At 35.8% G+C, this 246,248-nt stretch overlaps 1 protein-coding gene across 2 annotated transcripts; it reads left to right on the forward strand.

Moving 5' to 3' along the window:
- The first annotated feature begins 9,799 nt into the window (after positions 1-9,799).
- On the forward strand, positions 9,800-225,362 carry TNKS (tankyrase). Of its 2 annotated transcripts, XM_087418475.1 has the most exons (28): positions 9,800-10,497; positions 39,427-39,651; positions 76,235-76,309; positions 76,801-76,896; positions 126,759-126,795; positions 127,538-127,613; positions 148,220-148,314; positions 149,806-149,872; positions 150,170-150,356; positions 154,898-155,019; positions 156,475-156,566; positions 156,659-156,737; positions 170,575-170,746; positions 178,991-179,070; positions 182,291-182,436; positions 184,643-184,808; positions 186,266-186,485; positions 187,274-187,383; positions 194,789-194,977; positions 197,112-197,349; positions 198,187-198,269; positions 205,278-205,398; positions 206,603-206,700; positions 208,666-208,740; positions 209,659-209,764; positions 210,351-210,537; positions 213,551-213,707; positions 219,639-225,362. In XM_087418475.1, the coding sequence occupies exons 1-28, from the start codon at positions 9,825-9,827 to the stop codon at positions 219,723-219,725; spliced, it is 4,059 nt and encodes a 1,352-aa protein (XP_087274601.1). In that variant the 5' UTR covers positions 9,800-9,824; the 3' UTR covers positions 219,726-225,362. The 2 variants fall into 2 exon arrangements, with proteins under 2 accessions (XP_087274601.1, XP_004428869.1); XM_004428812.3 differs by lacking the exon at positions 76,235-76,309 and having other exon boundaries at positions 9,801-10,497.
- The last annotated feature ends 20,886 nt before the right edge of the window (positions 225,363-246,248 follow it).

Consider the following 246,248-nt stretch of genomic DNA (forward strand, 5'->3'; position numbering starts at 1 on the left):
GGAAACGAATACACTCTGCTTAGGGCTTTGAAGTCAGCTTTTGCTATGAATTGTGATTGTGGAAAGTGAGGAGGACATTTTTGTGACTCCCCAGAATCCATTCCATCTTCCCCCATTAAACTTTAGCCATATAATTTGGGGAGTTGATCCCTGGAGTGAGTCATGATTAGCTCAAGCCCAACTCCCTTAGAGTTAGTTGATTCAGGAATACAAGCCCAAGTCAATCAGTGCATGGAATTAGCCTGGCAAGAGGAATTAATTTAGAAGTGGGCAAGTGACCCAACTTGGGCCAATGAGATGCAGGGAGAAACAAAGAAAGTCTTTTCCTGCTTTCTATTTCACTGAGAAAGTAGAAGCAATCAAGACTCTTTCTCAATCTCCCACCATCATATATAACCATTTATTGCATCTGTGCCCATATACTCTGCCTTTGTCCTTGATACTAAGGATGGACAGTCAGTGACTGTCCTCCAGATCTCACCCCTCTTACCTACCTAAGGACTCATTGCCCCAGCTTTTCTCCCCTCTATATTCTGCATCATGAATTTCCTCCCTCTACTAGTTTCTTCTAATCAGCATTAAAATATGCTTTTATTTTCCCCATCTTAAAAACTCTTCTCTCTTAAGTAACTGTTAATATGTATAAGGTTTTTTTGGGGGGGGTGCTTGAAATTTCTAAAATTGATCATGGCGATGGTTACACAACTCTGAATATACTAAAAACCATTGGCATGTATACTTTAAATGGGTGGATTGTATGTATGTGAAATGTATCTCAATAGAGCTATTATTAAAAAAGAGGCTGTTGGCAAATATGATGTTCTAGATGTTTGAAATTGGGTAGACTAAGTCACAATGATATTTCAACTACTTTAATGGAAAATCTGAAAACATTTGCAAACTTACTCTATAAAAAATAATATAAATAGTATCTATTCATTAATAAAAATATGATAAAGTAGAAAACAAAAAGAGAAAATAAAAGAACATGCATTAAAAACGCCCTCTCTTGACATCTCTCCTCTCTCCAGTTGCTACTTTATTCCTCTCTTTCCCTTTGCACCAAAGTTTATTTAAATAAATTGTCTCTACTATTTTTTTCAATCCTTCTTTTCTCACACTCCATTGAACCTACTTCATTCAAGCTATCACCTCACCACTTTGATAAAACTGCTCTTCAAGGTCACCAGTAACCTCCACGTTGATAAATCCAAGGGCAGGTCTCAGTCCTGATCTCATTTTTCCTGTCAGTCGTATTTGACAGTTTACCACTTCCCTGTTATCCTTGTTTTTGGTCAACTACTGCTACAATAGTGCTATGTAAAAAATCACCCCAAACTCAGTAGCTTAAAACATTTGTTTTTGCCTATTCACCTATGGGTCACATGAAGGGTCTTCTGATCTAGGCTGGGCTCAACTAGGGAGGCTCCAAGCAGCAGGATGGGTTCAAGTCTGCTCCACAAGTACTCCAATCTTTCTTGGACCAGTGTCTCAACTAGGTCATGTTTCTTTCATATTGGGCAAGTGGAAACACAGGGTGCCTCTAAGGTCTGGAATCAGAACTGGCACTGGCACTTCCACCAACATTCTATTGGCTAAAGAAAATCATGCCTTTGAGCCCAAAATCAAAGGGCCAGTAAATATGCTCTACCTTAAGGGAGAGCACTTGCAAAGTCATATGGCAAAGAGCATGGATACAGGGATGGGTGAAGACTGGGCTCTATGATTTAATCTACTATGCTGCTCCTTGAATCACTTTCTTCATTGCTTTCCAGAATACTACATTCTACCAGTTTTACTCCATTGGCTGCTCCTTCTTAGCTGTGGAATTATAATGTCTCACAGCTCAGGCCTTGGACTTCTTCTCTAGCTATAGTGATTCATTTGGTGATCTCATCTAGTTTTATGGTTTTAAAAATTGTCTATATGCTGATGACTCCCCAATTTATATCTTCACTCTGACCTCTCCTGAACTGCAGACTCACATACCCAACTGCCTACACTTGAACGTCTAACAGTAACTTCAAACTTAACATGTCCAAAACCAAACACCTGACCTCCCTAAACTGTCCCCCATGTAATAAATGCCAACTCTTTCCTTGCAGATGCTCAGGTAAATCCTTGGAGTCCTTCTTACTTCTTCTCTTTTTCTTCTCACCGCCATCTCTTATATTTTAATAGCCTCTTCCTCCCTAGAATCTGTTTTCAACACAGCAGCTAGAGTAAGCTTTTAAAAACGTAGGACAAAGCCATTCTTCTGCCCAAAACCCTTCAATGGCCCCCAACTCCCCTACCATACAGCTCTACTCTGACTTTAAGGCCCTGTACAATCTGATCATGTTATTTGACCCCATTTCTTCTCACCTCTTCATTCACTCTGCTTCAACTGCATGAACTTTCATGTGTTCCTTGAATATGCCAACTATCTCCTGCCCCAGGGCCTTCGTATTTGTTGTTCCTGCTCCCTGGAACATTCTTCCCTCAGATATACCCATGCTTGCTCCTTCACCTCATTCAGATCTTTGTTCACATGTTACCTTTGCGGTGAGACCTTGCCTAACCATCACATTTTAAATTACAGCCCTTATCTCCATTGCCCTGTTTTTCCCAGCTCTTATTTTTTCCATAACATTATTTATCACCATCTGACCGATCAGATTTTACCTACTTGTTTATTGTCTATTTCTCCTAGGTGGATATATAAGTTTCATGAGAGCAAGAATTTTTGTTTTGTTCACTAGTGTATCCTCAGAAAGTAGAATTGTGTCTGGCACTTGATATACACTCAATAAATATTTGATGAATGATGAGTTGGATGGATAGATGACATTAAAGAATTTGGTTAACCTGCATAGTAATATATAATCTGCTTCATTTGTTGTGGTTGAGCTTAATGATTACTAAAACTGACCTGATACAACTTAAATGTCTCAATAAAAAGTGACTACCCAACAAGTGTTAGTAGCATCATGGGTATGGGTGGAATCACCCACGAAGTACACACACATGGAGAAAAGAAGAGGGCAAGGATTCCCTTGTTCTTCCTTCACCCACTTGTCTGGCTGCTTTCTATGCCTCCTTAAACCACCACCATTTCTTAGAAGCCATTTCCAGTAAAAACATTGGGACTCCAGGGAGTTACTTCACCTGTGAAGAGAATTAGTATCTCTGCAGATCAGGGCAAATGTGAAGCTCCAGAGACCTGGGTCTCACTGTGAGCACAGGCATTAATTCCACTCCTGGCATTCAAGCAAAGGTGCTGGAGTTATTATAGAAGGCAGTATAGAGTAGGTGTTAAAACTGCACACACCAGAGCCAAAACACTATGGCTCAAATTGTGGCGTCACACTTAATAATCATGTGACTTTGGGCAAGTAACCTAACTTTTCAGTTATTCAGTTTTATCATCTGTACAATGCATTTAATAACAGTACCTACCTCATAGTTATTGGGAAGCTTAAATGAATTAATGTAGATAAGGCACTTAAGACATATATATAGTACTATATATCATATATAAGTACCGTATAAGTGATAGTGCTATTTGATATTTGTACTATATATATGATACATAGTAAGCACCATATATATTTGATAGTGCTATAGTAAGTACCATATAGTGATACTGCTATTTGAAGCTAGTTTCTTACTGTTTGAGACACGGAGCCATCTGCTCCTTGAATGCTTACCCAGAGGTGGGCTACACACTGCTTTGTGTTCCCAGAGTACCCTATATGCACTGCCCTTGGAGCACTCAAAACATTGTGTTGACATTATCTGTTTATGAGTCCTTCTCCCCTACCAGACCATAAACACTCAACATCTAGTGCCAGGTCTAATTCATTTTGTAATCTCTGCCTGGTATGGCACCTGCCACATGGAAAACACTCCTGTGCCTATAGGGGCCAGGTTCTTAACTAGATGTAAATTAACAAAGGGAATGGTGGAGAATAATTGCCTTCTGGCAATACCAAGTGGCAGCAACTAGGCAACTTCAGCTTATTGTCATGTGGAAAAATAGGCTGAGGGCTTCATATCATCTGATTTTCCAAAGAAGCCCTCTATTAGTTTTCTATTGCTGCTGTAATAAATTATCACAAATTTCAGTAGTAGCTTAAAACAACACAAATGTATTTCACAGTTCTGCAGGTCATAAATCTGGCACGGGTCTTAATGGGCTTAAATTAGGATGTTGGCAGGGCTGCATTCTTTCCTGGCAGCTCTAAGGGAGAATTTGTTTCCTTACCTTTTTCACCTTCTGGAGGCTGCCCACATTCCTTGGCTTGTGCTTCCATTCCTTTATCTTCAAAGCCAGCTATGGCTGGTTGAATTCTTCTCACATTGCATCCCCACAACCTCCTTTTCTGCCTCCTTTTTGCACTTTTAGGTATAGTACTCTTGTGATAACATTAGGCACTCAGTAATCCAGGAAAATCTCCCTATTTTAAGGTCAGCTGATTAGCAACCTTAATTCTATCTGCAACCTTAAATCCACTTCGTCATGTAAGCTAACATAGTCACAGATTCCATGGATTAGGACATGGATACCTTTGGGATGCCATTAGTCAGCCTACCACAAGGCCCAAATATGGACAGGAAAATGAATTTTGGATTGCTCTATTATGTTTTCTCTGACATGGGGCCTTTCATTTGTTGGTTTGCTTTTTTTCTCTCATGTTGTTGGCCCTTCTCACATGCTTGGTGATTTATGATGGCGGGCTCTTCTTCTGTGGGAGATTTTTTCTGCAAACACCCTGGATCTCAGGGGCCCCAGGAACTATGGCTGTGTTGATTTCTCTTGAGGTAGTCTTAGAGCTGTGGTGGTCTCCCACATAACAGCAACAGTGGTTTCTCAGCACTGTGGGGCAGAGTCTTTTGAGGGAGAAACCTGCATACTTCCAGGCTGAGGCGCCCTCCTTTGCAGACTCTCCACCTCCCCCACACCATGACAACAGCAGGAAGAGACTATTCATGTTTCCCCAAAACACGAGGCTCTTTCAGTTTCCAAGCTCGTTAGACCTTCTTTTAAGACACTGTAAAGCAAAAGAAGCAGATGCGAGAGGTCAAATATCAACATTATTGGGTAAAAAGAAACCTGCTTGTTATTGGGTAGGCAAAATTAGTCTTGTTTCCCAGGTAATCTTTGTCCATCCCAGACCAGAGGCCTTCCCAGTTCTTGATAATAAGAACGGCTGACATCTACGTAGCATTCATCACGTGCCAGAAGCTGTTCGAAGCACTTGGCGTATATTAACTCATTTATTTCTCACAACTCTTGATATCCCCACCTTGTAGAGGGGTTTACAGAGAGGTTAAATGACTTCTCCTGGATTACTCAATGTTTTATTCTGAGCAACAACATCAAAACGAAGACAAGATATAAAGGAGCAGGCAATACCAAGAGAAATTGCACACAAACACCACTTAAACAGCTTTCACTCATTTATTTCCTTCAACAGGCCAACCAACAACCGCAAGCAAGCGAGAGGAGATAGCAGGTGGAAGGCAGTGCCACACGTTTGGGAATCGATTAGTGTCTCTGACTGCCTCGGCTGCCACTTATTCCCAGCCAGTAGGTCTGGTGGTCTCTGCTCGCACAGGTCTTAGCTCCAATCTGCACCAAGAGTAGGAGTTGCCTCACGGTCAGTATGTGGTAGTCCGCAACCCCTCAGACAGTCGCAGGGGTCAACGTTCATCGCGGCTCGGCGGGCTGGCCCTATGTTCTGATGGGGGAGGCTGAGCACCCTGGGCCTGCCTCACAATCTATTGGTTTGCAGTTACATCAGCCCTAATCTGATTGGCTACACCCACAGTTACATAAGCCAGTACATCATTACAGATGCACTGTTGGCTAGTTACACCATTCCTTGTCAATACATTCCAGAACTTTCAGAACTTTTCTAACTTGTTTATGACTTTGGGGGAGTAGCAGGTGTTTATCTCTTGTGAGTGAGGAAGCTATATGCTCATCCTTAATGGAGTATATATGTATGATTTCAATTAATTTTGGAAAAACTACTTAAGAAAAGGGATGTTTTTGGTGGGAAAGCTTGTTTACCATTTTTTTAAGTTCAGCAAATAAGTTTTTATTTATCCCTGTTACAATGTAGGATGTGGCATCCTTGAATCACACACAGCAAGTTAGTGACAAAGCTAGGATTCATATCCAAGCAGTCTAAATGCAGAACCCACATTCCTTATATTGCCTCTCTTCCTGGAGCTAACATTTCATGTTGAACTGACTACTCCCAAGCGTACAGACCTTACCAGAAAAATATCCAAGTTATCAGAGGGCAGACTATGGATATCTCGGGAACAGCATACAGAGGACTCTGCTACGTAAGAGATATTTTAAAGCAACTGAAAATTTCAATGGGGGAATGCTAATAAACTAATATATAGGAGAGTTTTAAATTACTGTAATTTTCCTGCCTTGTAGTAAGTTGTTTTGCTTTTTCTTTTAATAAAACTTTTTCCGATGCAACGCGGTTAGCATGATTGCAGCTGTTGGAATTGTTGCCCAGCTATGGTTTCTAACAAAAGAGTCTCCTGAGTTTCTGGATGGAACTTCAGCTAAAATTTCTCTTAGCTTAATAATACCTTCATAGCGAAATCGGGCCCTTGGCACCAAGGGCATTTCTGACATAAGAATAACTTATCCTCTAAGGTCAAAGTGAAGAGACGGCACTGCCTCAGCCAAACTATAGCTCTAGCCTTGTGCTTTTGAAGAATAAGTGGATTTAGTAGACCCAAGATACTACCAGTGAACTTGGATCTGGGGCAGATCAAAGAGAAGTATACGGATAGAATAACCACACCAAGTCTAATTGAAATATGGAGACCACACAAGTTTGTGATTGCGTAACTTACAAAGTGTGTCCATATGATTGCCACGGGGGAAAAAACAAACACAACACAGTCCAGATGGTGAGCGCTCTTTGAGTTGGTGGCTCTTTCTTTTGTGTCAACAATACGGCTTAAGAGAGTGCTGTGTCCTCACGTTTTTTACCACATGGACATGGGTTTTTTTGAAAACATTTTTGGAAGTGATAAGATGCTACACAACTATGATCCTCAGCAACAATTCTTGGGGATAGTCAGGGCCAGTATAGAACCTTGAATTTTCAGATGAGGCAACAATTAAACCTGATCTTTCTTTGCTTAAGATTCCTGTTACACGTAAAATGGTGAATATTTATTCCCAGTCACTATCTTTGTCATAAAGGAATTTATGAGGAGATAGCTATCAATAGTGGCTATCAGTTCCCATTAACATTTTATGTATGCCACATAAGAGAATGAAACTAACACTCAAGGAGTGCTTACAAAACACCTAGGTCTTTGTTTTTTTTTTAAACAATATACTTTATTTATTTATTTTTTTGTGAGGAAGATCGTCCCTGAGCTAACAACCATGCCAATCCTCCTCTTTTTGCTGGGGAAGACTGCTCCTGGGCTAACACCTGTGCCTATCTTCCTCCACTTTATATGGGATGCTGTCACAGCATGGCCTGACAAGCGGCGCCTCTGTGCGCGCCTGGGATCCGAAATGGGGTGCCAGCAGCGGAGCGTGTGCACTTAACTGCTATGCCACGGGCTGGCCCCACCTAGGTCTTTTAATCCTCACAACAATGCTACAATAAAAGCAGAATTTTAGAATAACAGAGCTGAAGCTTATCCACCAAGATTAGCCAACTAGTAATTATCAGAGATGTATTCAAGCCCATGTTGTTTGACTCCAAGCTTTGCTCTTTTCACAAGGGTATAGTGCATCCTTCATGGAATTGTGTCTAGCTGTGAAAGATTAGGTAATGGTATCTGCCCTTTCATGTTTAGAGTTCAACATTTTTAATCCATGTAAACCTAAACCTCATAAATACTTAATGTTAAGTACTTTTACTACTTTCCACTGGAGGGGAAAAAAGTAATTTCTAATTGATCGAATGCATTTTCAGACATACTGTACCAGTAGAGTAGTTTAAGGCAATTCAGCCTTTTTACCTCTATCCAGCAGAAATTTTCAGTACAAATTTATTTTGTACTGATAAACAAACACAATAGATGCATTTTGAATTAGGGTGAATATTACTACTTCTTCTTGTGATTTATGAGTAACTGGTCATCAGGGGACCAGGTGAGATCATTCCTTATGCCTCCCCATTAAGGGAGAAGGCTGTAGTCAAGACCGCACAAGGTGAGTTATGGACACCTAATGTATCTTGTTGATTTACCCCCACTCCTCAATGCTATCCTGTGCTGTGCATTAATTTAAGATTCAAAACCAGGAGAATGTGTGTTGTAGACAGATTTTAGTTGCACTGATGGAGTTTTCCTATCCAGCCACAGATCTGTTAATTTCTGAATTAACAATGACACAAATTTATAAAACAGGTGGATAATGTTAGAGTTATAATCTGTAACCCCACATTAGGTGACAATAAATGTCACTCATAATATTAACTATGTTCCTGACCTTGTATTTAGAGGGTAGTCCTAAATAAACTGATTTATTTAGAGGGGAATATTAACATCACACTAATTATATTTAATAATGAACATGTGAAACCACAGTTTATCACCTGGTTCAATATTCTACAATGCTAACTTTTTACTTGGCCCATCTAAATCTTGTATTTTTCTTAAGACACAGAATCTCTGTCTCTGTCCACTCTATTGGAATAGTGCTGTTTGTCTAAACTGCCACATTGCCTAGTTTACTTTATTTAACAGCAGGCAGGAAATGGAGACCTCACTGAGATCATACCATGCACTGATACATCTCTTTTGATGGCAGACAAAAAAAGTAGATATAGGCAGAGGGAAGAGAGAAAAAGTAGTCGTTGAAGAATGGCATCTAAAGGTAAGTGATGAATAGCTGTCAGGTTTTTATTGTAGTTTGGGAGGGGACAGAAGAGGGGTGAGAGGAATGGAGGAGAAGAGAGGTTCAGCTAAAAATAATTCAAAAGAAAGAAACATTCTACTTATTTGAGTCAAGCTTAAGGGGAGAAATAAAAGTACAGAGATAATAGAATAGAATAAAACATAATTTTAATAGTTAATTATTGAACTATTAATTCGATTTTGCAGAGGGGAACTTGATACACAGAGTGGTTAAATAGCTTGCTCCAATTTACACAGCTAGTATATGGCAGAGCTTGAATTCCAATCCTGGCAATCTGAACCACTATTTTAAAATGGAGTATTAACAAAGTACATAGAGTCAAAAAATTTACAGACTGGGGACATAGAGACCAAGGAAATAACCGGGGGCGGGGGGGGGGGAGGGAGACTGCATTTAAAAAAACCAATGGGCTAAATATAGGGTTAGAGCGCTTTGTATACATTAGATTATTTAATTCCGCTAACAATTCTATGAGGTAGGTACTATTCCATTTTTCAGACGAGGACACTTGATAGATGATAAAGGATATCTCTTCCTGCCCTGAGTTACATCTCAGTAGCTGGCTCTGGAGCAAGATAAGGAAGACTGAAGGAGACTTGGCAACAGAACAGAGCAGGGCAAGGTAAGCAAGCTGAAAGCGAGAAATGCAGGAAAATTTCCCATTTAGGCAGAGGCTAGTTCCAGGTTTCAAATTTCCCCAGCCGGCCCGCCAAGGCGTCACAGAGCCCGCCCCTAAGTCACAAAGCCACGCCCCCTTCTCTGGCCGTTCTGTGAGGTCCCAAGGCTTCCCTCCTTCTCTTTGACCCCGCCCACTCCGCCTAGCATCATTTCCTGTGCGCTGGGTGCTGATTGGTCCCGCCGTCGGAAGTGAGGGCGGGCGGTGGGGCCGTTGCCGCAGTGACAGTGCTGGGGGAGTCCGAAGATGGCGGCGTCGCGTCGCTCTCAGCATCATCACCACCATCATCAACAACAGCTCCAGCCCGCCCCAGGGGCTTCGGCGCCGCCGCCGCCACCTCCCCCGCCCCTCAGCCCCGGCCTGGCCCCGGGGACCACCCCAGCCTCCCCCACGGCGGGTGGCCTGGCCCCCTTCTCCTCCCCGCGGCACGGCCTAGCGCTGCCGGAGGGGGATGGCAGTCGGGATCCGCCCGACAGGCCCCGATCCCCGGACCCGGTTGACAGTACCAGCTGTTGCAGTACCACTAGCACAATCTGTGCCGTCGCCGCCGCTCCCGTGGTCCCGGCGGTTTCTGCTTCATCTGCCGTCGGGGTCGCTCCCAACTCAGCCGGCGGTGGTAGTAACAATTCACCGTCGTCCTCTTCTTCCCCGACTTCTTCCTCCTCTTCCTCTCCATCCTCCCCTGGATCCAGCTTGGCGGAGAGCCCTGAGGCGGCCGGAGTTAGCACCACAGCAACCTTGGGGCCTGGGACAGCGGGACCTGGGCCAGGGGTCCCAGCAGTGAGCGGGGCCCTACGGGAACTGTTGGAGGCCTGTCGCAATGGGGACGTGTCCCGGGTAAAGAGGCTGGTGGACGCGGCAAACGTGAATGCTAAGGACATGGCCGGCCGGAAGTCTTCTCCCCTGCACTTCGCTGCAGGTCAGAGACTTTTGAATTGTTTGTTAAGGGTTTTGGTGTTGGGGACGGGGGTCGGGGTAGGGAAAGAAAGCAAGTTGTTATGATGGAACAAAATGGGGGCGTGGTTATGGCTCTTCAACACCTCACCGGAAAATTAGAGGTTCCTTTCTTTAGATAGTGCCTGGGTGATGGGGGCGTGGTGGGGGCATGTGTGAATCCATTCTTTTTAGTGTTTGTACAGCGTTGCTTGTTCTCATTCCCAAACTCCTTTAGTGGTAATCTCTGGGTATTGGTATACTTAAACTTTTTCAGTTCCGCGTCTGTAGGAATAAAGTTAGGTTTGAGCAGTCTTAGAGTAGTTTCGTAGTTTGTTTGCTAGTTTATTTCATTTTTGCAAGAAAAATATGTCCCATGAGGACAGTCGAGACCAAAAGAAGTTTAATGTAACTCAGCAAGTGTTTAAGGATCTATCGTATATCGTAGTCTTAGTAAGCCAATAGAAGACATAAATGAAGTTGTGAAACTTTTCCCCTTTCTCAAGGATTTTTCACTCTAATTGGGTAGATCAAAATATGCTTATATGAAACAACTGGAGAAGAATATTTGGATGCATTATGTGATGGTAAAAGAAATACAGGTTTGGAAGTTCTGGGCGCTGCTGTTTGTTGTCTAACAGGCAATCTCAGTTGCCTCGGTTTTCTCATGGGCAACAATGATATACTAAGGTTGTGTGATGATTTAGTGAGAAGCGTCTGGCACTTAAGTTCTTCAGAAAAAATGCTAATTCCTAAACCCTGGACCACACACTTTTGTCTTTTTCTTTTTTGAATAAGTAGTTGACCAGTTTCTTTTAAAAACATCTAATATATTTTTATAAAATACAGAGAAATATAAAACAAAAACAGAGGACCATAATCTCACTGCCCAGATATCTAGTATTGATATTTTAAAAAATAAAAGTAATAATGTTATATACATTAGAAATGTGTGTTATATATACATTATAAAGTTTGTATAGGACAGAAATATACAAAATGAAAAAGCCCCCCCAACCCGCACAAATCAAAGATAACACGCCAAAGATACCTTCTGTAAATTTTGTTGCTATGTTTCTAATATATATATCGCTTCTTCAATTTGTTCTGTTAATAGTAAAACATATATTAAGAATTTATTATCTGTATTATTTATTTTTACCACAACTTGGAAGATATTATTATTCTCATTTTACAGATGCCAAAGTGAAGCACATACATATGTTCAGGTTCACAGAGCAAGTAGTGGAACCTGAATTTGAACTCAGTTTGATTTTAGAGCTTGTGAAATCAAGCTTAAACTGTTCTAATCTATACCTGGGTTAAGGTCACTTTTCATTTTTGTGAGTAATTGTGATGGAGGGTTTCTACTTTCGCAGTGTTTTGGGGGAAGACGTAATTGGGGCCATATACTCCAAGAGGAGCGTTCACACATTTTTTATTGCAGCCCAAACTTGGAAATATATTTTACATTGTCACACACTCACACAAACTTAATCAAAAGTTTTAGGAGACCATGCTTTCCCTTACTACATGTGTTGTATTGCGATATCTTATATCCTAGTCCATTGTGCTTTTTACAAATGCTGTTTGTGATCCATTAATGGGTCATCAGCAATATGAGAAACACTTACAGGAAATCATTATTAGATCACTGGATCTGTACTTGATACCTAGACACTATTATTAGGAAAGTGGTGAATTGAATCATAAACAGGCTTACATCTAAGTAGATATTTGCTCAAGGGTATTGCTTATTTTAGATGAAATAGCATGTTTTTCTTTAGGCCAAATGAAAAGCCTAAGTCTGATATTAGAAATCAACCGACGTTGTTTACTTTTGCATACTTTATTCCAAATTTGACTGTTTTAACACATTGTTTCACAAATCTCGTCATTCCTCACCATACTGCATTATTAGTGATCACTAACAGATGATAGATAGTTATATTTAGTTGAGTAATAATGTACTTATTTAGGATTAGTCACACATAAAATCGTGCTTGTCTCCCAAGTCACGCCACAATAGTTTTTATTCTGCTTTAGAGTTTTATGTGTACCCAGATAAGCTAGAAGACACACAGTGAAACAGTCCTGTAATTATGTTGTAGTTATGAGAACCTAACCTTGAACTGGCTTTTTTAGAGAAAAAATTCTTTTTAGTTCAATTGTGGAAAACAGACAACAGTAAAACTCTCTCCATGGTCTAAAAACATAACACCCTGTAGTCAATTTACTATACTTGCATGTTTGTGTACATAGCATTAAAGCTTTGTTAAATCTAGTCTTCTCCATCATGAGTAGGGCTGAGTAATTAAAAGTAATTCTCAGTTGTTGACTGTTAGTTGGTTGAGATGCTAGTCATTGAATTGTCATGAAATAGCTGTTTTAAAGATAAGAAATTGGTACAATCCCTTGGATGGAAAAGTTTAAAAATTGTGGTTCATTTGTTCCACAGATATTTGATTACTTATCATAGGTCGGGTGTTAAATACTGACACAATTATGCAGTGGCAGATAGTCCTTACCCTTATGGCGGTCACAGTCTGGTGGGGAAGGTGAAACAAGAACAACAACATTAACAAAAACTCACTAATCCAAGAGAGATAGGAAAAGTACATTATACTGTCTGTTGGAGCAGAATAGGGACTCGTGTCCTGGTATCAGAACATTGAAGGAAGTCTTTCTAGATCAAGAGATTTTTTAAGCAAGATTTTAAAAGATGAATCCAAGCTAGGCAAACAAAGACTAGAGGGAAGAATGTTAATTAATACCTTTATTTCCATTTAAAAATGAGTTTACAGTTCTATAGAATGAAATGAAACCATTTTTAAAATCTCAGAAGTGGTATGAAGTAATATTTAAATCCTTATGACTTTTTTTAATATTACCATAAGAGTAACTATAATTCTTTCTAGCGGCAGAATTAAGAATCCTTTCTATCCCATTTTGGACTGTGGTAATTATTTATTTAGTATGGCTTAGAGACAATATTAATAATGGAATCATCCTCCCTACAATTAGAAACATAATCTTCAGTTTCCATTGTTGATACAGGTTCTCAAAATAGTATTTCTAAAGCCTTCTTAAGACGGCCATATCAAAATGATTCAGTCTTTCATTGTTGTCTAAAGTTTAAATAAGACTTTCTCTTCTACAGATAAGATCATTGACCCTGGTTTTCTTTTGTTCAAAGGACAAAGCTTTATAAATAGTATCAGTTTAGCGTGATATTATCTCAGTTCAGTGCCTAGTAGTGACATATTTTTGTTAAACAATCAGTCTATTCTGATGGTCTCTTTTTTAAAGAAAACTTCAGATGAGGTCTTTTTAAAAAAAGACTTTTAACAAAGCATTGAATTCTGAAATTTCATAGTATTTACTTTAAATTGAAGAAATTTTGAAATAGGCTTCCTGGTAGTTAATTAACGTATAACTTGGATTAGGATATATAATATGAGGTACGTCAGTACCAAAACCAGCAAAATATATATGGCAGTTTTATGCTTTCTTTTGATTTGATGGTGTCTACAACAGCACACATTTAACCATATGGAGGTTGCGTGACTCATTCCTGTCTCTTCTGATTTTTCAACTTGACCGTGCTTGTGTTTTTTTTTTCCTTATCACTGTGCAAATGTAATTCCTAGTAAAAAACACTGTGTCCTCTAAGCTGTTGCCCATCAGTGGGTAAGAAAATGAGTTAGAATGCTTCAGGCCTGGAGTGGGAATCTTTTTGTACTTTGCATTGTCTGGCAAGGTCCTTGAAAATGCTTTTAAGCAAACGTCCTGCCCCAGGGTTTAAGAAGGATCTAATTTGGTAATAAGAGAAAAGGAACTAGTTTCATAAAGATCTTCCCAGAGTTAAAGTTGTTGGCTACAAACTGGATTGTCTTTTACTTAGTGTTTTCTTAAAACTTTATGCTTTGCTTAAGGTACCACTTTAAAAAAAAGTTCACATAGGACTTTTAGTTAGAAAGATATGCAAAAGTGTCTCTTTTGCCTTAATATCACTCTTTGGAGGCAAACGATTTAAAGAACAAATTAGCTATTTGTAAAATGTTATGTAAAAGTATCTCTAATAATTGGTAACAAGCAAACTCTTCAGCAATAGAGGAATGTTTACCTAAATTAAAATACTTCATGATTTCTGTTAATATCTATCTGCTTATATTTTCCTTTATCCATCAATCTGTCTTTTTTCTGATGCATGTCAATGTAACTTGCAGCCATCTGTGCAGCTTTCCCTAAATACACTAATATGCATATCATTATCTAGAGTTCAGTATTTGTATAAAGATTGTCTTTTAATGTAAAATCTGCACAAATCTTATGTGTACATTCACTGAGATTTGACAAATGCAAGCACTTGTGTAACTCAAACCCTTATAGAAAGTCATCATAACCTCAGAAAGTTCCCTCATGCCCCCCCCATTCCCGTCCTCCCCTCCCCCAGAGACAAACACTGTTCTAACCCCCACTGCCCACCCCCGCCCCATAGATTGAGTTGCCTGTTTTAGAAGTTCATATACATGGAATCATACAGTGTTTACTCTTTTTCTGTAAGACTTCTTTTGCTCAGCATGTTTTTGATGATGTAGCATGTATCAGTAGTTTTTTTACTGCTGAATAGTATTTTATTATATGAATATGCTACAGTTAGTTTATCTCTTCTCCTGTTGTCAGACCCTTAGGCTGTTTGCAGTTTTTGGCTATTATGAATACAGCTATTATGAACATTCTTGTAAAATTCTTTTTGCAAACATAGATTTTTTTTCTCTTGGTCCAATCTCTAGTATTAGAATTGCTGGGCCATAGGGTAGGTAAATGTTCACTTTTATGAGAAACTGCCAGACCTTTTCCCAAAGTGGATATGCCATTTTACATTCCCATCAACAACGACTGAGAGTTCCAGTTCCATATCTTGGCCAGCTTTTGATATTCTCAGATGTTTTAATTTTAACCATTCTGGTGGGAATGTGTGGTAGTTCATTGTGGTTTTATTTTGCATTTCTCTGAAGTCTAATGTTCAAGACTTTTTCATGTGTTTGCCATTTATGTATCTTTTATGAAGTTTTGCCCCCTTTTTTTTTAATTGGGCAAAGTTTCCATTTATTGGACTTATGTTTATTGAGTTTTAGGAGTACTCTATATTCTGCAAGCTAATCCTTTGTTGGATAAATGTTGTGCTGATTCATTTACTTAATAGGGTCCTTCAAACAGAAGTTTTAAATTTAAATTTATTTTATTTATGTATTTATTTTATGGTATTGCTTTCTGTGACCTATGACCTGGATAAGAAGTTTTACCTATTCCCAAGTCACAAAGATATATGTTTCTTACTGAAAGCTTTATAGTTTTAGCTTTTACATTTAGGTTTGTTATCAATATTATGTTCACTTTTGTGTTATCTGTGAGCTTGGGTTGAAGTTTATTTTTTTTCATATGACTATCCAGTTTTTCTAGTACCATTTGTGGAAAGACCTTCCTTTCTCTATTGGATTGTTTCTTCGATGTTGTCACAAATCAGATGTTTGTATAAGTGAGGGTCTATATCCAGACTTTTCGTTGTGTCTCATTGATCTGTTTGTCTGTTTTTATGCCAGTATCACATTGGCCTGGTTACCTTAGCTTTGTAGTTAGTCTTGAAGTTGATAGTGGACTACTCCGCTTGGCTCGTCTGTTTCCGGATTGCTTTGTATCTACTAGGTGTGTTGCATTTTCATTGAAATTTTAGAATCAGATTGTCAGTTTCTACAACAGCATGCTGAGATTGTGATTGTGATTATGCTGAATCTGTAGGTCACTTTGGGGAAAATTGACATCTTAACAATATTGAGTCTTCCAATCCATGAATGTTATTTAGGTCTTCTTTATTTTTTCTCAGCAATTTTTGTAATTTTTAGTGTAGGAGTCTTTCATGACGTTTATTATTCCTAAAATTTTTTTTAATGTATATTGATGCTATTGTAATGGGTATTGAAAATTTTTATTCTTTGCTGTTAATGTGATCAATTTGTATATTAACCTTGTATCCTGTGACCGAGAACTCAATTATTATTTCTAGTACCTCTTCTGTAGATTCTTTAGGATTTTCATTCAAGAATCATATTGTCTGCAAATAGAGACAATTATGTCTTGTTATTTCTTTTTCATGACAATGTTGAACAAAAGTGGCAAGGTAGACATCTTTGCCTTGTTCCAGCTCTTAGGGGGAAAATGTTCAGTATTTCACCATTAAGAAAGATGTTAGCTGTCTTTTATCAGATTGAGGAAGTTCTCTTTTAATATTTATTTATTTATTTATTTTGTGTGTGTGTGTGTGAGTGAGTGAGTGTGTGAGAGGAAGATCAGCCCTGAGCTAACATACCATGCCAATCCTCCTCTTTTTGCTGAGGAAGACTGGCCCTGAGCTAACATCCGTGCCCATCTTCCTCCACTTTATATGGGATGCCGCCACAGCATTGCCGGACAAGCGGTGTGTTGGTGCACGCCCCGGATCCGAACCCCGAACCCCAGGCCACCAGGAGCCGAGTGCGTGCACTTAACTGCTACACCACCCCGAGGAAGTTCTTTTAATCCTAGTTTGTTGAGTGGTTTTATTATGAAAGGGTGTTGAATTTTATCAAATGGCTTTTCTGCATATATTGAGATGATCATGTGGGCTTTCTCCTTTATTCATTTAATATATTGTATTACACTGATTTTCAAAATGTTAAATCAACCTTGCATTCTTGGGGTAAACCCTACTTGGTCATATATTGCAAGATTTTATTTGCTAATATTCTGTAAAAGATTTTTGCATCTAAGTTTATGAGAAATATTGGTCTGTAATTTTCTTTTGTTATTTCTTTGTCAGGTTTTGGCATTAGAATTATGCTGCCCCCATAAAGTGTGTTTGGGAGTGTTAATTTCTCTATTTTCTGAATGAGTTTTTGGAGAATTAGCATCAATTTTCTTTAAATACATGATAGAATACCTCAATGAAACCAACTAGACCTGTAGTTTTCTTTGTGGGAAGATTTTTGTTAATGAATTTAATTTTTTTAATAGATATAAGGCTAAGAGATTTTTCTGTTTTATTATCTGTCAGTTTTGGTCAGTTACATCTTTCAAGGAATTTGTTCATTTTATCTGTGTTGTCAAATTTGTTTGCATAAAGTTGTTTATAGTACTGTTTTATTATTGTTATATTGTCTGTAAGAGCTGTTGAGGTAAACTCTATTATTTTCATACTGGTACTTTGTATTTTCTTTTGATTAGTCTAGCGAGGGAGTTTATCAATTCTGTTGATCTTTTCAGAGCACCAACTCTTGGCTTTGTTAATTTTCTCTAGTGTTTGTTTTTCATTTCACTGATTTCTGTTCTTATCTTCATTATTTCCTTCACTCTACGTATTTTGAGTTTACTATATTTGTTATTTATTGCTGTGTATGAAACTACCCCAAAACTTAGCAGCTTAAAATAACAAACAGTTATTATTTCACAGTTTCTGTGGGTCAAGATTCCAGGTGTGGGTTAGTAATCTGGGCATGGCTTACCTGTGTTCTCTGCCTCAGGGTCTTTCATTTGGTTGCAATCCAGATGTGGGCTGGGCTATAGTCTCATCTGAAGGCTTGATTGAGAGAGGATTTGCTTCCAAACTTGCTCATGTAGTTGTTAGCAGGATTTAGTTCCTCACAGGTTGTTGGACTGAGGTCTCCCTCAGTTCCATAGGGCAGCTCGCAGCATGACAGTTGACTACTATCAGAGCCAACAAGTGTGAGAGCAAGAGAGGGCAAGCAGGTGGAAGCCAGAGTCTTTTAAAAATCTAATTTTGGAAGGGTTGTCTTATTAACTTTTGTTGGGTTCTGTTTGTTGGAAGGAAGTCAGTAGGCTCAGCCCCTACTCAAGGGGAGAGGATTACACAAGGGCATGTATACTAGGAGATTGGGATCACTGGGAGCCATCTTAGAAGCGGCCTTCCACATTTACTTTGTTTCTCATTTTCTAGCTTCTTAAGGTGAAAACTGAGGTCATTAGTTTTAGACTTTTCTTATATAAGAATTTAAAAGTATAAATTTCCTTCTAATCATTGCTTTAGCTGCATCCCACAAATGTTAAGGTGATGAATATTCATTATTATTCACTTTGAAATATTTTCTAATTTCCTATGTGATTTTTTTCCTTGACCTATGGATTATTTAGCAATGTGGTGTTTAATTTCTAAATTCTTAGAGTATGCTAGATCTTATTGTTGATTACTAATTTAATTTTATTGTGGTCAGAGGACATACTCTATATGATTTCAGTCCTTTTAAATTTACTGAGACTTGTTTTTTGGCCCAGCATTTACTCTATTTGGGAATGCTGTTGAAAAGAATATGTATTCTGTAGTTGTTGGTTGTAGTGTTCTATAATATCAGTAAAATCAAGGTAGTTGATAGTATTGTTCAGATCTCTTATATCTTTTTTATATCATATCTCTTATATTTTATGTTTTCATGTATATATATTTCTTATTGCTTATATCCATTTACTTTTAACCTATCTGTGTCTTTATATTTAAAATATATCTATTATAAACATTATATATTTGGGAGTTACTTTTTTAGCCATTCTGACAATCTGTCTCTTTTAATCTACCCAATTAACTAACATTGATACTGCCAATTCTAATTCCACTTCAGGGCTTTTACTTCACCTTTTTAATATTACATTTGTACATCATTTCTTCTATACCTAGATTTCTGGTTCTCAAGGACCTAGGGGATTATAGAATCAGCATATCTCATAATTACTCATTTGCTTTATCCTATAGTATGCAAAATAGTCTCAGAATAATAATACAGACACCAACATGATTACTGAAAACAGCTAAAATATATTTTGCATATGCTGTCCTTATTTTTGCTCCATTATTCTTGCTCCATTGTCAGAGGATGTAGCTGTTACATACTTTATCTTATAAATTTCATTTAGTTTTAGTTCTACAAGTATGTGTGTGATAGAGAGTTCCCAAAGGTGGCTACCATATATTCCTTTCCTCCATGTACGTTATACTACACCTCTTATCAAAAGGTGGAGCCTCTTTCCCTCCCCTTGTATTTGAATTGGTCTTGTGATTTGCTCGGATGAATGGAATGTGGCAAAAGTTATGCTATGTAATGTCTGAGCCTTCAGAGATCTGAAATTTTCATTTTCATGCCCTGGGAACTCCCCCTCTTGGAATCCAGCCACCATGGTTTGAGAAAGACTGTGGAGCGAGAAGTAAGGCTGCTTAACAGCCCCTAGTGAAGCTCTCAGCCAGTACCCACTGCCAGCTGAGTGAGTGAACCAGCCACGTTGGATATTCCAGCCCCATTGAGCCTCCAGGTGACTGAACTTAGTTAATGCACAGTATCACCAGAAATAATAGGTGGTTGTTATTTTAAGCCACCAAATTTTGGGATAGTTTGTTATATGGCAATAGATACCCGAAATCATTATTTATAGCTACAGCTCTATATCTATTTCTGTTGTAAATGCTCACCACTATTCTTTATATTGATGTCTCTAGTTCTAATTTTGGTGGTCCCTCACTTGTTCTCTAGAGTTTACTCAGGATGATGTCCTGGAAACACTATTCCCTGAAAATTTTTTAATGTCAATAACAGTTGCTGCCTTATTCTTGGAAGTCAGTTGGCTAGATCTTGGTAAAATCTTTGGTTCTCATTTTCTTTCTCGAGTATTTAAAAAGTTATTCCATTTTCTTTTGATAAAAACTGTTAATGTTGAAAGCCTGATGGAAATTTATTTTCTTTCCCTTGGTCTCTTTTCTTGAATGTCAGAAGGATTTTTTTCCTCTTTCATTAAAGTCGAGGTATTCTACTAGAGTATATCTTGACATTAGCCCCTCTAAGTTGATTTTCTCAGGTATGTGATAAGCCTTTTTCTTTACATAGTTTCAGATCTTTTATTTTAGAAAAGTTTTCCTGAATTATAGTTTTTAGTATTTATTCTTTTTCCTTGCTTTTATGTATATTGGAACTTTGTCTTCTAAAGTTGTCACTTGCTCTTTTTTGTGTGTGTGGTAAAATATACATAACATAAAACTTACAATTTTAACCATTTTTAAGTGTACAGTTCAAAGGCATTAAATACATTCACAATGTTGTACAGCTATCACCACTGTCCATTTCCAAAACTTTTTCAACATCCTAAATAGAAACTCTGTACCCATTTAAACAATAACTACCCGTTTCCACCTCCCCCCAGGCCCTTATAACTGTCACTTACTCTTGAATCCTTTTTAAAAAATATATATTCATTTCTTTTTGTTTTTTAAAAAATTCCTCCTTTTATCTTCCATTTCTCTTAAGGCAGGAGTTGGGAAGCTTTTTCTATGAATGGCCAGATGGTAAATATTTTAGGCTTTGTGCGCTATATGGTCTCTTTTTCAACTCAGCTCCGCTTTTGTGCCATAAAGTATCCATAGACAATACATAAATTAATGGGTATGGTTGTGTTCCAATAAAACTTTATTTGTAAAAACAGGTGGCCAGATTTGGTGCATGGGTTGTGGTTTGCTGATCCCTGATATAGGGCATTATCTGTGGTATTTTTTTCACTTTTGTTTTCCTTGTTATTTAATCTTTACTTCTGAAATGATTTTTTAAAATTTTGAATTATTTCCTGCATTCTGTCATCTTATTTCTAATTCAGATATATGCTGTTCTTTCATATCTTGCATCATTTTTGTATTGTCTTTTAGCTAGTATTGAAATGGTAGATCATAATTTTGTCTGTTTTGTGGGCATTTTCTTCTGTATGTATTGTCTATAAGAACTTTGTATGGGATTTGACCTCAAATGTTTTTCCATTGCTCATTTTTACAGAAATTAATTGCTAAATAATTTCAAGGATAAAAATAGAGGTCTGAGATGTCCAGGGTAACTCCCTTTGTTCTTTCTTGACATTTGTTGGACATGCAACTCTGATCTAGAATAGATCAAGTCTCTCAGTAAGGTTTGCACGATCATCTCTTACAGCAGTAGCATTTAAATTATGAAACATCACTATTTTATATAGCCTGCATGCCACTTTCTAGGGAGCCTTAACCAGAGACATTCTGCTAAGGGCATTTTGTAGATAAGGTGTCTTCCTCATAGTCTGTTTACATGAAGTGTTTTTGGCCAGAAGTTTAGTCTAGTCACCTGTTTTTTCTCTCCCCTGGGGCAACCTCTTTCTTCTCAAGAATTGAAAAGATCACAGGCTAGGTGTTCCTTCCTTCCAGACCTGAAGTGATTCTTTGGCAATTAAAAGGCCAAGGAAACATATCTGGGGGATAGAAGGCATATCGTCAAGGCCCAAGTTGTGAGCATAAATATGTTAAAAACATGCGATCTTAAGCTTAGAGCCCAGGAGAAAAAAAGTAATCAAGGAATGTAAATAATGCTAAGAAAATGTATTTTATTGTAATGTTAGGTTTTGGAAAGGAATAAACATCATCATGAGTCTTGTGGTGAAATGTGGGTGAAAATATTAGAGTAGCTTATTCTTAAATATATTTAATAGCCTACTTTTGCTTCATGGACAAAGAAATCTTTTGGGTGGTTGACTGTAAAATATCCAGTAGGTACAGTTGAAGAGACAAGTACCTCTTAAATTCTTATTTTTCCCTTATGTCAGGATCCTTGAAGTTACTTTGGCCTGTTTATTCTTCTGACACAAATGCCCAGAAAGGTGGGATGTAAACTTGATGCTGGGGGAATGAATACCTTGTATCATCAATGTGGATTCATAATAAGAATTGAGTAGAGTGGGGTTTTTTTTGGGGGGATTTCTACTAAAGCCAAGGTGCTCAGGATAACTTTGAGGGTCCTATTCTAACTATCATTTGATTATGAGTAATTGAGGAAAGTTAGGAGTGTTTTGTTTTTGTGTACTCACTGGTTTTCCTTTTTTTTCGGGGGGCGGGGAGGGCGGGGAAGTTTAGCCCTGAGCTAGCATCTGTTGCCAATCCTCCTCTTTTTGCTGAGGAAGATTGGGCCTGGGCTAATATCTGTGCCCATCTTTCTCTACTTTATATGTGGGATGCCTGCCACAGCATGGCTTGATAAGGGTGCGTAGGTCTGTGCCCAGGGTCTGAACCTGTGCACCCTGGATTGCCAAAGCGGAGCGCGCGAACTTAACTGCTATGCCAGTGGGCTGGCTGGCCCCTGGTTTTCCTTTTAAGGCTTCATCAGATGTCCAAGATTGCTTTTCCCTGCAGTGAGTTGCTGAGCTCCTTTGTCAAGTGAAACTTGTTTTGCCTGTTTGTTCAGGTATCTATGTATAGAATTAAAGCAGTGTGAGCTTAACCTTTTTTTTTTTTTGAGGCGTTTTTTTTTGGAATGTGTCAGCTCCCTCTTCCATTTAAACTAGTGAATTTTCTTTTTTTTTAATTGTAGAAAAAGGGGAAATAAAGTGATGTGAAGTTTCCTCTCCCTTTTGCCTTTTCGGTGTAACACAAACTAAACTAATGGTTGGTGGCAGCTGTTTGTTGGTTTAGTTTTTTGGACTTGCAACTTTTTTCTTCTGTGGTAGATTAAAAAAAAATAGAGAAGAGGCATTTGGTAGAGGGCAGATGATTTTTATTAACTACAAACTGAAAAAAAGTTGTTTTGAATTTACTGATTGACCTAAAATCCTTAAAGCTAAAGCTAAAGTATCATCAGGTATAGTTTAAAAATAACCTAAAGCTCCTGATGCTCAGATAATGCCCAGTTATAATGCTTTTGAAAAGCTGGGATACGTTTGTGTGGAACTAGACACTGAAAAGATCAGATGCCTTAATTCTGATTTATTCACCACCCGTGGAAACCATTTTGGCATTCTCATCCATCTTATTAATAAGATGTGCAGTTCTCCATTTCCAAAAGCTCAGGTTGTTCTCATGTTGACTGCGGAAATTTCGTTTTTTAGAAAGGAATGACACGGAATTACAGCTTAATGAATATATTTTAGCTATTTTGTTCTAATATCTTGAGAAGAGATGCCAAGCTATGCTTTTCATCTTTGCAGGAAAATGTTCTCATTTGGGAAAAACACCTTCTGGATTATTTAAAAATCTTATCGCAAGCTATCAAAAACTTGGTTGCCCCCTCCCCCCAAAAAATCCACAAATATTTAACAGTAGGAAAGTGTAACTGTTACCCTGTTGGAATTTTATGAAAGCAGATAAATTTGAGGTATGTAATAAGAGAAGTTCAGTATTTAATTCAGTGAATTGTTCATAGTCTACGCTCTATAAATATTTGAGCGAGTGAACTTTGTAAGTTAACACTTCTGATTTCTGATCTCCTGACTTTCTTAAATGTGTAAATAATAATCCATATATATTAGTTTAGTCCTTTGTCATCAAAGTGCTTTCACTGCTCTGTTGGCATACATATGAATGAACTTAGTTTTGATATTGTTACTAAATAGTATAAAAACTAATAAAAATAGCAGCTGCTGCCTTTGAGCGGTTTCTGTGCTTTCCTTATGTAATTTTATTTAATTCTTACAGCAACCATACGAGGTAGGTTTTAACTCTGTTTTACAGATGAAGAAACTGAGACTCACAGGGTAATGTCTTATCCAAAGTCACGTAGCTGTCAAGTGATGGAGCCTGATTTAAACCTGTATCAGGCTGTCCTAAAATCATTTGGCCCATGCTATTCAAGTAGAAAGTTGATAGCAATGAGAAATAAACTCTTCTGAGTCATTTTAGAATTTGATGATGGTTATTGCTTTCTCAAATTTGTTTTCTGAAAACAGAAGTAATTGTACAAATTTTGGAAAGTACGATAAAAAGTCGTCTATCGTCTTGCTGCCCAAGGGCAGCCAATATAGTCATTTTGGCATATTTTCCCCCAGTTCTTTTTCTAGGGATTTAAAATAAAGCGAAACTTCTTATAGTTGCTTTCTTAAAACATTGTGACTAGGATTTGATTAAGACCATGTTTCTAGTAAGTGGGGTATTGGAAATTTGCAGTTATTAGGATTTTGGACTCTCTGATCTTTTGATCAGTTGCTTGATAAACATAAAAAAGTGTGATTGGAAGTAATCTTTGAAGAACCTCATAGTTAAATGGAAGAAGGATATTTTACCAACTCCTTTCTTTAAAAGACAACTTAAAATTATTAGAAAACCTTGAAGATAAATTACTATATGTTTTGATTCATAGAAGCATATGTTTTGATTCATAAAAGCAGTTAAGAAAAAAACCCTTCTTGAATAGTAAATAAAACGTAAAACAGTAAATAAAACAATTTGAAAGTACTTAATGTCCCTGAGCTGACACTTAAAAATGGTTAAGATGGTAAATTTTGTTATAGGTATTTTACCACAATTAAAAATTTTTAAATGGGGGTATCTGTTATAGTGGGCATTTTGATCTCTCTGTTTTCCTAGACAGAACTGATTTCTTAATATTACCAACGTGTGAAATATGGAAAATAGCATATTCAACAAAGTGAATCTTAGTGATATGTTTAGGATGCCCTTTCATTTCTTCCATTAATTCACATTTCTGAGAGTAAATGTGGTCCTTCTTTGACAGTATGAAACTAAGTATTAATGAAGTGTTTATGGAAATTCAAAAGAACTTCATGCCGCTTGCTTAATTAACAGTCACTGGGACTGTTCTGTAGTGTGTTTTTCCTCTTTGGTCTGTTTCTCAGGAATCTGGCATGAGCCCTGAGATTTTATAGTAGTTCAGTAACAACGCAATAAATATAAGAGCTATAAGGAGCAGGATGATGAGAATGGCATTATTTCCTGCCCTTGAGGAAGTTTATCGTCAAAATGCGGTGATTTTCAAACTTTTTGGTCTTAGGACTCTTTTACACTCTTAACAATAGTTGAAAGAGCTTTTGTTTATGGGATTATGTCTATGAAGATTTATTATATTAGGAATTAAAACTGAGAAATCAAAAAAAATAATAAACTGTATTATGTTAGAGTAGATCACACTTTTAATGAAAAGTAACTGTTTTCCAAAACAAAGATTATTGAGAAGAGAGGTATTAATTTACACTTTGCAAGTCACTTTAATGTCTAACTTAATAGAAGGCAGATCTGCTTCTGCATGCCAGTTGTTGTGCTTTATTATTTGAAGTATGTGAACAAAATCCTGCTTTAAACAGATATGTAGTTAGAAAAGGAAGGAATATTTTAATAGCATTTTCAGATAATCTTAGATTTTTTTTTTCTTTAATACTACATCCAAAGTTGATAAATAACAGTTTCCTAAAGGTTAGTTGCAATGTGGAATCTGAAGCCATATCAATACATTTTTCATAATCTGTTATGTTAAAGTCCACTGGTATGTCTTGCACGAATGGATCTTATCCTATACATGTTTTGGTCATTTGAAAAATATTAGTTCACTGAGCTATGCAGATCTTCCAAATGTTGATGTGTTTCACTTCATAGTAAATAATAAGCACATTTGTTAATGTCACCACCAATCTCATCAGAAAAGTATTTTAAGTGTTGGGAAACTGTTAAGCCCATGGTGGCAGATGTAAGTTTTACAAAATTTTCATTTTTACCTGAAAGCTCAAATTTTTTCATTGGGAACAAATACTGTTTGTTTTCCTTAAAATGACAGGCTCACTTTGGTCATTCTTGAGAATATGTCTGCCGAATACACAGGTCAAACTGAGCTCCTACAGTTGCGTAAGTGTTATTCCTCAAGACCGCCATACTTTGGTGTGTAGCAGAAGTGCTTGATGTGTATTTTTCATTTTGTCACAAGAATATTAAGAAGATGTGTACTCAAGGATTGAAATTTCAAAAAATTAATAACATTTACTCTTTCAAGAAGGACATTCTAAAGTGAAACTGGCAGTCTTTTTTTTTTTTTTTTTTTAACTCTGAGGGCCTGGTGATGAAGAATACAATGACTAATGATATAGTTTGGTGCTACTATCTTGGTTTATGCCAAGATTTCACCATTGCTTTTGCATCATCAAGAGCACCATGAGTACATTTTCCAAATGACATACACATGATATTATAAAATCATGCACTGATATTGTCTTGATAGTGCAAAAAGCCACAATCATCTTGGTATTCTTTTGTAAATAGTTTTTACTTCTCAGACCCCCAGAAAGAGTCTCAGGGACCACACTTTGAAAGCTGCTGAGCTAATGTAAGTGGTTCTTAATTTTGTTAACACTCTTTTGAGAATCTGGTGAAAAGTATGGACATTCTCCCCAGAAAGATACACTTAAACACCAAATTTTACTTGTAATTTTGAGAGGATTACAAACTTCCAGAAACACTGGAGCTATGGTTCTCAAACTTTCACACTTTGCACCAGAGTCACCTGGAGGGCTTGTTGAAACAGATTGCTAGGCCACACTCCCCAAATTTCATTTCAGTTGGTCTGAAGTGGAGTCTGAGAATTTGCATTTTTAACAAGTCCCGGTAGTGCTGATACCCATGCTCACTTTGAGAGCAAAGATTCTTAACCCTAGACCAGTTAAATCAAATCGCAGGAGTAGGGGCAGGGCTTTGTTTTTTTTTCCAGCTCCTCTGGTGATTCTCATATGCAGGCAGGGTTGAGAATCATTGCTTGAGGACACATGGAACCCAGGTTAAAACTCCAAGTCTAGTGAGATTAAGAACATGTAATATTTGTACAACCTTTTATGATTTAGGAAGTATTTTGACAATTGTTACTCACTTACTGCTTATGAGTCTGTAAGAGAGTTATTATCTTTGAGGAGAATCTGACTTGATAGTCATGAGATTGTAGAGTTATAGGAGCTCTGGGCTTTAAGTATATGAAATGAACGAAAAGGGTAACTGCTGAAAGTTAAGACAGTGCTATACATATATTCCTAGAGAGTTTTAGGTTACTAAACTTGCTTTACTAAAAGGTTCTACTAATTTATTTTCCTACCACACTGTTGACAACACCAGTCATTATCATACTCTTTTTTTTTTTTTTTTGAAATATACACACAGAAGTGTGCACAAGTCATAAGTGTGTAATGAGGTGAATTTTCACAAAGTGAATATGCCTGGGTAAGTAGCACCCAGATCAAGAGTCAGATCATTATCAGTGATCCAGAACCCTGGTCTTGTGTCCTTTGAGTCACTACCCCTCTACCACTCACAGATTAGTTTTGTCTGTTTTTGAGCTTGATATAAATGGTATTAAATAGTATATACTAATTTGTATGAGATTCATCCATCTTGTATAGTTTTAGATTGTTCATTTTTGTTGTTATATAGAATTCCATTGTGTGAATATACCACTTCTTATCCATTCTGCTGTTGATGAACATTCGCGTAGTTTCCGTATGCTGGCTATTATGAATAGTGCCCCATGAGCATTTTTGTACATGTGTCCAAATATAATCATTTAAAACATATTTCTTAGCTTTTTGATTTTAAAAATCCAGTATTCATGTTTTAATATGCATTTCTTTGATTATATCTAGATTAACTGATATTAGTTTTTAAAATAATTGATATTTCTCTTTTTGTGAATTATCTTTTTTCCCTATACCTTTTTTCTTTTGCCTTTTGATGTTTAGCAGAAATTTTGAATTATGCCACATTGGTAGGGAATAGTTATAGTCTTCCTACTGACATATATAATTTAAGTTCTGTTATATTGGTTTTGAAGGGTGGTCCTGCTTCTCTTTGTGATTTTTGTGGTAGAAAATTAGTTGATTCCATGTTGTTGTCTCTTTCAGCATCTTTATTACATCTCTTTGTTTGAACCTTTCTGACTTAACTGCTTAGTCTTTAGTTCTTAGCTCAAAATAGTACTTTATTAGGGAAGCTTTGCTATTCTAGGCTCAGTTAAGTTTGTTTGCTGTGTACTGTTTGTAACCCACACGTTGTAATTGTTTGTTAGAATGTTTATTGTTCAGTATTCCTTGACACAGCAATAGATTTTTCCTGAGTTAATTCATGATACATAGATACACAGACACACACACACAAACTACTGTATTGCTTTTTCATTGTGCTGAAGTATTCTTACAAGAATACTTTCAACTAGGATCTTTTTTGTTCAGCTTTGAGATTTTACATATCTGAGATTATTTTAATTTTACTCTTACGTGTAAATAAAAGTTAGTTAGATATGGAATTAAGCATCCAAATGCGTTTTGTTAAAATTGAGAAAGTTGGCTTTATTCTAAAATCAACTGATTCCTATTTTTAGATGATCTGTTTTCTTTCTGAGGCATTTAGAAATTTCATAGCCTTTAATATTGCTAGACTTCACTATAATGTGTCTGTTCTGTTTGGCTCTTCATGAACTCTTATTAATCTGAAATTTTACATTTTTCTTTAATTATGAGAAGTCCTGTCGTTATTTCTATGTATGTTTCCTCTCTTCCCATTCTCTTGTCTCTTCTCTCATTCTCTCCTTCCGTTAATGCCTTTCGGATGCTTTTTGAGAGAGTTCTTCAACCTGATTTTCTCAGGAATTTATTCTTTGTTTCTATTATTATGCAATCAATTCATTGTATTTTTTTATTTCTCCTGTTATATTTTTCACAATATTTCCAGTTAGTTTTACTTGATAGATTTTTGTTCTCATGTTTTCAGTATTCTCCGTTTTTTCTCTCGCAACATTTAATTTGCCAATTTTAAATGTCTTTTTTGGGTCTATTAATTCTGCTTTCATTTTGCTGTTCTTGCATGGTGCTTGCACTTCTCAGGCATCTCATTATTTTCCATGTGAGCTTATATTCCCTTGGAACTAACAACTATTTGGGCCAATGTTGCGTTTATATGGGAGGATGGGTTCTGATGGAGGTCGGGTTTAGGGATAGTGAAAGCCTCTGTTCTAGATTTTGGTCCTCCAAGTGGTTTGAGGCAAACAGGGACATGCCTCATCCCGTTGGTGATTTGGGCTCAACTACACCCTGGTGCTCAGGATTTCTCCAACCCTTCTCTTTTCTAAGTGCTGTCACCTTCATTGTAAATGCCTAATTGGCAGTCCACCTGTACTTTGCTTCTAATCCCAGCCAAGTTCCAATATCTTATTGTGACGTTACCTCTCTTTTTTTGGGTAGAACCGCACTGGAGATACTGCTTTTGTATTCCACAATAGCATAGGGGACAGTGTGACAATGTTGAGGAGTGAAAAGGACACAATTAGAACACTTTCTTCTGGCCTATCCTTTGTCCAGGATACCTGATCTTCTGCTCTTAAGCTGTTTCTTCTCACAATGGCACCCAACCATTTTTTTTCCTTCCTCAAGGAGGAATGATTACTTACAGTGTTTTGTTCAGTTTTTTTTAGCTGGAATCTGGGATTTGTCTCTTACCCTTTTGCTTCTGGTGATTTCCTGATGGGGAAGGCACACGTGCTTGAGTGTACTTGCTAATTGACTACTTCTTTTCTTTTATCTAAGCATAAATGTTTTCCTTTCTAAATCTGGTTCTATAAAATGGAAAAATTAATCAGTCAGAGTCTGCCTTTGACAAATGAAAAACATATGCAACTTCATTGACTCTATAGGAGCCATTTTGTAGTTTGTTTTCTAAACTGTTATTTTAGAAACAACAGCGAATAATCTCCCTGTTGCTTAACAGTGACTTCTGATCTAATGAAGTGTAAAATAGTTCTTTATTTAAAGGCTAATATAGTTAAAATGGAAATTAGAAGAGAATGCAATAATGACTTTGAATATTAAATAGAAAATGTTTGTTTCTGTGTCATAGAACATTTATTATAAAGTAAGCAGAAATTTATTACTGATCATCTATGGTTCTGTGTATATTGGACTGCATAAAATTAACCCAGTAATGGCACAAGGCTATGGCACAAGACTTTTCTCAACCCCCAGATTAGGGAATACCACTGTGGCATGTAATTTCCTCCATAAGATGCAGTAAAACTGAAAACTTGAAGACTTCAGAAGGTAGGCCGGTACAAGAAAGTTAGTAGAATTAGAAAATCACGTGGAGATGAATCTTCTCCTCTAGGTACCCCTCTCTAATTTTGAGGTGGCCTCCTGCACATCAGCCAAGATACGAGTGTGATTCAGATTTTTAATTTAGCAAAATTATAAATTACCGTGATTAATGGATGCTCATAGATGTGTGGAATCCCAGTGTTAAATTGTTGAATGATGGGTCTGTTGGCCAGGACAGAAAAGTTACTTTAAAAACCTTACAGCTGTTGTATAAATGTTTCATAGCTGAATGTTGTTTCTTTGAAAGTAATTTTATTGTCATTGTTAAGAGTTTTTGTTTTGTTTTTTATTTGAATGGAAGTGGATTGATAAGAAAGTAAGTAGGTCATTCTAGTATTTTAGATTCTAGTTTTTCCTAATGTTTTTAGAGAGATTAATGAACAAGTTACATCTGTCACCGAGTACCTTTTTATCTTTCCCACCTTACCTTCTGTGATTTCCTTTATGACTTAGATAAAATATATGTAAGAGTTCTTGAGTTATTTTCCTAGGTTATCCCAAACTTATTTTACTGTTACTTTGAGTATCTTTTGGGTATAATCTTTTTATACTTAAGAAAAATCAATTAAAAATAAATAAACATGGGAGATGTAATATAAATTTTCTCATTGGATATATAAGTGTTAGATCAATGGATTTAGCAGTTCAAATGATGTACAGTGGTTGTGGCTTTGCTGACAGTCCAATTAGGGCGAAAAATGTCTTTAAGCTGTGACTTTTCTACCATAAATAAAACTATCACTTTAAAATACTGCAAACACCCTAGGATTTTTTCGTTTTATTAAATTTGAGAAGTCATAGCTGTGAGTTGTAAGATTTAATATTGGCCAAGGTTATTCTTTTGAAGCTGTAATTTTAGGCAGTTTAAAACGCTGAACATAAGTGAAACAGTTTTCTGTCTCTAAACTCAGACCTGGTGAATAGATACTAATGACCTTAGATTTGATATTGAAACATTTTTGAATGGGCTTAATTGAAACTCTAATATTAGAATAGGGAAAATTGTTAAATATATTGGGGTTAGGTTATGTGTTATGAATTTAGGTTTCCCTCACAGTACCAGCACAATGATTTCTACATAGTATATTTAAAAATTTCTTTGAATATGTGAAATAATGTAATTGTTTCTCACACACTGTTTAGGGGAAAGAATGCTGAAATTTACAAAAATAGGTTCATATTTAGTTTAGTAGCTGGAGAAGAACAATTCATCAGGATGAACTTTTTATTGCCCCTTGCTTGCCCTGACCCTTCTCAAATGGTACCTCCATAAACTGAGTTGCTTAAGCTAGAAACCTGGGAGCCAGTCATTCTGGCTTTAAAACCTAACCTAGTTTTCTCTTTTTTGACCCATCTACACTGCCACTATCCTATTCCAAACCACTACCAATTCTTGCCTAGACTATGGCAAAATTTTCTTAATCTGTCCCTCTGATTTTGCTCTTGACCCTCTCCAATCTCTTTTTACATAGTGAACTGATAATCCTTTTAAGACTTGAATGGAATCAAGTTATTTTCCTTATAAGTGGTTTCCCACATACTTATAATAAAATCCAAACTTCTTACGCATGACTTACAAGGCTAGGGCAGATACTTTTGGCTGTCCACCCAAAATTCAATTTCTCGTTAATCTTCACTAACAGATCTTAGATTTTGTTCAAGGCAGCAGTGTGCCCAGCTATCAGAACTTGATTTTCCAGACTTTTTGGGTAGCTAGACAGATGACACATTTTTGGCTAGTGAGACATGAATGAAGTCTTTGGTAAGGCTTTCTTAATAATAAAAAGGCTAAGATAAAGTCTTTTTCTCCCTTTGCCCTCTCTCCCTTCTTGTGTGGGAACCTGAACATCAGGCTTAGATGTACAGCACTCCTTTGTGACCATGAGGTAACAAACAAGTGAAAAACAGCTTGCACATGCTAAGGATTCCAAAGTGCAAAGATGAAAAGAGCTGTTAATACAAGTGTTAAACTGCTGTATGAGCCTGAATTGCCTAGGACTAGACAAGTTGTGTGAGATGTGAATCTCTGCATTTTCTTTAAGCCTTCACTAGATATTCTGTCATTTGCAGCTGAATGTGTTTCTGATATAAAGGCCTTCAATGATCTAGCCCTTGCCTATCTTTCTGACTTCATCTTACCATTCCTACTGCTGACTGTGCTCTAGCCACGTTAGTTAGCAGACAGATCTTGGCTGACAAAGTTCTGCTCAAATCCAAACTCCTTACTTAGGACTCAAAGACTCCATGTGATCTGGTTTTACTGACCTCTCCAAATGTACCACTGCCCTCTCCGTCCCAAAAGCAACAAAAACCTTAAAATATCCAATAATCCTTGACAAATATGTATAAGATATTAATGGAGAAAAACACAAAAATAGAAGACTATAAGAGACCTGAATTGAAGGAGAGATAGCATATATATGGATTAGAACACTCAATATTGTAAACTTGTCAACTTTCCAGAATTAATTCTAATCCGTGAGCTTTTAAAAAGTTTCTAACAGGTTTCTTCATGGAACTTGAAGATATGCATATTAAACATCAAAAAGCGATCATAGCCCAGATAATTTTTTAGGAGGAACAGAGTAGATTGACACTGCCCTTCTCGATATCTAGACTTATTTTAAAGTTAAACTATTAAACAAACTGACCAAAGAGAGAAGATATGGAAAAAATAAAATTAGATCTCTAACTCATACCATGCTTACAGGTAGATTAAAGATCTAAATGTGAAAAGCAAAATTATAAAAGTAGTCTAGAACAAATTGTAGGAACAGTGTAGGAATAGGAAAGATATCTTGAAGATGCTGTAGGAAGCCCAAACCATGTAGGGAAAGATTGATAAATTTTACTGTGTTAAAGTTTAGAACTTGTATGAAATCAAACTCACTATAAACAGAGTTTAAAGACAAGCCATAAATGGAGAGAATATATGTATAATGCATGTAACCAACAGAAGATTGGTATTCAGAATATATAAAGAACTCCTACAAAACAATAAGAAAAAAACAAACAAAAAATTGGGCCAAGACAATGAACAGATAGCTGACAGATGAAACTTGAATGGTCAGTAAACATTTGAACAGATGTTTGTATCAATTTGCATGGGTTCAGCTCTAAGTATTCTGGAACTCAATTAACAGAAGCTTAAAGCCTAAGGAGATTTATGTCCTGCTTGACAAGTCTAGAGGTAGGAAATTCAAGAGTTGGTTTAGTACTCTATGAGCACAGGAGGGTTCTATGCCAGTATTTTCATAATTCTCTTGACCTTCCCATCATGGTATCAGCGGCTGCCAATGTCACAACCTTATATGAGAATTTTCTAAAAAGGAGAGAGGAGAAAGGGGCCTTCTTCCTCCAGATACCTTCTCTTAGTGGAGAGAAAAATCTTTCCAGAAGCTTCTAGATTTTCCCTTCTGTCTCATGGCCAGTCACCGACAGAGAGAAATGAAATCACCTTTCTGGCTTAGAGTAATCAGGATTCACTCCGTGGACTGGGGAAAGGATTACCTTCTCTTAACATACTACTTTCTGTCCAATTGCTGAGCAAAATTGAGTTTCTGTTTGCCGGCAAGAAGAGGGAATAATTGCCACAATTATCAGCCTCTCACTAGTATAGGTTGAACCATATTATATTGACAGTATAATATGAATATATATAATATATTCTAATAACATGGAATTTTAAATATTTAATGTATAAATATATTAATATGACATATATGGAAATATATAAATATAAATAATATATATAAATATATAAACTCCTGTTTAAAAACACACGTATATGAAAAGTATAAAAATATGTATGGATATAACAAACATTGAGTTTATATAATAGTATCTCTGGGGAAGAAAGGAGATGACTGGGATTGAGAGAGATTTCAATTATATTTATATGTTTAATTTTCTAAAGAAAAATGCAGGTATCTGAGCCAAAAATGTAAATTAAATGCTACATTTTTATTTTTTCCCTCTCTGCTAGTAAAGCTTATAAATTATGTTAATGTACACAGGATGGGGAAATGAGTGTTCTCAGGCATTTTGGTTGAAAATGAAAATTGAAGAATGAATCAGAGGACAGTTTGGCAACATTTGAAATTTTAAATGTGTATCCTTTGACCTAGTACTTCTACTTGGAGGAATTTATCTTAAATAAAGAACTAGACAGATTTACAAAGATATATGTATAAGGAAATTTATTTTAACTTTTCTTAATGGCAAAAATCTCCTTTTTATAGTGGTGAAACCAACCAACTAAATACATTATGATATATCTGTGTAATGGAATGCTAAGTATCCATGAGAAAATGATATATAAATTTTAAATTTTTACCTGAAAAAATATCTGTGATATTTGAAAAGTAAAAAGGCAGAAAAAAGATACGTTTAAAAAAACACACACACATACATTTGCAAAGAAAGAAATCTGGAAGTTTAGTCATCAAAATGTTCATGGTGGTTATCTCTGGTTGGTGACATTATGGATGATTTTCCTTCATGAAAACTCAGTGGTTTATTTATATATTTTATAATATTTCTGATATTTTCATAGTCAGAAAAACCTTTAAATCTGTTTTCCTTTGTAAATTAAAAAAAAAAAAGCTACTTACTTACTATTTTGGTGTAATTACCATGAAGTAAGTAAACATATATATTCATGTAGTCAACAGATATTTTATTGGGGCCATACTGTGTATCAGGCACTGTTCTGGGTGTTGGAGATACCAGCAGCTCATAAGACAGTCAGGGTACCTCCTTCCACGGAACATCTTGAATGGGGAGAGACATCAAAGGCAAGTAAACAAATGCATGACCAGGCACTTTCAGGTAGTAAGTACAGAAGGAAAGTAAAACTGAGTGATAGTGAAAACAGTGATGGAAGAGTATGTGTACGTGTGTGGATGGCTTTAAATTGAGTGCTCAGTCAAAGTCTCTCTGAGTCGCTTATCATTGGGCTGAGAATTCGATGACAGAAGGAGCTAGGCGTGTGAAGATCTGCGTCCGAGGTCTCAGGCAGAGCACACAGCAAGTGCCAAGTCCCCTAGGCTGAACAGGTTTGTCATATTCAGGGAACAGAAAGTGGAAGACAGGGTAAGACTCAAGGAGACAAAAGAGGTGGGAGGGGCCAGCTCACATAAAGCCTTGTAGGTCATAAGGAGTTTCTAGTAATATTTTATTATATGTGTTATGGGAACCCATTGCAGGATTTTAAGCGGGGAAGCTACTAAATCTGATCTATGCCTTGAAAAGATCACTCTGCCTACTGTGTTAAGCGTGAATTGTAGGGCAGCAGATGTGACAGCAGAGAGACCAGTTAGAAGGTTATATACTGAAGTCTAGACAAGACATTATGGAACTTCAAACCATAATCAGAGCCGGTAGCACTGGCATGTAGACAGATTTGAGATGTGTATTTGAAGTTCATGAATATCAGAACCAAGGGAAAGAATTCCTCAACAACAAAATGAGGATAATGGTATCTCTCACAGGGTGTTATCACAGGGAGTAAATGCATGTCAAGCATTTGGCATACTTGACACATATAAGAGCTTACTAAATGTTTGCTACTTACCATTATTACTGTTATTTTTATTGTCAAGAATAGGGCCTGTATCTTGAGCAAAAAGAATTTTTCTGTTAAAGTTAAATTATACATCTTGTATAACTCTCAGATTGGAAGTCTATTACTGCATACTGTGTGTTGGTAAAAATCAGAGTATATACACTCTCTTAATTTTTAGTGACCTTTGCTGGATCAGACAGAGACGGTTCGTAGGTTTTCCTTTTGTACTTAATAATACTGAGTCGTAAATATATGTATAAGTAGCAACACTATTCCTTTAAAAAATTGTGACTTAGCTATTTTTTTTAACGTGCTAGCTTGATGGAATGGGACACTGAAAATCTTGTCTGCAATGTGGGTCTGTAATGCTTTTACCTAGGGACTATTTCCCTAAGAGTCAGTTAGTGATAAGTTACTTTAAATTCTATGTAGTTCTTTGAACTGACCTTAATTATTATTTTTATTTTGGTCTTCAGACACAAATAAGCAAATCAATTATAGAGATAATTATGATTACAAACTTTGTTTTGAAACAAAGCCCTTATGTAACCATGAGATAATGAATTCTCTTTATGTGTGAAAAATAATGCATAAGCTATTTAACGTTGTTACAATGGTGAATGACCAATTATGGTTTGTACTCAATAGAACAAGTAGAGTGTATGTTTTGAGTAAACTAACTTTTCTAAATTCCAGTAGTTTAAATAGGGGACTAATTCGTTGTGGATAAGAAAACCTCTGATTTAATAGTACATTTTAATTCAAAATCATATTAGAAGAGATGATTTCATAATTGCCACATAAAATGTGTCTTTACTGATTTTCACTGTTCACTCTTACCTCCTTTTATAAATGTGTACACACGTAAATATATTTTGTGCAAAATTGTGTTTTTATACGATAATTAAGAAAAGAGATACACAAAAAGAAGAAAAATTCCATAATCTTACTGCTTAGTGATTTAGTCTCTTTTTCTACCTATCTATATTTCAAATATATATATTTTTCTCCTGTATTTTGTTTTATATACTTTTAATCTAAAAGATTGATTAATCTAAAAAACACCTTTCCATGTTGTTAAATTTTCTGTACTATCCTGTTTTCTCTTGTATATATGACTTATACCTTTTTTGGTGATTTTTTAAATTGTGAAATATACAAATTCTAAAATATTAAAGTTTTGTTTAAAAATAAATTTTACCATTTTAGCCATTTTCAAGTGTATAATTCAATGGCATTGAGTTCATTCGCAATGTTCTGTAGCATCCTTTTAATGTAGGATGATGTTATATTATATGAAAAACCATCATTTATTTAACAGACCCTTTCTTGTTGGACATCTAAATTATTTCCATGATTTTCTATAAATAATGTTATGTAAACATTCTTGATGCAAAATCTTTGTTCATATATGAATACTTTTTTAATGATAAAGTTTGAAACGTGATATTGTTGAGTCAGAGGGTATATTTGTTTAAGCCTATTGATGATAATGCTACATGGTTTCTAAAATGTAGTACCAGTTTATACTCACATTATCGGCATGTGAGCACAATTCCGTTTCATCACATTCTCACTTATACAGAGCATTTTTGTTTTATTTTATTTTATATTTTAGATGTAAAATTTTAAAAGTAAACACATTCTTTGCTATTTTGCTTCAAAGTTATAATGAATATTTTTTAAAATGCCAATTGATAAGTTAAAAACTATGTTATTTTACCTTTGTTTATTAGTGAAGAAAGAAAATTAGTTCTCAAACATTGTTAATGCATTGATCAGGGAAATGTGATTTTGCACTAACGCTTTCCTCAAATGACTTAAAGAAGTCTTCTTGGGTAAAGAAAGCACCTATGGCCCAGTGAAAGAGGAGGGTTGTGATAGGGGAAGAAGGACATTGAAATTAGAGAATTAAGCAGAACCTGACATCCACAAAGTTCTGCAAACAGCATAAATGGTGATAGTTACATTAGCATGTCCTCTATACTTTTGGTGTTCCAGTTGCTAATACAAAATTGACCTCTTTTCACCCAAAATTTTTAATTTGAGGGATATTTTCTATGGAAACCTAATTCTGACTTTGTAATATATATCTGTGGAAACATGTCTTTTACTTTGGAGACTTCTTAGAGCCTACTTGCCTGAAATGAATGGATTTCTATAGATAGTGTGGAGGACATATGTTGAAATAAATCTTTTTTTTTTTTTTTTCTGTTTTCCACAAAGTTCTCATTTATTAGTTTATATATGCATAAGATAGAGGAAGATATGACTCTCTTACTGCTTTTTAGTTTTATTTAAGATAGCATTTTCTAATAACATTACACGGTAAGTAATGGCATGGAGGTAGTGATATCTAGCCAGTAAGACCTAATAAAATTTAAAGTAAGAAAGAAAGAATCATTAATAAAAGTATTAGCTGATAAAGAGAAAAATGCTAATATTTGCAGTTTCCCTTTTATTTTTTTAAACCCATTGCAATGTAGCTTGTAATTTCATCACTGTACTACAGTTACTTAAAAATTGTCAGTGGCTGGTTTTTCCCTTCTTCATTGATTTCACTAAATCTTCATCATGCTGGACTTTGCATAATGTTGTTACCCTTTGACTTCCATAATGTTGTGCTTTCTTGGTATTTCTTACCTTTCTCAATGTTTACCTAGTCCTTACACCGCTTCAGATCCTTTCTGGCTCCTTTTTCCTCCTTTTTCTGTCTGAAAATTGTGACACTTCTTACCAGTGTTCTGGTTCAGTGTTTCCAAATGCCAATATTCTCACTTGTTTGTCATATTGTTTCCTCAAACTCAATAAGTCCCAAGCTTGAATTGTTTCACTTAACTACCCATTTCATTTAGTTTGGCCACCAGTCCCAAGAGAGATATTTTGGCACTATCTTTAGTTCTTCCTTTTCAAATATTTTGTAACCAAACTGTCACCACATATTTCTGGTATCCAGACATTCCTCTCCAATTTCCCTAGTGTAATGTTGAGTGTTGTGATTTGTCTTAGATTTGGTTGTCAGCAGTATTTAAATAACCTTCATCTCTTAAAATATAGAGATGGATTTTATACATATAATTTTGTCTTGTGAAGCATAAAGGGAAAGTGAATGCCTTGGACTAGAGTCTTGTCTCATTCATTTTGTACTTCTAGCACAGTTGCCCGGCACATAATAGATGTTGAAGAAACGTTTTTTGAATGAACTGCCCAAAGACTAAAGGAAGAGCTTAGTTCTAAGTTATGTGAGATAAGAGAATCCATTTGAATGGCAGCCAATTTTTTTTTTACCCTTTTTGCTATAGAACAGTGCTTCAATTGTTTATATTTGTTGATATTGTTAAAGGAATTCTAATGATTCTTTACAAAATTGATTTAATGTATAAGATATCTTCCTTCTTTTTTTTTTAGGTTTTGGAAGGAAGGATGTCGTAGAACACTTACTGCAGATGGGTGCTAATGTCCATGCTCGTGATGATGGGGGTCTCATCCCACTTCATAACGCCTGTTCTTTTGGCCATGCTGAGGTTGTGAGTCTGCTACTGTGCCAAGGAGCCGATCCAAATGCCAGGGATAACTGGAACTATACCCCTCTGCATGAAGCTGCTATTAAAGGGAAAATTGATGTATGTATTGGTAAGTACTATTTGATGATGTCTAAATTATAAGATCAACGTGATCGGTATAAAATTTTAAATGAAGGTTTACTGTTCTCTCTTGCTTTATATTGCAATGGAGATAGTGTTCCCTCAGAATAAGGAAAGAAGGCTTTATTACTTCTTATTCTTAGAAGCAGTTCTTTTCCATCAAAAGGGAAGTAGAGAGATGGTAATCTAAAGTTGGTTAAGAATGAGATTTACAAAATTAACTCTCCAAATGCAAATCAAATGCCAGCTGGCATGGAACTAAATTTTGATGGATTACTGTTATCAAATTTAGTTAATTTACAGTCTCTTTAAAAGACTGCAGATTTTCCATCCTAGCCTCAATGAGAGCCATTATAAAGTACAAGTTATTGTTGAATTGGATTACGTATTTGGATGCTTTAGGTTGATTCAAGAAAAGTCATGTAATACTAAGGCAAAGCCTTTTTCTTTATGTTGCAAAAATTGAACACCAATACTTTTGTTAGGACTGGAAAGCTTTGAGTGAGTGGTTCAAAGCTAATTTCAAAATGTGCCATAGTCTAGAGAAAAAACAATTTTGAACAAAGTTGAACTTTTCAACCACTTTAAGTATTGAGATTATATGAAATTGTATTCATTCAGCATTTCTTTCTCTTTTATATATCTCTATATATTTTTTAAATTTTGCTTTATTATAGAAAATCTTTCATTTTGAAATCTAAAACAAGCTTCTAGAGGACAAGCATAGTTTTTCTTGAGTGTATCATCTATTTCTTGATACTCAAGGTAGTGGATGTTTGTTTAGCCCATGGCAGGTTGATTTGTCTTCCTGGATGACATCCATTTCAGTTTAAACAGTTACCTTTATGATAAAACTCAAATATATGTCATTTTTAAAGATGTAGTGGTGGTGCTGTTGAGATTTTCTCCCTCTTCATAGCCATCTATTCTAGCCTCCAATATGTTTTTCAGTTTTCCTCAAATTATTGCAATGCCTGCCCTATAACTTCTTTATCACATTCTCTGTCATTATCCTTTGTCACTTCAACATCCATTGACATGACCTTTGGGTATCCTGTCCATTTTGATCTTTGACATCTTCCATTTTTGGTTGATTCTCCCATTTCCTCCTAAGTCTCACTAAACCATCCTGGGCTAAGTTATTACATAAAACTACCCTGAAAAGCTTGCACTGGTAATATAGTCTCTGACCACCAAACCTCTTAAGTTACTTGTGAGAAATTACTATGTGATAACTATTATTGAATTTGATATGTATTCTTACCTAATATTCTAGACTTTCAGCGTCCCTACCTTCATCCCTTCTTGCTTCACCTTTTTTCATATCCATTGGATTTTTCTGTCATTAGTCATAGAATTTTATACAGTTGTCACCTTCTTGAAATATTGTCCTTTCTAGGCTTCAGTCTTCTGTATTCCTACCTATATCTCTCTGAATTTTTTATTCTATCAGTGCTTTTAATATCTTATTGAAGTTAATATTCCTCTCCTCTTCCTCCTAATCCCCCTCCCAAAAGTACATAATGAAAATGCTGCTTTTATCTAGGTTCTGTTGAAGTAAAGGACTGGATGTAGGACTTGAATTTTTCAAGAATGGATCCCCACAGTCCTCCTGTCCTGCAGTCCTCAGTAGGCTTTGGCACATATTGCTTTCCTTCTTTTTAAGTTCTTGTGCCTTATAAAAGTTGAGGGAAGGAGAAGGACACCTTTGAAACTATAATCAAAATATAATTGAGGATACAGCTGCTATTAAAGTATGTAACATAGTTATAATGGGAAACAAGATTGGTTGTAGACCCTTCTGTACACTTAATTAGCTTTCAGGAGCCTATTAGGAGATTTATTCTCAGGTATACTGAAACCTCTGATAGCTTATATATCATCTTTCTGAATTTGAGTATAGTTATGGAATTCTGAAATGTTTTTGTTAGGCAGATTTCCACTTTGGGACAACTGGGTGAAAGAATTGGCAGCCTTATTTTTTTTCCCCCTTTTGCTTGAATCTGATGATTTTGAGAGATTAGTGTACACACTTAGTTTTTATTTTTTTATATTTTTTATTTTTTTGTGAGGAAGATTGGCCCTGAGCTAACATCTGCCAATCCTCCTCTTTTTGCTGAGGAAAACTGGCCCTGGACTAACATCCATGCCCATCTTCCTCTACTTGATATGGGACGCCGCCACAGCCTGGCTTGACAAGCAGTGCATCGGTGCACGCCCAGGATCTGAACCGGCGAACCCTGGCCCGCCGCAGCGGATGGCGCACACTTAACCGCTTGCGCCACCGGGCTGGCCCTCCACACTTAATTTTTAAAATATTTTTGCCTAGATGATGAAATGCTGGCCTGATTATTTTCAGATTAATCATATCTCTATATGTGAGATAGAATAGTGAATACATGTGATATTTATAAAGGTCGGGCCAAGCCACATTACTACTGGCTTAAGGGAGGCAGCAGGGCAGATTGCTGCAAAGTGCATGCTCTGGGCTTATATCTGGAGCTGCCCCTCCCCCCTCCGGTTACCAGCTGTACGTGAGATCAGGGGCTACTTACTTAACCTCCTTTTTTCATTATATGTGAAATGGAAATACTATCCATACGGCACAGGGTTCTTGGGAAGATTAGCATGATAATACGTTTAAAGTACTTAGAGTACCTGGTATGATTAACATTAAATAAATATTGATTGCTATTATTAATTACTTTTGTTATTATTATTGCTAAGATCTCAACCTGAATTATGACTACTATGTGATGTAGACTCCCTGGTTTCTCCTATTTGCCCTTTATTGACATTTTTTTAAAACGCCAATTTAAAAGTCTAACCCATGTGTTTCTTTTATAGATGTTATTTAGCTATTTAGCATCAAGAAAAGAACAAAATACCAGCCTGAGATTATTAAAAAAATAAACTTTAAATGCTTGTATAATTAGACCAACTACTTAAGACAGAGGTCATGGAGTCCATTATAGTAATGTTGATGATATAATTTTTATATTATTAAACTAAATTTTATATTATTAACTAAACAAATCTAGTTTACTTTAGAAATCAACACTTTTTCTGCCTTTAGAACTTACTCATTTCTCCCTACTCCCAGATCTAAGGTCTCCAAAAAATTAAAATAAATGATGTCATCTTTTCTGAATTTATGTCATATGATTTTGAGACTATCTAAGTGTTAGTGCTTTGAAATTCCATTTTAAAAGCAAATTTAGACTCATCTTTTACAAAGGCAACTGATATAAGATCTGGGAGTCATAATGGACATTTGCCATATTTTTTGTTCTTTTCCTTTTTAAATTTTGTCTGACTAGTATCCAACTCCTTTTCTGATCTTGGAGATTTAAAACTATGGTTATTATGGGGAGGAACACTGAAGCATGTGGAGTCAGACTTTCCTTCTTTTTACCCCTTGGTTTGGTCAGTCAGACCCCCCCCCGCCCCCCCGCCTCCTCTGTAATGTAGAATTTTGAGATTTTGAGTACAAAGTCTTAGAGATACTAAAGAATCGCTCATAGCAGCAGTTTTTTGCTGCATTGTTGGCAGTGGCCCAGCCTAATGTTCTTACTAAAAGACAAGTTGTATGTCCTTCTACTTGCTCTATAGTTTTCTAAGATTGGTCCTCCACTTTCCTGTCATTTCACTTTAAGGTAGGCACAATTGATTTCTGTTATTTCCAAATGAATATAACTGATACAGAGATCTTGAGAAGGTAGCTAAGTGGAAGTTCTTGTATGAGGCCTCTAAACTTATAAAGAAATCTCTTGAATCTTCTATATAATTCCCACTGCCTTTCCTCTATCCACATGTATACCACACTCCCTTCTTTCCTTATACTCTGTGATTCTCAAGGGAGAAGGGGACAGAGCATGTTACCTTTGGAGACGACTTCTGCGTTCCTCAGCAAACAATTCCAAAGATAATAGAGGTACATGGTCTTGTATCAGTGAGTGGGGTTCTCACTGTTTGGAATACCCCAACAACTAGACCTGAGGCCCAGCAAGCCAAATGAAAAATAACAACCTTTCTCAGCCAAAGTGGGGAAGACTGAATGAACAATCAGAATATATATCCAGCGGTCAGATAAACACCTGAATGAAAAAATAACAATAAAAAGATCCCTCAGGGAAATTAAAGTGTAGTATGGAAGAAACTTCCTGGGACCAAAAAAAATGTAATTTTTTTCTAAAGTAAAAAATTCAGTAGATGAATTAAAGAAAGACCATATTAGTAGCCTGGAAGAGCATATGTGAGAATTATCCCCTAATACAGAACAAAATGGTAACATGTGGAAATCATGAAGAAAAAGGTAAATAAATCCAGTTAAGTCAACTTATTTTAAAACCTTACATGTGATAGGAGTTCTAGAAGGAAAACAAAGAAAAAAATAACTGATGGAAGAGTTAAGTAATAATTAAACAAATGATAAATAGAGAAAAACCCAAGTATTGAGATTGAAAAGGCTCATGGAGTTCCATGGTGTATTGAAGAGAAAATACACACTGAGGAATGTATATATAAATACTGAAGTTGTCCAGTCAGAAAGAATACGTTGCCCCCAAAGGGAAAAAAAAAAATTAGACAAAGGATTTTCCATTTACAACATTGAAAGCTTGAAGACAGTGGAATACCTTCTAAAGACTACTGGAAGAAAAGGGTTAGTCTGTAATTCCCTAGATAAAGACCAGCTCTTTAGCTTTTTGGGAGTAAGAAAGGTTGAATAGAGCAAGTGGCATTATTTGAGAGAAACAAAGCTCCTGCCACTTGCTTTCTTTTTCTTTCTCTATACTTTCAAATAATTCTTGGCTTCATTTGTCTTATGAGCAGAGACTAAAGGGATCCTTACTGTATATCTTACTTGGGAGCCCACAATTCAAACTGCTACTTAAAATCTAACAATCAGAACTTTAAAAAAAATAGCTTCATTTTCCAGCCTTAATGGCCTATGTTATACTGGTTGGAGTCAGAGAGACCTGGGTCTTTGAACAAGTTACTTATTCTCTTCCAGTTATTAAAATGAGGGTAATAACTGTACTTCATGTAGTCGTTCAGAGGATTAAATGAGAGAATGCAAGTAGAGCACCTTAGTGTAATATCTGTGTTATAGATATTATGCAAGAGAAAATAGAGATCTCATGATATTTTTCTAAAAAAAGTCTTTAAGCAAATTGGCTTATTAGGAGAGATTAAGCCAACTATATATAGTATCATTTAATACCATAATTAAAACAGTTGGCTATCAAAATGAACTAATAAAAACTATTAGTTATACTTCTCATTTTTCCCATCCCAATTTAGAACTTCAGTTAATTATTAAATATGTAGTAAGATTTCTGCTATTTTTTTCATTATTTATCATTTAGGTATTCTTTGTTATAAAATTATGTTTTATCTCTTCTTCCCCTTTCTTTGCCATAGGAGTGAAGGGCGTGCCTTAGCTGTGATCATTCTTCTAGATACAACTTAAGTTCATTCAATCAAATGTAGTACAGTCATGTATAGCTTAACGACGGAGACACGTTCTGAGAAGTGTGTCCTTAGGCAATTTCATTGTTGTGTGAATATCAGAGAGCGTAACAGAAACCTAGACGGTATAGCCTACTACACACTGAGGCTATATGGTACTAGTCTTATGGGACCACCAGGTATATATGGTCTGTCATTGACCAAAATGTCGTTACGTAGTACATGACTGTATATTAACCTAGATAATATCCTGGTTCAGACAAAAAGTTAAAGCAGACATTTTTACAATATACAATTTATATAATTTGTATATAAACACACACACATATATATACAGGTCTGTGTGTGTGTGTGTGTGTGTGTGTGAAATTAGGTGGTAGATAACCCAATTGAATGACTTGTTAAATTGTGGGCTGATAAAAATGAACAAAGGAGTTATCAGCAGTATGGAGTTATCAGCAATAAGGAAGAGTTTGCTTTTGTAGTTAGAGGAATTGAGGACCATTGTGGTCTGCTGCGAGGAGCAGTGAAATAGGAATCAGGGGACCTGATGACTACTGTTGAATCTCCCATTAGCAAGCACTTTGATTTGTGACAGATTATGGGGCAGATTACTCTCTGTGCCCTAGTTACTTTATTTATCAAATGGAAATAATGGAACTGTTCCATTTATTTTTACCTTGTAGGAGTTTTATAGAGACAATATGAGATGCTAGAGTGTCATATAAATATAATGTGTTATAGTTGTGCTTTTAAAACTTCTTGTGATTATAAGAAGTGACATGCTGTATGTGATAGGCAAAATAATAGCACAAAGATATCCGCATCTTAGTTCCTGGAATTTGGGACTATTTTATTTTACATAGCAAACAGGAATTAAGGTTACAGATGGAATTAATGGTTGCCTGTCAACTAACCCTGAGATGAGGAGGTTATCCTAGATTATTTTGGTAGGCCTCAAGTATCACAAGCTTCCTTAAAAGTGAAAGACGGAGGCAGAGAGGGTCAGCATGATGCACTGTAAGAAGGATTCAACCAGCCATTGCTGGCTTTGAAGATGGAGAAATGGGGCCATGAGCCAGGGAATGCAGGGGCCTCTAGAAGATCGAAAAGACAAGAAAATGGATTCTCTCTGAGAGTCTCCAGTAAGGAATGCAGCCTTATTAACACCTTGATTTTAGCCCGATGAGACAGGTGTTAAACTTCGAACCTCCAGAACTGTAAAATAATAAATATGTCTTGTTGTTTTAAACCACTGAGTTCGTGGTAATATGTTATAGCAATAATAGAAAGCACTATAGAACATCTTACATCAGTTTTTCAAAATTTATTTAGATTTGGCATCTTCTGAAAAGAGTAGTAGAATGTTTCTGGATAAAATTAAAACTGCTTTCTTGATAATGCTTAATGTTTCAGCTGCTTAGGATAAGTAACTATTTGTGCTGGTAAATAGAGAAGAGTAATACTTGTATGTATTCTTAAACTAATTATAAGATAAATTAATAAATATGTAGTAGACTTGTGTTTGTACTTAAATTATTGTTTTGAAGTATTTGAGATGTATGTTAAATGATATGACTGACACAAACTTTAAAACCAAAGAGATTTTGTATTAAATGAGGTGTGAAGAGTCCTTGTCCTTATACAGCTGTTTAGACTGAACATTTTCTTTGTAATTTTCATCATCAAGTGCTAAAAATTTGAAAAACAATATATAACTTGGCAACCAAATTGTTTCTTATATTTAAAAATGGAAACTTTATTGTCTTCAGTGTAAGGCATGATTAAATATTTAGTTTGAACTGAAGACTAACTAAAGTCTCAAGATTTCATTCTTGTCTGCCTCTAAATCACTGTTACCTAGGGCAGATCTTTAATATCTGTACTTCTGGTAAATCTGTTTGTAAAATGAGTAAAGGTAGTCATTATAAAGGTTTACTATACAAAGTGCTTTGAGAACAGTGAAACTCTAATGAGCAGTTTGATATGTAGTTTATTCGGTGACCAAGAAAATAAAGGGAAGGTGATGCTGAAGTCCCGTAGCTTCATTTCAAACGAGACTAGGAAGATGTGAGGGAATAGGTTAATGGGGGTGGGAAAAATGACAGTGTTCAGTGGTTCTTGATATTGTTGTCATAGAGAATTAAGTGCATGGCAAACTCTATTGGTATGGGGATCAGAATTTGTCCCATTAATGTTTGTTGACAGCTTTATTTACTTTGTATAGTTAGCTTTAGCTTTCCTTGAGAAAAGGAAATTTAGTAGGGAAATTCCTTGGTAAGAATAAAGCCCATAACTCTTAAATGTTAACTCTGGAAGGAAATATTTATTTGCTAAATTGCTGGTCAGATGGCCAACCAAGTGACGCTGGCTCTATCTGTCTGAGTTTACCCTCCCTTTTGAGTTATTTTATTTTATTTATTAGTTCTTGAGTGTCAGTTGTAAATTAAGGTTTTGTTGCAGAGAACCCATTTCCTACAATAAAAATACTAAAATCCATCATACAACTAAAAATATAGGTATGCCTTTATAAACATTAGAATATAAAACCAAACTCTTAATCTAAAGCTATATTACAGATATTCCTTTGGGTCATTTTTCTGCATGAGCAGAATTGAATGAGGCCTTTCTAGTTGTGAGTGCAGTGAAATTTGTATCTAAACTACTTTGTTTTCCTGGTGAGTCTCCCACAGGCAAATGTAGGTATTCTTTACTGCCTCAAGAACTTTAAGTTCAAAGTTAATTGTCTTTCTTGAATATTTTTATTGATGATTGTGATTCTGATGTTATGCTGATAGATTCTCTTCTTGAAATATCAAACCATTTTTTTTTCCCCATTGAAAACTTTTACTGATTGATGTCTTACTTTATCGATTAAAAATTGCACAGGAACATGTCTTTGCTGATGTGTGCTTTGGAGACGTGGATTTGTTTCATCCAATTGTGGATTCAGAAGGCTTTACACCTCATAAATCTGTACATTGTACCTTATCTCCATCTCCCTTAATTGCAGTAGAGTTGGTCACCATTAGTTGATTGTGGTGGGACTTATTACGGGGCATAAATGTGTTTGATATTTGGGTGGGAGGTGAAGTTAAGCTTTTAAAAAGCTCCTAGCCTAATATGAGCTCACGATGGCTAGCATGCTCTAGGAAGTCATCAATGGTATACTGTAGAACCCAAAGACTAAAATAGAAATTACAAAATATTTATTAAATTAAATAGAAAATACATTTTCTCATCCATTTCTTATACTGCTGCATCTACAAATCTTTGCATAATGAGTTGATAAAACTTTTACATCGGTGCCTCAGGAAATCTTCCTCTTATTGTGTTGTCTTTGCTAGATTATTGTATTTCCCCAGTAAATCACAGATCTTAAAACATCATATTGCTTTTTATATTTGAGTCTTTTAAACTCTACGTAATAAAAAGCATGTATTATATATTTATAGCTTTTTATTTTGAAATAATTAGAGATTCACAGGAAGTCACAAAAATAGTACAAGAAGATTCCATGTATCCTTCACCCAGTTTTCCCCATTGGTTACATCTTATGGAATTATAGTATGTATCCAAAACAGGAAACCATATTGGTACAGCGTGTGTATAGTTCTGTGCCATTTTATCACGTGTGGAGATTCATGTGACTACCACTGCAATCAAGATACAGAACTATTACATTATCACAAAGATCCTTCTCATTCTACAAGAAATCTATATCAATGGAATCATACAGTATGTGATTCTTGTGAGATTAGCTTTTTTTCATTCTGTATAATGCCTTCCAGATCTTTTTTTTTTTTAATTGCTGATTAGTATTTCATAGTGTTGAGGTACCATAGTTTAGCCATTCACCGATTGAAGAACGTTTTCGTTGTTCTTAGTTTTTGGCTGTTACAAATAAAGCTTCTTTGAATATTTGTGTACAAGTTTTTATGTGGATATGAGTTTTCATTTCTCTGGGATAAATGCTCAGTGATTGCTGGGTCATATGGTAAGTGTGTGTTTAGTTTTTTAAAGAAACTGCCATACTGTTTTCCAGAGTGTTATATCATTTTCCATTCCTAACAGCAATGTGTGAGAGATGTAGTTTCTCAGCATCCTTGCCAGCATTTGGTATTGTCACTACCTTTTATTTTAGCTGTTCTAATAGGTGTATAGTGATAGCTCAGCATGATTTTAATTTGCACTTCCCTAATGGCTAGTGATGTTGCATGTCTTTTATTTGCCATCTGTATATCCTCTTTGGTAAAATATCTCTTCATATCTTTTGCCCCTTTTCTTGAAATGGAGTATGATGCTGTATTATCTGGGATGCATTCAGTTGCAAATAAGAGAATACCTCACTAATAATCACTTAAACAACAAAAATTCATTAACTCATATGATAGAAAGTCTTATAAGGTCATAGGATTGACTCAGGAGTTTCAGCAGTGACTAGAAGGTACACCAACGTGTTAGCTTTTCCTTCTTGGTTTCAAGGTGGTTGCAGTAGCTCCAAGAATCATATTCTCATATCAGTATCCAAAGCAGGAAAGGAGGTAAAAGAAGGGGCCTTTCTTCTTAGGACCATTTTTTAAGGGGAAAAATCTTTCCCAGAAGACTTCCTCTTAAGAGCCCGTTTTTCAGAAGTAAGGTACATGTTCACCCCTAGATTAATCACTGGCAAACAGAAATGAGATTATCAGAATTAGGCTCAATCATGATTTATCCCCTAGGTCTGGGCACCTTGCTTCCCGAATAAAATTGGATTCTCTTAAGTAGAAAGAAGAGGGAATAAGTGAGTGGATGATCAACTATGTTTGTACAGAAGAATAAGACAAATAAGGTGTAAGGCTCAGGAAGATAATGCCATAATGCCATATTGAAGTGCTGTGAGGCCATAGAGAAGGGGAAGAGCGTGTTTGAGGGAACCAAGAGGACTTCATGGAGAACATGAAAATTGAGATGAGCCTTGAAGGATGGAGAGTTATTTTTATAAATTTGAGTGGGGAGAGTAGAATAAAGGTTAGGAGGAATGAAAAGATATCTTTGTTAATACCAGAGTATATAGTCCAATTTAACTGAAAAGTAAAGTCTTATGGTGAATTGTGACAAGATAATACTGGAAAGATAAATTAGTTCTATATAGTAGAGCCTCTTGTTACCAGCCTGGATAGTTTGATTTCAGGTCTTTAGTGAACCATTAAAGATTTTGGAATAGATCTAATGGTGATGCATAATCTAAGTAGAAAATAACTGAACCGAACCTCTCATCATTCTCACAAATGTGTTATGCCCTTAGATAACCTGAAAATTCCACTTTTACTTGCAGGACATCTACCATTTTCTTCATCTGAGTATTTCTACCTGTTTTTCAAGAGCCAAATCAAATAGCACATTCTCGGGGGACCTTTCCTGTACTTTAACCTTCAACATTGAACATTTTCTGAGCACCTACAATGCATTAATTGCTAAAGTAGATATTGACCTTTGTTTTTTGTTAAATTATTAACCATCTATATATTTAATTCTAATATTACAAATATGTATAGCTTACAATCTGCTATAGTGACTCATTCAATCTTCATAATGATCCTGAGAGGTATTATTGTCAACCTTTTACACCTTAAGAAACTGAAATACCATTTTAAATTATAAATCATCTGTTTACATGTATATCTCAGTAAACTGAATTTTTTGTTGAGATGTGTCTATTTTTGTTAAGGAAGATTCACCCTGAGCTAACATCTGTTGCCAGTCTTCCTCTTTTTGCTTGAGGAAGATTCACCCTGAGCTAGCATCTGTTGCCAGTCTTCCTCTTTTTGCTTGAGGAAGATTCGCCCTGAGCTAACATCTGTGCCAGTCTTCCTCTATTTTGTATGTGGGTCGCCGCCATAGCATGGCCGCCATCAAGTGGTGTAGATCTGTGCCTGGGAACCAAAACCGGGCCACTGAAGCAGAGTGCACCAAACTTAACCACTAGGCCATGCGGATTAGAGACGTGTCTCTTTTTGAAGTCTTTAGCTACATGTGCAGAGCCTTGCACATCATAGTAGGTATTTGGTAATGTATGTTGAATGAGTGATTGAGTAATGTGGATATGAACTGTGGGGCAGCAGTAGGTATGAACAGCCATGACGTGATCTTTGTGTCCTATGGTTTCCTGTGTAGTATCTCTTTTCCTTATTCAAGTCAGAAGACTTAGATTTTGACCACTGAATGTTTTTCTGTTGTGATAACAAGCTGAATATTTTGTTTCCATGAAGGATTAGGTAGCAAGCATTTTAAGTGTCTATTTCTATTTGTTCCTATTTGTTGTTTTCAAATGTTGACTCATTTACCAGTATTTATGTGCCTGTTTTATTCCAGGCACTTTCCAGGCATTTAGATTTCTACATTGGTGAATAAAACAGGATTTAAAAATGTTTGTAACATCAAAATAGATGGTGATATATTTGGCGTAAAAAAATAATGATTTGAAGATCTAATGTAAACTAGTTAAGAGTATTTTAAGTAATAAAATTGATGTGAATGCTCACACAGATTCCTCTGATCTCAAGTGGGAAAATGTTCTATGTTACATTATTGGAAATCAAACAATTGAATTTTCCATAATCTTTATAATTTATCTGAAATGATTTAACTTTATTATTTAAATGTCATTAATCTAATAATAAATCATATGGTTAAAACCTTCTGATTAAATATAGCTACTGAACTCATAGAATTACCTTCATGCTCTTATCGAATCCTGTTGATATGATAAAAAATTCTGTAGCCGGTGATTTTGATATATGGAAGCCATGAAAGCTGTATTAAAGGAACAGCAATCCACTTTGTGTTGAATAGATTTGATTGGAAAAGTAGGAAGCTGGAAGCAGGATAGAAATTCTGGATCATAGGTGGCAGTAGGATCAGCTAGACTAGGAGGGTCTGGTATCATTTACAGATTAGAAGACCCTTGTAAAGGATCAGATAATATATGAAGTTATAATAAATACTGCATGTAAAATTGTCAGACTGCATGTCAAATGGTTGAGTCAGAAACTCAGCCTTTCAGGAAAACCAAGAATTGAGACATGAAGATTCAAGCCAGCTCTAGGACTTCAGCAGCAGAGATTGGTGCACCTTCTCGCTAGAATCCTCCCTCAGTGTTGAGGTGCCTTGGCTTCAAGTCCACTCCGGATTTCGAGCCTGAGATATAAAGAATCCAATACCTCAGCTTGAGTGGGATGTTGACTCCTAATCAATCATCTTTGGTATCAGATAAGTTTCCTAGTATGGGAGGCCCCCTTGGGGCCTCACCACTACAAATAGGTGCCATTCCCAGAGAGCTATCTATAACCAAATGGTGAAGCGCACGGGGGGGTGAGTGAGGGAGAGGAGGAAGTAAAGATGAGTTTGGTTTTGAATTTGGATCCCTTAAAAGATTGAGTAATGATTAACATTCTTTGAGCCATCTCATTATGCCTTTAAAGGATAACCTTAATACTGTTTCTGGAAAAAAAGTATTCTTATTACTTCTGTTCAGCAGCTGTCTATAAACTTCTGATTTTGTTGTGTGCACGTGTGCTGCCACCCAATGTATCTCTTCTCACACACATGCTCCATTGACCATTGGACTTTGTTTACAAAATATAGGTTAAAATTACTGAGAATTTCAAGCTGGTGACAGAAGAGCATTAAATCAACTGCACAGATTATATGCCGTGATCAGATCACACCATTCTCCTCTTTAAAATGCTCTAAAGAATTCTCATTACACTTAAATAATATCTAAACTCCTTATTGGGGCCCTATTTGATCTGGCTCAGGCTCCTGCCTACATCATGGACTTCATCCCTATCATTCTCTCCTTTTCTCGCCACGTTCCAGCTACACTGGCCTTCTTTTTGTCTCTGGAAATGTGCCAGCTTCTTCCTTTATCAGGGTCTGTGCACTTGTTCTTTTTTGCCTGGAACACTTTTTTTCCAGATTTTTGCTCTTAATGTTACTTCTTTGTACTCTTGCTCTGACAGTGCTGTCATAATTTCTTGCCCTGCCCTTCTTGTCTGGTTTCTCTAACCATGTCTTACTTTACTAACCATGTTTCATTTCACTTCATAGTACTTTTTACCTGAAATTATATATTTGTTTAATCATGTATTTATTTGCTTGCTTGTCATCTTTCTGTGTACTCTTCCCCACTCTGTGCCTGAGTATAAACACAGGGACCTTGTCTGCCTTATTTTACACTGTATCCCCAGTGTAATATACCTCATGCCTACTCTCTGCCAGAACATCTTTGTGGTTTTAATTTGCATTTCTCTGATGAGTAATGTTATTGGACATCTTTTCATGTGCTTTTTGGCCATTTGTATATATTTTGGGGGGAAATGTCTATTCATATCTTTTGTCCGTTTTTAATTGGGTTGTCTTTCTGTTATTGAGTTGTAAGAGTTTTTTATATATTCTAGCTAGATACAAGTTCCTTATATTTTGCAAATAGTCTATGTTGTCTTTTCACTTTCTTGATAATGTCCTTTGAAGCAAAAAAGTTTTTAATTTTGATGATTAGATTAATTGTTAGCATTAAAAAGTCTGCTTTTTCTTTTGTTGTTTATGCTTTGGTGTCATGTCGAAGAATCCATTACCAAATCCCAAGTTATAAAGATTTAATCCTATGTTTTCTTCTAGGAGTTTTATAGTTTTAGCTTTTACATTTAGGTCCATTTGGAGTTAATATTTGTTTATGATGTGAGGTAAAGCGTCTGACTTCATTCTTTTGCAAGTGGGTATCCAGTTTTCCCATCTAGTTGCTCATAATTTTTTTTTTTTTTTTGTGAGGAAGATCAGCCCTGAGCTGACATCCCCGCCAATCCTCCTCTTTTTGCCAAGGAAGACTGGCCCTGAGCTAACATCCATGCGCCTCTTCCTCCACTTCATGTGGGACACCGCCACAGCATGGCCTGACAAGCAGTGTATTGTTGTGCGCGCGGGATCCGAACCCGGGCTACTAGCAGCTGAGCGTGCGTACTTAACCACTACGCCACGGGGCCGGCTCCTATCTAGTTGCTCATAATATTTTTTATAATCCCTTTTGTTTCTGTAAGCTTGGTAATAATATACCCTTTTCTTTCATATGTGATGCTAGTTATTTGAATTGTCTTCCCTTTTTTTCTGTGTCCATTTAGCTAAAAATTTGTCAGTTTATGTTATTGTGTGCATCTAGAGTTCCTTCCTTTTTCTTGTTGTTTGGTGTTCCATTGTATGGATGTAACACAGTTGGTGGATGTTTGGGTTGTTTCCAGTTTGTGGCTGTCACGAGGAAGGCTGCTGTGAACATTGGTGTATAGGTCTTGGTGTGGACATACTATTTTATTTCTCTTGAGTGAGTGCCTAGGAGTGGGATTGTTGGGTAGAATGATAAGTGTATGTTGAACTTTATAAGAAGCTGCATCTCCCTAATAGCTGAATGTTTTGAGTATATTTTTATGTACTTATTGATCATTTATGTATATTGTTTTGTGAGGTATCTGTTCAGATCTTCTGACCATTTTTTTAATATTATTATTGAGTTGTGAGAATTCTTTTTGTTATATGGATATGAGTTTTTGTTGGATGTGTGTATTGTGAATGTTTTCTCCCAACCTTCGCTTTGTCTTTTATTTTCTTAATGGTGTCTTTAGGCAAGCAGAGATTTTTAATTTTGGCAAAGTCCAATTTGTCCATTAAAATAGGAAGAATATTTGATGTCTCCCCAGCATTGGAATAATAAGGTAAGATTTCTGTTAGACAATTATTCTTAGGTAAAAACAGTTTCTAATGAAATAAAGTTATAGTTTAAATTATATTGCAGAAATGAAGGAAAGCAGTTTTTGGTTTGAGTCTCTGCTTAAAGTGCTTTATAACAACTTGTTTGGAATATATTTTTAAAAATTAATTGAAAGAATAAGCTACTCCATAACGAAAAGTTGAATATATTATATGGCTCATTTTTAAGATTTAAAAGTCAGGTAGACATTGTTAAATTAGAAAATAATTATCTAAAATATGCATGGTTATTTCTGAGGTAACATTATTTACCCCTATTATTTGCAAGTATATTTCTAGAATTTAGCAAAACAGTAAGCTTTTTAAAAGCTTGCTGCCTAAAATGTTTCTATAAAGGAAGACTCATTAATTCCTAATACTTAAATGTTTTTTTGGTTTGTGCTTTCCCAAGATTAAGACACATAGATGTTCTTTGAATTGTTTTTTCACGTCATTGGCTTTGGTAGAATTCTCAGAGCTTTCCATATTCCCACAATATTGAGACAGGAAATATGAGCAGTTTAATTATCAAAGACTGGTCTTTATAGTTCTGGTCTAGTCTATATCTCCAGTTGTTGTTGGCATCTAGAAGTAGAGTAGTCCTCTGTCCACTGAATATATTTACTTTTTTTTTTTTTTCCAACAAAATGTGAGTGGGAGCAAAATATATATCTTCTGAGCAGAAGTGTTAAGAATCAGAGCCTAGTTTACCATATTTTATTTTTCCCTACCTTGGTTATTTAGGGATCACATTTTAACATAGAGTCCTCTTCAGCCTGGGCCTGTGAGTGAGGGAACTTCCCTGCTGTCAGTTTCTCAACTTGTAGTGCAAGCAAGAAATAAACATATTTTACTAAGCCTATGAAATGCTGGAGCACTTTGTTACTGCAACATAACCTAGACTACCTTGACTGTAACACTCTATGAAATTGAGTTCATAAATAAAAATAAATAATAAAGAAATGATTATTTAAGAAGAATAACTTGTCTGTTTGGTTGCCATTAAGGAGAAAAATATCTTGGAGCTGATCTTCAAGTGAACCGTGGTCATAAACACAGTTTACAATACCTTCGTACTTGATAATTAGTGTATACAGTTGGTACTTGCATAGTGATGAATTAAATTAAAATTTCTGCGTCAAAATGTATTTACTTTCTAATGTAGCTATAGGGCCAGGTGACAGTCTCTTACACTGAATCAGGTAAGGTGTGAACTTGAGCATGCTCCAAATCAGTTAGTGCTTTGTTACAGTTCCTATAGTATTTTGCTTAAATCTCACTTGGTTCTTCTTGCCTGATAGATTGTTAGTTTTCTGTGGTAGGGAACTAATGATAATCTTCTTGTTCACTCTTGTATTCTTGTTGCCTATCAGTGGTATCTAATTAATATACTCAAGAAATGTGTATGGAATGGTAAAGCAATTCACAAGAAGATGGTTTTGTTCTATCTGGCTTTTTTGCGTTAGTCTGTGTTACTGTGGGTACGGAAGCTGAGTAATTTTCTACTTCTTGATTAGGTGATATTTTGAGGTTCTTTTATTTTAAAGTAATGTGAGTTTGCAGTATGTCCGACACCTCCATATTCCTATACAAATATAAAACACATTTTATAGTCAGATATAAATTATATTTAGATTATCTGCCATTTGTCCAATCATTGCTATTCTTCCATTAGGATGGGTTGTTGAATATTGATTGTAATCATGCTTTGACTTCTGGTTATAGTGGATTTTCTGTGAAGAATGGGCAGTTAAACATTTATTGTTGTTCCTTATAGATTAAACCCTTGAGGTGCTCCTGTCAGGAGCTGAGGAATTGAGGTAGGGAGGGGGGACAAAGAAAAAAGTGATAGTGGTAAATTTACCAAAAATTGTTGTGAATGGATGATCCATAATAAAGTGTTTTCCCTTGAGGCAGCTCAAAGTACTTTGCCAAAAAATTTCACTGATACTTGTATCCCATGCACGAGGCAGATGATTCAGATTACTTACCATTTTATCAGTGAAGAAAGGAGAGAGTTGTTACTTTGCCACGGTCTGTAGAGCTGATGATATAAAGTTGTTATAATAGAACTGTTTTCTTGATTGAGAACTGAGAGTTCTTTCCTCCTAGTGGAATTTATTTAAAAATACATTTTAAGCATAAAAAATTAATTTTATTTTTTAAGTCTGCCAATGAATTCTTCTTTATTCTTAGTTTAGTTTTTTAGATCATCTAATACTTAGCAAATTGAAAGTGGTAAATAATCTTTACCTAGCTTTACAAAAAATCGAAAAACAAAAAAACCCCAAAAAACAAAATCTTAAGATAACCTACCAAAATTTAAGCCAAGTTTTTATTGTTATAACTCACTCCTAAAGTAATATCCCTCTCATAATTTCCTTGTAACTCCATTTTATATATCTGCTATCTAGAAAGATATATTTACTTTGCTTGTACAAACTCTATTTTAGTTTAAATTACCTGATCACTTCCATGGTTGCCTGTCCTTGGATGTAGTTAAAAGTCCTGGAACTTGGAGAGGCTTGACATTGGGAGCCGGGGAGCAGAGGGTGGGATCATGGTTGGAATGCTTCTGGTACCTTCTTTTCTCCTGTTATTTTAAATATAGTATATTGAAGATTAACACTTTTCTGGTTTTGTCTTAATAGTATCATTAGAAGTAGGAGATCTTCATTGAAGAAAAATTAGAAAATATTCTGATAACAACTGTCACACCTTGTTTTCTGTTTATTTAGACCTATGCTGTCCCATATTGTAGCCATTAAATGAAAATTAGTTAAAATCTTAAAAATTAAAAATTTAGTTCTCAATTGAACTAGTCACATTTCAAGTGCTTAATAACCATATCTGGCTGTTGGTTATCATATTAGAGAGTGCAGATATAGGAATTTCCATTATTGCAGAAAGTTCTGTTAGACAAGGCTGTTAGACTCAGTGTACCTGTTTGCAGAGTTCTTTTTAAATAAAAATGGGATCATTCAATACATACTGTTTTGTTTTCTCATTTTTTCACTTCTTGTTGTGAATATATTTCATTATCGGTAAATATTTCCAATCTCATTTTTAAAGGCTGTCAAGAATTGTATAGAAATAACCATTATTTTTTTAATCAGTCACCTATTTTAGGCCATTTAGATGATTTCTGATTTTTCACTATTGGTTTTTTTTGTGTGTGTGTGAGGACGACTAGCCCTGAGCTAATATCCGATGCCAATTCTCCCCTTTTTTCTTGAGGAAGATTGGCCCTGGGTTAACATCCGTGCCTGTCTTCCTCTACTTTATAGGGACGCCGCCACAGCATGGCTGGACAAGCAGTGTGTCAGTGCACGTCCGAACCTGCGAACCCTGGGCCATCACAGCAGAGCGCGTGCACTTAACCGCTGCACCACCGGGCTGGCCCCCACTATTGCTTTTTAAACAGTACTATAGGGAATGTCCTTTTCATTAAATGTATGTATAAAATTTAATTACTTTAGGATAAATTCTGGAAAGCCACAGCTTCTTAATAGAACCAAAGAACTTGTAGCTGCTGGAGAACTCCTCTAGGGCTCTTGATTTTGTCTTTCATATTATCTATTCATGTCATCTGTAAATAAGCTAGGTTAGGAAAAGTCATTTCCCACACCTCATTTACTCTGTGCAAAATATTCACTGAAAATTCAGTGACGCCTTGGGAATTTGATTCACTTGCTTTTGTTTCATTATTGTCTCTCTTTTCTTTTCCTGCCAGAATACCTCCCTTTGGCATTTTTAACATCAGTTTTCCATATAAAAACTAAATTGGGATTTTTAAAACAAATCTCAGTATAGCATTTTCATAAAAATTAAAAGTTGGCAAAATTCCATACTTTTATCCTTAAAAAGGAGAAGAGCCAAGAATGATGGTAATTTTTCCCTTCTGAAATAATCCCTGCTGACACTGAGCACTGTTATCTTGATGATTTGCTAACTTATGTTCAACTGCTTTCAAGAAGGTTAGGGTGTGTATGCATTTACCTGATAAATTTGGGACTACTTTAGTAGGCATTCTGGATAATAGTGGTAAATACATATATATTGGGTTTTATATTTGTTCATTGCATTATATTTAAATTTCCAGAAAAGCACTAGTATGAATGCCTTCATTCTCCTAAGGCTTTAAGAAAAGATTAGAGGGAAAAGGTCAAAAAACAAGAACAAAAGGGGCCGGCCCAGTGGCACAAGCAGTTAAGTGTGCGCAGTCCACTGTGGTGGCCTGGGGTTCGCAGGTTCGGATCCCAGGTGCACACCGATGCACTGCTTGTCGAGCCATGCTGTGGCGGCGTCCCATATAAAGTATAGGAAGATGGGCACAGATGTTAGCTCAGGGCCAATCTTCCTCAGCAAAACAAAACAAAACAAAACAAAACAAAAAAAACCCCGAAGAGGATTGGCATCAGATGTTAGCTCAGGGCTGGTCTTCCTCACCAAAACAAAACAAAACAAAACAAAAAACTTCATACATTTTTTAAACTGATGCAAGACTTTGCTTATTGTTGAAGTCTGTCTATTAAAGGAGTTAATTATACATTGGCATTTACTTCTAGACTAACCATGATGGTTCAAAACAATCTGTGGATTTCAGTGAGATGCATGGCTTAAGTTTGGTGTTATATGAAAATGATATTTGAGGCAAATGGCTCATGTAGCCAGTCAGTTCTCGTTTTACCTGGTTATCATGTTATCTGAAACTGGGTGCATTTAGAACTGTGTCCTCGCTTTTTACAGTTCCATGGTAACTCAGATTTCAGAGGCAGGTTCAGATTGGAGATAAAGGTTTATGGAGTCCTTCTCACTCTTCCTTCTCAGCTGACCAAACTATAAAGTTGATAAGTATAATAATTGCAGTTTCAGGCTTAAAAAAATATGTTATATACTCTTGCTTTAGTTCTTGAATTATTAGGAATCTGTTAATTCTCTTTTTAAAATGGGTAGGTGTTAGACTTTTCATCTGTAAACAGAATCCAGGATTAAGATTGTAAACCTCACTATGAGTTGTTTCATATTCTGCCCTCAGATATGACAGTATAAATAAGACATTAATAAATCTCACTGTGTCCAAATGTATGTTTGTTTATTTTGTGTCAAACCTGAACATTTCTAAATTTGCTGTGATATAAATAGTCATGGTTAGAGATAGAGGGAATATATTTTATTTTGCCTGTTTGAGGCACAGTTTTGAGCGTTGGTCTTTTGAAAGACTGTGTTTGAGCATGAGGATTGAGGGCCCAGAAGCAGGAAATATTCTAGTGGGTCTCCTAAAATGGAACCCTAGGTGTCATGGGTGTTATTTCAGAGTCATGGTTTCATGCTTTCCCACTGGGGGATTGTTTGATGAGGTTAGGAAGAGGACATTGGTCATAGGAGGAGTAAAAAAGGTGTTTAGAACAAATGTGTGGATGTGCAGAATTCACAAAGAGGGAAGAAAGCTTGAGTTATAATTCTGGGGTGATCTTGGCTTGTACCTATGTAGATAAATTAAATGCTTGGCTTTAGAATTAGGTGTGAATTCCACTTTACCACTTAAAAACTGTGATCTTGCACAAATAATTGAATTGCTTTGAGTGTCAATTTCTCATTTATAAAATGGATATCATACCTACTGCATCAGATTGTTATGGGAAGTGACATGAAATAATAAAGCACGTAGAGCCTCAGTAAATGCTTGTTTTCTTCCACACTCTTTTCCCTTGAGTGGCAACAGTAAGGTGTTCTTATAGGTCATTTTTATATTCTGACACTTAGTGAAAGCTTTGACTGACCAGTTGGCAGTTACCATATGTTGCTCTTTGTTGCTATCAATGTGGATTAGTGTTATGTCCTTTGTTTCATATCCTTTGTAATTTTGTAAACTTGAATTATGATTTGATAAGACATGAAATCAATTTTTTTAAATGCAATTTAGATCTTTTAACCTAGTCAGTGGAGACACTGCAAGTAGGATGATGGAAAATTATTAATGTAACTTAAACATTTTCCTACAGGTATTTCAATAGCAAGAGTATAAAGTTCTAGTGATTTGCTGTGACTGAGTATAAAGTGTATGAAATCTCGACAAAAGTGAAGAGTTGTGAACAATGATTAATATTTTTTTAAGGCAAATTAATTATGAGTGAATAGGTCTTCAGGCTGCCAGAGGGCATCATCGTAGTTGCTGTTTCTGAAAATTGTAACCCACTAGGAATGAGAGAAGGGGAAAAGTCAGAGGAGGAATTACATTAAAAGAAAAAGGCATTCTTCTCAACATTGGGGAAAGGAGCTGAGGTGGGGTGTGAAAAATGTGATTGAATACTGTCAATAATAATTAATACCATAATTTATCAAATCCAATAGAAAAACAAAACTAAGTTTAAAAAAAATTATTTGGTGTATTTCCCAAAGTATGAAAACTTCTGAAGGGCTATATTCTTTGTCTCCTTCAGATTGAAAGAACAACAGTATATTGAAGTTTCATTGTGTTGAATCAGTTCTCAGAGGTATAAGAAAATAATAGTAGTGATATAATTTCTTTCTTTCTTTCTTTTTTGTGAGGAAGATCAGCCCTGAGCTAACATCCATGCCAATCCTCCTCTTTTTGCTGAGGAAGATTGGCCCTGGGCTAACATCTGTGCCCATCTTCCTCCACTTTATGTGGGACTCCGCCACAGCATGGCCTGACAAGCAGTGCGTTGCGGTGCGCCCGGGATCTCAACCCCAAGCTGCCAGCAGCGGAGCGCGAGCACTTAACCACTACGCCACGAGACCGGCCCCACGATATGATTTCTTAAGAAACTAAAGTTCAAAGCAAAATCAGAATACTGTGGTACAGGTTCAATCCTGTGTTACTTGTGGAAAATGTTTTTATATGTGTAACTTTAAACTTTGTTATCTAGTAGCGCTAAAACTGATTTTAATTGGTCTTAATGTTTTATGCTAATAGAGAGTCCGCCTGGAATACTAGTAAGTCCCTGGGGCCTTGAGAGAGGGGAGGCAGGGTTAACAATTTAGGGCAAGATTCAGAAAGGCAGGTGAAGGGTCTGCCCTTATCTCCCAGAGACAGATTGGGAAGCACATGTGGTCACTGTCGCTTAGGACTATAAAAACTCTGTAAGAGGTCCTGTATAAACTTAGGTAGTCAGACTGTAAAGATATCTGCTTTATTCCTTATGAGTGTTTCATTTAGCTAAGTCTAGTCAAGTTTTTAGAAGAAATAATCTCCCTCCAAATAAAGGGAAACATATAACAATAATTGACTTGGCACAAATGAATTCATTGTTCCTAGGGCTGTTAACCAGTTTGTCTTTATTTCAGTCTGACAGACATTTTTTAGAACTCTCCACGGACATGCTTCTCTTTTTGAAAAGCGGATAGAAAGATCTTGATTGAAGGGAGAGGCTGTTTATTGAGTCCCTATTATGTGCCAAGAACCAAGCTAGGTTTGTATGTATTGTCTCATTTAATTATAACAGCACTCCTCGAGGGGTAGGGATTGTTTTATGAAAGAGGATACTGAGATAGAGGTGAAGTCTGGCCTAAGGTCAGACAATTGCTAAGTACAGAGCAGTGTTCTAAAACACAGGTTTGTCTGAATCATGGACAGTACTTTCTTTCAGACTTGATTCTCTGGGGTTTCCAGGTAGAAAGAGATATGCTTTTTAATAATCATTCTTAAGTTTATTCCAGTGCCTGCTTTATCTTATCATAAGTTGTGGTTTGTGTAAGTAGATAATGCCGATTTCACATGTGCATTATGGCCTGGCTTAACTTTTTATTGCAAAAAAGGATATAATTGATCTTGGATATAAAATCTGCTATGTATACATACATCTACATCTAAATTACTCCAGATGTAATGGACCTTTTTAAAAGTTCTTGATTTTCTGTATTTATAGGAAAACTTGGACAATAGGAGCAAAACTTAATGGGGGATTCTTTTATTATTAAAAAATTTAATGCCACAGTTTGATCATAAAGAACTACTCTTCTATGTAAATTCAGTAAAATTTTATTTACTTAGATAAATTTTTTGAGCGAGTAATTAAATTTTTTCCTATGTCTTTTCTTAAAAAAATTCTTATTATGTACATGCTTTTTGATGCTGGGCACTGTTCTAAGAGCTTCTCAAATATTTATTTGTTTTGTCCTCCTAGTAACCCTGTGAGGTAGACGTTGTTATTATCTCCTGATTGACAGGTGAGGAAATGGAAGCACGGAGAGGTGAAGTAGCTTCCTGGGGACCCAGAACTAGGAGGTGGCAGAACTGGGATTCCAGCCCATGTAGTCCGGTTCCAGAGGACCGGCTCTTGACCACAGCTGCATTCTTAACCTTAACTGTGGTGTGTTGCCATTACTAAGTAAAGCAGATTTAGTAGAGAATTTGAGTTTTTGAACTTTTAAAAAAAGTGAGGTACGTGGAAAAAAGTTATAAATGGGTATCTAGTGAGGCACGTAAAGGCAGGTAGTTCATTGAGGTGGAATTAAGTAATGCATCATAGGTATGCTAGTCCCAGATGTTCAGAATTCTGCATTTTTGGTGACTTTTGTATGAAATGCAAAGACTAAAAAAGATATGATTAAAAACCTGGAGTTTTGCACGATACAAAACTACTTCTTGACTATTTTACTTAAGACATTTCTACAGTCTCAGCATTTATCACAGATTTTGAATTAATGGATTTATTTTATCTTGGTCTTATTTACCTAATGCTGTCATCATATTTAATGTTATTCACTTGACAGGAAGAACTATCCAATTTTTATTTCTCCATTGGTTACAAATTAATTACTTTAAACAGCAGCTTTAAGAGAAGTATCATTTTGGTAAACATACTTAAACAGCATGCATGAAGATAATTTTTGTCTGAGGAGAAATATCTTTCTCATTTCTCTTTCATTATAAAAATAATACATATTTGTAATAAACATTAAAGCAATGTGGTGTGTAAAATAGAAAGTGGAAGTCCCAATTATTTCACTCTCTCAGAGATGTACTTTTTGTAAACTTACTCATTTACGGTGTATAAATATATGTACTTAATATTTTAAATTTAGGATCTATTATTTCGGTAAATACCCATTGAGGTACTTGCCCAAGTACTCATCTCCAGAACCAACACCTCTTTCCCCATCACCATTGTTTTTATTGCCTCTTCTTGCTTCTGTGGCCAAACTTTTGTGATCCAGAACGAGGTATTGACACAAGCTGGACCAAATTCTCTTTAGTGAGAGTTTGGAATTAAGATCCAGATATTACAGCTCTCTGTATTATCTGAATCTGAGGGGGTTGCCGGTAGTGCTGGGAGATAGGGATAGATAGCAGCCAGGTAAATTTTTGGACATGTTTCTGCCTTTGCTTTTTTTTTTTTTTTTTTTAATTGATGTTTTAATGGTTTCTAACATTGTGAAATTTTGGGTTGTACATTTTTGTTTGTCCATCACCATATATATGACTCCCTTCACCCCTTGTGCCCACCCCCCACCCCCGCTGCCCCTGGTAACCACAGTCCAGTTTTCTCTGTCCATGTGTTGGTTTATATTCCACATATGAGTGAGATCATACAGTGTTTGTCTTTCTCTTTCTTCTGCCTTTGCTTTTGATGAGATACCTCTTTTCTTTAATAAATTTTCCTAAGTTAGCTAAAGTAGTTTTTCTCCCTTGTAATTAAAAAAACCCTTTAGTTGATAAAGTCAGTACTCCAAGGTATATTCATAGATCACAGCATCTTAAATTTAGAAGGATCCTTAGAGATCATTTTTATTATTTACTATTTACTCTTACTTACTATTACTTTTTTAAACTTATTTTCTAGTTACTATTTTACTTTATTGATTTACTATTGGCTTATTTCCTATTATGTTTTTAAACCACAGAAATCTTTCTTCAAATGAAATCTAATACAGTAACCCAGTATGTAAAAGTGTTCAGAGAGAGAGGAGAAGCATGGAAGACCTAAAGAGCAGTGGTTTCAACCAGGAGCAGTTTTGCCCATTGAGGGGATATTTAGCAATGTCTAGAGACATTTTTGGTTGTCACAGTGTGGGGGAGGTGCTATTGCCATCTAGCGGGTAGAGGTCAGGGGTACTGTTAAACATCCTAGAGTGCACAGGACAGCTACCCACTGTTAAGTACACACAGCAAGACAAGTTAAGGCCAAAGCTGGGGCCTGACTAATTTGACTGGTAAAAATGGAACAAGCCACTTTTAGATTTAAATAGTTTATTACTTACATAGCCAGTGAAAAGAAGGGTAAGTCAAAGGTGCTAGGCCTCTGTGGTCCTTGCACCACACACCAACAATGATGACACTGAAAGAAAAAGGGGGCCAGATGACTGCCGCACGATCCCTATTGTGGGATACCCTATTACCGAAGAGCTGGTAGATGAGGAGAGGAAGAAAGCCCCGTACTCATCAGAAGAGGGAAGTGACGAGACACTGTCTCGTGACAGCCTCCAGGGGAAGCAGAGAGGTGAGTGCAAGATGGCCTCAGAGTAGCTCCTCGCTTATTCTCAGAGATCACAAGGCCTTGACCAAGACTCAGATGAACCTCAGTTCAAGTCTTTGCATAGCAAATGAGGATACTTGCAGTCTCCAAGGCACCATGGTAGAGCCATTTCATTACCCTACACCTGCAACAAAATTATCTGGTCCAAAATGTTAATAGTTGCAAGGTTGACAAACTCTGCTCTAGAGTAGTTCTGTTCAGTAGCAATATAACGCCAGACACAAATGTAATTTAAAATTTTCTAATAGCTACATTAAAAAGAAACATGATATTAATTTAATAATATGTTTTACTTAACCCAGCGTATCCAAGATATTATTATTTCAACACATGAGTATGAAAAATTGTTAATGAAATTTTTCACATTTTTTCAACCAAGTTTCTGAAATCTGGTATGTATTTTATACTTAAAGTACCTCTCAATTCAAATAAAATTTTCATCAGTAATACTTAATCTGTATTTAGATTTAGTGTAATTTACAGTTGAAAAAGTAGATTCACATATCAAAAGTGTTCCAAACGTATTAAACATTTGCCAATAACTGAATTGTGTATCGGTTTTAAAATTTAAATAAATTAAAATTATATGTAATTAATAATTCAGATCATCAGTCTCACTAGCCACATTTCAAGGACTTAATACCCACATATGGCTAGTGGCTACTGTATTGGATATGTAGCTCTAGAATAGTGGGAGAGCACTAATCATCTTAATTTATGGCTAACGAGACCAAGCTAAGACCACACAACCATTACTTCAAAGCTTTTCTCCTGAAACCCAGCTCACTCAGTTTTCTGTTCATTATACTAGAATACCTGTTCTTAAATTTCCATTTTAGAAGAGCTTTATAAGTGGGTCACATTAGACCAATGCATTATATTATGAGGTTCTCAGGGGTTTCTCCAAAGGGTATTAATTAAGGTGAAAGAAGCCTACTTCGCTCAGTGAATGTCCCTCCTCATTCAGTGAAAAGACACCACTGAGCATCAAAGAAGTGTCTGGCTAATGTTCTTGAGAGAAACTTACTTATTGACATGAGTATATTGAGAGAGAACAGAATTGATCATTCTTTCTGAGTCCCAAAGTTAACTTGGTATACAGAGCCAGTGTTTATCTCCCATGAATGTAGGAATTTGAAGAATTAAATGTTTAGTTAATTTGGGGTGGAAACTCTGCTATGAAAAAGATGGATCTTAATAATTGAAGAGAATTCTAAAAAGAAATGTGAAGAGGAAATAAAATATTTTAAAAGAGCAAAATTTTGCAAATGAAAATAAATATTAAATTTATATCAAAGAGTTTTCTTTGATTTGACTAATCGGACCTTATATATCTTGGTTGAGGAATAGTGTTGTAGAAAAACTTTGAATGTATCTACTGTTACCATTTATTTAAGGAGAGTTTTTAAGGTGTATCATAATTCAATTGATGTTAACTAAATTAGCTATTCCCAAGAATAGGAATATGGTGTTTTTACAGTTGCAAAATGATTACTTTTTGCAAATACACATGGAAACAGTTATAATTAAATCATTGATTAACATATGCTATATAGTATAACATATACTATGGTTAGGGGAGGCTCACAAATTATTTATCTCCAGTGTATTTTGTATACCATTACTCTATTACTTGCTATCTCTTGAGTTATCAGCCATTTTTTTTTTATAGTAGTTGTTCCTAATTTATGTGTAATATTTTTTTCTGTGTCATTGAGTTTATCCTGTTGGGGCTTCTTGAACCTGTAGATTGGTGTCTTTGATTAGTTCTGGGAAAATCTTAGGCATTATCTCTTCAAATATGTATGTGTTTTCTTTTTCTTTTAAGACTGATTACAACATGTTAGACTTTCTCATTCCATCCTTTGTCCATGATTATCTCTCCGTGGAGCATTCTTGGAAATATCTATTGACATATTTTCCAGTTCAATAATTTTCTCTTTAAGTGTTTCTAATCTGCAGTTAAACTCCTCTATTAAATTTTTAAAAAACCAACTTTATTGAATTATAACATAAAATGAGTTTGAGATAATGAAATAAAATGAATCCATTTTAAGTGTGCATATTGATGAAATTTGACAAATGTGTACACCTGTGTAACTACCACCACAATCAGTTTATTAGAACACTTTCATCATCACTTGGAAAAGTTCTCTGGTGCCCATTTGTAGTCAGTTTTCTCTTCCCCTCCACCATCCCAAGGCAGCAATTGATCTTTTTTCTACCACTACAGATTAGTTATTTGTTCCGGAAGTATGTTCTTTGCTGTCTGGCTTCTTTTGCTCAGCATAATGTTTCAGAGATTTTTATCCCTCTTGTATGAGTCAGTAGTTCATTTCTTTTTATTGTTGAGTGGTATTTTGTTGTATGGATATACTACAATTTGCTTGTCATTTCACCTGTTGATGGATGTTGAGACTGTTCCCAATTTTTTACTATTATAAATAAATGTATAGCTATTCATGTATAAGTCTTTTGTGTGGACACATTTATTTTTTTTCCTCTCGGATGAAATACCTAAAAGTAGAATTGGTAGGTCATATAGTAGTAGTGTGTATTTTCCTTTGTAAGAAACTGCCAAACTGATTTCCACCGTTTTATATGCCCACCAGCAATGTATGAGAGTTCCAGTTTAGTACATCCTCATTAATACTTGGTATTGCCTATCTTTTAAATTTGCATTTCCCTGTTGACTAATGATATTGAGCATCTTTTCATGTATTAGCAATTTGTATATCTTTTGTGAAGTGTCATAGTCTTTTGCCTAATTTTCAAATTCTGTTTGTCTTTTTAATATTGATTTGTAGGAGTTCATTATATAATCTGGGTCTGAGTTCTTTATCATACATATTTATTGCAAATGTTTTGTTCTAGGCTGTGGCTTGCCTTTTCATATTCTTAATGGTGTCTTTTGAAAAGCAGAATATCTTCATTTTGATGAAGAACAGTTTATCAATAATTTCTTTTATGGTTTAGGCTCTTTTTGTCCTAAGAAATCTTTCCTATCTTAAGGTCATGAAGATTTTTTTCCATGTTTTGTTACACAGTTTTATTGTTTTAACTTTCATATTTGAGTTTATGGCTTATTTGGAGTTAATTTGTTTGTATAGTATGAGGTAAGAGTCAAGTTTTACATTTTTGTTTTTTCTTTTTCTTTTCTATGTAGATAACCAGTTGTGTCAGCATGATTTGTCAAAAAGACTCTTTTTTCCCCATTAAATTACCTTGCTTCCTTTATAGAAAAAATTGGCCATACATATGTTGGTCTTTTTTCTGTTCCATTGATCTAAATATCTATTCTTGTTCCAATAATACACTGTCATAATTACTATAGCTTTATAATATATCTTGAAATTATAAAGTGTGATTCCTTCAACTTTTCAGGTCTAGAATTTCCCACTTGGTTCTTAGAGTATCCCTCTTTCCATTTATTTCTTAGGCCGTATTTTCCTTTAGTTCTTTGAATTTGTTTGTAATAGTTGCTTTAAAGTCTGTCTGCTAAGTCCAACATCTGGGCCATCTTGGATATGATTTCTTTTGACTGTTTTTTGTTGTTGTTCTTGACTGTGGATCACATTTTCCTTTCTCTTTATATGTCTAATAAGTTTTGATTCAATATTAGACATTGTAGAGACTGTGCAGTGTTAATTTCACTTTTCTTTCTTTGAAAAATTTTTATTCTTTTTTTATCAGAGAGTTCAATTGCTGGCAAATCATCTTGAACTTCTGGAGGTTTGGTTTTATGCTTTGTTAGTGTATATCTGTGGAAAGCCTAAGGTGTTTCCCAAATTTTTTTAACATAGTAGGACTCAATCTCCAGACTCTGTCTCCTCTGCAGGTCTTGTTGAGATGGGGTTTTAGAGTTTATTAGGGTGTGTCTAGACTAGGGCTTATTCTAAGGCAGAAGTTTTCAAATATTTTGATCTCTTTGCATTTTTCAAACTCATTGAGCATTCTAAAGAGCTTTTGTTTATGTGGGTCATATATAACATTAGAAATCAAAACTACAACTTTAAAAAGTTACTAATTTATTTAGCAAATAGATATTCACTATATGTTAGTAGAAATAACATTTTTATGAAAAGTAACTACATTTTCCAAAACAAAAAAAGTTAGAATATTTGGCATTGTTTTATATTAATGCAAATATCTTTACTACCTGGCTTAATCCAAGTCAGCTGGATCCTCATCAGCTTCTGTGTGCAATCTGTTCTGATGAAGAAGATCCAAATTTATAGTTGGAAGAGTATTTAATAACCTTTTCGAATAATTATGGATATTCTTTTTTGATATCCCATCCAAACTTGACAAGTGGTAGTTTCTTAATGGTTAATTGCAATATGGACCTGAAACCGTATCAGAAAACTGTTTGTACTCTGTAACATCACAATCTGTTGGTCTGTCTTTCCCTTCGAAAGGATCTTGTACCCAAGCATGATTTTGTAACAGATTCCATTGGTCATTTTGAAAATATTGGTTCCCTGAGTTCTGGCTCATGTAGGCAAATAAAAAATTTTACAAAATTCTGATTTCTGCTTGAAAGCTTAAATCTTATCATTGACAATTAAAAAAAAAATGTCTGCTGGTCTGCAAGACTGAATAACCATAGTATTTCTCTCAGTTTGTCTTTTAATTAAAAATGATGTTTCAGGACAAAAAATGGGTAGTTTAGCTTGCAACTCCAGTAATCACACAAATCCTTTACCTTGAGACAACCATTGTTACTTTGATATATAGCAGAAGTCCTTTATGCATTCTTTCCAATTCTTCACAGAGAATATTAACAAGATGTGTATCCAAGGGTCAGGATTTAATAAAATTAATAATTTTTACTGTGTCATCAAGGACATTCTAAAATAAAACTGCCTTTTTTTTTTTAACTGCAAATGCATAGTAGTGAAGAATGCAGTGATCACTAGTATAGTTTGATACTACTGCCTTAGTTTGTCTAAGTTACCAGCAGTTTTATCCTCCATTGTTTTGCACCATCAGTACAAATGTTAATACAGCAAAGCAAGGAAATTATGTCGTAATGTTGTTATGACAATAGTTTTCACATTGTAGACCCCAACTCTGTGCTCCAGGGTGTGGTACTTATTCATAACTAAGATGGCCTTTCTGTTTTCTTAGATCTGCACCAAGTGTGTTAATGAGGTGTTTTTAGGATCTCTTTACTCTCTTAAGGCCAAAATTTCAATTTCCCTTAGTACTACTCTCCCCCCTAGCACTTTTTGATCTCTACTAACTCTATTATGCTCTCAACCCATAGCGGCTACTACATGTTAAGTGTCAAGTGGTCTTGTCTTATGTGTATACAGCCCAGCCTACAGTCATATTATCACAGGACACCCCTACACAAACATCTGGGGCCTGCTCTCTGCACAGATCCCTTCTCTCTACCTTCCCACCCTACAGATTCCAGCCAGTTCATGTGCCCTGAATTCAGATTTCTGTCTTCTCAGCTCAGCATGACTACCATGTTCTGCTCTGATGCCAGTTGTATGTATATGATTGGCAAATTGTCTTAGGCAGAGAGTTGAATGATTATGGTACCCATCTTTTAAGTTTCCTTTCTTTCAAGGATCACAGTTTAGCACTGCTGTTGACCACTGCCATCAATTAGTTGCTTCTATATTTTGCCTAGTTTTATAGCTGTTTACGTCAGGGAAGGAGGGCGAGCTAGTCTGATACCAGCTACTCCATCATGGCTGGAAACCAAAGCCCTCACTTTTAATTTTAGTTATTACATTTTTATTTCTTGTTGTTCTTTTTGGCTCTTTTACAAATTTGCCTTATCACTTTTTATAGTTTCCTATAAAACTTAGATCTTTCAGCTTGTCTTTTATTTCATTAAACACAATAAGCATAGTTCTTTTTATAAAATATGTCTGGTAATTCTGGTATCTGAAGTTTTTATGGCTCTGTTTTTGTGTTGTCTGTTGCTGCTAGTTGTCCCTTCTGCATTTTAGATTACCTGTGTGCCTGGTTATCTTGGCCCAAACTTTCCAACCAGAGCTTTGATTCTGTACTAGGGCTAGTTCACATCCACTTTATCCTCATCCTGTGGGAACAGCCCTTATCGTGTGGGGAGAGTCTTTGTTAAAATCCTTATTTTGGGGAGGTTCCTAGGCATTGATTGCTCTTCCCTTTGCCCCATGAAACGTTGAAAGGATACATTTTTCTGGATCAGTAATTGCTTTCAGAACAAAGGCAGCTTCCATATATGTTTACTGTCTGGATTCCTTTTGCTCCTCAGTTTGGGGCTGGTAATTCTTTAACTGTCTCATTAGCTCTTAGATGATTTTAAGAAGTTATGTTTTTGTTTTTGTTTTAAGTCTAGTTCTGTTCATTGTTTATAGCCTAAGTGTTGGTCCAAATAAACTAGTCTGCCAATACTGAAAACAGGAAATTGGGTCATTTAAATTCTACTTCAAATTCAGTAAAGCCATACGGCTATATAGGATAGTACTGGTTACTTGAATTTTCATGTTTACTGTGAGTGGTAAAACAACTCTTGATGATTTTGTAAAAATAGAATATGTCAGGTTACTTTTATGCTGTAGTAAATAAAGTGTATCTTGAATGAAAAGATAAATGGCTTTTCAAAAATATGTGCAGTATATAAATATGTACAGTATTATAGTGATATAATATTATGCCATTATATAGTATTATACCATTATAAAATTGTACATATTTCTATAGAAGAGGTGGTCTGAATATGTATTAACCAGGGTATATCACAGGATATATCATATATATCAATTAAAAAAAATAATTTGCCTCTTAAAACCCGTGTGTGTTGGTGAGAGTCCTATACATTGAAGATTGTAACTAGTTATAATTTGGTCCCTTGATATTTTGTTCTAAAGTTAAAAATTTTATTTGCTAAAATATCTATTGAACTTGGTCCTTTATGTGATTCAGTTTTTGAAATTCAGTCAAATGAATATCTCTGTGCTCTTAAAGAGTAAGATGACTATGAATACTTGGAAAACATTTTAAACATAACCTCTTTTAAAATTGAGTGTCTGTTCATTGTGAGGAACAGTTTTCGACCCTTAATGTAGCTCTAAAATTCACATAAGAAACAGAATTTACAGTATTTTAATAGGGGGATATCTGCCATTTAAAGTGAAAACTATGCTAAAACACTTTTTGATAATTTACCTAAGAGACTTGCTACATTTTTAGCTTGGAAAATTCACATTGTTTCTGTCTTTTTAAATCGGTTAATAATGCCTGTAGTTAAATACAGTTTGTCGTAATAGCACTTTGTATTTTTCTAGGAATTTGACAGGGTGAGGCTTTGCATACCTGTAGAAATATTTTTATTTGCAAGAATTAAAATGATGTGAGTGCTTAAATTTAATGGTTTTGAGGAATTAAATGAAACAGTTTCAGTCTCTACTGCATTGGTCACAGGCTAAAGGCATGCTTTCTGAATCTGGCTCACTGTAGCTGAATGCGTCCACCAGAAATAGGAAAATCACATGTCCTTCTTGCCATAAGCTCTTTTGAGAATGACATTTTGAATATTTTGATCCTACCTTAGTTTTAACTATGTTATTATGCCAGCTATTATGTTTTCTGCATCCTTCCCACCTCAAAAGGAGATGAATGGATTTTAGATACATCAGTAGAACAACTGGAGACAGCCAAATCATTTGGGATTTGAGGTTTGATAAAGCCCTAATTGGTTAAAGATGGTGCAAGGAGATTTTGTATAGCCACAGTATGCAGTACGTGGTCTTGATTTATGTACTGAGGATTTTAATTTTCTTTCAAACCTTTGTATATTGTTTGTATATTTTGGGAACTTGTGCTTCAGCTATTTGTGCTACTTTCAAAGAAGAATCTGTTTTATGTTAGTGTGCTGTCAATGTATATTGATTTTACAAGATGAATTTGTAATTGTATTATGTATTAGTAGTCACTTTTTTTATTCTCTTTGGTAGTTTAGAACTTTGAAAGCAAATTTTGAAGCATCCAGAATTGAGAGTCCTTTGTGCTGCCACTTCAATTACAGACTGGCATTCTTGAAAGCCATTGTTGTTACCTTTGCCTCATGTACGTGCTGTTCTTCTGGTTTTAGAAGATACCTTGAAGCAACTCTTTTTTTTTTTTTTTTTTCTTTAAGATTTTAGATCGTAATGCTTCAGGTCTTTGGCTATAACTCTAAAAGCATGATCAGGGATTAGAGGCCGATCCTAGATGTCTAGAAATCATCTGTCTCATCCAGCTCCTTCACTTCATAGACCTGGGCACTGAGGCCCAGGGAATCTTACATGTGTTCTGGCTCAGTGCTTCTCAAACTGTCCACGGTAGGGGACTAGTTTTTTTCCTCCCCAATACACAGCAAGCCAATAATTTTGTAAACAGTAATAAAAATGAAGTACTGGAAAAAGTAATTTTAAAATGACATGTACAGTTCTAAATGCTTCCTCTTAATTTCTATGCTAATCTCAATGTAGATAGACTACAGAGAATTCTGGGACTGAAACAGTCTGTAGACCACATTTTCTGTATCACTGCCCACAGCCAGAGTTGGCAAACGATGGCTCATGGGCTACATCCAGCTCACCCCTTGTGTTTTGTATGTCCTGCAAGCTAAGAATTGTTTTTACATTGTTAAATGATTTTTTAAAATCACAATAATAATATTTTATGACACATGAAAATTATACAAAATTCATATTTAATATCCTTAAATAAAATTTTATTGGTACACAGCCACACTCATTCTTTTAAGTATTGTTATGGCTGCTCTTCCCCTGTAATGGTGAGGTTGAGGCAGGGTGAAGAGTTGAGACAGAGACCGTATGGTCTACAAAGCCTAGTATATTTACTCTCTGAAGATCTGGCTCTAAAACAAAGCATTGAATTAGTAGTTAGTGGTGGAGCTGAGAGTACAGATAGGGTCTACATTTTAAAATGTGCTTTAAATATTATCATTAGCTGATATGTGTTATCATCCTCTATGCTTAGTACTTTTGCATGCCACTTTTTGTTCTTATTTAATCCTCCCACCACTGCACTGTTAAAAAAGTTAGATAAGTTGAGATCCCTTCTGGTCTAGTTATAGATACCTTTATTGCTCCTAAAACTCTACTGAGTTTTGTTTTTAACTCATATCTGGTGAATTAAAAATGGTTGAATATTTTCTAATGTGAATTTTGTTATCAGCATCTGGTTAGGAAAATTCAGCTGCTTCTTCCCTGTTTCTATATCGCTCTGCAGTGATGTTTCTGTGTGTTCAGGTCCAGTGAAAGAGACAGATATGACTCAAAAATGTTTGGAAAACAGGTATTTCTAATAAAAGGATTATTCCTTTTAAAGTCACTTAAAACAAAGCAAAACTGCAACTAAACTGTAATAGCAGATTTCTATTGCGAAATAGCAAAGATATAATAAGTGCAATACTAGTTACAACAAAAAAGATTGAGGTTTTAGGTGACTTTTGGCGGAACGATAAGGCTTTCAATGTTTCGCCTGTACCACTCATTAAGCTGCATAATAAAAGCACCCATGATATTCTTGTCAAGCCTTGTTAAATTAACATATTGCTTTACTTCTTGTTTAAAGCATGTTCTGAAGTTCTTGAAGTATGCAATAAAAAACTCTGCTTTTCATGGTAGCTGTTATTTCTTTGTTTTCCTATCCTTTGCGTGTGATCACTCAGCAGCTAAATAAAGATATAGCGATAGCTGTCAGCTTTACATTTGATACATGAGTCTGCTTCATGATAAAGACTCTTGACAAGTCAAACCTTCATGTTGGGATTTCTTCCTCAAATGAAAAAAAATGTTGATGTGAAAGCTTATTCATTATGGTGAAAGAGGAACTACAGTTTGTTATTGTGGTATTTGCTATTTTATTCTATTTAATCTTGAGTCAGTTTATAAACATTTGGAAAATGATTATGTTCATTGCTTACATTCAAGAATGAAGTAGTATAGAAAGTCTTGGCAAAATCTCACTGCATCTTCTCAAGCCGTGGCTAGTTTTTCTTATCCCAAGTCTGAAAGTGCCCAGGATTTAATGCAAGACATGCTGATGCACACTGTCCCAGCAGCTGCGACCTAATTCTAGATAAGGCTATTCCTTTGTACATTGTAACAAAGCCATTGACTAGATGGCTTGTGCCTTAAAGAAAGAGAAAGAGCTTTATAACCAGCAGGACTGATTCCTTAGTAATATATGAGGATTGCCTTCCAAATATTCCAAAAGAATATGTGTACTTTAGCATGAAACTGTTAATAAATGGAACTTTGGAGCTCGTCAACAGTAGTAGTTCAGGTTTTTTTTAGAAATTATGTAACATGTCTTTAACCACTTATTTGAATTTAATATTTCTGCTTTGTTTTAAATTTATGCTATAGTGTAGTGGTAAATGGTAACAACTCCTATTCTTTCTAGGAGTACACAAAATCTTAACTATTTGAAGTGTTAGAGTAACTTGTAATTGAACTAGTTTGTAACTAATTGAACTTGTAATTGGACTAGTTTTTAATATATTTATTAGTTTAACCGTTGGTTGGGCAGTGTTACAACATCCATCCTCCCTCTCTCCCCATACACACACATACCAGATGTAGTTGAGAAATATTTTGGATTAATAAATTATTATATCTGGATTTTACTAAAACAGTGGTTCTCTCTTGGGGGAACCTGTATATCTAAGAATTCTCTATAGCTGCTTTCTACCCAATATAGCATGTGCAGCATTTGTTCCTTAGCATATATTATAGTGATTGAATTTCTGTTTCTCAAAGTTTTTGATGGAAAGAATTATTGTAGAAGGCACATTTTTTTTTGCAGCTCGACTGCAGGAGACCAGAGTTGCATGCATTACTATGTCTGTTAAACTTCTTGGAAGCAAGCCAGCATGTTATGGTGAGTTTCATGTGTAAGTGGTGAGCCCTTAAAAGGCTTGCACAGTATTACAACTATTCTGAAGAGAGGAAGTGTTAGGAAGCGTTAGGAAATTCAGCAGTACAGCAGCAGCAGCAACAAGCAGCCACAGTGGTGGTAAAGATAGGGCAGGTTCACAGTGAGCGGATTTCACAGGGTGAGGCCGTGAGCACACAGCCTCCCCTCCTGCTGCCTGAGGGAGGCAAACCCAAACTGTCTATTGCGAGATTTTTCTAGTTTCATGTTTATGATGTTCAGTCATGTGATAATACTGTACCATAAGTTGCCAACTTCGCTTTACTCTAGACAGGATCCTTTGCCGCAGTGCTTTTTTTTCCTTTCTTTTTTTTTTTCTTGAAAGAGAAAAAATTGTGCAATGTATGTTTATGCCTACACCATGCCGAGGCGACACTTACTAGTAAATAATCTTTGTATCCCTGAGGTAAGATACTGTTTCTGCTTTCCCTGCACAGTGCTGCTGCAGCACGGAGCTGATCCAAACATTCGGAACACTGACGGGAAATCAGCCCTGGACCTGGCCGATCCCTCAGCCAAAGCTGTCCTCACAGGTAAGGAAACGGAGAGAGAGCTACCGAATTATTGCAGCTGTGGAACTACTAGCTTGATTTTATAAGAGCTTCATGCATTGAATTTTATTTTTTCTACTGATTAAGCTCAACAGATATGTATGCCATTATCTCTACTTTATTATTGATTTCGATATATTAACTGTCTCATTAATTGCTATGCTGTCATAAGCATAAGCAATAAGATTGTTTATTGGAATTTCTGAATTATAGCATTAAATGATGACATACATTATTCACTCGTACTTTGGTTATTTTTTGTGGTTTAGAACATGATTTTCCTATACCTCATCCTCTCAGCTGATTCTTTTGGAGACCTTCGCTATTGAGCAAGCAAGGGTATTTGAATTACTTCATAAAAGTAGTTTTGATCGGAAAGACAACCTGCTGCCTTATTACTTAGCTCAGTAGTTAACTCAAATACCATGCTGCTCCTCCCTTGCCACTCAGTTTATGTTTTTATCATATCGTCTCACTTTTACTATGATAGCTAGGTAGTTTTTAACTGAGGCAATGTATTACCTTTTTACTTCAGATAATGAAAATTTTTGGTTTAAGTATTGGTTTTATTAAGGCACATGTCAAGAAGCGGCAAAGAGGAATTGCTAGAATAGAAAGGATCTGTCATAACAATATAGAAAACACTGCTATAAGTGGTATGATATTGAGCAACTGTTTTCATTGATCTTCATTTGCAAAATGCTGCATTGGATCTATTTTTGTTTTTATTCTGAGCGTCTGAGTTCTGCTGCGTTTGCCTTCTTTTACTTAACTGACCTTTGTTACATGGAGCCTCTCTGTCACTGCGGTGCTAACAGTATTGTTTTAGGTTGTATGAAAGTAAATGACTTCTAGCTTCCTTTTAAATTTGCCCATATTTGAAGAAAATAAATCTTCTCTTCACTTTTAAGTTTAGAGTCCAGGCTGTGCATTTTTAACAAAGACTCTGAGGTGAATGGAAAATGTTTATATACAGAAAGCTTTGAAAATATGTGGAATTTTGCTCAATTACCCTGCATAGAAAGACAACTTCCCACTGTGTTAAAATTGATATAATCTCTGCTAAATCACAATAATATGATTTTTCTCAATTAATGAAAGGTTAGGTGATTTGATTGCTGAATCAGGATAACATGCACCACAGAAATAAAGCTATTTTAGACCAGAGTAGCTAAGAAGAAATTTAAATATAATTATAAAATTTTAAATAATGAAATTAAAATATATAGCCTTAGGCCTGTTGCTTAGGTTCTGCAGCCTTCCGGTCTCGTGTTTTAACAAAGCCCTGGGCAACAATAGCAGCCTTGGAGTGTTATCGTTCGTAGTAGTAGAGGTATATTATAAATGCTGACCAAGACTGTCTCTGTAACTAAGTGTCCTCCCTCTGACCTTTCCTTCTCTCCAACCCTCAGTGTCTGCCTTGTCCATTTGCTAGATTCATTTAGTGCAATACTGCTTTTAGATATACTTTCATTTTTTAAAAAAGCAAAGTTTAAATATAAATTATTAACAACAAGAAGCTATCTCCTAATTTGAAATGAATTTCAGGGGAGATTATATTGGCTGTTGATAGTTGGGCAAAGAGCTTTGGCATAATAACTGCTAGAGACTGAAGATTCCTGGAGGACAGATAACGTATCTATAAACTTGATTTGAAAAGCATCTAGCACTGTGCTTTGCTGAGATAGGAAGATATTAATTCTTCTTGGTCATAATACTGAGTTCATTAATTGTTCTCTTCAGGAATATTTACTGTTTGGAAATGACATACAAGTTTTCAGATATGATTTAAAAGAAAAACATTTTAGTAATAGTAGTTAATTTTGTGGAAAATTTAAGCTAGTAATATTTACACGTTCATGTTATATAATGCAATGAGTTAAGACTTAAATGAAATATGTTCCAAAATGTTTTTCTGCCCATGCAGTTTCTCTTGTAAGCAATTCTTTCCAGTGGAAGTATTATTTCCAAAGCTAAATTAAAAAGATTAAGCATTGATGAAAAGGGAATCTTTTGAAAGGAATGCCTTAATTTAGAATTACTAGAGTATTTTCTGGGTGATGTGTCATTCTTTATTTTTATGCCAGAAACAGTTGTAGTACCATTACTTAATAGTCAAGTTTCTGTTCTTAATTTTTTTTCCTTTTTGGGAATTTAGTTACCAAAGATGACTTTCTAATATCTTTTATGTTACGTCTTGTGCATTAGCCAAAACTGTGTACAGGTATGTATGTATACTCCTTAAAGGAAATTAACAAAGTGAAAATTTCTTTTTACGGGATATTTTAAAAGATGTAAATGAGTAATAACCTCTTCTGCATAAAGAATGCATGGATTTTTACAAAGCTATATAAAACAACATACCCTTAGTTTTACAGTTAAGGGACCACAGCATATAACCATTTGCTTTGGATAGTGCACTTAGGTATTTTGAAGAGAATAATTAATTGGAGAGACTCATCAAACTCTGCTGCTGAGTTATTGAGTTTAGTGAATGATATGCTTAGAAGAAATCTTGAGCGTTATTTGTTGTTGTTGTTGTTAATGACTCTGAAGTTCTGGGCAGTCAACTGAAGGAGGTGGTTTTGTTTGTTTTTTGTTTTTTTGGGAGACAAGGATATGAAAAGTCTAAAACAGCCTATGTAAATTTGATTGAGCAACTTTGGTGTGTTAGAATTATGGATTTTAAGAATTTATTTATTTTGGCCTTTTTTTCCCTAGTTATAAAAAAATACATTCATTGTGGAAATTAAGGAAAATAGGGGAAAGTAGGAAAAAGAAAAAAATCATTCGTAATTCTACCACCTGGAGAGAACATTTTGGTATAGTTTATTTATAACCTTTTTTTGTGAGCACACACCCCACACTCTTCTTTCTATAGTCAAATCAGCCTTATACATATTGCTTAATATTACATGAATATTACCAGAAGGCATTAAATATTCTTCTGCAACATGAATTTATAATGACTTTATAATACCCTTCTATAGATATACTTTAGTTTTTTGAGCTAATCCTCTAGTGTTTGCCATTTAGGTAGGTTGTTTTCAACCTTTATTCTTCCTTGGGAATTTAGAGTCATTTTATCAATTCCATTGGAATTTTGTTTCTTTACCATATTCAGTCTTAGCATCCACAAACATGTTATATCTCTCCATTCCTTACTGAAATATGTGAGGATTTGGAGAATGAGGAGCTTTCCTTTTAAGGGGCTGCAGTGCATGAGGTATTATTTTGGGAGAGCCATATTTAAGTTAAAGGTGGTTGACAAAGGGAATGGTCATTGAAGAGGGTAAGGATGTAGGGGTGTTTGTTAATCATGTAAAGGGGATTCTGTGGGGTATAGTGGGAAGTTGGGTCAGGAGAAGAGGTGACAGCAGGTTGAGACTGAGAGTTTGGAAGAGGATAAATGACCAAATGAGTGTTTATCATGCAGAACCATGGATGAGGAGGATATAAAGTGGATGAGTTTACCTGGTCACAAGGTTACCAAGATCCTTGGTTCCAGCAGTTTCCTAGTAGATTTAGGGCTAAGGGAGTAGGAAAGAAGGATATATTTGCACCGAGGTGTCTCAAGAATAAGCTTTAATCTGGATTCATTACACTTCTGAGGAAATGCTAATCTGTGATTGATGGGCTGGCTCCCAGTCTTTCCAGAATCAGCTGTGGCTCAGGCTAGAGGCAATGTTGAGTGGTCTGGTACGTGCTTGCTGAGCCTGATGTGTTAAAGCAACAAAGTATATCTGTAATCCTACCTCTTTTTTCTACTCCACTGCTTCCTACTGCTTGTTACATAAAACCAAAACCTTCAGCGTGATCAATGAGGACTTAAATGATCTAGACCCTGCATACATAGGTTTGACTGCTAGGCTTTGCTCTAGCCAAACTTTAGGATTCCTTTTTTTCCTCACACTTTGCATCCAACCTGTCAGTAATTCAGGTCTACCATACTTTCAAATCCCCAATCCAACCATTTCTTACCAACTTCACCGCTCCAGCCCTAGTTCACACCTTCGTCATCTTTCTTTCATGACAGCAATAGCCTCATAATGGGCTTCTCTGCCTCCACTTATACTCCACTCAGTTCTCACGGTAGCTGGAGTGGTCTTTCCAAAGCGTAAATCAGCCCTATGATTAGAAAATTCTTTAATATATTTTCATTACCCCTGAATAAAATCCAAACTCTTTAACCATAGCCTACCATGATCTGGCCCCTGCATTGCGTGTCTCTGATCTTGTCTTCTACTGTGTTCTCCCTTGATCTCTGCTTCAGCCACAGCTGGATGCTTGCTGTTCCTCAAACAGATCAAGCCCTTCTCTGTGTCTGAACTAACACATACTATTTACTGAAATTGGAACACTACCCCAGAACTTCACATGGTTCATCAGTCAAATCTCAACTCAAATGTTTACTCCTCAGAGAAGCCTTCTGGTCCTCAGTCCCATTAGCTTACTTTATTTTCCTGATGGATTTATTGATATCTTTTATCAATAAAATTATCAAAAATAATTGCATTTTTTTTTGTTGTTATTTGTTTGCCCCAGTAGAATGAGAGCTTTGCAAGGATTTGGACTCTTGTCTGTCTTGCTTACTTCATTGTGCCCAGGACTTAGACAAGAACATAAAACGATTAAATAAACAAATAGGTCTATGGTCTGATTACTGGTAACTGAGGGCAGCATATTTTTCAGGTCCTACAAAAATACTCATTAACCATTAATTATTTGACATCTCATGCCATATTGTAATAATAGTCTTATTAAATTTTCTACTTCCTAAAAATTGTTTTGAATTGCTTATGGTCATGTGCACCTCTTAAAACATAGTACATTTAAATAAATTTTTAAATTGATGTGATGGGTGAGGTGTGTACTGAGCCTTTTATTAACAGATTTCTTAGATAGCTCCTTTGAGAACATTCCAATTCTGGAAAGATGAAACTTCCTGCAGCTGTGACATTAGACTTCCACATGTCAAACCAGGGCCTAATTTTTACTCTTTTCTTTTGGTCATTGCTCTATTAATGCGCTGTTCTGCACATTAGCTGTACTACAGTGTAGCATATTGCATATCACGTGTAGCATATTTTTACTATCAGCCTACATGATTAAAGACAGATTTCTCATGTCTTTAATTTGAACTTGAGGAATTATTTTTATCAGTTATTAGAAAGTCTGATAGTACAATATGCCTCTTAGAAAATAAACCATAAGAGGAAATACCTTACTTTTTTAAAAAAGGCTATATGTTTATATACCTCAGTTTTATTAGGGGAAAATTATTGTTATATTAAGATGGATTCCTGATTTAAAAAGAATTTTCTTTAGTTTTAAAGCAAGAAAGTTAAAACTTGTCATTGAAATAAAAGTGTGACTACTCAATTTTAAAGATATGTTGAAAATGTTAATCCCTTAACTGATTGTTAAGAAAATTTTATTAATGGTTTGATCTGTCTGTAATTTTGAATGTGAGGAGAAAAATTTAAGGTTTTTGTTATTAAAAGTGATTTAAACACTTTTTTTGAAACCTTATGTGAAAATAATTTGGGAGAGGAATATAAAACTAGTACCTTTTTTAAAAGACCATATCTAACATGGGTCACATTGATTTAAAATTTAAAGTGTAATTTGCACGTTTAACAAACAGGTCAAAGATTTACCTGAAAGCAGTTATTTTTTTTAGCACCTATTTAATTTGTTTAGGAGTTTTTATTGAATTGTTTTTTAGATTACTTGCAGTAAACCAAACTTTTTATTAGGAGTTAGCTTTATGTAAAATACATAATAATAATAAATTAGTAAGAAAGTAGTAATAATAATAAATAATAAAAAATAACATAATAAAAATAATAATAAAGTAATACTAATAATAGCTCTTAACTCCTGAGTGTTTATACAAGCCACGCAGTGTTCTAAGGGCATTGAATCCTCACAACACCAGGAGATACATATTATCGTTGTGCCTATTTTTACAGATTCAGAGGTTAAGTTACTTTTGAAAGGTTCACATAGTCATTAAGGGAAATCATTGAGCTTTGAATTCATGCAGTTTGGCTCCAGAGTCAGTGCTCTTATATATGCAGAATCAGATTTTTTACCTACTCATTCTTTAGAAGGATGTGGTGGAAAACATGTTTGAAAAATTGGACTGACTCATAAACTCAGAGTTTAAAATCCAACCTGTTAATATAATATTTCTCTACTTTCTTAGCTTAAAGGTTGTTCTTTTCAAAAAAAAAAAAAAAAAAAGAAAATTTACCTGATTAATATTACCTGCAAGAGGGCCGGCCCCATGGCTTAGCGGTTAAGTGCACACGCTCCGCTACTGGCGGCCCGGGTTCGGATCCCGGGCGTGCACCGTCGCACGGCTTCTCCGGCCATGCTGAGGACGCGTCCCACATACGGCAACTAGAAGGCTGTGCAAATATGACATACAACTATCTAGTGGGACTTTGGGGGAAAAAAAAAAAAGAGGAGGATTGGCAATAGATGTTAGCTCAGAGCCGGTCTTCCTCAGCAAAAAGAGGAGAATTAGCATGGATGTTAGCTCAGGGCTGATCTTCCTCACAAACAAACAAACAAACAAACAAACAAACAAATAAATAAATAAATAAATAAATAAAACTGTTTTAAAAAAATATTACCTGCAAGATTTATCGTTATATTATTATAATCAAATGAATTAATTGGGTAATATATTGATTTTTCCAACTAGATAAATGCTATTCTTGTCTTTGTTCTCTAGTCCATAGGCTTGAATAACATTCATTTGAACCATTAAAAAAAAACATATTTAGAATCTATGAGGAAAGATGTAATATTCAAAATGTTTGAACTTTTCATAGATAAGAGGCAGCTCAAATAATGTAAGTAAGCAAGCCTTATATGAGTTACAGGCAGTTACATATATAAGTGAAGTGGGAGGGAATAGAAACTTTTTCTATTTAGGTAACCCAGCACTCTAGTATTTCAAGCTCTTCCCATCAACTTTTTTGTGTAATTAAAGCCAACAGGCTTACATCATTAAAACTAGAATTATCTTTCAACTCATCAGAAATGACATATTTGTGAAGCATGATAACTTGGTAGTGTATACCCTGAGAGCAGCTGTCATTTCCCCCAGTAAACTATAGCAACCTTATAGCGTTGCCATTGCAATTTGTGTTAGAGCTTCACCTACAGCCAAATTGTTACTTTAAATGGTTCTTTTAAAATTTCTTATAATAAAGTAATTACTATTAACATTTACTTTTTTAAAATAGCATGTGCAACATTAGAATTTATTAATGCTTTGATAGTATAAGGGTTAATCGCTCTATTCTTTGAAATTTTTGTTAAACTTTTATTTTGCCTAATTGTAGATTCACATGCAGTTATAAGAAATAATACAGAGAGGTCTCCTGTACCCTCTGTATTGTTTTCCCTTAGTGGTAACATCTTGCAAAACTATAGTATGGTATCAAAACCAGGATGTTGACATTGATACAGTCAAGATACAAAACATTCCCATCAGGAGAGATATTGTTCTATAGTTTTCCCTGCTTGTAATACCTTTATCTGTTTTGGTATTAAGGTAATGCTGGCTTCATAGAATGAGTTAGGAAGTGTTCCATCTGCTTTTATTTTCTGGAGGAGATCGTTTTCTGGAAGAGATTATTTCTTCTTTAAATGTTGGGTAGAATTCACCAGTGAAGCCATCTGGGCCTGGTACTTTCTTTTTTGGAAGATTATTATTGATTCAATTTCTTTAATAGATATAGGGCTAATATGGTTATATATTTCTCCTTGTGTGAGTTTTGGTAGTTTGTATCTTTCAAGGAATTGGTCAATTTCATCTAAGTTGACAGATTTCTGTGTATAGAGTTGTTTGTAGTTTTTACAGCTTTTGATGTCTGCAGGATTTGTAGTGATATCCCGTTTCATCGGTATAATCGGTAACTTGTGTTTTCTCTTCTTTGTTATCATTGTTGCCTAGAAGTTTGTCAATTTTATTGATCTTTTCAAAGAATCAAGTCTTTATTTCATTGATTTTTTTTCCTCTCTTTTCTGTTTTCAATTTCATTATTTTCTGTTCATATGTTTATTATTTCCTTCTGCTTACTTTGGGCTTATATCACTCTTTTTCTAGGTTCTTGAGGTGGTAGCTTAGAAGATTGATTTGAGATTTTTCTTCTTTTCTGATGTATTCATTTAGTGCTATAAATTTCCCTCTTAGTACTACTTAGTAACTACAGTTAGTATCCCACAAATTTTGATATCTTCTATTTTTATTTTCATTCATTTCAATGTATCCTTTTTTAATTCTCTGAGACTTCCTCTTTAACCCATGAATTATTTAGTAAACGTATGTTGTTTAGATTCTAAATGTTTGTAGATTTTCCTGTTGCCTTTCTGATACTTCTTTCTAGTTTGATTCCTTTGTGGTAGGACAACACTCTATGCTTTCAGTTCTTTTCGTTTTTAAATTTTCGTTTTATGGCCCAGAAGGTGATCTATTTTGGTATATGTCCGATGGGCACGTGAAAAGAATGTGTTTTTGGCTGTTGTTGGATGGAGTGTTCTATAAATGTCTTTTAGATCCTCTTGGTTGATGGTGTTGAGTTCTTCCATGTCTTTGCTGATTTTCCCAACATAGCCTTGACTGATATTGTGGGAGGGGAGGAGGAGTGGTCTTGTTGCCATAGGGCTGTAGTGCAAGTCTGTGACAGTCCATGGTCTCCACTGACACTGTAGTGAGGAGGGGCTCATTATTACCTGGAAGAGAGGAAAGACCTGGATCCCAGTGAGCCTGCATCTCTAGGCTCATCGCTAGGCCTTTGCTTCAAGAGTGGGGGTGGGACCACAGGTTTTTTATTTTTGTTTTTGGGGTTTTCTTGGTAGTTTTTGGCTGGAATAGACTTGATATTGTCTAAAGCTTTTCTCTCTTACTAGGCTGTCCTATTCCTGGTCCTTTGGCTAGAGAGAGCAGGCTTTTTTTTTTTTTGTCTGCACCTATTGATGTTTCTGGGTTTCCAGTTTCTTCAGCTCTTAAGGGTGTATATATGGGGCAAAAAGGACCTGAGAACTCACCACGATATTGTTTCATGGGTACTAAGATCCATAACTGGTCTGTCTTCTGTCTACCTCTGAGAGTGTTGTGATGTTTCTTTTATATATAATGCTCAAGTTTTTTAGGTGTACTTAGTGGGAAGAATAGGGAAAAGTACATCTACTCCATTTTCCTAGAAGTAGAAGTCTTGAAATTATTTTTAATCAGTCATTACTATCTGGAACCAGTCATTACTCATATGGATACTCTGAGGTTTTAAGCATCGAGTATAACTGCATAAACAGTAGGAATTTTTGTGGCATACCTGTTTTTCTAAATCTACCTGCTGATCAGAAACCTAGATTTAAGCAACTGTGAGTTATGAGGAAGAGTATTGGACCCTCAGTACTATTCACACAGTACTGCAGAGAACACAGTTGTTTAATGCTTTAGCTTTTTTAACTGGAAAAAAAAGCAAAATTATGATTTTAGTATTTACAGTTGAAATAATTGTGACTAAAAGTAAAAGTTATAAACAACCTGCTGCTTTATCAGTTGGTAACTGGTAGAGAAGCCCATAGTCCCCTCTTCCATGATCTTCTTTCTCTGCTGTACATTAATTCCATTTACTCTTTGGCTCAGCCCTAGGGTTGGAATAGCCCAGCAGCCAGTATTTTCCTAATTTGTCTAATTTAGAAGAATTATTTTTCTGAAGCTTTAAAAAAACAATAAACATATGGCATGAGGTTTTTATTATTTAAAAAATGAGGTGTCATTAAGTGGTGGTTTAAAGGGAATAATAGGTAATTATTTAGGATCAAAGAGGCCCCATAATTAACTTAGTGCTGGAGAATTTACTGGTGGAATTTCTACAGACTGCCATCTTTTCCTGCTGTACGCCAGCTCTGTCAGTGTCCCTGTCTTATGTTACTCATTCATAAGGCTGAGGAAATGATGAGGAGCAGGATATGATTCAAAAGATAACATTGATCTCAAGCAAAAGCCTTCTTTGACCAGATACCTACTTCTATGCCTGGCGTTTTCCAAGCAGTACTGTCCTTATACATTTCACATCTTTCCATTTGCTGTTTAAGCTGATGTCAGTGAGGAACATGTGCTAGCTGGGAGGAAGAGGCTAACTAGATGTGTATACCCATTTGCTTAGGGAGCAATTTAGCGAAGCTTTGGAATTAGGAGGGCTGTTGATGGCCCTAGGGGTCACAGTGCTTTTCTCAACCCTTTTTATGCTATACAGAAGAGCAGCAGGTTTATGGCTAGACTGCAAGCCTGCAGCATTGGCTCTACAGCACAGTTACAAGAATTTTGGAATCAAGAATATCTGCATTAGAATCCCATTTCTACTGCTTACTAGTTGTGTAAACTTGGGAAAGTTACTTTGCCTTTCTAAGCCTCAGTTTCCTACATTTTCTCATTTAGAGAGTGGAAATGATAATACTTAGTTCTGGGGTTGTATATGGAATAAATTTATTTGAAAGCACTTAGTGCATGATACATAGGAAACACCCAATAAATTGTATCTTATTAATAGTGAGCTTGTTTTTTGCTTCATTTGACTTTCAGTATCATCAACTCAGTTTTTCAGAGGCTTGTCAACAGTTTGTAATTTTCCTTCTTATTTTATCCTTATCTTTAGGTTAGTGCTTCTCCAAGTGTTATCGCTGGATCAACAACATTGACAACTTGGGAACTTGTTAGAAATGCACCTTTTCAGGCCCTATCCCAAACTTACTGTATCAGAAATCCTGGGGTGGGACCCTACAATCTGTGTTTTACAATAAGTCCTCTGGGTGGTTCTGGTGCAAGCTCAAATTTGAGAACTTTGGGTTATCCACCAGTTCGTCTCTAAAGGACGGGAAAGGAAAGTTCCAATAACCAAGTTTGCTGTTTGATAGTACCTTTGATGAGAATCATGAAAGTGTGTTGAAACATTCTGAAATGTTTAGAAGTTATCTATGATTTTAACTGATCCATCATACCCGGGATAATTGGAGATCACCATTCTTAAATACAAAGTAGTTCTATGGTTCAAAAAAAATGTTGAAAGACGTTTTAGATATCATCAAGGAGACTTTTGAAAACATAACAGAACAAAACAGTATCTTGTTCTAGACACCAATGACTCCTTATTGGCGGTCACTGTACCTGAAAGTATAAAATTTCCTAGACTGTGCAATCACAGTAATAGAACAGAATGAGGAGGCAGAGGGGAGAGTCACTCACTTTACATATAGGTCATTCTGTGTGATGGGAATAAGTGATGAACAAAACTGTCAAAATTCTGTGCTTCTTATGAAGCTTACATTCTAGTGAGGGAAATATGTTAGAGGAGACATTAGAAAGGAGAATGAGCACGATATGTGTGAAGGTATGTTAATAATGAGTCTTTTGAGTTTATAAAGTAGAAGGGAGATTGATCAAAACATAAATTCATAAATAGTGTTCATATTCTTATATATAGTCATATATTAAAATGTAAGAAGTTTAAATACAAATAAAAAGTTCTCTTTACTTACCAGAAAATAAACTTGTAGGTTTGTGTAGAACATAGAACTAGAAGGAAGGGCCGGCTCCGTGGCTTAGTGGTTAGGTGCATGCGCTCTGATGCTGGCGGCCCGGGTTCGGATCCCGGGCACGCCCCAAGGCACCACTTCTCCGTCCAACCCGAGGCCGAGTCCCACGTACAGCAACTAGAAGGATGTGAACCTACGACATACAACTATCTACTGGGGCTTTGGGGGGAAAAAATGAATAAATAAAATCTTTAAAAAAAAAAAAAAAAGAACTAGAAGGAAGTATAAATTGATTCAAAAAGAATTTGAACAAATATAGGAGAAAGCCATAAATGATCAAGCCATAAATAACAGTATACAACAAGAGGTTGATATGTGAAAATTGAGGATAAAAGTTTATATTGTCGTGAGTTATCTTATATGATGTTGATGAGGACATTAAGTATAGATTATGGGCTGGAAATACTCAGAGAAGGTTCATAGATAAAAGAGTGCTCAATTTTTTTTTTTTTTTTTTTTTTAGTGAGGAAGATTGGCCTTGAGCTAACATCTGTTGCCAGTCTTCTTTTTTTCTTGAGGAAGATGGTCCCTGAGCTAACATCTCTGCCAGTCTTCCTCTACTTTGTATGTGGGATGCCGCCACAGCATGGCTTGATGAGTGGTGTGTAGGTCCATGCCCAGGATCCGGACCCATGAACCCTGGGCTGCTGAAGCAGAGTGCACGAACTTAACCATTACACCACTGGGCCGGCTCCTGAGTTCACAATCTTGAAGTAGAAGATTAGAATTGAAACGTAAAGTTTCCAGAAATTTTGAAGTGGAGGATTTTTCAAATTTTACTTTTGGGCAAGGTGAATGAATACTTGTGGTATAAGGTGTGAATGGAAATACATGAAATAACAGCTTCTATGGCATTTATGGTTCTGAGGTCAGTTTTATTTTATAAATAAATTGTCAGATAGTTCATAAAATTATCTTTTTTAATGCCCAGATATGTGAAGGCATTAGGAAACCTGAGAAAAATTAGGAGGGAGGGGTAGAATTCTTTTTCTCTAAAATTTGTTGATTTTTTCCCTCCCATCCCCAGGTCTTCACATGTCTAATTTAGATTAATGGAGAAAAGAGGGTAAGTTACTCTATTTTGTAGAACAGAAAACATTTGATTGTAGGGACAGCCAAGGGTCCATATCATGAGTCATTGAATCCTAAGTTTGGATAGGGAAGATGAGACCAGTGAACCTCTTATATTTGTTTCCATGAGGAGCTATTTTTTGTTTCTAAATGAGAGATTTGCTTTGGAGTGTTCTATGTCAGAAAAATGAATTAGACATACATGCATTAAATATGTTAATATAATGAAAGATGGGAAGTAAGGAAACTGCTTTGGAGAAAATTGTAGCAATTCAGGCTTGAGGTGATGAGGGTGAGGGCATGGATTACTGGACTATAGAGTGAGGAAGAAGAGATGAGTCCAAAACACATGAAAAGCATCGATTTAACATAACAACAGTATGTGTATATTTAACTCTTATATTTATTTAGGGTGTTTGAAATTGACTAGCTTGTTAGTCAAATATTTGTGAGCTGGAATAATATGTTTACAAAGATCTTTACAATTGGTAACAAGAGATGCCAGTTGCAATCTTGTCTGACCCTTATTAGCTTTGTGGCCTTTTGTAAGTCATTTTGCTTCTATTTTCCCTCCTATAAAGTGAGAATGGGAGATGATCTGTTAGCTTAAAATTCTTTGACTTCTGATTATAAGTTATATGATGACCCATTAATCACAATGGCATCAGAAAAACTTATGTAAACACGATTTACCTGACTCGCTACTGTGTAAACACAATTTATCTGACTTGCTACTATATTTCTGGCAAAATCTACATTTTTGTTTACATAATTGGATAATAAATTGATTCTAGGTCATTTTATGTATTTGGAATATGTTGGTTAGTTCTTTTCAGGCTATTTTAAAGCAGATTCAGCTGAAGGGCAGGGAGTTCTGGTGGGAACTAAGATACTCTGTATAGTAGGTTTGATTCTGAGATTCCTTAGAAACTAACCTCCTAAAAACAATAGCTTGTAGGCTATTTTATGCTTGTTGACTTTTGTCTTAAAAGAATTTCATTAATGTGTGTGTAGTTTTTTAAAAATCATTTTCAGCCTTTTCCAAGGGATAAAGAACAATTGTATTATTGGTAGGAATTACTAGAATGAGTGACAAAAAAGGCAAATAGTCAATTTATATGCTAACCTCTTTTATGGCTTTGAAATCTCTAAATAACAATTGTTTCACTTACTTTTTTGGATCCTATTAATTACTGAAATTGAAGCATTATTTTACCTAACATCGTTACATTATTTCAACTCCCACATGGCTGACCACTTACCACTCTTAACTTTTCAGTTCCTGGAACTGCTTATGTCTACTGATTTTTCTTCCATCCTGCCTTCCCACTTATACCGTGGTCAGACTCTTCACCTTGCCTTCTAATAACTGACATCCAAAATCTTGATTTTTAAGTATTCCAGAATCTGACCCTCACCTCTTATCCTTCTATCTTGCCAACTCTATTATTTTGTAAATTCTTGAATTTCATTGAGACCTCCAGTCGATAGACTCTATGATTTTTTTCAATATATCACCCCCTCTTGTCTTTACCTCCTCAGTAGCTGGCTTAGATTACATTGCCCACCATTGTCTTCCCTCCCTCACGAACATTGTTAAGCATTTACTGGCTCTCCTGCCAGTGTACTCACTTAGCAGCCCTGCAGTATTTATTAAATCCAGCGATCTGCCTTTTTGATACCTCCACTCAAGAAGTAAATGTGGCTGGAAATAAGAAAAAAAATATATATATAGAGAGAGAGTTGTCTGATTTAACTTTACAATCATAACCATAAATCTCAAATGGACTCCTATTCTTGTTTCCCCCATTTCTCTCCTCAAATTTTTTAGTACCCTTTCCACCTTTTCCTCTCAGCTTATTTGTTTTCTCATATTTCATTGAAAAAAATAGATGCCATCAAACAGGAACTTATTGCTTTCACCAGTTCCACCAACCTACCTACATTATTAGCTCATATACTCTGCCTTCCATCTTATTACAATGAAAGAAGCATACTGCTTCTATTTAAGGCCAGCCCTCTTCTACTTTTACTCTGAATCTCATTCCATCTCACCTACTCAAAGGCCTGGCTTCTGCAGTTGTGCTCTCCCTGTTGGCTTATATCCAAATGCATACATATGGATTCTAGTAGCTCCCATGTTTAAAAATGAAAACACATTTTTTCTCTTGATTCCCATATCACTCTCTAGCCACCCATTTTTCTGCTTCCCTGTAGAGCATAACAAGTTGTCCATAATTGCTCTCTACTTTCTTTTTATTCTGAACTAAATTCACCGGGCCCAGTTTTAGCCCCTAACCACTGTACTGAAATTTTTTTTTTCTCGCTAAGTTTATCAGTAAACTCCATCTTGTATATCCAGTGGTCACTTCCTTGTGCAGCCTCTCAGCAGCATTCAGTATAATTTATTACAACTTCCTTTTTGAAACAGTCAGTATTCTAATGGCTTCCAGCATACCAAACCTTCCTGCTTTTTTAATTTTTTTTCATTTCACTGATGGATTCTTCTCCTGCTGATTCTTTCTCCTGTACTCCATATCTAAATATTGGAAGAGCCTAGGTTTAATCCTAGGATTTTTACTCCCTCTCTGACTTCCTGGGTGATCTTATCTAGTCCATTCACTTTAAATAGCATCTATATGCTCAAGACTTCTGTATCAAACCCCCTAACCCCTAAATTTATGGCTCTAGTGCTGACCTCTCCTTTGAGTTCTAGAAATATATATCCTACTGCCTACTTGACATTTCCAACTTAGTTGTCTAATAGACATCTCAAACTTAACATGCCAACACAGAATGTTTTATCTCCCTATCCAACCCCATTGCCACGCCCACCAAGCTTTTAACCACATTCTTTCCCCATCTTAAGAGACAGCACCACAATCGACCCAGTTGTTCAGGCCAAAAACCTTCAAATAAGACATGATTCTTCTCTTGTCCTCATACCCTGTATTCCATTCATCTCCCAGTTCTGTTAGTTTTACCTCCAAAATCTATTTCAAATCTCTTTCTCTCAGTCTTTGCTACTGCCGTCAAGAATTCTAGTTTAGACCAGGGCTAACCAAAGTGTGGTCGGTAGGCTGGTTCCAGTGAGCTGTTTGTGTCTGGCCTGCAGTGAGGTAAGGGACTGGCACCAGAATATAAATCAACTACATCACTAAGTACACCTTTAGTTTAGCTAACTTTTTTTTGAATAGCAAGTCTTCCTTGATGAAAAAGCATTGCCATGATTTATATTCTGATGCAAGCTCCTGATCTTGTTGCAGACTAGCTACTTTGAGTAGTACTAGTCTAGACCACTGCTGACAGCCTCTTGACTGCTCCATTTCAGCCTTCCTTTAGTCCATTGTCTACATAGCAGCCAGCAGATTTTAAAAAAATATTAACTGGAGGCTGACCCGGTGACGTAGCTGTTAAGTTCACGTGCTCTGCTTTTGGTGGTCCGGGGTTCACCGGTTTGTATCCTGGGCTCGGAGCTACGTACTGCTCATCAAGCCATGCTGAGGCGGCGTCCCACATAGAAGAGCTAGCAAGACGTACAACTAGGATACACAAGTATGCACTGGGGCTTTGGGGGAAAAAAGTTAACTGGTTTCTTTCATTCATTTCCTTAAAAATCATTCTACTTAGAATAAATTTCAAACTTTTTATCTGACCCTATCTACTTGTCTGACTGCATTGTTCAGTTTCCCTGTTGCTCCTTATGTTCCTGCCACACCTAACCTCCTCTCTACTGCTCATAGACTTCAAGTTGATTTCTGTCTGGATTTCTTTCTCTACCTTCACAGGAACTCCCAACCCGTGAATTCCAGTACTGGCTTCTTGAGAAGTAAGACTTTCTCTTTCTTGTCATTGTTTATTGTCTCAGCATTCTATAAATAATCATTAAATGATCCTTCAGTTGATAGACGCTTCATAAACTATAACTGTTGTATTATAACAGTATAACATGGTAGAATCAGAACAGCATTCTAGAAGTATAAAATGCACAAGAAACGATACATTAGGCAGGCAAACTGCAATTGATAATAAGAAAATCTAGAAAGGGACCTTTGATAAATCATTCAATCTGGTCCTTTGTTTGTTTGTTAAATCTGTGTTGGTTTGTTGATCCCAGAATTTGCAAATGCCACTTCCAGCTGCTCCAAAATAAACTAACAAACTTACTCTTAATTAGTTAGATCATTTAAAAGAAGAATCCTCATCACATTAATGTGAAAAAAAAAAAAAGAAACACCTTTTGTGTATAAATTCCTGCTATATAAAATTTCCTGTCACAGACAATGCAATGTCTGGCCCATACTAGAACCTCAATAATAATAGCTTTTGTTACTGAAGAGAAATTATAAATAATCAGTTGTGTAATAATACAAAATCATAACCCCCAATGAATGAGATAACCTATCAGGAAGGAGATTCTAAAACTTTTCTATTCAATTGGTGTTTATTGCTTGCCAAAATGTTCTAGATACACCCGCAGAATTTTTTTAATATTTCATAATTTTATCCAGAAATTCTTTATTGTATCCAATGTAAAGCCTCCTTTTGCCATATTGTTTTTCTCTTTGATGAAACAGTATATATACAACCTCATGAGCTTTTCTAAATCTCTGTGCAGTTATATAAAACCATTATTAATTTGATCTTTTAGGGAAGACAACTTTTGATTCTGTAGATACTCATGAGGCTATTATTATAAGCTAGATATTCTTCACTAAGTGTTGGAAACCTTATATCTATCAGTGTGTTGATTTCAGATATTTCATTTTAACAGTTAGCTAGTTTATAAAGCAGTTTCCGTAACCTTATTAATACCTACAATTTTTACATAGCAAGAATCCTCTTGTGCTTCTGAAGGGTGTCAAAAGGGATGCTCCGTGACAGAACTTCCCCCACTCCCAGTGGTGACATTGTCACAGTCAAGAGCCGTTTTAGGGTGTTTAGGATAGACAAATGATTGAGAACCATCTAAGACTCAGAACAAGCCTAGCGCAGTGTAATATGATTTTTGTGGGTATATTTTCATTTATTTGCTTAGAGATCATACAATGTACTGATGAGAAAGAAACCATTGGTAATTATTTTATAAAATTAGGTTGTTATCTGGTGTAGTGGAAGAAAATTTACTAAAAAATAACTTAATTTGGGGTTATCATTTGAATAAACCACTTTATCTTTTTTTTGCATACTTAATTAGATATCACAATCAAAAGATAAATCTGTCTTCTGCTTGGAAATATCTCTTATTCCAATCTATAAAATTTTAAGTTTTATATTTGTAAGCCTGTTCTTATTTAACTTTTTCTTTTTTCTCTTTTTGATTTTTTGTCTTACTTCAGTTACAAAACACTTTTCCAAAATAGTGCTAAAAGAAAATCTACCATGGTTGGTTGATTTTTTTTTTAATTTTCTTCAAGAAAAAGGTGACAAATTTTTAAGAATTTTCAACATGAATCTAGATATAGAATGCAGATATAGCTCTCATGAAATGGCAATGGTGCATGCTTCAACGGTTGATTCATTTATAAATCTTATAAAAAGGGAAGAGCAACATTGGCTTATATGTTCCAAAAGTAATCAAATTCTGCGTTAAAGTCTTTGGAAAAGCTTTGGCTAGGTCATTAGTGGCCGTTATATGTTTTATTATTGTTTATATCCCCAGAGAACTTAATGATATTAATAGCTGAAACTTGTAATTAGACCTTTGATAAGTAGAAAGATGACAGATTTCATATACTAAAATATAATGGAATTTTTACGGATTGTACAGTTTAATGCAAATTCAATTGCCATTTTTGCCTCAAAATTGCATTCTAAAGCATTAGATAATGCAGTGTAACTATTGAATTGTGTGATTCATGTGTCATTGCTAATGTCAAGCTTTCCTACTGGTATGTCCCCAACATTTATTATTATTTTTTAAAATATTTCCAACTTACAGAAAAACTAAAAGAATAGTAGAATGAATACTTATGTGCTTCCCGTAGATTCACCAATTGTTAACATTTTCCAGGTTTGTTTTATATCTTTTTCTCTCTGTCTGTATTTTTTTCTTTTTCTTCTCTGAACCATTTGAGAGTTACTTGCAGACATTATGGTACTTCAAGCCTAAATACTTCAGCATGTATCTGCTAAGAACCAGAATACAATATTCTCAATTATGAGAAATTCTGTTTTATAAAAATATTTCTTGTCCTGTGACCTTTCCCATCAGTACCAGATAACTCCATTTCTTTAAACAGCTTTTGAGCTCCTTGAACTCTTTCATGAACACTTAGAGATTGGTATATCATTTCACCTCTACCTAGTTGTCACTCCTTTTGTACAGATGCTGTTAGTATCTACTGAAACATTTGCCCTTTTTTCTTTGCATCTTTTGCTTTTGGTTTAATGATGTTACTGCTATCTGTGTTTGTGTTGTTCCTTACAGAGATATTTGGATGCAGGTAGTAATTATGGAACATGGTGCATTACCACTTACATTAGGTGCTTAAGAAATGGATGATAAAACTGTTTTAAAAATCAAATTAAGACTTTTTAATCTTCCTTCAAAAAATATATTACTGACCTTCTCAAAGAAATTTAATACATTGGTGATCCAGACTGGATTTTCCAACAATTTATGATTTTCAACTATAAAAATAAATAAGCAAAAAGTTATCCTTTCTGTATAATTGCAAAATATTAGAGCCTTCCTAAATGCCCAAATATAGGAGAGTGGCTGAATAATTTGTGGTACATAAACATAAGAGAATATTTCATGTCTATAAAATAGTGAAGTTCTCTATGAACTGATAAGTATAATGCCTCAAGATATATTGTTTAGTGAACGAAGTATGAAAGAGTATTTCTAGTGTGCTACCCTTTTTGTAAGAAATAAGAGGTGGTAGCTAGTCTCCAAGAAGGTCCTCAATCACCCTGCCTATATGTATTTACACCTTTGTGTAGTCCTCTCCCACATGGTGTCCAGGTTATTCTGTGTGACTAATAGCAAGTGGCAGAGCTGATAGTATGTCACTTTCAAGATGGCCGTAAAAGACTATGGTTTTCGTCCTGCGCTTTGTCCTTCTCATTCTTTTGGATCACTTGATCTGGAGAAAGCAAGCTGCCATGTTGTGGGCTACCCTGTGGAGAAGCCCATATGGGGAGGTACTGAATTCTCTGACCAACAGCCTATGAGAAACTGAGGCCTGCCAAAACCACAAGGAATACTTGGAAGCAGATTCTCCAGTCTCAGTTAAGCCTTGAGATATTATGGCCCCAGCCTATATCTTGGCTGCAACTTTGTTAGAGATGTTAAATCAGAATCATCCAGCTAACCACTCCCCGATTCCTGAGTGAAACAATATGAGATAATATTTGTTCTTAAGCTGCCAAGTCTTGAGGTCATTTGTTAGACAGAAATAAATAAATAATACACAAGGGAAGTTTTTTAAAAAGACTTCACTGCTTATTTAAAATTTTTCTTTTTTTTTTTTTTTACAATGAAACACGGGGGGATAAACCAGAAAACATTGAAATTGGTTACCTACAAGGGTGTGGGGACTCCAGTGGGAAAGGGGGAGGTAAGAGATTTCCTAGAGTATACCTTTTTGGTATAATTTTAATTTCTGGAAGTGTGTTGATGTTTTACATATTTAAAAAATAAAATTAAATCAAGGATGGGAGGGAAAACTCTAAAATTTGTATGCAGACAGAAACAAATGAACATCTGTATTTCAAATAAATAGCCACACTGAAGGAAATAAAGAACTAATCCAAGTAATTTTTGAACACACTACTTTGACTTTATACCCTGAGTCTAGAAGAGGAAAGAGGGGTAATTTCAAACAAACTTTGAATTTTTTTCATTAAGTTGTTTTGCAGTGATGTGGTATGGTAATTCTGAAACTATTTTGTGTATACTGTAAGAGTGATTTAATGTGTTGGGAGCCAAGCCTCTTACTATAGAATAAGAACTATACAAATGTGGAATGGGGGGAAAGCAAAGGAGAACTTCGTAGAGTTGGATTGAAGTTGTAGGTATCAGAATCATGGGGGGAAAAAAAATCACCTAAGTATGCTGCTGAAAGGCCTAGAAGCAGTGTCACCCCTACTAGCAATGGAGCACACCTATTTCCCATATCTTCGTTTCTACATGCTATTCCCCTACATGCTATTAAAAGAGCTCTTTTAAAAAAATGACTGATTTCAGAGCTAGGGCAGGGAAGATATAAGATGACCCTGGAATATGTTATTGTGCTAGAAAGTAAGGAAGTGCTCAAAAAAATAATGGCGGCATGTCAGAGGGACACAGGAGCCATCTTGAAGGGCCTCCCACTGATCAAATCTGGGACAATTTGACCATCAAAATAAATAAGAATAGTAATGGATTATAACCCATTAGATAAAATAGGAAATGGTATGTTTATACAGTGATAATAAATGAGTGAATGAATGAATGGGGAGAGGTTCTTTCTTATTGTTAGAATGCCCATTGGTAAATGTGGAGGGACTCTTGGAGTTGGAAAATCACCATTGCGACCATCACAGTGAAGACTGGTTAGGACAGGCATCATTAGTGCATGCTAAATCTCAAGGACCAGATTTGATGAGGAGCAAGTATATTTGCATGGTTCTCAGCATGTCTGTCCATAGATTGATTATTATTTGGGAAAAACAGTAACTATACAGTAGAGAAATCTGACAATACCTTTATTGCTGAAACAACGTTAACGTCATCATCAGTGAGAGTCAGATAACCCTTGCGTGCTGGCAGATGTAATACGTGAGAAGGATACAACATCTCTTAAGTTGTGTTCTAGCCAGGGGTGCATAACTAAATCTCATGGGGAACTATTAGACAAATAGAAATTTAGGCACTTCCTACAGAATAATTGACCTGTACTTTTCAAAAATGTCAGTGTCTTGAAAGACAAAGGCTGAAGAATTATTCCAAATTAAAAGAGATTAAAGAGACATAACAAAATGCAAAATACATAATCCTGGGCTGGTGGGGAAAAATATTATAAAGGATGTTATTGAAACAATAACAAAATTGGAATATTTATTCTATGTTAGATAAAAGTATTATACCAATGTTAAATGTCCTGAATTTAATTACCGTACTGTGCTTTCATAAAAAAATATCTTTGGGGGCTGGCCCCGTGGCTTAGCGGTTAAGTGCGTGCCCTCTGCTACTGGCAGCTCGGGTTCAGATCCCGGTCGCGCACCGACGCACCACTTATCCGGCCATGCTGAGGCGGCGTCCCACATACAGCAGCTAGAAGGATGTGCAACTGTGACACACAACTATCTACTGGGGCTTTGGGGAAAAAAAAGGGAAAAAAAAAAAAGGTGGAGGATTGGCAGTAGATGTTAGCTCAGGGCCGGTCTTCCTCAGCAAAAAAAGAGGAGGATTGGCATGGATGTTAGCTCGGGGCTGATCTTCCTCACACACACACACAAAAATCTTTGTTGTTAGGAATTACATTGAAGTGTAATAAAAGGCAAAGAGACATGACGTATTCCAACTTTCTGAAATGGTCAGAAAAATTATTTATTATTTGTGCATATATATATATGCCTAGAGATATAGAGAGGAAAGAGAGAGGATATAAAGCACATGGGAAAATATTAAAAATCGGTGAGCATGGACAAAGAGTTTATAGGAGTCCTCTGTACTGATTTTATAATTTTTCTCTATTTTTGAAATTAATTTCAGACAAAAAGTTTTTAAAAGTTAGCACTGTGGGCAAAAAAAGTGACAGAGTTTGATCAATAAATTATATGGTCACTCTATCCTATTTTTTCTACTTTTCAACCTCAGATAGTCGCTCATTTTGAATTACTAGTGTTGAGGAAAAACTCAGTCTTTTTTTTGTTTTTCTTTACATTTTACTTCTAACTGCATTGATGTTCTTTTCTATTTATTATTGCCTCAAAATGAAATGCTTGTTTGTTTTCTGTGAATAAAGGTGCAAGTTGCCTTGCCATGCTTTAGATAGAACACTATGGTGGACATTGTTATCATCGTTCTCTCTCCTTGTTTTCTACTTGTTCTGAAGAAAACTCTTAGGCATTAAATTTGTTGAGATTGTTTTGAAACAAATCATATCTGTACCCTTTTGTCTTTTCTTTTCCTCAGGAACACGACAGACTCAATGTTCCTATTTGGGTGAGAATACATTCACTTCATTAGTGGGCACAGGGTGGGTACTCACAGGGTGGGTACTAACTAGTCCTGGGAACCTATTTAACCAAATTAGCCTCCTTAGCTTTGTGCATCTGACTGTGATAGGTAGGTAAGCAGTGTCTTCTTTTCTCAGGGAAAGGATTAAGCTTACTCAGAGTGTCAGTAATTTAGAGTATCTTAAAATTGTCCATTTGATCTTCAGCCTCTGACAGTTTTAGAATTCTAGACTTTTTTGATGTGGACATTGAAAGTCATTTGAATTGACAGCTTAACTGGGCCTGGAGAGGAATACAGTGAATCATACGCTCAAGTCTTTTTGAATGAAAGTGGAAAGTGTATAATTATCTGAAATGACTATGAGTAGTGTTTTATATATGGGAATGTCTTTTGAAAGAAGTAGTTTTTTAGGAGATTAGTTAGAGAGGAAATCAGTGCTAGATAGGGAAGTCTTTATAAATAGGCAGTCCATTGGTTTGTGGATTATCAGAATGTCATCATTTCCAGTTTGTATCATATTTCTTTTCTTTCTGAAGAGGAGTAACATTCTGTGTATCAGTTTTTATTTATGTTCTTTCCCTCTGGTTTTTTCTTTGTGGGAAAAAATTCATTGCTCTTTATAATTCTAGTTATATGTATTTGGCTTCAGTGTTTGGAAATAGGTCCCAGGTGAGTGAAAAAGAATCTTTTTTCTCTATTGATGTTCTAATCTTTCCATATGTTGTTTTTCTGTTATTCTATTACCCTCCATTGCCCTGAAAGTGAATGATATATTGCTTATGACAGGACATAACTTCCAAGAAGTTATTAGAATGCCAGTGGCAATAACAGACAGACATGGGAGAGTATCCTTTTCTCCAGAAGAGCAACAAATTTTGTGAACTTGTTTGCAAAATCAGTCTTCTTTCATTTTTAAAATCTAGTACGGGAAAATAAAATAACTGCTTACCTATACTCTTTGTAAAACAAAAACAAAAACATGCATGTAGAAATATTAATGATTTATAGACAAGAAGGATAGCCAAGAATACAGAAGGGAAAGAATCTTAAATAAGAATGGAAGCAATATTTTAAGTGCTTTATACTTAGTACCATCATACCAAAAGTTTGTGATTTTACTCATTTCTTTCTCTTAAGGATACGTTTTTATACATACCCTTCTTGATATTTTAATTAGGGAACATTTGACAGCTTAAAGGACTAGGGCTTCATAGAAAGTTCTTGGATCCCTTTGTATTTCCCTGTGTTTACGTTAATCGTGGCTCTCATGTCACTGTTACTCTCCCTATTATTTAAGTACACTTTGGGCCAAATGTCATGCTTAATTAAATGTTTTGGGTGATACTTTGAGTTATGGCAGGTTTTGGTCGTAAAGATCTTCTTATCTCCTAGAGAAGGAAATAGCCATAATTATATAGCCACATCCATGTATTTATATATATACACACACACACATACATTTTACATGATTTTTTTTTTTCAGAACAAAGGAGATATTATTGAATGGTAGTTTATATATTTTATTTCTGAAAGAAAAGAGAATGGAAAAGATTATTCCAAATATTTTTTATTTTAGATCCTTATATGATACTTTTCAGAGAAAAATCGTTAGACAAAAGTTGAGATGATATTTTTAAACATAATTTAACCAAAGAATGAAGGTAAAGATAGTCTCCCCTAAGAAATGTTTGAAAATGTGAAGTAGAAAATTCTTTTAAATATGTTAAAAACTGTAAGAGCAGAAAGGAGAATGGCATATTTTTTTTGGAATAGAAAAAAAATAGGAAGATGATGTACAGAAAGTTCTGCAAGAGAAATGAATGTACGTACATTGTAAAATTGGTGCCCAGATCACAGAGCTAAAGAACACTTAAAGGAATGAATGATTGCAGAACTTCCTATAAACTTAATTAATTAAAAAGAGATGGAAATGGGCTGGGGATGTCCTGAAAATTGTACTCATAGAGAACAAAGTGAATGAAGTCCTTAGGAAGCTACATAGATTGCAGAAAGACTTAAATTTACAAGATAGCTGCCTTCCAACAGAGTTTTCTCTCGAAACAAATGGTTGTCTTGCTCACTTCTATTATTAAATTAACTTTCTTCCCATGAACCTGAGTTGAAAAATATTGCTAGACTTTATTATTACACTTTGTTAATAAGTTTGCCATTGTCCAGTAGTGTGGTATAATGAAGTCTGAATGTTCTCAGTGTTCTTATTTGAAGCAAATCTGGAGTGCTGCCTCATAGATTCTTTAAGGTTAAAATTCAGGAGTACTAGTTCATTTTTAAAAATAGACCTATGTTGGGGCCAGCCTGGTGGCTCAAGCGGTTAAGTGCGTGCGCTCCGCTGCGGCGGCCCGGGGTTCGCCGGTTCAGATCCTGGGCGCGCACCGACGCACCGCTTGGCAAGCCATGCTGTGGCAGTGTCCCATATAAAGTGGAGGAAGATGGGCATGGATGTTAGCCCAGGGCCAGTCTTCCTCAGCAAAAAAAGAGGAGGATTGGCAGATGTTAGCACAGGGCTGATCTTCCTCACACACACACACAAAAAGACCTAGGTTTAATTGATCTGAAAACCAATTAAGCTGTCTAGTAACCCATCTTTACAAACTGTAAATTGTTTAAACATATGAAAACAGCTTATGAGCAGTTTTTTTTTAATTGATGTTTTAATAGTTTTTAACATTGTGAAATTTTGGGTTGTACATTTTTGTTTGTCCATCACCATATGTACGTCTCCCTTCACCCCTTGTGCCCACCCCCACTCCCATTGCCCCCGGTAACCACAATACAGTTTTCTCTGGCCATGTGTTGGTTTATATTCCACATATGAGTGAGATCATACAGTGTTTGTCTTTCTCTTTCTGGCATACTTCACTTAACATAATACCCTCCAGGCCCATCCGTGTTGGTGCAAATGGGACGATTTTGTCTTTTTTTATGGCTGAGTAGTATTCCATTGTATATATACACCACATCTTCTTGATCCACTTGGCTTATGAGCAGTTTTTATTGGTAGGATGGAAGAGCAGCTTTCTTTTGATTTTGACTTATCATTTCTCTGTGGGCTAAAAAAATGAAATTTATTTTTTAATTGAAATGAAGTATATATGATCACTTTAAAATATATGACACAGCTGATTTTTTTTCTTTCCACTGTATTATCTTATTCATCTAATCCCTTATTTGTTTGGCTGTCTGGATTTTCCTAAGTATTTTTCATTGAAAGGCCTTATCTCTTTTCATCATGTAGGAGAGTATAACATGTGTATATACTGTTTTATGTGTTTAATGCAGTTCAATAACTTTTGTATTTTTCTCTGATTTAATTAAATGAATTTACTTAACTACTGAGGCTATTCTTCAGAAACTACGGTGAGTTCTTAGTATCATAGTTAGGAGATTTTGGTTTCTGTTGTGAGTGTATTTCAGTGAGGAGGTGAGTTGAAGAGTGTGCAGAAGCAAAGGGACTTCTTGGAGTACTTACAGGCCCTAAACTTAGAATCTCTCATTCATTTTTCCTTAAGACACTCCTTTCTACATATGTCTTCCAGTACATTGTATAAAGCTCGATGTCCCAACACAATCAGGAAAGTTCAAGAGCCACAGGAGATGTGCTTTTATTTACTTAACAAAGGATAATTGCAGAAAAACGTCATGGACCTCTGTAAATCTTTCCCAGTGTATCTGAACTCTTTAGCTGCAAAGTACTTATCCAGGGAATATATCAAAAGTTTTCTCTGGTAATTTAGACATTCTTACATCTTGATCATGCCAAGATTAGGTTTATCTTTAAATGCAAGGCTGTCCTATTTGAGTTATTTATTGGAGAATTGGTCACCGCTGAGCATTTTTCGTTAGACTGTAATATTGGAAGGTAAATAAATCACTATCAGATTGGATCCATTATATTCAAGTATCCGTCTTTGGTTATATGGATGGCAATGATCGAGAATTAAATTTGGCATGGTAAGAGTGCTCCAAAGACAGGTTCATCATTTTTTTAAAGATTTTATTTATTCAGTTTTTCCCCCCAAAGCCCCAGTAGATAGTTGTACGTCATAGGTTCACATCCTTCTAGTTGCTGTACGTGGGACTCGGCCTTGCGTTGGACGGAGAAGTGGTGCCTCGGGGCGCTCCCGGGATCCGAACCCGGGCCGCCAGCATCAGAGCGCGCGCACTTAACCGCTAAGCCACGGGGCCGGCCCCATCATTTTTTTAATTTGTAAATTTGTGCTCAGCTAATCAATAGAAATATTAATATACAAATAATTTTTTCATTATCACTTAAATGTTCCTTTTGAGAAGTAAAATAGCACCTTATATCCTAGGAGCTGTTGTGACACAGCTAGGCCACCAACAAAAGCAAAGTCATTGTGAATTCACAGCATACCAAACATCCTCCTCACCTGGCAGATATGATTGACAGTTGCTTTTTTAACCCAGTCATAGAATTGACAGCATTTTCTAATAGCACCCAATCTTGAACAGACCTCTGCTTCCTTAGACCCTCCCCACAAGTCTCCCAAGCAAAGCTCAAATGCTATAGTAGATTCTCTGTAACACCCTCTTATAGAGATGCTCCACTGTTCCCCATTGTGTGTGTTCTCCCTCACACTAACAAGCAACAACCCACCTTGTTCAATTGTAGGTATGTTCCTGGTGGTCTTTGACCAGAGGGCATTGACACTTTCCTTAAAGCTATGTCTTGAGACAAATTATTTCCCCAACATTTAAGAGTTGGATGCTTTGTTAACTTTTTGTATATGTAGTTTCTCAAGTCAGCATGTGTCAGACATTTTGATGGTTAAGTATATAAGGATAAATAAAGTACTATCTCTGCCCTCTAAGAAATTTCAAACTGAGCAATTGATATATTTTCATATAATAACAACAGTGAGCCTGATTTATTTATAAATCTCTTTCCTTACCTGATGGCCAGTTGTGATGATATATTATGTGCCTTTCCTAAAAGAACTTCCGGAATTACTGTTAGTTCTGTCATCTGCCCCTGGATATATCTGTCTCCACAAGACCTTTTTTGTAAGATGTGAAAGTTTCTCAGTTCAGTCTATGTCGTGAAAACTATAGATCTTCATCTCACACAAAGCAGAGAGTGCATCTTAAAGTGTTTCTTAGTTTCACTCTTGAGCAGATAGCCTCAAAAAGTCTTATATTCCAAGACATATCATTGGACCCCTGAGATTTAAAATTTGTACATTTCCAAATAGCTACAGATAATTCTGTGCAAGCTTGATATAGAAGTATTTGACTTCAATCTTTTAAGGTTATTAAGATGAGAAAACATTAGGCTTTCAAGAATCTGAAAATAGCTTGCTGAAATTTTGTGCTGACTTGCTCTTAGGTAGTCTTTGTCACCATTCCTCCGTAATTATTTGCAGAAGCCATTATACAAATGGCTAGTTCTATCAATTAAACCATATTTACTCAAAATGAATGCACAGTATTCTTTGTTTTTTGGTTTTTTTGGTCAGGAAGATTGGCCATGACTAACATCTGTTGCCAATCTTCCTCTTTTTGCTGAGGAAGATTGGCCCTAAGCTAACATCCATGCCCATCTTCCTCTATTTTGTATATGGGACGCTGCCACAGCATGGCTTGACAGGTGGTGCATAGGTCCGCGCCTGGGATCCGAACCTGCGAACCCTGGGCTGCCGAAGCGGAACATATGACCTTAACCACTACGCCACCAGGCCAGCCCCAGGAAGAATCATTTCTAGTATTTGAACGCTGCTGTGGCTTTCTCTAAAAATGTGTGGTTGTTATTACATAATCACAAATTAGAAATGTGAATTTATTTGAAACAGTTATCTACATTTGTCACACTAAGATTTCCACAAACATAATTTAAATTTTGTTTGTGTCTATATGCTATTTCGGCTGGGGACAAATAATTTGATATGGTAGCAGATGGACCAGAATAATGTCATCCTTCATAAACTTGACCAGCCATGAAGTATCTAGCTGTAATTTGTTAGACTCTTCTTTTGTGTATAAAATGAATCTTATAATGTTGTCCTTGAAATAATACTTAGTTTAGTTTAGAATATTGAACACCATTTTTTTCTTTTTTTTTTTTTAGCTCTAATTTCTCATCAGTTCTTTTCTGGAGATATTTTAATTCTCTATTTAAAATGAATAATAGTACCTTTAGTAAAAATATGTTAACTCTTTCTAGCATATAAACCTTGGTTTATACCTGCAAAGAAAATATTATTAAATAACTGTACATACTTTAGTATCTCATAAAAATTCATGTAAATTCAAATTGAAAGAGAGAATTCATTATTTTACCTCTTTTGGAGAACTACTACCATAATAGCCTTACTAAAAGTATATAAGTACTGTACTTCTTTATAGCCTGTTGTCATAAAGTAATTGATTATACTATACTCCCATAAGAGAAAGAAAAGATTAATATTTTGTCTAATTTATTTTTATATAAATTTTAAGTCAACAAAGGAAAACACAGATCAAGTAAAAATCAGAATCTACTTTATTGTACATAATTTGAGAAATCATTCATATATGTTTGCTTTTTACCCATATTTTGAAGTCATTTATAGAATCTTGGGAAATCAGTTTTTATTAAAAATGTATTCATTAGACATAGTCTTGAGAAGAAATATAAAAGAAAGTTGAGGTGACACTACTTCACACCCATTAGGATGGCTATAAAAAAACAAACAACAGAAAAGAACAAATACTGGCGAAGGTATAGAGAAATTGGAACCCTTGTGCACTGTTGATGGGAATGTAAAATGATGCAACTGCTATGGAAAACAGTATGGAGGTTCCTCAAAAATAAAAGTAGAGTTACTGTATGGTCCAGCAGTTCAACTTCTGGGTCTATATTCAAAAGAATTGAAGGCAGAGACTCAAAGAGATATCTGTACAGTCCTGTTCATAGTAGCATTATTCGCAATAGATAAATGGTGGAAGCAACTTGTGTCCATCGAGAGATGAATGGATAAGCAAAATGTGGTACATATGTAAATAGAATTTATGGTTCATACACAAAATGGAATTTTATTCAGCCTTATAAAGGCCCCTAATTATAATTAGTCTACTATTCTCCTGGAGAAAGAGGAGAGGAAAGTAACAAGTTCTTTACATAACATACATGGCCATAGGTTTGATTAGTTTATTGATTGCTATTAAAATTTTTTTCTTCCCATAGTAATTCAAATATCTCTCTCCTCAAAACTATTTGCCTTGCTTTCAGAAGTAAGAGATATGTCCTAAAAAGCTAGCGAGTTATATAGCAAGCCAAACCTTTTTTACTGGAAAGTACATTTATATGTATATGGTTATAATAATTTTTGACCGAATTAAAAGGATAATATTTTCATTCATCAATTTCTAATTGCCACATCAAAGTTTGTATTTATTTATCCTGGTTTATCTATAATGCAGTTTTCTAAATCTATATCCTAATCCTATCCTGTTGGTTTTTTCAGGAATTTCCTATGCAACTTTGTGATACTTTCATTCTTAGTTCTAAGCCTAGATAAAGTAGACTCCTCTGTTGTTGCGATGGAGCTGCCCCTAGATGAGACATTCTTTTTAAGAAACGTATGCAACTCCAGGGATGGGAAAGTGAGATAGGTATTCCTCTTTTTCTAATAAAATGCATTTGAGCGTTTCTGGAGATGTAGGAATGAATATAAAGTATGGTTCCTGACTTCAGGGAGCTCAAGTTAGGCAAGGAAGACAGACCCACAAATGATTTTTCATACAATATAGAAAGTGGTATGGAGCACAGAGGAAGGGGCAATTGATTCTCTGCAGAAATTACTAAAGCCAAGGATCAGCATTTACTACACCTGAGTTGTTTGCTATTAACTTTTGAGGCTTCATGTTTTCTGTCTAACATTTTTGTATATTTTTCCATGTGGAATATTTTGTTTTTCCATACTTTTGCTCAACGATGTCAAAAGAATTTAGCCTAGATTAAAATCAAATGATCTTATTCAATTTCACTCTCCAGTTACTTCTGGGTCATCCAAAAGCTTGGCACGAAATAGATACAGTAAACAAACTAAGCAAAAGGAAAAAAAAAATTCAATTCTTCTATAGCTTGTTCTCAGCAACAACAGTATCATTCTACCAAATAGATAGGACTTTCTTCTGTATCCGTCAGAAAGCATCAAGTGATCAGAATCATTATGCAAAACGTGAACACAGGAAATTACCATCTAGAATAAGGGTAAACGTGTGCTTGCCAGTGTGCGTGCGCTAGTTTGCTTTGGTTTTTTTTTAGTTAGAGCTTATATAATGTTGGAACCTTTTGCTGAAGGTGGTAATAGATAGTAACTTATTTAACTTGAGTTCTAAACGTGCCCTTTCTTTAATTTTCTTAAGATATTACTTAATATCCTGCTACTAAAGAAGCAAGAAGAGAGGAAAAGGAAATAGATATCTTCAATCTGCAAATCATAGATTTCTGTGCTTTAATGTTTACTATATACTGGAGGTATGTACACCCACACACACACACACATGCATGCACGCACGCACATAATCAGTGACTGCTAGCAGAACTGATCCTGAAGCCAGGTTGGTGATGTCGTTAAGAAAGCAACAGTAACTCGGAAGAAAGGATCGTTGGTCACGTCTAAGCTGTGGTATGGCCTTTAGAGAAACGTTGTTTTATGTGGCCTTGTCCATGTCCTGTTGAAAACAGTCATTATCAGCAGAGCTGACTTGCACTTCCTCAATATGTAACAGAGTATTAATCCTAGATTAATTTTATTTTTAATTTATCTCAAACCCCATGCTTTAAAATACTACTTATGTGCATATTAACCTGCAGTCAAATTTCATAAGGATTACTACATTGCAGGGTTGGTACATTTCCATGGTAGATAGATAAAAATAAGCCAAAATTGATATGCATTTCAGGAAATCATTATATGCAATTTAAAGTAAATCTAAAGTTAAAAATTAACAAAAACAAAACCTGAAATATAGTAACAAATTCATATTTTTCATTATGACTTATTATTATTGATCTGTGGATATGCCTGAAGCTGCTAGAAGTCATTAGGTTACCACCTAGGATATTAAGAAATATCAAATATCTGTATGATAGGAGCTTATTACCAATACATACATCTTTCTTTTGGAATGAGGTTCTCTCTCTAATGAGGAAGTAGAGATTTACTCTTTGTAACAGGGTCTATCACTCTCAATAAGGTTCTGTCTCTTTTGGTGTGGAGGAGAAGGGAAAGTTCATCTCCATGGTTTTTCTTATCATCTTCCTCTGAATAGCTTTCACTTTTTCTTGGAAATTATTTAAAACCCTCTATTTTTTCCATTCTTTTATTAATGTGGTATATCAGTTTTTATAGCTTTCTTTTAATATTGTGATTACAACTTTCTCAGGACCCAGCAAAATTTTTAAGACAGTAAGATAAAATGCCTCCCCCGCTTTTCATTATATAAAAGCCATTTTATTATAGAGAAAGTTAGTGGCGTATGGAGAAATCTGTTTTCTCAGGTTCCTTAAGTGTTAGTTCTTTTTAATCAAAATTCTTTCACTGATGTTAATGAAAAAGAGGTCTATCTCCCTGGTGATTTACAGGGAGAAATAATAAACAATTGTTAATAAATCAAGTGCTTTAAAATTTGAAAAGCATTCTTCTTCCTATCATCATCATCATTATTATCTCGTGTTGGAGGTTTACTGTGAGTCATGCATTGTTGGGTGGTTATTTATATTATCCTTGATCCTCTGAGCAACCTATAAGGTAAACATTATCTTTCTTTTTTTACAATGAGAAACATGAAGCTTAGAGAAAGGTTAAATGATTTGGTGAAACTCACATGGCTAGAAAGTAGCAGACCCAGGATTCATTCAAAATGTCTGGCACGAAAGGTGGTATGACTTACCAGTGATTCCCAAGCCAGGCCCAGGCCACGCGCCTGCCATGGACATGTGCACAGACCACCCCCACCTTTATGATGAAAGGCATAAAATTAGAGGAGGAAGAAAGATTAAAGACAGCAGTAATATACCATCCTGACTCCAATTAGAGCTTTTTAGCTTCTCTTTTTATTATAAGTCTATTCAGTCTTTTTTGTGTGCTCAATAAGCGTGTGTAGCCCTGGAAGAGGATCATTATTAACCCATCTTATCTAACTTCAAAGATTACTCTAAAAATCCCAGACACAAATGTTTTTGCCAGAAAGGCTTTGTTCTTGGGTCAAAGAAGAAGAAGAAGAAAAAATATATATATATGTTATGTCCTTATATATATATATCTCCTTTCTGGAAAATTATTTCTGAGTGAGGTACTTATATAACGTGCATTTTAAAGGGCCTTGTGTATTACATAAAAATAAATGTGAACATCATTTTAAAAAAACAGTATGAAGCAAATAAACTTGAATTAAGTCATATCAGTATTAAATTATTTGGAATCTACCTAAGGCCATGTTTTTAAAAAGTAAGTTGGAGACTTCAGCCACTTAAGATTGGTTTGAATTTGCCTGTTTTTTTGTTTCTTTTTTTGTCTTTTTCTTTTTTAGTGAGGAAGATTGACCCTGAGCTAACATCTGTGCCCATCTTGCTCTATTTTGTATGTGGGATGCTGCCACAGCATGGCTTGATAGGTGGTGCATAGGTCTGCACCCGGGATCCAAACCTGCAAACCCCAGGCTGCTGAAGCAGAGCTCTTGAACCCAACCACTATGCCACGGGGCTGGCCCCCTGTTTTGTTTTTTGTTTTTTAGGGTGAAGTGAGAGGAAGTTAAAGGGAAGAGAACAAAGCACATTGTGAACCCTCATGAATCAAATTACTATTGTTTAACTGACAAAGTTTGTTGGTTAAGGGTACTAACCACATAGAGGCGAAGATTGACATCAGGGTCTGCTGGATCCAGGGACTCAAACTGTGTCATGTATCTGACTGTCACTGCCCACCTCCTTTCTGCCCCCTTCTCTGCTCCTTTACCCTCACTCCTGTACCTTTCTCCTCACTCCCTCCTGCTCTCTTTCTGTTATTTCTCTTTCCCCTCTCTGTTCTTTCTGTCCCCAGTTCCCACTGCCCACTGGCTGCAGCCTGTCTCCATTTTGTGTCTGTTTTTTATTTTCTTAGCTCTTCATATTTGAGGAACACGGCCCTTGGCAGCTCCAAGGTGACAACCCTATAGCCCTTATTATTTTTCTATTGTAGAAAGAGGGCTCTTTCCCCGTTGTGTAGTGAAAAGTCTCAAGGAAGAACTCTGAGCTGCTATACCTGGAGCAGTCACTGCTCTGTGGCTGGAGTGTGATGACTGGCCAGGGTGGAGCAGGGCTCTGTGAGTGGGAACTCCACCAGAATCACAGAATCATCGTAAAGGAGGAGCTAGTCCCCAAAACAAGGGAGAGAGCACTTGCCAGAAGGATGTAACAGGCATTTGGGTAGACAAAAATAACATGTCTATTGTGCTTTTCTATTTGGATTTATATTTTTCCCTAGTTTGTTCCTAACCTAGTACTAATAGCTAAAGATGGAATATTCCTTATGTAAAACATGCTTTTACAAAAACTTTAAATTTTAATTCCTTTGCAGTTGAAAAGAGGTATGAATGTGGTTACTCAGAATTTCACCAGAATCTTTATTTCAGAATACATAAACATGTTTTTATTGATAAAGAATGTTTTTTATATCATTGTGAACTTAACCAAAAAGTATAGTAGCTATTTTCTTTATATGTTCACTATATTTTTTTTAATCGAAGTATAATTGACATGCAATATCCTGTTAGTTTCAGATGTACATCTTAGAGATTCAATATTTATATACATTATAGAATGATTACCACAATAAGTCTAGTTACCATCTGTCACCTTACAAAGTTATTACAATTTATTGACTCTGTCTCTATGCTGCACATTACATCCCCATGACTTATTTATTTTATTACTGAAGTTTATACATATTACTCCCCTTCACCTGTTTCACCTGCCCCTAGCTCCTCCCCCTTCTGGTGACCACCAGTTTGTTTCCTGTATCTGTGAATCTATTTCTGTTTTGTTTTGTTTGTTTGTTTTGTTTTTCGGATTTCACATATAAGTGAAATCATATGATATTTGTCTTTCTCTGTCTGACTGTATATTTTTTAAACAGCTTAGTCTCCAAAAAACGGTCATGCCAGGTAGAATTCTATTTGTTGCTTTATAGTCTATAACCATAGGCGTTAAATTTCACGTGCCTTATTGGAGAAAATTCTTTATTCCTGGCGGCTTCTAGGGAATACCTTAGAAAGTATAATCTACTTTCCATTTACAGAGGAGCGGTATTTGAGAGACACAATTTGGTGTGGTTAAAAATCCTCTATCTGCCATAGACTAGCTGTGATAGGCACAATAATGGCCCCCCAGAGTTGCCCACATACTAATCCCGGGAACCTGTGAATGTTACCTTACAGGGTAGAAGGGACTTTGCAGATGTGGTTAAGTTAAGGATCTTAAGATGGAGAGATAATTTTAAGTTATCAGGGTAGGCCCAATATACTCACAAGAGTCCTTATAGAAAGGATGAAAGAGGGTCAGTCAGAGAAAAGAGATGTGATGTGGAAGCAGAGGTCATAGTGATGCCTGGCCACAGGCCAAAGAGTGTGGGCACCCTTTAGAAGCTAGAAGAAAAAACAAGGGCATGGATTGTCTCCTAGAGCTTCCAAAAGAAATGCAGCCCTGCTGGTCTATTTTAGACTTCTGACCTCCAGAATAAGAGAATAAATTTGTGTTTTAAACCAGTTTCTAGTAATTTGTTACAACAACAAAAGGAAACGAATACGTTAGCTATGTGACCTTCTACTGCTCAGTTTCCTCATCTGTAAAATGGAGGTAACAATAGAATCAAAGCATTATTTGAAGATTAAATGAGTTGATTCAAGGAAAGTGCCTGTCAAATAATAATATTTTTCATACAATTTTGTATGTGAACTGAACTTAGAGACTAATGGATGGACCTGATGAAGAGCAGACTGTAAAGAATGCATGCATGGGTCCTTAAGTCCAAATTTATTATAATTAACAAGTATACAGCTGTAACATAAACGTCACACATACAATCGTGGATCTGGACGGGATCTTAGATTTAGAGGTTAGCTGATCTCATCCATTACCCATAAGGATTCTGTACTGTATTCCTATGTGTGGCATTTCTATTCTGTGTCCCTGTGAGCTCTCTGCCATAATTAGTCCATTGTTGAATAACTTAAATGGTTAGAAATATTTCTCCCATTTATTAAGCCAAATACAGTAACTTCTTTTTGGAACTACATTGTATATGGCTAAACATTTTTCTTTTTTAGAGCCTCCTCTGAAATACTGAGAGTAGAGTCAGGACCCTTCCTATAACTACCGCCTCTACCACTTCAGTCTTTTGTACTGAAGGCTAAATAGCCCCCTCCTTTTAAAAAAGTTTTTTATTCTGCTGTTACAACCTAACTTTCCATTTGCTTTTTTGTAAATTTGTCACATTAATTTATTGATCTTCCTATCAAACCAGCTTCAGAGTAGTTTCATCTGGGCTAATCTTGAGTCAGTTTTTAGTCTTTCTTCACATATATTTGAGCAGTTCACTTTTTGTTTTTTTTACTCTAATAGCAGGACATTATATTTATCCGCATTCTTCATGTTCTTCTTGTAAGGCTCACCATCATTCTATATCCTGAGCCTAGATTCCTCAAGACCAGATTTTGTTATTTCCCGTTATCTAGATAGCCAGCTTTTCCTTTTTTTTCAAATTTCCATTTCTTTTAAGTTAGTCAGCAAGAAGAAATGATGAATTTACCAAGTCCTTTGGTCCCTTGCCCAGGACTTCAGAGTCACTAGACATAGTCTGTATTTCTTTTGGTTAAGTTGTTCATCTCTACAAGATTCAGTAAAAGTGATTAATGGTGTGTTTGACACATTATCTAAGCATACCTTCAGTCACTTCTTGGCATATACAGTTGAGTGACGTAGCCTTATAAAAAGCTTATGCTGCCTCTCTGAGTCATCATTAACCAGCACTGGTCTCTCTCTCTGAAAACTGTAGCATGTTGCAAGGATTCTTCAGTCCTTAATGCCTGTGAATTTTCATCATCATTGCGTGCATCTTTAAAAGCGCTAGATTACCTACTAAGAAAAGCCTCATTTTTGCCTTGTTTTGGTCATTAATGCTCAGTACTTCTTATGTCTTACTCACCTCTGAGTCTCCACCCTTCTCAGAGTCTACCTCACCAACTTTATTATTGGATTCTTTCCCCTCCCTTACCTTATTCCTACCACTACTTTTACTGCTCTCCTCCTTCTCCTAGTTGTCTCTTCTCCCCACCCCCCACTTCCCTTTTCTTCTCTCTCCCTCCCGTCACTCCACTTCTACCAAATAAATGCCCAGAAGTCATGCTCTGAATCTCAGAAGTTCCTTATACGTAGAAAGCCCTTCTTACCTCACTCAGAGAGGATTTGCTCCAACTTTACTGGGAGTGTGTACTAGGTTTTATAAGCTTCGCGCACATGGTAGTTTTAGATGTGCACTCTCCAGTACAGTAGCCACTAGCCACAGGTGGCTATTGAACACATGCAATGGGCCTAGTGCCATATTTGAAATGATAATATTTTAGATATATTGAGTTAAATAAAATGTGTTATTAAAATTAGTCTTATGTTTCTTTACTTTTTTTTAACGTGGCTACTAGAAAATTTAAAATTATGTGTGTACCTAGCATTATATTTCTACTGGACAGTATTTTTAGACACTGTAAATTAAAAGGAAATACATAAAGAGATTCATTAACACAAAAGAAAATAGAAAAATAAATTATACATTAAAAAATAATAACATGCATAGAGCAGTCTGGAGCCATTTTGGATAGGCACACTATCCCTGCATATCTCAACAGGCCCAGATAGCATTGCTATAGTATTGCAGTTTGGTGGAAATTCATAATTGGCCCTGATTTGTCAAGAAAAGTTAAATTATGTTTGGAATAATCCATTTTTGAATGCGAAAAAGTGTGTAATGTATTTCAGAAAGAAATTCCATCAAAAGCAGAGAAATTAAAATGCTAAATTAGCAGTGATGTTGGAAACTTGGCTATCTGGAGTAAGATTTAGTCCTTGAGTGTTCCAAGAGAGTTGATTTTTATGGTAGCAACTTTTTAATAAGGCTAAGTCATAATTTTTGTATGAGGGTAGTTTATAAATTCATGGGAGGGAAATAAGTCCATCAAAGAGTAGAAATACCAAAATATTCAAAAACACTATTTTTACCTTCAGAAATTGTTCTTAATATTTGATGTGAAGTATTATATTTATATCAAAATCATTATTTCAAAAAGAATTCATTGTTGGGCGCCAGCCTGGTGGCGTAGTGGTTAAGTTTGTGTACTCTGCTTTGGCGGCCCGGGGTTCGCAGGTTTGGAACCCCGGGCGCGGACTGATGCACTGCTTGTCAAGCCGTGCTGTGGCAGCATCCCATATAAAGTAGAGGAAGATGGGTACGGATGTTAGCCCAGGGCCAATCCTCCTCAGCAAAAAGAGGAGGATTGGCGGTGGATGTTAGCTCAGGGCTCATCTTCCTCACAAAAAATAAAAAATAATAAAAAAAGAATTCATTGTTGTTTTTTTCAACCAGTATACAAATTTGATCTCTTCATTCAAGAAACTTTCATATGTAGTATGTGCAATCTCTGACTTTAGTCATCTCTGTTTAGAAATGGTGGTAAACACTTCTTACAGACAAATTCTATGATAAAGTTATGGATAATGCAAAAACTAAAACCTAACCCTGGAAAAACAAACTAATATTATCATCAGTGTCTGAACATCATCGCAAGGTTGTATGCATGAAGTGATGTATATCACAGGTTAATCTAAGCAGCTTTTTTAAAAAATAAGAGGAACAAGTTCTGAATAATCATTTACCAAAAAGATAATATCAAGCACTGAAAATTACATAAATCTAATTTATGCCCTCTAAGAAATAATAACTAGGCAGACAAATTTATATCAGCACATGCAAAAGACAAGGAGTGGTGACTCAAATTTTATTATTATTAATATAAGATTGTCTTATACACGTTTCTGATAGAAATGCTGCTATCCTGTTTTGCTAGGTATTTAAAATAAGAAGGAACTAGACAATAAAACTGATACTAGGGGATGGGGTTAAATGTATTCCAGATAAGAAAATTAAAATGTACAGTTGACATGTGGCTTCAAGCCGTCTCTACATAGAACAATGTATACCAATAAGATAAATTTAAGATTATCTGAAATTGAACATTTCCTACCCTATTTCTGCTGTTTGCTGCTTCAGATAAAAATGTTTTCTTGACTTACATTTAGATAGACTTGAAACAATGTCCCAAAGCAAAATACTACAGAATCATTTTTCAAAAAAAATGCAAATATGTTCTCTTCATTTCCTCAACTTTTAAGTCTTTCCTCCATATTTTTCTGAAATAATAAACATCTTCATATATCTCCTTCTCAGCTGAACAAAATAAGGAAAGTAGATAAAAGTATAAGAAGAAAGTTAAAACCCAAAGCAATCATGATAACACAATAGCCCATTGTATTAACTTTATAATAAGAAAATGGTTAAATTAATTAAGTGAATGTTCAACTGTATTGGATTTTTTTTTTTAAGCTAATATTATGCCCAGGAAAGAAACAAACTGGCTTTCCAGACATTATATCTCAATAGCTCTCTTTATCGGCTTTTAGATACAATATTTTCCAAAACTACTTCTCTTGGAGAACCTTTTCTTTAATGTCTGAAATGCCTCCTAGCTAAACTGTGAACCCTCAATGTCTGTCTTGAAATTGGCTGTACGAGAATCAAAGACTGTTCAATTTTAACAACTAATCTAGTAATTAAACTAGCTATGTTATTTGAATAGATTATTCTAACTTAATGGGTGTTTCTTAGTATATGAAGTTTGAATCTGTGGTAATATTTCCGTTAAGTACAAGCTGAATCAAAAAAGTGTTGCTACTCTGATTATGTTCAGAAAGATTATTGGACAGAGTATTAATCTAAGATCAAGATGTAAGTATTTTAAATTTCTCCATTTAATTTATAGCTATGTAACATGATATATCCCTAGTCACACATAAAGCTAACACATCAAATTACAAGCTCGGCTACATTGTGATCTTTCAGTGCCTTCTCTCTACTTGACATTCTTTCCATCCTTCTTGCTACCATTTATGTACTTTTTCCTCACACCATTCTCCTACAGTAGCCCTGTAACTGATCCCCAGTGTCTCCAGGTCTTAACTTATTGAGTTACCAGGTTAAGTTCAGCTTTAATTAACTTACTCTCCTGCTCAAAAAAAAGAGAAAGGAATGACTGCCTGTTCCTGTACCTTAAAAATAATGTTCAACTCTACAACCTAGCATTCAAGATCCTTTTAAATATAGACCAACTTTATTTTTAAAAATTATTATTTAATGTCCCCTATTTTACTTCACCTTCCCGACGTACTGTAAATTTGACATCAGTCACTTTTCCTGAAATACACCTTGCATTTTCCTGAACGTCTTTGCTCGTGTGGATAATTATCCAACCTCCAATCCATCTCCACATGTTAAAATCCTGTCCAAGAATGTATGGCCAAGCTTATATATGACTGACTTCGTGAAATCACTTTGTATCATTCCAATTAAAAATACTATCAAAGGGCAGAAATTCCAGTCCTAGCTTTGCCACTACATAGTTTTAAAATTTTAGACAAGTTATTTACCTATTCTGAGTCTTAACTAAATCATGTATGAAGTAAGAATATCAAACTAGTTTAACTTGCCAAGTCTGTTCTAAGATTATGTTTAGACTCAATAGTGTAAGTCAGAAGTTTTTTGTGTTTTTTGTTTTTAACAGAGGTTTTTAATTTGTGATAACTTCAGAATCCAATAAGTCTGTAAAAACTCTAAAACTGTAGGCAAAAATTTGAGTTTATGCTCACGCAAAGTATTTCCTCCCTAGGGAGAGGGTCTAAAGCTGCTTTCATTAGCTCCTTAAAACTGGTTCATGATCCAAAAAAGGTTAGGAACTATCATTTCCCTGATCTAAATCTTTTATTTACAGAGGCAAGCACAGTGTCTCTGTCTCTCTCTCAGCCTCAATGGTAAACAACTAAAAGCTTTAAGAACATAGTGCTTAGCTCTGTTATCTCCTGAAAGTGGTCCTCAACCACTTTTCCTCACCACACCTGACAAATAATATTCACATGGGTCGTATACTCCCATCAGCAACAGTTGTATACTGCAGCCTGCTAAATGAATAAGATATTCTGTGGGATTGGTGCCATTCCTGGTATATTAGCTCCAATTCCATCACTTTTTCTCCTAATGATTCAAGATTCAGTACATGGTACAGTAGTAGTAGCTGTGTTACGCTTGGCATATTGTAGATAGTGGATATATATTGTTAAATGAATATATAAATGATGTTATTCAAAGGAGAACTAATAAATGAATGGCGTTTTTTTAAAAAAGAGTGAGGGTTTGAATGAGAAAGATTATGCCTAAGATAATACCATTAATCAGACTTCATTAAAGTTAATTAACTCTAACTCTGAATAAGAGATTTAGTGATACTTTTGGGAAAATATAAGAAAAAAATAAGCTAAGCATTTGCAGCTGAATAAGTAAATCACAATTCCTGCTTCTTGGGAAGACCAAAATTGCAAGCAAGTCACTACGTAATTCAGAGACTTTGTAAACCAAGGACAGTCATATACAATAATGACAATGAAGACAAAATAGTTCTTACATCATTCAAAAAGTAGTCACTTGTACTTCTGTGTTAGCCTTCATTTCCTTAGTTCCTTATACGTATTATAAGAAGCAGAGGTCTGACCCCCAAATAGGGGTCGCATAAAACTCCAGGCCCTCAGTAGGCTGATGCCTTGAGGGGCCACGCACCCTGATAAGAGCAAGGACTGCAGGAAAGTAATTTTCTTTTCACAGATAACAGCCTGGTTCTTATAAATCAAAGTATGCTTTGTTCATATATTCTCATAGCCCTGAGATTGCAGGTACTGCATACAAAACAGTTCCTTGAATGAAGAGATCAAATTTGTATATTCTCTTTGTTTAAAAAAAATACAAAAGACAGAACAAGTGAGAACTGAAGAACCAAAAGGTGTGCAAATTAGTTCAGGTTAGGTGAATTGCCCCCACAAGAGGCAAGGTTGGGATTTCTAGCTATGAGGTTGTGGCAGTACTGTCATATTTCTCATTAGTCAACTTTTTCTTTTTGTTCTTATTCCTTTCTATAGGTGACATTTCCATATTCCAGAATTAAGAATTTTTCAAATTTTAGAAAAGATATGATTTGGCATTTTCTTATAAAGTTAGACCTACACTTACTGTACAACCCAGCACCCCCACTCCTAGGTATTGCCCAAGGGAAATGAAGACATACGTCCATACAAAATCCTGCTTGAATATTTTTAGTAGCTTTATTCATAATCACCAAGAGCTGGAAACAACCCAAATGTTGCAAATTCAAGTGTGTTCGTGTAATGGAGTACTACTTAGCAATCAAAAGGAACAAATACTGATATGTCCAATGATGTGAATGAATCTCAAAAACATTTATACCAAGTAAAAGAAGCCATACTCAAAAATTTACATATTCTGCGGTCCTATTTATATGACATTCTATAAAAAATAAAACTATAGGGCCAGAAATCTGGTCAGTGGTTGCCATGGAATGGAGTTGGGATAGGAGATTGATTATAGAGGGGCCTGAGGAAATTTTTTGGGTGATGGAAATGTTTTATATCTTGAGACAGTGACCACACTACTGTATAAGTGTCAAAATTCGCAGACCCATACATCTGAAAAGCTTGAATTTTACTGTATGTAAATTATACTTCAGTAAGTAAATAAATAAAATAAGACAAAGTACATCTACTGTATCTTATAAAACATTCTAGTGGAGTCTTGGGCTGTACCCTATAATCAAACATTAATATTTTTGCAGTGAAATATATGATTGCTGTGTACACTAAGTGGGTCAAGTTTTGCTGCCAAATGAGTTTTTAGAGCTTTTCGGATTTGCAAATAAGGAATTGTGGGTTGATGACTATAGAAAAAGGACCACTGGTATAGAACAAAGAATATAAAACTATTGGCCAAATTGTTTTGGATCAAATATGGATATTACTTTTCCAGACCACTTTTTTGGGAACAAACATGTGATAGTAAAAAATCAGTGTCCCCCTTTTCCCAGCCCGGATCAGCCGTTAGCACAGACAGTTGGTGTCTTAAGTAATAGTGGGCATTCCAGGCACCCAGACTCAATACATGGCATCACAATCTGCCATGCATAGCGTGAGAGCTCCCTCCCTCCCTCCTTCTTTCCTTCTCTCCCTCCTCAACATAATGTAGAAGGACATTTTCTTTGAAAGGGTGGACACACTGTGCGGAATGACTCATTGGTTAACAACGTCCTATAGGAACACCTCTCTTGGCTTTTAATATCTAGCTTGAGAGAATCTATACATCTTATAATACAACCTCTTTTTTGGCCAGTGTGTATTTATATTTATGTCCCAAATTTTAATACTTACATTTTTAACAAAGAAAATTTTCAGGGAAAAGTCTTAGTTATATTCCAAATACAATTGACAGATTGTCAGAAACAGGTATAAATTATTTGAAATCCTGCTAGGTGTCTATAAATAGGATGTATATCTTAGATGTTGCTGGGGCTAAGTGAGGTCATATTACTGCATACAGAGAAACTGATTAACAGTTTCTGGTTAACAATCATATTACTAATTGATTGCATTATACATTTTTTGGAGAGCCTTTGTTATGTTTGAATGTTTTATTGTGTTTTTGGAATGTTTTAGAACATTGGTTTAGGTTTTTCTTTTGACATGTAATGAATTATAATTTTTTATTGTTTAAATACTGTGATAGAGGATAATATAGTTGTATTTGGGGGTCTGTTATCTTTGCAAATTGATTTTCAGCTGCTCTACAGGGAGTGGGACATCTCCATTTTCCTAAAGAATTGGAAAATTCTTCTCAAATAATAATCCTCTTGGTCTCTGTCTAGTTCCATACTTAGGTGAACTTTTTTTCTTTAAAAAGAAATCTTATCAACAAAATAGAAATATCTATAATTAAAGACCAGAATTATACAAAGATACCACTTCCTTCTGAAATAGCTATTTTCGTTCAGCTTCTAGTTAGAGTATTACCAAAAATGTAGAATTACTAACTAAGTACATAATACAGCTTGGGTAAAATTGCTTTACTGCTTACTCTATAATTCCCAGGTACTAGTTTTTATAGTAGTTTAGTAGAGATTTGTTTTCCCCAGGTAATTTTATGTTTTTCTTTAAAGTCTATTTAGAGCAACATTAAAACTGTCTCAGAAAAAGATCTAAGTAGTATTGAGAATCAAATATAGGATGAGAATTTTAGAGCTGAAACTTCAGAGATCATTTAACCCTTCACTGTCATTTTCCAGATGACAATAAAATGGAGGCTTCCTGGAAGATAAAAGTGACTTTCCTGAGGTCACATGAGTAAATCAGTGGCAGAGCTAGAACTCACTCCAGATCTTGCATCGTATAGTCCAGTGTTTTCCCCTCTGTTTCATGCTGATGAACAAGTTATTTGATATTCAGTAAGGGAAAAAAAGAAGAGTTTTGGCAGTGACAATTTTAAGAGTAAGAATAATATGGAAAGTAGTTTATTAGAGTAAAAGATAACTTCTTAAATAGACCTCATAAACACTCTGGAGTAGCATAGTCCAAAAAAAGTTGCAACTATTCTGTCTAGCGTTCTCTGCACTGTCCAGTATGGTAGGTACTAGCGACATGTGCCTGTTGAGTACTTGAAGTATGGTTAGAGCAACTGAGAAACAGAATTTTTATTTTTTTATAAATTTAATTCATTTAAAAGTAAGTAGCCAAGTGGGGGTGCTGGGTACTGTATTGGACAGCACAACTTAGAGATTTTGATGATATTATAACACTGGTGATGTTTAATGTTAGCTGATGTTGGCTAATTAAAAAGATCAAAGTTGTAGGAGGCAATAGAGGGGAAGTTCATTTTCTACCAGGAAAATAACTCTGTTCAAGCCCAGAACTTGAGAGCCCCAAATTATTCCATGTTTAGAATGGGTGTACAGTTAAACACTGTGACCATGATTTAACTAACGGTGTGGACTTTGAAGCCAGTGTCAGAATGTAGTGGGAAGATTGATAGAATCCAGAAGTAGGAAGAAGGCGTTGAGAACTCTGATAATTTTGTAATTTTTCTCCAATTGTCCTGAAAATATTCATGAAAGATTTCAAAGAGAAAAAATAATTCAAGCATTACTGGGGTCATTGTTTATATGTAGTAGAATATCAGTCTGTCTGAAAATTGCTTTTGATGGAAGACCTAGCTTTAACTTCTTGAGATTAGATTATTTCCTGGTGCTTTAGTGAAATTCCATAACTGCATAGCTGGTTCTGAATTTTCAAGTCTATTTCCCATATAGGCTGTCAGTTTTGCTATAAGAATCAGTACATCTCTTATATTAGCTGGAACCTTGATGTGAAAATATCTATATGAGAATTATCAATTCATAGTACTGCTTAGCACTCAGCAACCTTTGGGTCCCTAAACCCAATAACTGAGATTCTTGATTGAAGTCTTTACAAAGCTCTTCCCTTGAGCCTAGTGCATAAGAAATTAAAACATACTATGGGAAATGCAAAATGCATTATCATTTGAATAGACCAGAATGAATTTTCTTCATTCCTATTCCCTTGGTCCAAAATGTTAAAACAAACCAAAAGGTAAACCCTGTATATGTATACTTTTTTTTTGCCCTTGTTTACAAGCTCATATGAAAGTTCAAATGCTTTAAAATGGAAATATTTGGTTTACGTTTTATAAATATGTTTAACCTGTTTAAAGCTAGTTATTGTTATTGTTTTTAAAATTGTTTTATTGCTATTATTGTATTGTTACTCTTTTCTTTTGTTTACGTCACTTCTTCCAAAGCTCAGATTTGGTTTAGCTTGTTCAGGGCCTGACAGGTAGTGAATAATACTCAGTGAAACCTTAGACAGTTCATTTAACTGCCTTGGCGTCAGTTTCATTAACTATAAATGAATATGTTGTGGATGATCCCTTAGAAGAGCTATTCTGAAATTGGGGTGAGGTGACAGGAGAAAGGTGACTTTCAAATTACATCGCCCCTCATTGCATATAACAAGAAATGTTACTGATAGGCATATATTCTTCATAGTTTCAAAGTAGAGAAAAGAAAGGTTATGGTTCTTTTTTAGTTTCTTATTGCCTTAAGAATTTGTGATTCCGTATTCATCGTCTTTCCATGCTTAACAAAACCAAATGACTCATTTCTGCAAAACTAAGTCTATTTTGATCTTGTCAGTTGCTGAAGAAAGGGGCAAAAGTCCCTCAAAATGTTAAAATGGAGATGTCGGTAATCATGACTTCTATTTAGTGATTTAGTTTTTTCATTTTTATTCAAAAAGCAATTTTGCCTTTACGCTAAGTGAAAGAGAAGTTTCTACCTACCTCAGAGAAATACAAAGGGGAATTTTATTTTTAACCTTGTTTCTGATAACATACCTGTTTAACACATTAACTCATATCCCCCATTCCCGTGTGTGTGTGTGTGTGTGTGTGTATTTATATTTACATATATCCTATCATTAGTTTAATTAGTTTACTAATTAAAAAAAAATCAGACTTTGGGAAGTAAACTTTGTGGCTTGCTTATTTTTTTTATCCCACTTATTTTATTCTAATCAAAGAAAAATATTTTAAGCCATCTATTTTCTCCATTCCTGGCTGCTATTATCTTGACTATAATTGCCTAGTTTCCTTTCTGGCTGATCTATTGCTAGCCTTTATCTGGTTGTTATTAAAGAATATAAATGTGCCATAGAGCACCATAGTCTCAGCCAGAGTATTTTCAGATTCTCAGCTAAAATGAAACAGAACTGGTGGTTTGGCTGTTAAGTAGGTAGCTCAGATTTGTTGTCAGAGTGTGTGAGATACTCTAAATTCATTATGTTAGTTGTTCCCGCGATGTAGCATTTGAAAAATAGCTTTGACTGTTTATAGATTGTGGTCCTTGGGCACCAGATAGTGGATGTTGGAATGTATTGCAGAAAAGCTGATTCAAGTACTGTGGTCTCTAACAGTAAGAGTGGAAAGTCATTTGTAATACTTGTGTCTGACTCTGTTGGGTGTGCTTATGTGTTCCCTTTTGAAAGCTTTGGTTTATTATCAGCTTATTCAGGAGGGAATAACATTTTTGCAAAGATGTGCCTTTTGGAGAAAACATCAATAAGGTGTACTTGACGAGATGTTTATGTAGGAAGACAGATTTGAACTCTGAAGATCCCAAATCCTTTGCAGGTTTATTACCTAGCTTATTGGAGTCATGTTTCACTATGACTTAGATTTCAATAGTAGCAACCTTCAGTTCCCAACTTTAATGTCTTTTTTACTGTATATCAGGGAATTTATACTTACTCCAAAATATAAACTGTCAGAATTCATTGTCTACTCCCCCTGCCCGCCCTTCACATACTTTGGGCCACTTTCCTCCCAAACAGAAGTTTGCTGGAGTAGAATATGGAAATATTTTTTATAATCACAAAACTTACAGATCTTTATCCTTTGCACTCCCCTTGTTAAAGTATTTCATTATTTCCTCATTGTTTTCAAAATAAAGTTCAAACTTCTTAGAGAGCCATTCATGATCTTTCTGTTTATTCTCTGCCTCATCCTTACCCATTTCCCTACAAATGTGCTTTGTGTCAGGTTTACACAGCTACCCTTTCCCTTCTCATTTCTTTTACTTTGGTTGTTTCCCTCTCCCCACCCTTCTTCACCTTAGGATCACCTGTTCTTCCAAACTGCACAAGTTTCCCCTCTTCCAGGAAACTTTCCTTGAACCACAATTACCCTGCCTCTTCTTAATCACCATTTAGATTAGCCTTTAAACTCTTTGTAGCATTTCATAAAATTCTTTTCATACTCTACTGTAATCATTTGTTTACATGTCTGTCTCATTTAATAGACTAATATTCCTTGAGTTCAGAGATAATGTCTTTTTTGGTTTTGAATCTGGCATGTAGGTCTTCCAAATAAATGTTTATTGACTGACTGACTGACTTTTATAGGTAATTCCACACTTTGGTTTACTTTGCTCTTGATTCTTAAGGGATTTGAGCATATGGGTTATGCCCTTTTCCTCACAAGGAGCTTTTTAAATTGACTCACTAACTTCTATATTGCCACCTAAAATGTTTAATAAAGGTAAATCTTTGGCTTTGGGAAGGCAAGAACCTTAGTGGCCAGGGGATATAATAATATGAACCTTAAATTGTCAATCGGTTAAAGAATCTGGAATACAATGTATGGAAAATTGGAAAGACCAACTCTTAATGATCATGAATCATGCATTGTAGTTTATCCATGTATATTGTTGAACCTGTGACTTTATTGGTATGTAAAATTCTGTTAGGAGAGAATAGATATATAACAACTTTTCCTTATTTGAAAATAACTGTTTACAGTTTCTAGATTTTAATGTTATCTTAATCCAAGAAGCAAGCCAAAGTTTAATCTAAAAAAATATTTGCTAACGATGGGTTATAGAATTTTTAACATGTGCTTGGTGGTGCTGAGGTGTCTTTATAGTATTTGCATCAATATTCTGCATTCTGTAGCAAAACAGAAACAAAATGCAAAGAAATCCATATTTGCAAATGATAAGATTTTTAAAAATAATTTAAGCTTCTTTCTTAGAATTACAACATTTTCATTTAATCTAAACTTGTATTTCTTCTTCTATGTATATTTAATATTTGCTTTCACATAATTATTTGCTTAGACATTTTGTGTAATTATTTCTTTAACGGTATAGCAAACTGAGTCATCATATTATAGCTGAATCATAGTCCTGGCTGTTCTTTTTAGTTATGTGAATGAACAAATGCTATATTATTAAAATTCCTTGTCCTTCAGTTAAGCTTGCAAAAGAAACTTGTTTGTTAGATCTTGAATACCCTAAGAAATTTGTATTGAAGGTTTTAAATTATGTGCCTATTTTCAGTCTGTGATATATTAAAAAACAGAATGGAGGAAAATTATCCACATCAGAATGGAGAAAAATTATCCACAGCTTAACTATTGGAGATCTGCTCATTCTCGGAGACCCCAGCCTCCTTTTTAAAAATATTTTTAAGATTTATTATTTGTTAAAATTTGGTATTGGATTTGTATAGAGTGTAAAGATTGCAGCACATTAGAATGTTATTGTCATTTAAGAATGTAGTCACTGTTTTGGTTTTTGGAGCGCTGCCTTCAAGAGGTTCATAGCATTTTGTACGTAGTTCACGTATTTCTAGTCTACAGACCTACCCTATCGAGGCAAAGGCTTCATGATCCTGCTTTTTTTTCTACTGCTATAAAGCTCGGCAGTGGTAATTAATGTTTTTTTTTTTTTTTTAAACTTTCCCTGTCATTACAAATAAAACTGAGTTTTTTTGAAGAATAGTAATTTGTACCTTTAAGGAGCCACATTATTTTGCTTTTGTCTCAGAATGTATTATGCTTCACAAGTATACTGTGACAGCCTGAATAGAAAAGGGGGGAGGGGGCATTGTCTTCAGCTGGCATGCTGTTATCAGAGGGAATGTGTTTCTGGACACGAGATTTAGCATTCATTGGTTGTCTGAAGAAAGCTGTTTCATCTGAGGATTGGACAAGAAGCTGCGTCAATTTGCTGCCCGTCTCCAAGGCACTGGTGATGCTGCCTTCACAAGCTGGCTAACGTCACGGCTCCATCACCCAGCGGGGTGTGGACTCTCTTTTTCTGTTCTTCTCTATTTAATTCTCTGTTTGCTGCCTACTGCATTTCTTAATCTGTCTTCTGCCAAATGCTAACAGCATGATATTTTGCAATCATCTAGGTGAATACAAGAAAGACGAACTCCTAGAAGCTGCTAGGTAAGTGATTCCATTCATTTTAAGTGAATATAATGCATGTAAGGGAGAGAAGGGGGAGGGCAGGTGGAAGACTGTAAAAATTATAACATGTTATTGTCTTGCTTGGATTTTATGCGATGATGCGGATAAGACCTTATACTAAATCTTTGTATACTTTATGTTGCATGACTAGTGTGTTAAATGAGACGGTCTTTCAATACAGTGATGATTATAAGGTTAATTTTATTTGGAACATTTCTTAAGATACCTGCAAACCTTAGTTGCCCAGCTTTTTGAATGATATTCTTGGAGTGTTAAATACTTATATCTTCATTTTTCTCTGAAAATTTTTCTAGCAAAGCTTGAATGGGGGGCATAAAGTAAATGTTAAAATTCTCATCCATTTTCTTTTGTTCTTGGTCATTTATAATTTAATTGATTAGCTTTTTAGAGCATTTTCTATGTATTTTTGACTCCAGTGTTTATCACTTATCAGAATAAAGTTTGTTTGTAATTAAGAAGGTGACTTTATGCAGATAAAGAAAACAAAAGTGTAGAAAGCTATATTATCTAAGATGTACCACTGTATGGTGATTACAGGAATTAATTAGGAATATATTAATTGAATATAGCAAAAGAGATTCAGAACCATATAAAAGAAATCAAAGCAAACTCATATTATTTTCCACTCATGAAAAATATCTATAAATATTCATAAGAAGCTCTATAATTTTATAGGAATTGACTTACTACCTTTTTATAGGAGTGGTAATGAAGAAAAACTAATGGCTTTACTGACTCCTCTAAATGTGAATTGCCATGCAAGTGATGGGAGAAAGGTGAGTTATTTAAAATATAATATCCCCTTTCTGGAATTTCTTTTTGCTTTACATTTAAAATTTTTGAAATTGGCATATATATGTATATATATACACACACATATATATGGCTGTATTTTTACTGGCATCTTTTCACTGTAAAATGAAATGCTGCTGTATCTGTTATTGGTTGTTGTGACATATTCATAGAGCTGGTGAAGCATGAATCTTAAGCCTTTTCTTTTAAATGTCAGACGCTGAAAGTTGTTTGTTAAATGAAACTGCGGCTTTGTCGGTGATTAAAATTATAACATATATTATTTTCTGTGAATGATAATGGAAATTGGAAATATTTGTTTACATCCTGTTTACTCATCTTAGTTGGGATATTTGCATTTTTGATTTCTTATTTGGCAGAGGAAGATTTGTTTGTTACATACCATCACTTTTTCCATTTAATCTGAGAAAATGATGCTAGTGATCTATGTAACAGCCCTCCTTTTTTGTTTATTATTTTTTTATTGGCTAAGTTTTTATCGTATATTGAAAGAAAGTAGATTAAAGCAGAGAGAAATATTCTGCGTTAATATACAATTGTCATAAATGTAAGGTAAAATATAAAATATACAGCTGGCATCTTCATTATCTGCTTTGTATTCTTGCTGAATATAGACTGAAATGTAATTCTTTACAGCCCTTGGTAACTGACTGCAAAGTTTTGCAGGGATTACCTAATAGGTATTGAAAAATGAAGCATTCTGTTCTGTAGTCTTTTTAAAAATGACAGGTAATTTTTTAATGTTCAAGAATGGCTTTTATATTTTAAAAACCTAAAATATTTTTAAAGTTACACCACAAATATTGAAGAAAATCATCTTGTGCCTAATATTTAAAGAATTAATTCCTTTGAAATTATTTATAGTGAAAGTATGCTATGGAAAATATCAGGATAGGTGGTATGTACCCCTTAGAAATAATAAACTATTTTGCTTTTAAAAAATTATTTTTCTATGACAGTGATAATTTTATAGATCAAAATTATTCCATTTTCCTTGGCTACCTTCACACTTCTTTCCCATTTTAATGAAACCCATATAATAGTGGCGAGGAATTGAATCCTTCAGAGTATATGTTGTTATTGTAGATGGCTCGTATATTATTGCACATGGCCTGGTGAGTGTTCAGTTTCGCTGGATAATTTAGGGAGAGACTTCTACTTTCATGGAAGGTTAAATTATGTATATATTAAGCTATAAACTAGCGAAGATTTACTCAGTACTATTAATGACTTTTGGGAGATATGTTTAGATGTGCTCACTTTTCCTTCAATTTTGATATTCTTTTGGGGATTTTAACATTCTTTAGTTACATTGAGCTCCAGATTTTGTTTGGATCCTCGCAGTAGATAAAGTGACTTTTATCGCTGGGCAGAACAGGGCCTTCTTATCTATGGTAAATGCAGCTATATCTTTGGACAGAGCTCTTGTACATCCCAGCCTACTTCAGTTTTCCATAGCCATTGTAATATTACAGAATTTATATAAGATTACTCTAGCAGGAGTTGATTTTCATCCCAGCCTTTCTCCCATCCTTACCCTTATACCTTTACAGCCCCATTTCTAGCTCAGTAAATCATAATAATTAAGGAGCATGAGCACTGATAATTAACAAATTACCCCTTCTCCCTGCCTCACCCCTACACAAGTGTATAGAACTCCTTTATTTTTCCTTCTCCCCAAAGGAGGATATATTTCCCTCATTCCTTTAGCTGGAACCAGTGTATTTCTCATCTAGATTCCTCTGGCTCCTTTTCTGTATTACTCTATGGCATTTACCACAAAGTTTTTGAATTGTAGTTGTTCATACATGTGTTTTTCTTCTACTCATCTGTTAGCGCTCTTTTGTGTTTTGCACATGAGCAAGCCTGGCACTTTGCATGTAGCAGAAGCTTAAGATACGAATATACTCCCTAAGAAACATAATTTTATTCTCTGGGTGAAAAAATCATCTGTAGTCTTTGCCATTTGGAAAATTAACTCAAAAGTTTGTGAATGGGGAATTTTATGTATTCTGTTATTATATATTATTACTAGTATTATTTTATTTTATTTATTTTTGAGTAATTATACCATGAGGGAGAATTATATATTTTAATGTGTAGAACATTTTTAAGAACAGGTCTCAGATATTAATTATACTGAAGGATTCATAACATAATTTAAGTAATGCAGTAATTTTCCAAACTGTGCTACTATACTTTTTCAGATTATCAGTCTTCTCAAATTAGATAGAAAAGGAAAATTAGACTTCAGCATTTATTAGGTTTCAGTACTATGCATATAACATAAAAAGTCATTCAGAATTGTCCATTGGTATGCAAAATGCAAATAAGATTCATAATTAACATTGAATAATGTTCATATTTAGATATTACCCTTGTTTATGGCACAGAGTAATCTTATTGAATGTACCAGTTGCAGTAAAGCCACGAAACAGTAAATATTCTGGGTGCTAATGGAGATTGGGATAAAATCCCTTAGTTATGATAGTATCTTTTGTTTTCTTGCTGTTGATGTCAAGAAAATGTGTAAGCAAATCTAGCTGCTAAATTACAGATCTGTCTTCTATATTTAGTATTTTTTTCAAGCTATTTGCATGTCTTTATTTAGAATTAGGAAGTCAAATTTTATATTAACAATAGGATAGAGGTACTTTACTTATGTAGTAAGTTAGGTACGTAGTTTTATTTCTTGGATTTGCATTTTAAAACACAGTGCTGAATCAAATTCATTTTTAGATGGTTTCTAAAGACTATATTAATGCTTAACTGAGTCCTTGCCTGTCTCTGGTTTTACTATGATTCCTGGTTTGTAAATTTAAAAAGCCCATGGAAATGTCAATTTTGTAATGTTTTTAGAAAAGAAATGCTCCTTATACATTAACTAGTAGGTGGAGAATTTGCCTAGATATATATGGGGCTTTTAGACTTCAGCATTCCTTTTTAATGTAATACGTGGGATTATACAATGACAGTGTAAATTTTAAATAGTCTCTTAATTCTGTACTATGACTTCATGATTATCTAATTAGGTAATATGTGAGTGGTTAATATTTTTATTTCCCACAGACGTTTGTTTTTTTAACCTGTAGAATTCTGAAAATAGTCAAGTATCAATAAGGTTTTAAGTAATATATATTGTCGTATTATACATTTATTTTACATATAAATCAAAGTGGCATCTTGGCTACTCTGGAAATTTCCAGTTGTTGTTTTCCCTAAAAGGCAAAGGCAGAAAATCTTTTTGTGATGTTTTGTTCTAAAATGCTGCTTTCGTGCACTTGTATACACGTTCTAATGATGGCCACTTTAGAAACATAGGGGCATGGATATAATTTATTCTTCTTCTGTCTCCTGCCCATTATTATTAGGCAGAACATTCGATAATTCCTTATTTTGAATTGTATTGAAGTGCAACCAGATCCTTAAAACAGATTGTTCCCTTTCTAGAATTCTTTATTCCTATATTTTCAAATTTAGATTTTTTGCCCTTTAATCTCCCTTTACAGTGTTTTCTATTAAGACTAGATGTTTTATTAGCAATTATCCAAATATTCTGGCCTTGTTTGATATATAAATTTAAGATGGTGGTGGTCTCTTGTTTTTCAGTATTAATTTTCATAAAGATACCTTTTTATAATAAATGAAAATAAAATTTGAATATATCTCAAATTATTCCAACACTCAATCCTCTTGAGTTTTTTTTGGTTCCTCTTGTGTTATTTCCCTTTCCTGGCTGCCTTTATCTCCTTCCAGAATAAATGTCCTAAATTTGTCCCCTTCTCATTACAAGGAATAGGTTGGAGTTGGGTATTACTGTACATATTCCTAAATAGGAATAATGTGTATTTTTCCATACATGTACTTTGTCTACTATTGCTATGATTGTATGTCACCAAATATTGAAATATTTGGTTGGTACTTTATTTTTATAAAGTATTCAGTGTAATTTCTGGTGTTTCGGGTTTCTTTCTGCTCCTTTCATTCATTCAACCAACACTCAATACTTACCATGTATAGGTCACTGTGCTAAGTGTCATGGGAGATAAATATGTGTTTAATGATATTGGTTCACAAGGAGCTCGGAAATTGATAGAATGTGTAAGACATTATCTAGTACATTGAAACTAATGCTCTAAAAAATGCATGATTCCTTTTGCTGCAATACAGTTATAAAGTGTAGATTTAAGGTGAGATTTTTTTTTTCTGGCCCTTTTATTTTTAAAGCATTAGTATTTAGCCATGAATACTCTTCTATAAGAAACCACAAATGTAGATGAATAGGCAGTTGGGAGAGCATGATTAAAATTCAGGAAGATTAACTGAAGAGTTTCTTTAAATGTCAAATTTCTACTGTGTAAATATTTGCTTCCATAAAATAGTTAATAATGAATAAGACTGGAAACAGGGAAAAGTAAAGTGTTTAAACTATTTTTTAATAGAGATCAATCAGAAATAAAGTAGAATTTGGGGCCGGCCCGGTGGTGCAAGCGGTTGGGTGTGCGTGCTCCGCTGCGGCGGCCCGGGGTTCACCGGTTCGGATCTCAGGCACACACTGACGCACCGCTTGTCAGGCCATGCTGTGGCAGCGTCCCATATAAAGTGGAGGAAGATGGGCACAGATGTTAGCCCAGGGCCAGTCTTCCTCAGCAAAAAAAAGAGGAGGATTGGCAGATGTTAGCTCAGGGCTGATCTTCCTCACACAAAAAAAGATATAAAGTAGAATTTAGTACCATCCCTTGAAGATACCATAAAAAACTGTGATTTGGTTGAAAGAGCAAATAGGCTCTGAAGTCAGACAGGTTGGGTTCTCTTCTCTGCTCTTCCGCTTTCTCAGTGTGTGGCTCCGGCTCTGTAGTTTTCAATGTATTCGTTTGTAAAAGGAGATAATCGTACCCGTTTCACAAGGCATTGGAGAGGATTAAGTGAAATAATGTGATAAATGTATACTCTTTGTAGCACATAGTAGAATCTCAGTAAATTAGATCCCTACCCCTTCAATACGTTTTTTGAAGTTTTTGAACATGTTTAGAAGGGATCCGTACATACGTTTGAGTACTCCAACATTCCCCACCTCTCCACTTAAATTGTCTTTATTATCCAAGCTCAGTCCCAGGTGGCATTTGGATAAAGTGTAGGTTACCAGGTAATCTACAAAGCATATAATTGAATTAATTCTTTCAGAGCTTGGTCTTTGCCCCCTCCCTACCCAACATTACATTTAATAAATAAATTTGTTTATATTAGTGGCTTATAAATTCAGAATGTGTTCTTGAGATATATGTCCATTTTTAAGAACATATTTATAACAAATTGGCTGAAAATAATGCCACAGTAGTCATTTGAATTCCATAAAGCGTATCCAGTGAAGCACGAAGAATATATAAGATTAGTGCAATTTCTTTTGTATTTATATTTAAATTTTAGAGTTATATACATTTGTCATATTGTAATATAGAATTTCTCAATATTCTTGGTTAACTGCTCCCTCCCTCAATGTAAGTCTTCGTTAAGTACCATGTTTGACCAGGATTTTTAACAATCCTTTTGTGGTAGATTGTTACTTTGAAGACCCCTCAATGAACCATGCCTCCGTTGTTTTTTTTTTTGGTGAGAAAGATTAGCCCTGAGCTAACCTCCGTTGTGAATCCTTCTCTTTTTCCTGAGGAAGAGTGGCCCTGAGCTAACATCTGTGCCCATCTTCCTCTGTTTTACATGTGGGACACCTGCCACAGCATGGCTTAATAAGCAGCGCGTAGGTTCACGCCCAGGATCTGAACCCGTGAACCTCAGGCCGCCAAAGCGGAGCACGCAAACTTAACCACCATGCCACCAGGCTGACCCCATGCCTCTCATTTTTTATGCCCCTGTCTAGTCCCTTCCCATAATGACTCTGTGGTAAGCCTGGGATTGCTTGAATGAATAAAATAAAGCAGAAGTGATGCTATGCCATTTCCACTAGTAGCCCCTGCATTAGCCTGGCAGCTGTCAGTTTCTTGCTTTTGGAATGCACCCTCTTGGAACCAAGCTGCCGTGCCATGAGGCAGCCCAAGCAGCCGTGTGGAGAGGTCCATGTAGAGAACTGAGGCTTTTAGCCAAAGACCCACCTGATCTCAATTAAGCCTCTCAATGACTCTGACCATCCAGGCATCTCAGAAGTTCTAGCCTTAGCTGAGCTCCCAGTCCATCCTCTACGTAACATCAGCCATCCTAGCAGCCTGGCTCATGCACATAGAGCAGAAGAACCACTCAGGTAACTCACCATTTTGGGGATGGTTTGTTATGTAGCAATAGATAACTGAAGTACCCCTACTATAGGAAAATATAATTTAATGCTTATTATCGGGCAAGAAAGATTGCATCTTTTCTCAGATGGATTACTGAAAATGGTTCTTTCATAGCTGCTTGGAAGAATAAGTGAAGGTTTTAAAATAAATCCCCAGATATATTTATTTCTTTAGATATATTTAAATATTTTGAGTTTACATCTTACAATTTAAGATTTTTTTCTCTCAGAATGCAAAAAATAATTTCATGTGCATCTTTTGGGGTCATGGTATTGTGGGAGAAAGCAGGAACTTGAAGCTAGAAGACCAAGTTTTAAGTTAAAATTATTACTAGCTGTGTGATCATAGCGTTTTATGATATCTCTGAATTCTCCATTATTTAGCCTAAAAAATGAAGGGTTTGGGCCACATGAGCTCTAAAATACCTTTCAACTCTAACATTTTAAGATTGTCATGTATTTTGTTATTTTTCATCAGAGTTAGTAGCAATTACCAGTAATACAGAATTGGATTTAGTATCTGTATGGAAAGTGTTAGCAGCATCTGAGGACACATGCCTGGCTCCCTGTCGTCTTTAGTGGCCCTTATCATCCTCTTCTGTTCTTGCCAAATCTTAGTAGATAAAAGGTCACATCATTTTTTAATTTCCAACTTTTATGGATCCTAGTTCAGATGTTACTTGGGATTACAAGAAGGTCAAAATGCAGTAAGTCTGCATTAGGGAACTCTTCAAGTACTTTAGTTTTAATTATATATCTAATCAAATCACTTCTTTAAAGTACATCTTGCTGATGTGTGTCTTACTGTAATGCAGAAATCCCTTAGAGCAAGTTTTCTTGCCTGCTTACATTGGGATATATTGTGTAAAATCTTTATGCTCGTGTATATTCATTTTGTGACAATAAAGGCTTGCAAATGTCTTTTTTATTTTTCATTCGGGAATCGCTTCTACTAAAACAGTCTCTATTTTGTCAAGCATGACATTTCTACTGGTGAGAGTAATTAGTACCCATGCCAACTGTGCTCTGTTTCTCTCTTTGAGAAAAGAATTTTTAGTGCAAAGGGACCTGTGGTAAAAAGCAGGTGGTAAAACTTAGGAGCTCATTTTAGCTCCGCTTAGCCACCCTCCTCCTAACTTTGGTTTCTCCTACACTTGTATCCAAAAGGCACAGGCATCCTGCAGTTTTCAACCTTAGACTAGTTGAGGGATAGAAAGGAGTGAGTACTAAATCATTTTGCTATGAGTATGGTTCATTATTAAACTTTGATTCAGAAGCCAAATTTTGAAAGTGACGCTTCAGTATATCCTTTTAAAGTGGTAAGAATCTAAGTTTAAAGTGCTTTTTCTGTCTCTACTAGTAATCCAAACTTTATAGGGCAGGGTACTGTACAGCTGCAGCAATAGCCTGAACAACATCCATCTGACAGAGCGGCGAGGGAATAGGGTTAGTGGGAAACCTACAGAATAGCTTCAGTGGTATTGCTGACGTCCTAGTTCTTCAGTTGAGTGGGATGGTGGATGGTGGTATTTACATATTTTTATGTATCAATTATTACACAATAAAGATATTTTGAAATAGCCCTGTAATGATTGTGATTTGATTATGATCTCTTTGGCTTAAACTGTTCAGTTAATATAAGTTGACAGTAGAGTATTCACAAAAAGTTCTTAAATCCTGAGTGAACTTTAGTGTGTAAAAAGGCTTGCTCAGGTACAGAAAAAAATTTGACTTCAGAAACTTTTCTTACCTGATGAGAAGCTACAAAAAGTGAAGAGTTAATGATGGATTTAAGAACTTTGAAATTATGTGTAGCTTTGAATTAGCATTGTTAGAAATAATTGTTTGGCCACAATATGAAAGCAATATAAACCATTAATTTCTTAATTCATCACATACGCTTGGGCTGCCATACCATAGACTGGATGGCCTAAACAACGGAAATTTATCTATCACCATTCTGGAGGCTGGGAAGTCCAAGGTTAAGGTGCTAGCAAGATCAGTTTCTGATGAGGGGCTCCCTTCCTGAGAGAGAAAGCGAGCTCTTGGGTGTCTCTTCTCTCTAAGGGCACTTATCCCGTCATGAAGGCCCCAGCCTCATAACCTCATCTAACCCTAACTACCTCCTAAAGGTCTTGTCTCCAAATACCATCACATTGAGAGTTAGGGCTTCAACATATAAATTTGGAGGTGGGGGGGCACACAAACATTCAGTCTATAGCATCTGGGTTTTTTTGTATCTCAACTTTTTAAAAAATTTTTTTAAAGAAGTATAATTGCTCAGGAAGCTTACTTCCCTCCCCTACCATGCATATTCATCTATTCACTCACTTGCTCAATTAAATTAGAATTATAAAAGGGAATTGCTAAAAGTATCAAGAATCTTCATAATATTCTTTTTAAAAGATGATTGTTTTCAGTGACTAATAAGAAAACATGTTTCTCTACTAAGAATGGCATCAGTAGTAAGACTTTAAAAACACTATAAGTATCATGCATAATTATTTGAAATTGCATGTTTGGGTAGCCAAATTAGTACATTTGGAAATAGACTAACTCAAAATGTAAAGTGTTCCCTGTTTTCCTTTTGTAAAGATGCTTTATTTATTTTTTCTTTGGTGAGGAAGATTTGCCCTGAGCTGACATCTCTTGCCAATCTTCCTCTTTTTCGCTTGAGGAAGATTTGCACTGAGCTAACATCTTTGCTAGTCTTCTTCTATTTTGTCTGTGGATTGCTGCCGCCTCATGGCTGACGAGTGGTGTATGTCCATGCCCAGGAACCGAACCCACGAACCTGGGCCACTGAAGTGGGGTGCACCGAACTTAAGCACTGGACCATGAGGCCGGCCCCAAGATGCTTTAGTTTTTTAGTAGTAACATGATAATACCCTTCTCTGAATACCCTAAAAATACCCATTAGGTAATCTAGTTTCAGAGAGAGTCCGTACCTGTCAGAATTGGGGAAGGGGGCTCTGGGCAGGGAACAGAGCTAGAGGTCTCTGCTCCTGGCTCCCTTTGGCTGCTGAATTCACATACACAAACTCAGAAACAACACAGACTTTATCACTAAAGGGACTTTGAGGTGACGTCATATCTCCCAAGTCCTAGAGCTCTTAACTACATTAAAATCAGCTAATGGAATTCTCATTCTCCCACTTCACACAGTTAAAATCACCATCTAACCATCTAAGGGGGAATGATTTCATCATAAATAATCTTTAAATGCCAATCAGTGTAACTTGTTTCCTGTTTCAAGAACAAGTCATCTGTCTGTTGAACATTAGTTAGAATCTTTGATGTTTAGATTTGAAAACCTAAGATTGTAAATATTAATTATAAAAAGGAATTCATGTGAGGTTTGGGTAGTGTGAAAACTTTTCTCCTTAAAAGTATAAAACATCAGGTTACTATCAGACCAAGAAACCTGGTTTCCATAAAGTCTGCCAGCTGTTTCTTGTTGAACAATGCAAAATTAATGTTGCACCTTCTGAGAGTGCTAAGCATTCTTTTTTTTTTTTTTCATACAAACTCGATGAGAGGATGCTAGAAACTCATTTTCATGCATACATTTCAATTCTTCTGCTGATTCTGAAGCTGGAAAAGAGAAACACAAATTTCTGGCTATTGAAGAATCCCCTTGGAGTTTCCACAATGATAATGTTAAGTTAAAATTGAATTAAGTTGGCATTCGGAGCTTTAGTCTTACAAAGATTACTCTGTGGATTTCCTGTTCTTTCTTGTCTGTTCATTTCCTTTCCCCTATCCTTCTCTTACTGATACATACCACTTAAAATAAAGATAGTCCTTTATAGTCTCACTTTAAAAATAAATTTTTACTATAAGGCAGTTGAGGTGCAGACACTTTGTTTTGTAAGATATTTTATAAATTCTACAAATTTTTAAATGCCTTAGATTTCTTCCTAAAGATGACTACATATGTTACCTTGGAAGAACACCCTCTCTGAGGCTATAAAATATCAATCATTATTCTGCCTCTGTTCATGTAGTCTCTCTAGAATTCATAGAATCTCATTCAGAAGAGGACTTAAATGGCAACTAGTCCAGCCTCCCAGTGCAATGTTGGAACCTTCACTCTGATAACTCTGACATGTTGTCACCTGGCTCTGCTTGAATACATTTTTAAAAAATGAGAGCTCACCGGTTGGACCAGACCATATCTGGATTTAGTGCTGAATTTAAGGTTTCACGCTTTAAGGAGGGATATTGACCAGCCAGAGGGTGACCAGGCAGGTACTCAGGAAGTTATTCTGGAGGAAGCAATTGAGGCAACTGGAGGGGTTTAGTTCAAGAAGAGACCTAATGACTATTAGAGATATGTAGAAAAATCCTGTACTGGGAAAGAGGCAGATAAATTATCTTCTCCAATTTCAATATTCTGTTATTCTTCCTTGACCTCCAATACTTACTGTTTTAGACAACTTCTGTTGTTAAGAAGTCTACATTTTTGGAGCGCTCATCCAATGGTGTAGTCACACTCTCACTCTTGATAGGTTTGATATGTGGTGCCCTGTGCATCAGAATGCTGAGGTAGTCAGAACTGCCAAAGCAATCCCTGCTTACCTCGAGTAACTCTCCCTGCCATTCAGCCAACCTAGTCCATTTCTGAACATTCTATCCAGAACCTGAGGGCCCAGCCAAAGGAAAAGAAGGAAGGCAGAATGCGAGTTCTGAAGTCAGATTATCTGGATTTGATCTCTGACTCTGCTGTTAACTTGCTGTATTGATCCCCTTGTTCCTCAGTTTCCTCAATTGTTATATGGAGGTAATAATAGTTTCTAGCTCTGGTAGTTGTTGTATACTTTGACATTCTACTTTGACAAACAAGTTAACACATGTCATACACTTTGAACAGTGCTTGGTATATGGAAAGTACTCGGTAGATTTTAGCTATTATTTTAAATAAAATACTTTGTATTTTCAAAATGTGTTTATATCTTCTGTTTCATTTCACCTGAAAATAACTCTGTGAGGAAGCCAGTACTATTGTCACCTAACTCCCCCCATTACAGAGATTGTGACTTAAAAACGTTAATGTGTTAAACACTCTTAGGTTATAGGAGTAGTATCATCTCTATTAATCAAAAGTAATAGCCCTGACATAGTCCACTGTTATGAGACCATATCTGTGATAGGAGTCCACTGTTATGAGACCATATCTGTGATAGGTGTGTTTAGCTGTGGGCACTGGGTTTTAGAGAACCATTGACCAGGAGGCCCAGGACCAGAGGAAAAGACTCATAATGGGAAAGAAAACATTATTATAAGAGGATCTAAAAATGTGTAATCTGTAGAAGAGACAAGGTAAAGGAGACATAGTTTTTGAGAACAGTGTGAATAAAATATTTTTTTTTAATTTATTTCTACTTTGGTTCATCAATTTTCATTCTCCAGATAGTTTCTCTTTTAAATTCTCTTTATAGTAGAAATTGAGAAGTTTCAAGGAGACTGTCTAATCTTCATTATGGTACTACTGAAAATATCCCATCAAAAGACGGGTGTCAGTGATGAGATATATTTATTTCCGTGGATTCTTGCCCATATTGATTCTCCAGCTTTTAATTTGTTTTGATTCTGATTTAAGTATTACTGTCTCAAAGAACTTCTTAACTATACCTAGCAAGCAGATTAATCATGTCACTGTGCCTGAAATAAATTTAATGATCTCTGATTATGTGGTTATTATATTTCGTTGGGAATTTTTTATCAATGGCTGATAGAGTATTTTGTTTGTAGAAGGGAAACAAACACTGATCTAGCTTAACCAAATGATAAGTTTGAATGAGATGTGTTTTAAGATATAGCAGAGAGCCGGCCCCGTGGTGTTGCAGTTAAGTGTGTGCGCTCCGCTGCGGCGGCCCGGGGTTCGGATCCTGGAGTGTACTGATGCACCACTCATCAAGCCATGCTGTGGCAGCGTCCCACATAAAGTGGAGGAAGATGGGCACGGATGTTAGCCCAGGGCGAGTCTTCCTCAGCAAAAAGAGGAGGCTTGGCAGATGCTAGCTCAGGGCTGATCTTCCTCACAAAAAAAAAAAAGAGAGAGAGATATAGCAGAGATGCAACAACGTAAATGTCCATTTATGGGCGATGAGTAAATAATTATGGTATAGCTACATAATAGAAATACTATACAAAGAATAAGATAGACCTAGATATACTAATATTTTAATAGAAAAACAAATTGCAGAAGAATGTAATATGATCCATTTGTGTGACAAAAAGAACTCAAGAGAAAAACAAACACATTCATATACATAGAAAAATATCTCAAATGATACTTATGCTAATATAAACAGTGGTTACCTTTGGGAAAGGGGTTTGTTGGACTGGAGGGAGAAATAGAACATTGTACTTTATATTGTTTTAGAGTGAATATATTATTTTTACAATTTAAAAGAGAATTCTATTAGGGAGGGAATGGTAAGTAAATGTTAAGTAATTGATAATTGAGACCAGTTAAAACTGAGAAAATACATATATATAGTACCTCATTTTTGAAATCAGATTTGAAAAAGCATGTTTTTATATGTCCAAAAAAGTAGAAATGAGTATTGGAATTTTTAAGTGTAATGACTTTGTGTTTATGTATATTTTATAAAAAGATGGCAGGAAGTTAAGAGTATTACAAAGATGATATCTAGGATTCATGAGTTGAGAGAGGTAGTACTTGCAAAACTGATCGTACATTGAACAATCTTATCACTAAAAGTAGAATATTCAGACATAATATGTCACCTCGTGATACTATGTGAAGTCGTATCTATGCAATATTCTTGCCAAAAAAGTTTCATTTGAAGGAGAAAAACTAACTTCCAATTTAGATGAAATACAGAAGATATAGGCACAAGTTAAATAATCACACAATAAAGGGAACAACTAACAAGGTTTCTTCAACAAGTCAGTCTTGTGAAAAAAGAGAAAAAGGAAGGATGAAGACTGTTGTAGATGTAGGGAGACTTAATTAAAGGCACAATAACCAAATGTATGGATCCTGACGCCCAGCAAACCAACTTTAAAAAGTTTTTGAGACAATCGGGAAATTTGAATATTGACATGGATGTTAGATGATACCAAAGATTTACCACTGTTTTGTTAGATGTAATAATAACAGTGGGGTTTTGAAAGAAAATGCCCATAATTATTAGAGGCACCTACAGAAGTATGTAGGGGTGAAATGTTACAGTGTCTTGAATTTTGCTTCAGAATACTTCAGTGGAGAAAATAAAATATAAAAGAGCAGAAGCCAGTGTAACAAAGTCTTAATAATTAATGATTGTTGAATCTGGGTGATGAGTACCTGAGTGCTGAAAAGAACATAGTTTTATCTTATGAAACCATTTTGTAATTGTAACTGTAGAGCAAGAGTCTGGAGGAAGAATTTGAATAGTATGTTATGTTGTTGAGCTTGTATGGAACTGAGCAAGACTACACTTAAGTCTTTTGAAGAAATTAATTGTTAGATGGAAAGAGAAGTATCTTTTGTTATCTCTTGAGCCAACTCTTAATAGGATTCTTTTCCAAATTTGGTAAAGTAATAAGTCCTGCCTTATTTGGAATGCATATGTGCGCTTACCCATGGGCGCCCGTGTGCACAAATACGCGCGCGCACACACACACACACACACACAATTTTCTGACTTGACAGTTCCAGAAACCAAGAAACTCATTCAGCATTAAGTCTGGCTAGAGTAGGGTGACCAGCTATCCCAGTTTGCCTGAGATGAGTGGGTTTCCTGGGACCAGGAAAGTCCTGGGCAAACCAGGATAAGTTGGTCACCCTAGTCTGGAAAATCCCAGAGGATTTGATCTAGGTCAAACTGGGCTTTCATCTTAAAGAACACCAAAATACACCGTACATCATGAGGTCAGACAGCTCTCTGATGACCATGGCTTCACAGGTGTGGTTATGTTCTTTCCTAGGGAGTGCATCCAACATCACACAGGCCTGTGTTGAAATGTAGGTGTAAATCTTTCACACAAATTTAAACTCAAATTCACTGAACTGGATTATTCATGTCCTCTCTTTCCTTTTGGTAATGTACATCAAAAGCTGACAATAACTTTCATTTTTTTAATTCCCTACTATATAAGCAGTACTATGTTAAGCCTTCAAAACATAAAATTAAGATATGTTCTCCATTCTCAGAGATCTCACAGTGGATTAGAGGAGACAGACACCTAAATAAATAACTAAATTATTTTGTGACAAGTGTTACAGTAAAAGATTGTGGCAAATAGTTTTAGGACCAGTCTTTGGCAATCTTTTTTTGTATTTTTATTGCAAAACAATTGTCCAAAGACAGAACAAGAGGAAAGGAGATAATTATTTGGAGTATTAGTATTTTGGAATCTCATTTTAAAATCTTGTTTAAGGAATCCCCCAAACTTTGTACTTTATAAAAATAGCATAATAATAATAGTCTTAATAAATTCTATAATATTTTATGCTTCTTAAATGGAAAGTTTTATAAACGTTGGCCTATTCTGCCTATATGACAATTGGTAACTTCAGAAGCTTTCTCAGCACTATCAGATCAAGAAACCCTCTCCCCTGTACCCAGCAGTCATTTGTGAACAATGTCTGTTTTCTGTTAAAATGTAAATACTAAAATTCCCTTGGGATTAAATATGGGATTAAATTTAAATCTTGAGATGTAGTTATCATGGTTTCTTTGCTTAGTGGGGAAAAAAAGATCTAGAAATTAAATTTTGATATTCAAGGCACGTAATAATATATAGTTCTTCCAAACCTGATGCATTGTATATCCATAAGATTTTTATTTTTTGATATTTAATCCTCAGCAATATTTTTTCTTCCATTGTTGTTTGGATTTGTTAAGAAGTCATGTGTGAAATTAAATTTAAGCGGGAAAATATTTTGTTACTGGTAGGCCTTTAATTTTTTCAGAAGATATTTCACTTATTAGTACAGTCTAATTCCTAGTGGTTTCAGCTAATTAATTATTATGGCAGTTGAGCTATGTGGAGTGAACCAAGGGGAGCAGGGTAAAAGATGAGGTCAGAAAGTTGGAGGGTAGTATTCAGAGAGATTGCTTATGGCCTTCTAGATCATTATAAAGACTAGCTTTTACTTAGAATGAGATAAAGAGCCATTGGAAGATTTTAAGCAGAGGACTGGTATATCTAACATATTTTAATAGGATCACTCTGCTGCTATGTTGCCTAGCCTCTAAGGGGATTATGCTGGAAGCAAGAAGGATGAATAGAAGGCTGTTGCAAGTAACCAGCTGAAAGAGGATGGTGGCTTAGACCAGGGTCGTGACAGTAGGTGTGGGGAGAAGTAAGGGATTCTGGAGATATAGCCAATAGAAATAGTCTGATGCAGTGAGCATAGTGTATGAGAGAAAGATGGCAATCAAGAAAGACTTTCAAAGTGTTTGACTTGAGTTGCCATTAACAGCGATTGGAAATTCTGCAGAGTAGGTTTTGGGAGGAAAACTAGAAGCTCTGGACGTGATAAGCATGAGATGTCTCCTCTATATCCATATGGTGATGTCAAGTAGGAAGTTAGATTATGAGAGTCTGGAGATTAACAAAGAGGACTGAGCTGGAGATATAATTGAGGAGTTGTCAGTGTATGAATGTTATTTAAAGCCACAAGACTGCATGAGATCACCAAAAGAATGAGTATAGGTAATGAAGAAAAGAGGTCTAAGGACACAGTCCTGGGGTATTCCAATGTCAAGAAAATGAGGAGCAACCAGAAAAGAAGACTGAAGAGTGACCAGTGAGGTAGGTATCTAGGTATCCTGGATACCAAGGGGTAAACATTGCAAGGAGGGGAACTGGCCCGGTGGTGCAGGCGGTTAAGTGCGTGCGCTCCGCTGTGGCGGCCCAGGGTTCGCCAGTTCAGATCCCTGGCGTGCACTGACGCACAGCTTGTCAAGCCATGCTGTGGCAGCGTTCCATATAAAGTGGAGGAGGATGGGCATGGATGTTAGCCCAGGGCCAGTCTTCCTCAGCAAAAAAAAAAAAAGAAAGAAAAAAAGAAAAAGAGGAGGATTGGCAGATGTTAGCACAGGGCTGATCTCCTCACAAAAAAAAAAAAAAACAAAAAAACATTTCGAAGAGGAAGAACTTATTGATTATGTCAGATAATAGGTAAAGTAAGATGAGGACTGATAATGACCAATAAGAAATAACTTCTAAGTGTGTAAGATACTTAATAAGGTAATAATAAGTAATAACCACCATTTGTTGAGCTTTTTCTGTGATACTGTGTTAGGTGCTTTATAGAGTTATCTTTAATCCATAAAATAGCCTTGTATGGTAGGAATTACAGTTCTCATTTTAACAGATATTAGAAGCCAAGGCTCAGAGACATTAAGAAAATAGTCCAAAGCCACATATCTTTTAAATTTTGCAAAGCAAGAATACAAACCCAAAACTTAAAAGCCTTTACTCATTTCCTTATATTATGCTGCCTGGACTTAATGTTGAGTCTACAGTTTTATAACATGGTTGTCAATTGTCACTATTTTAGCTAGGCATGTATGTGTAGGATAAGGAGGATCCTACATGTATGTGTAGGATAAGTTAAAGCCACCTTAAATGCTTTATATTACGCTGCAAATCTATGTCATAAAAGGCAAAGATAGATAGGTAGATAATGTTTGTTTTCTCTTTTTGCCAAGAAGAAAATTTTTAATTACGGGATTTCTTTAAGTAATGATTCTTTTTTCTGTATATTTTACAATATGAAAATGCTAGTAATAACATTTCTCTTACAGCAGAATAATATGTAGACAGATTTTTAGATACAGTTTTTGTGTTTGCAGTTGTTTCATGCTTTATCATTCTACTTGTTTGACTTTTTAAATATTCCCAACAAAACAGTCTGTTTTAAGAATAAATCTGAGGTGTACAAACGGGCAGTGATTTCTGTCCTGTGTATAATGATGTCGTAAATGTTTGATTCTTGTGTTTACTAGTTTACAACCACCACGAAATTATCAAGTAACGTGTGAGTATTTTACAAATGGATCTGCTTTATTTTTTCAAAACCCAAATTACACTCTGTTAATTATCCTAGCATTTAGAAAACTACTTTTATCATTGCTTTGCGGCTTGGCAATTGAGGTGTAAAGTTGGCATGATGTGGTAACCATTCGCTAAATTTAGTTCTAGGCCACATGATTTTAATTGCTTTGCATCAGAAGATAGCATTTGGTATATAATGTTCAGTTGTAAATTTTTTTCTAAAGGAAAAACTTCTGGGCTCTTAATAGTGTAAGGTTGTTCAAATCATCTTCTGTTCTCAATTTGCCCACTTCTTCTTTTTGCTTTCTACCATTTTCTCAAATTTATTGCATACATTTTGCAAATTTTTATGTGCCTTCTAGTGATACTATTTAGTTTGCATAATTAGTCTCCACATTAAAATGACTATTTGGAAAGTGTCATCCAGATTGTTCTGCACTCACTCTCCCTGTGAATTCATCCAGTTTCATAGCTCAGCTACCTGTGCTTAGAGGCTGCTGCATTTGCTAAGTGACGCCGTCATTCTCTCTCTCCTGGATTACCCCTTCAGTCTTCTTTTTTTTGTGTGAGGAGGATCAGCCCTGAGCTAACCTCCATGCTAATCCTCCTCTTTTTGCTGAGGAAGACCGGCTCTGAGCTAACATATATTGCCAATCCTCCTCCTTTTTTTTCCCCAAAGCCCCAGTAGATAGTTGTATGTCATAGTTGCACATCCTTCTAGTTGCTGTACGTGGGATGCGGCCTCAGCATGGCCAGAGAAGCGGTGCGTCAGTGCGCACCCAGGATCCGAACCCCGGGCTGCCAGTAGCGAAGCGCGCGCACTTAACCGCTAAGCCACGGGGCCGGCCCAGCCCTGCAGTCTTCTATTCAGGTCTTCCTGTCATCAGGTTTGCTCTCCCTCTCCAATTTACTCTCTGTAGAATAACTAGTAATCTTTCCAAAACTCCAGTCTTAAGTAATTTTCTTCTTAAAGTCCTTCAGGGGTTCCTCAGTGTTCTTAGATTCTCCCCCAATCTCACACACTACACTTAGCCACTGAATTTTTTGTTCTTCAAATATACCATGTCCACTGGGTGTTGATATGTGCTCTGGTCCCGCTTAACAAAGCTTAAAAGCAAACTTTGAAAGCAACCCAGTACCTGTATAACTGGAGCTGTCCCCGAAGGAGAGAATGGTGGGAGAGAGGGCAGAAAAAATATTTGAAGAAATAATAGCTGCAAGTTTTCCAGATTTGGTGAAAACTATAAACCACAGATCCAAGAAGCTCAGCAAGCCCCAAGCACACACACAAAAATTGAAAACTGTACCAAGGTACATCCCAATCAAATTGCTTAGAGCCAGTGATAAAGAAAGAATATTCAAGTATCCATAGGAAAAACCACATGTACAAAGGAACAAAGATAAGGATGTTGGCAGATTTCTAGCCTGAAACAATGCAAGCCAGAAGACAGTGAAGCAATATTTTTAAAATATTAAAGGAAGGGGGAAAAACGTCCTGAAAATAACTTGATATTCCCTGGAGGTGTTATTTGCAATAACATTTGACATGTATCTGAAAGCAGAAACTTGGATGGACATGTTGTTTGATGATACAAAAATGTTAATCATCTATTTTTATATGGCATTTTACATTTTAAAAGTGTTTGTCTGTGGGAGAAAGCTTTATTTTCATGCTTTTTTGTGTGTGTGTGAGGAATATCAGCCTTGAGCTAACATCCATGCCAATCCTCCTCTTTTTTGCTGAGGAAGACCGGCCCTGAGCTAACATCTATTGCCAATCCTCCTCCTTTTTTTGTTTACCTTTTTCTCCCCAAAGCCCCAGTAGATAGTTGTATGTCATAGTTGCACATCCTTCTAGTTGCTGTACGTGGGACGCGGCCTCAGCATGGCCGGACAAGCAGTGCAGCGGTGCACGCCCGGGATCCGAACCTGGGCCACCAGTAGCGGAGCGTGTGCAGTTAACCGCTAAGCCATGGGGCCGGCCCCCTATTTTCATGCATTTTTGAGATAGCTAGGATAGGTGATTTTATCTATTTTACACATGAAGAAGCTGAAATGGTAGTATGACTTTCACAGAGTTCCATAAAATCCAGGAACGTAGTCAAGTTTCCTGACTTCCTATGCAGGACTCTCTTCTGATCTACTTTGTCTCCTCATTATTAGCTGTGTGTTGCTCGAAAATATTTCCTAAACTTGAAGAGTGTCAGAATATATAAAATATATAGAGTGCCTTGAAAGCAGTAATAGATAATATAGTATTTAGTAATTCTTTTGTATCTTGACATTTGGAGTATATAAAGAAAATAAATTGAAAATCTTATTAAATCCCAAGGCCCAAATAGAAGACGGGAAAAATGAGTGCATTAAAGTTTATTAGACCCTGTATGAAAACTGTTACAATATTTAACTTTAAGTAAATGAGCAAAGGTAGAAAAATTACTATGGTTGCAGAGAAGCTTTTAATTAAAATAATGTTATTTCTGATTTTTAAAAAAGATGAGAAGTTTGATTATTTTAATTACCATATTAAATTTGATCAGAGAACCTTTTAATAACTTGGCTCAAATTAAAATGTGGCAGAAATTAGTTGGGAAGAAACTGTGTTTCCCTCTTGTATTTATACTGCATATGTAGTACATAAAATAGAAGAATTAACTACTATCTTGGCATATTTCATTGCATCCAATGTAGGAAATTAGTTCTGAGCCATTGCTGGCCGTGGAGTGGAAGGAATACAGTCCGTTGTCCTTTTTATTTCCACTAAAGTTTCTTCAAATATTCTTTAGGGATGCTTTTCAACTTCCTATTAAAGAGGAATTTTAAGAGCTAGCTCCTTAGATAAGGCTTTATGATAGAATTGGGATTAAGGGTTAGAACTTGAAAGATGGACAGGACTTAAATAGGATAAGGAAGAATGTTTTCACTTATGAGGAATACGAGCCCTGACACGTCTCCTCAGAACAGTAGAGTGGTTCATTATGGAAAGAAATAAGAAATAATGTAGACTAGGTAGGGTAGGGCTTGATAACTGAAGGCCTTGAAAAACAAGGAGGAGAAATAGACGGCGGATGTGCTGAAGTTAGAATTTACTCCTGAGGTGAGTGAATTTCCTCTCATCCGATTATGAATTTTGGCACTTCAACTCAGTATTTTCTGTGTATGTTAACATTCATTGTGTTTAAATCTAAATAAATACAGATGAAATGGCAAAGCAAGAATTACTTACCTGAAGAGGGGGATGTGTTTCCCCTTCTTTTCTAGTCTACTCCTTTACATCTGGCAGCAGGCTACAACCGAGTTCGGATAGTTCAGCTTCTTCTCCAGCATGGTGCTGATGTTCATGCAAAAGACAAAGGGTAGGTGTATCATTTTATTTCCTGTAATGGTTTCACTCATGGATTATTATGCTTTGTTTTCAACATCTGATCCAGTAAAGTTTTTGAGCACTAGACAAAGTCATATATCCCATATTTTTACAGCTTGTATAGCATTTTAATAATGTTCACAACTTTGATTTGATTTGATATTCATGTTCCTACTTATGGAGGATACTTCTCATAATAATTTCCTAAATTAGTTTAATTTTATTGCATTTCTCTTATTTGAAGTTAAAATTTCTTTCTCTCAATTGCAATTCTTATTTTTCAACTCTTCAGTTGCATTTCAGAAAGACAAAAAAATTGAAAATTCCGATAATCCAGTAACATAGCTATCATATTCATCAGGTGTGAAAGGATCGTCTCTTATTAGTAAACCAAAATCATAAGTATACAGTATTCTAATTTTTTTTTTTTTTTCCTGATGGAATCTTGGACATCTATACTGAGAAAAGCTAAAAGGTCCTTATGAAGGTTGATATGGGAAGGTTGATATGGTGGCTGGGAACCGAGAAAGGAGTTATGTCATTTATTTTATGAATAGCTGAATTTTTGAAAACTTTGTACCAGTTTCCTATCTAGTCTCCAGGGACATATGAATCGGGTCTGCTTTCCTATGTGATGGGCTAACATTTCTCATCCCACCTTAAGATCTAAAAGATAATTGACCTTACTACCCAGGTAAAATAGATTCATATTATACTCTTGTGATTGGCAGCATGAAGAAGAGAAGCCCTGGAGGAGGGTTTCTTTCATTTTGCCCCGCTCCATGTCAGAAAACATAGAAACGAAGAAAGAACTTTGTACTTGAGACAATTATCAGGAGAGGAATCCATCATTTCAAATCTGTTCTTTTCAATGCTCTCTTTGTCTCTTGCCTGCACCAGGTTTTGTGCCATATGTGAATGGTGTCCCAGTAGCATAGGGGCACAAGTGCCTGATGCTCTTGTACATCTCTCTTTCCTTGTGCAAGTCTGAAAGCAGATGGGGGTTCAATAGGGGAGTCATCAAGAGAAGTACACCAAAAAAAACGGGGGTCTTTGACTCATGTAGAATGATACTTGGGTGTGCAAGTTGTAATAGTTTGGATATTTAATTCTTATGCCGGAAATTACCATGAAAGTGAAATAAAATGGTAAGAATATTTCAGTTCACTATCAATTGACATGTATTTTCTGTAAATGGTAAAGCGTACACTTGTTAATAGTATGTGTTCTTCCTTTCACCTAAATGCTTTTCTAATTGGTGTTTTTGTCGTTATATTTAAGGATTATATACACAAAACACAAGATAAATATAAAAGGTTGAACATTAGTTATGCTTTGTATCCTTTTATTAAATACTTTAAAATATTTTTTATTATAATTGTACTGGGATTTGTTAGATTTTTGTTTCTTAACACTTCTTGGCATATAAATGACTATAGGTTGTTTGAAATTTCAGTATTTTAATTTGCCTTTTTTCATTTAGTGGTCTTGTACCTCTTCATAATGCATGTTCATATGGACATTATGAAGTCACAGAACTGCTACTAAAGGTAAGAGAAATTAAAAATATAGACTATCATTTGCTTTTTTTTTCACTTGTCATGAGGTTTCATGGGTTTTTTGGCCAATAAAATTTTTAAGAGAATAAAATCATTTTTAAAAATATTACTGTTGCCTTAAAAATTTTAAAAATCAACTTATTCTGAGCTATTTTTAACAGCTGAAATTAAAACACTTAGTGACATTTCAAAGAGTTATAACTGAACTTTACAGTGAAATAAATATCTTTTGAGTTTTATTTGATGCAACAAAATGATTACTAACCTAAAACTTTTTTTCCAATTCAGCATGGAGCTTGTGTTAATGCTATGGATCTCTGGCAGTTTACTCCACTCCATGAGGCTGCTTCCAAGAATCGTGTAGAAGTCTGCTCTTTGTTACTTAGCCATGGTGCCGATCCTACATTAGTCAATTGCCATGGCAAAAGTGCTGTGGATATGGCTCCAACTCCTGAGCTCCGGGAGAGACTGACTTGTATGTATTTATATCCTAAAATCAATATTGCTTGTTATAGATTGGAATATCTCATTTTTGTTTAGTTATTAGGGCTGCCATTTTGTCTAACTTAGATAATATCCAGTTTATACATGTAGACTAGTTTATAATCCTTATTTCTGATCATGTACTTTTCTTCATGAATTCCACAGAAATCTTATATATATATATACACTATATATATTTTGTGTTTGTTCAAGCCTAATTCTAATTATGTATTAAGGCTCCTTTTTTTTAAAGCTAATGAGGATAAGTCAATGGTAGCCATTTATTGAATACCTGCTATGTGCCAGGCACTGGAAATATAGCAGTGTACAAACCAGAAAAAAATCTCTGAGCTCACAGAGATTTATTCTTGTGCTATTGGTAATAATAGATGATATCTGACATTATTGAGTACCTACTGTTTCCCAACCCCTGCAAGGTTGCACAATCATGTTTTTATTTCTTATGTGTTATAGCCCAAGTGCACTCACTTGCCCAAATTATGATTTGGTGGAAGTAATCTTCTCAGATGCGGATACCTATTACCTATAGATATGTATGCATGTTTTTTAAATAAACTTTTTATTTTAGATTTACAGAAAGGTTACAAAAGTAGTACAGAGATTTCTCATATACGCCATTCCCAGTTTCCCCTATTATTAATATCTTACATTAATATGGTACATTTGTCACAATTAATGAACCACTATTGATACATTATTAACTGAATACTCTAGTTCAGATTTCCTTAGTTTATACCTGAAGCCATACTCTATTCAGATTGCCTTAGTTTATACCTCAAGTCCTCTTTCTGTCCCAGGATCTCATTCAGGATACCACATTACATTTAGTTGTCATATCAAATGTTGAGAGATATTTAATTCTACATGTGGGCATTTCAGGTTTAAATTAAACTAGGTGTCACCTACCTAATTTTTTTTTTTTTTTTGTGAGGAAGATCAGCCCTGCGCTAACATCCATGCTAATCCTCCTCTTTTTGCTGAGGAAGACCGGCTCTGAGCTAACATCTATTGCCGCTCCTCCTCCTTTTTTTCCCCCAAAGCCCCAGTAGATAGTTGTATATCATAGTTGCACCTCCTTCTAGTTGCTGGATGTGGGATGTGGCCTCAGCATGGCCGGAGAAGCGGTGCGTCAGTGCACGCCCAGGATACGAACCCGGGCTGCCAGTAGCGGAGCGTGCGCACTTAACCGCTAAGCCACGGGGCCGGCCCCCTAATTTTTAACTGATCCTATTTTTTGAATCTTTACACCCAGGATTCTAAGAATCAGATAACTGAATTTAAATGCCTAAGAAAATCTTTAAATGATAACTTTAGAAAAAGGCATAATTAAAGTAATGTTAATATCATTTAAGTTTAAACAGATTTTAAACTAGTTTATGTTAAAACAGGAAGAGTTTCTTGCAATTTTGATCTTGTTTAAGTGGAAATTTAAACTTATTTTGGTGCTGGAACAGATGACTTCTACTAGGTAACAGGCCAGCACAAACCGGTTATAACTGGGCACATGTCTTAGCAATGAATCCAGTGAAGTGCGTTTATTCTCTCTCCCACTCATATGACTCTTGCCATGGGTTATCTTGCATTATGTAGTTCACTTCTCTATGTGTATGTTCTGTCTTCCCAGTGAAATTTAAATTCTTAGGAAGACCTTTGATTTTATTATTCTGTCTTCTTAGCACCTGCACAATGCCTTGTTACCTGATAAACGTGTTGCTGGTATTTGTTTGGGCCTATATATCTACCTCTCCCCAACCTAGCCCCGTTGATTTGTGCATACTATGTGCTCAGCATGTTTACTGAATTGAATTTAAGTTAACTCAAAACTTATTTTTTTATCTTTTTCTAATTTCCTTCTTTTATAGTTTTATACTCTGGGCTCAGCTTTGTCCCCATGTCACCACTCGACTTTATTTTCCTTATAGTTGTTTTGCAAAGTATGCATATCATTGAGTTTTTAACTTGTATTTCACTGGTCTGATTCCAGTGTAACATTTAACCTAAATTTGTATAGTTTTGTAAAGGAAGACGTTCACTGATTAGAGTACTTTTCAACCTTCTCAGTGTCTCCTTTATTTTATTAAATAATATTCCACCAAGGAGTTATCTGAAGAAAAGGATTTAACAGCGTTGTCACTTCTCTAACTGCAGTTTCGTCGTCATGTCCACTGCTTGACTCTCAGTGTTCCCAGTTACAGAATTCTTCTTAAGAAAGTTATGCAGGAAACAAAGGAAATATTTTGATCATACCTAGGGTTATAACATTTTCATCAGACACATTTTTTCCTGCTCTTTCTTGTCTTTATTTTATTTGTTTTCCTGAAGCCGAATGAACAAGGTCTTTTGGGTACTGCATGTATTGGAGCTGAAAATACTGAAAGTAGCTTTCATTCTTGTTTCAAAATGCATTTAGAAAGGGAAACTTTAAAATGTTAAATGTTTTCAGGGTAAGTTTGAGGAATTTACAATATTGCAACCTTCTTTTTAACTACTTAACTTCTTTGAAGTTTTGAAAACAAACCTTTATGTAACCTTCTCATTTAGAAGGATGATTATTTAGCTGATAGATTTCCTATCCTCTGGGTTGTTTTTTTAATCTTGAATATTTGCCAATAAAATATTTTAAATTTGAAAGTCAATTTGGACAGAAATCTTTACTTTTTTTTTTTTTACTTTTTTTCTAAAGAGCAAAAGTAAATAATATTTTACTTCTTGTTGAGAAAATATCATGCTGTTTAATTGCATTATTGCATCATAATTTCTTAATTTCCATAGTACTACAGTCTTATTGTTTATGTTTTTCATAAATTTGCCCATTTAATTTTCTTCTGAGCCACCTTTCCTGAACTTAAAGGAGTAATTGAAAAGGTAGAATTGCTTTTATCATTTTGATAGTCATAAAACATTTGTCATCAGAGAAAAAGCCAGTATGATTTGAATTCTGTTTAGATTTCTCTAGGCTGATGACCCAAGCAAAACCGTACTTTTTGCTTGAAATCAGTTCTCAATACATCACCTTCTTTTGCAGTTATCAGAATCCTGCTCCTCACATATGGCAGTTTCTAATTCTTTCACTTCTTTTATCCCTAATTTTATCATTAAAATTAAAATCTATAATTTTGTTATTTGAAAATACTGGTTTACTTTCATTTCATTTGATCTTGATTTGGAGTTTCTGAAGTTTCAAAGTCCTAAACTTTTGAATTTAGCAATGATAAAGTACCGCTAAACAAGAGGTTACATAAAAATGTTTTTTTCCCCTGAAGCTGCCATGACTTATTTTATAAATCTTCAGCATTCGTGTAACAAATACTTACTGAGTACCTACTATATGCCAAGCACTGCGCTAGATGAAGGGACTGCCATAGCAAGTAAGACAGTGTGACATGTCCTGTGATATAAGGCTAAATGCAAATGCCATGGACTTCGTAACAAGGAATTCTAACCCAATAATGGGGAACGGCAGGAAGGCTTATCCAGTGTATCTAAATGGAGACCTTGAACACTAGTAGTTATTAAGGCATGTGTATATGTGCACATATGTGTCTATTTGTGTCTCTTTCTGTCTTTTGAGGGAGAGAGGAGGGTGAGATGGGACCCTCAGAGGAGAGGAGAGAAGGAGAAGGGAAAGAATTCAGTAGTAGGCAGATACAAAGGCATGAACGTGAGAGGGCCTGGAATTGTTACATAATATATTAGGTCACACATCATTTGCATCTGTTTCAGAACAATTTTCAACTTTTTATTAATTAGTCATATAAAAATACAAACTAAATTTGTAACATAGAAACTAAGATTATATGTTTTTAATAAATGAGTGTTGGATTCTTATTTATACAATTAATTTAGAAATGCCTTTTTAAAAACTCACTTATACAAGTAATAAATAAAATATTGTTTTTTGCAAAATATTCAAACTCTGGCACTTCTCCCATAATTCAGTTCTTCCCTCCTCTGTGTCAAGATATAATCACTATTAGTATTTTGGTGAATATTTCTCTAAATGTCTTTTTTATACCATTACTTATATTTAGTTGTGATGGCAATAGTAGTAGTAACAATACAAAAAAATTGAGTCAACCTGTCCTTCCTCTTTTGCTGCTTGAATTTTCATTTAGTAACATATACTTTCATGTCAGTATATATAGATCTATCTTTTTTGTTTAAGAGCTATAAAGTATTCCATTGTATAAGTGTTCACAGATTATTTACCTGGTTTCCATTTGGTGGACATTTAGGTTGCTTGTTTTAAAACTTTGCTGGAATGAGTATGTCTGTATGTGTGTCTCTATGAACTCTTAGGAGTATAAAACATTCTTATTTCAGAGCATACGTATTTCAAAATTTTTTATTAACCTACACCCTCATCTTTTACGCCTTTATTATCGTATTGTCGTGTTGCTGCTGTTGCTAAAATAGAGGAATATTTAAAATTAATAATTTTCTTTATAATCATTGCTAATGATTATTAAATATTTTAAATCTTTTTTATGTCAACCATTCTTTCATTAACAGATGAGTTTAAAGGTCACTCTTTACTACAAGCAGCCAGAGAAGCAGACCTAGCCAAAGTTAAAAAAACACTTGCTTTGGAAATCATTAATTTCAAACAACCGCAGTCACATGAAACTGCACTGGTAAGATTTTATTTTTAATCCATTCCTTGGGTTTGTAACAGTAGTATAAGCACAAAATATGATTTTCATTTCAGAACCCTTAAAGTAACTTCAGTGTCTGAAGTGCTGGGAATTTGCATTTTAATCGTTGTGGTGACTTTTAAATTTAGTTCAGGAGATGATTGCTTTCATGGGTGAGAGAATAATCATTTGCTCAACATTGATTTGAGAATTATTTTTACCTTTGTCTTTACCCAACCGTATTATAACAAATCTTCTTTTGTGGGCAGTGCTTTTGTAAAATACAATATGTGATTTTTCTCTATAGAATCTTCTTTTTCTTCTGGTTGCTAGATAAATACTATATTTGTTTTCTGTAGAAGGTTAAAGTATTTTCAAAGATCATCGTTTGCATCATCTTTTTGAGCAATTGTATTCAAAGAATACATTTGTTACATTATTACAATCATTATAGAAAAATTATAGAAAAATGGTAAGATTATGATTTTTTTATTCCAGACTATACAAATTGTTTTAAAAACTATTCGTGTTTTTTCTTCTAATGTACTTTTAGAAAGATTAGTTTATTTTCCTTGTCATTGACCACATTGAGTTTCAGGTGTAGGGCTGGTTAGATTACTCCTGAATTCAGAGTATAAGCGTATGTGGTACTTCTGTCTTCAGTTAACACTCTCACATATATCTGGCACAAAAAGGTCAAACTGTAGTCAATACCTGCTGAAAACATTAAAAGAGTCACCAAATCGAAATGGGCCAACTGTCTGTACACCTAAATATATGGCTCTCAAACTGGCGTTCAGATACATTCACGCTGCACAGCAGTAACTTAAAGCCCCAGAGTAAACCTGACCTCCTTTTTTGGATTGTTCATTTTGTTCATTAGTAAGTAGTTTTTTACTTTTTAAATTTTAATATTAATATAAAATACAGTTGAATACAAAAGTTGTATAAATATAGAGTAAAACGTACAATTTCTGAGAATCCTTCTCCCTCTAAGCTCTTTCAAGTCTGTCACCTTCTTGCCTGTTCCTGGGCACGCAGGCTTATTCTCCTGTAGTGCTAGGCATACCTCTGGGGAAGAGTTTGAGAATTATTGATTTGTGTAGCTGGCAGCCTAATGAAGGATTGAGTAATTCAGTTAGAGATTTTTATAGCTTTGGAGAGGCAGTATTCTGATGCCTTCAAATAAATAAATATACTGGATAATTATTTATTGGCTCAAGGAAAAGAAATGAAGTCTGTCTTAATGCTTTACCAAGGGCATAATTTCACCTCGGATTAAAGGTTTATGTTTGGTATTTCCAGTGTATTTAGGAGAGATTTTGATCATCTCCATAATGTAAAATATATAAATATGTTTTGAGATAACAGTGTTCTAAATAGTCAGCAGATGGTATTCAGAAATCTACTTTTAAATAGAAGTTTATTTTATTAACAGTTTTGCTTACTTTACAGCACTGTGCTGTGGCCTCACTGCATCCCAAACGAAAACAAGTGACAGAATTGTTACTTAGAAAAGGAGCAAATGTTAATGAAAAAAATAAAGAGTAAGTGTAATTGCTGAAGGAGTTGTTCAGTTCTTAAAGGGAAAATGCAATAAAAGTTAGAAAATTATCTTTTCCTTTTCTCCTCTCTGTAGTTTCATGACTCCCCTGCATGTTGCAGCTGAAAGAGCTCACAATGATGTCATGGAAGTTCTGCATAAGCACGGAGCAAAGGTAAGACTCGCACCTGCAGTAAGTGCCAGACTTGGTGTTGAGTAGCTGGCTGCTCTTAAGACTGTTACTTATCTCCCTTATTTTCCTGAAGAAATTAATTTTATAAGGGACTGTTACTATGTATTTGAATTCATCAGTTCTCCTTTAAAGCTGATTTAAATCTTGTTACTAATAAAAATGATTGCCTATGTACCCGACTGTCATTCTTCTATAAAGCAATAAAATGTAGCTACAGTCTTATTATTTGAAATACATTTCAACTTTACATTGCTTTATGTTTGTCCTGGAATTGATATATTTTGATAGTCAACATCAATGGTGGTTTATCAGAAAATAATTTATGTAAGAGAGAGTCAAAATGTCACTACTTATTTTAAAGAACATTTGTATCCCTTCAAACTGATAATGATAATTTTCTCAAATAACTTTAACACTAAAGAAATACGAAATTTTTAATCATTTTTATTGGCATTATCTGAGTGGCATTATCTGAAACTCCATGAATTGCTTGAGGGAGGAAGGAAGCAAACTGGTTGTTTTTTAGAGGTGACAAATACTGGCAAATTTTTAAATCCTCAAGAGTGTATCTTTTAAACTAGTAGTCTCAAAGTAGGGTGCAGACACTATGAAACATACACGATCTGCCATTGAGTGCAGGAAAAATTATTAGAATTTTAACTTATTAAAATAGTAATTTTGGGGCCAGCCCAGTGGCATAGTGGTTAAGTTCGAATGCTCTGTTTCGCAGCCCGGGGTTTGTGGGTTAGGATCCTGGGCGTGGACCTGCACAGTGCTCATCAAGCCATGCTGTGGCGGTGTCCCACATACAAAATAGAGGAAGATTGGCACAGACGTTAGCTCAAGGACAATCTTCCTCAAGCAAAAAGAGGATTGGCAACAGGTGTTAGCTCAGGGCCAATCTTCCTCACCCAAAAAAAAAAAGTAATTTATTTAAGAATAAAGAAATTAAGATCAACTGTGTATTAATATTTAATACACAGATTGATGCTGACACCCTCATTGGGTCCATGTGTCAGACTGTCTGAGTCATGTCAGAGCCCAAGGTGGTTCCTAAGGAAGAATGGAAGTCTGAGCATGGAGGCGTTGACAGCGACAAACTCACTCATTTGTTCACTTTGAGCATGTTTTGACATATTGCACTTTACATGTGTCCAAATGAGTAGATTTATGGATATTATCCTGAATGGTAGAACCATGATAAATAACATTGTTGACAATCAGAGGGAATGACCGTGACAATCTTATAAAAGAGGTTGTCTATTACATGAATGAGTGTTTTCAGGAATTGTCTTATTTAGTTCTGCCTTTTTTTTTTAATGAAAATAAAAAAGTTCAAAATTTGCTGATAGTTCTATAATGACAAATGACTATTACTTGTATATAGGTACTTTTTTAAAAAAAGAAACATAATCATACCCTTAAAGGTAAAGGTTACGTATTTTAGAGTGAATGAGAAAGTAACTGCATTTTTAAAGAAACTTTAAAAAATGAAGAGGACATTTTGAGAGTGTATTTTTAGAAGATGTCCACTGTTTTGTGATTTTGTTGCCAAAAAATGATGTAAATACATCACCCAGCTGTCATATCTGCATAATGAAAACACTTGAAAACAGAATTTTCTAACCTATTTTAAAAGTCACTCTTAATTTGTGTTTAAGTGGTTTTGGAACCTATTAAAAAAGTTTTAATGCAACACTTCCTCATAAGTTTGCAAGAACATCAAGAAAGATGCAATTTTACTAGCCGAGTTTCAATTAAAACCTTAGCATAGGGCCGGCCCCGTGGCTTAGCTGTTAAGGGCATGCGCTCCGCTGCTGGCGACCGGGGTTCGGATCCCAGGCGCGCACTGAAGCACCACTTCTCCGGCCATGCTGAGGCCGCGTCCCACATACAGCAACTAGAAGGATGTGCAGTTATGACATCTACTGGGGCTTTGGGGGAAAAAATAAATAAATAAATAAAATTATATATTAAAAAAAAAAACCTTAGCATAATTAGTAAATTACATTCAAAATAAGCATTGTGATTTAGTGTAGGCATTGCTAACAATGCACTTTTTCCAGTGGCTGTACATATCTGTGTGAAATCTTTTTAGCTAATACGGCCAATGGGACGAACTATTGAAAATGAACTGAGAATCAGACCTTCAAATCTACATGATAATTTTTTATAAGATTTTTACAAGTTTTTTTAATTGAGCCAAAAGATATTTTGTACCATTAGTAATTAAAATGTTTTAAAAATTTTAATTGTTTATTTCTTTCCCATCCTTTGTAACTTCTCTTTATGTATAAGTTTTATATATATTTATTATGTATTAGTATAGCACTGCTTGGTTATAATTTAAAAATGAATACATATATATAGAGAAGATTCTCAAAACATTTTTTTACTCATAAGGTGCATGATCCAAAAATTTGAATATTCCTGCTTTAAAAGGATAATAGGTATTTTTAATTAAAAAATCAGAATGAGCTAGAATGAAAGGTAACAGAGTTCTGCAGATTTATTGCCTATTTTGCGGGTACAACTACTGCATTCTTATATGAATAATGTCTTATTGCTCGGTCAAGCAGAAAATACAAAGCTAAGTGGGCTTTCTGCTATACTAAGAGCATTGTATGTTTATCATTGACCTATTTTTAAAAATATCTTATGGCATTTATAATGTTCTTGAAAAACCATGAATAATGCTCTTCAGTTTGGGAAAATATCTATTTGTTGTCTCCCATGAGTCATTTTATTTCATGAAGTTTAATGAAAAGTAACATTATTTTATAACCTCTATATCTTAGTCAACATTACTCTAGGTCTGTGGTTCTCAATCTTTTTCTGCCCATATATTCACAATACATTCTCATCAATAATGTCTCAATTCATCAGTGAGGCATGTATAATTTTAAACACCCTGCCAGTGATGTAGAGTGACTTTTAGACTAGTGTATCCTCTCTAGTCTTTCCACTACAGTTCAACTGAATTGAGAACTCCTGTTATAAGGCACTTTAAAAGAGAAAAAAAATCGATTTAATCAGGATTGCCAACCAATAGATACCAATTGCCATCCTCCCATTCACTCACTTCCTGGTTCCAAGACAGCCTGCTGTCCCTCAGGATTGTTTATCTGGTGACTAATGCATTAGTGAAAACTCACTGTATAAACTCCACTTAGCTACTGTTGGGCCCAGTGTTCGCTTGCTTACTGTTTTCTCTGGGGAGCTCATGGTTTTCATTTGATTTCCGGAGAACTCATGGTTTTCCTTTTTTTTTAAATTTTTTTATTTTTATTTTTTTTAATTTTTTGTTTATTGCAGTAACATTGGTTTATAACATTGTAAAAATTTCAGGTCTACATCATTGTACTTCTATTTCTGCATAGATTACATCATGTTCACCACCCAAATACTAATTACAACCCATCACCACACACATGTGCCGCATTATCCCTTTCGCCCTCCTCCCTCCCCCCTTCCCCTCTGGTAACCAGCAATCCAGTCTCTGTCCCCATGTGTTTGTTTATTGGAGAACTCATGGTTTTCCTTTGATTCTAAAAGCACCGCTGAACAAGCAGCACACCCTTGAATTAGGATTCAGCCGTCTTACACTGCTTCCACATCCTGCTGCCTTCCCCTCCTCCTGATGAGTCCAGTTCTCAAGCCAAGACTGTTAAATCACAAAAGGCAGAGAATTTGGTCAGAAGATCTAATACCATTAACTAATTTGTCTCACTTAGACAAATGGAACTTAGTAATATTTATATAAGCTAGAACATTCTTTTGCTCAAAGCTTAGTGATAAATGCAAAGTTCAGGTTTATTGTGCATGTTAAACTAAACATGTTGTGTATATAACATAGACAGGCATACTTTTCAGTTTAGAATCCTCCACTTTCTAAGTTTGTTACCTTGGACTTAATTTTCCTGAACCTCAGTGATATGTGGATATTAATACCTCCCCTACAAGTTTTTGAGGTTTTTTTGGTAAAAATTAAATGAGCTTATGTATATAAGTATGTAGTATGGTACCTGGCACACAAACAATACTTCGATTACTAGTATAAGACTTGTATTTTTTTCTATATTTGTCTTTTCAAACTTATATAGTAGATATTTCCCTTAATCTAAATTTTTATATGACTTATATCTAATCCCTTTATAATTTGTTTTGATCCACTAACTCAACAAATATTGAGATGCAAAATGATCAAGACTATGTGCTGGATACTGTGGGAAATACCAATTTGGCAGTTAATGCAATTACCAAACTTGAAGCTAATCCTGAACCGATTTAGCGGCATTAGTAATAAAGAAGGAAGAGAAAGAAATAAAGCCACTTATGAAGGAATAATTGTATTACTTGGAAATGAGTCGGGTGTTAGAATGGACTTAGAAAATGATGGTACAATTAATGGAAGTAAGAAAGTTAGAGAGAAATACTATTTTCCTATGCCTTGATAATGATTTTATAGTTGGAGTTGATATAATAGAGGGACATTTAGATAAAACTAGTGGTTGGAAATATAGCACTAGGGTATTAAAGAGAGTTTAGAATTAGAAAGATCTATTGGGAAGCCATTGACATAGCGATCCTACATTGTAGGAGTGAATAGAGTTGCTGGTAGAGAAAGTATGGAGACATGAGTTAAGAGTTAAGGAAAGAACTTTTGAGAATTACCCTTGTTCATAGAGCAGTAATGGGAAGAGGAAACTAAAAGGTCTGTCACAGTGTCTACTAAGTGCAATAGGAATATGAAGAAGGAACAGGAGATCAGTACTGAAGAGAGAAATAAAGGTAGACAATGCCATTTAATTTGGCAATTTTCATATAAGGGCTTTGGAAGCTTTTGAAGGAGGTGTTTCAGGGATATAGAGGTAGAGAATTGCATTAGTTAGGGTCTTGGCAATGAACAATACGCTCAAAATGAGTAACCTGAGGAAAGTTTAACAAAGGAATTATATACAATGGTGAGGGTAGGGTTTAAAGCAATCAACAAGGGATGAGGTAGTACTAACAGCAAGTGGAGAGATATCATCCCTGGGCCTGAAGGGACAAGGAAAGGGAGAGTTCACTGGAACTGGGAGAGGGTGGCTGTATGGAGAAGGCCGCTTGACAGCACCAGTGGCCTTTGATAGAGGGTATGTCTTACCCCTTCCTCACTCTCCTACTTCCCATCAGTCTCCTGCCAGTGCCTCCCACTGGCCAAATCCAACAAAAAATTCAAGACACCAAAGAGCCCATTGATGTGATCCATACAAGTGATTTTCCTAGGGCACAGAGCAGGATGGAGGATGGATATGGATCTGGAGGGGCAAGCAGGCAATATTCAGCAAAAGGGTAGAAAACAAATGGCTAGTGAGGAAAGGAGTGTTATAAGGGAATTAACCAACTCATTTGAGAAATCCACTTTTATAGAAGTAAACGCCTATGTCTTAAAAAAATTAATTTCTCTACCAACCCCCTGCTTTACAAGATTACTATAAAGCCTAAATGGGAGACACATGAGGATTTTATCCTTCATGTGACAATTCTTTTCTTTATTATTGTTAGTCTACCCTGGCATTCTACATTCTGTTACACTGCTTTGTCTACTATCATTATTAAGGAGAACATAAGCCCCAGTTGCATATGGTATTATTAACACCTAAAAACAAAAAGTTTAACTCAGAAGTGCTTTTTTTCATACATAAAAGCAGTACTATTTTGTCATTAGTGAGCATCTGTTCAATGTGTGGAACACACAGAAATTTCTTTTGATAGTTCATATGTCTTAATTTGATAGATTTATTTATATTGTGTGTAGTAAGAAATTGTGTCAATAGTAATTGGCATTAAATGGGCTTATTTCTCACATTGAGAAGTGATCGAGAGTCTTGCTCACTTTGGGGAAATGTGTTAGCTCATTACAAGGATTTTGTTAGTGGTATTCTAGAAGTGGATTGCTAAGCAGATTCTATTAGCCCAAAGGTATTAAGGTACTTTTAAAGCTCTACATCCAGAGTATCTTTTATAGTTCAAATAATATCTGAGATTTGATCATATCAAATAAAGCCCAAAAGATGCCAGTGTCTGAGAGACATTTTAGTTACCAAAAACAGATCAACTGAAACTAGATTAAGCACAAATGGAAATCTGTTTTATATTTATATAAATGTGTGCTTATTACTTTTGTGAGATAACCATATGGTTATCCCGCAGAAATAATCTGCAGGAATTGTGGCTGAGATTCACAAGACTAGAACAAGGAGTTTGGGTACTGTTGGGTGCCTTGGCTGCCATTCTCTGTCTGTTTCTCTTTCTGAGGTTGCGTGGGTTTCTTTTCTCTATCCATCTTTGTTCATCTGCTTCATTCTTTTTATAGATTGTATTTTTCTGTTTTACTTCTCTATGGCCTAAATATGGTCTTTGCAGCCCCTACTTTATGTCTTTGGCTTAGAAATATACCTCCTGCAGCTACCAACTCTTCTAAGTCTCGGGGACGAGAAAGGGAGAATATGAATGAGACTTCAGTTTGTTCAGCGTGGTAATTGGATGGGCATCCTCTAGTCTAACCAGCTAGGCTCAGGGAGTTTTTCTTAGACAGTTAGGGCATGTGAAAGGTAAGTACCCCTTTAATAAAGCAAAGAAAATATATACCATTACAATATTTATATGTACCTCTTTTCAGAGAACTTGATTGTTTCTTTTTAAATTCCACATGAATTTTGAAGGTTGACAAATAATAATACCCTCAAGTTCAGTTAATCTAGTTTCATGTCTCTCAACATTAATCTAGTTTCATGTCTCTCAAATTACATTAAAATTTAACATCTTAGACAAATTCTATACTCTAGTGGGTTCACAACACAGTAAAGGAATAAAAACCTTTTAAAGTAAAATATTGATTACTATATCAGAATTCTAGTTAAGAATTAAATCTGTGGTCATTTTATCTATTTCATTCCTCACAGGAGAGGCATTAACTATGTACATCCCACCGTGGATAACAATGACCTGTAAATATCTGTTAAAAACTTTAGAATCAAATTAAATTAAACTTTTATTATAGATAAAGTTATTTTCAATAGTAAACAATTCTTTCAACACTGACATTTACTTTTTTTTTTTTTTTTTCAAATTTCTGAGGAAAGAAGAATGCATGGTTTTTCGTTAGAGAATATTTTAATAGTCTCTAAGGTTTGTTCAGTATACAGCATAATATGTTGAAAACAGTATTGTTTATCACCAGAATTTACTAATTTGTTGTCCTTGTGAGCCATTCATTTGCCAACCATTTTGAACACCCATTTGGACAAGGCATTGTACTTAATACTGTGGGGTATATATGAAGTTTGAATTTAATCAAGATTCTTCTCTTATGGGACTTAAAATCTAATAGTAGTCTTGTCTAACACAGTCTACTTGAATATCTGTTATACAAGTTGGAAAGTGATATATATATGAGAAGTACAGATAGATTGCTATTCAGAGGGGAGAACAATTACTTCCATTGGTGGTGGCAGACTCGGGGAGAGATTGGAGAAATTTCATGAAGAAAATAGAATTTCAGCTAGGAATGTCCAGAAATTAGATATATAAAAATAGGCAAAATACAAAGAATATATTTTAAATAATGACTCAATCAGGAAAGCAAAGGAGTTCGTTAGTCAGAAGTTATGATTAATAATTCGGTACATGTGTGTGGTGATGGATTGTAATTAGTATTTTGGTGGTGAACATGATGTAATCTATGCAGAAATAGAAGTACAATGATGTACACCTGAAAGTTATACAATGTTATAAACCAATATTACTGCAATAAACAAAAAATTAAAAAAAAAAAAAGAAGTTATGATTAGTCAGTCCAGTCAGTACAGAAAAGGGGAATAATGAAAATCTGAAAAGATAACTTGGAACAAGACCTTGGCAGTCTCAATTGGAGAGGTGTGATTTTGTTCTTGTAATGCTTGGAGAGCCATTGGAAACTTTTGACTAGATAGGTGGCATGAACAGAATCCTGCTTCAGGAAGATAGATAACTTCCTAGGAAACTGCTGTCTCTTAGAAAACCAATTCCAGAAATGTAGACTCAATATATATGTATAATAACTGGTATAATCATTTAGCAGTATTGAACAAAATTAGCTTTTTAAGATTTTTGTAAAGGGGGATGATATCGAGGTAATGTTTCTTACCTTCAAGCTAAAAAGGTTACAATATACCTGCCACCTGTTCCCTAGGTTATAGTATCTGTCCACCAGGATGCAGACCTGTTTCAGATCCCTATCTTTTGTCCCTCTATTGTAGATTTATTAATGCCTGTTAATTTTTTTTTTTATTATTTGCTTTCACTTTCAAAGTGTCTTGATTTGGGCAAAAAAAAATACATTGTCACTTTAGCTAAAGGAGTACAGAGACTGTTTTCAACTCTCAGGTTACTTGAAATCCGGTTTAGTTTGAGACATACACATGTTCACAGTTAAAGTAAAATTGTAACGTGAGTTAATAAATGCCTAAGTACAGAAATGTCACAGAACATTTCATGATTAATAACCAAATGAGTATATGGACAATGATAGCTTTAAGTTTAGGACAAAGATGAATGCAGCCTCTTGGTTAGTTGTTTGAGACTAGGCTGTTCACACTGATTAGAATTTTGAAAGATTCTCCTCAGCCATTTCCTTATAGTATGCTTGCTGGTTTCCAGAACTATAGTGGCATGTTTGAGTGATAATTTGTCCTATCTATTTCAGGCCAAATGCCATTGTGGTTTTATATCATTTTATCCAATTATCCTCTTAGGAAAATGATTATTACTACTCAGATAGAAATAGACAAAGATACATACCTCAGGTTATGTCTAGATACAACAAAAACGGGGAATATGTTTTGTCTTTAAAACTGCCAGACATCTGTTATTCTTCTCACACCTTCTAAATATATATCTCAAACCAGTCCTAACTGTTTAATTACCACAGTTGAAGTGTAACATGTTAAATATTGCATTTTTCTTATTTGAGGCAGTTTGTGTACTTTAGTGAAAATAGTCTCTTTAGTGCTGAATGGTAAGCATCTTTGATGACATCCTCTGTCACGTCCTTATGGTGGAGACTGTGATAGAGGAACGTAGAGAGAACTGGGTCTAAAAAAGACTTGATCAGGAAAATTGATCTAACACTCAAATTTTTGTAGTATGTATGTTGGTGATTCCAAATAATATATATTAATAATTAAAGTTGTATCTCTTTAAAATATGAAGACTAAATTAATGCTGATGTATATAAAATAAATCCGTCAAATGTGTTTTTTACGTTGAAAACACAAAACTTATGGACAGTAGCACATATATATATATGTATATATATATATAGCTATTAATTTGAAAGCTCTTAAAAGAAGAACTTGTGAGTGGCAATCTCATTTATTTTATTAGCTCAACTTGAATGACCATTTAGACAATTATATGTATAATACTAGACTTTTTATTTTTTGGTTTGTTTTTTTAAGAGTTTGATTCTTATATATAAAGAATATTTTAAATGTTGTTGAGCCTTAATGTTTTGCCTGAGTGAGGAATTATCAATATGTGAGTCAAAACTATAAAAGCCAGGAGGACAAAAAACAGTGTTGTCTCAGAGATCTGCCAGCTCATGAACTGTATTCTGTACTTCAGTTGGCCCTATTTTTCCCTGCTTCTAGTATTGATTTTGTAGATAATATGCACAGGTTATTTAATCTCCTATATTTCTCCAACAATAGAGTAGATTACTGTCATTTCCCATTTATGTAACTTATAGAATGGTAGAGATTAGAGTAATAAATCCAAACTTAGGAGAACCTCCTTTAAACAATTGGAGTTCCTTGTAATTTTCTGGGATCACAGTGAAATAAAATTACGCTAGCTCCAAAATATCACCCTTCCTCACTGTGAAACTGAATTAGAGCAGCAGTGCAAATCCTGCCAGCTGACCCATTACAAAACCAGGGTATGGGGATTGGTCTGTAGTCATATGAAATAGTTACTGCTGCCCTCTGAAAACAAATTCGTCACTTACTTTGGAAAGCATGCAGATTTTGCACATTTGTACCTTGAACCACTTCAGAATATACGGAGGAAGAAAATTAGGTTGACTACTTTTTAGAGAGCCCTGATTGTATCCCATGACTGATAAAAGAAAAACATTAAGGATGTTGATAAAGTTAGATGCAAGAGGAAGTTAAGACCTTAATTTTTTTTTTCAATTTTGAATCAATTTAAAGATCTGTAGTGACTCAAACAGATAGTTGATTTCCCATCCAGTAATCATTTTTCCCTTTCTTCCTTGCTTCATAACAAGGGTCAGCAAACACTTTCTTAAAAGTCCAGATAGTAAATATTTTAGGTTTTGTGGACCAAGAGACAAAATTGAGGATTTTATGTAGGTACTTATATAGCCATTTAAATGTAATCAAAAAATGTGAAAACCGCTCTTAGCTTGCAGGCTGTACAAAACAATCAGCTGGTTGGAATTGACCCACAGATCGTAGCTTGCCAACTCCTTATATAGGACGTGGTATTGTTCAGGTATGGGAGCTTCAGGGGAGGCTGCGTCTGAAACAGTTCTAGTAATCTCATTCTCTTTTGCTAGTGACTGATGTAGGCATAGATTCAGGAAACATTCCTGGTTCCAGCCATAAAAAGAAGTCTACAGGGAAAAGGTTTCTTCTCTTTTAAAATAGACGTATGAAACTTCTTTTTTGGCCTGGGACAAGATTATATGGAATTGATGCATGAAGCTGCCCTAGTCAGCTTTTGACCTTAGAGAGACAAGCCTGGAGTCCTAAGATTGGGGAATCTGAGAAATTTAGGATATTTGCCCCTAGTGAGGAATATTCCTTCCTCACAAAAACCCTTGTACAATGTCTAATATTTTCCCTATCATCCATTGTTTTCTTTCCAAGTGGGTTGTATACAAAGTATTACCAAATATTTCTAGTTTTATTGTGCTGATTTCCATGGAATGAATGCTTCTATTACATTACTCACTGATATTTTCTATGGCCTCTTGTAGTCTTCAGCTTTGTTATCTGATAAAGCACTCCATAGATGTTATTTTGTTGCTGTGATACTATTTAGAGTTTGAGGGAAGAATTATAGTGTTCTTTCATAATAAAAAATATATACATTTACTAAGGCAAAGAATTTTGTGTTACATTGGTCTGTCTTGTACTTTAAGAGAGTTTGGCTTTCTGAAATACCAGAATGTACTACCAATGGGAATGAGTAAATGCCTATATATATATAGGTATGAGGACATAAAGCTTCAGTATATGGTCAAGTTGTATTTTTCTAGGCTTATCAATCAGTCCTCATCAAATGATTGGAGTTTTTTTCAATTAGACATAAAATTTTCTTTTATAAATTAATTCGAATAGCCATTTATACATTATTCTAATTTTTATTCCTTCAGAAGACATTTATGAAGCTCCAGCTATGTCCTAGATATTGTTTTTTCTTGGTGGGGGGTGGGGTAGAGGGAAGAGTTGCATTTAAGATTAAGTCATAGTCATTGCTCTTAAATAGCTTACAATTTACAAATAGTATCTAGCACAGAGCCTAATATTATAAGCACTTAGTAAATATTAGTTGCATCCCTTCCTTATGAGACTTCTTAGGAGGCAAACAACTTTGTTCTAATTTTGACAGGTATATACGAGGGGAAGGAGTGGGAAGCAGAGAGAATAGCACAGTGCAGAAATGGGAATGCAGAATGTACAGTGGAGTTGCACTCAGGACCACCTCTTCCAGAACAGAGAGGAGGAGAGAACAAGAAATACTCATTTAAATGCTTTTAGTGAGTGGTGATTTTTGCTCAGTAGTATTGCACTCCCTGAGTGTGTGCACCACAGTGAGTGAGAGATGGGACAAGTGAATCTGCTGTTTTCTATATTATGCTCAGTTCCACCATGCGTATTTATAGAGAGAACTTCTTCTTACACATGGTGTGTTTTTAATGTTTAAAGATACTGTATGTACTTTATCTGCTGTTCAGTTGATCAGTGCAGACACCTAAAACTGGCTGATGTTGGATTTACTGAGAAACTTTACATCTGTCTACTGTTGCATTGCTAAGGTGTTTTCAAGGATGATCTTGACTTTAGAAACTGACACTTTCATGATATGGGGCTCCAGTGTAATATAATTAAGCTGGAGCAAACAGGCCTATCAGATTGTGATGAAAAAATATAGTAGAAAGGAAGGTAGTATAAAAGTAAACTATGGATGGTCTTAAATGACATCCTGAGGGACTCAAGTTTACTTAAATGCCTTTAAGAGTCACTATGTTTGAGCTGAGGAATAACTTGGTAAGATCTGTATTTTAGAGTAGTATTCTCAAACCACGTTCCCATGATTTAACAAGTGGGGATTTCCATCACTATAATTGAATGGTTTCTTACCCAATTTTCAGAAAAATGTTAATAATTAGAATGTTCTCAATTTTTGGTTTTTCTCTTGTGGTGAAGAAGTAACAAAGAAATATTCATAGAAAAATTCAAGAAGTTTATAGTTTGGCAGCTTGTATTTTCCATCAGTACATGCTAATGGCTGTGCTTTTCTGTTTTCTGTATATAAAGAGTCATTTTTCTGATAGCAAATGTGTTATAATTAAATATGTAGGTATTTTGTGGTGAATTCCGTGAAACACCATTAAGAGTTTAGATGAACTCTTGCCTGAACAAGTGTGACAGCCTTACTCATAATGATGAAAGACTGGAGACAGGGAGATCAATTGTCTTAAATACTTCCTTTTCTTAATCTTGTATTTGCTGGGTGTGCACAAATGTTTTAAATAACCAACCAGCATATATTTGAGAATTTACTATGTATCATTAATAGGAACTTTCTAGAGGACACAGAAAACCTATAAGATGCAGTCCATAGTCTCAATAACCTTAGTTTTACTTGGTAAACAAAAACTATCCCAATGTTATAATTTATAAGATAGTGCTAAATTGACGTAGGTGTTCAGAAAGGAAGTAATTATTGAGACTTCAGATAATCAAGAAAGACTTCTTAGAAGAGGTGAGACTTTCATGGATCTCATAATCCAGAAGGGCTTCTCTGAAAGAAGCAACATGTACAATGAACATGGACTTTGATCTGAATGGAGTAGAGGATAGTTACTGGGCATCCTGGAAAACAGGTTAGGACCAGTTAGGTTTGATCAAATTATGAACATGATCCCCAAGTTTAACATTGTCTTTGTCTTAAAGCTAGCTAAATTATTCTTCTTCCTCTCTAACTCTTCAAAGTTTTCAAAATGAAACATTTGAATCTTCAAGTCATTTTTTTGGTTATATGTGTTTGTAATTCAATTAGGACATTTTATTATAATTATTTACTAAAATTAGAAAAGAAATCTAATTAACTACTTTGACTATCTTTGCTTACATATTCTGTTGTCTTTATATTCTGAGAACGAATTTGATAAAACTCATTCATCTGAAAGTATTTAATGTGCATCTTTGATGTAGCAGGCAGTGGATATCAGACAAGAGCCCCAGCCCTCAGAGACCTTACATTCTAGTTGTCAAGGGAGGGGCAGAGAGTGGAGGATGGACAGGAAGACAGTCGTTCAGGAAAGGGATAGGCATGTTGTAATTTCAATAAAGTAGTCAGAGAAAGGTAACTAACTAGATGATATTTCTTCAGAACCAGTAAGCAAAAGTTTAATAATGAATACTCTGTAGCATTTTTCAAAAAAATTGACAATTGATTTTTCTTATAAGAATTTATTTGCTAGAGTATAAAAGGGAACAAAAATGGATGCTCAATTCCATGTGCCCACCTAATGATTTTTCAGATGAATGCACTGGACACTCTTGGTCAGACTGCTTTGCATAGAGCTGCCCTAGCGGGTCACCTGCAGACCTGCCGCCTCCTGCTTAGTTACGGCTCTGATCCCTCCATCATCTCCTTACAAGGTTTTACCGCAGCGCAGATGGGAAATGAAGCAGTGCAGCAGATTCTGAGTGGTGAGTTGAAATAGATAAACATTGTATTCTATTGTTTCTCCTCCATGTCCACTGATGAACACAGACAAACTTTACACCACTTGTTTTAGGTACCTCTTTGGAATGTTTTTTGCCTGAATATTTTCCTGCCTTTCCTTGCTTGCAGTTTAGCCTGTAGCCCTGCTCATCAACCTTTTTTGGTGGGATGAGGTAGGTATCATGAGAAGGAGGCAAATACTCTCTTTAATTTTTTCAGTTTTAAATTGAAAACTTTACTCATGGGTGTTATGATCAAAGGTTACTTAAACTCTATTAAGCAGTGTGGAATTGACAGTAGCTCTAAAATCTATCAAATAGAGAAAATTACAAATATTCATATGGTAATGATCTTTAATTATTGTTACAAGTGTGATATTCTGACCTTCTTTTTGTAATTCTTGACTTCATTGCACTGTTATGAAATTATCTTGTCTTTTCCTGGTTTAAATATAATTATAAAATCTTGCTGAGTGTTACAGTGCCCACCTAGTACGGTGTTAGATACTTTAACTATTTAGTTTATTGAGGGAGATCAAACATAAAACTGATATGAAAATAGGCAGTGGTTTCTGAAGGCCCAAACTTAGGGGAAATAACAGTCCACCTACTTAAAAATGGTGAAATAGATACAAAAGAAATTTAATATAATTGACTCTTCTTTCTCTTTCCTTTAATTCTGTCTGTGAATTATATCCATAAACCGGAATGACATAGACTGGAAGAATAAAATGAAGAAGGCTACAGACTAGGAATCAGAAGTCCTAGTCTTTTTTCCTACCTGTAGTCCAGTAGTTCTTTACTCCATCAGGCACAGGCCTGCCCCCACTCCTTTTTTTTTTTTTTTTTCTTTTGGTGAGGAAGATTGGCCCTGAGCTAACACCTGTTGCCAATCTTCCTCTGAGCTAACATCTGTGCCTGTCTTCCTCTAGTTTGTATGTGGGTCGCTGCCACAGCATGGCTTGATGAGGGGTGTAGGTCTGCACCCAGGGTCTGAACCCACAAACCCAGACCACCAAAGCAGAGTGTGCCGAACTTAACCACTACGCCACAGGGCTGGCCCCTGGGCCCCCTTTTTATAATGAATATTTTATAACATCCACTTTACTATCCAGAAATGAAATTCATAGATAATATGACCTAACTATACAGATACCTTCCAAAACAATCTGTATTAAATTCCCTAACTGTAACATAAAGGGAAAATGACAGTAAGTTACAATAAAGTAATTTTTAATTATTATGGTAGTTAGGGCATGACTACACTAGAAGACAAAAATTGACCCCACCAGTTTCTGAAGGGCCCCTGAAAAGTACAGCCCAGTAGAGAATCACGACTATACGCTGAAATAGGGTACCTTACCAGACTTATGAAGGTCACGATAGGCGTTGTTGGAGCTGAATCAGAGCTAGCCAGCCTCATACAAGTAACTGTGCCACATTGCGAAAGCTGTTGATGAGGATTTGTTTTCCCCATGCTAGTTCATTCTTAGATAGTGATCATTCTACTTCAATCTTAGATGGTGATCTTTAGACAGATCTGTCTAGGGCATCTTCACTTCAAAACAAATGAGATCTATCTAAAGGAATGAAATTTCCTATTATAGGATTAGAAGCTTGAACTATGAAAAACATGACTTCATTTAACTTCCTGTTTCTACAGCGCAATAGGACATTTGCTTAAAGAAGATAATCACTGACTAGGAAATATGTCTGCCTCTTAGTAAATTCTAGTAAGTTCTGAAAGGTGTGATTTTTGTTAAAAAACATTCTAAATTTTCGTCTTATACTTTTTACTAAGAACCATTTAGTACCGAATTTTAAGTTAGTGTCTATAAGTTGTAACCATAAATCAGGCAAACATATAGCTATTACATCAAAATTTCTAATAATACTTTGCGTAATTTTTAGAGATAATTGACAAAACGAAGAGGAAAGGGTTGAATAAATTAAGCAGATTAAATCCATTAATGCTTTTAAAATTGCCTTCTAAATGAATACAGTTAGAATATATGACTTCTGGTAAAAGATAAAATTATTGCATCACAAATGGAATATTTTTCTTCAGTTATTTTAATAATTCTTAAAAATTGATTTGTAAGATAAAGCATGGTGTAGGTAATTAAATGCTTAATTTAGTACACGCCAGAACTTTTTAGTTTGACTCTTCATCTTTATTGATCTGGATAGATAATACAAATAATAGAATTACATGGTAAAGTCTTGCCCTTAGAAAGGTTTTTAAAAATGGGAATTGTTGGGCCGGCCCTGTGGCTTAGCGGTTAAGTGTGCGCGGTCCACTACTGGTGGCCCGGGTTCAGATCCCGGGCGCGCACCGACGCACCGCTTCTCCGGCCAAGCTGAGGCCGCGTCCCACGTACAGCAACTAGAAGGATGTGCAGCTATGACATACAACTATCTACTGGGGCTTTGGGGGAAAAATAAATAAATAAAATTATAAAAAAAAAAATGGGAGTTGTTTCTTGTTTGGAAGAGGATATAATTTTTTGAACTAAAATTTTCACGAGAAACTTGTGTGTCTATAATCTGTGGACCATGTACTAGCTGATCTTTTCAATTATACCTGCATTTACTAATCCAATTCCAGGTTATCTCTGTAATGACTCCTGAATGAATGCATCAAGCATATAGGCTGTATAGTAAGTTGTTGGGGGTTCTGTCCTGGGTAAAATTTTAAATTTTATTTTATTTTATTTTATTTATTTATTTTTGTGTGAGGAAGATCAGCCCTGAGCTAACATCTGCCAATCCTCCTCTTTTTGCTGAGGAAGACTGGCCCTGGGCTAGCATACATGCCCATCTTCCTCCACTTTATATGGGACGCCGCCACAGCATGGCTTGCCAAGCAGTGCGTTGGTGCGCACCTGGGATCGGAACCGGCAAACCCCGGGCCGCCGCAGCGGAGTGCACGCACTTAACCGCTTGCGCCACCAGGCCGGCCCCCATGTCCTGGGTAACGTTTTAAAGATTCATTTAAACGTACCTGTTAATACCGCATTTGTGGTCCACTTTTAGAAACCTGTACTTTCAGCTCCCAAGTCTGTAGTTGCCAACAGTTTACATTAATAAAATTTTAATTATGAACTGCTGGCAATATTTATGTCAAAATTAATATCAGAGTAAAGAAAATAAGATAAGCAGCTTTTTGTAAACTAGCGTTTTAAAACATCGTTTCAAAAGATTTGACTTTTTTCTCTAGACTTGTTTTCTCTATACCTGCTCTGTCTAATATGATAGCACTAGCTACATGTGGCTAAATTTAAATTAATTAAAATTACATAAAATTTTAAAATCTGTTCATTAGTTGTACTAGCCACATTTCAAGTACTCAATAGCACAGATGGCTAGTGATTACTGTATTAGACAGCATAGATAAAGAATATTTCCAGCATCACAGACAGTTCTTTTGAACAGCATTTTTAGGCTAGATCTTGACCTGACTTCTGATTGTATATTCTGGTATAGTTACTGCATTACTTTACCTAATCATTTACAGAGGTAAAGATTTGGGGACTTATGATAGCTAAATTAAACATTGAAATCCCCACTTACATTTGTACATTGAAATAAGCCACTAAGACCTATTGCCAGTCCTGCAGTCTATTACTAACTAAACAGCCAGTCTACAGGAGAGTTTTTTAAAAATAGCAAACTGCCTTCCAGCCTTTGAAACTTTGGGTTTTTTGTGTTTTTTTTTTTTAATGCTGGTAAGCCAGAATAGAGTTGGAGAAAAAATTAGAAGTCCCTCTCCAGCCTTTGACCTTGGTGAAATGTTTAATTTCATACTCCGCAAAAGCTGGTGTGCTTATGAAGGATTTTACCAATATAGTACTTTGCATATCAGCTACTCTTCTTTTGCCTATGTTCCCTTTTTAACTTCATTTTTATATCACTTTTTTAAATTGTGCATCTCTTTTTATAAAGTTCCCGGGCTGTATATATATCCTTTCAGCTAATACTTTGTTCCCATTGTTTCTAAAAATGAATCTGTTCTAAGCCTGTTCAGAATTTATAATGGATGCAGAGCTCTATGATGTGTATAGTAATTAATCAATATCTTTAAATAACTTCTTTACTTTCTGCTCTTTGACTAGGACTAAGAATTTCTCATAGTTCTCAGAGGCATTCTTATATTTGCATAAAAATTTTTGCTTAGTTGTAAAATTATACCCTTTGCAAGTCAGTCTGCACCAAGACAGGCGTGCCAATTCAAACAGTTCTTAAAATTAAAAAATTCAACCATATTAATTGTATCCCTCAAATGCTAGAATCTGAAAATATCTAAAGTTCGAACTCTGTATACATAAACAATTGTCATTTTATTTTGTTGAAATAACTAAAAATATTACCTTTAGATATTCAAAGGAGGCTCCAGTGAGTTTCACGAACTGCCAAAACCACTGTCATAGAGACAGAATATACACCGACTCTCTGACCTGTAAATGCAGTAATGTCCCGCGCAGTTAGTATGGAGGCGAATGAGACATGAAAGAACAGAATGAGGGCAGCCGAAGAAAGAGCTATGGTTTGACATAAACATTGACCCCACATAAAATAGCGTGGAAGTCAATTCAGCAGACACTTCCTGCACGTTCTTTATGCGAAAAAATGAGCAAGACCTGATTCCTTTTCTCAACAATTCCACAAACTAACAAATGTAATAAACTTTTTATTTTTATTTATTTTTTTGTTGAGGAAGATTGTCACTGAGCTAATATCCGTGCCCATCTTCCTCTGTTTGTATGTGGGACACTGCCACAGCATCGCTTGATGAGTGGTGTGTAGGTCCGAGCCTGGGATCTGAACCTGCAAACCCTGGGCCGCTGAAGCAGAGCACACAGTCTTAACTGCTACGTCACCAGGCTGGCCCTAAATTCCCTTTTTAAAAAAGGATAATTGTTGATATTTCAGAAATGTACTTCATTATATGAAGTACTCATTTTTCCCTCCCTTTAATCTTAGCATTTTATCTGCTAAGTATTATTATTATGACTAAATAAATACAGTTTATCTTCCATTGAAGAGTTTTCATAACTTCTGCCACTCTCCTGAACAAAGCATTTGAGACTAGAAAGGGCCAAGATATTTCTTTTGAAATCTACAACTTGTTTATAGCGTCACTTGATCTTCCCATTTGGACAGTGGACTCAAGAAAGTTGTCTCTAATCATAAGATAATGCAACCTTAAATCTAAAAGAGAATTTAAGGGAAACCACCACTCACTTTATAGGTGCAAAAACTAAGCTAGTAAGTGATTTGTCCATCGTCACTGTTAATAGAGCCCAGTGTAAATCCAGGTCTCCTGGACTTCAGTCCTTTTGTGTCGTATGAGCTTGTGTACACATGTGCATTTTAAAAGCCACACTTAATGTCCATGAACATACTTGGAGTGATACCTTATACATTGTTTTCTTTAAAAACCTTTTTGTATGGGCCAATGTGTAATGAATTTTTGGTTTGTTTATATTGGATTAATCAAAATACCTCATTTGCTAGCCTCATACTTCTAGAAGTAACAGCCTGATTTAATTATATTCTGTTTAGCATTTGTATCACACCTCCAAATTATATAGACATTTTAAATTGCATTTCCCTGAAGCCATTCAATAAATGTAAATTAAACAAATTTCTGTATTTAATAGGCCTTTTTTTTTAATTGATGTTTTAATAGTTTATAACATTGTGAAATTTTGGGTTGTACATTTTTGTTTGTCCATCACCATATATATGTCTCCCTTCACCCCTTGTGCCCACCCCTCACCCCCATTGCCCCTGGTAACCACAATATAGTTTTTTCTGTCCGTGTGTTGGTTTACATTCCACATATGAGTGAGATCATACAGTGTTTGTCTTTCTCTTTCTGGCTTATTTCACTTAATAATACCCTCCATGCCCATCCATGTCGTTGCAAATGGGATGAGTTTGTCTTTTTTATGGCTGAATAGTATTCCATTGTATATATATATACCACATCTTCTTGATCCAGTCATCAGTCGAGGGACACTTACTCGTGCTTCCACTTCTTGGCTATAGTGAATAATGCTGCAATGAACAGGGGGGTGCATAAGCCTCTTTGGATTGTTGATTTCAGGTTCATTGGATAGATTCCCAGTAGTGGGATAGCTGGATCATAGGGTATTTCTATTTTTAATTCTTTGAGGAATCTCCATACCATTTTCCATAGAGGCTGCACTAGTTTGCATTCCCACCAGTTGTGTATGAGGGTTCCTGTTTCTCCACACAACTTCTCCAACATTTGTTGTTTTTTGTCTTGGTGATTATAGCCATTCTAATGGGCGTGAGGTGATATCTTAGTGTTGTTTTGATTTGCATTTCCCTGATGATTAGTGATGTTGAGCATCTTTTCATGTGCCTATTGGCCATCTGTATATCTTCTTTGGAGAAGTGTCTGTTCATTTCCTCTGCCCATTTTTTGATTGGGTTGTTTGTTTTTTTTGTTGTTCAGTTGTGTGAGTTCTTTATATATTGTGGAGATTAACCCCGTGTCAGATATATGTTTTGCAAATATTTTCTTCCAGCTGGTGGGTTGTCTCTTCATCTTGATTCTGGTTTCATTTGTCTTGTAGAAGCTCTTTAATCTGATAAAGTCCCACTTGCTTATTTTTCTTTAGTTTCCCTAGTCTGGGTAGGCATGTCATCCGAAAAGATTCCTTTATGACCAATGTCAAATAGTGTGTTGCCTATATTTTCTTCTATGAGTTTTATAGTTTCAGGTCTCACCTTCAGGTCTTTGATCCATTTTGAGTTAATTTTTGTGAATGGTGGTAGCAGCTGGTCCACTTTAATTCTTTTGCATGTGGCTGTCCAGTTTTCCCAACACCATTTATTGAAGAGACTTTCCTTTCTCCGTTGTATGTTCTTAGCTCCTTTGTCGAAAATTAGCTGTCCGTATATGTGTGGTTTTATTTCTGGGCTTTCAGTTCTATTCCATTGATCTGTGTGTCTGTTTTTGTACCAGTACCATGCTGTTTTGATTACTATTGCTTTGTAGTATGTTTTGAAGTCAGGTATTGTGATGCCTCCAGCTTTGTTCTCTTTTCTTAGGATTGCTTTAGCTATTCGGGGTCTTTTGTTGCCCCATATGAATTTTAGTATTTTTTATCTATTTCCGTGAAGAATGTCATTGGGATTCTGATTGGGATTGCATTGAATCTGTAGATTGCTTTAGGTAATATAGATATTTTAACTATGTTTATTCTTCCAATCCATGTGCATGGGATGTCTTTCCATTTCTTTATGTCATCATGGATTTCTTTCAATAATGTCTTGTAGTTTTCATTGTATAGGTCTTTCACCTCCTTGGTAAGATTTATTCCTAGATATTTTATTCTTTTTGATGCAATTGTAAATGGTATTATCTTTTTGAGCTCTCTTTCTCTTAGTTCATTATTAGCATACAGAAATGCAACTGATTTTTGTAGATTGATTTTGTACCCTGCGACTTTGCTGTAGTTGTTGATTATTTCTAATAGTTTTCCAATGGATTCTTGAGGGTTTTCTATATATAAAATCACGTCATCTGCAAATAGTGAGAGTTTCACTCTTAGTTGCCTATTTGGATTCCTTTTATTCCTTTTTCTTGCCTAATTGCTCTGGCCAAAACCTCCAGTACTATGTTGAATAAGAGTGGCGAGAGTGGTCAGCTCTGCCTCGTTCCTTAATAGGCCTTTTTTGTACACTGATTATATTTTCTAAGATCACTGATTTCAGGAGTAGTACTTCTGTTTCCTATTGAGGAAACTGAGACCAAAAAGAAAGGCTAAATGTTAAGTACTGCAAGTTGAGTGACTTCTCTAGGTTTATATAACAAAATCTATGGCAGAGCTTTGCAACAGTTTGTCAGGCCAATGTATCATAAAGATGTTCGTGAGCTCATGGTTCTGTTTCTTCATTTCCCTTTTTGCCAAGTTTTCACCAGACAATCTGAAGGATAGAATAGTAGGGATGGAGAAGGATTTGTCTGTCTTAGGACTTATTTAAATTTGGTTTAGGATGAGACGGACATAGATTGAAGGAAGAAACTACTTATTTCTCATCTGAAAAAGATTGGGGAAAAAAACCTATATTAGATCTCAGAAATGTCTGACACCTTAATCTGTCTCTTTCCATTCACCAAATAATTTTCCCTCCCTAACTACTCTGTGATTCGTTAAAAACTAACCGTAATCTTTCCTTTCTTTTATGCAGAAAGTACACCTATACGCACTTCCGATGTTGACTATCGACTCTTAGAGGCATCCAAAGCTGGAGACTTGGAAACTGTGAAGGTAAGTCAGTGCTTTTAATGTCTTGGGTAGCACTGTTGAGCCTTTGCTAACCAATTCGTTTTATGGTGTAAGTGAAACTACTCAAATCCAAACAATAAAAGGGATGAGCAGAGTAGATCCACAAACAAGAGCGATCTTTAACCACAAAGGATTTCCTAGCACATGCCTTATATCCATTAAACAACTTTTTAGTCGCTTGTCTTCTGGTCACATGAAAGCTCTTCTATTTCCACTTATATTAATTAAAGTGTTATTTTTGGCAACATTCATAAATTTTTAAGCTAGTTCAAGCCCAGGTAATAGTACAATAAAGTTTGAAACAGTATTTCTTGAACTTTCCCAAGAGATTCTCACATTTGCTCTAGGAAAGCATTCTTATGATTCTGCAACCATTTGGAATTATTTATATGCAGAAGATGGATTTTCTTTTCTATGTAACACAGCTTGCCAAGAAAATTTTATCAACCTTTATTTGTGGTAAAAAAAAAAAACAATGGTTATAGATTTAATTTTTTTCAAATATAAAATTATATTCTAATATTGAATATGCTTTCTAAAAACACACACATTTCCCATCTGTAATCATTCATGTAGGGATGAAGATAGCAAAAAGGGATATGATTTTTGTTTTTGTTGAGGGGTTGGTCTTGTGGTTTTGTTTTTATTTCTTCTTTTTAAGAAGGCTAATTGCAAAATTGGTATTGAAAGTCTCACCACGTTATTTTTTACAAACTAAACTGTATCACTTCTTATTAAGCGAACTTCTTTTTGTGATTTTTAGTACTCTTGATGATGTATACTGGTTAAAAATGACAGTGAACACTTTCTAAGCTCTGTTGCCTAGAAATTTTATTTTTGTTTCAGTATGTGGCTACTTCCAACCTCTCTTCCATCTTACGATAACATCTAAGTTATTTAAAGACAAATAGTAAATTTCAGTTGTAATAGCCACTGGGGAGAAATTTTAAAGTGCTCTTAGATCTAAAATTATATATTTTTTTCTTAAAAATACTTTTATCATTTGAAATGTATCCTAATAAAAGAAAATCTTTAAATAAAAGAAAATCTTTAAATATAAAAGTGATTAGGACTCCTTTTCTATATCACAGCATGATAATCTCAGCACTAGAATTAGTGCATGTGCCTATCATAATTAATAGTTTATTTTTTTAATGGATAGTTTTTAATTCCATTTGTTTTGTATGTAATAGGCAGATATACTATAGCTTTCAGATTTCCTAAACAATCCATTCACAAAAAAGGCCAAATATATTTTTATGAATTTAATGGAAGTGGCAGAAAAAAAAGCACAAAATAAGTGAGAATTAAGCCTGATAAATTTCTTTCCCTAGAGACTTCAGTAAGTCTTAGAAATTAAGTATTAGAAGAAAAGCCTGTTTGCTGAGTAAAGCATTTGAAATTATGAAAAGCAAGTGGGAAGGACATAAACTTGCTTTGGCACTCAAAAAGAAAGTGAAGTAGAATAGAGAATAAAGAACTTTCAAATATTCAAAAGCAAATATTTAATAAACAAAATGGGCTTTTATTTTTTAACCTGGCAAAATGAGTTGTTTCATTCCCTATCTCATCACTATTTTGCCCAAAAGAAAAAAAAGTTAATTTAGAACGTAAGAACCAGAAGAAACAGCAGCAGCAGCAGGAAGCAGCTTCAATCATGTAAGACACCCCAGAAGGTGTTTCCTACCAATTTGTGCAGCCATTTTTTTTAGTTTATTAATGCATTCATTTTTACTTAATTTTGTTTTTTGATTCTATAATTTATGTTTTACTGTGGCCACAGACTCACTTGTCATGAAAACATAAGATATTTGACCTGGCCAGATGACAATGACTCTTCAGAGTTTTAAGAGCCTAGTGCTTTTCCACATAGAGTTGATGAGATTGTAGACTCTCCCTCACTGTCCAGCCTTCCTTCTGTCATGTAAAAATTGTACCACCTGAAAAGTCCTGTTTTTACCCAAGCAGTGTGAAAGCCCCTACTCAGTTTATCGGTAGAGACTGGTATGTTCTAGGTTCTTAGTTTTTATGTAATAATAGCTCATTGCAGTGGCAGGAGCGGGAGCAAGATTGTCAAATGCCTAGCAAGCCCTTGCCTTCGTTCCTTGTAGCCTAGAAAATGTCACTGTTTTCTCTGCTTTTTTGACTTTTATTCTTTTTATTACCTTTCTCCTCATCACTTCCCTGAATTTGGGTAATTAAGAAAGTAAGAAAAAAGATCAAGAGATTAAAAATTGGAAAACGGGCATGTGAGTCTTTATTCTACCCCTTGCCAACTGCATGAAAAAGGATAAGTCACTTAACCTCTCTGAGCCTTGGTTTTTTTATCTGTAAAGTGAAGATAATGATGAACTTCGCAGATAATTATTCTGTCACTGAAAGAACATAAAATTCTTTGAAATTGTAAATTGTTTAAATATTGTTACTGTGATTCATCTATCACCCTGATGATGCAGTACAGCCTGTCTGTCCTTACTTTGCTCACTACTGCTTTGTAAGTAAATAGAATGGAGCTTGTGCTGAAATGATAGCATTCAAAAGGAGAAAAGAAGACAGAGAAGAGATTTGGAGGGCATAGCTGAAGGAGGTGGAAATAAAGGCCAAAATCTAGAATGTGATTAGAATCGGTTTGATTTGTAGAGTTAGACAAACATCCCCCGAAGATCAAGTAAAGCGTTGTTGACTGCATAGCTTTGCTGTGGTGGATCAAAGGGCCAAGTGGGTGGCCCAGACAGAATTAATATAATTTTTCCAGAGCCCTTTTGCTTGCCAGAGGAGGAGACAAGAACTCTGGGTAATTCTACGGTCACCCCCGGTTGGTCTTATTTGAGCATAGAATGGCTAAGCCGACATGGTGTGATGAGTAGTCTCAGGGGGAAAAGCCTTATAAAGATGAAAAAGGAAAGCATCATTTGCCTTGGAAATGCTTGCTTTATTATGGATTTTTCTTTTTGATTAGGATTTTGGCCAGGAAACATTGAAAAAGATTAAATTGCTCTGTAAACAGTAAGAATATTTGTAGACACTATAAAGCCAAGCATAGTGCTGATTTTTAAACATTACTTGTATTATCTAATCTTTAGAAATAAATGTTCATTAGAAAATTACAGTTTATCCAAGATACCTGCTGTATTTTGGAGCAAAATCTATGAATAAATATTAATGTTCTTTTTATGTTTGTCTTTGTGTATGTGCCATAAAGCAACTTTGCAGCCCTCAAAATGTGAATTGCAGAGATCTAGAGGGCCGTCATTCTACACCCTTACACTTCGCGGCAGGCTATAATCGTGTGTCTGTTGTGGAGTACCTTCTACACCATGGTGCCGATGTCCATGCCAAAGACAAAGGGTATGTGCTAGAATTTAGCTGTTTGGGATTCATTCACCTGTGACTTAAAAAACTTTTTAAAATATGTTTGAAGTCTTAGAATTTTTTTTCTATTAAAAAAGTAATACATGATTTTTAGAGTTTAAAGTGTAAATTAAAACATTATAGTAATGTACAGTATAGAAAGTGAAAATTTCCTATCACCCCACCTCCTAGAGATTACAACATTAAATTTTATTGTAATCCTCCAGATTTTTAAAATGAATATACGTAGGATGGTGCTATTCCATACAGTCTACTTTGCAATTTGCTTTTTTCACCCAGGAGTATATCTTGAATGTCTTTCTATATCAGTACTTGATAGTCCATCTCATTTTAATGCTTGTATAAGTATTTTATTGCATTGTATGAATGTGTCTATATAGTTTGTAATTTATTGTTCATCCCTTTTTTTTACTATTAAAAATGTATAATCTCATCCAAAAAGAAGCCATCCATCCCAAAGTGATCAGTATTAATAGAAACATAATTTTATTTTTACTAATTCAGATATTCTGTATTTTTATATTAGTTTACTAAATTAATTTATCTAGACAGAGTTTAAGGCATCATGGAAGCTATTTAGAAATGCAAGAAGGAAGTTTTAACTGAAATGAGCTTCCATATTCTGAGTTAATTTCATGTCATCTCAAAATGTAAATAAGCAAGCACCTTTCTGTGCAATTATATACCAGAGTACTGTAGAATTAAACTGTACAACTTAGACTTCAATTAACCATTATGGATTTATTTATCTTGTAAAAGAGACACATCAGACATGAATTTTCAATAATAATATCACTAGTACTTTCAAAATATTGTAGTGCTTTGGGGGCCGACCCGGTGTTGTAGTGGTTAAGTCCGCGCACTCTGCTTCTGTGGCCCGTGGTTCACGAGTTCGGATCCCGGGCACAGACCTGCACACCACTCGTCAAGCCATGCAGTGTCCCACATACGATATGGAGGAAGATTGGCACAGATGTTAGCTCAGGGACAATCTTCCTCAAGCAAAAGAGGAGGTTTGGCCACAGGTGTTAGCTCAAGGCCAATCTTCCTTACCAAAAAAAAAAAAGTATTGTAGAGCTTTGGAGAGTAACCAACATTGGTTTCTATTGCCCATTTTAGCACTTAGTATTTTTGGTCTCAAAACATTAAAAAAAACAAAAAGGCACTGATTTCTCTAAATAAAAAGACACTTAATACCTTGTTTTTGCCATGTCTTAAGTATAACTTAAACTTATCCTTTTGATGAACCCTTTTTTATGAGGACATTTTTGTCCTTTTTGAATGCCAGCTGCCTTCTCATCAGAACTTAGAGTCATCTCGAATAGTTTGCTCATAAATTGGGGCAGCTAGATTTTCTCATCTGACTAGAGTTGATGGTTGACAGCATTATTTTTCTTACTGAATACTGAAGTTTCTGTATCACTTGGATTTTGAGTTTTCGTTGCTTGGCACCTAAATATTTAAACCTATAAACATAAACCACTACTGAATTATTAGGAATTAAAAAACAAAAACCAAAACAAAAGATAGAACTTGCCTAAATGAATAAGTTAAATTGCACTGTATATAAGTAAGCATACAATTTTCATTAGGAAAAACCAAATGAAAGAAAATCTGAGAGATGATAAAACCAGATTATTGATTAGTTATTTCTGAAATCACTTTGTACTGTTGCTCTTTTCTTTTGTTTGTTTGTTTTGAGGAAGATTGGCCCTGCGCTAACATCTATTGACAATCTCCCTCTTTTATTTTTTGCTCCCCAGAGCCCCAGCACATAGTTGTGTATCATAGTTGTAGAGTTGTAGCTCTTCTATGTGGGGCACCACCTCAGCATGGCTTGATGAGTGGTGCGTAGGTCCGTGCCCAGGGTCCGAACTGGCAAAGCCCGGGCCTCCGAAGCAGAACGGGCAAACTTAACCACTACCTGCCAGCCCCTGTACTGTTGCTCTTTATATTGCCAGGATGAAACCTGATTTAAAGATATTGTGATGGAAGCTTTTTCTATGGATATATCGATATGTATTTTAAGGCTAAGGATTGCTGTGAAAATTATATCTATCACCAAGAAACTAGAGAAACTCCTTATATTGAAAGGGACATTTTTGAAATTATTCATCCTTATAAGTATCATTTTAATGCAAAGATTTGTTATATGTCTTTAAAATAATTTTCTTTTGTTTAGTGGCTTGGTACCCCTTCATAATGCTTGTTCATATGGACACTATGAGGTAGCTGAGCTTTTAGTAAGACATGGGGCTTCTGTCAATGTGGCGGACTTATGGAAATTTACCCCCCTACATGAAGCAGCAGCTAAAGGAAAATATGAAATCTGCAAGCTCCTTTTAAAAGTATGTAATTTTAAAAATTATAAAGTAATTATATTTATTTTTTGGTTAGTACGTAAAATTACATCGAAGTAAATTATTTTATTAAGTATGAAAAGTGCTATAGAGACTGCTTCCATTTTCTATTTTAGAGGGATGTTTAAGTGTGATATGATACTTACATAGCTTTGAGTAGTGTTTGAAGTACCCTTCTGAACTGATTTGATTAAGTTCAGTTCATCATGATTCATCAAGGTGGGTTTTGGAAAGAGTTGAATTAGTTTGCATTGCTCTTCTAATACTTAGAGTATTAGTATCAGAAAATGTTTGTATAAAGAGAAAAGGTTTTTCAATCAAGTTTGATTTTTTTTCTTACTGGCTATTTTATTATTGTTAACAAACTCATTCCTCTTTATGAAACATTATTTAAACACATATACTTTATTTTAATATCAGATTTTTGTTAAAATGTAAGATAACTTATAAACAAAGTTATTCATATAAATTTTGGAGATATATATGAAATAGTAGAAACTAATAGTTATATGAAACTAACTTAAAAATTTTGTCTTCTTTTTAAATTAAAGGATGTGAAAAATGGCCAGACGTGTGTTTATATAGTTTTCTCTCTCTCTTTTTTTTTAACTAGAGAAAAACTTGTCCTGGTTCAATATAAATAAAATTCTTCTCCCACCACTTTTATGGTACCAAATATGTTCTTGTGAGTCTTGGGAATAACACTGTGTTTGATAATTGTTCTATTGTCACTGGTTGGTAAGGAATAACTTTTAGGTCACTGTGAATTCATTGTCTAGCTTGGTTTGTTCCAAATTTCTCCAGTGGGCCAACAGTCTATGTCAGGTTCATAGTAAAGATTCTTGACTGTTTATCTACTTTATTTCATAGGTATAGGTGATTAAACTTATAAAATCAAATTAATTCTATGTTTATACCTAATTTCATGATAGATGTTGACTTACGATGAAAATATTTAAAAATTACTAAACTTTCTTCTCATTGTTTGCATTTAGAATTAAGTACTTTTTCCACCTGTGTGTCTTCCTCTTCTCACTTTTTTCTCATGATATATACTTAATATCTTTATCTAATTGGAATCTGGTCAAATTAACATTCAGGCCATTCTTAAGAGGAAAAGAGGTTTCCAAAGACCACTTGGAGTTTGAGAAAGTATATGATATGAAAAGTAAAAGGCACTCAACACCCTCCCCACTTCACCATCACCATTAATCCTGAGGCTTGGGGCTTTAGTTGAGAAGTGGTTGGGAAGCTGATCCAGTATATTGCTAAGTTGGGAATTTGGAAAATAAAACAAGATATTGCCTCTATTTTTCAAAATGCATGTAGAAGAGATATCTTTCCTTGGATGAGTGAGGGTGAAGTTAAAAATAAGCAAACAAACAAACTTGAAGAAAGATACTACCGAAAATACAAATCACGTTTGGGTTTTTTTTTTTTTGTAGCATGGAGCAGATCCAACTAAAAAGAACCGAGATGGAAATACACCTTTAGATTTGGTGAAGGAAGGAGACACAGATATTCAGGACTTACTGAGAGGAGATGCTGCCTTGTTGGATGCAGCCAAGAAGGGCTGTCTGGCAAGAGTGCAGAAGCTCTGCACCCCAGAGAATATCAACTGCAGAGACACCCAGGGCAGAAACTCAACCCCTCTGCACCTGGCAGGTAAGCGTCACCAGCACTTCCATGTCTCATCGTCCTTTCTTGGCTACGTAATACAGTCTACCAGAAGATGAAAGAAACGCTGAGCATAAAGAGTACTACTCAGGGCCGGCCCCATGGCTTAGTGGTTAAGTGCGCGGGGTCCGCTGCTGGCGGCCCGGGTTCGGATCCTGGGCGCACACCGACGCACCACTTCTCCGGCCATGCTGAGGCCGCGTCCCACATATAGCAACTAGAAGGATGTGCAACTATGACATACAACTATCTACTGGGCTTTGGGGGAATAAATAAATAAATAAATAAAATTATAAAAAAAAAAAAAATAAAGAGTACTACTCAGTAAAATGCCTTTTTTTTTTTTTTTTTTGTGAGGAAGATCAGCCCTGAGCTAACATCTGATGCCAATACTCCTCTTTTTGCTGAGGAAGACTGGCCCTGGGCTAACATCCATGCCCATCTTTCTCCATTTTATATGGGATGCCACCACCACATGGCTTGACAAGCAGTGCGTCGGTGCGCGCCCAGGATCCGAACTGGCAAACTCCGGGCTGGGCCGCCGCAGCGGAGCACACACACTTAACTGCTTACGCCACTGGGCCAGCCCCAGTAAAATGCTTTTGATTGACATAATTTTATATAATTTATTATTGTAAAACCTCTTAATTATGTGATAATACTATTAGCTTTTAAAATGAAAAGTATTAAAATCATAACGTTTTTTGGTCCTTTTTATTTATATACATATTTTTTTTCTTTTAAGCTGACGTGTTTGCCTTTTTTCACTCTAATAGCAGGCTACAATAACCTGGAAGTAGCTGAATATCTTCTAGAGCATGGAGCAGATGTTAATGCCCAAGACAAAGGTGGTTTAATTCCTCTTCATAATGCAGCATCCTATGGGGTGAGCATGCTAAAGTTCAAGTCTAGAAAACTTCACTGATATTTACTACTTTATTAAATGCATACTGTGCATGAAGTAAGCAGATATCTAACCAATAGCATAATTTAGCACAATTTCAATCTTACTATTCAGAATGTTTTTAGCCTTCCCAGTTAAGCTTAACTGTCTTTTGGCCAAGGACCATGCTTTTTATAGCTTTTTGGTCTCTTCACATTATCCAGCACAATAAGAGGTGTGTAATGACTGCTCAGTTAATATTTATTGATACAGATCATAAATCTTAACTCTACCTCAAAGAGATTTTAGAAACTATAAAAGCCAGGAGGCTCCTTTATAAGCATGGAAATTATGTTGCTTATATTTATCATCATCATCTTGAAAATATTCAAGTAAATGATTTAGCGATTAGTATATATGGTTTCATAGAGTTTGAATGACTAGCGGAAATCCCCCAGTGAAAGTCCAGAGTCATTCTTTGAGATCACTGTAACGGCAGTCATGAGCTGAAAGAGGAAGAGGGATGTATTGCAGTGCCTTGATGACATTTGTTGGGACTGAGCAAGGCCCGCTTCAGACCTGATGAATCACACAGGAATAAGAGAATGCTCCTGTGCTTGTCTGTTCATCTGCTTAATCCCTATTTGACTGTAAAAATCCACAGATTCCAGATTGTACCTACCAGGGGTTCTCACAGTTGGTTTCACTTGATGAGGACAGTTTCTGGATTTGCAAAAGCCTGACAAACTCTAAGTAAAAACTAATCACTGTGATTTCCATATTCTCTTACTCTCGTCTCCCTTGCCCTTCATAATGAGAGTATCCTCATCTTCTCATGCCCCCTCTACAAAGGCCAGTATTTCACGGAGATGACAATCTGAGTGGGAATACTTTTAAGGAAAGCAAACAATCCAGTTTTGAATTGAACAAACAGGAAAGAAAATTATATTTCCAAATGTGATAATAAATTAATTGAAAGTTTTCAGATTTAATAAATATTTTATTAGTACTGAAATCCTCTTGAAACTGTAGTAAAGTTACCTTTCCAAAGATGATTAATCTTTTTTTTAAATTGTTAGAATTTTCTTTTAACCTTCCTTCATGTAAGATTCTCAATTTCACTGTATAATGTATATTTCTGCTGAAGATCAGGCATGGTAAATGTTTACTGCTAACATACTACATGTACATTTATGTATAATCCTTTTACCTTTGAGTTCTAACTATAAATATGTATCATTTGGAGAATTAATCTCCAATTCAGCAGTTCTTAGCATGATCCTTCTCTCTACTAATCCCTTTGCTAAGCTTCAGTTAAGAATGTATCAGTTAAGAGTTTATAAAGCTGTTGGAATCAGTAGAACTTAAATCAGAGTCTTTGAACTTCTGTATAAACCTACTAATGAGTAGCGATAGGTATGGACAATAGCATTATAGTTCTTGATCTGATCTAATAGAACTTATACTATCAACTGTGTAGACGGCATGGATGTATGTGTTTTTCAGTATTTCCCATATGTGGTGGGTGTAGAAAAGTTCTATCCCATCAGTCTTCCTTTCACAGTCTTCACAGTTGTCACAGAGGGTAAAGAAAGTAAAACTTAATTTATAAAGTAAGTATTTTACCTTTTAATTCCCATTCTTCTGATGGGAAAGGTGTTGAGATGTTACTTATTATACGTGTGTGTCATTTGGTGACCACTGTGAGAGAAATAAAATTTATAGTGGTTCTCTTTTGTGGCTAATAGTAATGTAGTGTGCAGGTCGACCTCATCTTATTTCACGCTCCCTTGAGGCTCTCTTGCCGTTAGCTGAAGGGAGGTGTAATGCATCAGTCTCCTGAGCAGAGGCCCATGGTTCCATTGTCATAAGCTTGTTTCACCATTATCCACAACTCCTGCTCTCCTCTTCTAACTCCAAGTGAGAAAAATGATGAACATTTTTTTATCCTATCATTGTTTGTTATCCTGTTTGTTATCACATCCCTACTAAGCTCTTTGTGAATGAAGGTAACTTACTGAGGTGAAAATGAGCAGATAATTCTCCAGGCTGTGTAGAGGGCATTTGATGATAGAGGTTTTGATCAACCTGGCTCATCCCATCCTTCTATTCAGTGCTAATGAGCCAGATAATAATGGGTTTGTAGCACATCTTTTTACCTCATTATGTGGGTGGATTTTTTGAGTGACTCAGAAAATCCTTCTTGTATTAAACTTGTAAATTCAAAAGTCAAATATCTGTGAGTTAATGACTATGTACTGTTATTCACTAAAACCTTTACTTTGGTGGTTTCTTGACTTTTTTTTGTTGCCGTGTTTTGGTCATGTGCAACCTGTACTCCCCCAGTAACATCTCTCATGACACACGGTGACTCTCAGTTGGCAATAGGTAAGGTCATCCTCTCCATTGAGAATCTCTGCTCTACAAAATAATTTTATCTAATGCAGTTCATATACCATATAATGTATTGTCAGTAGCCATATGAAATTAGTATTTATCTCAGTCTCAGTTAGTAGACTTGAAATAAGGACCAATGTTAAACACCATATAAAAATCTTAAGAGCTACTTTCTCTTCCTTTAGCTAAAGGGTAGATATATTTTTATTATGTCTAGATATATAAATCTGTGTATCTTTCAAAAATCCCTTTTTATTTATGTTACACATAAGCCTTGATTAGATATTTTAATGAAATTATAGGGCTCTGGTCTACATTTCTCTGTTAGAGTGGCAAAACACTGGTTATATTGTATTCATCCCAATGATGCTTGAACTGGCCTGGCAGCGTGGTGTCTGTGATGCACTGCCCTGAAATAATAGTTCTGAGGAGGAGATTTTTGTGGCACTTCTTGTGGTATAGAGACTTCTATATTAAAAACAATGCTATTTGTAGAGTAGTTTTAAGAATAGTGTTACCCGGGCCAGCCCAGTGGCGTAGCAGTTAAGTTCATGCACTCCGCTTCGGAGGCCTGGGGTTCACGGGTTCGGATCCTGGGCGCGGACCTACGCACCGCTCATCAAGCCATGCTGAGTCAGATCCCACATAGAGCAACTAGAAGGATGTACAACTATGACAAACAACTATCTACTGGGGCTTTGGGGAGAAAAAAAGAAAAAAGGAGGAAGATTGGCAACAGATGTTAGCTCAGGGCCAATCTTCCTCAAAAATAAATAAATAAATAGATAGATACGTACATAACATTAAAAAAAAAGAGAGACTAATGTTACCCAATGATCTCTACTTAAATGACTTCTCGCTAATATCATACATTCTGCCATTTTTAACTTATCAGGAAATGTCTTTTGTATTTTCTTCTAGCAAGACGCTGCAGGCATCTATGGTATAATGGAAAGATCTGAACTTGGGATCCAAGCGTCTGAGATCTAGCCCTTACTCTTCTACTCAATAACTCAGTAGTCTTCAGCAAGTGCCTTTGTCTTTCTAATCGTCAATTTTCTCATTAGTGAAACTTGGATGCTGAGACCTTCTTTACAGGGTTATTGTGATAATTAGATGAGACCATGCATGTGGAAAGTGCATTCTCTACCCTAAGGCACTATAAAAATCCAAGGTCATACTGTTATCATGAGATAACTCACTCCCCACAGCCCACATCCTGGGCCAGTCAGAATAAGGCTGTGTGTCACTCTTACATCTCACAGCCTTAGGAATAATCTGTATGTTTGACCAGCTCGGTATCAGTATTAAATAGACACAGATGAATTGACTTCAGTAGTAGATGACTGGTAGCCTGGGGATAAAATAATCATGAGAGATATCTGTGAAATTACATAAAGTTACATAAGCAGTTATTTATTGGTAATTATCCTTTGATGCGTATTTTACCTTTTTTTCTCTAGAGAGCTCAGTCTGCCGTTTGTGTGTCTTTGAGCCTTTTTTATCTAGAAAGAACTTGCCACCTCAGTTTTTCCAAATGGAGAAACAACTCATAGTTTAAGAAGTTCAAATAAAAGTTACAGACTTCATGAGAGTTTATATTAATGGTAATGTGCCTTGTCCTATAGTGTTTTTATATTATAATGTCTTACATTATTTTTGAATATACCTTTACACAAGACAGTTCATTTTTCTGCTAGTCAGTAAATGTAAGCTGTTGATATTTATTTACCAGAAAGCATGTAATTTTCTGTTATCTCATAAGAGTAAATGGGTTTGCTGAGTTTTCTCTCTCAACTTTTTCATTTTTCAGTGTTTTCTCTAAAATGTGTAATTATTGGGGGGATTTCATGACATCATTGTAATAAAGCCTCTGTAGAATTAAATAAAATGACTCTAACCAGAGCCTAAGCACATTTCTCTTCTTCCTAATTCCCACCTTTCTTAAATTAAACAAGGGCCCTCGCAGTCTTTTTGTGTTGTATTTGTCATTTAAAGTGTTTAGTGCTGCAGCTGGATTCTGAAACCGTGTTAAACTGACTGTTTCTCCTGGAAACATTCCAACAGAGTTCCACTCCTTTCTAGACCCTCCAGTTCAATATTTTGCTTATATATTATATAGAACTGAGCTGTAGCTTATTTATAACATTGTCAGCCTTAAAATTTCAGTTACTATTTTTGCCCCAGTGGTGTAGCTATTTAAAAGACTTAAGCATTGTGTTTTCAGTCTACTTGGGTAGTAATGCACTTCTTCCTGTTTATTACTCTTTCAAATGTTTGTCGGCAAATTTAACAAGTATGTGATTGGTTTCTCCAAGCATAAATTATAATTATAATTCAATATAAAGAAAGTTTAATAATACATACCATATATACAATTCATTTACACACACACACACACATAATTTTCCTCGGACTATCTAATTTTGGAAGCTTTTGCAAATTAGTCTACAGAATTATATTATTCTACCAATACACATAAGAGTAGCATAAAATTAATCATCAGAAACACAATTTAAATAGCCTATAACCTTACTGGAGAGAAGCTTGAAATTATTCCATGCTTTTGGGTTAACTGAACAAAAATCGCTATCCTTTTCAACATGTATCCTTTGAATAAGGGAGATAAATTACTGAGTTTTGTTTTGTTTTAAGTGATTTTGATAGTACCACAGATAGTACCTATTTTTATCTTTTGTGTTAGGATCAACTTCATAATGATGGTATATCATTCATAATCCCAAAAAGATCACAAAAAATAGTCTGTTCTGGGGCTGGCCCCATGGCTTGGCAGTTAAGTGCGCGCGCTCCACTGCTGATGGCCCGGGTTCGGATCCCCGGGCGCGCACCGACGCACCGCTTCTCCGGCCATGCTGAGGCCACGTCCCACATACAGCAACTAGAAGGATGTGCAGCTATGACATACAACTATCTACTGGGGCTTTGGGGGGAAGAAATAAATAAATAAAATCTTTAAAAAAAAAAAAAAATAGCCTGTTCTCAGAAGCCCTAGTCTGATTTTACTTTTTTTTTTTTGTCTGTATATTGTCAGAACAAATGTGGAAGCTTTCTTAGAATTTGTCAGATTTGTATTTTTCTAATAACTTTTCTTCTCTTTGTTCTCTGAAATGACTTTTCTTAAAATTAATAAATATTTGTATTATATTAAAAAAATCTTTAATACTACCTCAGAAAAAGTGCCTGTTCTTTTTGAAATGAATGTCTTCAAGAAAGCAAAGACTTTCTTAAGGAAGATGTGAAGAAACATGCCCTAAATCCCATCTTGGGATATTTCTGTCTGTATCTTCCCCATCTCTTCCCATTTCATGAAAGTCAGTTTCAGATAACTCAACATATTGCAGTTGAGCAAAAACATAAGTTAGAAAGCTGGTCTCAACAGATAATGTGCTTCTGAGTTAACTGTCAAAAGTAATCAAATTATACCAGGAAATGTACCCGTAAGGGATACAATGTGCCAGTCGCACAAAATTATAGAATATTGGAGTTGAAATGGATTTCAGAAATACTTCAGTGATAACCAAACTAACATCCCTAAATGTGTTTATAAAAATAAAGTTATTTTTAATATTCTCAAAAGCTTAATCATTCAATCAATATTATCTTTGCATAATCGACTGTCTTAAGCTTATTTTATAAGGGCTTCTGGGAAGAAGCTGAAACCTTTTGTTATATAGAACTTATTCTTTGAGAGCAACTGCTCTCCTTGAAGCTTTCTCCTGCATTGTCTTTCATAGTCCTGCCCCTTTATCCTTCTTCTTCAGTTCTTATTGTCCCTTCTTTCTCCTCTGAGGACTCTTCTTCCACTCTCCTTTCCCAAAATATTGTTGTTCTTAAGGCTTTATCCCCCTTGTAATTATCTTTCTGTATTCTTTTGCTTAGTGAGCTCGTTTATGAAGTAGCTGCAACTATCAACTCAGTATTCCCTTTTGTAAACCCCTAGAGTCCCTACTCCCGGGCCAGCAATTAGTAGGTATTCAGCAAATGTTTGGTTGGTGAGTGAGTGAATGAGAGAGAGTAAGCGAATAAATAAATGATACCCTCTTACCTGTGCTCCAACCTTTTGTGTTTTTTACAGAACCTCATTCCTTTGGTATTTTACCTCAAAAGCTACATACCCCAAATACCCCAAGTGACCCTTATTTTTCTTATGGTTTCATTCCTACTTAAACTTTTGCTCCTCACTTTCTGTTAATGGTTTCACTTTTGTTTTTTAATCTTCTAGACCAGATTTTTTGAAAAGGTAGTCATCTTTGACTTTTCATCCTCTTTCTTCCTCTGTAGTCAATTTGTCTTTCTAAAACCCAATATTTTTTTTTCCTTCAAAATTTCTCAAATTTAGCCCTTCTTTTCTATTCTTCTCTACACAGTTCAGGATCTCAACCTCATGCCCAGTTATTAGTTATGTGTCTGCTGCTGACATTTCGTCCACCTCCTAAGTCATTTTGGACATGACAGACTAATTTTTGTACAATATTGTTTTGTTGTGTTACGTTACTGTCCCAAAGGCTATAGAAGACATTGAGAATCTTTGAGGTGGGTGTTTCAATACATCAGATTGCAATGGGTTAGAAGAGACATGGGAAGATAAGAGAAGCAGTGGTATAGAATGCTTGTTTGAAAGTTTGGCAGACAGATTAGACCATTAATAGGAGACTTGGAGTCAGGTAATAGTTTCATTTTATGTGTTTGTTTTTAAGTTAGACCTGAATATATTAGAAAGCTGAATACAAAATTTTAAAAGTGCCTGTGAAGAATTACAGGGTAAAGAATAATTGTGGAGTTGAGATTTTGGAGGCAGCAGGAAAAGATGGAGTCCAAAATACAGGTAGAGGGGTAGGATAACTATTCTTTTTTAGTAGAAGAAGCTTCTATTAAGGATAAGGATACAGATATAGAGGTAATGAAATGTTAAATAAAAACAAGTGTACTTGATGGAGCTTGACCAGATGATCTCATTCGTAACTCTTCACATCCTTTTGTTTTTCTTCAGCATGTGGACATAGCAGCATTGTTGATAAAATACAACACATGTGTAAATGCAACAGATAAGTGGGCATTTACTCCTCTTCATGAAGCAGCCCAGAAAGGAAGGACACAGTTATGTGCCCTACTCCTAGCACATGGTGCAGATCCAACTATGAAGAACCAAGAAGGTCAGACACCTTTAGATCTGGCAACAGTAAGTTCTCATTTCAAGATATTCATTATTGCTTTTTGTACTTTCAGAGATGATGTTAAATCCAAAACTTAGCAAGTTTACCTTTAGCAGTGCATATTTCACTTAGAATAAGAACAAATTTCCTTGCTTCTGCAATTTTTTAAGTTCTTGTTTTTTATATAATGTAAAACTGTTAAGGCAAACTAAGCAGTCAGTTAACTTAATTTTTTTTTTGCTGTATTTAACTTGGAGGGAAAACAGGAATCATAAAAAAACATATCTAGATTGTATCCTCAAAGAATTACATTTAATAAAATATCTTACACATTCAACATTATTTGGCATATTATTCTAGAGCAGCTGCATGATGAGGATAATTTACCTGAGGCTATGAGATAGTCAAAGAAAACTTAACTTCTTGTCAGTATATTATTGTCTTGAAGATGGAAAAGTAAATTATACTGTGGAAATATTTTCAAAACAAAGTATTAAATTTTAGTGGTTAACTATTAACTACAAAATTAAACAACAGCATCATCTTCCCTGAACTTCCTGAAAATCAGGGAGTTACTATATGGTCACAATTATTTATAATTTTTTAAACCAGAAATACTTTCCCAAGCCACATTCTGTTTCATGTATCAATTGCTAAGTAGCAAATGATTTCAAAACACTTAGTAACTTAACCAAAACCGAGGGAGTGGCTTGTACGGTTGTTTATTATTTCTCACAGTTCTGTGGGTTGACTGGGCTCAGCGAGGCACTGGGTTGACTGGGCTCAGCGAGGCACTGGGTTGACTGGGCTCAGCGAGGCACTGGGTTGACTGGGCTCAGCGAGGCACTGGGTTGACTGGGCTCAGCGAGGCACTGGGTTGACTGGGCTCAGCGAGGCACTGGGTTGACTGGGCTCAGCGAGGCACTGGGTTGACTGGGCTCAGCGAGGCACTGGGTTGACTGGGCTCAGCGAGGCACTGGGTTGACTGGGCTCAGCGAGGCACTGGGTTGACTGGGCTCAGCGAGGCACTGGGTTGACTGGGCTCAGCGAGGCACTGGTGCTGTTCGTGCAGCTACGTGCAGCTGGGAGCTCAGCTGAGGCTGCAACGTCTAGGATGGCCCTGCATCCTCCAGGGCCTCTCTCACATAGCGTCCCATCACTCAGTATCCAGCTCAAACTTCCTCACAGCCTGGAGGATGGCTTCTAAGAGAGAAAAAGTGAAGCTGCCAATCCTTTCAAAGCCTGGCTCAAAAGCCTCAGAACATCACTTCCTCTGCATTCATGGGACAACCCAGATTCCAGGGAAGGAAAATAGATACCACCTCTAGGTGGGAGGAGTGGCTTGCCTATACACAGAGGAGGGAATTAATGGCTGGCTATCTTTGGAGCCTATCTCCCACATCCTCTAATGGCAGTTATGCCTAACAGACTGTAGAGTTCATGAATAAGCTAGCCAAATTAAAGTGCTGTCCCTTTAAAATTTCACCAGATTTTAATTGTACATTAAATTATTAAGTGCACACTAAATAACTGAACAGAAATTATTGTAGTTGTTTAAGCATAAACAAAACATGGTAAATATGGAAACTCCTTCTAAGGAAGAGATTGACCGTCAACACTCTGAAATGTGCTTTTTTTTAAAATGAAAGATGAAATATTTTACTTTTTTAGCTCTATTCAAATCTTTATTAACTTACATGTTCTTTAAATACATGTGTAATCAGTATGAACACTTGTGTGCACACTTTTCACTTAGTGTTAAGAAAGCATTTCCAGGAATCAACATAGTCCACATTCTTAGATTTTTTTTTCAGTTAACTCTTTTTTTGTGTGTGGCAAGAACACCCAAGATATATTCTCAGAAAATTTCCAGTACATAACACAGTATTATTAACTAGAGTCACCAAACTGTACCTTAGATCTTCAAAAGATGAAATATTTTTTAAAAATTATGTAGTTTCTCCAGTTCTGTCTACTGAAGCTACTGGGACCCTTTGGAGCTGTAGATTGGAGAAGGAAAGAAGAAGGAAGGATCAAAAACCAATAGGGAGAAATGAGGCATTCATTAAAGAAAAAGTTCACAAAGCATTTGGTCCTTAGTGAAAAACTTACCATTTTAAAATGTAATATTTTTGTGTTTTTTTGTATTATTGTTTTTAGGCTGATGATATCAGAGCTTTGCTGATAGATGCCATGCCCCCAGAGGCCTTACCTACCTGTTTTAAACCTCAGGCTACTGTAGTGAGTGCCTCTCTGATCTCACCAGCATCCACCCCCTCCTGCCTGTCCGCTGCCAGCAGCATAGATAACCTCACCGGCCCCTTAGCAGAACTGGCAGTGGGAGGAACGTCCAACACAGGGGATGGTGCAGCGGGCACGGAAAGGAAGGAAGGAGAAGGCAAGTATACCCTGGGAATGCTTGGTTTTTGTCTTTTGTTTTTTTAAATTAACAGATTGAGTTTTTTCTGTTGGTAATTATTGAACATCCTGTCTGTAAGTTTTCATATACATAACAGGTTATAAGAAATATATCTTCATAGAATAAGTTCTTTGGTATGTACATTGTTCTTACTTATGTATATTCCACTACATCTATTTCCAACCATGGTATCTTATTGAACTACTGATTGAGTCTTATTACTGAAATATATCAGAAAAAAACTGAGAGATTATATAAAGAGTGAAAACTAAACAATAGCTGGTAAATTTGGATTTTTAAATTCACCATTAACTGTTTTACTAAAACATTAGATTATGCTCTGTAATATTAAAATTAATATAAAGGGGCCGACCCAGTGGCGCAAGCGGTTAAGTGTGCGTGCTCTGCTGCGGCAGCCCGGGGTTCACCGGTTTGGATCCCAGGTGTGCACTGACGCACCCCTTGGCAAACCATCCTCTGGCGGCGTCCCATATAAAGTAGAGGAAGATGGGCACGGATGTTAGCCCAGGGCCAGTCTTCCTCAGCAAAAAAAGAGGAGGATTGGCAGATGTTAGCACAGGACTGATCGTCCTCACAAAAATAAATAAATAAATAAACTCTGCTTTAACTTCTCAAACAAATTCAGAGATAACGTGAAGAGTCTGAATGACATTTCTGTATTCTGGATTATTGTATGCTATGTAAAATCATCTGCACAGCCAAGGGTGTCAGAGAGCTATGGCTTTAAATGAATACTAGAACTCCCTTTAGATTGATAAAATTCTTTCTGAAAACTTTAATATATGTATGTTTTAGTTGCGGGTCTTGACATGAATATCAGCCAGTTCCTAAAAAGCCTTGGTCTTGAACACCTTCGGGACATCTTTGAAACAGAACAGGTAAGCTCTCTTATATATAGTTGAGTCTTTTTAATTACATATTGGGTTGTTAATTGCTACTTGTTTCTTTTTTGCTTCTTAACTGCTGTTTTAAAACTCACAACAAATTTCTAAAGAAGCCAAGGAGCCCAGTATTTTGTATTTTTCCCCAAAATTGCCTAACAGATGATGGGAGTCTTTAACTGTTATTTTGTTATATCTTTATAAGCAGTCTGGCTCTATATAATTTATTACATGTCAGAATTTAGGCCATGAAACCACCTCAAAAGAATATTTTCAAAATCTTCTTTCATTATTTTGTTTCCAAAAAGTACTGACACTTAACTCATCTCATTTTATTACTGCTGTGACTAGACTCCACTTAAAACCAATGAGAAATTTTATATTAACTATTTAGCAAAATTTTTACAAAGCAATTGTCCATTAAATTGGAAAGCAAAGTAATTCTTGGACAAGTGTACCTTTTTAAAATTGCCCCTTTATGAAGTTTCTGTTGTCCAGTTGGAGTCTAAAATAATGTTGAACCAAAACTTGGCCATATGTTCATAGACCTGTCCTGTTTTCCGATGCATCTTAAATGTCTGTGAAGGTCTTAGTATGAAGTCATCATTAGGGTGTTTATGAACTAAGATTCTTCTGTTTGTCATTATGTTTTTATACAGGATAATGAGTTTTTAACTTATTGCTGTATGCTTTTATTACCATGGTCAGTGTTAAATATTGAATAATAATAATGAGTTTAAATTGACTTATTGATATACATAGAATCTTAGAATGGGAAAAGTCTTTGAGATCATTAAGCCATTCTCCCAGATGTAGGCATCACCCTTTTAGCATCCACGTGGAAAGATAACTTGTTACAATTAGGGCCAGTATAATAAAAGGCTTATAATTTAAAGTGTGCCCAAATCTGCCCAAATGTATAATCCGTTGATCTTATGTTTACATTTACCCTGTTTTGCACAGAAATCTAATCTCTAATCTACATATATATTCATTTCATAGAGCTATCATAACAAATTACTATAAACTTGGTGGCTTAAACAGAAATTTATTCCCACACAGTTCTGGAGGCCTGAAGTTCAAAATCAAAGTGTCAACAGGGCTGCACTCCCTACAGAGGCTCTAGGGGAGAATCTGTTCTGTGCCTCTGCTAGCTTTTAGACTCCTTTGGCTTGTGGCCACATCACTCCAATCTCTGCTTCCATCTTCACCTTGCCTTCTCTGTGTCTGTCTTCTCTTCCGTGTGTCTTTTATAAGGACATTTGCATTGAATTTAAGGACTACCCGTATAGTCCAAGATGATCCTCTCATCTCAAGATCCTTAACTTAATTAGATCTACAAAGATGTCAAAAACAGTTTCCAAATAAGGTCCTTCACAAGTTCTGGGGATTAGAGCACGGACAAATCTTTTTGAGGACCACCGTTCAGCTTACTACAACATAATACAGCCTTTCATAAAATTCTAAGATCTTGTCAACTTATCATGGACTTACCCTTCCAACCACCCACTCCTACAAAATTTTTCCTATTTTAGAATAAATATGCCTTCTTTTGCAATTATTTATATAGATATAGTTTCCAAATTCTTCACTGGTCTCTCTGTCCCATTCTGGTTTCTTTGTAGGTTTATAGTCAATTTGGAGTTCATTAAAAACCCCAGGTCTTTTTCATATCAGTTATACTATTAAGATTTTCTAATGTCTTTTCTTGTTTGTTTTTTTCCTGAGAAAAATTCGCCCTAACATCTGTTGCCAATCTTCCTCTTTTTGCTTGAAGAAGAGTCACCCTGTATTAACAACTGTGCCAATCTTCCTCTATTTTGTATGTGAGTCACCGCCACAGCATGGCTGCCAACAAGTGGCGTAGGTTCGTGCCTGGGAACTAAACCTGGGCCACTGAAGCAGAGTGCGCCAAACTTAACCACTAGGCCATGGGGCCAGCCCCTTCTGGGTTTTTTTTTTGTTTTAGCTAAATTTCTTTATATTATTTATTGTAGTTCATCTTTAATGCTTTTAATGATCAAAACAGTGGAGTAGAAATAGCACTGGACTAAAAGAAGACCTTGATTCTTATTATTTCCTCCTTCTTGTTAGCTGTATAACGTTGGTTAAGGCATTTAAGCTATATCACTTCCCTTCCCTGTAAAATATAAGAATACCTTCAAATGTCCAGATAGTTAAAGTTCCCAGTCATACTGTGCTTCTATGTCAGTTTTTAAAATATGCTTTAATGAAGCATCGGATATGTCTTCCGTCTGGTGGTGAGGACTTTATAGACTGCTGTAAGCATTTCCTTTCCTTTATGCTTCACCTACCATTGATTCACCCTCTGGTTTAGAGATTTCTTATGAGAATATCCTCAACACTGAGAATCTTTTTGCCTTCTTCCCTGCCTGAAGGTATTAAAGCTGTTTTAAAAGCATTATCCTCTGCTATAGCCATATTCCAGCCATATCCCTTCTTCCTAAATCATATCCACAATAACTGAAATTTCACACATCTTTGCTTAATAAACCAAAGACTCTAATTCAACCAAACAACTCCAATTGACTGTTGAAAGTTTTTCAAAGGACTTCAGTTTCTACTCTTCCAGACAGTTTACATCATAATTTTATTTTTTTCTTTTTTATCTTACATATTCTCTTTTTCAGTAACTGATTTCCTGTGGCATGGTTCTCTCATTTTATTGATTTTAATAGTTTAGGCTTACGGCCCGGTCTTTTTGACAGCTTATCCTGGTTTCATCGGTTTCATTATTATCTTTTTCACTGCAGTTTTGTTCTGAGTAAATGGTTCCATTGATTTTCTTTTTGCCAGAATAGTTTCTGTTATCCCTTTTTTTGATCAATATGTTGACTATTCCATTTAATGTATATTACCTAGCACAGTTCCTTTCCTCTAGACAAATGATATTACCTTCCTTTTATTGAACTGTGTTTGACTGTCTTCTGGCCCAGTTGTCAAGCAATCAAATTAATTTTTATTCTGACTACAAGTGTTACCTGACTAGCCTTCAATTATAAAGTAATAAATTCTGTAACCCTTTCCATAACTTGCCCATAGAATTTTCTCCTATTAACATTCTATATCAGGCTAGTAATATGTGATGGTCAAGATATTTGTGTAGTGAGGGTTCATGCATTGTATTCATTTAGTTCATGTCTATTTAGCTTAAGCCAGAGAGTCATTCTGTTTCCTAAGATACTTTTGACACATTATATCTTATTGTGTCTGTTTTTACTCATGGATGCTTCTCTCCCAGTGGAGTGGGGAATATGGTCCCAGGAAAACTTCCTTCAAAGCATCAGAGCCTCACACCTTATCTTCGCAGTTATTCTGTCAGCAGTCTCTTAACTAACTTGACTTGTTTGACATATATACTTTGCTAAGTTCTGTATTAAATAAAATATACCTGTGTTCTTTATAGCTAATTAAATATAGTACCAGTGTCACTTTGGCCCTTTATAATTTAGCTTTCTGACTAGAACACTTTTCTGTGGGAAAGACTGATTTGATTTACATTGCAGTTCTTGGAACATAAAAGCTGTGACGTGGAAGACCCCTTGTGAGCATATGTATGGTCAGCCTACGTATTTTCATGAAAAGTGACCATATAAATTTTTATTTCAAATTCTTAAAGACAAAGGCATGGACTCAAGTAAATTCATTGTGAATGTGATTATAAAGTTAGTTCTAATAACTGTTACTGTAGCCTGCAACCTTTTAAGCCCAAGTAAAAGAAAGGCTTTTTTCATTAAAACTCTGATTTTTCTCTCACCACTCCAGATGAAATGAACAAATCTTAGAAACAAGAGGCAGCCCTTCTCGAAGTGACATTCGCTTTGTATGCAAGATAATTTAGCTGATACATGGATAATCTTTACAGATTCTATATCTTTACAGATTAACTATCTATTATAATATTTATTTTAAAAATTATAGTTTGATTTTAATGTGTGCTAGATATAAATAACTAGCCCAAGAAACTTGTGATTTCCTGGATAAAACGAAGTTAAGATTTTTTTTTTAAAGTGAGTCAATTTAAAGATAATTTTCAGAAAAATATTTTCTAGCAGTGTAAAAAAGCCCTGAATCTTGGAGCAACATGTCTAAAATCCAAATAACCTGCTCTACTTCCAGGTATTTCATTTTTTATTGATACAATAAACTCTTATTTACCCATCTTCAGAATTTTGGAATAATCTTTACTCCCATTCCTTTTTTTTTTTTTCTTTTCCCCTGCCCCTTAACCATTTCTATTTACCAGCCTCTGTATCTCTCCCTTCAAAATTGCTCTCTGATTCATCTCTTCTACCCCACTTGATCTTCATCTTGTTCACAGTCAGTTTCACTTCCAAATCTGCCCTTCATAATGCCACCATTCTCCTCCTAAAATACAACTTTGATTGTATTACTCTGCTGAAAAGGCTTCCTAGGACCTGTTGGAGGCTATCTTAACTTGATATGTAAAGTCTGTTAAGAGCTGCTCTTTGCCTGCTGCTCTGTTCATCTCTTCTTTTATTTCTCTATATACATTATACTCTAACCATTTTGAACTTCAGTACTTAGTCTCTCAAATGTTCTCTATTCTCTTACTTAATTTTCCTTTTGCACATGCTATTCCCTTTGTCTTAAACATCTACTTCTTCCTCTGCCTGATTAACTCCTGCTTCTTAGCTGAATTATTACCTTCTTCTAAGAACCTTTCTTGACCCCCTTCCTGTCTTTCCTTCCTTCCCTAGCCCTGCTTACAGCCTCAACCAAGTAGATAACCTTCCTAAGAGTTCCCATAGAGATTCCCCCCAAATTTACCAACCTTTACCATATTTTTGTGTTTACTTTTTATCTCCTTAGAAGAGGAAGTAGCATGAACTTTGGTGGTAGTACTCTGTTCATTTCCTGGCCGCACTCTTTTACTACCACTTTAGACCAGTTATTTAACTTTCTGAGCTATAGTGGGTTGTTTTAGAATTAAATGAAACGTTTAATTAGTTCCTTTTTTGGAAATATCTAGTATATAGAAGATACTCATTAAACATATTATGTATGAATGAATGAACAAATTCTTTAAATTCTTTAGCTTATCATTTAAGGTTTTCCACTAGCCACTGCCTGATAAATATGGGGACAAATTGGGCACCATGTAACTCAGAGCAACTAAATGTTTAGTCATTTTAGCTTTCTAGTCATCCTTTTAAGAAACATAAGCAAGGGAAAAACAGATATGGCAATACATCTCAGCTCTTCTGTGTACTGTTTTTATGACCCTCTGAACCTCAGTTTCATCATAGGATATTAATAGTACTTCATGGGTCATTGTGAGGATTAAATGAGGTATTCATTTTTATGATTGGGGCTAGTATAGTGAACAAATATATTAAACGTTCTCCATTTCTTCTCTAAAACCTTGTAGAGAATACTGTGTTTTCCTGGGCTGGTTTCTGCTTCTTCCAGATATACACTGTATGTGTCAATTCAGAAAAGCTTAAGGATTTTTGAATTGAAGCTACCACATAGATATGAGATCCTATTTTTATGTCAGTCTTATTTAAACTGAAGTGTAGAATATTTAGAAGGAAAAAAATGGCATATCAATAATGTAGTAAACCCTGTAGGTGGTTTCCAAATTATATTAAAATCACATTTGCTAAAAATGTAAAGGCTCTTATTATTTTGTGAACTATTCTGTCTCAAAGATGTATATTTCAGAACTGTTGCTTTTTAAAGCTCTGCTGAAAACTTCCTTTGAGTGATTGGAAGTGAATTGCCTATTTTGTGCAATGGAGCAATTATTTCTTAAATGGCCACTTAGGAGCAATATAGTAAATTATTTCCAAAGAACAAGTGATGTATGCTTGTTGCATTGAGAAGATCGGACTTAATATATAATATTTCATTCTCACAATAAAAATCAGCAGCTCCAGACCTAATTTGTTAGTTTTTTTAAATGTGCAAGTCTAAAGGTAGAGAAGCTATGGATAGATAAAAATATCTCATTTGAGTGAGAAAAGGATGTCTATAAAAGAATTTATCAGTTTTCCAAGGAAAGAGAAAATCAAAGGCTAATCTTGAAGTAAATAGTATTTGGATTGGCACAGGGCCAGCTTCCTTTGAGCTGAAAAATTGCACGTTCAGCCTTCAAGAAATGTGGCCACCCAAGATTTCACCCTGTGCATTCAGAACACTGCCACTGGGTGGTGATAGAGTCACAGTTTCTTTTAGTCAACAAAGGAATTAGGTAATTTTGAGTCATGGTGACTCAATCATCTCCATCTACAGGGACGAATAACCAAAAATTAAAAACCACTGTTTTATACAAAAATAGAATATATGTTAGGCTTTAGGGATTGAAATCTGATAATTTATAAGAGAACTTAAAAACCACCTACTCATTCTTCTCCAAATTGGAGTTCTTGATACAGCTTCTATATAAAATGATCTGTAATATAGCTAAATACTTGTGACATACATCTCATTACTTTCTAAGGCAGCCTTTTCCATGCTTGACTATTTCTCAGCACTAGGAAATTCTTCCTTTATATAAATGCTGCTTACCTACAACCGGTTACTGCTTTTGCTACATTCTGTTTCACTGTGCTAAAACACCTGGCCCTTTCCCTTACCATTCATCTCTGCTACCTCCTGGATCCTCGGATCTGGTATTTCCCCATTTTCAGGCTACTGGTTTTTCCCTCTTATATCTTGAGGCAAGCAAAAGGTGGTAGAATTAAATAATCAAAAGGAAATATAGGAATGATCATTTTACGTTTCCATAACATTTTTTCTCCCATTTTAATTCTCCGTCTACTAAAAGCAAGTTAAAGAGTATTTCAAGTGAGCAAAAAGCTGATAAGATTATCAAGACAACTTTAAGAAGATTGTAAGTTCATGCATATAAAGGAAACAAAAATTTGAATGAGTATTACAGCATTAAAGACATGAAAGAGTTTTTGTTGTCTGAGGAACTGTTAAAGATTTAGCAATTAATTTGGTATCCTTTTTCAGATTACACTAGATGTGTTGGCTGATATGGGTCATGAAGAGTTGAAAGAAATAGGCATTAACGCATATGGACACCGCCACAAATTAATCAAAGGAGTGGAAAGACTCTTAGGTGGGCAACAAGGTAAGCTATTCAGAGAAAAATAAATTTCAGAAATTAGTGGTACAAGGTAAGTGTCAGGGCTGGCATTTGAACTCAGGTGGTCTGACCCCAGAGGTCACGTGCTCCACTGGAGCAGCACCTCCTGCCTTCCCCATCTCAGTTATTGACATCAATCTCCCTCAGCTGCTCCAGCTAGAAATCTGAGTCATTCTTCCCTCTCTCCCCATACTTTATACCTAAATATCTCTGTTATCTATACTTCTGGCCTTTCCCACTGCTGTCACCTATTCCAGGTCACCATCCTCTCTGTCCTGGACTGTCACAACCACCTTCCAGCTTATCTCTGACCTTCATCTTTGCCTCCCTCCAGTACCTTCCCTACACTCTAACCAGAAGACTTTTCAAAATGACTATATGATCATATCATTCCATTGCTTAAAACCCTCCAGTAGAATCCTGTTGCTTTTATGATAAAATCAGACATTCCTAACATGGCTCTTCATAATCTGACTTTTCTCTCTTACCTCATCTTGAATCTTTCTCTCTCCCACACAACAGTCAGCTCAGTCTTTTTCTGTTGTACTTTGCTGTTACAAGCCTCCTGTCTTTCTCTGTGTGCCTCTTTGTTTATCAATTCTCTGTTAGAAGTGCTTTCACTAGGGGGGAGAAGGGAAACTACTTGAATTAGTCAGTTAGTCTGCAGGGCTAATAAAATCGCAAGAGGAATGTGAAACTAAACGTTAGGAGGTTTTGAGCTTGAGTCTTGCTTATTTATCTGTATTAAATTAGCAAGGATAATGAAATTAACAAGAATAATGTATTTTAAACTTATCGTAAGTGACCATTTCAAGCCATCTCAGAGTTTTTAGAGGATAATTCTTGTTTTTAGAGCTGACTACATTGTAATTACAGCGTGTGTTTCTCTTTCGTATCAGACATAGCTTCATGTATGTTCATGATAGAGTTCAGTTCAACAAATAATTGTTGAGCCCTGCTATGTGTACAAGGAACTCTGTAAGAACAAATAAAATTGATCCCTAAACACATCTCCGTTACTTCTCTTGTCTTTGGATGTACTTGTTTAATATAACCTTATATATTATGTTCAAATTACAAATAGTTTAGACTTGTTGCGAAATATCAATTATTTATGACAAAGTTTTTCCTAAAGTAGAACCTGAATAGTGTGGACTTTTTTTAATATGTTAATTGTTCTTTCTTACAGGCACCAATCCTTATTTGACTTTTCACTGTGTTAATCAGGGAACTATTTTGCTGGACCTTGCTCCAGAAGATAAGGAATATCAGTCAGTAGAAGAAGAGGTAATGTACATCAAAATTTTTAGTTATCTTTTCCTGAAATCTGTGGTTCAACCTATTTTTCCAGAAGAGGTAAGCTTGTCTCACATTGACTTATGGTAACTTGCCTGTCTATTACTCTATCCCTTACTCATGTGGTGGAACATTGCCAAAATTAAAATTTTGGACTGTGGATTAGAACTATGCCATATTGCTTCCAATGGGTGGGCCAGATCTGTCTTTTTATTCTGGAGACTTTATTGAAACTCATGCAAATAAGGACCCTATTAGAACTGTTTTCTTTTTTTTTTTTTTTATAATTTTTTTTTTATTTACTTATTTATTTTCTCCCAAAGCCCCAGTAGATAGTTGTATGTCATAGCTGCACATCCTTCTAGTTGCTGTATGTGGGACGCGGCCTCAGCATGGCCGGAGAAGCGACGCCTCGGTGCGTGCCCAGGATCCGAACCCGGGACGCCAGCAGCGGAGTGCGCGCACTTAACCGCTAAGCCACTGGGCTGGCCCAGAACTGTTTTCTTATATTGTTAAAATGCTACCTAAGAATGATGTGGAGTGAGAATCTTGCCTCATCGATAGCAAATATCTTCTCATCTTTATTTTTATGCAAAGTTATAAAATGTGATTATAAAATAATATGCCTAATTTTCAGATATGTTTATGAAATCTGCCTCATAACACGAGTCACCTTTCGTTTGTCCAGTCACATTATTTGAAAGCACCATAGTAAGGCTATTGTGTGAAGCTCCTGGTAGATGGATGCCTTAGAGATTCCCTCTTTATGATGGCTTATGCCTCACATCTTATGCATAAGAAACAAAGTGCCTAATGACGTCATCATAATAAATAAGCTGCCTAACTAATTCCATTATTGTGCAAAGAAAGGCATGCCTACATTTTTGTTTGTTTTCTACTTTTTAATTAGTGCTCATATTATTCCCTTTCCGCAAACTGAGGACCATTACCTCAAAGTAGTATTTCAGCTCATACTTAGCCAGTTTATCAGGAAAGCATCGTGTCTTCTAGTGTCTTAATACCTAATCATTCTCCTGATAGTTAGTAAATTCTGATAGTAATGTCAGAAATGTGTGAATAACTTAACAAATGGAGTGGTGAGATAATTAACTCTTTGAGTCAATTTTGTGAGAAACTTAGGTCTTTAAAACATTTTACTTTTCCATAATAATTCTTTTAATTTGCAGAGTGGAGGAAGGATGGGTAGTGTTCAGAAGAAAGTTATTTTACTTAGTTTCACGTTATATTTAACTTCCCCTAGTCTGTGAAGATATACTTTGAGATCCCAAATTAAAGAGATGGAATATTTCACCTAGGGAACAAAAATTTTTGGTTTTTAAAAATTCTTGTTCGAGCCAGCCCCGGTGGCCTAGTGGTTAAGTTCAGCATGCTCCGCTTTGGCAGCCTCAATTCAGTTCCTGGGCACAGACCTACGCCACTCATCAGTGGCCATGCTGTGGCGGCGACCCATGTACAAAATAGAGGAAGACTGGCAATAGATGTTAGCTCAGGGTGAATCTTGCTTAGCAAAAAGAAAAAAAATCTTTATTTTTAACATTTGCTCAATGGGGTATTAATTGAATGTGAGGAGTTTTACTTTGACTTAATCACAATGTTGCTTCTCATGCTCAATAACATAAAATAGTAACGTGGATGACTTAATGTAATATTTTATGTTTCCCCACTGTGTTACTTTCAAAGCTTTTATTAGAAAATAAAAAGAAAATGGCGAAGTTTATATTTATGTCTGTGACTATTTTCTCACCAGAAATGCTTAGCCACTAAACTTGTTGACCAATTTATAGTGAACTCCTATTTATTTATAAGCGCTGAGTCTTAGGCTCATCAGCGAAACGATATAATAGAATTGAAGTGTTGAGAATAACAGAAGGAAAGTCTTTAGAATTATACACTGGCATATTTTCAGAAAGTTAGTTATTTTATTTTATTCTATAGATGCAAAGTACAATTCGAGAACACAGAGATGGTGGTAATGCTGGCGGCATCTTCAACAGATACAATGTCATTCGAGTAAGTTTTTAGAATTTTAGGGTGAAACTTGGGTTACAAGGCTTGCCTGAAAATCAAATACAGACAATGAAAATTTTTTTTGAAAGTCATATTTTTAAACTGTCAAAGATAATCAGTCACCAGTCGCCCTGCAGTCAGGTGTCATCCTCCTCATTCCAATATAATCTAACCCCTCAAGACCATACTTCCCTAGAAATAGAGACACCCAGGAAACACCAAAGCTACAAGCAGAAGGCTAGATCAGCTGGTACTGGTGATGCAAACATGGTGATGAGAGTCCCAACTCATCCACAAATTCAGACCATAGCTGACAGTAATTTCTGTTATCACCATTTTAAAGTAGCATTAAAGGCCTGGATTTCCAATCTAATTGAGTCAGTAATATATCAGAATGTATATCTCTCTCTTAATCTTAGTATCTTAATTTATAATATGGGATAGATGACTGCTATATGCTTTTTTCAAAGGTGTACCATGAAGATGAATAAAATCTGTTGAGAACTGGCTTAACCCTTTGGGTTAATAGACCTGTGGAAGTCACACCAGTACACATCAAAATTACCCGGGGAGTTGAAGAATACAGATTTATAGACCCCTATATCCTAAAATTCAATAAGTCTGAGGAGGAGTCAAGGAATAACCTTTTTTCTTTAACTCCTCAGGTGATTTTGAGGTATAGCCAGGTCTAAAGCAGAATAACAAACAAAAACCATAACTGAAAATTAGGTCACTAAAAACCAGAGTATCTACTGAATTACAGTGACCTGGCGACTTCATCATTTTTAAATAATGTTTTAAGCAAACAAAACAAAAGGGAAAAATTGAAACTTTGTAAGGAAAACATACTTTTCGTTTTAAATCAAACTGCCAATTAACATGCATTTCACTAATTTGCTTCTTTCTTCTTCATCCTTAAAGATTCAAAAAGTTGTCAACAAGAAGTTGAGAGAGCGGTTCTGTCACAGACAAAAGGAAGTGTCTGAGGAGAACCATAACCATCACAATGAGCGCATGTTATTTCATGGTAAGTATCATGACAGTAATTATAGTCATCTCTGGGCTTTTGCAAATTCCAATCAAGTGAAAAGCCTATGTTATTGACTATATTAGTGTTGTATTAAAAATGGTTTGTTTTGATTTTCTTTTTTAATTACATGTTGGTGACAGCTTTCTAGTGCATTAATGTTAGTACAGGCTTTCCATGGCATATACAGTGAAATTGATTCATCCAGAATTGTTTCAAAACTTAAATTGCAAGTTGAGCCATCTAGATAGTGCAATATTTCTATTGTTTTAGTTTATCAGATTATCTATTTTTGCTTAAAGTAAGATTGACTAAAATAATCTGTATTTTCAAAGCCACATTGTACTTTGCTATCTAAAATCTTACACCGTCTACAAAATCTGTATATCCTTGCTTGGCGAACCCTATGGGTCTCTGATAAGATTCTAGTATATGATAATAATTATATATAATAGACCATCTTACAAAATAAACTTTTCATTTATGCATTATTAATTACTTAATCTGCCAAGTATAAATAGTATGCAGGTAATTGAGATTGTAGAAAAGTGTTCAAAAACTAATCTTTCTATCTTTCTATTTTTAGGTTCTCCTTTCATTAATGCCATTATTCATAAAGGGTTTGATGAGCGACATGCTTACATAGGAGGAATGTTTGGTGCCGGGATTTATTTTGCTGAAAACTCCTCTAAAAGCAACCAGTATGTTTATGGAATTGGAGGAGGAACAGGCTGCCCCACGCACAAAGATCGGTCATGTTATATATGTCACAGGTGAGCACCTTGCCTTTCGTGTAATGGTTGCTATCCTCAGGTCGTGAACCAAATTAGTTTCTCAGGCTCTGTAGAAGCCACAAGTTATCCTCAGTCTTACTCTTCTTTTTTCTTTGTGAGGAAGATCAGCCCTGAGCTAATATCTGATACCAATCCTCCTCTTTTTGCTGAGGAAGATTGGCCCTGCGCTAACATCCATGCCCATCTTCCTCTACTTTATATATGGGATGCTGCCACAGCATGGCTCGACAAGCAGTACATCAGAGCGTGCCCGGGATCCAAACCGGTGAACCCTGGGCCACCGCAGTGGAGCGCACACTTAAGTGCTTGTGCCAGCAGGCCAGCCCCACTCAGTCTTACTCTTAATGAATCAGACAGGTTTGGGGGTTGGGTAGGAATAGCTGATCAGCCTCTGCTCTAATAGGAGCAGTGATACCAGTAGTGGCAAAAACCTGACATATGTCAACCAGACACAGGTTTCAATGAAATGCCCTCCATCTGGGCTTTCTCCCTGAGCTTTACTTTCCTTGCTTCAGAATCAGAACAAGAAAAGGTTGAGAATTATTTCTGTAGAACAAAGAACCTCTACCTCTTGTCACATTTGAACTAAGACACACAACTTCTATAAACAAGTAAAATCTTTAAATGTGTTTTTGATGTTGCTAGTGACATTTTAAGACAGGGTATATGATTGGCCTTGAAAAGTCCAACTTCAGAATATTAACTTTAGAATTAATACTAAACAGATGAATATTAGCTTTTTAAATAGGATTTTAAAACTCAGAAAATGGAAAGAATAATAGTATACTCTCTCTGTCAGTCAAAAAAAAAATTCCCTTCCCTGCCAAGAGAAAAAATACAAAGGAATTGTACTTTACAAAGATTGCAGTTTATTACATTTCTCTTTAAATTAGCCAGATGTGTTATTTTTGCAAAGTCGGGTTAATGAGATCTTGTAATTCAGTTAAAACCTCAAAAAGACCATATAAGCTTTAAATTCATTGTAGTTGTTGACCTTAAAACTTATCTTTCTCAGTTACATTATGAAAAAAATTATAGCCATCAGTATTTCTAAGATGAATGCCATATGTCCAAAAGAAAATTTCTTTCCATTACGGCTGCTGTGGTTAGTAACACACAAAAATTATCCCAAGAATATGTAACATGCAAAAGTTTCTCTCTGTTGCTTCAAACCTAACTCCTCTGGAGACAAAATGAACATAAATAAGCAATCACAGTGAACCTAGATGAGGAGTGACAATCACTCATTAAAATTAGACACACACGTTTATGTCTTAGCCAGGATTTCCTAGAAAACAGAGCCTGAAGCTAAAGCTTATATTCTAGCACTTTCTTGGTAAATGCAGTCCCAGAGAAGCAGGAATGAGGGCACAAAAAAAAGTGAGGTGGAGAAGGAGGCAGAGCAAAGACAGTGAGGTGCATCAAGGAGCTGGCCAGTTTCATGACAAGTGCAGTTGGTTGCTCACTCCTTGAGACATCTTCAGAGAGGCTGTTTGAACTACTATATCTCAGATCAATACATCATGGGAGAACAGAGATGAATTTATCTGCTGGCTCCTGTCTTGCACTGGTCAGCACTTGCCCCACAGGGCATTGGTAACTCCACATTTTGGGCTGCTGCATCTGCAGAATGCACCACAATGCACAAGGCAAGCCAGTGGGCAGGCATGAGTTGGTATTCTCCCCCTGCCCGTTTGCAGCCTGCAGCCTCATGGGCTGGCTGGGCAGGTTCTGCATCTTCTGCCTCCACAGCAACAGGGAAGCCCTGGGGCAGGAGGCAGAAGGCAGGAGGCGAGGCCTTTCAGGTCAAGCTTTGTGTGACATATGGACTGGGAGTAGGCATGGCAGTGGGCCCAGCCGGTTGAGTGGGCAGAGCGCTTTGACACCGTAGTGTTGCCACAATGTGGGAATGGAGCTCAAAAAGCCTCCCTCTAATGTAGATCAAAACCCTTTCCTCTGGGACCTACAAGAGAATTCAGTTGATACCAAGCTAGCATCCCAGAGGGTCATCAATAGCGTCACACTAAAAAAGCCAGCCCGGGTAGGACCCAATTGTACTGGGTATGGCACAATTTTTAATTGACTCAAAATAATGTCTCTGATTAGTCATAATGCAAAGATCGTACTTCATTACCAAAAACAAACTATTCGAATAATACTATTTACATTTAACAATGTGACCAATCTTACTGATTAGTTAAAATGTTTGTTGTTTATAAGGGTCGGCAAACTTTTTCTTTAAAGGGTCACATAATAAATATTTTAGGCTTTGCAGGTCCTGTGATCTCTGTGACAGTGACAACTGTGCCCTTGTAGTGCAAAAGCAGCCACAGACAATATGTAAATGAACGTGTGGCTCTGTTCCAATAAAATTTTATTTACGAAAACAGGTGACAGAGTAGATTTGGCCCCTGGGCCATAGTTTCCCAACTCCTAGTTTATTAACACACTTTCTTCGCAATCAACCTTTCTTCTTCTCTAGAATTTTTAACATCTGCCCCAATTCATATTTCACCCAGGTAGTATAATTTCCAGCCATACATTAAGCTAAGTATTTTTGTATATGATCCACTTTTGTTGTGATATATCTCATCCTAGTTTTTACTTCTTCATAATGAGTAAACCCAATCTTAATTTCAGATGCTGCTGCCATCGCTTGTTTTCTTCGCTTTCCTCCTATCAGTCTATACAGACCTCAGTTTTCGCTGGTATTTCTTTTTCCACTAGTCAAAACTTGCCAGGTGTTTTCTGTGATGGATTCCTAAACCACACCAAAACTACTTTAAACTTGAAGCGTAACTATTGAGCCAGCTAACTGTTTATAGTAAATTAGTATATCAAATCCCATTCCATTCCTACTCATAAATTTGAAAGTGACATTTAAACTGGCTTGCTTATGTTAAATATTTTTTTAAAAATCAGTAAACCTAACAGTTATATCATTCTAAGATTTAAAACTTCCTTCAAAGCATTGCTTTCCTTTTTTCTTTAGACAAATGCTTTTCTGTAGAGTGACCCTTGGAAAATCCTTTCTGCAATTCAGCACCATGAAAATGGCTCATGCCCCTCCAGGACATCACTCAGTTATTGGGAGACCAAGTGTGAATGGACTAGCATATGCTGAATATGTCATCTACAGAGGAGAACAGGTATACTCATCAAATTACTCATCAAATAAGCATAACAAAGTTACTAAACATGTCAATATAGAATATGGAGACCACATAAGAGTTATAGAAAACCATTTAATGAAATATCCACCACATAGCATTATTGCTTCAGGTCAAAATAAAGATATCGAAATTCTTTGACATCAACTTTGCACACAGAACCCATAAGTCCCCTGTTGGCCAAGTAACACAGTATGAACAAGAGGGCTGTTGGGAAATAAAGGCATGAGATCTCATGCTGTTCTTGAGGCCTGCTGTTCTGAATTAATGCTTTGTATCCTTCATGCCCCAATGTGGCAGTGGAGAACTAAGAGCAGCTGCCGTTTAATGGATCTTCTTCATGGATATAGTTGCCACCGGCTGGTCACATGAGTTGAATCTCTATACTTTTGATCATGCTACTTACAGAGAACGATAGCTTTCTGAGTCATAAAGCTACAGTACATGAAATTCTGCCAATCACTTGAGGCTCCAAAATAAAGTTGTCAACAAGCAGGAAAACTTTCTATCATTTTCAACTTGGTCCTTAACTCTCACAATACTGCTAAATGCCTACCAATTTGTCTAAAAATAAAAATGCATTTGTCTGAACTTAATTGAATTTCAAATGGATACCTTAACTACACTGATGGAGGGGAAAAAAATGAGAAAGAAGAAATTAACTACATACAAGTAACATATGAAAACAATATTTTATTTTATGACATCAGTCTTGGGCCAGGTGGGTTGTGGAGTAGGGGGAAGAATTGCAAACAAATCCTAAACTGCATTTGGTAGATATGTTGAGTGTGGTAGTATGGGCAAAGCAGTGAAACTCTTTTAGGTGTGTTATAGGATTGAGCAAATGAGTAAATGTGTTGATTTTGGGAGCTGTGGCTCTCACTGTGGAAGAAGGGACATACAAATATGGAATGGGGGATGGTAGGAATGACTCTGTAGGGGTGGACTGAAATTGGAGGTAATGATATGAACTCAGGATTTCTAATATATGTGTGTATATGTGTACACGTGTATATGTAAACATCAGTATATGTGTAAGAGTATATGTAAGCTTGTGTATGTATTTGAGTATATATGCACATATATTTCTTAGCACTGTCTGCTGAAAGTAAAGAAACCCCAATAGCAATGAGCATACCTAGAGCCCAGATTTTGGTCTCTAATACCATTCCCCACTAAAAGGATCCTGGGCTCTTTAAGAAAACAGTTAATTCCAGGTCTGGAGCAGATTAGGAGCAGGATGAGCCTGGAACATCTTGTTATGCCAGAAAGTAATGAAGTGCTCAAAAAAAATGATGGGGGCATGTCACAAGGACACAGAGCCGGCTTGAATGGTATCCCACTGGCCAAATCTGGGACAATGTGAACACCAAAATAAGCACAGTAATAAGTATTAAACCATTGGAAAAAGTAGAAATTTGTGATTCTATACTGATAACAAATAGATAAAGACATAAATGAAGAAGAAAGGAAGGCTTTTACTTGCAGTAGAGAGCCAAGAGCAGATGGGTACATGTAAAGGGAGTGCTGGATTTGGAAAATCATCATCTTACAACCATTGTGGTAAAGATCAGATCAGGCAAGAATCATGAATGGATGCTAAATTTAGGGGATAATTTTGATAAGGAGAAAGATATTTGCATGGTATTCTTATTAGTTACAAAAAAGAAAAAAATCACAGTAATTATACATTGGAGAAAGAAGGCAAATACCTTGACCAGATGATCAAAATTAACATTATCAATGAGGGACAAGTAAACATAGTGTGTCTCCAGATGTGATATTTTCAGAAGGGCAGAACATCATCTATGCAGTATTCCAGCTAGAAATACATAACCTCAGTCTAATCAAAATGAGGAATGTGCTGTTAATAAAAAATGTGGGAAGACTGGATTCTTCAACATGTCAATGTTATAAAAGACAGAGAAAGGCTTTGAAAACGTTCCAGATTAAATGAAACCCAAGAGGCAGGACAACTAACTTGAGGTTCTGCCCCAAATTGGATCTGGTACTGGAAGAGAAGGGGCATTATTAGATCAGCTGACAAAATTGGAATATGAATGGTAGGTAGATAAAAGTATTATATCAGTATAAAATTTTAAAGTTGATTCTCTGCTTATGTAAGAATATCACTATTCTTAGGAAATAAATACTGGCATATTTAGGGATAAAGACCCATGATGATGTCTATAACTTTCAAATGATTCAGGAAAAAAAAAGTGTGTATTTGTCTGTCTCCCTAGTGTATGTAGAGGTAGGGGTAAAGCACACATGATAAAGCAAATAGAATAAATAAAACCTTAACAATAGGTGGATGTAAAGGGTATACAAGTGTTTGGGTACCATTTAATTTTTGCAACTTAGTGACAATCAGATCATACACACACACACAAAACTATAAGGATGTTCATCACTGTCTTGATTATTGTAATGAGAAATTTAAACAACCTAAATATTCAACAAAAAGAGAATGATTAAATAAGTGTTAGTATAGTTACATGCTTGTGATTAAAAAGATGCATTTACATGATACATGTTAAACAAAACATAAGAGGAGTTATCTCTGGGTACTGAGATTATAGATGATTTCAATTTTCTTTATCATATAGTTTTCAAGATTTTGTAAGTTGCCTTTGGTAATATAATTTCTTTCATATTTGGGTGGAAAAAAATAATAAAGGGTATTTCAAAAATAATAATGGGTTTACATTTCTAAAATTTACTGATCATTCAACAATTTCCCGAGCACTTTGGCTTGATAACTTGTTTAGAGTCTCTTTCTAAAAGAATTTTAGAGAATGATATGGTCCAAATCTTATTTGAAAGAAAAAACTACCTTGAAAAATGAAATGCTTGTAGTATTTGTTTTATTTCAGGGGAGCACACTTGTTCTTCCATATCCAGGTATTCTTGTCCTCATGAATAGTGTTAACTGTAATGTCTGCTAATTGAGTCATTTCCCGTGAGCAATTTCCCCTGATTTATGGTGAAGTTTTCCTTTGCTAAGTTTTATTTCATTCCCCTTAGTTATACCTTAAATCATCCTTCACCCTTAGTATTCAAAATTTTCAAGAATAAACAAATGTCTTATTCAGAGAGTTGATTTGAGGGTTATTATTCATTATTGGTGAGATTGTTCCTTTCTTTAGAATTAAAAAGATATGTTGAAAATTAATTGAACTACTCTTGAAAAGAAAAATGGCTCTGATTTGAGTATATGACTGGACTTAAAATAGCAGGAATATTTGTATATGTTGTATTTTAAACCTCACATTAAATTAGACATAAAGAGGTATTCTCTGGTCACTCGTTGCTACAGAGATTTAGCCTATTTTACTGAAATGATATGAACAATGTAGAATTATTTAACCTAGAGAATAGAAGACTACAGAATGATTTATAGAATGATTTTCAAGTATACAAAATTATTCAAGAGGGCATGATAGTTCCTTCTTCCTCTCTGTGGAGAATAAACTGAAAGCATTTGAGTTTAAATTTTAGCATTAGGGATTTGGGTTAAGACGAGTTTCCTAAAAGTCCTTTCCAAAAGTGGTTGTTGAATCTTCTAGGAACTTTAAAAAAATACATTCTATGCTTTTATAGCCAGCATGGATTTAAAATGACTTGACAAGAAATAATTGTTGGTCTGTCCTGGGCCCTTCTAGTCCTGCAGTTTAATAATTCCCTCACCTTAAATCCCACTGGACTTGGAGGTGATTAGTAAGTATCTCAGACTGTACACAGAAACAATATAGTAGCCTAATCAGTAGAAACCAGGAGCACTCCCATAAGGACCTTTACGTAATTCATACCATTAGAGTCTTAGACTCTGCCTGATTCAAATTTACGTGTGTCAGAGATCTTCTTAAATAGTATGCTACCAAAATTCAAATACTGGTATTATTAACTCCTCTGCTTAAGCAACTTTTCTGCAAATGAAAAGAATGTGTCATACGCAGTATCATAGATATTAAATTTCATTAGGACAAAAGAAAGTAGGAATGTGTTTCCTACTCATTTTGACACTTAACACATGCCAGCTTGGGTTATTTTTGAATTCTTCTTTTTCTGTGTCTGGCTTATCCTCTCAAACAGCAGGGTCCATATCTCAAACTAGAGTGCTTTCTACACAGTAGATGCTCAATATATGTATAGTAGTGATGAATAAATAATTTTCTTGACCATTAAACCATCTGATTGACTAATCAGTTTTTCAGTTTTCCCACCAGTGTTGGAGCTTTTCCAGATTTCTTTATCCCCGTCTCTAGAATTAGCGGTAGATAGCTGACCTAGTTTGTTTTAGTAACCAAAAACTAAAATGCCATTTAAAACCATTTCAAGAATTAAATAGTGTTCAAATCATAATAAAGTAAATCTACAAACTATTCAGTTATTGAAGTTTCAGATTGGAAAGGCAGGAGAGATGAGGATTGTTGATCTTGGTTATTCCAACTAAATGTATGAAAGATGGAAACCATTGCTGTTTTTAAGTCAAACCAGAGCAGACTGGAATTTTGGAAAAGAAAATTATGAGTGATAGTGGTTCCTTACATGTGTAGAGACAGTTATAACTTTTCAGAATACATTTACATTTTTTGGTCTTTTTATGCTTGCTGAGACCTCTTCAGGAGGGACTAGTCTTTAATAAATGATAATAATAATGACAATAATAATGTTAATAGTAATAACTAACACATACTAGATTCTTACTATGCCAAACCTGTTCTAAAATTCTAAAATCTTTGTATTTAATCCTCACAAAAATCTTAGTATTATTACTGTTCCCATTTATGGATGAGAAAAGCGGAGGCACAGATATGTAACAGTTTCTGCCTCCTAAGATCTAAGGTGTAAAATTATAAAGAAATAATTTAATAAATCTATCACATGTTTATTTCTGCATTTTAAATATTGAACAGTCCAGTTTTTTTATCCTTAGTTCTTTTGGTTATCTTACTCCATATCTATATGCAAGTAATTTGTAAGTCAGCATTCAACAAGTTATTTTGGGGCCCCAAAACACTTAGCTCACCAAAGAATACTGTTTTTCAGCCACAGACCACTCTGAAATACTGAGTCTAGTCTTATGTTATATTTGGGTTGAAGAATTCCTGTGTAGTATATGTAGTTTCAGGGGGTTTTTGCCACCACACCCCACTTCAGTTGTCTTCATAATGATTTCTGGTTAAAGTTAAGAACCACTTCCTCTGGTCGGACTTCCCCTTCCTGCTCCCATCGAGAAGTACTCTTCCCATTCCAGACACTGAGCCTTTGGTTTTACATACTGCAAGAAAGAAGAGACAAAAGAGAGAGAGAGAATAGAGGGGATGGTAGGTCTAAATCTGAGCCATTATCTTTCTTGTAGAAGTTGCCTTTAATTAGTCAACTTAAAAATTATCTCCAAACTGTTGCCTCTTAGTTATTGGTGACTCAACACACTTCACCCTTCCTCCTTCTAGCTCAATGGCTTACATCATCGTCTATGATTAATTTGCAATTGGTTCAGCAGAATTATTCTTTCATTTAACTAACTTTTATTGAACACATGCTATGTGACAGCACTATGCTAGGTGAGGTGAAAGAGAGAGATTTTCTCTTGCCTTCGTTTTCCTGTTTATGGCATGTGGCTCTCTAATGAGGGATGAGTGCAGTGTAACTAATTTACAGTATTCAAAGTAGAAGTAACGTTAGAACAATTCCCTAGATTATAGGACTTATGCATGTTTGTATACAGATATGTAGGTGGACCTCCTAATTGTTGAAGCACCTGTTAATTGGCTGGCTGTCACAGGCTCTTGGGTGTATGTAGATTATTGGTTAGGATCAACAGCCTCTGAGGCTTGCACATTAAGTAAGCTTTAATATTGTCCTTGCCAAAGGGTGATTTGTTTTTCCTCCTGTCCTCTCCAGGCGTACCCAGAGTATCTCATCACATACCAGATCATGAAGCCAGAAGCTCCTTCACAGACCGCAACAGCCGCAGAGCAGAAGACCTAGTGAATGCCCACTGGTAAAGGCCAGATCGGATTTAAAGCTGGGACTGGATTACAGTGGATTGTTTCCAACAAAATCAATATTCTCTGAATCCCTGACAGCCTAGAAATAAGCTGTTTGTCTTTTATAAAGCATTGCTATAGTGATGAATATAGTATGAGTAACTGATACATACTCAACTGCTACTGTTCCCTTTGAGGAAATGTTTACAGGGGCGGCCTTTTACCATATCTCAGGCTCATTTTCATTGCAGTTATCCATTTCTAAAACAAGATTGCTTTGATCGAGACTTGGAAATGGAAAACAAGAAAACCAGTGCTTTCCCAAATGTTCACAATTCACACACTACATTTGCTTTGTTATATATGGCACTTGTATATAACAAATATACACATATGACAGGCTCATTTTTAATTTTGTCTAAACATGCATCATTGGCTTTTTTTTTTTGCCTTACTTTGAAAATGAGCCAGAGCCTTCTTGAGGACATTTTGCACAAAGTCACACTGACTAAGATCATTAGCAATGCAACTCAAGCTTCTGGCTGAGCAAGACTTAGTTTCCACTTTTTTTTTTTTTCACTTTGTTTTATTTTGTAGCTATACTTCTTATCAACACAAAGTGAGATGGAAAGGAAAAACCAAGTTTTAGCTTCTTTTATTGATTGGCCAGTCTTAGAAGGGAAAGGCACAAACATCAACCTGACTTGGGAGCTCCCGAGTTCACAGAAGTCAAAGCCTATGAGGGCCACCTGCTCTTGCCAATATAAGCCTGCTTCAGAGGCATTCAGATCAGTGCTGGAGATCCAAGAAGAGCACAGCCAGGGAAAGGTTTGAGGGGTGCCGTTGTGACATTCAGAGGCGAAACAGCTGGGGAGGGCTGTGGAGGAGAAGCAGCATTAAGGTGTGTGAGGAGCATGTGGTTCTGCAATGCTGCAGCAGAAAAGGATTGTGGGGCTCCTCAAAGAAAAAAACACTTCACTTAATCCGTACCACCAGAATTGTCGCCCCCCAAAATTAGCTGCCTTATTTCCAAGTTCAGTGGAATTGTTGTACTTCATTAGAGTCACAAAAATATTACTTTATTGTTTCTCTAGTTTAGCAAGCTAGGATTCAAATCCTGTTTGGTAGATAGATATGCACAAATGCAAGAACTTTTTTGTTTACTCCAGATTTAGGGTTTATTTTGAGTGAGGTGCTTCAAATAGTTTATATAGGTCCCTGCACTAAATTTTTGAACCATTTCTTCAAACTTCTTAAGAGACGAGAACAAAAACTGAAACCAAAGCTCTTTCAGTTATTTTTTTAAGTGAAGGTGGAGAAATACCATACTGTTTCTTCATGAAACAGTTGGTTTTGCTGGTTTTAATCAACATTTGCCAAGTGCACATTGACACTTGTAAAAAGGTATCCATTATAGTCCTTACATTTGCCCTTTTCACTTGAACTGAATGTCGAATTGAGTGCATTAATTTATTTACTTTGACATACTGTGCATCTACTCAGCTTTGAAGCAAAAGTAATATAAATGTGGTGAAAGAAAAGAAAAAACAGTGTGACATGAACTTGCCATTTCAACTTAAAGTCCTGAAAACTAATTTGGTCATTTTTTAATGCAGGCTGATTAAGCTGTGACCTCATTTAAACTCCTAAAGAAAAATAAAATGGTTACATGCAAAAATTCTAGAATAGGCTCTTAAAATATACATTTTGCTTTCTTCTTGGCTCGAGTCCAATGCTAGAACTAGGCATCGGGAACTAGTTTGAGGTTTATAGCTGAATCTTGCATGGGTCCTCAAAATTAAATCAAGAATTAGCCTCAGTTGTTGCTTCTATTGAAGTTTTAGTGACCCAAGCTGGGTGTTTGTGTCTTGGCTACTTGTTTAATAGCGCTAGAATTCCATATGAAGCTGCAAAGTTTGATATTCATTAAGAGGGCTTTTTTGCTCCTTTCTTTCTTTTTTGCTGTGTGTAACAATGGGTTGAAGGAATTGGCATCTGTGTGGTTTCCAGTAGCTGTGAAAGTGTATGTTACTTGCCTCCCCACTTAGATATAGTTTAAAATGGTAAACACAGCTGTGATTTTTACTTATGTAAAAGGTTAATATGGTATAGATATTGAAAGCTTCGAAGCTTCATTAAAAAGATAAGCCACTACCCAACTGGTTATGTATTTCCATCATCCCAGCTAGATTAATGGATGTGCCAGTTTCAAACTTCGGCCTTACACTTGAGAATTTAAACTGTGGTTCAATATTTAAACTGCCAATGTTATGTATCTGATCTCTTATATTCTGTGTGCCGAGTAAAGGTACTGTGTAAGGAAGACATTTGGAGTGCTTCTTGTCTTGTAATGATTCAAGTATATAGTAGTTCTTGAAAGAATATGTATATATTATTCATCTACTAAAGAGAATGGGTTAATTGATATCTCTCAGGAGCCAAATACATTTTTCACAACTTGAAAACCAAAGGTCATCACGAGAGCACTCAAGTTAGCAAAAGTTGATTACGTTTGGAATTTCCCATCTATAGCAATGTGAAAAATCCTTTGGATTATAAAAGCATGGCATTAAATTAGGCTAAAATCCATTTAATTTCTTGTATATGCACTATATAGAAACACTAGCAAGATGAGGACTTCCAATATGGCCTCGCCTGAAATGGCCCTTCTGTTTCCCAAACCGTATGGAAGAGAGAATCTGGACACCTCCACCTGCTTTACTGCAGTTCTAAAATCACAGGGCTTCTAGACCTGATGGTTCCCGTTTACTAGGTATTGGCCAGCTGGATGCTTGACTCAAACATAAGTTAAGTGCTCTGAACTGGACACTTTCTCCTTGTACTTGGTCTGCTTCCCTTTTCCCCAGACTGCTAGTCTAGAACTATAATTAGCTCCAACAGTTACCTTTGACCCCACTCATTTTCCTCCTTTCTTCATCTGGAGTCTTGCAGAAGGAGACTGTACCTCTCTCTTTCCGTATCACAACCTGAACCAGGTATTAGGCCTCGTGTGCCCTGCTCAGAAGATTCTGCCATTTTCTTAACAAATGACAGCATGGAACCCAGAGTTTTAATTCTATGCAAAATAATAGCAGTACAACCAGGATTCTTATTTACCTTTTCCTTTGTGGAATTTGGAATGTCTCGCTTTTCAATAACATAAGTAGAATAAACAATATTAGTATGTTTTCATAAAGTATCATCCTTATGCTCGTTTGAGCTTGATGTTAGTGGCTAGACTAATTTTCCTGTGCTGTCAAATAAGCAAAGTGCATTGATATTTACAGAGAAATGCCTGAAAATGACAAATAACGTAATATAGATTGATAGTCTATTATTATAGCCTTTATACAAAAAAATAAAATTTTGGTGTACGCTGGAAGAACAGCATTAGAATAAGTTGTTTAGGTTTTCCTCTATTTCAATACATCTCCCAATTGCATAAAGGGTTATTTTGGACATTGCTCACCCTCCCTTTTTAAACATATGCACTCTCTGGATTCCTATAAACAGCCTTTCAAACAGAAAAAGTGTACATTTTTAAGTACCTTTCCTCCCAGCGTGTCCAGATCACATTTGTATGATAATGTATTGTAAACAGGCTTCTTACTGTGTTTTCTGTTGGGCGAGTATCTTGCATAGAGCTATAGATTTTAGTCATTAAGACAACACTCAAAACGGGCATTAAGATAGGGTTTCCTATGTCAGAAATTTATTTAAAGACTAACCTTAAGCTTGTTTGATGTCAAACCAGTGACAGAGAAATGAAAAGAAAGCAACTGTGAAGATAATATTTGAGCTTTGGTTGGACATATCTAGCGTTTGGAAAGGAAAGGCGTTTTTTTTAAAACCACCCTAAACAGTGAGGCTTCTTCAGACACCTTGTGCATTCTGAAATTAATAAAGTAAATATTTCTTCTTAGGAAAGCCTTAACTATGGCAGAAACTTTTAGCCTTTTATATCCTAATAAATAAAAAATTGTAATTCCATTTCTCAGTGTTTGAAAGGTGTCAGTGAGTCGGGTATGTCTCGACGTATTTCACACCTGTTAAGCTTATTTCATGAGGGTATATTTCATAAGTAATGCTCCCTTACATGCAAAGGAGCTGATGGAATCAATCCATTCCAATTTCTCTGTGCTTGAAATGCTTCAGCTACTGGATCATCTGGTTTGGAGAAATGCTAGAAAGATTTCAAAACGTATTAAGTTTTGAGTATGTGGGGATACAGCAACAACTCATGAAGTGATACCACATAGAATTTGAGTGTTGCACAAGCTGTTTTTTAGTCATTTTAAGATGTAAACCATGGTGGTAAGTGAAAAGCAGTAGGAAGCTGAAGATTTTATATGCTCTATAAGACCAAATATGCTCTTGGTGTGACCGGTTTTCCACATCTGCCAGAGGGTTCTGCCTCTTTTGAAATAACATTCACACTCTAGAGATGATTGCATTTTGACTCTTCATCCTTTCCCATTTTCTTTCCTGCTTTACTCTTTCACATCTCCACACTCACCCTGCCACCCATCTTTTCAAACAGATTTCTCATGCTTCAGAATTCAGATTGTTTTCTTTTTGATCCGTCTACCCATTTTTGCAGGCAGCCCTGAAAGCCCTTTGTTGATTCAGTGTTTGCAGAGAAATGCAGTTCGACTCTGGTGATGGGGTGTCCCTCACACACTCCCATGCCGCTCCCAAGGTTTGGAATGCAAAGCTAGAAAACACACAGTCAAAGTTAGAAAGGAACCAAAATCTTTGAGGCCAACAGCCTAGACTGAGAAGATGACCTTGACTATATAAACATTGTATTCATTACACAAAATATTTAAACTCTTCATGTGCACATTAATACCTGCTTCTGCTTCCATTGGTTCAAGCTCAGCCTGTCTTTGTGGTAGTAGTGTTTGTCTTTGATACCTACAAACTAAAAGGTACTTTTATCAACAAGGTTTCTCAAAAACATTTACAAAACCAGCTTTGAGGAAATCTAGAATGTTTCCTGGCAACAGCATTTGGAGTAGTAATTGTATTTTCTCATTGTGATGTTGGTCTGTGTAAGTAACCAATGTAGTGACTCCTTGGTTCATTATTGGTGTTGTTTTTATTTTTAGTCTCTGTGACCCACCTGTGGCAGGGGCTCCCTGCCACTTTCTTTTTTGCATTTGTCTATTTGTAGAATTGCCAGATAAAATACAAGAACACTCAGTTAAATCTGAATTTCAGACAAACAAATAATTTTTTAGTGTAAGTATGTTTCATGCATTATTTGGCATATATTTACAGTAGAAAAAATTGTTATTTATGTGAAATTCAAATTTAACTGAGCATCCTGGTTTTTTGCTTTGTTTTATTTTGTTTTACTAAATCTGGCAACCCTTTCAATTTGGTCATGGAAAATCGCTTACAGCATGTGAATTCTTCTAGTCTTCACTATCTTTCACATGTAATGGAAGACTTTTTTCCCTTCACCCTTTACTTTCCACAAGAGGGCATCAAGGAACCTAACCTGCCTGCATGGTGGGTTTCTATTTAAGACATCTTTATGATTATATTTAACCTGTAATTGTGCTTCGGCTAAATGTCTAACTTACAGTACTTGTAATTGTTTAATATTCAATAAAAACATTTTTAAAGTATACTGTATGTGGATAACAGTCAGCTCTGAAGTGTTTTCATATCCCTGTTTGTTCATTTCAACCTGACCAACCTTAACACAACTGACCAAAAACTGTCAGGATACTGGTAACAACTCTCCCTCTCGTCTTCCGGTAAGATGTCTGTGGGAAGTGCCTCATCCTCACCTCTGAGGTCACATGCGAGTTACTGAAGTACAGCAACAGCAGAAGCACAGGCTCCTTTTAGAAATACCTCAGAAACGAAGGGGCACAGGTTTTGGAGCCAGACCTCACACCAGTTCCCGGGGCAGCTCAGAGGCCTGCACAACCTCTGTTGCTCAGAGACTCGCTCCCTCCACCTGTCATATTTTGAGGGGTAGGGGGAAGGAATACCTACATCATGTGATGGTAAACGTGAAATGCCTGGCACAGAGGACTGGGGAAACTTTTTTCCTTTACTTCCCCTCCCCTTTCTCTATGCCTAGTGATTCATTAGATAGTATATTGAAAACTAGAATGTTGTCTATAATTTCTTCTCCAGAGGGATTGTCAGAGTCACAAGGAGACATAAATTAAGTACTTGGAGGCACTCTAATAACCCTGCAAGTAACAATAGCTACCACTGAGCCCCTACAATGACCCAGGTACTGGGTATACATTGTCATTAATAATCCCAACAACCCCGCAGAATAGGTATTTTAATCCCCTTTTTACAGATGAAGAAACGGAAACTCAAAGTGATGAAATACTTTATATCCCAGAATTCTTTCCACTATAGACTATGATACCAATTGATATTGTAGGGAAACAGAACTTGTCATCCCAAAATACGTCTCTTTGTCATAAGGATTGTATTAAGCTATTTATTTTTAAGAAACAGCAGACATGGGAGAAGCTGTGAAAATCAAGTAGAAGTTACCCTTTGTAAAGACATTTACATTTGTAAGGGAAATCTCCATTTGTAAGAGTGTCTCCCTCACTGTACCAGGAAAAGGGGGATGACTTTATCTCTAGAAACTCTTATCAGTGCAGAAGGCAAAAGCTTAAATCTGCCTAACAACCTTACCCTTGTTTCCTGTGCTTTTCCTGGTAACATCTCATAACTGACCCCTCCACCCCCAACATCTTCTTTTGTCTTTAGCTAAAGATGGTATTTAAAATGGTGGCTTTGGCCATTTTGGCAAATTACTCAGTTTTCCTGGGTCTCTCCAGGGTATACGTGTTATTAAACTTTTGTTTTTCCTCATGTTAATCTGTCTTATATCAATGTAATCCTTAGACCAGCCAGAACAATTTAGAAGGGTAGAGGAGAAATTTCTTCCTCCCCGACAGTTGGCAAGCCAGCCAGGAGACTTCACTAGCAGGACACTGCTCGCTCTGGGAGGTCTGCAGCTGAGAGATCCTGGACCACTGACAGGAACTGGGAGACGATAAGAGTTCTTACCACGTCAGTCTTCCAGATCTCTGCTTGCAGGGTCCAAAGGAGGTGAGAACAGTGAATTTAGATTAGCAGGAGAAAATATTTGTGGAGCTAGTTCCTTGGACTTAGCAACTCTGGTAAATTTGATAGAGTACTCTTGGCTTTATTGATCCATTTCCTCCCAGAGATGGTCATTGTTTTTCTTTGTTTCTGTTTGTTGTGTCATTTGTCTTGTTCTGTGTCTTGAGAGCTTGGCTTTGTGATCAATGATAATATCATCTCTGGTCTCCACCATCTGGAAGGTGCACTTACCTCGTGCATCTTGGTGGCCAGTTGAATGGACCAGGGTTCCAAGACACAGAGTCACAAGCAGCACTCTTTGTTGTCTCAACCTTCTTTGCTTTGTTAGTGCTGGAAAAGCTCATTCCAGTAGCACCTTCCCAGTGTCACAAATTAGCAGGTTTCTGACTGGAAGCATCTCACATTTTTGTGGAGACCAGAGACGCTGTTATTGCACAAAGGGCGTGATCTGCTCGCTGTGAGACTAAAGCCAATTGTCAAGAGGCAAGATGGTGGAAAAGAAAGGGCAGTTTATTACAGCTTGCTAGCAAGGGGGAAGATGGCCAACTAATGTCTCAAAGAACCATCTTCGGGGGAACAAAATCTTACAGCAGTTATATAGGCCAGTGGGTTATAGGGGAGGGGCTTAGGAATGTTGACCTTCTGGTGTTACAGACTTGGAGTGCCACACCAGATCTTTCAGTTTTCATTGATGATGGCCATCAGCATATACTGTTTGGGGGTCATCACATTCCTAAGGAACTCAAAAGAACACAGTTATCACCTTATCGCAGCTGGGAGGTGCATGTACAAGCAGGAGTTGTAAAATCTACAGAGCAGTTAGATCTCCTGGAGGGTGCATATCCAGCTGGATTAGTTTGTCAGAGGTCATTCAAAGTTACAATAGGGTTTCTTTTCTACAATATGGCTTCCCTTATGTCAACCTTGTCTTGAGCTGGTATCAACACCATTTTCACTACTCCATCCTTCCACCTGTACAATGAAGGCCTCTGCTTTCTTAGACTATTTTTAGAGTGAACTTTCTGGATCTTGTGAGGGCTGTATCCTTTGCACTCTCCTTTTGGGGTGCCTCTTGCATCCATGATTAAGCCATAAAAAGATTTATCAGTTTGAGTCGCTATTGAGAAGATCCTACTCATCAGTGACCAGACGATTGATCCTTTAAATTGGAAAAACTTCTAAATTTTAAAATTTTTTAGGGAGTACTCAGTCTAAATAATTGTCCTAAAGTTCTAGAACATTAAAAGTCTTTGATTTCCATCTTAGTTGGAACTCTCCCTGATACAAAAAAGCAAGTTTAGTTGGATGGGCAGGTCAGTCTCTTGATATTCAGGCTAGGAATTGAAAACAACTGTCTTTGTCTTGCAAATCCACAAAACCAGAAATGTGGCTTTAGAAACAATTCAAAAGCTCACCATCTTGACCATCCCCAAAACTTCCTCTGTTCATCTCACTTAACCGCTATGCCAGGAGGCCAGCCCCTCCTCTATTCATCTCAAAATGCTTGGAGATATTAGGACATTAGAAACAGAATTGTCCTGGGGCCGGCCCTGTGGTGTGGCGGGTAAGTGTGTGTGCTCTGCTGCTGGCGGCCGGGGTTCGGATCCCGGGCGCACACTGATGCACCGCTTGTCAGGTCATGCTGTGGCGGCATCCCATATAAAGTAGAGGAAGATGGGCACGGATGTTAGCCCAGGGCCAGGGTCTTCCTCAGAAAAAAGAGGAGGATGGGCATGGATGTTAGCTCAGAGCTGATCTTCCTCACACACACAAAAAAAGAAACAGAATTGTGCTGCGCTTAAAAATTTAAATTGCCCTAAGCCTCTCATAATAGGCAAAAATGCCCCCACAACTCCATCTTATAGAAAACTTGAATACTTTTCTCTGTCCCTTTGTAATGTAAATTTTCTACCCTCATCTTCTCTAGGAACTAAGAGCCATTCTTTGAAATGCAAACTTGAGGGAGAAGTTTCTCATCAGAAGGAAGGGGAATAAAAGGAAATATTTGGAAATTGGACAATTGAAAAAAACTTTAAATGTCCTCTCCACAAATATTAGTAAAAAGCTTTAGCAGAAGAATGTTTTCCAACTGCCAAAACAAAATTTGGATCCAACTGTTCTTTTATAAACTAGTAAATTTTGTATTGTACCTGATTCATAGCAGTAATTTAATGAAAGCTATAAGATCTCTGCGTCTGTGTATGTGTTTGTATGTGTGCTCATATATGTGTGTTATCAATGTGTGATTTTGTTTTTTTACCTCTGGATAGTATTGCCAAAATTAGTTTGTAATGAGTGCTATTCAATTGAATTTAAAACAATCACATATAAATTAAGGATTGGGTAAATTCTCAGAAATATAGTAGAAACTAACCCAAATGAATTTCAAGTTTACGTGATCTGGGAAAATATTAGGTATTAAAGCTAGTTTAAGTTTGTTGGTTTAATTAAAGCAGACATGTCAACATGAATATAACAGATAAACAACTTTTATTCTATCTGGGTTTACTAGTGAAATTTATATTATCTCTGTTACAAAATATGTTTTTTTTTATAAAATAATATATTAACTATATAATATGAAAATATGTGTAAATTATATAATAAATATACAAACTATATTAAAATTATTAAATATATAATATTAAAATAATAATAAAATAAATAGATAAGCTTAGAATGATAGCTGACTTTGTCTAATGAAGTTGTTTTAGGTTATCTAAAAATAATTAAGAACAAAAGATTTAAATAGATGTAAATATGAAAAATTTTTAGGTGAACTTTTTTGCAATAATTGTGTGTTATGGTATACGTACTTAAAAATAACTTCAAAATCTTTTTGGTAACTTGAAACCTTAGAATTTTGCTAAATTAAGTTAAATGATGGAAAGTTATTTAATATCTAAGTCATTTCCAAATAAGATGCAATACTGAACATTAATTACTAAACATAAGTTTATCTACTTTTGGCTTCTTATTACAGAGAAACTAAAAGATAAATTTAGGTCTGTTAGTAAACATGTCTTATGCTTTATTGAAAATTGTACTATGAAGAAGCATATGTCTCTAGAAATTATAAAGCGTATTCATGAGTTTGCCAATCAAAAAAATATTGGTATAACAAGCAGTTCACAATTGCTTCTTAGTTTTCACTAGGAATTAAGGTTTCTAACAATTAAAAATTCTAATTAATAGACGTGATTAAAACTACTAAAATAATAAAGGAAACATCTTAGTATAAAATGTTTTCACTAAAAAAAAAGTATAAGGAATGGAAATGCATTTGTTAAGGGGAAAAAAAAGTTCTTTTGTCCTACAGAGAGGTTAAAAAAAGAGAGAGAAAGGGAAAGCATAGGACAAAACCTGAATGTAAAAAAGGCAGTTATGGAAGATTTGTGGAAAAGGAACCTTGCGAAAAGAGTTTTATACATCGTCAAACTGACTAAGATTGGAATGAATTTAACTGAGTGAGTTTTAATATCAAATGTAAGCTGGTACAAAATTAGAATTTGGTTTTCTCTCTGTTAAAAGGACAAAGTTATTTTGGACTTTGGTCTGCTCTTAATGAACAGATTATGAAAGGTTTTTCTTTACCTTGGAGTAGTCTGCCTAAAAAGCAGGGATTTATGTTTTGTCCAAATAATTTCCTGTGTTTTTAATCAGATCTTTGATTACAAGAGCTAACTTTTACTTAAAACTTTTTAACTTTTTGTATTTGCCTGCAAAGTGTTTAATTGTCACTATGGTTAAATGGATAACTAAGTATTGTTTCACAGTAACCTATGATCCTATTTGACTAAGTATTTTAAGGCCTTTTGATATTTTTGGCAAACTTCCCAAAACCAAATTTTAAATAAGTCCTTTTGATTTCTAGCTAACTTTGGGATTTTCCAGAGGGCTCCTGAACCATCTCAAAGAGAGATTAAACTAATTAGGCTTATTTGGTATGTTAAATTGCATAGGAAGCATTGTCAAATAAGTGATGATAAACCTTCTTAAGTTATATTATATGGGTGAATGTTATTAATATATGTGTTCTAAAAATTATGTGAAATTCCTAAAAATCTCATATGTCCTGGTATAATGTTATCAGTCATAATTCTAGTTATCTTAAAATGTGTTACAGAAATAACCAAATTTCCTTGTCACTTACATTGTAATCGGATCTTTAACCATGCCATTTTAAGTATTTTGTCATTTACAGTTATCATTTTACTCTGATGCTTTTGCAAATATGTTTCACCTTTAGAGAGATTCATGGGAAGAACTGTGACACTTACTCTAGAATAAAGTTTTCTGATAAACTCTCAGATCATACCACTGAGTTGGGTAAGAATTTACAGAATTCTAATGAAGAAACTGATGGCTTTATAAAACTGCTAAAGATCAAAATCAAGAATTAATTACTTAGGACTAAATAAACTGATGAGGATGATTAATTTTTATAACTTTTTGTTTGAAATATTGCTGATTTTTTTTAATGTTTTGTTTTTCCAGATTTAAAGAAAACTTTTTCTCTTTTCTCTTACACTACCTATGACTCAGAGCAAAAATGAAACATTTCCTTTTTTTCCCTACCTTATCCCTCTAGAATTCAGAAACTCTCAGTGAATATTCTTATATTTTCTTAGCAATATAGTTATTTACATAAGTTCACTAAGAATCTGTTCTCCTTGTAACAGGGCACAATTGGAAACATTGGTTATATTACCAAGGCTTTGACTGGAATGTCGTGTTTGAGAAAGACATGCACAGACTCAGATATGACCAGACAGCATAAGGAACTAAGATTGACCTTGTGAAAGCCAATAAAGCCCCCTTGGAAAAATTGGCCTCATACCTTCCTATAGGGGTCCCAGCAGCCTTACCAGGTGAATAAGGAAGGTCACTTCCTGGCAGGCACAAGAACCTCAGGATATTTTGGGGACCTCAAGAAGAGAGAAATTAACACAAATGTAGGGACCGGCCCAGTGGCGTAGTGATTAAGTGTGCACGCTCCGCTGCTGGCAGTCCGGGTTTGGATCCCAGGCGCGCACTGATGCACCGCTTGTCAGGCCATGCCATGGTGGCATCCCATATAAAGTGGAGGAAGATGGGCACAGATGTTAGCCCAGCGCCAGTCTTCCTCAGCAAAAAGAGGAGGATTGGCATGGATGTTAGCTCAGAGCTGATCTTCCTCACACACACACACAAAAAAAAGACGAATGTAAAGGTATTACAGGCAAAGTCTGATGGCAGATATTTGGCCGGGCTTCTTAGCCTCAAGAGGCTGTTCAAAGTTCAATATGGAGATTCCTTATGAAAAGTTTCAGCAAAGCAGATTTTAAAAAGCCCATATGATCAACTGCTATTCTTGCTACATTTATGTAAATAATGAGGCCAAGTTTATTGAAACTAGACATTTTGTAAATAAATTAGTCTTAATTTGGCTATCTTTGATAAAAATGAGAGTGATTTTAGAGAGAAAAAATTGTGTTTCAATAGAAACTATAATAGACACTTACAGATATTAGATTCTAGTTCTGTTAATTGTCTTTTTTTGTGTGTGTGTGAGGAGATCAGCCCTGTGCTAATGTCTGCCAATCCTCCTCTTTTTTTGCTGAGGAAGACTGGCCCTGGGCTAACATCCATGCCCATCTTCCTCCACTTTATATGGGACGCCGCCACAGCATGGCTTGCCAAGCGGTGCGTCGGTGCGCGCCCGGGATCCAAACCAGCGAACCCTGGGCCGCCGCAGCAGAGCGCGCACACTTAACTGCTTGCGCCACCGGGCCGTCCCCTGTTAATTGTCTTTGAGATTTTGTTTTCTACCTGTAAACTGGACTGAATCCTGAATTATTCTGGTTTCCTGAAATATTTGGCTACAGCTCTCTAAACTAACACTTCCAATTTTTCTCCCACTTTTGACTTGGGAATCATTGAAAACTAAAGCTGCCCTTTTCCTAAAGCTCTACAAATTGAAGCTGAACAACTTGATATAAACTTAAGAGCGATCACCACAATAGCCCATGTTTAGACAATCTTCGTGCCTGTTGCTATATAAGCCACTCAGAAAGTTTACCTGAACACCTGATGATGTCATCAGAGACATTTCAAACTGCAAAAGATACTTTCACCCTAGGAATCTTGACTGGCTGCCCCTGGGCTCAGAAACTGGTTTATAATCTACTCCAATCATTAACCTTTGTTTTTCTTTTGCTTCCATAGAAATGCCTCTTATTAAATACCTGATTTCTCACACAATATAGGCCTAATTTTGGGAACCCAGCCATGTCACCATTTCCTAAAACGAGACACACCTGTTTAACTGAACAGACCTATTCTCAGGACTGAATGACTGGTTCAGTGAGATGAAGCAATCTATCAACTTAGCTTCTGTACTCTGAAACTTCTTGTTTCAAGTTACAAAGGCGGGGCTGTACGGGGGCAGAATTTGTCACCCCAAAATATGTCTCTTGGCATAACGATTATTTTAGGCTGGTTATTTTTAAAAAGCATACATGGGAGAAGCTCTGAAAACTAAGTACAGTCGAGCATCACCTAACAACAGGGATACATTCTGAGAAACGCGTTGTTGGGCGATTTTGTCGTCGTGCAAACATCATAGAGTGTACTTACGAAAACCTAGATGATACAACCTACCACACGCTTAGGCTATATAGTACTAATCTTACGGGACCACCGTTGTATATGCGGTCCATCATTGACCTAAGCGTCTTAAGCGGTGCATGACTGTAGAAGGTACCCTTTGTAGAAGATATTTACATTTGTTAGGGAAATCTCCATTTGTAAGGGTGTCTCCCTCACTGTACCAGGAAGAGAGGGAGTGACCTTATCTCTAGAAACTCTTATCAGTGCAGATGGTAACAACTTAAATCTGCATAACAACTTTACCCTTGTTTACTGTACTTTTCCTGGTAACCTCCCATAACTGACTCCCCCACCTCCAATATCTTCTTTTGTCTTTAGCTGCAGATGTCATTTAAGGTGGTGGCTTTGGCCATTTTGGCGAGTTACTCAGTTTTCTTGGGTCTCTTCCATGTATACAGAAAGTATACATGCTATTAAACTGTCTTATGTCAATTAATCTTAGACCAGCGATAAGAACTTAGAAAGGAAGAGGAGAAATTTCTTCCTCCCCAGCAATATGCACCAAGTATATGGAGTTTCAGTGTTTAGGCAGAAATGAAAACACCAAGATGACTGCTACATGGTTTTATATCACCAGTGTCTCCTGAGAAGATCAGATTCTAAGTGCCATTAGACTCAGGTGCTCCCCTTTAGTTATTGCTGTGTTAGGAAACAGAAATTATCTGAATTATGCACAAAAAGCAAGTGGAATATAAAATAACAAACAGCTTAGAATGTCTTTCTACATTGCTTTTACTTTTATAGCTTGAACCACCACAGGTTGGGAGGCTGGGGGAAGTATAGAGGGGGACTATAAATCACTTGTTGGATTGGATTTATTTTCTGCAGAAAATTACTTGTTAGAAAACTAAATCCTGTTAATAGAAAGGGATGGTGCTTCCCGGGCAACAAATTTTGAAGAACTGTTTTTGAATGACATTGGCGACATTGAGAGCCTTGGTTGTTGTGACCCAGTGTCTCAGGTTAGAGGCAGCACACCCTGTTAATAGCACTTGTAAACCTTTATCATTTGGCACCATTCACTTTTCCTCATTATTTTATAATCATAAATCAGTACAATAGGCCTCCAAACTGAAGCAGCACCTGGCACTCTATTGGGAATAATAGAAGGTCGTCTGTTCCCATTAAGTTGGGACCTAGCTGCTAGGTTTTCTGGTTGGCATCTACTCTGAAGACCTGGACCCAGAAACAGCAGAAGTGGAAGAGGGTGGTGTGTATGTCTTCATTTTGACCAATTCCCACCTGTCCTATAGTGCTAATAACACAGCTTTGCGTACCTAAGACAATACATAGGTTACATGTTCATTTTGTTAATATGATTCTTGGCATATTTTTCTTGCCCAAGGACTGATTTGTAAAGTAAGTCTATTCATCTTTGCTTTCATAATTCTGCTTACAAAGCAGGAGTATGTAATACAAAGCATAAGTATAAGATAACCATGGATGTCAATAACTGGGGGTATGTAGAGGCTGAAGTTGTGGGGAAATTATAGCTGCCATATACCACTAAACTGCTTCACAAGTCCAAGGAAATTCTAGGTGGCTATATGTCTCTACTTTTCTATCTACCAAGTAGGAACACTGTCTGCCAAATGGTTATTTAATAGGAATGTTTGGAAGATGTACAAGGTGATGCAAATGAAAAGCTCTTGGGGTCCTAGGAGAAAACGGAAGTGTAACAATGAGAATTTAGTGACTAGATAGTCTGTTAGTGCAACAAGTTTGCTGAAAGACTGTGTGGGACTAAGACCACGCACTCTGCCATCAGACTGAGTTCGTAGCTTGGCTCTGCCACTTACTAGCCATGTGACCTTGGGAAGTTCCTTGTCCTCCCTGTGTCTCAGTTATTGCATCTTTAAAAAGGAGTACACTGCTACTACTATTTCACAGAGTTGCTGTGAGAATTAAATGAGCTTTCTGCTGGATTGGAAGTCAGGGTGCTACAGAGTGGACCTGGACCTCCAAGACACTGAGGGAGCAGCTGCCCGTTTAGGCTCCGGTTAACTAGTTCTCCTAAGGGCAGTCCCTGTTAAGAGCGCTGTGCTCTGGCATATTTCAAAATGGTCCCTTTCTCCCTCCTGCCAGATGCACGAAGAGATTTTTCTCTGATATTTACCATGGAAACCTGTTTGAGCTCCTGGAAATAAATCTCACAAAATTGTAATGGCCCCCTATAACTGGGTCCCCTTGGAGTTTTTAACTCACAGAGTTGTCCTCATTGAGCCTCCAGCAATTCATCAGTTACAGTTCTTGTTTTCCTGCCCCAACACTGGTTCCAACACAGTTTCAACTCATGAATCTCTGCTCCGGTAAATTGTTATTCTCTGTATTCGCCTGTCAGTCTCTCCAATCTTGGGGACAGCAGTCTTCCCTATGTCCTTACCTCTCTTACATATCCTACAAGAGTTGATTTTTCAGTCTGTTCAACTTTTTACGTGTTGTTGGGACAAAGTGGAGACTTCCAAGCTCCTTACATGCAGAACTGGAAACCCCATACCACAATGCTTTCTAAAATACAACACCAAAGACATGACCCATGAAAGAAAGAAATTGATAAACTAAACTTCACTAAAATTAAAAACTTCTGTGAAAGACACTGGAGAGAATGAGAAGCCACAGATTGGGAGAAAATATTTGCAAAAGACGTATCTGATAAAGTACTGCCATTCAAAATATACAAAGAACTCTTAAGTCTAAATATTAAGAAAATGAACAACCTGAGTAAAAAATGGGCCAAAGACCTGAACAGACATCTCACCAAAGAACATAAACAGATTGCCAATAAGCATATGAAAGATGCTTAACTTCATATGTCATTAGGTAAATGCAAATTAAAACAACAGTGAGATACCGTTACACTCCTACTAGAATGGCCAAAATCTGGAACACTGACAACACCAAATGCTAGTGAGGATGTGGAGTAACAGGAACTCATTAATTGCTGGTGGGAAGGCAAAATGGTACAGCCACCTAGGAAGACAGTTTGGCAGTTTCTTACAAAACTAAACATAGTCTTACCATACATTCCAGGAATCGTGCTCCTTGGTATTTACCCAAAGGAGTTGAAAACTTATGTTCACACAGAAACCTGCACACAATAGTTTATAGCAGCTTTATTCATAATTGTCAAAACTTGGAAGCAACCAAGATGCCCTTTGTAGGTGAATGGATAAACTGTCGTACATCCAGACAATGGAATATTATTCAGCGGTAAAAAGAAATGAGCTATCAAGCCATGAAAAGACATGGAGGAACCTTAAATGACTATTACTAAGTGTAAGAAGTCAGTCTAAAAAGGCTACATACTGTATGATTCCAACTATGTGACATTCTGGAGAAGGTAAAACTGGGGAGACAGTTAAGAGATCAGTGGTTGCCAGGGATTAGGTGAGGAGAGAGGGATGAATAGGCAGAGTACAGAGGATTTTTAGAGCAGTGAAAAGACTCTGTATGATACTGTGATGGTGGATACATGTCATTATACATTTATCAAAACCCACAGAATGTACAACACCAAGAGTGAACCCTAATGTAAACTGCGGGCTTTGGGTGATAATGATGTGTCAGTGTAGGTTCATCAATTGTAACAAATGTACTGCTCTGGTGGGGGAGGTTGATAATGGGGGAGGTGATACGTGTGTGGGGACGGGGTATATGGGAAATCTCTGTACTTTCTGCTCAATTTTGCTGTGAAACTAAAATTTCTCTAAAAAATTAAGTCCATTTTTAAAGAGAGATAAGGACAGAAAAGTATGTACAAGCAAAGTAGGTATATAGGTACTTATTCTTTTAGTTGAGAGAGGAGACAGAGAGATGCACATGAAGAAATAAAAATAGTTAATTAATTTTGACTAACTCCTCCTTTAACTTCAAGGAGGTAAATAGTGTAAACATACATTAAAGAATCCTGCTTTTTAATTAGCTTGAAACTGGGCAGAATGGAGGGGAAAAGCAAATATTCTTTATGTTTCCTCCACTTTGGACTCCACTTTATGCTTCCTCCACTTTTGGAGCCTGATATAAACCATTGCTCCAAAGTTCAGACCCAGGAGAATTATGAGGAAAAGAGCGGTTAGCCAGACGAGCTCTGTCCCATGCCCTCACTCAGTATGTGAAATTGAAATTGAACTGATGTTCCCTTGCACAGCAGTGGGGGCCCAGTCACAGGCGAGCAGCTTTGTTGTCTGTCTAAGTATTCTTTAAAATAAGGCAGGATAGTATATACCCAAAAGAATTGAAAGCAGGGACTCAAAGCAGATATTTGTTTAAAAATAGATATATATTGGAGACGAAGTCAAGATGGCGGCGTAGGCAGACTCTGAACTCACCTCCTCCCGTGGACACAGCCAATTTACAACTACTCGTGGAAAAATTACCTCTGAGACAGAACTGAAAACTGGATAAGAGGAACTCCTGCAACAAAGCACAATCCTAATTGAGTTAGAAGAGGCAGAAACTCCCTTCTGGAGAGGAAAAACGCCGCCTTCACAAGCCGCAGCGCCTCACAGCCACCCAGGAACAGCCCAAAGGTACGCAGTCCTCCCTGGAGGCGCGGGGCCCGGAGCCAGGGAGCGCCCCCGCTGTGGGCATTTTGTGGACCCAGCACAATTGAGATGAGTGGCATAATATCTGAATTTGCCTGCTGCTAAAACACTGGGGAGCACCCTCAGAAAAGCTGGTTCACAAAGAAATTAAAACCGGTTCTTAAAGGGCCCATGCGCAAACTCACCCATTTCAGAAAGCAACCTAAAATCACCAGAAAGAAAGGTGCACAGTGCTTTGGTGAAAAGAGACTCACCTAATAGGCCCTGAGTGCATCTCAGTGAGATGTGAGACCTCTCCAGGGACTGGGACATTGGCGGCGGCCATTGTTGTGGCCTGGTGTGGGCATGCTGACACAGACGCCATTGGCGTTCTCCCTGAGGCCTGCTAGCCCAGGGTCTGCCCCACCCGCTAGAGCACCGATTTAATCCAGCTCAGCCAGGGCAGGCAGCCCACCCTAGAGACTGGCCCCACCCAACAGCGGGCCCTCAGGCAACTTTTGGGCCTGCATAGATTGGTGACTGGATTCTCTGCTGCCTGGCAACTGAGCCGCAGGGTGTGCACAAGGAGCGGGTGGAGAGTGTGGGGCAGTGGTGGAGTGTGTGGGGCTCCCGCCGTGGAGAGACTGGGTCCGCTTGGGGAGGTCGGGGTGCTCACACAGGGCAGGACTGTGTTGACTGTGTGTGTGGACCTGTGGGCTGCAGGGCTTGTCAACTGCAGAAGACTTGTGCTTCTCAAAGACCCACATAGGGGGTTTGCCCCACCTTCCAACACCTGAAAAAATTGGGTGCTCCTGTGCCTGAGGCCAGCCCCACCCAGCTGCAATCCTCAGAGAGCTGACAAGAGACCTAAAGGCTGGAGGCTTATAGAAATTGTAAGGCCCTGAGCCTAACAATCTGCCATGCTGGGGGCCTATTCACTTAAAAGAAATTCTGCAACACAACTGTGGTATTAGAACTTGCAGCCAACTGTGCTGGGGCTCCCCACACCTGATAAAGAGACTGAAGGGCCCACAACAACCACAAGCAGCTGAGCATTACAACAGCTGGCCAGGAGCATAACTCGGCCTCCCTGGGTGCCTAGAGGGAGAGCAAACAGGCCACAACAGAAGGACACACGTAGCCCACATAGGGGTCACCCCTGGAACATTGAGAACTGAGGGAAGCACACTGCAGGCCCCCTAAGGCATCACTTACATAAGGTCACCTATCCAAGAGCAGGAGACGTAGCTGACCTACCTAATACGTAGACACAAGCACAGGGAAAGAGGCAAAATGAGGAGGCAAAGGAATACATTCCAAGTAAGCGAACAGGACAAAAGCCCAGAAAAGGAACTAAGTGAAACAGAAATGAGCAACCTACCTGACAGAGAGTTCAAACAAAGAGTGTTAAGGATGCTCACTGATCTGGGGAGAAGAATAAATGAACTCAGTGAGAATGTCAACAAAGAAATGGAAGATATAAAAAAGAACCAATCAGAAATGAAGAATACAATACTGGAAATGAGAAATTCACTAGAGGGACTCAAAAGCAGAGTAGAGGTTACAGAAGAACGGATCTGCGAGCTGGACGAAAGACTAGAAGAAATTACCCAAGGTGAACAGGTAAAAGAGAAAAGAATTAAAAAGAGTGAGGACAGTGTAAGGGACCTCTGGGACAACATCAAGCACACTAACATCCGTGTTATAGGTGTCCCGGAAGGAGAAGAGCGAGACAAAGGGGCAGAGAATCTATTTCAAGAAATAATAGATGAAAACTTCCCTAACCTAAGGAAGGAAACAGACATCCAGGTACAGGAATCACAGAGAGCCCCAAGCAAGATAAACCCAAAGAGGCCCACACCAAGACACATCATAATCAAAATGTCCAGAATTAAAGATAAAGAGAGAATCCTAAAAGCCGCAAGAGAAAGTCAAGTTACATACAAAGGAAACCCCATAAGGCTATCAGCTGACTTCTCAGCAGAAACCTCACAGGCTAGAAGAGAGTAGCACGATATATTTAAAGTGCTAAAAGGAAAAAACTTACAGCCAAGAATACTCTACCCAGCAAGGTTATCATTCAAAATGGAAGGAGAGATCAAAAATTTCCCAGACAAGCAAAAATTAGAGTTTGTCACCAAGAAACCAGTGCTACAAGTAATGTTAAAGGGAATGATTTAAGGGGAAAAGAGAAGACCACAAGTAGGAAAAATTATCTATTTCCATGATAAGAGGGTAATGGATACAAATGCACAAAAAAGAGGTTAGATATGATATCAAAAACATAAAAGGAGGGAGGAGGGGAGTTAAAGAGTAGAGCTTTCAGACAGAGGTCAAACTAAAGAGACCATCAATTCTGTATAGAAGAAGAAAGGAACAGAGAAGGACTACTAAAACACTGAGAAAAAAAAAGTTAAAAAATGGCAGTAAGTACATACTTATCAGTAGCTACTTTAAACATCAATGGACTAAATGCTCCAATTAAAAGGCATAGGGTGGCTGATTGGATAAAACAAGACCCATATATATGCTGCATACAAGAGACACACTTTAGACCTAAAGACACTCACAAACTGAAAGTGAAGGGATGGAAAAAGATACTCCATGCAAATGGGAATGAAAAGAAAGCTGGGGTAGCAGTACTCATATCAGACAAAATAGACTTTAAAACAAAAACTGTAAAAAGAGACAAAGAAGGGCATTACATAATGATCAAGGGAACAATCCAACAAGAGGATATAACACTTGTAAATATCTGCGTACCCAATGTAGGTGCACCTAAATATATAAAGCAATTGTTAACACACATAAAAAGAGAAATAGACAGTAACACAATAATAGTAGGGGACTTTAACACTCCACTTACACCAGCGGATAGATCATCCAAACAGAAGATCAATAAGGAAACATTGGCCTTAAATGACACACTACAACAGATGGACCTAGTAGATATATACAGAGCATTCCATCCAAAAACCGAAGAATACACGTTCTTTTCAAATACACGTGGAACATTCTCCAGGATTGATCACATATTAGGCCACAAAACTAGTCTCCATAAATTAAAGAAGATTGAAATAATACCAAGCATCTTTTCTGACTACAACGGTATGAAACTAGAAATCAACTATAGGAAGAAAATCAGAAAAGCCACAAATACGTGGAGATTAAACAAAATGCTACTGAACAATGACTGGGTCAATGAAGAAATCAAAGAAGAAATCAAAAAATACCTGGAGACAAAATGAAAATATGACATGCCAGAATTTATGGGATACAGCAAAAGCGGTTCTAAGAGGGAAGTTTATAGCAATACAGGCCTATCTCAACAAACAAGAAAAATCTCAAATAAACAATCTAACAATGCACCTAAAGGAACTGGAAAAAGAAGAACAAACAAAGCCCAAAATGAGTAGAAGAAGGAAAATAATAAAAATCCGCAGAAATAAATGAAATAGAGACCAAAGAAACAATAGAAAAAATTAATAAAACCAAGAGCTGGTTCTTTGAAAAGATCAACAAAATTGACAAACCTTTAGCTAGACTCACCAAGAAAAAAAGAGAGAAGGCACAAATAAGTAAAATCAGAAATGAAAGAGGAGAAATTACAACAGACACCTCAGAAATACAAAAGATTATAAGAGAATACTATGAAAAGCTATATGCCAACTAATTCGGCAATCTGGAAGAAATGGATAAATTCTTAGAATCATACAACCTTCCAAAACTGGATCAAGAAGTAGAGAATTTGAATAGACCAATCACCAGTAAGGAGATCGAAACAGTAATCAAAAACCTCCCCAAAATAAAAGTCCAGGACCAGACAGCTTCCCTGGTGAATTCTACCAAACATTCAAAGAAGACTTAATACCTATCCGTCTCAAACTCTTCCAAAAAATTGAGGAGGGGGGGAAGCTCCCTAACTCATTCTACAAAGCTGACATTACCCTGATACCAAAACCAGACAAGGACAACACAAAAAAAGAAAATTACAGGCCAATATCACTGATGAACATCGATGCAAAAATCCTCAACAAAATACTAGCAAATCGCATACCACAATACGTTAAAAAGATTATACACCATGATCAAGTGGGATTTATTCCAGGTATGCAGGGATGGTTCAACATTCGCAAATCAATCAACGTAATACACCACATTAATAAAATGAAGAATAAAAATCACATGATCATCTCAATAGATGCAGAGAAAGCATTTGACAAGATACAGCATCCATTTATGATAAAAACTCTGAATAAAATGGGTATAGAAGGAAAGTACCTCAACATAATAAAGACCGTATATGACAAACCCACAGCTAATATCATCCTCAATGGTGAAAAACTGAAAGCCATCCCTCTAAGAACAGGAACCAGACAAGGATGCCCACTGTCACCACTCCTATTTAACATAGTACTGGAAGTCCTAGCCAGAGCAATCCGGCAAGAGAAAGAAATAAAAGGGATCCAAATTGGAAAGGAAGAAGTGAAACTGTCACTATTTGCAGATGACATGATTTTATATATAGAAAACCCTAAAGAATCAACCAGAAAACTTTTAGAAGTAATAAACGAATATGGTAAAGTTGCAGGATACGAAATCAACATACAAAAATCAGTTGCCTTTCTATACACTAACAACGAAGTAGCAGAAAGAGAAATTAAGAATACCATCCCATTTACAATTGCAACAAAAAGAATAAAATACCTAGGAATAAACTTAACCAAAGAGGTGAAAGAGCTGTACACTGAAAACTATAAAACATTGCTGAAAGAAATTGAAGAAGACACAAAGAAATGGAAAGATATTCCATGCTCTTGGATTGGAAGAATTAACATAGTTAGGATGTCCATACTTCCTAAAGCAATCTATAGATTCAATGCAATCCCTATCAAAGTTCCAACAACATTTTTCACAGAAATAGAACAAAGAATCCTAAAATTTATATGGAACAACAAAAGACCCCGAATAGCTAAAGGAATCCTGAGAAAAAAGAACAAAGCTGGAGGTATCACACTCCCTGATTTCAAAATATACTACAAAGCTATAGTAACCAAAACAGCATGGTACTGGCACAAAAACAGACACAGAGATCAATGGAATAGAATCAAAAGCCCAGAAATAAAGCCACACATCTATGAACAGCTAATCTTTGACAAAGGAGCCAAGAACATACAATGGAGAAAAGAAAGTCTCTTCAACAAATGGTGTTGGGAAAACTGGATAGCCACATGCAAAAAAATGAAAGTAGACCCTTACCTTACACCATACACAAAAATTAACTCCAAATGGATTACAGACTTGAATGTAAGACCTGAAACTATGAAACTTCTAGAAGAAAACATAGGCAGTACGCTCTTCAACATCGGTCTTAGCAACATATTTTCAAGCACCATGTCTGACCGGGCAAGAGAAACAATAGAAAAAATAAACAAATGGGACTACATCAAACTAAAAAGCTTCTGCACAGCAAAGGAAACCATCAACAAAACGAAAAGACAACCTAGCAATTGGGAGAAGATATTTGCAAACCATACATCTGATAAGGGCTTAATCTCCAAAATATATAAAGAACTCATGCATCTCGACAACAAAAAAACTACCAACCCAGTTAAAAAATGGGCAAAAGACCTGAACAGACATTTCTCCAAAGAAGATATACAGATGGCCAACAGACACATGAAAAGATGTTCAAAATCATTAACTATCAGGGAAATGCAAATCAAAACTACAATGAGATATCACGCCCGTCAGAATGGCTATAATTAACAGGACAGGAAACAATATGTGTTGGAGAGGATGTGGAGAGAAGGGAACTCTCATACACTGCTGGTGGGAGTGCAAACTGGTGCAGCCACTATGGAAAACAGTATGGAGATTCCTCAAAAAAATCAAGGATAGAACTACCATATGATCCAGCTATTCCACTGCTGGGTATTTATCCAAAGAACTTGAAAATACCAATTTGTAAAGATACATGCACCCCTGTGTTCATTACAGCATTATTCACAATAGCCAAGACTTGGAAGCAACCTAAGTGCCCATCAAGGCACGAATGGATAAAGAAGATGTGGTATATATACACAATGGAATACTACTCAGCCATAAGAAATGATGAAATCCAGCCATTTGTGACAACATGGATGGACATTGAGGGTATTATGCAAAGTGAAATAAGTCAGAGGGAGAAGGTCAAATACCGTATGATTTCCTTCATTGAGTAGTAGATAATAACAACAATAAACAAACACATAGAGACAGAGATTGGATTGGTGGTTACCAGAGGGGAAGGGGGGAGGGAGGAGGGTGAAAGGGATAATTCGGTACATGTGTGTGGTGATGGGTTGTAATTAGTATTTGGGTGGTGAACATGATGTAATCTATGCAGAAATAGAAGTATAATGATGTACACCTGAAATTTATACAATGTTATAAACCAATGTTACTGCAATAAACAAAAATAAAAAATATATATATATATATTATAAGCGAAATCAAATGAGAAACTGGGGGAGATGTTTGCCATTCATACTATAGACCAGGACTGATCTCTTTCACACAGAAAGAGTTCCTGAAAATCTGTAAAATAAAAAGGAAAATCAAGTAAAAGTTATGAACACACAGTTCATAGAAAAAATACAACTGGTTCTTGAATATATAAAAAGTTGCTCAACCTCATAATAAGAGAAATAAAATTTAAAATAATAAGTTAATGAAAGTTACCTATCAGATTGACAAAAGCCAGGAAGTTTTACAATGTGTTAGTGTTTGGGTAAAACAGCAGTGGGTGAGGGGAGAAATTATATAGATCTAAACACATATACCTCATGTACTAACTTGTAAATGCATGGAATTATCTTCCAGGTGAATATGTAAAACTCTGGTAACGTTGGTAAATGTGGTAAACTGGGTGGTGAGGTGACATAGTGAAGAAGGCGACATTTTATTATATACATTTGTGTATTTTTAAATTTTGATCTATGTGACTAAATTATCTATATAAAGAACTAAAAATTAGAAGTGAATTAGATCATTTGGCTTGGAGAGATTTCCACAATATATTGAAGAAAGCGAGATGCAGAAAATTGCATATTTTATGGTCTTGGTTTTATAAAGCAAATGATACCAAATAAAATCTCTATACATAATTATACATATAGATATATGGTATATGTACTTTATACCATTATACCACGTAATACAATACATTATACCCTATGACTCTATGAGCATGGAGAGATATGGAAGGACACCTGATTGTTAACAATGGTTGTTTGCAGGGTCCAGGTGGAGGGAGGGAGCTAACTTGAAAGAAAGTATTCTTTAACAATATGTCTGACGTATTTGTGAAAGAAATACTACGTGTCTGTCTGTGTGTGTGTCTGTGTGTGTGTGTTTACATCTATCTATCTAAAACATGGTAATATCACTTACAAGCCACAAGAAAAAACAATTATCATGACTCTTGGTCAGTGAAATAGAACATCAAACCATGTGTATGTATATATGTATATATCCATGCACACACACATATATATATAAAAAGATGGTCATGGAATGTTTAGGGTGGTGGTTTTGAGATATAGGATTTCAGGAGGTTTTTTGCTTTCTAATATTTTTATGCATTTGAATTTTTCAATAAAGGTATTTTACCATGGGAAGGAAAAAAATTGAAGCAAGAATAATAATTTTTTTAAATCATTTTATTTTATTTTAATTTTATTTATTTATTTGTTTTTTTCCCCCAAAGCCCCAGCAGATAGTTGTATGTCATAGCTGCACATCCTTCTAGATGCTGTATGTTGGACGCAGCCTCAGCATGGCCGGAGAAGTGGTGCGTTGGTGCGCACCCGGGATCCGAACCCGGGCCGCCAGAAGCAGAGCGCGTGCACTTAACCGCCAAGCCACGGGGCCGGCCCAAGAATAATAATTTTTTAAAAATCATGTGGCTCGGTAATTCAAGGTCTCCTCTCTAAATTTGGAGTGAGTCTGATTTCCAGGTGAATTGCTTTAATCTGTTTGGAAACTTAAAGCAGTAGCAATCATCTTAGAAATGAAAAAAGAAGTTGTGATGATGATGACAGAACTATAAATGTGCAGTTCGGCTAGCACCTGTGTTATTTTTGCCCATTTGCTCAGAATGTCGGAAGAGAATCTTTTCTGTTGGAAGGTGGAAATGAAGAGGACTGAGGGAGATGTCTCTCTGCTGTCTCTTGCTGTATCTACTCAGAGCA

The sequence above is a fragment of the Ceratotherium simum genome, chromosome 28, assembly GCF_057802395.1.
Source record: "Ceratotherium simum simum isolate JZ-2026a chromosome 28, ASM5780239v1, whole genome shotgun sequence".
NCBI classification, from domain to species: Eukaryota; Metazoa; Chordata; class Mammalia; order Perissodactyla; family Rhinocerotidae; genus Ceratotherium; species Ceratotherium simum.

Excerpts from the sequence above, each read along its gene's own strand:
- TNKS (XM_087418475.1), top strand. The coding sequence starts at position 9,825 with ATGGCGGCGTCGCGTCGCTCTCAGCATCATCACCACCATCATCAACAA. Across the intron at positions 127,614-148,219 it reads ATGCAAGTGATGGGAGAAAG|TCTACTCCTTTACATCTGGC; the intron begins GTGAGTTATTTA and ends CTTCTTTTCTAG. Across the intron at positions 197,350-198,186 it reads GGAAAGGAAGGAAGGAGAAG|TTGCGGGTCTTGACATGAAT; the intron begins GCAAGTATACCC and ends TGTATGTTTTAG.